General features: G+C 40.3%; 16 protein-coding genes across 21 annotated transcripts; 10 read left to right on the top strand and 6 right to left on the bottom strand.

The window, feature by feature from the left end:
* Positions 1-1,832: 1,832 nt before the first annotated feature.
* On the bottom strand, positions 1,833-3,321 carry LOC113561780. Its single transcript, XM_026968973.1, has 2 exons — positions 2,381-3,321; positions 1,833-1,929 (listed from the first exon to the last, which is right to left on the bottom strand). The coding sequence occupies exons 1-2, from the start codon at positions 3,319-3,321 to the stop codon at positions 1,833-1,835; spliced, it is 1,038 nt and encodes a 345-aa protein (XP_026824774.1).
* A 14,554-nt stretch (positions 3,322-17,875) lies between these two features.
* LOC113561781 lies at positions 17,876-20,170 on the top strand. Its single transcript, XM_026968974.1, has 2 exons — positions 17,876-19,313; positions 19,458-20,170. The coding sequence occupies exons 1-2, from the start codon at positions 17,876-17,878 to the stop codon at positions 20,168-20,170; spliced, it is 2,151 nt and encodes a 716-aa protein (XP_026824775.1).
* Positions 20,171-20,209: 39 nt separating this feature from the next.
* On the top strand, positions 20,210-21,514 carry LOC113561782. The gene has a single exon (XM_026968975.1). It carries the CDS (start codon positions 20,210-20,212, stop codon positions 21,512-21,514), a length of 1,305 nt encoding a protein of 434 aa, XP_026824776.1.
* Positions 21,515-22,015: 501 nt separating this feature from the next.
* Positions 22,016-23,008, top strand: LOC113561783. Its single transcript, XM_026968976.1, has one exon. The coding sequence runs from the start codon at positions 22,016-22,018 to the stop codon at positions 23,006-23,008; it is 993 nt and encodes a 330-aa protein (XP_026824777.1).
* Positions 23,009-37,553: 14,545 nt separating this feature from the next.
* On the top strand, positions 37,554-41,251 carry LOC113561784 (ATP-dependent DNA helicase pif1-like). Its single transcript, XM_026968978.1, has 3 exons — positions 37,554-37,827; positions 37,930-39,341; positions 41,168-41,251. The coding sequence occupies exons 1-3, from the start codon at positions 37,554-37,556 to the stop codon at positions 41,249-41,251; spliced, it is 1,770 nt and encodes a 589-aa protein (XP_026824779.1).
* Positions 41,252-41,587: 336 nt separating this feature from the next.
* On the bottom strand, positions 41,588-42,224 carry LOC113561863. The gene has a single exon (XM_026969338.1). It carries the CDS (start codon positions 42,072-42,074, stop codon positions 41,640-41,642), a length of 435 nt encoding a protein of 144 aa, XP_026825139.1. The 5' UTR covers positions 42,075-42,224; the 3' UTR covers positions 41,588-41,639.
* A 1,225-nt stretch (positions 42,225-43,449) lies between these two features.
* On the top strand, positions 43,450-44,202 carry LOC105281281 (putative nuclease HARBI1). The gene is made up of 2 exons (XM_011342366.2): positions 43,450-43,821; positions 43,891-44,202. The coding sequence occupies exons 1-2, from the start codon at positions 43,678-43,680 to the stop codon at positions 44,047-44,049; spliced, it is 303 nt and encodes a 100-aa protein (XP_011340668.1). The 5' UTR covers positions 43,450-43,677; the 3' UTR covers positions 44,050-44,202.
* On the top strand, positions 44,099-44,830 carry LOC113561785 (putative nuclease HARBI1; the record flags this gene model as incomplete). The annotated part of the gene is made up of 2 exons (XM_026968979.1): positions 44,099-44,459; positions 44,546-44,830. Coding segments are annotated over 2 exons (429 nt in total), but the record flags the coding sequence as incomplete, so codon positions are not given.
* On the bottom strand, positions 44,606-47,855 carry LOC105281282. Of its 2 annotated transcripts, none has more exons than XM_011342368.3 (8): positions 47,699-47,855; positions 47,020-47,077; positions 46,877-46,936; positions 46,724-46,783; positions 46,587-46,634; positions 46,074-46,477; positions 45,699-45,938; positions 44,606-45,620 (listed from the first exon to the last, which is right to left on the bottom strand). In XM_011342368.3, exons 1-6 carry the CDS (start codon positions 47,718-47,720, stop codon positions 46,180-46,182), a joined length of 546 nt encoding a protein of 181 aa, XP_011340670.1. In that variant the 5' UTR covers positions 47,721-47,855; the 3' UTR covers positions 44,606-45,620; positions 45,699-45,938; positions 46,074-46,179. The 2 variants fall into 2 exon arrangements, with proteins under 2 accessions (XP_011340670.1, XP_011340669.1); XM_011342367.3 differs by having other exon boundaries at positions 47,020-47,199; positions 47,699-47,841.
* A 3,188-nt stretch (positions 47,856-51,043) lies between these two features.
* On the top strand, positions 51,044-166,885 carry LOC105280645 (lanC-like protein 2). 5 transcript variants are annotated; one of them, XM_026969401.1, is made up of 9 exons: positions 51,044-51,678; positions 53,208-53,387; positions 53,483-53,634; positions 84,615-84,762; positions 91,908-92,048; positions 118,936-119,118; positions 119,200-119,346; positions 166,285-166,387; positions 166,458-166,885. In XM_026969401.1, exons 2-9 carry the CDS (start codon positions 53,256-53,258, stop codon positions 166,538-166,540), a joined length of 1,089 nt encoding a protein of 362 aa, XP_026825202.1. In that variant the 5' UTR covers positions 51,044-51,678; positions 53,208-53,255; the 3' UTR covers positions 166,541-166,885. The 5 variants fall into 5 exon arrangements, with proteins under 5 accessions (XP_026825202.1, XP_026825199.1, XP_026825200.1 ...); XM_026969398.1 differs by having other exon boundaries at positions 51,048-51,271; positions 166,458-166,707; XM_026969399.1 differs by lacking the exons at positions 166,285-166,387; positions 166,458-166,885 and adding exons at positions 120,093-120,177; positions 120,265-120,570 and having other exon boundaries at positions 51,048-51,271.
* Positions 166,886-166,992: 107 nt separating this feature from the next.
* Positions 166,993-170,256, bottom strand: LOC113561872. Its single transcript, XM_026969403.1, has 4 exons — positions 169,873-170,256; positions 169,374-169,515; positions 169,107-169,282; positions 166,993-169,010 (listed from the first exon to the last, which is right to left on the bottom strand). Exons 3-4 carry the CDS (start codon positions 169,277-169,279, stop codon positions 168,551-168,553), a joined length of 633 nt encoding a protein of 210 aa, XP_026825204.1. The 5' UTR covers positions 169,280-169,282; positions 169,374-169,515; positions 169,873-170,256; the 3' UTR covers positions 166,993-168,550.
* LOC113561873 lies at positions 168,953-171,184 on the bottom strand. The gene is made up of 2 exons (XM_026969404.1): positions 170,713-171,184; positions 168,953-170,628 (listed from the first exon to the last, which is right to left on the bottom strand). The coding sequence occupies exons 1-2, from the start codon at positions 170,838-170,840 to the stop codon at positions 170,418-170,420; spliced, it is 339 nt and encodes a 112-aa protein (XP_026825205.1). The 5' UTR covers positions 170,841-171,184; the 3' UTR covers positions 168,953-170,417.
* An 8,153-nt stretch (positions 171,185-179,337) lies between these two features.
* On the top strand, positions 179,338-179,852 carry LOC109611049. The gene is made up of 2 exons (XM_020032080.1): positions 179,338-179,549; positions 179,636-179,852. Exons 1-2 carry the CDS (start codon positions 179,338-179,340, stop codon positions 179,850-179,852), a joined length of 429 nt encoding a protein of 142 aa, XP_019887639.1.
* A 12,938-nt stretch (positions 179,853-192,790) lies between these two features.
* Positions 192,791-193,782, bottom strand: LOC105280648 (histone-lysine N-methyltransferase SETMAR). The gene is given in 1 exon segment (XM_011341319.3): positions 192,791-193,782. A coding segment is annotated over 1 exon segment (984 nt). The 5' UTR covers positions 193,775-193,782.
* Positions 193,783-275,819: 82,037 nt separating this feature from the next.
* LOC105281454 (collagen alpha-1(I) chain-like) lies at positions 275,820-276,620 on the top strand. The gene has a single exon (XM_011342702.1). It carries the CDS (start codon positions 275,820-275,822, stop codon positions 276,618-276,620), a length of 801 nt encoding a protein of 266 aa, XP_011341004.1.
* A 130-nt stretch (positions 276,621-276,750) lies between these two features.
* On the top strand, positions 276,751-277,416 carry LOC113561790. The gene has a single exon (XM_026968984.1). The coding sequence runs from the start codon at positions 276,751-276,753 to the stop codon at positions 277,414-277,416; it is 666 nt and encodes a 221-aa protein (XP_026824785.1).
* The last annotated feature ends 10,942 nt before the right edge of the window (positions 277,417-288,358 follow it).

Here is a 288,358-nt window from a genome sequence, read left to right on the forward strand (position 1 = left end):
AATAAGCGTATCCGCGCGGAGATGAAATCCGCGGAAACTGGGAAAACCGTTTCCTGCAACACGCTCCTTGTGATACACGATTCAGCGCATTATGCAGCAGTGTCGTTTTTCGTTCGCGACAAAGTGCGCAAACAATTAACAATGGAGAACATCGTGAACGCCGTTGGTGGAGTTCACGCCGCATCGATGATGTTCGCCGATACGGCTGAAACGTTGGCTAAGCGTTTCCACCAAATCGCGCGAAACATGGCCCGCATCCACGCCGAGTTCGACGCGCAAACCGTGACGTACCTATTGCAGGATATGTACGTACCAAACCAAACGACCGTTCTTCCAATCCTCGCGTATATTATTGTGTACGCGAATGTAATTGCGTGTGCGCTTGCTAGGGGAACAATACGTGACTATCTGCTGGGGATGGAGGAGGTGATGCGCAAGCAGATGCTGTTCCTCGTGGCAGTAGATCGGGACGTTAAGGAGATCATTGGGTCTGGGTACATCCGCGCCAATACGCCACCACTCGATGAGTAAGCGTAACCGTCCGCACTCGTCCAAAGATGCGCGCGCTTCGTTAGAATAACGCTCACTTGTCCGTACTATCATTTCAGGCAACCCTGAGCGAAATAAGAAGAGGACCACACGCTTGTTTATACATAATTTATTTTGTAACAATATGATATAATATGATAATAATATATGTATCGTGTATGAGTATAAGCCTAACATTACGCATCGCACGCGCGACGATCCGTCCGGCACCATCACGCGTGCAGCCTCAGCGCGTTCTCCAGCGCGCAGGTCCCGCTGTGCTCGCAGCAGCGATACGTTCCGGGATCGGAGCTCCCCAACTCGCTGAGACGCCCGACGTCCGCGTAGTCCTCGTCGATGGATCTGACGGTCGCGCGACGTTCGCCGACGGGATCGCCAAGGATACCCTGCAGCCACCGTTTCTTCTCCGCGCCCTTCACGTAGACGAGCGCGTCTCTCCCCGTGCCAAATACCGCTCTACGGATGAGAGCGATGGCGCGTCCGTAGCTAACGGTACCGTCTGCCCAGCGTAGCCCGTGGTGGTTCGTCGTGAGCCAGTGGGCCGGCGACCTCTCGTCCCTCGTCAGGCGCGTCCACGGCACCGGCGCGTGGAATACGTAATGTACCAGCGCCCATTCCGTCGTGCGCAGCACGGCCACTTCCTTCACCGCGAAGCCACCCTGGACTATGAAGCCCTGCAGGTCGCAGAATATCGGGTCGTTGCACATGGGTACAGCCAGCGTTTGCACGACGCGTCGTACCACGCTCGTCAGCGGGTTGTACTCGACTACGCGATCATGAAGTATGAGGCAGGAAGCTATGGTCTCGGGCGGGACGTTACGCCTACAGTCGAACTCTATGCGTACGTCAACGGTGGCGCTCTTCACCGACTCGTTCTGCCTCGAGCAGTCTATCACCACGAGCGGACTGCAGTGCAGGAACTTACTCATCGTCAGCATCGCACCGTCGTCGTCCCGATGGAGCGCGTAGTACGCTCTGCAGAATCTGGCGTACATGTCGTACAGCACCGCGTACCGATTTTTCGTAAAGTCCAGATGCATGTTGTGACGCAGCTATTGCTACGTCACGGCTGTCTCGCGCAACAGCTAGCGGCGCAACGCCTGCGGCCCCGCGGACCGCCATACGCCAGGCCCCACCAAGCGCCGCAGCCCCGCCAGGCACCGCGACCCCCGGACCACAGGTCCAGGAGTATATAAGCGCGAGCCGCAAGACCACCGGTACCATTCCCGGGCTAGAGCTCTCCCGCTCTAGCTATTCTAAGCCTGCGAGCCGAGCAGCAGTTCCTAAGCCTGCGTCTTGAGCAGCATCTCTGCCGAAGTCTGCGAGTTGAGCAGCACTCCGCCTAAGCCGGCGTACTGAGCCGCACCTCCACCGCTAAGTCTGCGTAATGAGCAGCACTCCGCCTAGGCCGGCGTACTGAGCAGCACTCCGCCTAAGCCTGCGTTCTGAGCAGCACTCCACCGCAGTCTGCGTATTGAGCAGCACTCCACCGAATCCCCGCCAAACCTCCGCGCATTCCGCGTCACCACGACTCTATCGCTTAGCAGTGAGATTCCGTCGCGTATTCCGAAGTCACCGCGACTCAACCGCGTATACCGAGTCACCGCGACTCCACCGCTTAGACGTAAGACTCGCCGCGTATTCCGAGTCACCGCGACTCCACCGCCTAGTGATAAGCCTCCGTGTACATGTTTATACACTGTGGCTAATTAATTATTTAATTAGCCACAGAATATATTGATTTCTTTTCCCTAAAAGGTCTATCGATTCACTACCTTCCCTGTCGCCACGGTTTCACCGACTCTGGGTAATTCGCGAGCTGTCCGCTCACTCGTAGCACGTTACAATGTCGTCGTAGGGATAGAACTCCGAATTGAGAAACAGCTTCACGTTGGAGAGGTCGCACTCGTCGAACAGAGAGGCGTCCTTCGTCGTGACGTTCCTTCGACCGGTCTGCAGCGCGAAGATGACGTAGCGCGGCTTTTCCAGCTGCGTAGCCGCTTTCACGGCCCAGGTGTGCGCGGTCGTGCTCTGCAGAAGGGGGAACTTGTACAGGTTCCACGAGTGAAACGCCATGCTGAGAAATTGCCCGCTTTCGAGGGTGCGCAGCAGCCGTAGTTTGTTGATCTCGTTCAGGTACACGTGCGGCATGCGCCACTGCACCTTGTGCAGGTCTATCTTCGGCTCGTGTCGGTCGCTCGACAGCACGACGCAGTTGTTGTCGTTGCGCGCGCGGATCAGAACGAGCTCGTGTCGCGCGTTGATCACCACGCATCTGTAGTCCTCGCAGAAGCCCAGCAGCGTCCCGAGAGGGACGCAGAGGTTGAAATTGCCCGGTCCCAACGTGTTGTTCGCCAAATTCCATCCCGCGTTCTGCAAGATGTTAGCGTGCGCGTGAGTCAGGGACGCGTAACTCTTGAGCGTGCTCGTCACGCCGACGTTTCGGCTCCTGTCTATCTCCACACCGTTGAGCTCGTAACGAATCTCATCGAACAGGAACGCCGCGCAGTTGTTCACCAGTCGCGCCTGGTCCGTGTGCGCTGCTCCGCCATCTCCCTCTCCAGCCGCCGTCCCGACGATCGAGAACGTACCCTCGATGTAAAGGTAGCTCTCGCATAGCAACGTGTACAGATCCTGCTGTTGTATGGGAATCCGTATCTCGTCGCTGTGTCCAAACGAGGTGTTAGCGTACGGGTTGTACGTGTGGGTCTCGAGGCCGACGATGCGCTCGTCGAAGACCGGTTCACCAGCGATGTCGAGCACGTCGGCCATCGTCGACGGCGTATCCCAACGAATGAAGGAAGGCCGCATTCCACGTGCTCAGCGCGCCGTTGCCGCTCGCGCGCGCGTCCCCCTCGGGACGGTCGCGCTTCCACGTGGTACCTCTTCCTCTCCCGTTTCCGCCACCACGCTGCAAAACGAGCATCCCACTCGGCTCTACGCAGCGCGCGAACGTCGCACGTGCAGACGCACCGTTATCTCCTCGCCGCAAAAGTCGAGCGGACGTCCGTTCTGATCCACAACGCGCACCGTGACGTCCGTGACGCTCCGCGCGACGACCGGGAGGTAAATGATCTGACCGGGTCTCTCCGACAGTTTATATCCCGGCGGCACGTTGGGAGAGAACTCGTGTATCGTGTGCGCCGGTCTGTCGTTAGTGTACGCTCCCGCAGTGACGTTGCACTCCACGCGAATGATGTTCACGCTCACGATGTTCACGGGTTCGTCGGAAGCGTACCACCTGTTGGGCCGAAAAACGCGGGACGAGAAACCCAACAGCGGGCCGATGGTATCGGGTCTCGCAAAGTTCGCCCTGTAGGCGCACTTTATCTCGCTTCGCATGGTGTTGTCGTTGGCGCGCAGAGCGAGCGCGCCCTCCCCCGCGCTCTCCTCGCCGTCCTCGTACATGTCGTACGCGCCGACGTCGTCGTCGCCGGTGCCGCGCGCCTCCGCCTTCACCCCCGCCGCTCCGCGTCGACGGAGCAGAGCGTTTCTCAGGAACCGGCTTATAGCGCTGAGCTCGTAGGATCCCTCGGGAATCGTTATCGAGGCGTCCTTCTCGCCGTAGTAGAATCTGTTGTTGGTCGCGTCGACGTTCGGTATCGAGTTGTAGGTCTCGAAGACCGCGAGACCGAGCTCGTAGCGGCCGTCGCTCAGATCGACGGGCGGGAAGTAGCTCACGGTGAGGACGCTGCTTCTGCTGGTCAGCGTGAGCGTCAGCGACATGACGAACCGCTACCACGCGACGTTCCGTAGAAAACGCAGGCACAACTGACCGCAGATCCGCTCGTCGTACGACTGATAGCGGTGACGATTGTACGCGATTGACGCGTCACCGCCCAAATAGCGCTCCAGCGCCCGCGGCGATCGCAGGTTGCCGAAACCGTCGAAGTAGACGACCCTGTCGCCCCTTTTGGCGTACGCCACCCAATGGGTCCCCGGACCAGCGGAGCCGTCGAGGTTCACTATGCCGCACTCGTTGCGACGCGCGCGCGCGGGTAACACGTCACGCACGACCACCCCTCTGAAGAACGACACGCGAAGGCGCACGGCCTCCGCCGCGAGCTGCGCGCCCGTCGTCGCGCCCGGTGGCAGTCCTAGCGCCGACGGCGACGTTTTTTTTTCCTAATGCGTCCGCCACTGCCGGACGCACCGCGCCCACGCGCGTACGGCGCGAGATACAGACCGCGTCCTTCCATCGCGCGATTGTGTCGCTGCAGTTCCTCCAGCTGACGGCGCCTGGCCTTGTTGTCGTTCACCGCCTTCGCGACGGTGGCCGCGCCGCCGATCAGCGACCCGAGCGCGCCCAGGACCGGCAGGAGCGGCAAGAAGCCGCCGCATTTCACTATCGGAAGCTTCCTCGCTGGTCTCTTTGTCGCGGTCGTCGTACCCCTCTTCCTCCTCGTCCTCTTTCCACCAACCGTTCGCCTCCCTTTCGCGCCCATTCCGAGTTTCGTCTTGGCCTTCATGGCGGCCCATACGGCCGCCGCGGTGGCTCTCTCGCCGAGGTTCGAGTCGCCCGCCCTGACGCGGTCGCGCGCTCTGTCCGCGAGCACCAGGTCGGCCGCGCGCCAATCCTCCATCCGCCGGCTGCGCGAGTAGGCGATGTCGTGCTCGCAGCAGGCAGCGTCCACCGGATTGACCTCTTGAGTCTCGTGCCGGGTCCGCAGAACTGGTAGCCGGGAATATGTAGCTCGATCGGCAGGGCGTCTATGGCGCGATTGAGCAGACCCGCGCCGCGAGCGGCTAGGCGCATTCGTCGCGCGCGGGAGCGGTCGTGAGCGCGCGGTGGCAGCCTCGCGCGAGCGATCCCGCGCGACATGCGCTACGTCAAGCAACTCGCGCGGATACGGGTGTCAAACCTGTGCGACAGGATCGGGGGCGGGGAGGGGAGAGTGAGCAGACACGGTTCCCTGCTACCGAATACCATACGCGCCCTGGTCTGCAGCCCGTCGGGATGTGGCAAGACGAACGTAGTGATCGGCCTGCTCGAGAGCCCGCACGGCGTGCGCTTCGAGAACGTGTACGTGTACTCGAAGTCGCTACGACAGCCAAAGTACCGCTATCTGGAGCGTCTACTGGGATCGATGGAGGAGATCGGGTACCGCGCGTTCCCCGACAGCGGCGACGTCGTGCCGCCGCACGAGGCCCCGCCGCACTCGATATTCGTGTTCGACGACGTCGCGTGCGACAGGCAGGACGCCATGAGGGAGCACTTCTCGATGGGTAGGCACTCGCTCGTCGACTGCTTCTACCTGTGTCAGACGTACGCTAGGATACCGAAACACCTGCTGCGCGACAACGTGAACCTGCTGATCCTCTTTCGACAGGACGGCACGAATCTGCGGCACGTGTACAACGATCACGTGAACACCGACATGGCCTTCGAGGAGTTCGTCGCGCTGTGCCGCGACTGTTGGCGTCGACGATACGGCTTTCTCGTGATAGACAAGGACAGCGCGCTTCACAACGATAGATACAGGCGTGGATTCAACGAGTACGCCATGCCGTAGACGGCCGTGAGCGGGGCGGGAGGGGGCAGTCGTCGCCGACATGCCGAACGGGGCGGCCGCGACCGCGCTGCAGGAGCGCGAGGCGATCGCCGAGGAGATCGCGCGCGCGCGCGACTCGATCCGCAGGAAGCACCGGAGTCTCAAAACCGGCAGAATGGAGGACGAGCGGGTTTTGGAGAGCCACTTCAAGCCGATCGTCGAGCCGTTGAAACGGTTGGTCGAGAGCGCCGTCGACGAACCCGACGTCGCGAACACGTCCCGCGCGAAGAGGAAGCTCAAGCTCGAGGACGCCGACACCTCGTCGTCCGCGATGGTTACGCCGCGGAAACTGAAGATAGGCCGGCACAGACTGATCGGTGCGTCATCGCCGCTGATAAGCTCGACGCCCGCGCACGACGCGGCGCCCGAGACGCCGGTGCCGATAAGCACGCTGGAGCGATCCGTCGCCGAGGTCATGCCAACGGACGCGAGCAGGGACACGCTGCTGGATACGCTGGGACCGCTGGGTCGGAGTTACGTGAGCGCGCTGTTCACGGACAGCGGCAGCGGCCCCGCCAGCAGGACGAGCGCGATCGACAACGTGTACGGGGTGTACATCGGGGAGACCGGCACGATGCTCGGCGACAAACGCTTCGACGTCGGCGCGAACGACTCCATATTCGTGGGTGGTACGCGATACGAGGGCACGTCCGGCCTGTACGAGCTGATCTTCATGCGAACCCCCGACGAGAGCATCTACAACGTGTATGACACTACGCTGTATCGCAAGATTCTGTTGGCTACGAACGCGCACAAGCAGCGGCATCAAGCGCACGGGCAGATCAAGGGTAACAAGGGTCACAAGTACAGGACGATCATCGCCCCGTTGATGGGCGTTCGCCCGACCGCGGGTCACGGCGGAGCCGGCATGGAACGGTCGCGGCCCCCGACCATGAGGGTGACCGACAACGCGATCGACTACGTGCACTGGAACGATCCTAACGAGCTGGTGGATCGCCTCAGGCTAATCGAGGCGTCGCGCGACGCGGGCAACGATTCGCACGACGCCGAGTTCCTGTCTATAATAGAGGAGCTCCGAGAGGCGGGCGTCATTGCGCCCTGACGCGCCGGCCGCGACGCGTCGATGTCCGTGAACAAGTTCAGCGCTACCCTCGCGCGGAGCGGTGACGACGCCGCGGGGTCTCGAGCCCGCGACGCTCGCGGTTACGTGCGCGGCAACGCCCTCTGCCTCGTTCCGGACGGCGACGAGTACGACGATAAGAGGCGGCGAATACTGAACGTGGCCGTGCCGCTGGCGGAGCACGACGCGGTGAACCGATACCACGTGGACCGGCGGTTGGACTCGTTGTCCGAGGCCTGGCGTAAGGACTACAGCGACCTCCGCGAGGCGGCCGACGCGCTACGAGCGGACGTCGAGGGCGCGTCCGCGTCGCTCGCGGCGAGGGTGGACGCGCTGGGGGATAGGATCGGGGCGTTGGAGACGCGCAGCGCCACGACGGACGCGCACCGAGGCGCGACGAACGGTCGTATCGCCGAGTTGCTCGGGGCCTTCGAGGAAACGAGGCAGCGGATCGTCGCCCAGGAGGAGAGATTCGCCGCGTCGTTGTCGCGGCTGGAGTCTGATACAACCTCCCTGAGGACGCGGTTGGAGTCGCACGACAATAGGCTGAAGTACCTCGCGGAAAACATATCGAAGGCGCGAACGGACGCTAGATCCAACGCGAGCCGATTGGACAAGGTTACGAGTACCGCGCGGTCGTGCGAGGAACGCGCCACCAATCTCGAGGCGACGGTGTCGAAGGTGAGGGACGAGCTGAGCGGACTCTCGAGCACTGTCGACTCCCTCGCGCGATCCGACGAGCCCGCGAAGGAGCCCGCGGGCAACCTGTACAATGTGCCCATATAATAGCCCCGACGCGGCCCGAACGGACCCTCGAACGTCGCGGAGGACCAAGTCGCGCGATCACGTCAGTTTGGAGAGGTTACAACTGACGTGCGAGTTACACGCGCCAGCGAGAAGGAACTTTCCTCGCCGTCGCGTTATCGTTCGCGGGTACGATGACCTGTGGCAGGCGGATGTGGTCGACGTGCAATCCTACGCGCGGCAAAATAGAGGCTATCGCTATATACTGACGATCATCGACGCGCTGAGCAAGTACACGTGGACGGTACCTCTCAAGCGCAAGTCCGGAAGCGAGGTGGCCGGGTCGTTCGCTAAGATATTTCGCGACGCCGGCAGGCGTCTGCGGAACCTGCACACCGACGAGGGCAAGGAGTTCTACAACTCGCACGTGCGAGAACTGACGCGTAAGCACGGTATAAATCACTATTCCACACACTCGGTAATGAAAGCCTCGATAGTGGAACGCTTCAATCGTACGCTGAAAAATTAAATGTGGAAAGTGTTTACGCTCAATGGATCGTACAAATGGGTAGACGCGCTATCGCGCCTCGTTAGCGAGTACAACTCGCGGCGTCACCGCGCTATCGCGATACGTCCGGTCGACGTCACGCCAGCCAAGGCTGCGCAGCTGCTGTTCACCGTTTACAAACGCGTGAAGATCGCCGCTCCGGCGAGATTTCGTGTGGGTGATAAGGTGCGCGTGGGCAAGTATAAGACAGTCTTCGCGAAGGGCTATACACCGAATTGGAGCACGGAGGTGTTCACGGTGGCGAAGGTGCAACGGACAAACTCCGTGACGTACCTGTTGCAAGACTATAGCGATAAACCGATATCCGGCGGATTCTACGAGCACGAGTTACTCAGAGCCCGTTATCCGGACGTCTACCTCGTGGAAAAGGTGCTGCGGCGGAGAGGAAACCAAGAGCACGTCAAGTGGCTCGGAATGGACGCGTCGCACAATTCTTGGATCAGTCGGGACAATGTGTTGTAACACAAAATATTTATCCTCAGTACAATAAAAGATTGCAATAATATAAACACACGCTGCGTCATTTCTCATTTCCTTATATAGAACAAAATTTTAACACACAATATATGAACGGGTAATACTATTTATTGAATCATAACATTAAAATAGTACAATATTACATATTCTATTATATAAAAACCTTAATTACATAACAATATTGCATACGGTACATGAAAAAATTTTATCGTATATACGAATGTGTATTACTATTTATTGGATTGTAACAATATGAGATTACAATATTACTTACGATGTAAAAACATTTTATTACGTAAATACAAACGATTATAACAATACAGGATTACAATAAAAGATACGATATAGTAAATAAAATATTTTTTATCACAGTAATACGAACGCGTATTACCGCGATATTATAAACGTGTACGGCGTTCCCTTCTCGCGTCACCGCGGAATACCGTAATGCCCCCACGGGAGGGTGCTGGCGGACCCGGGTACGACGTACCGTTTGTCGTCGTGCGGGCTGAGGGCGAGCTTCGTCTCTGATACGGTGTAGACGCGATGCAGCTTCGACTGTATCCGCGACTGTCGACAGGTCATTTCCACCGATTCCCTTAAACACCGCGCGTAGTCGTCGAACATTATCGTTCTGCTCACGACGCTCCTGCACACGCCCTTGATCCTCTTCGTGTCCCTCTTTCTGCGCACCCTCAGCGCGTACATCTTCGCCCTCAGCCCGATGAACTCGGTCATGACGGCGCCGTTGTTCTCGTCCTTCATGAGACCCGGCACCTTCTTGTTCCGCAGGGGCATACCGTACGCGTTGTCCGCGGGATAGTCGCTCGTGTCGAAGCGCGCGACGTCGCGCGCCATGTCCGCGTACGCGTCCTCGTACTCGATGCTGTATATCAGGCTGTCCGTGCCCGTGTACATGATCCGACACTTGTCGCCGTACAGCGGTGTTATGTACTCGTAGTGAAACTCGTACAGTCGCGTCTTCGAGATATTCAGTATGCACATGCCGACGTATATCGGCCGGTTGAACGTCGCCTTCAGTCTGCGCAGCTCCACGGCGAGGAGATTCTCCCCGAACACGGCCCTGCTGTGAAAGTTCGGTCGCGCGATAAGAGCCTCGGTGCCGTGTCTCCCGTCCCAGCGCGTCACGAGTTTAACGTCCACACGATTACGCACGTTCTCCATCGTCTTACCGAACACCGCGTTGTTCATTAGTTTATACAAATTTTTTTCGAAATCGTTTTTCGCGGCCGTTCTAAATCGCGTGTTCAACTCGATGTAATCGCGGAGCCACGGAGATTGCGCGAATTCTAAGACGCGCTATCTCCGATGAAGTTTTGTGACGCGAAGCCCGTGACGCGTGCATTGCTGCAACGTGCGGTAGTGTATCATGTATCGCTCCTTATCGCGCAGAGTCGCGAGGAGCTTTTCCTGCCGCTTATCGGGCGATGCCTCGCTCGTAGGGTAGAACGATAGGTCCGAGTGCGCGTCGTGAAGATGCCGCGGATACTCCAGGTCTCTCTCGAGGATGTACCCCGTGGGGGAGTCTGACGGGATCGCGCTCACGTCGAGCGTCGAGACGTCCTCGACCCAGCGAAAACCGGAGCTGGGTAGCGGCTGACACATGGCCCATCCGTAGAGGTTGTTTACGTCGTAGTACATGAGGTACGTCGACGGCTCGGACGGATCGTAGGACGGCGCGTGCCTGTTGTTGGCTCGCGCGTATCGGTGCGAGCATTGACTCAGACCGCCGCGCACGCCGCGTTCTACGAACAGCACCATATCCACGTGCGTTAGCAGCTCGAACTCGATGCCTGTGTGCAGCAGCATCGCGTCCCACGTGTAGCCCGGTAGTGTGTAGTAATGCGCCGGGTCCAGACCAGTAACTCCGTATACATGTTTCGCGGAAATTTTGGAACACATCCGCCAGGAGGAGAACGTCCGTCTTCAGGTACAGGTCACTGTACTGTCCGAGAGTCTCGATAGAAAACCTATTCCACACGGTTATCGCGTGCGCGTAATCGTCACTGGATACCGTATCACCGGTCAACGAGCTGTGGAACGACTCGCGCGGCGGTAAACGAGTCTCGAGCAGTTTATCGGCGCTATCGACGTACTCGTACGGAAATACGCCTTTCCGCGTGAGGAGCTCGAAATCCTCCTCGGAGAGATGCCGAAACTCCGACCGTAAGATTCTCATGTGGCTCCGGTCAAGATAGGACGCTAGTTTGTCGAGACTGGCGTCGAGAAACTTGTACGAGTCTATGAACCGCAGTTTCACGCACGTTCCGCACCCGTTCCCGTCCTCCGTGTTCGCGACGTTCTTCGTGAACGCGATGTACCGCTCCTTCGTCAGCGGCAGTAACTCCACGCTACCCTCGAAGGCGTTCGCCACGTCCTCGATGATGAAGTGCGCGTCGTACCCCGAGAGATTGTGAAATATCACCGGGATAACGTGCGAGTCCTTGTAGTTCAGATTGCACGTCGAGTGCGCTGGCCCTCTGTAGCGACCGGTAAGGTGACAGTGATCGCGCACTCGGATGTCGGCCGCTGCGAATGGCTTACCGCACACGTGGCACGGCGCGGTGGCGTCTCGCAGTTCTTCGCGCTGCTCCGGGGTGAGGTCCCTCATGGGTGCGTTGGACGCGAGGATAGCCTTGACGCGCCGCGCCAGTTCGCCGAGCTCGCCGACGAACCACGGCACGCAGTCCTCCCCGCGACGCGATCTGTACGCGGACAACGACTCGTCGTAGGCGCAACTGACGTAGTATCCCACGCTGAACGCCCTGTGCCATTGATACGCGCCGGTCTTCGCAGTACCCTCCTCATCCTCGTTCTTCTCCAGCGTACACTCGAGGTCGGCGTAGACGACGAACGGTGCGCGCTCCTCCCTCTTGAAGTTCCGGAAGGCCAGCAGCTTATCGTCCTCGCTGGGAAGAATTATCGCGCAGTCGTTGATACGCCCACAGTCGATGGCGTGAGCGGACAGTCTCTCAGCGGTTGGGAAGTAGTGTAGACACTTGCGTATTGTTATAAATACTTTTTGTGATATGGCATGCGAAAAACAGATAGGGATGGTGTTTCTACGAAAACTTACCGATCGCATATGTACTTCCGCTGATGTTTCTTGCTTAGTTGGGCGGTAACCAGGCGCGACAGGTTCCTGATCCACGCGAAGTGCCCTGGCTGTTCCGCGCGGTCGTCGGGCACGTACAGCAGGTTGACGCGTCTATCTCGCTCGTGATCGGTCAGCCGCAGCGGAACGATAGTCCTTCGCTTGTCATCGTCATCCTCGACGAAAACGTTTATCGATATCCCGTTCTTGCGCTCGAACTTGCCGATCTGGTTGAGCGTCATCGGAAAGTCTATACCCCTGACGTCTAACACGGTTCTGTAGTCGGAGTACTGCGTCACCCTATACGCGTGTTCAACGCTTGGATGTAGAGCGGCGACCACCGCCCACGCGAAGCACGCGTTGTCCTTCGCTCGCACGTTCACCACCGCGTGTTTCAACCGTATCGCGCGCGGTATATCGACGACGCACCCTGCGCGCATGGGGTTGTACTTGTTCACGTTCACTGTTAGGTTCAGTATTTTGGACAATGCCCACCCGCTGTCCCACTCTTGAAACTCGTCGAGCGCCGCCAGAGTGGCCTCCATCACGCGTTCGTCGTACCACTCGCGAAGGTCGGACGTGGGCAGTAGCCCGTGGTTCCTCGTGGCGATCGTCTTTACCGCCGTCTTCTCGCCCGCTACGAACTCCGCGTTGAACGCGGTGTTCACCGTGACACCGTTCAATGTAGCGAGGCTACCGCGCACGCGCTCGATCACCATGTCCCGGGCGTCCTCGAGGAATCGGCGCGGCTCGACGTGGTCGTCGTTGATCACCGCACCGGTGAGCACGCGACTCTTGAACGCCGTCTCCACCCCCGTCCAGGAGAGTCCGGTCTGCTCGCCGAGTCCCGCGCCCACGTACGAGAATCGTCGTCTCAGACGGTTCCTTACGCCCTCCAGTCTCGCGATCCTCGCGACCGCGGCGAGCCTCCGCCCGGTCACCGATCGTGAACTTCCTCCCCCGCGCGCGCACTCTTCCCGCGATCCTCGCAGGTACTCGTCGCACCTGAGTTCCCAGTCGAGGTACGCGCCAAGCGTCCCGACGCGCCCGGCGAGCTCGGTGAGCCCGCGCTCGTCCATCGTCCCCGCGTTCCTACGCCTCGGAGCACTTGCACGCACGTCGCTCGCACGTCGAGCAATGACGCTCTATGTCCTTAACGTCCTCGTTCATCGCCTTGAACCGCTCGACGTAGAACGGGACGCCCTCGTACTTCGACAGTTCATTTGTTAACTTTGCCCGTTCCTCCTCCCGCTTCGACCGTTCGTTATGATATTGTCTTTCATCTATCGACATTTCGTGATTCACTCCTATCTTTCGATTATGTAGGTATAGGTCGTTCGGTATGTACCGTCCATCACCGTCAGTCCGCACAACCGCCCGAGGCCGGCGGGAATCGTGACGCATAGCGCTACGTCCCTGTCCTCGACCTTATAGGCGATGTCCTCCGTGTAGTATCGCCAGTCCCACGATTCTCTTCGCGTCCCTGTTTCCACGTCCTTGCACTCTCTCAACATCCGCGTGTACAGTGCCCTTCGCGCGTGATACGGCCAGTCCACGACGCTCCTCTTTTGCATCGCGACTCCCTGCCTCGCGGAACGTTCGCTGGTTCGACCGATCTCGCGGTCGCGCAGAAAACGCGCTACCGGGACTCGTCGAACGCTCCCGGGCCCTGTCTCTTCCGGAGTATCGTCCCCGAGAACGTCGTGCACGTCCTCGAGAACCTCGGCGACGTCCTCGAGAGGGCTCATGCGTTCGTTGAAGACCCAATCCCGCATCCTCGCGCGCCTACGTCTGTGTGGCCTTGTCGCGCGACCCTCGCGCCTCGATCGCCCGACACACGGGACAGTCCCTGATCAGTGGCGCCGATCCGTCAATGTGCGTATCCTGCTGGGGCTGGTTGTAGTGCGCGACGCACCTGCGGTACCGTCGCATCTCGGGATCGCGCCTCAGGTGTTCCGGTAACCTTTCCCACAACCCTTCCACGTAGTCGCCGTATCGTTCCAGGAGAACGATCTTCGGAACGTACCGCAACTTCTCGCTCGTCAGACCGAGGATCCCTCTATCGTCCGGCAGCCACAGGAACATCGTCGCGATAACCTCGAAATTTTGAGAATAACCGTTGCACCGCGTCAGGTGAAAAGTTTAGGCGTGAACGCGTTCCCGCGAACGCGCGCCTACTGGATCGGTGCGACGCGAACGATCGTCGCCGATGCTCATTCGGATTTACGAACGGTCGTTGAAGCGCGCGCTTCGGACGATTTAAGCGCACCAAATGGCAAATCGTGCAGGTACTCGATGTAGTCGCGCACCCATTCCCGCATCGTTTCCTCGGTCATCAGACCTGTCCTGTACTGCGGTACAATCAATCCGGCAGGTGACTCAATATATAATTATGAAAGACTTCCGTTGAACAGGTTGGATTCATCGAACCTCGCTCCATCCACAGCGCGCACGTCTCCATCAACGTTACTTTCATGTGCCAACCCTCGCTCACGCGGCGCGCGGGCGCATCGTCGTCGCTCTTACGCCTATTCTGATTCCACAGATACTTCGACAGAAAGGCGATTATTCCTCGTAGAATTTGCACCACCGATCGTAACGGATTCCAGACCCGATACACAAAATCGAAGGTGTTATAGAGAATCGTATCGAACTCTCTAAAAACGATATCCAATTCCGCCTCATCCATGAACTGCTCTCCCAAGACCCTTCTTGCCTCCTCCAACTCGTTATCGGCGTTCGACGCGTCTCTCGATCCGGGCTTCTTCAAACCGGACTTTCCGGGCTCCATGCGACCAAAGGTTAATCGCAACGGGTCGTTCAAGGACCATCGACTCCGACGCGTTTGCTCGATCGGACGCGCTCCGCTCGTTATATACGCTTCATTTACGGAAAACCGTTATCAGCGGATGACCAAAAATAACGTCGTCGACCAGGACGCCGCCCGCTTCCGTTGATAAAAAATCGAACGGAAAATCCAGTGGAAGGGGAAAAACGTCGCCCGCTTCCGTTGATAAAAAATCTAACGGAAAATCCGGCGGAGTGGGTAAAATGCCAACCGCTTCCGGCGATAACGTGCCCTAACCGAAAATCACGTCCTGTGACCGAAATCATCGTCGCCCAGGACGATAACCGCTTCCGGTGATAACTGCTTCCGGCGATAACGGACCCTAACCGAAAATCACGTCCTGTGACCGAAATCATCGTCGCCCTGGACGATAACCGCTTTCGGCGATAACGGACCCTAACCGAAAATCACGTCCTGTGACCGAAATCATCGTCGTCCAAGACGACGCCCACTTCCGGCGATAACGGGCCCTAACCGAAAAAAAAACATCATCGTCCAAGACGACGCCCACTTCCGGCGATAACAAAAACCAATAGAAAATTAAATGGAGGGGGAAAAACCAATACAAAATCAAGGGGAGGGGAAAACCCCACCCACATTCCCCCTCCCCTCCCCCGGTCACGTGGTATTTCCACATGGCTGGAAAAGTGGCTCAGAACTCTCCTAGTATACCTACTAACTCTCTCTTCTATTACTTCCATCATCATCATCATCATCTTCTTGTCTGGCCCTCTTACCACTTTCCATCGAATATTCACACTTTGTCAATTTCCTCATTTGATAACGAAAACATCGTTTGGAAAGTTAACTTACGAATTTTCTGCTTTTTGCAGTGTGTGACATTATGCAACTAGAAACACACAATAAATAATAAAATTTTATTTATTTCTCCAATAAATTTCTTATGTAAACACTACAGTACTGCAAAATATTTTGATTACCACTGCTCGTGCAAACAAATATGAGTCATGACACTATCTTACATTTTCTGCCCTTTTTCTGATTAAACGTGCTTTGATCAATGTATATAACAATGTGTAATAACAACATTCTATATGGAACAGAATAAAAAAAACTCAACATTACGCAAATAATATTTAGAGTCGACTAGACTAGCAACTTTATTAAAAAGTAATACAGGTAGCACAAGAAAATAACATATGCTATCAAAGTAACATAAAAAACTACTTAGCCGTTAATAAACAACACATTAATTCAGAATGTCAAAGGTAAAATAAAATTTACATGTCAAACGGTAACTTAATATATGTATAACGTCAAATTCAGTAAAATAAAACTCTTATGTGACACGACTAACCTCAACACACGTATAAACAACTGATAACATTTATGTTCCGTTTGATCTTATAATAGGTATCTCAACATTAAGATCAAATTATTCCTTTTCATTATAAGAAAGTTTGTAAAATTAGGTTAGGTTATAAGTTTCATACGAAGAGGACATTTATTTAACGATTGAAAAGGAAGAATAAAAACAAGGAAAAAGAAAATAATGCGTGGAAAGTATACATAATAAAAACTGTAATTATAAAAGCGCAAAAAAACAGTTACTTGCATATTTGGTCTGTTTGCACACCGGCACACCGCCACACCGACTCACTGACACACCAACTCACCGAGCCTCACAATTCACACCTTCACTGATTGTGAGCCTCAGCCTTCATCACATTTATTAAATTAATTCTGCCAACTGTGTATAACATATCTGTAATTGGTATTGCCAACTATAATATATTATTCTACGCTACGTCTTTGTGATGTAACAATTACGTGTCAAATTTAATTTCATATTAAGAATAATATAAATTTATTTGCAATTTAGTTTTGAAGTATTAACTACAAAACCACAAAAAGTTTTCTGTCTGCCAACAGGCAGATAATTACATTATTTTGTACGTTACGTCGTATAGCAACGTGCAAAATACGTATCATATTTTTCTGTGACTTTGCGACAAAAATAGAACGTCCCTTGCACGTATAGTGCTGACAGGGTATATATAAACTAGAAACTGCGGTGTAGTATCAATTTATTTATACACAAAAGTATAATCTGTTTCTCGTTGCTTCCATATATATAAACTACAAACACCGGTGTAGTATCAATTTATTTATACACAAAAGTATAATCTATTTCTCGTTGCTTCCATATATATAAACTACAGTTGTAGTTATATGTATATACACTGCAGTGTAGTAACAATTTATGTATACGCAAAAGTATAATCTGTTTCTCGTTGCTTCCATATATATAAGCTACAAACACCGGTGTAGTATCAATTTATTTATACACAAAATTAAAATCTGTTTCTCGTTGCTTCCATATATATTGTTTAAGATTCATAAATGTATCAAATAAGCGAGAAATTATAATCGCGAGTCTTCAATGTATCTCAAGCGGGAAACTTTCGGATCGCTTCGGTGTTTATCAAAAGCCGCGCGGACAGAGGCAAGGCCAAACATTATCGTCGATTTGAGTATATAAATTTGAACGCTAGATCAGCTGAGAGAGTCGGTGTCCAGTCACCAATCGATCTGAACCGCTTACGAATTAACTGACAAAGCTATCAGCTATTCGAACGCAAGTTCACCGCGAATTACTCTGCTTCGCTTCTGGCCGACGCATTATCTGAGTGAAGGATCTCTCACCTTCCAAATACCGCCTTTTTGCTTATTATTTTTGTTTATCGTTGTTTTGTTAAACTGATTGAGTGTAAGAATAAATTGGAAAACCCAAAGGTGTGTTTCAACCTCCGCTCACCAGTGCCGCCTGCCTATCAGCCCGAAAAAGTTCGCGCTCGATCCGCTCAGTGGAAACTCTCGCGAACATTTATGGTCCTTCGAGCCGGATTCGCCAGTATCCGTTAAATCGCGAGTGATATCCCCGTTTCCGCGCAGTGATCCGACAGTCCGATCTTGGATCATGAGTCTCGACGCTGAAGGGTTGGTAAGCAGCCAGAATGAGATCCATCGGCGCATTTCTCGATCCATGGAAAACTTGAGGAAGATGGGCGTCGCGAATATCACCGCGAGCGCCATAGATGCCAAGGTCGCAATCCTCGACCAGCTCTGGGCGAAATTCGAGAATCAGCATGAGCGTATAAGAGCCGAGTTGAAATCAAACTTCGACAGGAGTGAGTACGTTCAATCTAATCTGCTCGAAATCGTCGAACTCGCCTACGTACAACAACGGAGCAAGCTGCTAGAGTACGCCAGACGATTTTGCGATGAGCCGCCGAAACTTGCTCAACCGAAAGAGCAAGGTGAAGAGCATGCCTCTAAAACCGCGCTTCCGCGTATAAAGCTTCCGCCGTTCTCCGGAAAATACAAGGACTGGCTATCGTTCCGCGATCTCTTTCAATCCGTAATCGGGAAAAACCCAGCGATCACCAACATCGAAAGATTTCATTACCTGAAGTCCTGTCTGCAAGGACCCGCGAAGAGACTGATTCGACCCTTGTCCGTGACCGGAGAGAACTATGACCGCGCGTGGGCTCTTCTAAGTGAGCACTTCGAGAATAAAAAGGAGCTTATTCGCGCCAATTTTTCCACCTCCGTAGCAAGGATGAAGAGCGAGTCCGCGGAAGAGCTGAGCCGAATCTATCACGCGGTGCTGGCAACGGTCAACGCGCAAGAGAGCATCGGACGTCCGATACGCTCTCACGGCATGGATCTCTTCAATCATCTCGTGGTGGAGCTTTTCGATTCTCGAACGCGCCTCGAATGGGAGTCCTCCATCTGCGATTCTGTTGAGCCGGCTAGATTCGACGCTCTAACTAGCTTCATTAACAAGCGCATTCTAACGTTGAACGCTGCGAAACCCAAAACAGGTAGCAAGGTTAATGTAGAGTCGTCCCGCTCCGCGAAAGCTCATTTTACGAAGCCCGGATTCGATGCGCAGTGTGCGCTCTGCAAAGGAAAGCACATGCTTATGACGTGCAGCGATTTCAAGGCGAAGACAGCTAACGACCGAATAGCCTTCGTGGAGGATCACCGACTGTGTCTGAACTGCCTGGGAAATCACGCCCTGGCTAAGTGTCAATCGAAGAAAACGTGCCTGTCGTGCAAGGCGAAACATCACACCCTGATTCATGACGCGTTCGTCTTAACCGCACCCGAGCCGGTGAGTGCACTATCGGCCATGCATCGCTACGATGACCGGAAAGCAATCCTGCTTGCAACCGCGCGAGTGGACGTCGCTGACCGCGACGGAAATCCGCATTTCGTTCGGGTCTTAATCGATCAAGGGTCCGAGGTTTCGATAGTGTCGGAATATCTAGTGCAACGACTGCACTTGCCGCGATCGCGCTCGGCCGTCTCCATATTTGGAATCGGCGGGTCACGCTTGGGTCAGACTCGAGGTAAGATGACAGCCGCATTAACATCCCGCGTAACCGGAGCCCAGTTAAAGATAGTCGCCTTCGTGCTCCCGCGTCTCTCGCTTTATCAAGGGTCGACCGCGAAAACCTACACGAGATAGACGCACATAAAGGAACTGCCATTAGCCGATCCCTTCTTCTCGAACAGCGATCTCATCGAACTGCTTCTGGGAACCGAGGTCTGCTCTGTCATATTGGAGGAAGGAATACGCAAGGGCGAACCTTCGGCGCCCATCGCTCAAAAAACCACTCTTGGATGGATTCTTTCGGGCGGATGCGACGCCGCCGCGAGCCACTGTAGCTACCGCTCTCTCCAATGCTCCGTGGATCACGAATTAAGCGAGCTGGTGCAACGATTCTGGAAACAGGAGGAGGAAGGCGCCGCCCCCGTCGCATTGACCCCGGATGAGGAAATGTGCGAGAACCTGTTCGTTAGTACTCATACGCGGACGGCCGACGGACGATTCGTGGTCAGACTGCCGTTCGCCCCTAGGCCAAAGTCCTTAGCGGAAACGCGGAAGCCTGCGGCCAGGCTGCTGAGCTCCATGGAACAAAAGTGTAGACAACACCCCGCGTTCGGAGATCTTTACCGATTCTTCATGAAGGAGTATGAGGACCTGAAACATATGGAGAAGGTCGAGCCGCAATCACGAAGCCAGGACAATCCCGAGACTTGCTACCTACCGCATCACGGAGTGATGAAAGAGTCGAGCTCCACAACCAAGCTGAGGGTCGTATTTAACGGATCACAGCGAACAGAATCAGGTGAGAGCTTAAACGATTTCTTACTCGTTGGCGCAAATCTCATACCCGCTCTGGCCGACGTTCTGTCGCGATGAAGATTGCACTGGTACGTTCTCGTGACAGACGTAGAGAAAATGTACAGACAGATCCTCGTGCACCAGGACGATCGCGATTATTTGAGAATCTTGTGGCGGTACGACTCGACCGGCGAGACCAACGAGTACCGACTTAAAACCTTGCCATATGGGCTCGTGTGCTCAGCCTTCGAGTCCAACCGCGCATTACATCAGCTGGCAGAGGATGAAGGAGCGCGCTACCCTCGCGGGGCGATTGTATTGACTCGAGATTGCTACGTGGATGATGTCGTAACGGGAGCCGACACACTGGACGACGCGATTACGATTCAGACGGAGCTTCGGAAACTGTGCATGGCGGGCGGATTCCTTTTGCGAAAGTGGGCCGCGAATCACGACGAAATCCTAAGCGGAGTTCCGCCAGAGCACCGGCTTTCCAAAACGTCACATTCATGGGAGGACGAGGCTCACTCCACCCTAGGTCTACGATGGCATCCGCGTGATGACGAGTTCTCGTTCTCGATTAAGCCAATGCCGCTCGCCGACTTCACCAAAAGACGCGTTCTTGCTGAAACCGCGCGATTGTTCGACCCACTTGGATGGATCGCCCCCGTCGTGGTTCGGGCCAAAATTCTGTTTCAATTCACTTGGCTGCGGCAACTCGAGTGGGATGATCCGCTCCCCGAGGCCGACTCCCGCTCGTGGAAGCTCTTACTAACGGATCTCCTGCTGCTCGAGGAGATTCGAGTGCGTCGCTGGATTGGATGCGGCCAATCGAATCAAAGTATCGAATTACACGGATTCGCCGATGCTTCCGAACGAGGATACGCTGCCGTGGTCTACCTCCGCGAGACACGGGGATCCAGCATCTCCGTACACCTTCTAACGGCCAAGAGCAAGGTTGCGCCGGTCAAACAGGTGTCCCTGCCACGGCTGGAGCTGTGCGCCGCCGCGTTGCTAACTCGCCTCGCCGCGCACCAACGTACTTTGCTCAGTCTGATTTCAGCTCCGATATATCTGTGGTCCGACTCCCGAGTTGTCCTCCACTGGATCCGGGGCCACACCTCCAGATGGAAGACATTCGTGGCTAATCGAGTCTCCGACATTCAGACCCGGCTCCCAGAGGCTCAGTGGAGACATGTCTCGGGCAAGGACAATCCAGCGGATTGCGCGTCGCGTGGAATAACTCCGGGAGAACTCGTCACCCACCCGCTGTGGTGGTCGGGTCCAGCCTGGCTCCAGCTGGATGAACCTCAGTGGCTGAGGGAAGGAAGCGAGATGTCGGAGCACGAGGTAACTGAAAGGAGAATGCGAGTCCATGCAGCCGCTACCGACGTGGTGGAGGAGCCCGAGGTCCTGCTGTGATTCTCCTCGCTACTCCGGCTGTTGAGGGTGACCTCTTGGTGCTTCCGCTGGCGAAACCCTGCCGCTCGCACCCGTGTTCAGTCTCTCCAAGCCGACGAACTCGACCGAGCCCTGCTTCACTGGCTCCGCATGGTGCAAAGCCTGCACTATCCCGCGGAGATCGCCGTGCTGACCGGAGGACGAGTGGTGGCGCTCAGGAGTTCGCTGGCCAAACTGAATCCATTCCTCGACGACCACGGCGTGTTGAGGGTAGGAGGCCGCCTCAAACATTTGGAGCTGCCGTTCGACGAAAAGCATCCGATGATCGTCGCGCCGAAATCCTGGCTTGCTCGCCTCCTGGTCGAAGCGTGTCATAGGCGCTCGCTGCACGGAGGGGTGCAGTTGACATTGAGCATCCTGCGGCTCCGGTTTTGAGTTTCACGCGCTCGATCGGTGGTGAAGCGGATCCTGCACCGGTGCGTAACATGCACCCGGTGGCGATCCGTCGTGCCGCAGCCGCCGATGGGAAACCTGCCACGCGGACGAGTCAACGCTGCGAGACCATTCTTGCGAACAGGCATCGACTACGCCGGGCCAATCTTTGTTCGCACTACAAAGGGTCGAGGACATCGGGCGCACAAGGCGTTCATTGCAGTTTTCGTTTGCTTGTGTACCAAGGCTGTCCACCTGGAAGTTGTGTCCGACTACTCGGCGGAGGCCTTTCTCGCGGCCCTCCGTCGTTTCGTTTCTCGTAGAGGCCTCTGCGAGGAAATTTATTCCGATTGCGGTACCAACTTTGTCGGCGCTGACCGAGAGCTGAAGGAGCTGTTACGAGTATCGACGGCGGGCGGGCGCGACGTCGCCGACGCAGTCGCTACGACGGGCATCAAGTGGCATTTTAACCCCTCTGCCGCGCCACATTTCGGAGGACTTTGGGAGGCGGCGGTAAAATCGACTAAACACCACTTACGGAGAGCGATCGGTGCATCCACGCTCACCTTCGAGGAGATGAGCACGTTTCTCGCTCAAGTGGAGGCGTGCTTAAACTTCCGACCACTGTGCGCGCTTTCGGACGATTCGGGCAACGTCTCCGCGCTCACTCCCGGGCATTTTCTAATCGGCACTCCGTTGCTGGCCGTGCCCGAGCCTTCTTTGTTGCAGGAAAGGAAAACCACGCTCTCCAGGTGGAAGCACATTCAGAAGATGCGAGATCACTTCTGGCAACGATGGTCTCGCGAGTACATACACGGACTAGCGTTCCGACCGAAGTGGCTGAGAGGAGAGGTGAGCCCAATCGTCGGGTCGTTGTGCCTAATCCGATCCGAAGCAACCCCCCCGAGCAAGTGGCCGCTCACCAGAATAGTCAAAATTCACCCGGGAGACGAAGGCATCGTCAGGGTGGTGACTGTGCGAACGGCTAATTCCGAGCTCGTGCGACCTACAGTAAAAATAGTATTGCTACCGATAGCCACGGACGCCCCGTTGCCTCCGGGAACGCAACCAAATAGATTATAATTCTGCGCGTTTCATTTGTTGTAGCGTCCGTCATTCATGGCGGGTATGAGCTTGCCACAGCAGCGCAAGCTAAAATTTCGGTGTCCGTGTAGTGCGACCAGCAGGCCCCCATATTATTCTGTTCGGCGCTGACCGAGAGACTAGTCGGTCATGTGTCCAATAAGGTCATAAGTCGCTCATACGGAGTCGTGGCAATCTTCGATTCCCCCTCGTCATACTCGCATTGGTCAAGCTGATTCGACTTGGATAAGCGTGTGGAAGCATCCTTCGTCATAGTATGACGAGGCGGGCGGGAATGTTTAAGATTCATAAACGTATCAAATAAGCGAGAAATTATAATCGCGAGTCTCCAATGTATCTCAAGCGAGAAACTTTCGGAGCGCTTCGGTGTTTATCAAAAGCCGCGCGGACAGAGGCAAGGCCAAACATTATCATCGATTTGAGTATATAAATTTGAACGCTAGATCAGCTGAGAGAGTCGGTGTCCAGTCACCAATCGATCTGAACCGCTTACGAATTAACTGACAAAGCTATCAGCTATTCGAACGCAAGTTCACCGCGAATTACTCTGCTTCGCTTCTGGCCGATGCATTATCTGAGTGAAGGATCGCTCACCTTCCAAATACCGCCTTTTTGCTTATTATTTTTGTTTATCGTTGTTTTGTTGAACTGATTGAGTGTAAGAATAAATTGGAAAACCCAAAGGTGTGTTTCAACCTCCGCTCACCAGTACCGCCTGCCTATCAGCCCGAAAAAGCTCGCGCTCGGTCCGCTCGGTGGAAACTCTCGCGAACATACATAAACTACAAACTGCGGTGTAGTATTAATTTATTTATACACAAAATTAAAATCTGTTTCTTATGTACGACGACGGCGACGACGGCGACGACGACGACGATGTTGCACCATGTCGACGACGACAACGACGACAACGTTGCACCACGTCTTACATATAATTAATTAATCTACTTACTGGGGAAAACCTTTGCCGGTGCCGCTGTCGCCGGGAGGGCCAGGGCCGGAGCCGCTGTCGCCGGTGCCACTGTCACAAAATACATATATATATATTGTGTGTGTGTGTGTGTGTGTGTGTGAATAAATTGTACAATAAATAAATATTTTATAAAATATAATGTATAAGATATCAACTCACGTTCTTCCTCCATGGCTCTCTTTTTCAATATGGTCGCTTCGTCTTTCTAGCTGTGGCGTTACCGCAACGAATCATAAGGCAATTGTTTCTTTGTGGTGAATTTTCATATATTGCATCCTAATGAACCAATAGCGCGCGAGCATGGCGGACGTGGGGGGCGCGACGGGCGCGTCGTTAATATTAAAATTACTATACTTTATATTAATTACTTTATTTTATAAATAAATGTAACCAAAAATAAAATAAATATTATATAATATATATTTTATCTATATTATATAATATATTTTTTATTAATATATTATAGTTTTTTATATTTATGTATTTTGCATGTAGTACTAAATGCGATTTACACCATATATTCTTACCTTCGATGTTATTTCAACGATAATCAGAATTGGGTATTATTACACATTGGGTACCATCACGAGAGAATTGACAGAAATTGGAGGAGTTGTGAAGAAGTGTGATACTTTTACGTGATGTTCATATGAATTACGTGATGTTCATGTGAATCTTTATGTAAATCCACAATTCTTTGTCTAGGCATATTCGATAAAACCATATACGTTTTATCTTCTGTATCTTTTTGTTATTACCAATTGTTACATTCTCAATGTTAGCAAAAACCAATTAACATAAATCAATAAATTAACAATTATAATAGTTGATATAATAAAACAACGTTTGCTCAAGAAATTCAAACTTTATTTTTATAGCCGTTTATCCTAATGTACAGAACGTTGATAAAAGTAACAATCTCACATCGGGGAAAATTCGTGCGGTATCGTCCATAGACCTATAGTATCTTCAAATGCTTTATAGCTATGAACAATTGTCACAGCCACAGGAGTCATCTTCCACAGACAATATATTTCTATAACTGTATAGCTACTATTATCAGGACACTATACATATGTACAAACGTCAATATCTGTATTATATCATCACATAATATAATTAAATTTTCTCTTTGTAGTCATCATTAACGGAAATCTCTAAGGATTACAGCGCACTGTACATGGAGTGATGTTATAAATATAATTATAATCTATAATTACGATATACAATTGTACTAAAGGTAAAGGTATTTCTCTTTCTACATCCAATACACACTTCAGGAAGTTATTTTTTAAACGATGTAATCGTAATTATGGCACAGTATATATTTCTGTAAGCTGTATGTAAAAATTATACATACGATTATCAGAATAGATATTTTAATAATAAATGTTATACTGATGTCACTTTAAGACGTATTGAAAAATTCTGGCACTATAAAAAGAAATCTCAAATTACTTTTTTGGATGTGTATGTAAAACTATTAAATGTACTAAAAATGTATAAACTAGACTGTGCACTGTCATCTCTTTGTTTCTCTTACTTTCCTTCTCTTCAATGTTTTATATTTAACTGAAAACTAAGATTTTTATTTGAATTTGTTACCTAAGGAGAATACTCGTGTTACGTCCCGACTGTCCGTGATTATAACTGCAGGTATGCTTAGATACGTGGATACTTCCCGAGGATCGCGAAGCTAATTGTTTTCGGAGGCGAGGGAAAGAAATCCCGTCGACTCTTCTCGTGATCGAATTACTGTCGGGTCTGAAAGCTCAAAAATATCCTCTCCGGTTGAGTTTAATTGATCGAGCAACTCTAAATATCCGTCGGAGCAGATTTCGCAATTGTAAAACGGCGCGTACCCAGCAAGGTCTCTATCGCAAATAACGCACGTAGGAACGTACCGTCTCAACCCCACTATTAAATCGTGTTTTAATAGCAAAATATAATTTTGTTTTTGTGAAGGAAAAATTCTATTAACGAAGCAAATGGTACAAAATAGAGAACCGTCTATAGGTCGGAGATACGCCGTATATCTCATGCACGCGACCATGCCGGATCGCCGTTGATACTCTAGTACTAAATCGGTACGCCGGGAAGGGTTCGATATTCCGCGACACATCACACGTTTGGTTTACGGTTTTATTCCGTTGTGATTAGAACTTGTTTGTACATATATTAAAACTCTTGGATGGGTAGTAACACTGGATACGAACTCGGAATCTCGATTTCTTTACGGTTCAACCCGAACAACTCTCGTAATTTATAAACAACTCGACGAGGATCACCCTTACGGATGTTGCGGTAATCAGGATAATTGTGGTTCAAAGTGAGTTCGCGGGTTACGTACGGAATTTGCTTTGATAATGCTCGGTCGGCTTCTAGATTCGTTAATTTTTGGATGAGAAGAAACGTGTCCTGATTATTTGAGTAAGCAAGTCGGAGATGATAACGGAGTTTCTTTTCTTGGAATCTGCGCCCCTTTTTAGTAGGCATGGAAATGAATTGAATTATATTTATCCGCGGATTCCTGTAGGATTATAGTCGCAAATTAGGGCCACACTCTTCGGCAGCGCCAGTTGCAAATCCTCCAGAAAATCAGAATGAACAATTTGAACGAAAACAAGAAATATAGAGAAGAAGCTTCATTAATTTTCCGTAACTGTTCCTTTAAAGTAAAGCTATTTATTGATACTATATGAGTGTGATGATCGGGTTCGGAAACGCAGTGTCGCAAATAAATCTACCTTGTCGTGGCTCTGGAGTGAGAGCAGTCGCCACAGTCTTGCTATCACTAGATGCTCGGAATTTATTCTTAAACGTAGAGATCGGACTCGACACCCAAGACTACGAAAACGCTTAACGAAAATGATTACTTATTGCTGCACTTATTACTGAATTCCCTGGCCTTCTGCAGGCCCTTTTATATTGTGGACGAAGAGGTGGGTGGTTGAAAATATCGATGGTGGGACTGATTTTCCACCAATAATGTTTAGGAAAATCGGGCCCGCGTCTTCGTCTCGACGGTTATCTCGGTTTTGTGGAGGGAGGCCCTTCGCGTAAACATCCCTGTACAGAACCTTAATACCTAAGTTGATTAATTACGTAGTTCGCCTTATGATTATAATATTTTCCTCTCGATATTAATTTCCTGATTGCAAAATGGATCTTCTGGGATTTTGAATGGTTGTATCTATTTTTAATCCAAAGATATGTGTATTAGAAGAAATAATGCTTATTTTGAAGACTGTAATCGTATTAAATTCCGTCTATATGATCATTTGCATTCAGGAAAATAATAATATAAAATTTCCTAAATTATAAAATCACTATATATATATAATATGATATTATATATATATTTTAAGGTTTTAGAACGTGCTAGAAGGTTCTAGAAAGATGCTGGTATGCGCGGATGTTTACACTATTTATTCCCGGGCTCGCGATAACGCTCGCTACGGCTAGCAGACTTACTTGCCGGAGCCTTCGAAGATCGTTCGAGAACCTTCCATCCGATAAAGGGTTACTGACGTAACACTCGTCTAATTATAAATTGTAATTATAAATATAAATTGTAAGATATCACAGTAAAAAGGAGAAAATTAAAAAATTATCAATTTTTTTATCGTTAAAATGTTTTAAAATTAAAGTTTATCTAAGATTTATATTTTTGGCTTCTATCGTTTGAGAATTATGCTTTCAGTCACTTTAAGCTGCGTTCCTAAAACAATAACATTAACAGCCACACTTTATCGATATTCGTTTATGCTATTATCATGATCTATGACTTATGTCAAAAGGTTTTGATAGCATCAAAACACGTATAGAGGTAGGTACGTATTTCATAGAAAATGCATATAAAGTATATATTTCTTGAAAATAATAGTGAAATAATGAAATGTTAAATACTAGGAAGAACAAGAAGAAGAAAAGTGAGTCCAGAAGAAGAAGAGGAGAAAGCAGAAAGAACCGAAGAAAGGTTATATTAGGTTATTTAGGTATGTTGAGAAGAGAAATTTTATTACTATTATTCCATACAGCACTAAAAGATTCCAGAAACATTGCATTACATTGACACATTGTAATATTGCATGATAGGAGCACGATAAGATCATGGATAAGAGATGAACATAACCAGTTTTGCTTTATACTAAACTGAATGTATTAATAACCAATATTGTGTGTCCCTCTTTTATCATCTTTTATCGTGAATTGTTATTTATAATATAGTTTTCCATGGATTACAGATCAGATGTGCTGACATAATTATTTAAGCTTCAATATTATTATATCTTTATGGTAGTAGAAAAATGTTTGCTTTTAGACTAACAATTTTATTATAAAATTATTTGTATCTATTAGAACGATATGAAGATGATGTCAGAAGTTAATAATTAAATTAATAATTAAAATAACAATTAAAAATTAAATATTTGTGTCAGCACAGCTGAGTGTAATCCATGCACAACAATATTATAATGAAATTAATATTATGAATAAATATTTATGATGAAAGTTTCTAGGGACACACAATTGATTAGTAATAATACAGTGAGTGTATTACAAAACAAAAAAAGTTATGTTCCTCTCTTATCAATATATCTGGAAGGTTGTGTGCTGTATGGGTATATATTTCTATATATGTGTACAGTATATTAAAAATCATAAAACTGTACATAAGTTTACTTCATACTCTTACTATATGATCAAATTTTGCTTTGCATCTTTGATAAAACTAGTATTAACCAGTTAATTCGGGTTTTCACGGATTTCGGGTTTTAATGGTAACATATATACTTTTCTTACGCATAGATTTACAGGAGCATGTCAACTTTGACATGAATTATATACAGTTTTATGAATTTGTAAAAGAGAAACTTGATTTATTAAAAAACAATATTAATTATTTACTATCTCTATATGCAAATCATGATAAGTTCTTACATTATTAGTTATATAGTTTAAATAATTTGTTTCAGATTGGTTGTCTTAAAGCAGTGCTCGGAATTAGTTGCACATTTCGGCCCGATTTCAGAGGCGACGCCTACTATCCTCTCCTGCCCCCTCGGGGCTGAGCGGCCGGGCTGCCGCGGCGAGCCGGCCGCGCGCTTAACGCTGTTTCTCAGGAGCGTCTCTATATAAAAAGTATGCTATGTCGTACCTTCCGTCAAATTGTCATTGAAATATAAATAATGTGTATTTTTATAAATAATTAAATGCTCAATTTTCTATCATTAATGTATTATTTTAATTACATATATATAATTATAAATATATATATTTATTATAATAATATATAATATACTTAATTTTGATATTTATTTTTTTATACTTAATATAATTAATTTTGATAATAGCTTTCCGCATCACCCGTGAGGTACTATTGTTGATGCGTTTTTTTAAAGTGGTTTCCCCAGTAGGCCTATTCCACTAAGAGATGAAAATGATAATATGTGGCTTGGCAGGAAAGCAAGATATAAAATCATATAAAGTTGAAAGATGAAGCGGAAAAAACAATTTAAAAATTTTAATTTGACCTTCTAGGTCGCTTACATGAAGCTACTAGGGAGGATACATCCACAGAGAGTTTAGAAGAATTAATTAGCATCAGCGAGGACAATGATGTATCGCTCAAGGAAGAACGCTTTTCCGTTTTTGTTAATTTCATTCTAGAAAAAGAGCATTCGCATAAATATGTGGATCCGAACATGGAGAAAATTCGAAGACCGAAATTTCGAAGACGTGGATAACGTGATACATCTAAAATTTTGAAAAATTCGACCCCATTTTCTGGACGTGCCTTTAAAAAAAGATCACTTTGCAAATCGCAAAGTTCTTCCTGAAAATCTAAGCTTTGCTCTTGAATTTGGACAATGCGTGGGTTCTCGAAAAGTATTAAATCTTTTCTTAGCGTTTCAAAATCACGGAAACGCGTATCAAATTGATTTATTAAAGAATCAATTATAGCGAAATGTTTTTCAAACTTACAATTTGATCCGTGTTCTTCAAAGAGAATCTGGCAAGAAGGAAAAAAATGAAAAATATTATTTTCTAATTGATTTTTAAATAATACTAACTTTTTGCGAAAAGAATTGACATGACAAACTAATTGCGAAATGATTTGATTGGTCTTTTGCAGCTTTAAATTTAAAATATTTAAATGATTTGTCATGTCAGTTATTAAAGCAAGCTCGCAAAGTGAGTCTACATCTGTGAAGAAAAATTTAAATTCCTCAAATTTTGCAGGTACTTCGTCTTGCAAGAAAAGGAAGATCTCTTTTCTTATTGCAAAGAACTTTTCTAAACACTTTCCTGCACTGAGCCACCGAACTTCACAATACAGAGGCACATCTGTGTAAATTGCGTTATGCTCCTCCAGAAAGAGTTGAAACTTTCGATGAGAAAGGAATTTTAGACCGCCTTTAATAGTATTAATAATTTTTGTGACAGTTTGCATAGAGGTACACAGTTTCGCAACTTTCCCACATAACGCTTCTTGATGAATAATACAATGAATGACTGGGAACTTTAAATCTCGCTGCTTAATTTGACCGAAGAACCCGTTTTTTGAACCTAATATTGCCTTTGCGCCATCAGTTACGATAGCGGAACATTTTAAAAAATCACTATCAAATTTTTGAAGTGTTTGGTTAACAGCTTCGAAGATATCAATACCTTTCGTTGTGCCATGTAGTGGGACAAAATCTAAAAGCTCCTCGACATATGAAAAATCGGTTTGCACGATTCGAGCAAAAATACTCAATTGACTCACATGCCGATTATCGGTGCTTTCATCAAGACATAATGAAAAAAAAGAACAAGATCCTAATAAAGATTTTAATTTGTTTTGTAGGGAAGAAGCAATATCATCTATTCGCGATTTAACAGTTTTATCACTTAATGGAATGCTAGCAGCTTCTTCAAGAGTCAAAGAATTTCCAAACGACTCCACTGCTGTGATGATGCATTCCTTTATAAATTTTCCATCGCAAAACGGCTTGGAATTTTTCGCGAGAAGATTTGAAATAGCGTACGATGCTGTAAGAGCTTTTACCGAAGGTGTAGCATTATCGATATGAGAATTCGAACTACAACATTCTTGATAAACTAATTTTAAACCTTCGATTAGATTAGATTTCTCCTGATCCACATATTTTGAGTACTCATTAAGATGTTTAATTTTAAAATATCTCTCAAGGACAAATTTTTTAACAATGGAGGGTTGATAACCACACAGAAGACAGGTGGTTTTATTATAAATAGATGCAAAAAAAATTTCTTCCCATACCTTATCAAAAGATTGCACGTATCTTCGCTCCATTTGGTCCATTGGTCGATTAATAAGCAATGTCACACTAGTGTATCTCTATCACTATCGCTCTTATGCAAATAGCACCTTTTTCCGTAACGTGGATCTTTAAAGCTCGAACGAGACTCTTACCATGCTCGTTTCGCTGGTGAGATACCGTTGAGAAACAACAGAAGCGATAAAACAATTGCATATCGCACTGTAGGAATACGTGCCTGAGGCGCGAAATTAAAAGACCCATATTACAAGACCGAAAATGTTACTTGATAATAGTGATAGTGCTACGTGTAATAGCATAAAGATACTACTGCTTATTATATTTCGTCATCATCTTCATTATCTTTTAGTAATTACATGGTACAACAACGGGTATTGATCTTCTTCGAAGCTGTTACTTAACTCTCCAAAAATTTGATACTGATTTTTCAAAATGTTCGACTATCGTAACTGATGGCGCAAACGCAATGCTAGGTTCAAAAAACGGATTTTTCGATCAAATAAACCAGCGTGATTTAAAGTTTCCTGTCATTCATTGCATTATTCATCAAGAAGCGTTATGTGAGAAAGTTATGAAACTATGCACCGCAATGCAAACGGTCACACAAAAATTATTAACATTATTAAATATTATTAATATTAATATAATATAATTATTAAAATTGCAAGATTCTCTTTGAAGAACACGGCACAAATTGTAATTTTGAAAAACATTTCGATATAATTGATTTTAATAAATCAATTTGATACGCGTTTCCGTGATTTTGAAACGCTAAGAAAAGATTCAATACTTTTTAAAACCTCACTTATTGTTCAAATTCAGGAGCAAAGCGTAGAATTTCAGAAAAAACTTTGCGATTTGCAAAGTGATCTTTTTGTAAAGGCACGTCTAGAAAAGGGAGTCCAATTTTTCACACTTTTAGATGAATCGTATTATCCATATCTTCTGATTTCTCTTTCGACTTTATATGATATCTTACGATTTTACTTTCCTGCCAAGACACATATTTATCATTTTCATCTCTTAGTGAAAGAGGCCTATTGGGAAACTTAAAAAATATGCATCACCAATACCTCACGGGTGATGTGGAAAGTTATTGTTAAAATCAATTATATTACATATTATATCAAAAATGTATATAATAATAAAACATATATATTTATAATAATATACATTATTATAATAATATATATTATTATAATATATTAATAATAGAAAATTGAGCGTTTAATTATTTATAAAAATACAAATTGTTTATATTTCAATGACAATTTGACGGAAGGTACGACATAGCATACTTTTTATATAAAGACGCTCCTGAGAAACATCGTCAGGCGCGCGATCGGCTCGCCGCGGCAGCCCGGCCGCTTAGCCCCGATGGGGCAGAAGGGGATAGTAGGCGTCGCCTCTGAAATCGGGCCGAAATGTGCAACTAATTCCGAGCACTGTCTTAAAGTAAGTCTTATCTCTCTCTCTCTCTTTCCCCCCTCTCCCTCTTCCTCTCCCTCTCTCTCTCTCTCTCTATTTCTTTCCATTTTCTTTTCTTTATTTATATTTAAATTAAGGCTACTTTGCGCCCATACAAGGTCGCTTTACGCCCGTATATATACAAGGATCGCTTTGCGCCCGTATCTATACAAGGATACAAGGTCGCTTTGCGCCCGTATATATATATATATATATATATATATATATATATATACATACATACAAGGATACAAGGTTGGTGAGAGTAAAAGAAATGTTGCATAGTTGCAAAACAATTTGTAAAGAAATTTAAAATGTCTCGAAAAGCAAGGGACGTTATTTTGATGCCTGCAGAAAAAGATATAATTACCAGAGGAGAATGGCTTAGTGATATACATATTAATAATTTCCAACGACGTTTACAAAGTTGTTCAGATTATAGACCTGTGGATACAGTGCTAATACAGTATCTTGATTCAATAGAACCCATACCGAGAAATAAAAAACATATCCAGATACTACATAATTCGTTGGGAGGAGGACATTGGGTATGTAGTTATTATGATACAAAACACATATGTATTTACGATTCTTTAAATAATAAAATGTTACATGAGCATCATAAACAATTCTTGGCGAAATTATTCCCAACACATGACTTTATCAAGTATCCTGTCAAAGTTCCTACTGTGCAAAGTCAACCCAACGGTAGTGATTGCGGTGTTTTCGCAATAGCTTTTGCAGTTTCATTGTTATTTAACATTAAACCAGAAGAAGTAAGGTATGATCACAGTTTAATGCGATTGCATTTAATAAAAATTTTTGAGACAAATATTATTGAGCATTTTCCTCAAGATTTAAACTATGGCGTTCCTCAGAAAGTGCTTCCATTAGCAGTGGTAAGAGCAAGAGAAGTTGAAGCGGCCCGTATACGTATAAAACATCAATATGAAAAGAAATATGACATATTGAATCAATTAAAAGAAAATAAAAATTCTCAGCAATGTATACATAATTTGGAAAAGAATCATGCTAAGAGGAAACAGCAGTATCTACAAAATATAGAATATAATCGTGCTTAAAAGCGGTGTCGATATCAACAGGATTTAGAGAATAATCGTGCTCAACAGCGGCGTCGATATAAGAAAAATTTAGTAAAAAAACGTGCGCAAAAACGAAAACGTTATTTCATGAATTCTGAGCGTGAACGAGAAAGACAAAAAGATTTATCTTCTGATCGTAAGTGGCTTTATAATAAGCGATATTATCAGAAAAGAAAGTCTAATTCGATACTTGAAAAAAAAATTATATTGCCGAAAATATTTGTAAAAAATATGTCAAGATTCGAGCGAGGAATTTTATAAAAATTCGCGATTCTCCGGAAGTATTCGTAAAAAATATTTTACACAAGCTCAATAGTACGGATTGCAGCAAAGGTTATATTGAAAAACGATTAGAAGTTGAAAAAGTCATACGCTGGTGTATGCATCTAAGAGACTGTTATATTCGTAATATACATAAAATGTTAACTCTGCTTAAAAACAAATCAGAAACATGTTTGACTCTTGTTGCAGAATGTTCTACAGTTGATGACAAATTACGTACACTATGTGGCATATCTAGACATACAGCTTCGTCTGAAAATTATTTTGTTGATTCAATTTATCACGATATAATTTCATTTGAAGTCAATATAAGGGAGCCTCTAATAATAAATATGAAAGGACAGACTGAAAATATATTACCCTTGATGGAGGGAAGAGCAAAAAAATCGTGGTTGTGCAATTCTTTACGTAAAATTAACGATCCGCTTCTAATTGATCGATATCAAAAATTTCTAGAAGCTATAAATATATGTACTTTGAAGAACGTATCAAAACTCATGCAAAATATTTATGAATGTACTGTGAAAACTTCAAATGATAAATTAGGCCATACGCATACTGGTATATTAATTTCAATCTTTGTAAAGCGATGTCAGTTCCAGTGCAGTTATTTATCGCCTCATTTCCCCAAAGTAAGAAATATTAAATGTTTTATATATCAACTTAAGAATTTTTATCAAAAATTGTTGCATTTGGACGAAGCATTATATTCTGCTGATTTGAATATATTAAATAAAATTGTAATTTCAGCACAAGAAAAAGCAGATATGTACAAGCATCAGCAAACTGAAATAATTTTGAGTGATGATGATATTATTTCTAAATATCATAATGCATTTACGGTTTTGAAAAAACGTTCACTGGACACACCGCGGTATATTTGTATATCGTGTCAGAGACTTTGTTATAAAAGAAGTGTTTCTAAACTTATTGAACTTAAAAAAGCACGTACTAATCCAATTTGGAAAGATTTGATGGCATATGTAGAGCAACAAAAAATCAATCCGCAATATATGTCATTATTGTAATCGGAAATTTCGTAGCGGTTTGATGCCTGCTTACTGCATTCTAAATAATCTCTTTGTAAATGATGTACCTGAGGTAATATCGTCTCTTAATGAATTTGAGAAATTGCTTTTACAAAGGGCTAAAGCTTTTCAAACTGTTGTTAAAATGGGAACAGTTGCTAAGAATAAGAAAATACCTGAAAGACATAAGATACAAAAAATTAAAGGTAGGACATTTCATTTACTACTTCCTTTACAACAGACTTTGAATAAATTATGTTCTAACACTGATCCAATAAACTTAAATCACGAAGTTATTTTACTTCGAAATGTTCCAACTAAATCAAAAAGTATCTCGGAAGATTTAGTGGATATTAAAAAAGTATTTGAAGCTCTAACATGGTTGAAAAATAATAATCCTTTATATTCTAAAATTGTATTGCCCGAAACCCACGATAAACTATTTTTGGGGAATTTGGATAATGTGGAATTTGAAATGCAACAAACAGAAAATGATGCAAGAGTTTTATTGAGGAACGAATGTGAATCGGTAAATAATTTAGAAGTACATATGGAAGAGATAAAAGATGATGTAGAAGTTACATTTGATGACCAACGCAAGGCAATGTTGACTCAAAAAGATAAAGATGATAGTTATGAGCAATATACTATAGTTCCTCTACATGAAAGGAAAGAAAATCAAACTGCGAGTGCCTTGTATCAAGTGTTACCAATTCAGGATTCACCCTTGGATAATCGGGAAAAAAATTTGGATTTGATGTGTTTTCCAGATTTATTCTCACTTGGTTGTAATGGCGAATGTGATGAAACTAGACCGGTGAAACTTCAGGAACATGAATATGTTAAATGTCGTTTTACGTCTAGGCATCCACAATTTAGAGTAAATCAACAATACTTGTTTTATGAGTTAAATAAGGCGATTATTCGTCAGTTACGTCGTGGAATTTACCATAAACTGAATATAACTAATCCACGGATTCGTTACACGGCCGTGGAGTATTTAGAGGCTATGTCGAAAGAAATTTTGGAATCCGACTTAAATACAATGTTTTCTTCACTTCGAAATACGGAACAATATTGGCGTAGACCGAGAAGTGATTTGTCTTGTATGGCACAACATTACGGACCTGCGACATGGTTTCTAACATTAAGTCCTAGTGAATGGCTATGGGACAATTTAGGTGAATATATTCGTGAAGTAAATGGATGGCAAAACTCTTCATTGAGTACCAGTGCACTTGTTGCTAAAGATCCTGTATCAACGTCGAGATTTCTTGATAATAAATTTTGGGCAATGCTTGATTTTATTTGTTCCAAAGATTGTCCGATCGGTGAAGTAACACACTATTTTTGGCGACGAGAATATCAAGGTAGAGGTATACAACATTTCCATTTACTAATTTGGATTAAAGATGCACCGATTTTCGGTGAATCTTCTATTCAAGAAGTGTCTGAATTTATTTCAAAATACATAAGCTGCAAACTGCCAGATAAAAATATTTCGCCATTATTGTACAGACATGTTGATACGCATCAACGACACAAACATAATAATTATTGTCTACGTTCTAAAAAAGTAGGACGTAAAGTTGTTCGTAGGTGTCGGTTTGGATTTCCTCGTCCCGTTACTGAAACAGTAAATATGAGAGATGTGCCAACTGCAATAGCAGGTAGAAAACAATTAAAACATAAAAGCAGATTGTACGATCTTCCTCGAACAAATAATGAAGTCGATATTAATGATTATAATCCCGTTATTCTTACTGCATGGTAAGAAAATATGGATATACAATTTATTCGTGAAAAATCGACATTGCTCACTTGGTACGTTACCAAATATTTGAATAAAGCAGCGAAAAGTGAGTTATCTGATTTTGATCTTGCCAATTGTAAGAATGATCAAAATAAATCATTGGCAAGTGTTCTTTGGAATTTTGGTTTACGATCCATAAGCAATAGAGAATGTGGAGCTCTTGAAGCTGCTGATACATTGCTAGGTATTCCTTTAATGGGACTGATCGAAATATGACGATTAAATGGTTAGATGTTAATGTAATACGGCAGAGGAAATTAAAAACTCGTAAAGAAATTGAAGCTCTTGATGGTGAATCTACAGATATATTTCATCCATCTTTAGTAGATAATTATTATCCGAATAGACCGGAAGAATTAGAATCTGTGTCTCTTTATGAATTCGCACAATGGTATGATATCACGACAATCGAACCGCGAAATAATATTATTGAATACTATAAAATAGATAATAGTCATTACCTTAAACGGCGTCAACGTGGATGTCTTATTAATCATTATAAACATAATGTTAATAATCGACCGGAAGAATATTTCTTTTCATTACTGCTTATGTTTAAACCATGGCGGAAATTAGAGGATCTTAGAGATAGTTGTGATACTTATGCGGAATCATTTCATAAAGTAAAACTGCATCTTACGGAGGCATTGCAATACCATGAAAAGCTAGAAGAATTAATAAAAGCATTTGAAACTGCGCAAGAGTTAGTTCGGCAATTACTAGATGAAGAATTACAAAAAAACGTGTCTCAGGATGACCCTGACAATCCGATAGGCGTTCAAAATATAGAAGCTGGTGAAGCAATGCAAGATTTTAGAGATCTTGGCAATAAAATAGATGAGACAATTAATGTGTCTCAAATGATAGCACAATAAAATACGGATCAAAAAAGAACATTCGATAGAGTCATTGATACTATAAGGTCAGATAATTCGATATCACGATTGTATGTTAGCGGAGAAGGTGGAACTGGAAAGAGTTTCTTAATTAAAACAATTAAGTGTTGGATAAAACAATATCTCAATAAAGATACCGCTATAGCGGCACCTACTGGCATAGCAGCGTTTAATGTAGACGGTTTGACAGTTCATAGATTGCTTCAATTACCTGTTGAACATGGTTTTACTCCAAACTATAAACAATTGTCTGATCATGTGTTAAAAGTTTTACGAGCAGATCTCAAGGATGTTGTTCTTTTTGTGATTGATGAAGTGTCAATGATATCTAATTTGACTTTAATGTATATACATCTTCGATTGTCTGAAATATTTAATACTAATGATTGTGAAGACGGTTGGTTCGGTCGAAAGCACATTCTTTTATTCGGCGATCTGCTTCAATTACCTCCTGTACGTGAAGATCCTATTTTTGTACGATTACCAAATGACAAAATTAATAAATGTGTGGGTTCTTTAACTGCTGTTAATTTATGGACTACATTATTTGATTATGATGAGTTGACGATCAATATGCGTCAGCAAGGGGATAATTCTTATCGACAGTTGTTGTCAAGAATTCGTATTGGTTTAGTGACAAAGTCTGATTGCGAGATTCTTGAAAATCGAAAAATATCGTTTAAAGGTGATTCTTTTGAATCTAGATTAAACGAATTATGTAATTTGATTAATGATTTTCCGTTGGACATTGTTTGTTTATTGCCTACTCGTCATACGTGTGATGTTCTTAATGCTGCAATGTTAAACCGCATTGCTTCGAAAGAGATATTATTAATTGCCCAAGACACGATTGACTGTATACCATATGTGAGAAAGAAAGTATCAAAAGTATTATCGAATAATGATGATGATAATTCTAAAACTGCTGGACTTTCAAAAGAAATTGTAATTAAGATTGGAGCAAAAGTTATGATAAGGCGTAATATTGATGCTACCTTAGGTCTTGTGAATGATACAATAGCTAAGGTAATTGCAGTTGTACAAAATACGTCTACCGATGATGTAGACAAAATAAAGCTTCTTTTACCATCAGGATTAGAATATTTAATTGAAAGAGTGAGCGTTAAATTTGAAGTGGTGGATAGAGCGTTTGTTACTAGAAAACAATTTCCATTGTGTCTGAGTTATGGAATTACCATTCATAAAAGTCAAGGATTGAGCTTACAAAGTGCTATCATGGACATAGGCAACTCTATATTTAATTGTGGTCAAGTTTATGTTGCATTATCACGAGTAACATCTGTAAAAGGGTTGCATTTAGTTAACTATGATCTTTCGTCAGTAACAGCTGATGAAAATGCTATTAGGGAATATAATCGACTAAGAAATAAGTACAAACCAGAAGCAGAAATAATTACTGTTGCACAAGAATGCTATCGCAAAGTGAAAGATGTTCAATGGGCATTGTCAAAAGTAATTGCTTCAATTCAAGAGAATTGTCAAAATCAAAAATTACGGCAAAATGTTGCTTGGGTTTTACATGGCTTACAAAATACAGACAATGTTTCGTGTTATGCAAATGCAGCATTACAATGTCTTATGCATTTAAGTCCTATTAGAAAACAATTGGTGAAGTGTAATAAATCAGATGTTTTAAGAATGTTGATGCATGATATGAAAATGGAATGTGCAATTTGAATACATATGCAGTACGGCAATATTTAGGAGAACCGTTTTCAATAACTGTAAAACGTGATGTGTTCGAGTTTCTTACAATCCTGTGCACTAAATATGATTGTATAAGACAACTGGTAGAGCATCAAGTAACTTCTACTAGTCGATGTAAATCTTGTGATTATACATAGGAAGTTACTTGTAACGATGTAGTTATTTCAATACCTATTAACAATTTGGGGAAAAAAGCTACACTCTTAATGATTTATTAAATGTTACATTTTCACATTGGTGTGAATCAGATGGGTCATGCGAACAGTGTACAGGAAATGATATTTTGTTTAAGAACGAATTAACAGTAACGAAAGATATAGTTATTATTCGTTTAGTATTATTTTCATCCCAAGATGATAAAATGGTGAAAGCAATACGTAAATTTAATATATGTACTATTCCTACAACTAAAGTTTTAATAGCTGGACAAACATATAAGCTTATGAATGCTATATTTCATAATGGTTTATGTATTGAGGATGGTCATTACACGAGTATATGTAGAGAAGGAATGTCTCATAATTGGACTGAAGCTGATGATGCACAAATTAAAAAAAGACAATGGCCTAAAGGTGCTAAAGATATTTATATATTATTCTTACAAAAACTTGATAATAAATAAAGTATATATCAGCGCTCGTATATATACAAGGATCGCTTTGCGCCCGTATATACAGGGTGTCTCGCGTAAGTTGTCCAATCGCTCAGCTGCAGGTAGATCTCGTTAAGTTGAACGAAAAAGTCTTATACCATTTTGCATTTTGCACGCAAAATTTTGAGATATTAATGAAAGAAGCTGAGCGAATCGTTACGTGCGATACGGCGCAAGGCGGGTAGGCGGGAATAGTAGGCTTGCCGCGCGCGCGACGCGATGGCTGCGAGTATCGGGTTACAGCGGCAGGCGGAACGACGCGTGGATAATGATTTCTCGGCGTCTCATTCACGCGCACGTGTTGACAGTCTCGTTCGCCAGCCGAGAATGTGTTGTCACACATTTCTTTTTTATACAGTTTTCAAGTTTTATTAATTTATTAATATTATTATTATTACTATTACTATTAATTATATTAATTTATTACTATTATTAATTAATATGGTTAATAATATTAATTGATATTATTACTCAGTATTTTCGTGCTATCTTTTCCACACCACCTGGCGGTAGATAGCATGGCGCGTTTTTTTTAAGTGGTTTCCTCAATAGGCCTAATCCACTCTAATTACTTAATGTAATAATTGTTCGAAGTGCCGTCCTCCCTCTTGTACACAGATTTCGGCTCTTCGACTAATATTGCGCGTCGCACGGTACGCCATGTCCGGCGTGATGGTATCGAAGGCCGCAACAATAGCTTCACGGACTTCTTGTTCTGCACCATCACGCCGGTGCTCTATCGCATTTTTAATATACCCCCGTACGAAATAAGCTAATACATTTAAATCAGGCGACCGTGCCGGCCAGATGATTGGGCCACCTCGACCCATCCACCTGTCCGGAAAACGCGCGTCTAAAATATCCCGCACTTGCCTGCTGTAATGTGCAGGAGCTCCATCGTGTTGATAAATCTACTTCTGCCGTATGTCGAGGGGAACATCTTCAAGGAGCAATGGAAGTTGATTCTGAATAAAAGCCGCGTACAGTGGTCCGTTTAGCCGCGGCGGAAGAAGATACGGACCGATCTGAAAATTATCATGAAACGTTAGCAGATAGGAGCGGAAGAAAAGTTGAAATAAAAGCTGAAATAAAAGATGTACTCACCACTCGATTTCCAATTACGCCAGCCCAAACATTTATGCTCCAACGATATTGGAATGTACCTTCTCGAACGGCGTGCGGATTTTCTTCTTGCCATTGCAAGAAGTTGCGTGAACTAAACACGCCGTTCGGTGTGAAGGTGGCCTCGTCCGTCCACAGGATGCAGTCGGGAAGGAAATATTCCGCCGACACTGCGCGAGGAACCCTATACGTATTTCACTGATAATTAAGACGAATAGGCGATAAATACACTGCAAATGTCAAATAAAGATAATAGAAATACCTTCACAAAAAAAGACGCGCGATTGTAAATCGCCGGGAAGAAGCTGCTGCACCCGTTGGTAATGATACGGATGCAGTCTGTTCCTCTGTAATGTGCGATGTATTACATCCTTGGATATGCCGAGTGTATTTGCTGCTCGACGCACACTGTATCCGGGATTTCTCTCAAATTCCCGTAGAATTCGTTCCTCGTCGCGGACGTGCAGATGCACTGCTCTTCCGGGTCGTACATTTGAAAGGAGAGACCCCGTTTCTCGCAATCTTTGGACGTTTCGTAAGATTGTCCTTCGCAACGGATGTTGACGTTCGGGGAATCTTTCCGCGTATAAGCGTTTCGCGGCCAATGCATTTTCGCCCGCCATTCCATACGTGATAATCATATCCGTATATTCACTTGCGGTAAATTGGGCCATAATGCAATAAAAGCTCGATTTGCCTCGTACGGAACCAAATCGTGCACTGCAGCGTAAGCGTCGAAGACGAGCATTTCGACAATAAACAATTGACGCTCGCAAACTGCCAGTGCCGGAAGAAAGACATTCTGTACCTTTGACTTAATTTTATAACTATAAAAAATTCTCTATAAAAACATCGAAAAATGTCCAAAGATTATGATGCGAAACAGGATCTGTCGATTCAAACCGCGTACGATCTAATGCAATAATGCGTCACCACGTTTCTAAAGATGTTTTTATAGAGAAATTTTTTAATGAGTAGCGAACTTGCAAGCTGCAGTGGCGCCGCACGCCGACCATGTTGCGCGTATTATCATTAGCGAATACGAATTCGCTGTGTGCATTAGTTGCGTGATGGTTAAGTTATTAAACGGTGGAATATTCGAAAAGGCGAAAAAAATTAAACCAAAATATAGAGTAATTGAAATTCAATACGCAATAACGTATTAAAAAAAAGAGTTTGCAAAGTTTACGGAGTTTTAAGTTTTTACGGACTAAACCAAAAACATATTAACAAGAAATCTTTTCTTCGCCAGGGAGTTCTAAATTTCAGATGCATATTTTAATCGCGACATTGGCAATATCTGATGGTCGGATATAAAAAAAATAAAAAAATATATATTCGACCATCAGATTATTGCCAGTGTCGCGATTAAAATATGCATCTAAAAAACATATTATTATGCCATAGTGAATTCCGCCGTGATGAATGTCTTTATTGGCCACCTATAGCTTTATTGCGTATTGAATTTCAATTACTCTATATCTTGGTTTAATTTTTTTCGCCTTTTCGAATATTCCACCGTTTAATAACTTGACCATCACGCAACTAATGCACACAGCGAATTCGTATTCGCTAATGATAATACGCGCAACATGGTCGGCGTGCGGCGCCACTGCAGCTTGCAAGTTCGCTACTCATGCATAGTTAAAATATATTTTCGATTTTTTCTAACATGTAGAAACAAAAATGCATTATTACACGTTTTCTTATAAATAAAACCTCTCCACTAGAAAAAATTTCATGTTTATTAGTGGAAAAATAAAAAAAGTTGAGTTCTAGAACTCGTATTTTTTATGCAAAAATTTTTTTATGCAAAAAAATTAAGTTTAATGTCGGTAGATAGCTTTTGAAATTCTGTACATCTTGTATATTTACAAAATTGCGCTATCATGCTTCGTTCAGAAGTTATAGCCGAAAAACGAAAATTTCATCGATTTTCGAGGGTTGATTTCACCCCTTAAACATGTTTCGTTGCCAATAAAAAAAACACGGATCGAATATTTTGACCCCCTCTACAAACCCACCAAGTTTCATTAAAATCGGAGAGGGACACCTGGGATACCTTCCTTGTAAGTCAAACTTCTGTGAGTCGAATTATACACGAAATATGCAGTTTAATTGCAACATATCTACTACCACAATATGTTAAATTTCCTTTAATTCGAGAAGAACAAAATGCAATTAAGCAAGGGTATGTATAATGATGATGTATACATAATACATTATTATCTTTTTATAAATATACAAGTATATGCATAAATCGATATTTTAGATTCTATGAAAAGTGGGGATGCCGTGGTGTTTTGGGTGCAATTGACGGAACACACGTTGAGATCCATATCTCCACCTGTTGCTGATGAAGATCATCCACCGTTTGTATATATTAACAGGAAAGGAAAACATTCTATAAATGTGATGCTGGTACTTATTTATTTACATTCTTTTCATGTGTGATTTTATTATACGTATAATAAAATATAAATTTTTCAGATTTGTGATTCAAATTGTGAAATTATCGGGTGTTCTGCACGGTTCCCTGGTTCGGTCCATGATGCTGCGATATGGCAAATGAGCAGCATTAGACGTTTTTTAAAACAAAATTATGAGGATGGAGATCAACAAACACATTTAATTGGAAAATTTATATAATATATAACGTTTTAGTTAAAATATTAGGTAAAATATAGTGTATAGTTAAAATATATGTATTAATATAAAACATGACACGTATTTCTTTTTTTCAGGAGACAGCGGTTACCCATTAGAACTATGGTTGTTTACTCCATTCGGGAATCCAAATGAAAATACTCCCGAAGCAAGATTCTACACGGAATTAACTTCTGTTCGAAACGTTATTGAAAGGATTAACGGCATTTTAAAAGGACGTTTTAGATGCCTTTCTAGACATAGAACATTGTTATATCATCCTACTCGAGCGACAAATATTATTTATACTGGTTGTGTGCTCCATAACATTGCATTAAATGCAGGATTAATATTACCTGAGGACGATATTGAGTACAGAGATCCTGTTAATTTGTTTGATAATAACGCTGGAGGTAAAAATGAAATAATAATGAAAATAACGTATTTTATATTTATATAGTACTAGAAACTTGTATTTTAAATAAATTTTTCGTTCTAGATGCAGGCAATGATGCATATAATTTAGGAAGAGTAGCTAGAATAGCGTACATACGAAATAATTTATAAGTAATATTTATTTTATCATTTGTGCTTACAATAAACATTGTACATGTATTGTATATACAAAAAATAAATAATGTCTGTCGTCATTTGTATTAACAAATAAACATTGTATATACAAAAAATAAATAATACTTTTATTGTAATGAACGTTAAGTTAAAACAATGTGATTGCACATCTGATATTACAGTCAAATGAAATAAAGTATACTTAAAAATCAAACAGTTTAGCTAATCTTTGAAAAAGAACAATAATGAAAAAAGGAATAATCTAACTCTAAGCGCTGTTAATGATTAATAAATTACATGTTTTTATCAATGGATTCAAATCCTGGATTAAGTAATTTAAATTTCGCAATTGTAAAATCTAATTTATTCTTCTTGTATTCCAAGTTCTTTTTTAAAATATTAATATAATTCTCCGTAAATTGTTTAAAAATATTATTAAATTCAGACATAGTTTTTGACGATTCAACATTACTCTCAAGCAATTTTTCTGTCAGTACCGATAATGGTTTTACTCTGGGAACTGAATACCTTTTTTTTGAAGTCATAGTGGTACCGCTCTTGGGAGTTTTTGTAGTTATTTCTTTCGAAACTGTTTCTATATTAATGGTAGGATTATTTTGGGAGACGCTTTCATTGAATAAATTTTCTGCATTCTCATCTGTGAGTATTATGCTATCTTTGACATTATATGTTAAGTTATCATCTTCTATATACTGTATATTTATATTCGCTGCAGTATTATCTGTGGTAATATTTTCTATATTATCACAAATAGTATTGTCCATATTAGTCCCATCAGTGTTAATATTCGATGTAACTTCCAATCCTTCATATTGCGTGACATCATTGTTACCAGTAACAACAATTTTACCCCACGCAGACAGCGCACGTTCTTCAAGTTCACTCAGAGTTATGTCTGATTGGGGACCAGAGCCTGTTTGAGATCTATGCTGACATTTCTTTCTATATTTTATACGGGTAGCATATTTCCAATCAGTAAATCTCTACAATATACAGGATATTATAAATTTAAGACAATTATTAAAATAGAATTATATGTACTATATATAAACATAACTTACTTTTTTCCATTCATCAGGAGTTAAGTTTGGACCATCACCTATTGCGTTTAATTTATTTGATAAATTAAACGCTCTTCCTATTTTTGAGGAATATAATTATCGCTCAAAGTGGGATTTATTGTTCCGCTTCTAAAGGCGTAATCGTTTTCCAAAAATGACAAATAGAGTTCGTATTGTTCTTTTGAGGTATTTTGTGTTCTCTTCCGTTTTTTTCCTTTTTTAAATTCCTTTTCGCAAGAACTGTAAAAAATCAGATTGGTATTTCATTCACAATTTTAGGTTAAGTTATGAATATTATGGATAATCTGTATATAAAAGTGATAACTATTGAGAAATATAAATAAAAAATTTAATTACACATAAATTGATACGTACCTCATGTTTAAAACATCAGAATATAACACTTCACGCAATGATATATATTTTATAAACTTTGTATGAATAATGCACATCTCTTAAATGACAGCTTTACAAGATCTGCTTATGTAGAAGTGCTTCGACTATGATTGGTCTCTTGTATTAAAAGCGTCCAATCATAGCGATTTGTTCCACAGGAACGCGTGGAACCGGAATATGCTGGAATATTCCGTATCGTACGTTTTTTCATTCGTCTATCTCTATGTAATACAGTATTTTTGTGCATTCTCGTACTTTGCACGAAGTATAAAAATTTCTCCCAACTTTTCTGCGATGTACAATCGTTCCTTGAAAGCCATTCTGATTGATTATTTATAGTGACTTTAAACCTTTTGCGTGACAGCAAAGATGTAGTCAGTTTCCTTGAATAAAATTATATAATAAGGTTTATAAAAAAAGCAATACAGAATAAAGTAAAAAAGTAATAAAAAGTAAAAAGAATAATAAAGAAAGAAAAAAATGTTATTTTACCTTTTCTTTGTTTTATTCATGTCATTTATATGATCTGACTGTGAATTCCTAAAGTAAAATAAAACAATTATGTGTACAATAGGGACAGAACCATATTATAGTCCAAATATTTAACGCGTTTTACTGAATGTACTCACTCGATAATTTCTGATGATTCCATACTCGTGTGCAAATTTGTTTGATCTGCTTGTGAATTCCTGAGGTAAAATAAAAAACAATTATATGTACAATAAGGACAGAACCATATATTGTAGTCATAATATTCAACACGTTTTACTGAGTGTACTCACTCGACAATTTTTGGTGATTCCATACTCGTGTGCAAATTTGTTTGATCTGTTTGTGAATTCCTGAAGTAAAATAAACAACAATTATATATAATCAGGACAGAATCATATCTAAGTTTTGTGATATTATCTTTTGCTGATCTTACATTTGCAAAATTGAAGGAACTGCGTCTCTTTTTAATCGCCTTCGTGACAATAAACATCCTGTTATAGAGATAAAGTCGCTCATTATAAAATGATCACTGCAAGCAACAGCATTTTTGTACATTACTTCTTTTCCAATAGCTAAAAATCATTTTGCTTTTTTAACTTCATTTTTGGGAAAACTGGAAAAATGTATTTATATCCAATTAGATTAGTTTGCATATTATTTTGATTATTAATTTCTTTTTGTTTAAATCCATAATATAATATTCAGTTTTTACAAAAGTTTATACAAATTTTATAGAAAAATTAAAGCTAAAGTTTATATATTTATTATAGATATTATAGATATTATAGATAGATGTTTTTATTCAGTAATATACATATTGGCGAATTTACACCGATTGTTTAATATACGTATCAAATAGTAAATAACTAGTAAATTCATATAGTCATTGCATGATCAGTTCAAATATGCTAAATGATATGCGATCGATATAAACTAAGCTATTATTTTCTTTAACATTCTGTAGCTCATTCTTTTGCACATTACTAAAGATATATTTGAATATGTAAATATTGCTGTCATATTTTCTACAAAATTATCACAGACATTATTTTCAAGCTAATTATATTGTATGAAACAATTATTACGTATCTCAAAATATTTCAATTACTTACGTATGAAACGATCGATATGCATTCATTTTATACTCTGCACCGCACACACAACAAGATAAAACCATGATGATTTATAAAATTATCTTGCTCTTTGCTCTTTTGAAACGCACGTGCACACATCGCACACTTCGCTAAGTTTTGAGGTTACTATACCGCGCATACTGGTGCGCAGACCATACCTACTAGAGAAAGACAGATAACCAAATAAATTCGTGCTATCCTTTTCTTTGTGGAGGACACCCCCCACTACCTCATAAGCAGTCTATCTTTATATATCTATGGTCCAGACTCCTACTTCTAGGGCCTCTCTCTGGTAAAACCACAGACTTCTATATATTACTAGACTGCTAACTCGATGACCCATATTCAGAACGCGCTTCTAAAAATATTAGCGCGCTTTTTGTCGTTCTATCCTTGTTTTATGCCTAATGAAGGATAAAGATATAACGACAAAAAAGCGCGCTAACATCTTTAGAAGCACGTTCTGAATATGGGCCCAAGGTCCGTAGATGAAGGGGAGATAGTATAGAGGTCTTCGCACTCACTTCATAACATTGGCCCCAATATGACGGCCACTATCGTACAGATATTGTTTGCATTAAATGTAGTGGTGCACTTAATCCTTAGCTGGCACTGTGGGGTATTAAACCAGCCTAGTTCAGCTTCAATTTAAGTCCCCCTATAGTACGAAAATGGTACTTGTGGTACCATCTCTTGTTAGGACGAAACGCTCTTCCTCCTGGAGTATAGAGCGTACTCCTAAAAGTGTTACTGTAGCTGTGACAGTCGAGTGAAACGGACCGGGGTCATCAGGGACCCCAGTGTGCCAGCTATAATTATTCGAAGATATTTTTTCTGAAGTTTTTCATTGGTTTTCGTCATTAGTGTGTAGAAAAAGGTAAGATCATCATGTTGTATGATGTTTAATTTTTTTTTCAAGAGCGTATAATATTATTTCGGTTTTATTAAATGGCGTATCAGTTACGGCCTCGACCCATACGCCAGCAGCTACTCGAGGAGGATCGTAAGAATAATTTGGACGAAAATCCCTCTGATGAAGATGCTAGAAATGATTCTGAACACTATGAAGAAGATTCTGATTATTATATATTATTATTATTTTTATATTTTTTACAATTATATCCTTTTATATATAGTCCTTTTTGATATTATTCATTCATTTTTCTACATTAATTGAGTACAATTTACTTATATCTAATAAATAAACAAGTATATTTTGAAAAAATAAGTAGTACTTTTTTGGCTGAAATTCGTCTCTTCAACTCTCCAAATAAATATCTTTTTTGAAACGACCACTATCAAATCATTTTTTTCCTTAAAGTGTTGTATCTTAAGAGTGTCAAGTTACATTTTTAGCTCTTAATATGCAAAAATGGAAGAGTTATGAAGTTTTGAGTGAAAATAGTCATTTTTTGGTTTTTTCTACGTTCTCCAATTTTTTCATACTCAATATTACATTTTATCAAAATAACCTATGGACATTTATTAAAACAACATTCGAAGACTATCTTAGAATTTTTTCAAGTGAAAAAAATCAATAGCTTCCTCGTAGCAAGCATTTTAGTGGTTGGGGTCTGAAACGGCCCAGTGTGCCAGCTATGTGATTCTGATGAAGTGTGCCAGCTAAGGGTTAAATGTATTGGTGCAGTAAGTTAGAGTGCCAAACATTAGAGTGAGACAAATAATATATATTTGTCTCACTTCGTGGATCCAAAATGGCGTCCATGCGAAGACCTTCTCTATTGTCTTCTGTTCATCTACGGACCTTGTATGGGCCAGTATGTACAAAGCAACTATATAAAGTAATCCATTCTGCGCATGCGCATAGCGATGTATGTTGTGAATACATAAAGATTATTCGATGAGGTTAAGTTTGATTAGATAAATTAATATATGTGAATATATTAATGTGAATATGTGAATATATATGTGAATATATATGTGATAATATATAATAATTAATAGTTTCTAAACAATATATAATGTACAAAACATGTGTGTCATAAGAAATAAGTGTAACTGATGAACAACGTGAAATAAATATATATTTTTTTATAAAGAAAAGACATAAACACAATTATTTTATGCTTACATATATATATTTTAGTATTTTACAGCGGTTTGTATAATAAAAGCAGCATACGCAGCATGTAGAGGGGATGGTCACGTGACGCGCTTGCGCACAATGGATTACTTTGTACATACTTTTCGAGGACATTTTACATAAGCGAAATGAGGGGAGTTAGTAGTTTAGTAATATATAGAAGTCTGTGGGTAAAACGGTATTAAGTAAAACGGCGGCGTGGCCGCTTTCAAGTTCCTCTCTGCTAGTAGAGTCTCTATCTATGAAGAGTATATAACCTTCCTTCAATATAATCTTATTAGTGTAAAAATATGCAAAATGGATGTTGCATACGAGGTTGTACAAACAAAGATAAAAAGGACTTTATATGGCAACTTTGCCAACAAATTCCGAAAAAGAGCATTATGGATATCAATACAACTATATTGTTTTCTTCAAAATATCAAAATTATGTTGTTTCTTTCAAATTTCCCTGATAGAAAACTTTCTCTGATTTTCTCAGGATTTCTCAAATTTTCTATAAGAATTGAAACGTTTCTCAGAATAACTCAAACAATCTAAGAAATTCTAAAAATTTATTAACATTTCTCATACATTTTCATACATAGATATAATAAAATATTCTGAAAATTCTCATCCAATTATTTCTAAAAAATTCTGAAAAATATTGTTGATTTCTCAGAATATTTCATAAATAAGTGGATGAGAATTTTCAAAATATTTCAGTATCTCTATGTATTAAAATTTCTAAAAAATAGTAATAATTTCTCAGATTTTCTGAGTTATTCTGAGAAACGTTCCAATTCTTATAGAAATCCTCCATTTCCCTCCCGGGTATGAAAATGGAAAATTCTGATTGATTTATTTCCTTATGCTTTATGCGTTATGCGTTATGCGTTATGCGTTATGCAAAAGTCTGTGCTCCCGCCTATACCGTGGTACCATGGTGAAAGAAAACAAGGTGTGCTCATACACATGTAATATCTTTCATCAATAGCCAATGAGAATTGATGCCAAATTCTGCCATCTTGCCACGACAATTTGAATTCGAAATTATATTATTGTTTTATTTACTTATTTTTGTGTTTTTACTTAATTATATGTACTTAGAATAACAAAACAAATTTAATTTTTATCTTGTACAATAATAAAAATTGATTTTTTTCATGTTTATACATTATAAAATGGCCGTATCTGGCATCTGCGCAGAACCGTACGAAATTCGTCTAGAGTATGAGCACACCTTGTTTTCTTCCACCATGCGTGATATCATCATCATTCTTACATCATCGATCACAGTAGTCCGCACTACTGATCTATCCGGTCTGTCTGAGTACTACGCGTTAAAATTATAAAATACGAAGTGCGAAAGTTGTATAATTATGGATACTAATCGGTATTATAAAAATCCATTTATGGATTATTCCAGTGTTACTGGTTATAATATAGTCGACATTGATAATAATACGGTATGACTTAACTTTTTATACGTGTCATTCAATAAGTGAAGAGATAAACTGAAGAGGAACTGTAGTGCAAAAAACTATCGTAATAACGAATACGAATTAAAAATTATAAGTTCTCACTTAAATAATGTAATCTACTTAGCGCTACGAATGCTTCAGAACTTTTCACCCTTTTTTCTGTCAAAAAGAAAGAAAGAGTTTTGAAGCACTTGGAATATTAACCTTTTAACTGGGGATTAACTCGTCATTGGAAAATGTATTTCCAGTGCGTATGACGAGTTAACTCGTCATAGAACTTTGAAGACGACGCATGTAAATTTAAACTCGATACATCATTCGATTTTTCTTGGTATCATACTGACACGATATCTTTCGATGTTTTTCTACTTTCATTTGTGAATGCACTTTTGGTAAGTTAGCTCCCCAGGTTAATTACCAAAAGCAGCTATTTGACCAATATCTCTGTTAACATAACCTCTATACACTACTGTCAAAAAGTTTAAGACCAAAAAAATTAATAGATTTAATAATATATAGTAAATAACGGCACCGAGCGTAGCTGGATGTAAATTGTTTATTTATTACTTTTCCAAAATATAATCAATATATCAGACGTTTCGGTCACAGCATTGGACCATCTCAATATGGTAAAAAAAATTTGTAATCCATAAATCCTGTTACAATAAAGACACAATATATAAATATCGCATTAAATAAATGATTAAACATCGATACATCACACAAAAAAACCAAAAAAGGCACACCACGGATTGTAAAATTCGCAAGATCTTGTAAAAATTTAGCGCATTCAAGAGAGTCACAAAACATTCTGAGAAAAACCAGCATGATCCTGTCACAGATTAGGAACATCGAATGCACACATAAATTATCTTAAAGAAATCAAAAAGTCAACAAGCAATAATACTAACATAACACAGTTTAGCCCATAATTATGTAAGTCAAAACCAAAGTCAAAAATAGTCCAGAAAGTAAAACAAGTAAAAAATCTTTGTCATGCTCTTCTGATGTTATAATCGTGACTGAGATCATCGGAACGGAGCTAAGGTCGATATCAAAAACAAGCAGAAAAATAGGCAATCAAGGTTACTGAGAAGGAAACAGGTTTAAAACAGGAAAATAAACCTCCGGTAAAGACAAGGTATCGCTTTGTAAGTTGAGTGGATTGGACTGTCTTTTAATATTAATCATCTCAGAGACCAGTCTTTATTGTAACAGGAGTTATGGATTAAAAATATTTTTACCACATTGAGAATGGTCCAATGCTGTGACCGAAACGTCTGATATATTGATTATATTTGGAAAAGTAATAAATAAGCAATTTACATCCAGCTACGCTCGGTGCCGTTATTTACTCTACAGAAATTGGCGAGCTCTTTATGACTTAATTTAATTATATACTTTCATCCCCAAAAGATAATGTTATCTCACTTACTTTTATAATATTACTAGCTTTAATGCCCGGCCTTGCCCGGTACAGTTTGCATTAAACAGTGTTTAATTACCTTGTAGAAGGTATAGATATATAATAGTATAGATAGATTATTTCCTCTAAAAAGAATTATTTAAAAAACTAAAGACGTTAAGACCTTCTACTTGTCAAGACGAACAAAGTGATATAACACACTTGTGGATGCAGTTCATGTTTATGGAGAAAACGCATTTCAAAATATGCACTTTCAAATTTATATAATAGTATATAGAGTATACAGAGTATAGATATAGATAATATGATCATATAGCTATTTATCAAAGAAGAAACAGTCAGAAGAAATGTTATGTCATTTCTATCTTAATCTCTATTTGTTACTTTAAATAATAATTTAAATAATTATATATATTATTATTATTATTAACATATACACACTTACACACATTACATATAACATTATAATTATTTACTAAGAAACTTATATTCCAGATTGATGATAATTTTAAATCGCTATTGACATCAAAAATCAATGAATTCATGAAAATATTAGAAAAAAATGATAAAATATGGTACAGTAACAATGACTATTCAACGTACACTGGATTAGCAGGAATTGCATATATATTTTACCATTATGGGAAATATTATAACAATTCTGCATATGTCACAGTATGTATAAGAATTTATATATTTATAGAACTTAATAATATATCTCCTTGCAATTTAAAATTATGTTTTACACTAATGTAACTCTCTTTTCATAGAAAGCAATGGAACTATTAGAAAAATGTATTGCAGAATTCAAAAGCAGACATGAAATAACATTTCTAACTGGAATTGTAGGTCCATTATCATTGACAGCAATAATGTTACATTCACAACAGAAAGAAGAGCAAGCGAACCAATTAATTCTTAGGTATACTTGAGTAGACTTTTAATATAGAAAATAATGGATTTTTATTTATTTAGCATGTTTATTATGGCAATTTTACAAGAATTTATTTTATTAAAATAAGTTGTGGGATTATAAAAAGATAAATTTTAACTATACATAATTTATGTTAAACTTGAAATCTATAACGATATTTGAATAAGAAAACTTAATCAAAAACTTAAAATTCTTTTAAGCTTAGGAATAAGGTGAGTATCTCTTGTGTATGTGTAAAATAAATGTATTATAACATTTTGAACATTTTACAATAATGAAAGTTAAAGTAACTTTAACTATTGTTAAAAGATTGCCAGTTAGTAATTTTCGAGATTACAGTTTTTTAAGGAAAGTAACACTTAAAAGATTTATGATAATTGGAAATTATAATTAGCTTTAGAAAGATATTGATTTATTAATATATTCGAAGAAATTAAATTGCAAACGGAGTAATGTCTTTGATCCTAATAAATAATGTTTATATATGTACACATATAGATTTTATTTCTTAATTATTAAATTTGTTTCATGACATCTCTTAAAGTTGTTCCATTTGGTGAAAAAAATTGCACATAAAGTGAGTGGTAATGGAAAGACTTGGCACATAACTTGAAGTTTTTAAGTTTTAATAATTCGATATTACATGTTAAAGTATGAAATTAAGCTCTAATTAAAACAAAAGATTTGCAAATTTTAAAAAATCTTTACAGATATTATAAACGTAATAAAAATATAAGCCGTATCATATTACACAATCACTTTGCAATCATTTGTGATATTTGGTACCAGAAACAGCAGTGCAGGGATTTTTTAATAAACATATTACAATTGAAACAAAGAAAGGAATAGTAGAGTCATTGAAATTCAATAATAATGGCATTTCGAATCAATAAAAAGAATAAATATAAAAAATGTACCGAGGAATGAGTATTTAATATCATAACAATTGAACAATTTTTAATACTGATGGACTTCATCAAGAAATATCCTACTATGTCGGCAAATGAAATAGTTTTAAAATCGGGATAGAAATTGTTCAAGTCGTAAATACAGCAGAATGAGGAGTTAAACTTATGCATAACTTTAATCAGGTTTTATCGAGAAATGAAGAGGAAAAAACAATTTATTCTTCAAATCGTGTCACATCATAAAGCTCAGTATCCAGAAATCTATCCTTACTAAAATTTGTAAGATTATGTTCACATAGTATTTTCATCTCTGTTATTTTCCTCATGTGCTTAGTAAATACAGTTAAATATCAATGTTTATAAATAAAAACATTTCATCTTCAAAATTTTTCTATCAGATTTTCTCACTTTTCCGGAAAAAAATTATGTATATTTTACCTTTACTAAAATTGTATCACGTTATCCGATTGAGCTTGACATTTTATAAATAAAACGCACGATTTTTTATTTCTCTGAAACGACTTTAAGAGGCGTTCAAAAAAACCTTAAAAAAGATTTTTCATCAAACATAGTTAAGATCCATCTTAACATACACACGCACACGCACACGCGTCCGCGGTGTACAAACGTGCGGTGTATGATATTTAGTTCTAGATAGTATTAGATAGTAGATAGAAGTTTCTTTAAGCAGTTCATCCAAATATGTATTTAAGAAAGTAACATGAAATGTTCCTGTTAATTTGTCTTGGAGAAAAACAGATCCAATTAAATTATCGCTTATTAGGTTATACATTAGAGCTATACACTTATGTTGCTGTTATTGATATTTTAATTGAAGAGCAGTATGTGGATTTTCAATCCAATGATAATTCTTTTGTAATCCAAGTAACAAAATGACGTCAGAAGACGATGTAATAACATTTATAGAGTAAAACTAGATTATGTCATTATGTCGTCTTCTGACATTACTCAGCTGTTTGGAAAGTTTATTATCTTATGAATAAAAAAAGTGTAAATCCAACTTCATCGATGAAGAATAAAAAGTTCTATATTTGGGTAAGCATCTGCTTAGAATCAAATATAAAAGATTATTTTGGATTGAAAACTTTAGAAAGTTCTTGTACTCGTTGAATATAATATAGAAACAATTACTGTTTTTGCAAAATTCTTTATTACCCAAAACATTCTAAATCGTCGTTATTCTCCAAGTGTAATCTTTGTTAAATATTAAAAGATTAAAATAACTTCCAATTATCACTTCAAACAATTACCAATTCGAAATATATTCCAATGATTTGATATTTAATAAATTTCTTATCGAAGCAATGAACTAAAATAACTTGTAGAAGTTGTAAGATAGCGTTGTGTATAAGATATTGAGCACTGTTTGTAAATAGTTAGTTAAAACTAAAGCCTGCGGCATACGATACGATTTTGTACTAGATCGCATGCGAGATATTTTGCTAGCAGTCATACTGGCATCGCAACTTGAAATATTGCGTACTGTGTGGTGCTAGTATGCTAGTTTTGCTACTAAATTCGGTGCTATTTCATACTTAGTGTTTTATTACTAGTTACAGACAATATTACGACAAAAATGCAATAAGATAAATACGAGGATAAATATAAAGACAAAAGTTATATATAAGTAACTAGCTGACGCTTGTTCCTCGCGCGCTCGGTATATTTGGAAAATATAAAGCATAAAGAACGTATTTTTTTATGACGCGCACATTTTTAGAAGTTGCAAGACGATTGCACATAGCCTATGTTACTCAGGAAGATCTAAGCTATCCACCAGTGAAAGATTTTTTCAAATCGGTTTAGTAATTTCTGAGATTACCCCGAACAATGGAATAAACAAACTTTACCTCTTTATTATATTAATATGATTATGTATTTTATTTATAATTATGATAATATTAATTGAATATGTATAATTAATTAAAAAGGATAGATTTTCTAATCATTATAAAACTTAACTTAAAAATGTTTATTAATTATTTCATAATAAATAAACAGTAATTTCAATTAAATTTTAAGTACAACTAAATGAATATGTATTGTTTTATTAAGCTTTAAAAACTTCGTGAAAGAATTAAATATATTTAATTGGTGAAAGATACACATACGTGTATGTATGTATGGATGTATTTTATGGATGTGTGTGCCTGTGCGTGTATGAAACTTATTTTCTTTGATTTGGATGCCATAATATTTGTAGGGAATATCTTCTTCACCTAGTGGAAGTTGCAAAAAGAAAATTAACAGTTACTATTCTTTTCATTGTAGAAAAAGAAAAAAGAAAGCAGCAAAATAAAAGAAAGATTTGGACCACATATTGGCTACAACGAAAAAACACAACTATTAGAACAAATTAGAAATGAAGCGACTAAACTGGCAAGAAAATTCTTTATTCACAAACGTTTCGACCATGCGGGTTGTGGTCCTTATCAAGTGACGATGTTACAAACTAAAAATAATAGTAGATGTTAAACAATACAAAACTTCACGCAAATTTACTCACAATAACATAAGAACTGGACTTTACAATATGAACATCCTAGGAGAGAGGACCAATTCTAGTTTCAAGCCGTCTTTTAGTTTGTCCTATATACATTGCGTTACGATCATTACAGTTAATACGATACACTAAGTTGGTCTGCTTGCTATGTTCCAGTCTATCTTTACCTTTGCGTATGAGACAGTCAAGTTTTTTCGGTATTGTATATAAAATCTCAAAATTATTCTCACGCATAATACGACAAATCTCGTCACTATAAGGCTTACAGTAAGGTATAGTGATGAATTGTTTTTTTATCTCTCTCACGGGAAGTCTCCACGTTGCCATTAATACGTGCATTAAGTACTTTAACATGCCTTCCAATTATTGTTTTAATTAGACTTAATGGGAAACAATTATTAAGCAATATATCTTCTACTATTTTAATATTTGCATTGTAGAAACACACGCTTGACAATAAAATAGCATGGTCAATTAAATTCACAATAGTGTTAATTTTATATTTGAGAGGGTGATTCGAGAAAAAATTATAACGACCGGAAAAAGTCGATTTCCGATACCAATTAGTTGAAAGTATCTTATTTTCTGTGTGTATTGTCGTACTTAAAAAATTTATTTAAAAAGTATTGTTTTTGGTGAGCATAGACGCAACATTAATAGAAGTTCGAATAACTATTCCGTAGTGACTGAACATCATCTTTCTGGCAATCATGATTTTGATTAGTCAAATCCGATCGTGTTGCACAAAGAAAAGCACTGACGTAAGAGATAAATTGCGGAAATGTTTTTTATAAAACTGTTTGACAACACAATTAATTTACAGAATGATACTAAAACTTTGAACTCCGTATATGACAGTCTTATCTGACATTGACAATGTTTTTCACCCTTGACTTGTATTTATTGATGTTTGCTTCGTGTTTGCGGACTTGCTAGTGTGACATTTTTGGTTGTTTGATCTAGACGTGCTTTGTAACACGTCCTCTCTCCTAGGATGTTCATATTGTAAAGTCCAGTTCTTATGTTATTGTGAGTAAATTTGCGTGAATTTTTGTATTGTTTAACATCTACTATTATTTTTAGTTTGTAACATCGTCACTTGATAAGAACCACAACCCGCATGGTCGAAACGTAGTTTGTGAATAAAGAAGTTTCTTGCCAGTTTGGTCGCTTCATTTCTAATTCGTTCTATTTATACATTGGCGCATAGAAGAGTTTTGGTTGGACACAAAATATTAATTCAACACATAAGATAATCTGCGCATGTGAAACCAAAACTATAGTAGCTTTTTAGTACTTTTATAATTGAAACACGCAGAGCACTTCGTTAAACAGTATGCAACGACTCAATTAACAAAACTAGTACAAAAAATCATAGCGTGTGCCGCAAGCTTAAATAAATTAATTCCGTCTGTTGACAGAATTATTATTATAGCAACACAATTGCTATAACTAGAGAATTATTGCAAAACAGTCGCTATAACTAGAGAACAAGGACAAATAATAAACCATATATTTACCTAAACTTTTATTATTATTATTTTTAAATGCTAAATTTAGTTTTTAAATAATTCTCTTATACGGGGTGTCCCATAACTCTTCATTAATATTTCAGAGGGTGAAAGGGGGTTGAATATTGAATAAAAAGTTCTTTTTCCGCTTTTGACTCAGACCATTATTTACCGAGTTATTAAGGGGAAGCTGGAGTCGTCTGTATTACCGATATTTTTTGTTTAAAGATACCTTTGAATTTGCTTTACAAATTTGCAAAAGTCTTTCACACGATTAAAGTACGCAGAAAAATGATGAGGGCGACAGTCAATAGGACAGTCTTTATAGGAAAAACAAAATAAAAGTAAAAATAGCACTTTGTCTTAACATGTAGTGCTGTCACCTGACAACAATATTGACTTAATACAAAAAATCTTATATATGCCAAATAAGATTGTCGCCCTCTAGGGACAACATTAAAGATTAATATTATGTAATTGGAACTAAGATTAAAAGCTTAGACAAAAAGATTGCATTAATGAAAATTTCATAAATGCAAATAGATGCAGATGATAAAAAAGAGCAGTAATTCGTGCAAAATTAGATGCCGGATCTTACAAGAGATGGAGCTATAATCAGTTTAGGCCGCCGGCAACATACAATACAAGCGAGCGAGCGTGTATGTACACACGGTTGCTTGCTTGTGTAGTATGTTGCCGCATGTGCCAGCAATTCTGTCGGTAATGTCAGTCACTATTTTTTTAGTTGCATCGAAATGGTGGCGCTATTGCAAAAAAGTTCACTAGCCACTCCAGCTTCCCCTTAACAGTTAAAGTTGTCTAATCAGACGGCGCACGGTCGGAGTACGCAGAGGCATAGCATGCTATGGGATCCCTCACGCTTACCGTATCTTTCCTTGGTTAAAATTCTATTTTAATTTTTCTTATTTTCTTATAACAAATAATCAATAAATCGATAGACAAATAAATGAATGAATAAATAAGAAATAAATAAAAATAAATACAGAAATGTACCCAATTTCTGATTGTTTTTTATTTCTTATTTATTCCATAGCATGCTACGTCTCTGCGTACTTCGACCGTGCGCCGTCTGATTAGACAACTTTAATTGTTAATAACTCGGTAAATAATGGTCTGACAAGGGGGAGGTCGCAGTTGACTCTTCACCGATTTTGATCTACTTTCACGTGGTGAATCTACATCGAAAATAATTAGTGTCGTGTCGAGAGGGCTCCGTTTGCCTACATTCCCAATTGCCTACAGCTTCGTTTGCCTACAACATTTTGCCGACAGCTCCGATTGCATACAGAGCGATTGCCTACAAGCGCTATTGCACACATGTAATAATTAAAAATACGAATGTACGTTTGCGCACATGACATTATTGCGCACATACATATTGCACACATGACTTTATTGTACACATACATATTGCACACATGACTTTATTGCACAGAAGAAATAAGAAAGTTGCATTATCATTTTGTACACATAACTTCATTGCACCCATGCATATTGCGCACATGGCATATTGCGCACATACACATTGCACACATGGCTTTATTGCGCACATACACATTGCACACATGACTTTATTGCATACATGAAATAAGGGATAATGTTCCGAAAACGACTTACCTCCGATTTCGATGAAACTTGGTACAAACCTTCCTTTTTGGTCAAAATGAAAGCCCTTAAAAGGATTTTGTGCGACTAATATGGAAAGATCACTTTTCACCATCAAATACCAGAAAAAGTATACGAGGCGCCTTAAACGAGGTATGACAGGTTTCTATAAAAAATTGAATACTTCTATGCAAAGTAGGATGCTTTTATTTAGATTATGAGAAGATTAAGTTAAAAATAACCTAACCCAACCCAACCCCGATTTTTTATTTAAGGTCGTCCTTCGTCTTGCAAAGTACAGGGTGGGGAAAAATTATTGGTCAAGCTTTCGCCAGTCGATTCTACTCGTCGAGATCGTCAACATTGCATCATAAACATGGTGCCGCAAAATTAACTTTCAAGGTCATTTTCAATGTCAAATTTTTTTATTAGCTTTTCATCAAGGGCGTTTTGCTATTAATGTGTGGGCAGGAATTGTCGGAAATAATTATGTCGGTCCGGTTTACTTGCCGAATCGGCTGAACAGCGCCCGGTATCTGGCATTCTTGCAACGTGATTTATTGCGTCGATTGCGGAGACTTATTCCTCGCCATCAATGCAATAACATTTATTTTATGCACGATGGTGCACCACCAAATTTTGATAGGGAAGTGCGAGCCTATCTTGACCGATTCTTTGGAACCCGGTGGATAGGACGCAGACCTGCACCACACTTGTGGCCACCACGCTCTCCCGACCTGAATCCTTTGGATTTCTTTTTTTGGGGAGCGCTTAAGGGCATCGTCTATAGGTCAGGTAGAGCGGTGAGGTCGGCGCGCAATTTGAGACAGCGAATTGATGAGGGGTTGGCCACATTGGCTCGAAAGGGAGATGTCTTAGCCAGGGTGAGGGAAAATCTGAAAGAGAGACTGCGAGCTTGCTTGCGAAATGGCGGTCACCACATAGAGGCTGGTGAGCAAGCACGAATGCTCAGAGCTATTGGAGCCAACGGATCAGTCCTCTATGTTCCTCGTTAGACACGCGCGAATAAAACATTTTTTCAGGTAGAAGGACTAACTTTTGACCCATCGTTCCTTTGAGAATTTTTTTCCTTTCTACGAGAAGAATTTTTTAAGATAATAAAAAAATTTGACCTTGATTTTGAAGGTCAAGGTCAATTTTGCGGGGCCATATATGGGGTGATCTTTGCCGAACGCGACCTGGAGAATCACTTGATGGAACTGCGACCAATAAATTTTTTCCACCCTATACATGCGTGGATACCGTGTGTTCCGCCCCCCCTAAGGGGGGGGCTCCACTACTGTTAACAATAACCTAACCCAACCCAACCCCGATTTTTTATTTAAGGTCATCCTTCATCTTGCAAAGTACATGCGTGGATACCGTGTGTTCCGCCCCCCCCTACGGGGGAGCTCCACTACTGTTAAAAATAACCTAACCCAACCCAACCCCGATTTTTTATTTAAAATCGTCCTTCGTCTTGTTCATCTTTTATTGTATCTACATAATAACCCTCCTTTCATATAATCTAACTCAATTCATAACTTCTTTCATATAACATAATAATAAGAGTATATAATAAGAGTATATAACAGTTAAATTCCAGTTTCTGGTATTTGATGGTGAAAAATGATCTTTCCATATTAGTCGGACAAAATCCTTTTAAGGGCTTTCATTTTGACCAAAATGGAAAGTTTGTACCAAGTTTCATCGAAATCTGAGGTAAGTCGTTTTCGGAACATTATCCCTTATTTCATGTATGCAATAAAGTCATGTGTGCAATGTGTATGTGCGCAATAAAGTTATGTGTACAATGTATATGTGCGCAATAAAGCCATGTGTGCAATGTGTATGTGCGCAATATGCCATGTGCGCAATATGCATGGGTGCAATGAAGTTATGTGTACAAAATGATAATGTAACTTTCTTATTTCTTCTGTGCAATAAAGTCATGTGTGCAATATGTATGTGTACAATAAAGTCATGTGTGCAATATGTATGTGCGCAATAATGTCATGTGCGCAAACGTACATTCGTATTTTTAATTATTACATGTGTGCAATAGCGCTTGTAGGCAATCACTCTGTAGGCAATTGGGAATGTCGGCAATCGGAGCTGTCGGCAAAATGTTGTAGGCAAACGAAGCTGTAGGCAATTGGGAATGTAGGCAAACGGGACCCCCCCGTCGTGTCCGAGCGTTTCATTGAATGCGCCTTATAAGTAGTATTTTTTTATACTTAAATTTCGAAGCAATTTGACGCTGTCGATACTATAGGTTATAAGACATAAAGAGAAAGGCAAATTCGATGAGTGTCGTATGGCACAGTCGGTAAGAGCAATGGTTCGTAATAGCAAATACGCAGGATCGAAACCCGTCGTGGTCACTTTTTTTTATTTTATATGTAATATGTATTATTTACTATGTAAAACTTTGATACATATATTTAGGTATACATATATATTTTTTATAATTTGCTGTGTGAACTGTGATCGTGGAATAAATGAAATATTTTTACGGAGAAGTAACTTTACTTTTATTTTTGAATTTTTGTCTTTACATATTGTCTGAAACTCTCTTATGTAAAACAAAATCTCATAATGGTAATATCCATGTAAAAATTTCATGAAGACTAGTAGTCTAACGCAGGTAGAAATTTTGAAAATGTATAAATGTCCCTTAAAAATAATAGTAACATCCACGTAAGCTTAGTTTATATATAAATACATTCCCATAACTTTTTGTTAATTCTTCGATAGTCTGGTAGTCGACAATTTGTGTAAAGATAGAAAAACAGAATGTACTGTCGACTACCAGCTCGAGTCTGTTTGACTTCTGTTCTGTTTTCTGCTATTCTGTCAAGGTGTTTTCGCCCTAATAATAAGAGCAATGGTTCGTAATAGCAAATGGTTGGAAAAGTAACGGCCATTTTTGTCCTACATGTGGTAGAAACCAGACGCAAGATTTACATAGTAAATAATACATATTACATATAAAATCGAAAAAAAGTGACCACGACGGGTTTCGATCCTGCATATTTGCTATTACGAACCATTACTCTTACCGACTGTGCCATATGGCACTCATCGAATTTGCCTTTCTCTTTATGTCTTATAACCTATAGTATCGACAGCGTCAAATTGCTCCGAAATTCAAGTATAAAAAAATACTACTTACAAGGCGCATTCAATGAAACGCTCGGACACAACACTAATTATTTTCGATGTAGATTCACCACGTGAAAGCAAATCAAAATCGGTGAAGAGTCAACTGCGACCTCCCCTTGTGAGCTAAAAGCGGAAAAGGAACTTTTTATTTAATATTCAACCCCCTTTCCTCTGAAATATAAATGAAGAGTTATGGGACACCCTGTATGCACATATACATATATACATACACTCTTATACATATTACAGGGCATTGTACAGTCGTGGACACTGAGGTTGTGACACCTTTTTTTTAATGAGTTTATAAACACGCAATCAAATTCAGGATGCGAATCATTCCCACACAGCACACTTTATTTGAGAGATATCCCATAGATATCATTTTGGGATATAGCAATAACCATACGATATCCCAAGATAATTTCAGTTATCCGTGGGATGTACAAAATATGCACAAGTGTCCGCCTAAAATCCGCCTAGGGGATATCCTACAAATATCGCAGACGACATCCAGAGGATGTCTGAGTGATGTTATGAGATATCCCATACAGTACAAAAGTCCGAGAGACATCGAAGGGATATCTAAAGGATATTTTATATCCTGTGGACATCCTTACGATGTCCTTCAGACTTTTGTGCGTGATGATATCCTGACATGCGGATGTCCTGCAGATATCCTGTCGATATCACGCGATACGAAGATTTCAGTAGGATATCGTAAGGATATCCTTTTGGGATATCCTAGATGCTACTTACTTGGATATCTCTGGAATTGATTAGTAAATCTGCGACAATTTGGGATATCCTCAGGATAAAGTGTGCTGTGTGGGTTGTAACGCGCGCATGCTCGATGAACGATCATGATGTTGTCAAATTTGCGTATATAGTAATATTGTAAAAATAAATAATAGCTACCGATCACATTTCATTTTTATTATAACAGTTTTATTATAGCTTGGGCTATAAAAGGCGTTTATTCTAACTTGAACATGTATAGAATATCTCTATGCGCGTTACAGTGATTCGCATCCTGAATTTGATTACGTGTTCATAAACTCATTAAAAAAAACTGTCACAACCTCAGTGTCCACGACTGTACACATATACATATACATATACATACCTGTATACATATTGCATTAAACAACTTCAAAGTATAAAATACTTATGTTTTTATAATTTTCATTATACATAAATTTATGTTATAAATCTTAAACACACACACACACACACACACACACACACAGAGGGTATCTCATTTTAATAGATCGCCCTCAAAACCTTTTTTATTTGTGATTCTAGAAAAAAATGCTTCAGACAAAGGTTATTTGGTTTGAAGGGGGGCATATGATTTCATGTATAGATAACATATTTTAATATAAAATTCGACGCACTTTCGATTTTCGTTATCAGACTTGGGTGTTTCCATCAAAATCAAGCTGATCTTGAAGAATGATCACCACTACGGATAGATCAAGATCACGTTAATAAAGCACGCTAAAGGGAACAGAAAGTTATTGTACGTCTATGCCATTGTTCCTGGCTAGCGCTAAAAGTAGAATTCGAATAAAAACTGTATTTAAAAAATTCAAGGTAACCTTAACCTTGAGAACAGCGTATCGAAGTCAACCATCATCCTCTTGTCTCAAATTTAATTGCTTTAAGATAGTTGACTTTACCTTCATCTAATAAGTTTCGAGCCTCCTAACTCGGAAAGTACTTAATTAAAAAATAATTTGTTATAGTGTTTCGAAAACGTCTCGACGAGATCTACAACTTTCGTCTCAAGGAAAAAATCAAGTTCCATTTAAGAAATTAGTCATCTTAACAATTTCTTAAAAATGGCGACATGTATGACACGAATCACAACGGGATCATATGTTCCCCTTCAAACTAAACAACTTTTATCTGAAGCATTTTTTTCTAGAATCACAAATGAAAACGTTTTTGAGGGTGATCTATTAAAATGGGACACTCTGTGTATAATATAATAACACTATAATACATATATATAATAAAATATATATAGGGTATCCCAGAGCAAGTGCGACAGCCGTTAATGAGAGATTCTTGAAAGTATTTGGAAACGAATTTCCTAATAAAACAAAATGTTGAGACTACAATAGTTTTTAAATGAGAAGCGTTTAAAGTTGACTAATTCAATCGTCTATAGTTCGCGCGCTCAGGCACGTACATTGCACAGTAGTGACAGGCTCTAACAAGTAAACCTACCCAAGTGGTACACTCCGATTTTTTTCAAATTTGGCAGAAATGTAGAACTTTGAAAAATATTTGACCCATATTTTTTCATTTGTGCTCTAAAGCGGTTTTAAGGGTAGTTATTACCCTTCCAATTTTCACCCTTCTATATCAATAAGTACAATAAAAATATATAAGAAACAAAATTTAATGCAAAATATATTTTTCTGGATCGCTAATTGTGAATGTGAAGTCGGATTTGCAAAATTATTTGTTTAAATAATAAATTGTTTCAACAAAATAGCAAAAAAGGTGAAAAAAATACAGTATAGTGATTTGACTTTGTTATAAGTATAGTGGGTGTTTTACAGTATAGTGATAGACGTTTGTTATAAGAGTTAATATATTATAAGAGTAAGTGATACTTAAATATGGCGTCAAATTTGTAAAATGCATTGCTTTAAATTATTCGAACAATAAACGGTTCAAACAAATCAGGAAGAAGATTGAAAAACATTGAAGTGTGTTGTAGCGGCTTAAATTATATAGATTTTGGAGTTGTTGATTACATATGTTGTTGACGTATAATATTTCTTGTATTGGGTTTTATATATGTTAGAGTGGTAAACTTAATTTAAATTGAGCGCCTCCGTTGTGTTTGTTGATTGGGCTGTGAGCCCGCCATCTTTTGTAACAATCCCGCTAAAAGTGTTCACAATAAAATTTACTTTCGTTCGTTCGCTACGTTAGCTTCGAGTGTTTGCATTATTAATCCTGCGCTAAAATCCTGCTATAACAGATTATGGGCCCAGGCAGCCCCAGTTAAAGTAGAATCGCGAGTGAATTATCTCCCGAAGGACTGTGGTGATATTCTCTCGCCTCTCGCGACAGTGTGTCTCTCCAACGAGATAACCTAGAAACATATCGCTGCGCGTGCCGGTACAAAGAGTCCACGAGACGTTTTTCATCATCCTTCTTCGAAGTGACTAAAGATTGATAATTGATTGTGTCGAAAGGCAACGTCGAAATGTCGTCGAACATTAGTCATGGTGTGCAGTTGGTAAAGAAGCTGAAAGGACGTGAAAACTATCCATCATGGAAGTTCGCCATGCAAGCCTGGTTGGAACACGACGATTTGTGGGAATGCGTGACCAGCCCGAATGAAAGCAACAGTGGTAAGGTAACGAAGGCGAAATCAAGGATCATTTTGTCAGTGGATCCGGTAAACTACGCATATATACAAGACTGCACAACCGCGAAGAAAGTGTGGGAAAGACTTCAGGTAACCTTTGAAGATTTTGGTTTAACGCGTAGAGTAGGCCTTTTGAGAACCTTAGTAACAACACAGTTGGAAAAGTGTAAGAATGTGGAAGAGTACGTCAATGTAATTATGACGACTGCGCATAAATTAGACGGTGTTGGTTTCAAGGTCCCAGACGTTTGGATAGGAACGTTGTTGCTCGCAGGTTTGCCTGATATGTATCGCCCGATGATAATGGGCTTGGAGAACTCGGGCATGGACATAACGGCTGACCTCGTTAAAACAAAGTTACTGCAAGAAGTGAAGAATTGCAAAGGTGCGAAGAATGGAAACAGTGACGCAGCGTTTTATTCGAAGAAAGAAAAAGGAAAAGCAAAAGCAAAGTCGAAGTCAACGGTGCTTTCGATGTGACGGTGTAGGACATTTCGCTAATCAATGTCAAGCAAAGTTGGTTAAAAACCAAGTGCAAAGGAGAGCGATGAAAAGAAACCCTCAACGAGCAAAGGTAATAAAGCGTTTTGGGCCTTTTTATCATCCCAGTGTATTACAAATGGCATCTGGTATGTCGACTCGTGCGCATCCTCTCACATCACTACGTAGGGTGCCGCGAAACGGAATTGTGAGCCTTGTTTGAGTAAAGAAATAACATTGGCTAACAATCAATGCATTCGAGCGAAGTCCATAGGCGATGTTAATCTAAAGATGCGAACCCATAGCGGAATACAGCAAATTACGGCACGTGAGACGCTCTACGTACCGGAGAGTTCAGTCAACTTATTGTCCGTCAGCAAAATGGTCGAGAAAGGTTTGTCAGTCCATTTTACACCAAAGGGTGGTGAGATTTGCGATGAAAATGGAGATAATATAGGAACCATGTCGCTGGAGGATGGAATTTATAAGTTAGACACTGTGCCGGAGAAAACCTTTTACTCAGCAAGCAAGTGCACAGCGGAGTTATGGCATCGAAGGTTAGGGCATCTAAATTATCGAAGTGTGATGTCCCTGTGCAAGGATCCAGATACGGGAATAAAATTAGATCCCAAGATAAATTTTAATGAGAGCCCCTGCATTCCATGCATTGAGGGAAAGATATCCAGAAGGCCTTTTTCAACGGATGGAAGACGTGCAAGTCAGTTACTGGAAATCATCCATTCAGATCTTTGCAGACGATGGAGACTACCTCGTTCAGAGGATCAAGGTATTTTATGACTCTAATAGACGATTATTCACGCAAAGTATTCATTTATTTTTTAGAAGAAAAGAGTCAAGCCAAAGATGTTTTCATGGAGTTCAAAAGTTTAGTGGAGAATCAGATCGGGAAGCGGATCAAATCATTCCGAACTGATAATGATCGAGAGTTCATGCACCGTGAGCTGAAGGATGTTCTACGGAGATCAGGAATTAGACATCAGTTAACCGTTCCCTACGCGCCAGAACAAAATGGCCTGGCGGAACGCATGAATCGCACCGTGGTCGAGAAAGCAAAGAGTATGCTTTTCGACGCAGGTCTACCAAAGGAATACTGGGCTGAGGTAGTAGCGACGGCAGTCTATTTAATTAACAGGTCTCCAGCTTCTGGTAATGGAAAAAAAATTCCTGAGGAGATATGGACCGGCAACAAAGCCAAGTTGCAACATCTAAGAGTGTTCGAATGTAAGGCGTTAGCCCATATACCAAAAGAGCGACGTCAAAAATGGGATACGAAAGCGCAAGAGTACATTTTCGTAGGCTACGACGACAACGTCAAAGGATATCGATTAATGGATCCCGAAACTCACGACGTAGTGAAGCGTAGAGACGTTGTTTTTTTTAGAAGAACAGCGATCGGAAAAGGAATTAAATGAACAGAGGCAAGGCGAAAGTCACGTAGGAGTGTTCTTAGACGATGAAGTCTACCACGCCGAAAATGGCGGTAGTGAAGATGAAGACGACGAAGGTTCCGAGACACGTGAAATTGTGGAAGTGTCCGATTCATCGACTCTGGTAGAGGACGGTTCAGACTCATAATATGAAACGAGTCTCAGCGGAACACCCAGTTCAGACGACGATGCACCAATGAACGTGGCAGATCCCTCAAATCAGGCAGCGCTGAGGAGAACGCAACGGAAGCCGAAACCGATCAACATGGAAGACTTCGTGACTTATCTTGCAGCCGAAGCGGATACCGAAGACCCGCAAACGGTCAAGGACGCCTTAAAAGGACCAGATCGTAAACGATGGAAGAAAGCCATGGAGCAGGAGTACAAGTCACTCATAAGAAACAAAACGTGGTCAGAAACAGAACTTCCACCAGGACGTAAACCCCTCGAGACTAAGTGGGTATTTCGAATCAAGCGGAATTCGACTGGTAAAATTGAAAAGTATAAGGCCCGCCTAGTGGTCAAAGGTTGCAGTCAGGCGGCTGGCATAGATTATCAGGAAACCTATGCACCCGTAATAAGGTATGCCTCAATTAGACTTTTGTGTGCCTTGGCCGCTAAATATAAGTTACAGATGGAGCAGATGGATGTAAATGCTGCTTATTTACACGGAAAGTTAGACGAGGAAATTTACGTCAGGCCACTGGAAGGAATAGTCAACCGAGATCAGACCAATAAGGTATGGCGCTTAAGAAAAGCCATGTACGGTCTTAAGCAGAGCGGTAGAGCATGGAATAAAACGCTCGACAAAGTACTTAAAGAAATGGGCTTAGTGCAATCGAAGGCAGACCCGTGCATTTATTACCGCAGATTCGGAGACACTATTTTAATTCTCGGAGTTTATGTGGACGATATCGTTATCCTTGCCAGCGATAGCGCCGTGATGAAGTGGACAAAGAATAAGTTGTCCAAGAATTTTGAGATTGCAGACCTTGGTAAAGTCAATCATTTACTGGGCGTGCGGATAACCAGGAACGATGACACTGGAGAAATTCACCTCGATCAGGAAGCATACATTCGCAGCATGTTGTCAAGATAAGATGCATAACTGCAAGCTAGTATCGACGCCTTATGATCCAGACCGGAAGCTCACCGAGGACGACCAGTCAGCGAATAAGGCAGAGATCGACGAGATGAAAAACGTTCCATACAAAGAGGCTGTTGGAAGCCTTTTATACGTAAGCCAATGGACGTGCCCGGATATTGCATATGCCGTCGGTTTAGTCGCCCGATTTAGTCAAAATCCAAGGAGGATTCACTGGACAGCAATAAAACGGATTTTCAGATATTTAAAGGGAACATTGTCCGTTAAGATGTCTTGCACTCAGCAAGGAAATCCAAAAATCCAAGGCTACGTTGATTCGGACTGGGTAAACGAGTTGAACGATAGACACTCGGTATCAGGAAGCTTTTTCAAGTTGCAAAACGGACCAATCTCTTGGCAAAGCAAGAAACAGCGTACCGTAGCTCTGTCAACGACAGAGGCCGAATACATGGCCTTATCCTCGACAGTTCAAGAGGCACTCTGGCTGCGAGAACTGGCCAAAAAACTGGATCCAGATGCGGTATCTACAGGGATAAAAATCTTTTGTGACAACAAAGGAGCCGTGGATCTTGCTAAAAACGCAGGATACCGACCCAGGACCAAACACATAGATGTCAGACATCACTTCATCAGGGAGCACATAGAAGCAAGCGTGATCAACGTAGAGTTCCTCCCGACTGAAGAGATGCTAGCCGACGCATTGACCAAAGGACTGCACGGACCTAAATTATTAGGTTTCAAAAAGCAAATGGGATTGAAAGATTAAGTTTTTTCATATGTGTTAAAAGCAATTTCATTTTTCGTTTATGAGGGGGTGTTAGAGTGGTAAACTTAATTTAAATTGAGCGCCTCCGTTGTGTTCGTTGATTGGGCCGTGAGCCCGCCATCTTTTGTAACAATCCCGCTAAAAGTGTTCACAATAAAATTTACTTTCGTTCGTTCGCTACGTTAGCTTCGAGTGTTCGCATTATTAATCCTGCGCTAAAATCTTGCTATAACAATATATATATAGAAGCAAAAGCTCATAACATTTAGAATATATTTACGTTAGAAAGAAACACTAAAAGAAAACCATAGCATAGGCACTCGCCACCTCATTCTTGATTATTTTCTGCTTCGGCAGGGAGCGAGTTTTTAATACCGAATGTGACAATTTTATTTGCAAATAAAATTATTAAAAATCTAGTAATACTGTACTTCACATTTTGTTTCCTTACTGTAATAAATAGGTTTTATATACAATATTAAAAGAGAATCTTTATGTCAACAGCACATGTAATGAACAACTTCAAAATTCTCTATAATTTAAACCGCTATAACACACTTGAATGAAAAAATATGGGTCAAATATTTTTCAAAGTTCTACATTTGTGCCAAATTTGAAAAAAATTGGAGTGTACCACTTGGGTAGGTTTACTTGTAAGTGCCCTGAGTCTGAATCATATGCGATATTACAGTATATATTTTTAATACTTCTTTTCATTTATACACCGATAATGAATGCGTTGAACATTCTATTCATTCGTGCTAACATTCAAACATTTTATAATGAGATCTTAAAATTTAATCTGTTATTAAGAAGCAACGTGCACCGAACTGGCAAAGCTATCACATGTCAGCCGAGTGACGTTGCTTATCCTCCTATTCTAAAAAAGGCGTGTTAACATCGTGAAGTTCTTTTTTGAGGCCTCTTTTCCGCGACGCTGATTGGTTCTCTCACTTGGCTCGAACTTCGTGTGACTTGAACTTCGTGTTGCAAATGTCAAAATGTCATAGTAGCTGTCAGTGCGGTTATATTGATAATTTTATTTATTATATTATTTTTATTTTTATTTTTTTTATTTTTTATTTTACTTATAGTGCGCGTAGCGCGCGCCTGTGTGCTAGTAGGATAAAAATATGCAAATCAATAACACAGTCGATAAATTACTGTTTGATGTTTATGATAAACTGAGAAAGATTGAATACATTGCTAAAGCAGAATTTCTCCGTGATAATTTATCGAAAAATCGACTTCAACAATTGTTATTATTAACGTATCTTTTTTAAGAAGCAAAATAACAATTTGTGTTTATAACAAGCTCTGTAATTAAAAGTTTTTATCGTTATGATATAGCGATAAAAATAGCATTTTAGAAACTTTAATATTGATTGATACGCTTTGCGCTATAGCTATGAAATTGACATTTATTGTAATAAATATATACATACAAATGCAACTCTTTATAACCCAGCAAATACAAAGTAACAGTAATATACATGTTAATTATAATTTCCCAATCATTAATATAAATACAACATAACATACGTGTTATGTAACAATTACATTGTTGAGTGGGAAAGTATAACTAACATGTATATTACTGTTACTTTGTGTTTGTTGGGTAAGACATAACAACCATGTATAAGATGTTATTTTTGCCTTTTTCTAAAATAAATAAGTTGATTTAATAATTGTACAACATCTAAAAACAGAACTTTTTATTATAGGAGATTTTACAAGAGAATTTACAATTCTACAAGAGAAGTTATAAAACCCATCATCCATTAGGAATAATTATGAATAATTAAAGATATTAATAATGAAATAATGGAATAATTGAAGATATTGATTGAAGATCTTAGAACTTAGAATATATACAGAGTGTCCCAGACCTATCGTATAAGCCGTGAATGATAGATTCCTGAGTTCATGTGGAGACGAAAATTCTAATGCCAAAATGTCGAGGGTGCTATAATTTTTAAACGGGAAAGGTTTAAGTTTACCAATAAACTTGTCAAAATTTCGCGCGCTCAGGGACATCACATATCAAAAGGGCCCTTCTACATCACTTCACTCAACTGGATAGAAACATGTTAATGTGTTCGAGTGTTAACTCGAAATTATTATTCACTTTATTTCTTTGTGCACTGTTCACAAGACCGACTATCAGGATGATAATAGTTTCTAAATTGTCATACGGAAACGCGATGCACGTCGAACTTTCAAAGCACTCGTGCGAAGCGTGTAACGAATAAATGACGTTTCTTCTGTGATGAGAGAAAATCTATACGATCGGTATGAAGTTTTCTGCATGATTTTCTGCATGAAATGTTGCTAAAGAAAAAATTTATAAGAAAAGAAAATATTAACATATAATATTTGGTAGTATTATTTATTAATTTATTAATTTATTTAAAGGAACAAGTATCATGCTGCGCTCGAGTACATCCAGAATCTAGAAAGATCAATTACAACGTGATTCTCATCACAGAAGAAACGTCATTTATTCGTTGCACGCTTCGCACGAATGCTTTGAAAGTTCGACGCGCATCGCGTTTCCGTATGACAATTTAGAAACTATTATCATCCTGATATTCGTCTTGTGAACAGTGTACAAAGAAATAAAGTGAATAATAATTTTGAGTTAACACTCAAACACATTAACATGTTTCTATCGAGTTGAGTGAAGTGATGTGGAAAGGCCCTTTTGATATGTGATGTCCCTGAGCACGCGAAAGTTTGACAAGCTTATTGGTAAACTTTAAACCTTTCCCGTTTAAAAACTATAGCACCCTCGACATTTTGGCATTAGAATTTTCGTCTCCAAATGAAATCTACCATTCACGGCTTATACGGTAGGTCTGGGACACCCTGTATACAGGGGGTTCCGTAAAGCTCAATCAACGCTTAAGGGTAGATACCTGAGGTGATTTTAAGACGAAAATTCTAATACTAAAATGTCGAGGCTACAATAGTTTTCAAATTATTAGCACTTATAGTTAGCGAATCAGACCGCCTAAAGTTGGCGCGCTCAGACGTGGCACAACGCACAGTGCTAAAGGCGAGAACTGACTGTCGCCCTTCTTGTTAATATCGATACAAAGATTACTTATTTGCAAAGATTATGATTGCTTTTATTAATAATTCTACAAACGCGCATTGTGCAGTGTAACATTTTCTTTTTCTTAATATTCAAAGTGAACATTTTTTATTTTTATTCATTTTTATACATAAAACGCAATACATTGTGATACATAAAACGCAAGCTGTCAGATGACATTTCTTTCAGAAATCTGTTCTCAATTTCATGTCCTACATACAAAATTATAGTTATCAAACAGTAGATATGTAGTTAGCAAATAATAAGTACTTATTTTACAATTATTTAACATAAGCAGCTACTATTGCTAATATCCAATACAACTCATTCAAATACACTTTAAACGTTTTATTAAAATAATTCGAAGGAGCAAGAAACAAATAATAAATAATTAATTGTACAATTAATTAACATGAACATTACAATAAGTGTTCAAATTGAGCACCATTCGCATCAATACAAATTCTTGCGCGTCGCAATAAACTTTGTTGCGCATTGCGTATCATGTCGGGAGATATGCTCGCAACTGCTTCGACAATGCGATGATGTAATTCCTCCCGATTGCACTGGCTCCCGATAAATAAAATTTTTTAAATGTCCCCAGAGGAAGAAATCGAGAGGAGTTAAATCGGGTGATCTCGCTGGCCAGTGTTGTGGTCCACCGCGTCCTATCCATTTGGATAAGTTGCATCCAGAAAACGCCGAATATTTCTGGAGGAATGCGTTGGTGCACCATCGTGTTGGTAAATCATGTTTCTTCTAATGTGCAATGGAACATTTTCTAATAAAATCGGTAAATTATGTTCTAAACAATCCCGATAAATTTCACCATTTACCCTAGGAGGTAGTTCAAATGGTCCAATCTGTAATAAAATAAAATTTTAAACTTATTATTCTAATAAATGTTCTAATATTATTCTAGTATTCTTTTAAGATAATGATTCAATATATTACAATTTTAATTTAATTACTATTACATCATATTAAACATGTTTTGAAATTGCCAATTATTAATTTTACGAAAATTTCTGTTAACTTTATGTGTGTTACATTTTCGTAAAATTAATAATTGGCAATTTCAAAACATGTTTAATATGATGTAATAGTAATTAAATTAAAATTGTAATATATTGAATCATTATCTTAAAAGAATACTAGAATAATATTAGAACATTTATTAGAATAATAAGTTTAAAATTTTATTTTATTACAGATTGGACCATTTGAACTACCTCCTAGGGTAAATGGTGAAATTTATCGGGATTGTTTAGAACATAATTTACCGATTTTATTAGAAAATGTTCCATTGCACATTAGAAGAAACATGATTTACCAACACGATGGTGCACCAACGCATTCCTCCAGAAATATTCGGCGTTTTCTGGATGCAACTTATCCAAATGGATAGGACGCGGTGGACCACAACACTGGCCAGCGAGATCACCCGATTTAACTCCTCTCGATTTCTTCCTCTGGGGACATTTAAAAAATTTTATTTATCGGGAGCCAGTGCAATCGGGAGGAATTACATCATCGCATTGTCGAAGCAGTTGCGAGCATATCTCCCGACATGATACGCAATGCGCAACAAAGTTTATTGCGACGCGCAAGAATTTGTATTGATGCGAATGGTGCTCAATTTGAACACTTATTGTAATGTTCATGTTAATTAATTGTACAATTAATTATTTATTATTTGTTTCTTGCTCCTTCGAATTATTTTAATAAAACGTTTAAAGTGTATTTGAATGAGTTGTATTGGATATTAGCAATAGTAGCTGCTTATGTTAAATAATTGTAAAATAAGTACTTATTATTTGCTAACTACATATCTACTGTTTGATAACTATAATTTTGTATGTAGGACATGAAATTGAGAACAGATTTCTGAAAGAAATGTCATCTGACAGCTTGCGTTTTATGTATCACAATGTATTGCGTTTTATGTATAAAAATGAATAAAAATAAAAAATGTTCACTTTGAATATTAAGAAAAAGAAAATGTTACACTGCACAATGCGCGTTTGTAGAATTATTAATAAAAGCAATCATAATCTTTGCAAGTAAGTAATCTTTGTATCGATATTAACAAGAAGGGCGACAGTCAGTTCTCGCCTTTAGCACTGTGCGTTGTGCCACGTCTGAGCGCGCCAACTTTAGGCGGTCTGATTCGCTAACTATAAGTGCTAATAATTTGAAAACTATTATAGCCTCGACATTTTAGTATTAGAATTTTCGTCTTAAAATCACCTCAGGTATCTACCCTTAAGCGTTGATCCGAGCTTTACGGAACACCCTGTATATGTTCTAAGGTGAAGATATTGATAAGGATGTGTCGGCTTTTCTCTGGTATATTGTTGAATAAATAAATAACAGGAACAGGGAGAAGAAACAGGAATTTAATCTTATAGGGAGTTTCATCCTTTATATATCTGATAAGTTCAGTTTGAACAGATTGATCTGAATCTGAATTATTGTTATCAATCTGAAAAGATCTGAAAAGATTGATAACAATAATTAACAGAATGAAATATTTTCTATAGAAATGTGTTTATATAGTACTTTTATTTAAATTTAATAATAATTGAAAGTATGATTGAAAATTAGATTTTAGTACCTATTCATAAAAGATGTTCAAAAGATGTCCACCATTACATTCTATACATAATTGCGCACGTCTTAACAAATTCCGACGCGCACTTCTGAGCATTTGCGGTGTAATAGTTGCAACTGCTTCAATTATTCTTTCTTCAAGTTCAGCGCGATCATTGATACGTTCTCGATAAATATACTGTTTTATGTGCCTCCAGAAGAAATAGTCTAAAGATGTTAAGTCCGGTCAGATCTTGCCGGCCAATTAATTGGACCTCCGCGTTCTATCTACCTTTCAGGAAAGTTAATATCTAATGTACGACGCACGTTCATGGAATTATGTGGTGAAGCTCGTTGTGTTGAAATATTATATTTTGCCGATGATACAAAGGTATATCTTCTATTAAATCGTCAAAATCATTTAACAAATTTGAGTAAATGTCTCCCGTTAGCCTCATAGGCAATTCAAAAGGACCAATCTAGAATTTAATATAAAAATCGTTACGTACTGGTGTAATTAAAATAGATTTGAGAATAATCTGAGAATAACTTTTAATAACTAAATAATTAAATTAAAAATTTAACTCATAAAGGGTTCTAATTATGTCATTATGACAACTAATACTATTAAGACATTCAGTATACTAGCCCATAAATTCCTGAAGTGATGTTGATAGCTTCTTACATGGAAGTGATTGGGATTTTCATTTCCCCAGAGATGATTATGGGTTAATTATCCTCGTATGGGTATTAATTCTCGTGTAAAACACGATTCGTCAGAAAATAAGATAAAAACCTGCCTAAAGCCAGGTTTTCTTTTTGCTCCAATAATCATGTACAAAATCTTACTCTATGTACATAATCTTGTGGCAATAAATTTTGTACTTTCGTAAAATGATACGCATGTAACTATTTTCTTTTAAAACACGCTGCACTGTATTTTTTGACATATCTAATTCGCGGCTTATTTCGCGTATACTCGTAGATGGTGTCTCTTCAATCACTTGTAGAATTGCTTCTTCATTTTAGATCGTATGAACAGGACGTTCAAAAGCCATGTTTCTTTTATCCGATATTACCGATCCCATTTCACGCACACTATTTAATAATCTTAAAATTGTGATCTTATGAATCGGTGTACGATTAGGATAACGTGCATTGTATTCCAACCAGTGGTGCCAGACTTGACGGGCAGTGGCGCCGAGCGACACACGTACACGGTTCTTCGTTATTTTGACATTCGCCGTACATATAAATTGGACAACTTTAAACGCTTCTCATGTAAAAACTATTGTAGTCTCAACATTTTGGTATTAGGAAATTCGTCTCCAAATATTTTCAAGAATCTCTCATTAACAGCTGTCGCACTTGCTCTGGGACACCCTGTATAATAAAAATATTATATATATATAATTAATATCCCTAAAAATCCTTTTTAAAAAAAGAAAAAATATACGCCAAGTACATAAAAACTCCCAACTTGTCAAAACTCAAAACTAAATATAAAATCAATAATTAACTAGCCAAGTATCTAGAAGCAGTTTGAGTATTTTACCCAAACGTTTTCCATGCATTCTCTCTTATCGCATGACGACATTGAAGTACTTGGCGTGCCCGGATCGCAGTGGTCATGTATTCTTGTAAATTTGTACAATATCTTGATTTGTATTGTATCTTGTATCTTCATGATTTTCAATAATGACTCGCAAATGATTTTGTGTCTCTTATAGGTAGGACAGGACGTTTTAATGTGATCCAGGTACGCCAAGTACTTCAATGTTGTCATGCGATAAGAGAGAATGCATGGAAAACGTTTGGGTAAAATACTCAAACTGCTTCTAGATACTTGGCTAGTTAATTATTGATTTCATATTTAGTTTTGAGTTTTGACAAGTTCGGAGTTTTTATGTACTTGGCCTATATATATTTTTTTTAAAAGGTTTTTTAGGGATCTCACTCTTTTTTGTAAATTTTAAAAATTTGACTATATTTTAGTTTTACATTCTTTTGAACATATAATTAGTATTACATAATTTCTTTTTATATATTTTATTATCGATTATTTTGCATGCTAACACGTACATCGTTCCAATGTAATTTGTAATAAGAATTGTATTAAGAATAATCTTTTGATTTTTATATAATGTAAATTATTTTTATATATTTTATACTTTTTTCTGTTTTGCTAACAAAATTTCTCTATGTGATTTACAATATTTTTTATTATAACTTTAACAATATAACTTTACTTTCACATAAATCATTTTTGCGAGTTTTATAATTTTAATCAATGAATGTGGTAGCGCTCGACATTATGCATGAAATTCGTGGTATTGGTGCAGTCAATCCCTTTCTCACTAACTAATATGACGTTGCACCACGTCGATGACGGCGACAACAACGACGACGACGTTGCACCACATCGACGACAACGACGACGATGACGTTGCACCACGTCGATGACGGCGACAACAACGACGACGACGTTGCACCACATCGACGACGACGACGATGACGTTGCACCACGTCGATGACGATGACGACAACGACGACGACGACGTTGCACCACGTCAGCGACGACGACGATGACGTTGCACCACGTCGATGACGGCAACAACAACGACGACGACGTTGCGCCACATCAACGTCATCGTCGTCGTCATCGACGTAGTGCAACGTCATCGTCATCGTTGTCGTCGTCGTCGATGTAGTGCAACGTCGTTGTCATTGTTGTCGTCGTCGTCGATGTAGTGCAACGTCGTTATCATTGTTGTCGTCGTCGTCGACGTGATGCAACGTCATCATCGTCGTTGTCGTCGTCGTCGATGTAGTGCAACGTCGTTGTCATTGTTGTCGTCGTCGTCGACGTGGTGCAACGTCATCATCGTCGTCGTCGTCGTCGACGTGGTGCAACGTCGTCGTCATCGACGTGGTGCAACGTCATCGTCGTCGTCGTCGATGATGTTGCTTGCAATTACTTGCAATTTATGTCTTTATCGTGAAATAAAACATTTCCTATGTATCACATTTTTTATAGTATTTGCGATTTATATCTTTATCGTAAAATAAAACATTTCCCATGTCTTATTAAAATCATTTTTAATTCATAATAAATTAAATCATGCATGTGTGAACAGCAGCTTGAGGGACAAAATCGCTTTGCATGTGTATGTGCGAACATACGTACGTGAGTCTGAACCAGAATACGGAAAACTGAACGTCACGATTCTAACGTACGATTATAATATCTCAGGATTGACTGCACCAATCTTATTCGAACTGATCACGATCGAAAGCTCGCATTCACATTTTATTATACAAGTGCCGTTAGATTTTTGATTACGACTTTAATTCCTGAGATATTTTAATCATAAGTTGATATGACCTGTCAAATGGCATGAATTCCAGATAAGCTACTTGGTAGCGCGCGACGTTTATGCAATGAAATTGGTAACACTCGATATTATACAGTGACTCTCATTGTTGGGAACCTTATTTTTAATTATGTACTTGGCGTCGCGACGCTACCGCGTCGCTTGATAATTAATATATTGTATATATAATATATATATAATCAAATATATATATTTTTACTATGTATATGTATATGTTAGGCTCAAAGACCGAACACGCTCGCTGAGCGAAAAAACCGACCATAACGCGTTCTCACTTCTCAGGTTCAACCACAACGCGAAATTCGTGTCGCGGCACTTTCAAAAACGCTCATAACACGTTGTGGCATATTCAAAAAGGCCACAAAGCGAAATTCGTGTTGAGTAGAAAGCCTCTAATCAGAGTGGCGACATAAGGTAACAGCTTTCTGGTTGGTCCGCCATGATTTTTCTTCAAACTAATTCCATTTCTTAATTAAACAGTGTAATATAAGATTAATTTATTTTATAAAACACGCATGACGTATCAAGGTTATAAGAATAATGTATAGCGCTACTACCATACTGCAGAGTGAGATAACATATCTCTCTCTCTCTCTCTCTCTCTCTCTCTCTCGTAGGAATTTGAAGAAAAATCATGATGGGCCTTATGTCACTACTCTTATTAGAGGCTCTCTAGTGTTGAGGTTCTTTTGATAATCGATCAAAACACGTTGTGGCAACGTGAAAATGCCACAACACGTTGTGGACGCTTTTAGATGCAGCTAAGATGCAAAGTGATAAAAATTATAAAGAAAATTAACAGTTAGCCTTATTAATCCTATGGCTCTTACAATAAAATTAATTAATTTCTGCAATAGGAACTTCCACTTATTATTTTTTTATTAATATTGGGTTGGCAAATAAGTTGGTTCGGTTTTTTAAGGTGGAATAAAATACAATTTTTTTGATACACGAAATAAATTTTAATCAATTATATATTGACCATTTTTATTGATGACTTCTTGCCATCTTTCCACCAACTTCATTATGCCGCGTTCGTAAAACATCTGAGGCTTATCGGCGAAAAACCAATCCAGGTGTCTTTTGACGTTCTCTTCATCCTTGAAGATTTTTCCGTTCAAAGAGTTCTGCAACGACCGGAATAAATGATAATCGGAAGGGGCCAGGTCCGGTGAATACGCAGGATGAGGCAAAACATCCCAGCCAAGACTGAGTAATTTGTTCCGAGTTGTCAATGATGTGTGAGGTCTGGCGTTATTGTGGTGGAAGACACCTTTTCGATTTATCAATTCTGGACGTTTTTTGCGGAGTGCTTGGTCCAATTTTGTTAACTGCGAGCAGTATATGGTTGAATCAATCGTTTTGCTTGACGGTAACAGCTCGTAGTAAATGACACCTTTGAAATCCCATCATACGGAGAGCATGATCTTCTTCGGATGCAATCCTGCCTTCGAGGTTGTTTGTGGTGGCTCGCTGCTGTGTCCCCATGATCTTTTCCGCGTTACATTCTCATAGACGACCCATTTTTCATCTCCTGTCACTAACCGCTTCAAAAATGGATCGTTTTCTTGACGTTTCCGCAGCAAATCGCAGATGGATATGCGAGTGGCCAAGTTGGCCTCGGTTAATTCATGCGGCACCCACACATTGAGCCGAGAAACGTATTCCAGTTGGCGCAAATTGTTTTCTACGCTTTATATGAGATATATTAAGTGCTGTAGCAATCTCTCGCACCGATTGGGATGGATTTTTATCGATGATAGCTTTGACATTACTTGAATCAATCTCGATCGGGCGACCGGAGCGAGGCGCATCATTGACGTCAAAATCTCCAGAACGGAATTTGGCGAACCACTTTTGACATACGCGTTCTGTTAAGGCATCATCTCCATAAACACGGCATATCTTTTTATGAGCCTTTGCAGCTCGTTTGCTCTTCTTGAAATAATAGAGCAAAATATGACGATAATGCACGTTATTTACTTCCATTTTTACAGCTACGCAGCACACACAATATTGATGTTAGTCAAACCAAAATTTACAGAAAGGTTATGTGAAACATGTACTTTTAAATGCACTCTGAAGTTGCGCGATAGTATCGAGAAAAACAAGAGTGAATTGGAAAGAAGTTGCACCGAAGCAAAAACCGAATGAACTTATTTGCCAACCTAATAGTAATATAAACTGTTGTTTCGAGTTGGTCTCTTTGTGAGAGTTGTTATGAAAAACAAATTTGCACTGAATTGACAAAATCATGAATAAATTTCTTTATTTGATTAAAATGTTTATGTGATTACAATACTTTTTTCATATATAGCTATTAAAGAATTCATAAAATAAAACAATTGACAACAAATTGTCTGTTAGACTGAAAATTATAAAAGAAAATAGTTACTTTTTAATACTATGGCTCTTTTTATTAAATAAAATTTTATGATAAGAACTTTCATTAATTAGTATTTTTCATTTAATAAACATTGTTCAGAATTAGTCTTTGTGGAATTATTAAAAAATTATTTATTTTTGCAAGAACTATTATTGTGACATTTGGAATTGCACTTTTTATTTTTAGAGAAACACTTGCATTTTTTGTCAATGCAGTATCTTTTACAATGGCAGCTTATAAATCCTTGCTTGCTTCCAGATGAAAACATAGAGGCCGAACGAAGAGTTAGTGAGGTCGAGGGTACATCTTGCAGTTCAATGAAATTGTTCTCAGCATCTATAAATTCATTGCGAGCATAAAGTCGCTCAAGGAGTCCTTCTTTGGTACCTAATTGATAAAGTCCTGATGACTTAATTCTGGCAACAACAGCTAAGACATTTCTGGGAGCTGTACGTCCTCTGTCAACGTCAGGCACTCTGACCGCAACATGAGGTCCAATAGCAACTTTAGGATATTTTGAATTAGAAAATGAAATCATTTTTGTGCTTGTTGTTCTTGACCAGCTTTAGCATATTCTCTCTCAACGCTGATACTGTTCTTACTTATACAGAGCTTGCAAGTAACGTTCTGTCCAAAGCCCTCATTAGTCTCATCACTTTGTCCACAAGTAACGTGAATATATTGATGACACCCTGAGCACTTGTGGGCTCCTGAAGTTTCGTTTTCACAAATTACACAATAAATTTTGTTACCTTTTTTTCTGATTCTTGTGTAACCTCATCAGTTTGAGGTCCATTTTTATCTTCATTAGATTGTTCGTTGACTCTTCCTTCATCATCAGTCTTATCTTGATCATTGTTCCTTACCAAAGAAAAAAGTTGTTCCAATTCTTCTTCAGTTTCCTATAGAAGAATACATGTCACTGGAAAGAGAGGAATTCGCAAGTCCGATCTTTTGCGCTGATCCAAACATAGCCTCATAAGGATTTGTCTTAATTACCGAATGAAGAGCGCGATTCTTCTTACTTTGAATAAATCGGAGTCCTTCAGACCATTTTTCCGTATTATTGTCAGCCATCCACGCTACTAGCATGTCACAAACATCTTGATTTGACCTTTCAACTGAACCCTGACTCTGAGAGTGTCGCGGTTTGCCATAAACAAGCTTCATTTCAGGCCACATATCGACCAAACTTTTAATCATTTTATTTTCGAATTCACGACCATTGTCGCTTTGAAGTATACATGGGGCACTGAATAAATAAAATATGTCCATGAGTTAGTAGGCCTCTTCCTCGGCAGTTTTCGTCTTAAGAGCACGAAGAATTGTGAATTTGGTTAAATGGTCTTGATAGTTCATAATGAATCAGTAATCTTTATCTGGCTCTGACTGCATGTCAATCAAGTCCACTTGACATCGAGAGTTTATGTAATCAGATAGAATAGGTTGTACAACTAATTCATGTTTCTGTATCTTTTTCTTCACTTGACACTGCTCACACAGAGACAAAAAAAGGTTTATCATTTGACGGGTAACATTACAATACTTATTTTTTAGTTCAGCTTCCATAACTGAAACATAAATAAGAATAATGTAGAAAAAGATTAGATAAATATGTACAATTAATTATTTATTGACTAGAGAATAAAAACTTTATAAACTACTATTATATCTAACATGTCTAAATATACTTCACAATATCAATATTGTGCCAAAAACATCTTGGAATTCGAAACGTAAGTTTGTATTAAAGCTATTCAAATTTCAAAAATATACCTACCTCTTGTTCTTTTATGCCCCACGTTGAGATATACTGCCTCCAATACATCAAATAGGTCATCCGCCTTACAGAAATAACGGAGTTTATAATCGTCCGTGCCATCAGAACTACTTTCAATCAATTTTTCAGTATCAGCAATTTTTAAGATGTCATATCGTTTTACACGACGATACTGCTTTGACGATAGTGGTTGCTTATTTTTTCGAAGTGATTGAGCTTCTTTTACTTCTTGAAGTAACATTTCGTACCGCTCATTGTCGATAAAAACACTTCGATCAGTGCTTGTCTTCTTCAACTCATTCAATTTATCATAAAAAATCTTTTTAGCAGACATGATTAACACATAAACTAACAATACGTCCACACTCTAATATCACAATACTCTAAATGAAGTGACGAACACGAATGAATCCGTTAGTTGTTCGAGCTTACATTTGTTTTATATCGTGTCATGGCTACGTCCAATAAGCGTCCACAACGCGTTGTGGATTTTCACGTTGCCACAACGCGTTTTGGTCGATTATCAAAAGAACCTCAACACGAATTTCGCTTTGTGGCCTTTTTGAATATGTCACAACGTTATGAGCGTTTTTGAAAGTGCCACGACACGAATTTCGCGTTGTGGTTGAACCTGAGAAGTGAGAACGCGTTGTGGTCGGTTTTTTCGCTCAGTGAGTTTGGTCTTTGAGCCTAACATATATAATAAAAATATAGAAAAAATAACACTAAGTTATAGATTTATTACGTCAAAAAAACTAATCTTAAAATATATTAAAGCTGATTCTGATTTTTAGGCTAAAATCCTTCTCTGTTTACATTTTGGATAAACATAATGATATCTCGAATGAATTATTATATGGAAGAACTGGATATCTAGCTGCTTTGCTTTATATAAATGAAAATATATCTCCACTTTGTATTGAAGCAGATCTTATAAGAAAGGTATATTATTCCTTACACGGAAATTCACGGAAGTATTCCTCTCCGATTTTGATGAGCTTGAGATATGTTGTAATGTACACAAAAATAGCAAACACTTCTTTTTTAGAGGTACTCATACACAGTTTTAAGACGCAAAACCCCTTTAAAGAAACTCCTTTAAAGAAATCGTTTTTTTTTTCTTTCAGAGTGTATAATGTTGAAATTATAAAAGATAGGAAAAATCTTTCCAATAAAGATTGAATGAAAATTCAAAAATACTTTACAATGCTAGATTCAGATTATTTAAAAATATTATAATTTTTAATGTACTCCTATTTACTGTAACTGTAACGCCTGTGAGTAACGTACTCACCATTTTTGTTTTAACGTAGCCAAAGAAGTTCCTTTAACGCTTCAGAAATTGACATATAAGTACTTTGTTTCTGATGATGAAAGAGCAGTGATTCGCTGCAGACTCGATGACCAAGCGATCAGTCCACCATGAAGTAAAAAAACATATCCTGACGTTGATCTTCTTTCCTTTAGTTCACCAGCGTAATCAGAGTCATAATATCCAACTAGTTCATCTGAAGACTTTTCATGAAAGGATAATGAAATATTAATGGTGCCTTTAATGCTTCATGACACGCTGCTGTCCAATGAAGTGTACGGAAAACTGGTGGGATGCTCAACAGACTCACTATATACTTGAAATATAACGCAATATATATTTTAATACGAATACAAAATCTTGCGACTCGCAACACGACGTGCTCGGTATCGTGGTCTCGCAGGATCTGATCTTTTTCGTCCTCGCGCTCCTTATAAATCCTCGGAAAACGTTTGCGTGAAACGCCGCATCTTTTGACCTCGAGCCGACATCATAACATGCCGAGCCGAATTGACAATAGTCGAGCCGATGTGATAACAATCCGAGTCGGTCGCTCGTAAATCTTACATCTATCAATCGCCGATTCTTTTAATGCGGCCGCTTCCAAACAAAATAAAATAATAAAACGTCGCTTATGTTCATACCGCAGCCCTACAGAAGTTCCTGCGAATTGTTTGAATACCTAGCAAGCTTGCTAACAGCGAATGCAATATCTGGTCTTGATATTGTAGCAATATAATTCAAACAGCCGATTGCTTCTCGATAAGGAAAACTTTTTCTCTTATTCTTCGTTTCATTGAGTTCACTGCCATCCAAATCAATAGAAGAATCCATTGGAGATCACAGGTTTACAATCTTCCATGCCAAAACGATGCAACATTCGAGTAATGTATCCTTGTTGATTAATATACAGTATCCCTAATTTCCAATTTCGAGTTATTTCCAAGCCAACGTAGCAAGATGGTTCATGACACGTAGCTTCGAACTCTGATTTTAAAGCAGATATGAAAATATCTAATATTTCTTCCGCTTGCATGTTATCAATCTGTCATCAACATATAACGACAAAATCATCCAATCATCTATATAATCATCTTTTACAAAAACACATTAATCTGATTCTGATTGTCTAAAACCATAAGAAGTGACAAATTTGCTAAACCTACCATTTCAATTCCTGGGTGCCTGTTTGAGCCCGTAGAGACCTCTTTTTAAAAGACAGACACGCTCTGATCCATCTTTATATCCCTCGGGTTGGTGCATATAGATCTCTTTTTCCAGGGAACTATTCAAAAAAGTTGTCTTGATATCAAATTGTGCCAGTTCCATATTGTCTTTAGCAGCTATAGCTAATACAGTTCTTACCGATTCATAACGTACTACAGGCGCAAAAGTCTCGAAATAGTCTATACCTTGAGTTTGACTAAAACCTTTTGCGACTAACCTCGCCTTATAACGTTTAATCGTACCATCTGGCTGCAGCTTTGTTTTGAAGACCCATCGACATGAGACTATAGGTTATCCATATGGTAATGTTTTAAGTTCCCATGTTTGATTTTTAAGCAGCGATGACATCTCATCATCCATTGCTTGTTTCCAGAGAACAGAATCTTCTCTTGAGATTGCATCCTGATATGAAACCGAATCCAACGACACTTTCATTGCGGCAATATGAGCTGACTTATTCCGTCCTATCCCCTAACACTCGATCTGAAGTAGAAACTGGTTTTTTATACGACTTGGATCCTAGCGGTCGTCCTTTTTTCTTGGGTAGATCAGGTGACGATAAAACTTCAATTACATCTTCTGTTGCATCTGCAAAATCATCATCTGAGTCTGCACTTGTTGTGTTATCCTCAACTTGCAACTCTTCAGTAGTCTGTTCTTCAAAATCCTTCTCTTGCTCTTCAAATGGCAAAGGAAAAAGAACTTGATCAACTGTATCCGTTACATCCTTGATCACAACATCTGCGACTCTTTCCACAATCTTCCTCTCAAGATCGAAGACTCGATATATCTTGTTAGTATAACGATCGTATCCAACACACATCATTATTTTCGCCTTAGGATCCATCTTGTGTCTCATTGTGTTCGGAACATGTACAAAAGTTTTCGCTCCAAAAACCCGCAAATGTGCAACATCTGGTTTCTTCCCGTACCATTGACTGTAAAGAATTGTATTTACATTTCCGCAATGTGGCATACGATTTCGAAGATATGCAGCTGTTCCGATAGATCTCTGTCCACAATAGATGACGATCTGATTTTGAGAGATCAGTATTAAACAGTAGTGATCGAGCAGTATCACACAAAGTGCGGTTTTCTCGTTCAGCCATACCGTTGCATTGTTTCACATTAGGCGGTGACAGCTCATGTGTAATGTTCATTTCCTTAAGAACTTCCTTCACCTTATCATTAATATATTCGGTATCATTATCAGTTCTTAATGAAATCGCTTGTCTTCCAGTTTCTTTCTCGGTTTCTAAGAAAACTCCTTTAAAATTATTGATACCTCTTCTTTCGACTTCATAAAGAAGACTCTACGATAACTAGAAACTTCATCTTTTATAGTTAGAAAATACTTACACTTATTCCAAGATACTACTCCAACATGGCAGACATCCGAATGAAAACGTTCACCAGGTAAACATTTACGTCTCTCTCGAATAGGATGAGAACTAATAGTCTGTTTTCTCAAATGACAATCATTTCTCTTTGTTAAAATTACATCGAGACCATCAACAAGATTATTTCTCACTATTGCTCGTATTACATTGTCATTGACATGACCAAGTCGCTGATGCCATAAATCAGTTGACTGAGCACTCTTTATAGAAACTGAAGGTGACACAACGCGAATGAAGGGAATGTACTGATTATCAACTCTTCTTCCACCAAGAATTGTCTTCCATCCATCCATTAATCGCATAATTCCATTACCATGATAAAAACCATAACCTTTCGTTTCCTCCATAAACGTCGTTGAAAAGAGTGATTCATTGCTCATATTCTCACACTAATATAGAGATTCCCATATTTGTTTTTTCCAGTCTCTTCCATTAATTGACTTCTCGATTTTAACATCACCAACATGAGTAGCTTTTAAAGTCTTACCATCAGCAATGTTTAATACAAGTAGCGGAACAACTTTCCGAAGTGATGAAAACCATTCTATTTCCAGTAAGATGAACACTCGCTCCAGAATCTGCGATGATTGTACATCTCTCATTACCCACTTTGAAAACAGATGATGCTGATAACCATTCTCGGTTTCTACATCCTTTGATTCTTTTGTCCCTTTCTGTGGTTTTTCCGATTTCTCTAACTTCGACCTACAGTCTCGTTTAAAATCTCCGATTTTACCATATTTATGACATTTACCTTTAAATTTCTTCTTTTCAATACCTTTCATTGTCTGATCATCCGTTGAACTTGAGTATGACTTAAAGGCTTCATCCACTGCATCTGATCGTCCTGTGATATTTCTTTCAGCATTAGCTAGTTTGATAATTCTTTATTTACGACCAAGAACTGATGAAACAAAATATTGGTAGCACTACGTTTTGACCTCAAATTAGGGTCCTTATCAAGTGCGAAATAGTCACTTTCTACAAAAAAAAAATATATAACACAAAACTATTAAAGACAAAATTATAAAAAATATAAAAATATATATAAAGAATTTCTGCGGGGTTCTGACAATAAAAAATATATAAAGGATTTCTGCGGTAATCAGACAATAAAAATTACAAAAATAACGTACTTCCAAAAAGCAACTATCAATTATTTCCAACGGGAGCAGCGACACAAACAAAAAGACACATTGCGAAGACACTGAAACAGCGTCTTGCTCAGTTCAACACCGAATGACGAATTCACGCGTTCCGAGATAGATGTGTTTTTCTCAAAATATTGTTGTATACAATCGGTAGGTTCTCCGTGTCCTTTTGTAAGTTCAAGGTATTATTATGCTGCTTTATGAAGACCATCTCAGCAATTTCTCATTTCTTGAGGTGGTCTTCACGATGCAAAATATGAACATTCGTCCAGTCAAATTCGTGGTCATCTTCAAGCCTATGTTTACTAACCACAGACATGTTTACCGACTGTTTCCTAATATCGGAAATATGCTCCTTAATCCGCGTCTCAAGATGTCGCTTTGTCTGGCCCACGTAACACACGTTGGAGATAATTGATGGTTGCTTTTTGGAAGTACATTATTTTTGTAATTTTTATTGTTTGATCGCCGCAGAAATCCTTTATATATTTTTTATTGTCAGAACCCCGCAGAAATTCTTCATATATATTTTTATATTTTTTATTTTTTATAATTTTGTCTTTGATAGTTTGTGTTATGTATTTTTTTTTGTAGAAAGTGACTATTTCGCACTTGATAAGGACCCTAATTTGAGGTCAAAACGTAGTGCTACTAATATTTTGTTTCATCAATTCTTGGTCGTAAATAAAGAATTATCATATTTCAAATCACTGGTGTCGAAGCTAATTTGGATCTATTAGCTAGTTTCTCCAAAAAGGCCTCCAAAGACATTTCTATCGATAAAAGTGACCAACTTATAACACAGTTGTCATAATCCTTTGGCAAACATCCTAAAATCTTCGCCATTAAAAGTTTTTCATTTAGCTTATTTCCAAAATCTACTGATTCTAAAGCTTCAATTTTACGTGCAATAACTTTCAATCCTGCCACAAACGTACCAACTGTATCATCTGATTTCCAGGAATAACTAAAAAACTCACGTAATAATTCTAATAAAACATTTAATGTTTTCGGCTCGTAAAAGGCTTTATCCTTTTCATGATATCTGCTGACGTCTCACAGTCACATACTTGATCAAACGTGTGTCGTCCAAAGTCGATCGAATAATAGACCGCGCCTTACTATCCTTTGCTTTCCAGTCATCAATTTCGCATTTGTAACAACGCCATCCTGAGCTTTTATCTCGATTGGCTTGATTGTACTTACAGCAGCGATATTCCAAATTCGATGACTGTCAAGGATATCACGCATTTCAATCTTCCAACGACCATATGTTATCTTCGTGAGCTTGGTTACTTGAATTTTTTTTAGTGATCCTTTATCGGCCATTTCGTTGTTTAAAGACACACAAAACGACACGTTGTTTAAAGACACCTCAACGAGAAAAAGATGCCACGTACTTCCAATTATCAATTCACAAGCGCGTAAGTCTTATAATCTATTAAAATAGCTTCGAATAATTGAAGAAGCACGTATTTCTTAACAAACTGAGGTTTTAATTAAACAATAATACAGTCAAAGCAGAAACATTGACATAACATGACATGGCTCGAGACAGGACCAAAGACAAAGCAAACCGTTACAAATAAACGATAAAAGATGAGCTCCATCGCAACGATTCACCTGGAATGTGCTTCAGGTTACTGTTGAAAATTATGACGGAATACATGAGTTTTCAACATAACCAAATAAATAAAAGGATATCTTATACCGAATCTAACCATGTATAACAATGCCATATCGCGAAAGATGGATTCGTCGAAAAATAAGTGGAAGCACCTTCACGCGCGTTATGCATAACTGCCCGCTCGATATCTCGCCACAACACATTGTCTTGAACTTTCTTATAATAAGAGATGATGATTAAATTAATAGATACGTTATAATATAACATTTCAATAGTAACAACTACAACATGATAATAATGAAACTAATTAATTATAGTAAACACAATAATGCTATCCCTCACTGAGGTATACTCTAGTCATTGAGCCAGTGAGAATGGAAGGAGATATAAAGGTAGAAATAAGAGAGTTGAGAATATAGATATTGTAACGTTACAAAGATAGCGATTTAAGTTACTTAATCAAATTATAATAAAAATATTTTATCTGTTTAATTCCTTATCCAGTCACAGCATTAATATATACACAACAATAATTATATGTATGTTTCGTAACTTTTTCGTTATTCTTATGAAAGAATATATATATTTGGTTCAGCTCAACCTGGGCTATATGCCATTAACGGATTGTACGGGGTCACTGAGACACCCTGTATATCAGCTCTCTGAAAGTAACATTTTATTTATAAGAAACATGTAGTCAAGAGATGCAGTGTCTGTTGCAAAAGCAACGGTTAAAGTATATGAGCGAAACTGCAAACATCGTATACATCAGTAGCTCTGCTATTGATTTCTAATTATTTAATACTTACATTATTAAAATACTTATACAGGGTGTTTCAGAATAGATAGACAAACTTTAACATTACAATCCGAGGGGTCACTATGAGAGGTCCTCTCCTTGTTAGTTGAAAAAAACTGATTTCTTTAAAGGGGTGTTTCACATCTTACAACTGTATATGGACGTCTAAAACATACATGTCTCCTATTTTTGTGTACATTACGTATCTCAAGTTCATCAAACTCGGAGGTGGGCACTTCCATGGGTTTCCTTGTTAAAAAAAATATTTTATTACCTGAATATTTTCTTATATTATCTTTCAATTCACAGAGTAGCCTACGTAAAGTGATAATCTAAAATCTCTAAAAATATTTGTCATATCAAGAAGTTGTTCATGAAAATATTTTATATATTCTTTTTGGGTCTTTTTGGTTACATAGAGGGGTCTTTTTGGTTACATAGTTACATAGTTAGAAAGACCCCTCGAATACGTGAATTTTCTCATGAACATCTTTTTGATACGAAAAAATTTTTAAAGTTTCTCGATTGTCACACTATTAAAGAGAAGTATTTTTATTAAATTTATTTGTAGGTTGGTTCTTGTATAATTAACTCTGGGATAACGTACGCCTCGTCAAATCATTCTCAATCACCTTTAATGTACTCTTGGCATGAAAAGGAATATGTTGGTGGCGCTCATGGACTATCTGGCATTTTATATTTGCTATTGCAGGTATCTTATATTCCAAAGTAATGGTTTTAAAAATCGATATTGTTCATTGTATGTTCATTGTACTGCATTATGCTGCTGTAACTATTGACTATCATTTTATGCTAATATTTTGAAATGTATAATTGTCATTATATATTAAGGGTCGTCTATCTCGGCTGTTTTTTCCGAGATGAACAAGACGTCCTGCGGTGTCGATAATATTTTCCATTACTTAAATTCGTCGGTAACAGTAAGAAATGCAACTGTTCATACGATAAATGAATCTGTAACCAATATCACTTCGCATGGCTCGATGCAACGTTGCCGATGCAAACGTTTGATAATCGGCGTTGCAAAATGTTAGATGCGATTCTCTTCCGAGCTTATTTCCGAATTTTCTTTGCTGACCACGTTTTGCGTGTCCACACACACATACATGTATCCGTACATACGGACATATGTACATATGTATATACGTATATACACTACTCAACAAAAAATAGGGAACACTTTCTAAACCCTAAAAATTAAGCTATTTTCAAACCACTGAAACTCGGCGAAAAATTATCGTAGGAAAAAAATTAAAAAAGCGTTTTAAAGTTTGAAGTTTCAACTTTAACGCGCTTTCGGTAGATTTTCAAAATTTATTTATCTTTCTTGGTCTATGCTTAAAAAAGGAACACATTGCTTTGTTCCTTAAAATTACGTATTTTTGACAACTTAAAACTTAATAAAATAAATTTCTTTTATTTATTTAAATTATTTATTTACTTTTTTAATTTATTTATTTTGTACAGTTGTACTATAATAGAACAGTGTGCAAGACAACGTGTGCAATCGTGCGGTGTGCAATCGTTCCGTGTGCAAACGGGATACGCCCGTTCTGATTTCTGATTTTCAATGTGTGGTCAATCGGGACCGTGGCCAATATCAACGTGGTCAATCGGGACCGTGGTCAGTCGGAACTGTGGTCAATCGCAACGTGGTCAATCGGAACGTGATCAATTTCAACGTGGTCAATCGGGACTGTGGTCAATATCAACGTGGCCAAACGGGACGCTCCCACCCACACATCCACACAGTTAGTTATTACAGTTAGTTAAATATGACTAATATTATGCACACATACACAAATATAAATATACACCCGTAAAAATGATATATCCGCGCACGCGTATGTATATACAGGGTGTATCGAAAGAATGGAAACCCCTAACTTTTACGAAAACTATGCATTTTAGAGAAAACTATTTCAGACAAAAGTTGTAGGATTTCAAATAACGCATTAAATAGCAATATCAGTATGACCTTGAAGTGTGTTGTCAAGCTCACATGAAGTCACCTTCAATTTCTTAAATGAAAACCCCCATTTTATGTTGCATATTTTTGTAGCTTATCTTAAGAGCTTATCTTTTTGAAACACTGTCATAAAGTATATTTTTATTAAATACTTTTCGAGTTATGGAGCTTAAAAGTTATGGTATCGCCGGCATTAGCATTATACAAGGTACACCGCATTAAGGGGATCCTGGAGTCGTCTGTTTTACCATGAACTTTCTTCCAATCAAATGTTTTTTTGGTTGCATAAAACAACAAATTCTTTTGCACAATTACAATACACATAAAAATGTTTGCCAATGACCCCTGGACTTAATGTTAAAAACGGAAAACATTTCGAAAATTACAGTTTTATTACCGACTTGTGGCTTACCCCGTATGATAATATGCTTATAATATATAAGTTTATACGTACAAAATGAGTAGCTATTGACAAAGTGACAGAAGGAAAGAATATAAGGAATCTTTTAAAAGAGACTTCAGAAGTCTAGCAAAACAGTTTGATTGGAATAAAAATTTTGAGCATATGTGCATCTCTAAAATCGTGAACAAGAGTAAAACAGCACAAAATTAGTTCCTTGATATCGTGCAAAAGGATTATTAATTCTGCGCAACCAATAAATAGATCTATTAAAAACACTCATTCATTCCGTCGGTAATAGAGACGACTCCAGGATCTCCTTAAGGTTGCACGGTCGATTCTCACTTCTGTGTGTGTGCGCGCGTGCGCGCATGTGTATAAAAGTATGGGTGGGGGTGTGGATATGTGGTGATTGATTGAGGAACAAATAAAGACTGAGGACGGTCACTCCTCTTTTTAATGACTAAAATCTTCTACTCCGCGAAGGTTTGAGCGTGAGTTTTAGAGTACATTCTGAAAGTAGCTTCTATTGACTTCCTGACAGTATGCTAATCTTTGATAGAACGCAGAAATAGCTCTACGATTAAATTTAGCAGATATTAAGGCTGCTTTATTCCTTATTCGCTGTCTCAATTCTTGGACCTTTTCAGGTTTTATTTCGTAAACCTTACTTTGCAGATAGCCCCAAAAGTAATAATGAAAAGGAGTTAGATCTGGTGACCGAGTCTGGTGGCCAATCTTCTCCCTCATTTCGGTTCCTTCTTCCTCCTTCATGGGAAAATCTCATTTAAAATTCGACGTGGTCCTGCATCAAAATGAAGAGCAGCTCATGCTGAAATCATATTTGCTCGAAGTTATTCCGAAAAATATTTTGTATGGTTGAAATTATTTGGTCTACAAGTTATTCTTTTCATCATCTAACTTGAAATTGTCCTACAGTGTCATTGATCGCGTTTACAGATATTGATCACGTTACTTAACAATTCACAAATTTGGACTTGGAAGTCTTTTGAATTTCGCCGCGATATGGAAGGAGGTCACAGGATTTGAGAGGAAGTTGCTGAGGATGGCCAAAAGGGTGGCCGAAACGTTCAATTAATTATATATTTTATTATATTACTTTAAGTCTTTGACTTTTCGCACCGCAATCTGCGCTCACTCTATTACCCAGTTTTCCTGAATATTGATATTAAGTCGAGAGTGTTTAATTAAGTTTTTAGTATTATTATTGTTGTCGCAATGTGACTCAATTTCGATCGGAAGCACGCATAATTTGACGAGGGATCGCTTATATTCGGAGTGGGCTGTGTGAACCGATACGACGCGCACGAGGCCATCAGACCCGGAGAAGACTTGAGTGATGCGTCCAAGTTCCCATTTACATGGGGGAAGGACTGGGTTTCTAATAAGCACCATCAGCATCGTTCCGATTTTGTTGGATAGTTGTATCTTCTGCCATTTCGTGCGGTGTTGCAACGTTGCGTTCACATAATCGGATTGCCAGATTTTCCAGAATCTCTCAGTTATTTGCCAAATTAGTTGCCATCGGGCCAAACGATTTTCCTTTACTGAAAGCACTGAAGGCTCAGGCGGCGTTGTAATAGCTGAACCAACAAGAAAGTGACCAGGAAGTAGCGGTACATAATCCTCGATAGTATCCGTTAAAGGACCGATCGGTCGTGAATTGAGGCACGCTTCGATGCGATATAATAGGGTACTGAATTCCTCGAATGTCAGAGTATGAGAGCCGAAAACACGGCTTAAATGATGCTTGATACTTTTGACTCCTGCTTCCCACAGTCCGCCAAAGTGCGGCGCATGAGGGAGAATAAACTGCCATGAGATATTGTCGGTAGCAATTGGGTTGAGAAAATCCGGGTTCTTTGATGCCTGTTGATAAGCGCAAGCTAACTCTTTATTGGCTCCTGCGAACGTTGTGCCGTTATCCGAATACATGTTAGTGGGCAACCCACGTCGCGAGCAAAATCTTGAGAAAGCGTCTAAAAATGTCGTAGACGAGTAATCGCTAACTAGTTCTAAATGGATGACTCGTGAAGCGAGACACACAAATATCACAATGTAACCTTTTCGCGAGGTGATCCCGCAGCCACAAGCGGTTCTAGTGAAGACAGAGCCGGCATAGTCGACGCCGCAATGCAAAAAGGGTTGATTAGGAGTCGAAATGCGAGCCGCAGATAACTGCCCTATGAGCTGGGAGGGAACGGCCACTCTTTCTCTTACACGTGAAATACATTGATGAATGATTTGTTTGACAATTGTGCGCGCCTTGATTATCCAATAATGCCGACGTAACGTAGATAAAGTAAGTTGCACACCAGAATACAACGTTTGCAAATGAATCTGCTTAATTATAAGTTTCACGAGAGGATGGGGTGATAATAGGATAGGATGCTTGTGGTTAAACGACAGTGGCGAATTTCCCAAACGCCCACTCGAATAAGATCGTCTGAGTCTAAAAAGGGCCGAAGTGAAGACAATGAATGAGTCGATGGCAGGGCTTGATCTTTGCGTAGAGCTTTTAAGTCATCGGACAGTGTCTCGGATTGGATGTGCCGGATCCAAAATTGGCGAGCCTGGTCGCAATGAACGGAGGATAGAGCTTTCTGTTGAGTATCCTTATTAAAGGAGTTGGTCACACCTTTACAATTGTCGATGAAGCGAAATAAATAGGCGATTACTCGCAATAACTTTGGCCATGATAAATACCGGGTTAGGAGATCCCATGCATTTAGATTCAATGTAAGATGGACGATAGGTTTTCGTTCTGCTTCGGGAATTGTGAGTGACGGAAGAGGGTTTTGATCGGGCCACTCCGCTGGTGATAACTTCAGCTAAGGAGACCCTTGCCACCACATCGATAACGAACCTAGTTAATTGTTGAGCAAACCGCGAGATGCGCAATCAGCAGGGTTCTCATATGTAGACACATGACCCCACTTAGCATGCGGTAGTCGGGTTTGAATGTCGGCCACTTGGTTTGCCACAAAGGGTTTCCATTTTGATGGATGTGATTGAACCCAGTGAAGAACCACGATGGAATCCATCCAGCAATAAAAGTCGCTATCACTCCAGTTTAAAACTGATCGCACAAATTCCATAAGTCTTACTAATGACAATACTGCTAATAACTCTAACTGTGAAATACTTAATGTTTTAAGAGGAGCTACCTTTGATTTGCTGGTAAAAGACTAATTGTCACCTCGCCGGAGACAGACTGTACGCACATATAAACCACGGCAGCGTATGCGGCTGAGAAGCGCCGGCGAAGCCGTGTACTTCGAGTTTATTAGTGTCGGCATCCCTGTGAGTCCAGCGAGGAATACGAATGTTCGTCAACATACCCAACATTTGAAAAATGATCTGCCACCGATTAATGATAGAAGTCGGAACGACGTTGTTCCACCCTAATTGCAAACGCCAAAGTTGTTGCATGAAAATTTTCGCACTTACGCTGACCGGAGTGATCCACTCTAAGGGGTCGAAAATTTTGACGATTATAGAAAGAATTTGCCGTTTAGTCCGAGGAAGCAATGGAGGAAGAGATATGTGAATTTGAAATGCGTCTGCACTTGGCATCCACGAAATGCCGAGTACGTGAACTGTATCGTCGTCTTGTAAGATCCGATTGATAGCGAGACTATGATCTTCGGAAGGAATATCCGATAGGAGAGCCGAATGATTACTGGCCCACTTTCTTAGCTGGAATTTTCTGCGAGAGAGAAGCGAGCAAATTTGGTCTCTCGTACGTTTAATCAATGGAGCGGAATGTCTTCCGCGCCGAATAAAACGTCGTCAACATAAATATTCTCTCGGAGAATTTGAGCTGCTAACGGAAACTGATCGTCCTCGTCTTGACTTAGTTACTTTAAAACTCGTAAGGCTAAATAGAGAGCGGAGCCAGTACTGGTAACAGTTCATAAGCGAAAATCTTGTATTGAAGTGAAATCCTTATTAAACCAAACGATGCGCTGATAATCTTGATCGCGGGGGTCTACTACTATTTGTCTGTACATTTTCGCGATATCTGCTATATAAACGTATTTGTGCTGATGCCAACTTAAAAGAACGGTGCTTAATTCGGTTTGTAATTTTTCGTCTGTTTCAAGATGAGAATTTAACGAAGTACCGTTGCTTGTTAAACTCGATGCAATAAAAACAACGCGTAATTTCATCGTTGAACTAGACTCGCGAATCACGGGATGATGCGGTATATAAACTACTTGAAAATTAGATGCTTCGGGCGGATCGATTCGGTCCATGTGATTTAACGTTTCGTATTCGGATAGAAATTCTGCATAACCGTCCTTTAGTTTCACGTTCGAGTCAAGACGGCGCTTTAGTGAATTTAACCGGTTTACGGCAATTGAGCGAGACTCTCCGATGTTCAAGGGAGGGTCTTATTTCAGTGGAAGACGCACGGATATATCTGCCGTCAGCTGATCGCGAGTGAGTTTAGTAAAATATCTTTCGTACTGAATTTCGTCAGGAGATGGAATATGCTGACGAGGAATCTCTTCGATCTCCCAAAATCGACGAATTTCTTGATCGAGTGAACAATGATAAATCTGAATCGAACGAGACTCGGAGCTACTTGGATGAACGGGCCCTGAAATGAGCCAGCCGAAATGTGAATTTTGCGCTATAGGTTGACCTGTATATCCTTTACGGATACCATCGAGAATGATTTGACTATATAATTCCGCACCGATAATATAATGGGATCAATAGGCGTTGAGCCAGTTGGATCGTCATCCGCTAAACTTAGAGAGCCTCTAGGAGAGAGAGGCGACACGAGGTCATGTGATCAGCTTCTTGCGATTGGCTGGCGGCAATATGGGCTAATTTGTTTATTGCGACGCCAATGCAGACCACATGTGACGTAGATTGCTGGCGTTTTTTAGACTGTGTGAAGGTGACTGTAAAATATGTGTAGTTAAATATATAAGGTAAATCTTACAAAGAACACAATAAATTACCTGACAAAGAAATCAGCGTCGCCAAATTAATAGATACTGTAATATTTATTATAGAAAACAAGAATAAACAATAAATATATTATTTCAATATAATTCCCAAATGCAACTGACATTTCTTACAATCACAGTTTATTTATAATTTCTAATAATAAAGATTTACCTCATATATGTAACCACACATATTTTATAGTCACCTTTACAGTCTGAAAAACGCCAGCAATCCGCGTCACATGTTGTCTGCAATGGCGTCGCAACGAACAAATTAGCCTATATTGCCGCCAGCCAATCGCGATGACGCTGGTCACATGACCTCGTGTCGCCTCTCTCCTAGAGGCTCTCTAGCTAAACTGATAACATAACTGGGATAAATGAGGCCATTCTGATAAATCTGTCGTAGTTCGAGGCACGTATTTTGTCAAGGATTTGAGAATAAAAGCGGTGGTGGAAAATCTGGATTCGGTTTTATCGCGTGGCAATAATGTGATTAAAGCGGCTTGCTTGCAAGTACCAATATTGGCACATCCTACGGCTGAAATCGTCGTAAAAGTGCGAGTGCGATTCAAGCGCAAAGATTGCGTGACGTTTTCACTAATAAATGTTACCTCTGAACCTTGATCGATTAACGCTCTAATGGCCAGTACGCGTTCCGTCGGAACGGTCACGGTGACTTTAGCCGTTGCGAATAATACGACAGTCGGATTCGCAGTCAACGAGACAGATGACATGGCTATTGCAGCTGCAGCTCTTGAGTTTCCTTTAGCGTCTCCTTTAGCGATGTTATTCGCGAGCGAATCTTTGCCGCGATGTAGTTTGTGCGACCGAATTTCTTAAAATTGTCCAGAGCTTTGGTGACTGAATGCAGTAATGCAGACTGCTTGGTCAGTAACTCGCTCATGGTTCTGATTCCTCCTTATAAACAAAGTCACAACTCAAGAGGTAAATAGCCACTCGCGACACGGTCGCAATTTAAGTAAATAGTCACTCGCGACACGTTCGCGATTCAAGAAGTAAATCAGTGACATTTTCATTGACCGTGCCAAAATCAACGCTCAGTGAATGTCCGGGCAAATGCATACAGGCCGTAACAGACCAGTTCCCGGGAACTACCTCCAAATAATTCAGAGTTCATCGGGACAGTTTCTGTGATCGAGCGTATCGTTCTAGTTGCCAGTGACTATAAATCCGCATTCCCGGCACGAGTTGTGACCTCTATATGACGTCTAAATGGTGACATTGTCGCAGGTGAATAGTCAAACTACAACTCTTTACACGGGTTGACGACTTTAGAGCTCTAGATATTACAAGAGTAGCGCAAGCCCCGCCATGTTGGACCTAACTGGGCTGCGTTTCGATTCGTCGCCAGGGTAGGTTACAAGTGACTCTGTCTTCTCATTGGACGCCAAGGTGATAGGTCCAACGTAGCGGCATCGCAAAGATCAAACGTTTGCGCTACTCTTGTAATATCTAGAGCTCTAGACGACTTGCGCTCAGGGCGTTACGTGGTCCGCCGTAAGAGAAAGTTGAGACCGAGGGGTAGACAAAAAAAAGAGCGACTACTGCTCCAATCCTTCACCCTCACACCGTTCACGTTAAAATCGGAGTCTCGCTTGTAAATCGAACTCGGAGTTTCCACTGCCTGGCGGATGGATAAGGTTGTCCCGGATCCGGCACTTCGCACGCGATAATCCGGTCATTAGTTGCTACTTAGCGAGACGATATCGTAACGAGCTCCGATTTGGACAACACTGAACAGGCTTCTGAGGGGACTGCGTCCCTTGGCCTTTTCTTTTCCGGTAGCGAGATATCGCGTGATTGATCAGACCAATCAATAAGCGCAACGCCTTATCGCGCGATTGTCACGTAGGTCGATCCTGCGCGCAGGATCTAGTGTAACATGTCGAGGGAAACTTGGTTCCAGTTACATAGTTTCGCGGGGTTGCTTCCGGATGGCGCCATCGATCCGTGATCGATCGATGAGTTATCCTGGGAGCACTCGATATCGTCGGATCCGCAACACATTTGTTAAGAACATTAATTTTATTGGAAAATAATTTTGCTAAATTTGCAAATTGTTTAGCTATAAGAATAAAATGATTTCTGTTCTATCAAATTCTGCTGTAATGTTGAATGTTAATAAGTTATAATAGAGAAATTTCACATGTACGTAGTCAAAGAAAATATCACATCACATATGCAGCAGTAACAGAAACAGTTTCGCTGCAACAGCAAAATTATGTTTTTTCGTGCAAAATTATTTTATTAATGAAACTATGAATTATTATTATTCTTATAGCTAAACAATGTTAATTTAGTAAACTTATTTTTCAATAAAATTAATGTTCTTAACAAATGGCATTGTCCATATAATAACCGACCATATAATAACTGAAAATGTACTTAAGACATAAGCATAAAATATACTGTGCGAATCTAAATTATTTTTCTCGGTGCAGATATCTGTAATTCGAACACATTTTTAACTTGTCTGTACATCACGTCGATCCAAGCAACTGCTATCTACGTGCCGGTCAGTTAACCAGAGTTGCAGTTGGTAATCTATATCTCATGATAAAAGGTAGGGACAGTCATTAAGATTCACCCTCTGTGTGTGTGTGTGTGTGTGTGTTTGTACAGGGTGAGCCATTTTAAACAGTCCAGTTGAATATGTCGAAAACCGAGTCCGATAGAACAAAATGTTTTAGATGAAAGGACCCCGCACAAATTATATGGAAAATGGATCCCAGTCGAATCGGCTGAAAATTTAATATAACGTAGTTCATGACGTCCTGATGAAAAGTGTCCATAGACACGAAGTCCAAAAATGGACAGTTTCTGAGTTATAGAGCGTCAAACAGCGGTAAAATAGGTTCATTGACTCATGACAGTCGTAACTGTAGACCGTATGTATGGTCATGATAATTTGTGCCTCTGTGTGTGTGTGTGTGTGTGTGTGCTCGCCGATTCTTGTGCTGATTCCTCATAATAAAACGTAAAGCACGTACCGTCGGCATCAGCGTTACCCGATGTGCACCACGAGGAGGTTGCGCGATCGGATTTTGCACATCATTTCATGGCCCTAAAAAGGGCCGATTGATTTGCATTTTTGACGTTTGTCTTTAGCAGGTGACCAATCCAGTCATAAAACATTCCCGTAACCGAAATGAGAAGTATCACTCAATATGCATCTAAACGTCAATTACTTCTGGTACAATATTCCGTTGTTGCTGTCTATTTGCTGCGTTATGTATGGATTCGATTAGTTTTATTGAAGGGTAACGAATGTTTGCTTGATGTCGTGCGTACCCCATAAACCATGACACTGGCAATGTATGCACAAGTACCGAGGGTTCGAGCGCCGGACTTACACGTGCAATAGTAACCTTGTATGGGAGTATGTTCGTCATTATCCATCCCATCGTCCACTTCATTATCATCAGTAGGTCGGTATGAAATCCATAGCTGATATTTTGTTGCGTTGCGAAATCGTGAAAAAATTCTAACTCTCATCAATCCTAGCTGTGGTAATCTGTTTACATCTCTTAACATTTCAAGTTGGAACTCTTCTTCCTCGTCTCTTTGTAACTTGTCTTTCACATAAGATGCTGCTAATTTAATTTGATATACACCAACTGTGAGATTTTTTAGAAAATCCAATGTCAAGACTGGGAAATCAAGCAATTGTTCAGCATCCAAACGTATCCACCTTTGAGCATTCTTGGTGTTGAGATTCTCAACTAGTGCTTGGATGACATTTGGTTCTCTCGCTTTCCCAAGTAATTGTTGGGCCATCTCAGCATTGACTCCTTCCATGAGAATGGGGGGATGGCACTTATTAATAATATCTCCAGCTATCCGGTAAAAATCTCTTAGATTTGGAAGATGCTGGATTTGTATCATTTCCCGAAGGAATTTGAAAATAGATTTAATGTGCCCGTTTCTAGCTTCTACTATCCACCTTGACTTTGTAACTAGACGCGAATCATTAGCATCTTCTGTGGATAGTTGACGTTCGTTTGCTTCAAGAAGCGCCGGCATTTTCCATACAATACCTAAGCGAGCCAGCAGCTCAATGGCATCCCGGTATCCCCTATCCACTATGACGATATCATTTTCCTGGAACCATCTTGTCATTCTCTCGGCATCTCTTACAAATTCATTTCGTAGAATAGCAGCGTCATTATTCCGACTATCAGAGAAGTACGGCCCTTGAATGTCGAGTATGTAACCATCAGGTGCAACTATCAGAACAGGTTTGATTGAGTGTCGCCCCTTGTGAACGCAGTATGACTGCCGGAGAGCTCGAAAATTACTACATTTTGGAATATAGCTGTAAGTACCGTCAATGCATACGATTACTCGGGCAATATGTGGCTCTGGATTATACAGTTCGTTGGCGAACTCCGTCACGTGTCTTTCGATATAATTTTCTCTTGTAATCGCGTCGAATCCAATATTGCTAGGAACAAAACGTTGCATTAAAGATTGTCTGACGGTAGCAATGGCCATACTTGTTGCTTGTCTATTTGGATATTGGAATATAACTTTGAGAAAATCATCAGAAAGTCCCTGACGCATTTTGCATAAAAACGTCAACAGGTCCTTTTTACTAACGTATCCGTAGCCTCCTTGACAAGGTACTCTATCACAATAAGCAAATAGTTCTCTAAACTGTACTTTCATCATAGGGCAAAAACATTCAAATTCATCATCATTCAAACTATTCTCATTGTCAATTCTCGTCAGATTTCTTGCTACATTACGAAGTCCTTGCAAGAATATTTGGAGTTGTGGTCCCCTAATTACGTATGGCCTGTTAACGAAACGCAAACCAAGTAACAAAGGTTGGAAAATAAAACCTCGATTATCTAAATGACGTCTACATGATTTAACGTTTTCGGGAATGTAAATATTTTGTACAATAAAAACGTTAGCTTTGCATTTGACTGAGATCCTGTGTATATCATTAGTGGCATTACAAATCAGACAAGTACTGTTTCTAGTTTGCATCAATACATTCAGTTGCAAGCAAGTAGGATCTTGTTCAATTGCAGCTATTTCGTTACGAATAGATTGATTACAGTTACTGCATATTCTCGTGAGATGTGTAACATCGAGGAGTGGTCTATGAAAACCGTCTCGTCTCCGAATAGCTATTTCACATTTGTCGGAATTCTCATCTCCATCTATTCGAGTCATTAGCCGAGGTGCAAATCTTTTATCACAAACGTAACAACGTAAGAGGTTTCTGAATGCCATATTATTTTAAACGATTTTAAGTCAGATTATTAATATCAACAACGTTATTATCAGAGTTCAGACTTCGATGCCGCTATCTTCACTCCAGCCGTCCAAGCGCCGCGAGAGGCAAGTGCCGACTATGCCGGTGGAACGGCCTATCGGCAGATGGGACACCGCCGCGTAGAGTAAATCAATTTTTATTTGTTACTAGCAACACAGGCGCGCACTATTTTTCAGTATTAATAATATTTTCGAATAATATAAACGTTATTTATTATATGCACAATTATCACACTCTACCAAATTGTTAACCTCCACGCGAAGACAGCCGCACGATGGTAATCTAAACTGAACATAACACACAACGCAAATCAAGATAACCAATCAGCGTCGCGGAAAAAAGGCCTCAACTATTCGATAAAAGAGAACTTCACGAAGTTAACACGCCTCTTTTAGAATAGGAACATTTGTAACAATGAGAAACAAAATACTGTCTGAAATTGTCGAACTTAAACTTTTGGCGTCTATCTGTCAAAATAGCTTTATACTGTGAAAAAGTGCATTCTACATTAGACGAGACAATCGAAATAATGACGCTGCTATTCTGCAAAATGAATTTATAAGAGTTGCTGAGAGAATAATAAGATGGTTCCAGGAAACGGATATCGTTATAGTGGATAAGGAATACCGGGATGTCACTGAGCTGCTAGCTCGCTTATGTTTTATGACTGGATTGGTCACCTGCTAAAGACAAACGTCAAAAATGCAAATCAATCGGTCCTTTTTAGAGCCAAGAAATGGTGTGCAAAATCCGATCGCGCAATCTCCTCGTAATGCACATCGAGTAACGCTGATGCCGACGGTTTTGTGCTTTACGTTTTATTATGAGGAATCAGCACAAGAATCGGCGAGCACACACACACACACACACACACACACACACACAGAGAGAGAGAGAGAGAGAGAGGCACACATTATCATGACCATACACACGGTCTACAGTTACGACTGTCATGAGTCAATGAACCTATTTTTCCGCTGTTTGACGCTCTATAACTCGAAAACTGTCCATTTTTGGACTTCGTGTCTATGGACACTTTTCATCAGGACGTCATGAACTACGTTATATTACATTTTCAGTCGATTCGACTGCTATCCATTTTTCATATAATTTGTGCGGGGTCCTTATAGAGTTCCAAGGGGGTCAAAAGGTGGTGATCTTGTGATTTTACCAAGGTCATTTTTCGAGTACATATGAAGATCAACTTTGGTTTTTTAAATGGAAACTAGTAGTTTTTATTGCATATTTGAAAAGATTATCGAATTTTGCATAACAAAAATATTTATGACTTGTGTGAGCTATGTCTAACAGTTTAGCAGTTATTAAGGCATGATGAATTTTTTTAATTTTGTTTTATTTAGTGACGAGGCTACTTTTCACAGTACAGGCCAATTAAATCGTCACAATTGTCATTATTGGTCGGTGGCAAATCCGCATTGGTATATACGGATAAATTTTCAACATCAGTGGCGCTTAAATGTTTGGTGCGGAATTGTGAATGGCTACCTTATAGGACCTTATTGTTTTGAAGGAACGTTAAATTCTGAGGTATATCTCCATTTTCTACGAAAAGAATTACCCATTTTATTGGAAAATGTTGATTTAGATACCAGATAACGACTCTGATATCAGCACGATGGCGCGCCACCACATTATGCACATCAAGTACGTGCATATTTAAATCATGCATTTTCCAATCGATGGATAGGTCGAAATGGACCGATATTATGGCCACCACGATCGCTAGATTTAACGTCTCCTGATTTTTTTTATGAAGCTTCATTAAAAATTGCCTCGTCACTAAATAAAACAAAATTAAAAAAATTCATCATGCCTGAATAACTGCTAAACTGTTAGACATAGCTCACACACGTCATAAATATTTTGAAATACAACGGTTCCAAGCGCAGTAAGGTATTGGTGCCAATCATTTGTTCTTCCAAGTATACAAGTATACAGACGTTTCGGTCCACGTTGGACCCTCTTCAGTGCTTTACATACAAAAACCTATAAAATACATAATGTAACGTAATCCAATTCGTATTGAAAAAGTATAAAAAAAACAATACAAAAATATATACAGGGTGTTTCCTCTAACTGTAGCACTCAGAATATCTCTGCTTCCTTTGATGATATGAAAAAAGTCAAAGGACGAAAATTGTTCGATTCAAAGAGACTAGTACTCTGGTAAGAAAATTATTTTTTTTAATGTGACCTTTCACAAGATATCAAGGTCATGAACATTTTTTTAAATGAGATGGTATATTTTCCTTAACGAAATGATGTAGCTTGTAAAAAAACAAATTCAACCATACAGAATATGTTGACCTTCAAATGACTTTGAACCACAAAAATCACGTTTAGGAAAAGAAACTCTATTTATTGTATGTATAACTACAAAGATATACCTTTTTTTACAGATGTTCGAAATGATCACCGTTTACTTCTATACACTTTCGAATTCGATGAATAAACGATTGTTTTACGTTTTTGAGAGATTCCGGAGTAATTGCGGTGCACGCACGCTGAATTCTTTCTCGCATATCTTCAGGTGTTGTCGGAATATCGCGATAAACTTCATTTGCACGGAACATACTCAACGAATCATTTTCTAATCGCTGGATTGGACGTGGTGGAAGAATTTCTTGGCCGGCTCGATCACCAGATCTTACGCCTCTTGACTTTTTTCTTTGGGGACACCTAAAAAATGAAGTTTATCGCAATATTCCGACAACACCTGAAGATATGCGAGAAAGAATTCAGCGTGCGTGCACCGCAATTACTCCGGAATCTCTCAAAAACGTAAAACAATCGTTTATTCATCGAATTCGAAAGTGTATAGAAGTAAACGGTGATCATTTCGAACATCTGTAAGAAAAGGTATATCTTTGTAGTTATACATACAATAAATAGAGTTTCTTTTCCTAAACGTGATTTTTGTGGTTCAAAGTCATTTGAAGGTCAACATATTCTGTATGGTTGAATTTGTTTTTTTACAAGCTACATCATTTCGTTAAGGAAAATATACCATCTCATTTAAAAAAATGTTCATGACCTTGATATCTTGTGAAAGGTCACATTAAAAAAAATAATTTTCTTACCAGAGTACTAGTCTCTTTGAATCGAACAATTTTCGTCCTTTGACTTTTTTCATATCATCAAAGGAAGCAGAGATATTCTGAGTGCTACAGTTAGAGGAAACACCCTGTGTATACAGGGTGTTTCTAAAAGGTCTGGTCAAACTTTAACCACAGATGCTACGTATCAAAACAAAGCAAAATGTCCATATAAATATGGGTTCGGAAATGCTCTCCTTCTGAGATAACACAAGATAAAGTCACTTCATAGGCTTCTTTGGCTCAATTACTGTAGTAATGTTTTTTTTGTTTCGTCGTGGAGAAAACCTGCGCCAGGTTTGATCCCGGCCTTGGAGGAGCGGGAGATATGGGGATTATTACCACTCTAAAAATCCCGTCGTCGCCTGCCTCGAGCGAGTGGCGGAGGGACACCGGAATCTCTCACGAAAACGCCGTGAAGTCCGTCCTCGCCTACGGGAAGTGACGCCCAGTTGCGCACAGAATAAATCGGACACAACAGGTTTAGTGAATCGGACACGGACCTAATCAGACACAATAAGAAACTGACACAGTGATAATCGTACACAACGCTAATCGGACACAGTGGCAATCGGACACAGTGGTTGCCAATTGCACACAGTAGGAAACGGACACAGTGGTTGCAATCGGACACAGTAGGAAATGGACACACGAGGGTTGCAATCGGACACAGTAGGAAACGGATACACGATGGCTGCAAACGGACACAGTAGGAAACGGACACATGTTCCGTGACAGTTTCATTCTAATAAGGAAGAGTCAAAATTAGATGTAGAGTAAACATTGCTTTGTCTTGCAAAGTACATGCGTGGATACAGTGTGGATACATTCCCAGTATAAACTTTCTTTAATATTATTAATTTTTTATACTAGGAAAGTATATGCTTGGGTGGAAGAGCACGAGGAGACGGGCTTTGCCCGTCACCTAGTACTCTTCCACATAAAAAAAAACTTTGGGGTGACCAAAAGTACTGCATGGAAGTTACAATGTAGAACTTTGCTTTGCGTGGAACCTCGCTTCATATACTCTCAGCATATGCTTTCTAAATTTATTAAATATCGCACGTATGCGCAAAGTAAGCATGGTAGCATCGCTACGCCATATAAAGAAATAGAAATAGAAAAGTCCTTACAAGTAACATTTCCAGGTTAGGAAAACTGTCACAGAACATGTGTCCGTTTCCTACTGTGTCTGTTTGCAACCACCGTGTGTCCATTTCCTATTGTGTCCGATTGCAACCACTGTGTGTCCGTTTCCTACTGTGCGCAATTGGCACTGTGTCCGATTGACAATGTGTCCGATTGCCACTGTGTCCGATTAGCGTTGTGTACGATTATCACTGTGTCCGTTTCTTATTGTGTCCGATTAGGTCCGTGTCCGATTCACTAAATCTGTTGTGTCCGATTTATTCTGTGCGCAACTGGGCGTCACTCCCCGATTCTTAGAGTGGTAAAAATCCTCATATCCCCTGCTCCCCCAAGGCCGGGATCGAACCTGGCGCAGGTTTTCTCCGCGACAAAACAAAAAAAAAACATTACTACAGTAATTGAGTCAAAGAAGCCTATGAAGTGACTTTATCTTGTGTTATCTCAGAAGGGGAGCATTTCCAGACCCATGTTTATATGGACATTTTGCTTTGTTTTGATAAGTAGCATCTGTGGTTAAAGTTTGACCAGACCTTTTAGAAACACCCTGTATAATAAAACGTAAAAATCATACCTAATACATCAGATTCGCAACTTCACACCAGTCATATAAACACATTCTTTTTTCTAGACGCATCTATCACAAATATTTCTTATGCAAAATTCGATAATCTTTTCAAATATGCAATAAAAAAATACTAGTTTCCATTTAAAAAACCAAAGTTGACCTTCACATGTCCTCGAAAAATGACCTTGGTAAAATTACAAGGTCACCACCTTTTGACCCCCTCGGAACCCTACAAATTTCATTGTATATATATATGTGTGTGTGTGTGTGTGTGTGTGTTTGCTTCGAAGTCTTCTAATGATTGCCAATAAGACTATAGCTGCCGAAGAGCGTGGCCCCAGTCTGCTAAGCTGTCGCTGCCGAAGAGTGTGGCCCCAGCTAACTTGATAGCATCCTTTTAAGACAAAACAGAATCTTTAAATGCCCACTAAAGGAGGGCGTAGAGTCAAGAAAAAGAGGCTTTGATACAATATCAGAGTTGCTTTGTTACCACCAAAATCCTTTTCTTTATATCCAACAGTTAGAAGCACTCGAAAAAAGGCCAACTCCCTCGACTTCACCTCCGACCTGTCCCTACCGGTTAATCAAACTAGAAATCGCGGATTCATATCTCGACTATCGTCAGATTAAGAAGGACGACCCGCGACGCGCAGCCTACAAAATACGTGAGGTTTTCGGTTTTGACGGGGATAAGCATTCCGAGATTGTAATTAATATTGTCGGTCGCGATACAACGGAGTAATTCGCAAGCCTTCCGCCTCCAACTGAACTGTTACTAATAATAGACTTTATAAAATTAACGATTTAAATTGTGTGTATCTAAATTGATGAAATGAAAAACTGTATGCAACTAAATGCTAATAATTCAGTTTTCAGTATCGTGTAAAATCATTTACACTTTAAGCTTTTAAAATATCACCATTGCGACAAGTTTTCCAGTTTTGCAAATCATTTTTAATGTGCTCACAAGGGATCATTTTCAGTATAACCCCGACTTGAAAAAAAAACCGCAAGATCAAATTTGAATTTTTTTATGGAAAGGACTTAAGGGGGGAGGGTCAAGTAAACGGTCATTCTTTTTCATTTTTTATTGCTTAGAAAATTCATGTAACATCTGGAGAATGTGTTCCCAAAGCCGCGAGTCGAAATTCGAAGTCTAAGTGTCCCTACGGAGTCATTAAAGTGACGTGCTCTGAACGACGCCGAGCGCAGGTATACGACCGCGCGCGTGAACGATTTACCTTTCGGTCCCTTGGCCAATTAGACTTGCTGTTTTTGCTATTTTGAAACTAAATGGCACTACTGACGAGGAAAAGCAATAATTTGTGCTCGTGCAACGGCTGTTTTCGAAAAATCTAAACTGCGGCTCGAAAATTATACAAATTGCTGCTTATTTGGCCGGAGGCATGTTCAACGATGGCTATACATTCACTTTAGAAGTTATGAATGATATGCAACTGCAAATCGGTCTGCATTGCAAACAATTCGCTGACGAGTACGACAAACACCGCGTGGACAGGCAGGACCGCCGCACCCAAAGCACATCAAAAGAGGCCAGAACAACTCGAAAAGAGGAACTAGCGGCTAAAATGGATGAGTTTGCAGAGGAGGAAGGCTTATTATACGGCCCTGGCATCGTAGACTAGGCTTACATTAGCCGTAAATCCCCTTAACACAACTTTTCTCTACCGAAAACTTTAAACGCGTTTTTCTCAAAACGTAAAATTTCGCGCGCCGTGCACTGTAGCACCTACAATTTTTAACCGACCGTAACGAGGTTTGGCACATATATTCTTTAACTTATTGGCCTTTGCATGAACCTAAAGGTTCATTAAAAAATTAATAATAAACATTGTTTTTTGCCATTTGTTTATAAAGAAAAAAGTACTTTTTTTCAAAATGGTCCTGAAGTTTTAATTTTCGATGTTTTTTGTTAGGTTTAGGTTCATGCAAAGCATATGAACGCATTTTAACAAAAAAACTTTAGTTTTTTACTTTTAGTTAATTAGAGCGACCTGAGCGTTGCATGGCGCAAATCCGAGGAGCCGACTTTAAGCAGCTGCTGCGCCGTCATTTTGAACTTTTTCGACATAAAAAATTTTATAATATACCTTAAATCATGAATATTATGATGTACTTTGTTCCGATTTAATAACTCTTTCCATCTGTTTAAAAAAAATTCGGGAAGAAACTGCCGTTTACTTGACCCTCCCCCCTTAAAAAAACGAAACCTTTCATATCTCGAATATTTTTTTAGGATTTTTCAAATATGAGTAACGATTTTTTGAAACTTGCTCTTTTTCGAAGTTTGACCTCAAATAACTTCCGAACGGATAAACATATCAACCTCTGCCTTGCGGCAAAAACTTTCTTTTTTTATGCCCTTTCAAACGATGTAATACTTTATGGGGAGTTCCATTTACAATTTTTAAGTTGGGGTGCCCCCGGGGCTCCCCTTGAGGGGGGCAACCGCCCCAACATTCTTAAAATAGTAGCCCCTCGAAACGATCGAACACATGGTTTACGATTTTTCGTAATTTTAAACCGTTTCCACAATATAAGGGATGGTAACTGACTTTATGGACACCCTGTATATATAGGGTCAGGGTTTCTTTTTGCAAGTAATTTTAATAATTAATCGGTCATGATTATTGTGAATAGTGCTGAAACAATAGATTCGTTCATAAATGCCTCGATAGTGATTACTGTGATTGTACGTAATGTGTTTTTTTCGTCGAGTAATTCTCAGTTGCCGAATAATTAATCAGTAGTGAATAATAAATCGATAGATTCGTTTGTAAATCAATCAAGTGTGTGAGTAAATACGTGATACAATGTATTAAAGAAAAAGACTTATGACTCATTACTCGATGTATCACATGTACACTTGTGATGTTATTGCTATCCACGATCGTGGAGCCATTTACTTATCTTTTCTTTGCCTTTTTCACGTTACTATTCTTTGCCTTTTTCAAGCTACAGTAGTATGAAGAAATCAAATATCTTATAAGGTACGAATGTGTGAGCGCGCGCGCATACCACTGCGTGTAACAGCTGATCGCGTGATCGTCCGTGTCGGACGGTGAATTGCGTCGCCCCTACTTACCTTTCGTACTCGCCCCGTAATTCGATAACTATTTTCGCTTATAATTTGAAAACTAAGCTTCGGACAAAATATTGGTAAAGGAAAAAACAAATTGTCTTAGAATTACATCAAGAATATGTCATTTTAAGGACTGACGTTTGTTCTGAATCACCCTGTATATATTATGGGTTTTTATATTTATATATATGACAAAAGATATTATTATAGACATTTTTTATAACTATTTATTAAAAAAATATGCATTCACTATTAATAAATTCGTAATTAAAGGTAAGTTTCCTTTTTTAAAAATAAGGAACTCTCTCCTATACAATTATTTTTTGCACATACTGTATGTATGAGACATGCAAAAAGCGATCAGCGAAAGAGATTTGGAAAGGATTTCAGGAGAGAATCGCATTTAACATTTTGCAACGCCAATTCTCAAACATTTGGCAGCGTTGCCCTTTGGGTACATGAAATGATATTGATTACAGATTCATTTATCATAAGAGTAGCCGTAATTTTTACTATATTATCGACAGGATAAAGCTATATCAAAAATTACCGACAATGATGGAATTCGAGTCTAACGCCACAGATGTGAAAAATCGGAAGTTTTAGGCATGAGTTTACGTCTCGAAAAATTTCTTGCGTCCTATTTTGTTAGTTCTGAATTTTCCAGTCGAAAATATAAATTTTTGTGATGTGGGGAAGTGCAAAATGTACTAGAAACCGTGATTTAGTGATGATATAGTATTAAAGGAGAACTATTAAATAGTATAGCTCCGCTGCCAGAACCGGTTTTGACAGTTAAAAAAATGTTCTTATTTTGGAAATTATTTTATGATTTTACAGCATGCATCGGATTGATATTAGAGTTTTTAATACATTTTACAGGTTTCAAGAATACAAAAATATTTTTTTGTGAAGAAAAAGTGAAAAATGAAAATATGGGACGCAAGAATCTTAGGCCGGTATTCATAGTCGGATCTTATATTTAAGACCATCTTAAGTTCACTGTAGATGTTGTATAGATCATTTTATTAGTTACGGAGTATCTGAAGATACACTTAAGACGGTCTTAAATATAAGATCCGACTATGAATACCGGCCTTAGACCGTGTCATTTCTCGCCTTTGACGTCATAAAATCAAGATCGGCAGATTGGAGAGAGCCGGCCCTTAAATAAAATTATATAGACAAATAGAACTTGTGATATACACAATTCTAAAAGCATAACATATGTTATAGAAGTCACCCTCCTGTGTGACCTTCAAGAGGTTTTAGCCGTCGCTCGTTGTTTGTTAAAAAGTTATTAACAAAAGAAGTTTAATGATTTTGCACGAATTTTCAGCTGTCTACGCGAACCAAGAACATAATATTGACATATATTACAAAGGTCACCTTCCTGAATAACCCGCACTAGGTTTTAGTCGTCGATCGTTGTTTATGAAAAAGTTATTAACAAACGAAATTTTGCAAATATAGTAGTTATTTTGAATATTGAAAGATATAAATGACGAATATGTATATGAACGAAGGAAGGAAAGTCATTTAAAGCAGTGAATCGTTAATATATAGAATAGTTTCTTTTAATATAAGTACAAAGTATTCTTCACTTTAACCAAAAGCATAAACAGTTAAATACAAAGTATTCTCTGCTTTAACCTAACCTAACCTGGTTAGGTTATATTTTCCGAAACTGGAGCCTCGGACACATACGCTCGTTTTCAGCCCGCTTCGCGGGAGGGCGGGGGGCAGGGGCTTCGCCACCCCCCCCCCCGCCGGGATCCGTGCCGTGTACCAGGTGATCAAAATCTGTACGGTAAAATCTGTTACACTGGTTCTACGTGGGGGGGGGGTGGCGAAGCCCCTGCCCCCCGCCCTCCCGCGAAGCGGGCTGAAACCGAGCGTATGTGTCCGGGGCTCCAGTTTCGGAAAATATAACCTTTTGCTTGTCGTGGACGGCTGAAAATTCGTGCAAAATCATTAAACTTCTTTTGTTAATAACTTTTTAGTAAACAACAAGCGACGGCTAAAACCTCTTGAAGGTCACCCAGGAGGGTGACCTCTATAACATATGTCAAGGTCAAGGTCATCGGGGCAGGCTCCCCTCATCGGAATATTGACCAAAAATAAAAGTATTCCTGTGCCATTTTGCGATTTTTGCAATAATAACCGAGTTATTAACGATTAAAGTAAACGAATGAGAGCGCGGCTTGTGCATGCAGCGAGGCCGTCGATAGGAGGGCGCAGTGAGGCACGATGTAGACAGTGATGCCAGAAAGCGTGCTTTGTAGCATGCAGGGATGTGGAGTGGGAATGGTCTCACCAATCTTCGCACGCTTTCTGGCATCACTGAATGGAGAGGATGTGACGCGCCTTAGTGATACCAGAAAGTGTACGACGATTCGCGAAACTTTTCTCACTCCATCCCCACCGCATGCTACAAAACATGCTTTCTGGCATCACTGTTTCCATCGTAGAGTACCCTAAAGTAAGAATCTGGACAGAGTTCTTATCCTTCTTATTGGTGTGGACACAATATGACGAAATCAATAAGATGTCTAGAATTTACTCTTTGCGCGTAGTAATATTCAATTGGAATAGTTATAGAGTAATATTTAACTGATATTCAAATGGAAGAAGAAAGAAACAAACTTGTTTTTAATAGTTGTATTTTTATAAAGACATAACTACAATGAAATTGAACAAGAAATAAACAATAAATAATATTAACAATAAATAATATTATTTAATATTGACACGCAGAGCCATAGTTTTGCTATTGAATTTTTTGTTTTGCAACGTCCTTTTTTTACAATCAATTTTTATACGCAACATAATGTAATATATAATGTTTTTCATTATTTTATGAAATAACTTGCAGCACGTTCCTAACGAATCATAACGAATGTGAGCCATTTTTCAGTTAAGAATTTTAGTAAATTACAATTTTTATTCTTAATATAAGATAGATATCTTCTTATAATGATTTCCATTTCATAAAAGTAATTGTAGATTGTCATGTTTACAAAAAAGAATGTTTGTGATCGGAAACATCTCAAACGTACTTATTTAGAATCTTTTATATTAGCATTATATGTTGTCGATCCAGCTAAATTGATGCAAGTTTGACAAACTGTAGGCAACTTAGAAAGTTTATAAATTATATATTCAGCAAGAGAATATAATATATTTAAATAAACATTGTCCATATAAATCTGCATTTTGTCAATGTCAGTAGTTTTTATTTTATATCTTGTATTGAGAGTTTGTGAGAGAGTTTTGGGAATAGTTATCTTAGTTAGAGTTATTCGGTATTATGGAGATGATTATTATAATTTATTTAATTTAAGTAAGTTTTAAATTATTAGGGGGGGGGGAATATTCATATTATGTTTTGTGAAAACAACCCAAGTGGTAATAGCTTTCATGTATCACTTGGATTTTAATTTTTTTGAATTCTAACAATGGAAGGAATAGAAAACGTAATAGAAAAGAATAAAAGAGGTTACAGTACAAAGTGTAAAAATGTTATTGAAATTAAATAATATTTAGTTAGTGCAAAATACTTGGCGCTGCTAGACCTCGTCCGCGTCTAGCACCTCGCCTCTGCTCCTTAATACACGCACACACACCTACTAAAGCTCAAACCGCTTGTTTACAGTATAAGTTGAAATTTTTTAAATTTCTCGCATACACACTTAATACTAAAGCTGAAACCACTCCGTTACTAATACTAAACGCTGAACTGCTTATTTATATAAACCTAAATTAAACGCACGCACACTTAACACTAAACAATGAAGAGAGGGAAAGAGATTTCTCATAATATTCGGTCTAGCAGCGCCAAGTATTTTGCACTAACTAAATATTATTTAATTTCAATAACATTTTTACATTTTGTACTGTAACCTGTTTTATTTTTTTCTATTACGTTTTCTATTCCTTCCATTGTTAGAATTCAAAAAAATTAAAATCCAAGTGATAAATGAAAGCTACTACCACTTGGGTTGGAAGAGGAAGATCCTCGAGTGACAATAAAAAGATATGTATCACTTAGTTTTTATTTTTTAAAAGTAATTGTATTACAATAATTGTTCAAGACAATATATACATATATTCTCTTTGTAATTGATAAGATACTACCACTTGGGTTTTTTTAAATAGTACAATAATTAATTTTTGAGATAATACATTCTCTCTGCACTTGGCGCAATTTGAAGATTTCATACATTTTTATGAAAAATACTATAATAATATTTAAAGAGAATTAAAACAACGCTTGGATTGGAATAGGATCCTTGTATGATATACTACCATTTGGGTTTTTTCAAGGCATGAACCACGCGTACGTATACTTAACGGTTTTTTTACCTTTTTTAAAAAGGTAATTTTGTACTGATATCATATATTTTGTAGTGTTAACTTATAATAATAAAATGGAAGCAAATTTCGTTTAGAGTATCAGTGCTAATCATAATTTAAAATTACGTCCTCCATTTTGATTCTGCCAGTTTGAATTTTGTGTTTTTGACTTCAAATTCGTAATCAGCGACCTCAAAAACTCCCGAGAAACAAGTTTCAAGCCAATCCGTTTAATTTTTAAAATTTCGTCCGCCGTATTGATTCCGCCATTTTGAATTTTGTATTTTTGACTTCAAATTCGTAATCAGCGACCTCAAAAACTCCCGAGTAACAAGTTTCAAGCCAATCGTTTGATTTTTTAAATTTCGTCCGCCGTATTGATTCCGCCATTTTGAATTTTGCATTTTTGACTTCGAATTCGTAATCAGCGACCTTAAAAACTTCCGAGTAACAAGTTTCAAGCCAATCCGTTTGATTTTTAAAACTTCGTCCACCGTATTGATTCCGCATTTTGACTAGACACTAGTTTTGACCACGCAGGCACGTCACTTATTTACTTACTCATTCAATCACTTGCTCGCTCACTCTTTCGCTGGCTCTTTCACTCTCTCGTTCGCTCACTTAATCTATAACCATAAACTACAAAGTATCTAGATATATCGCTAGCGCTCTCTCGCGGGGAAAAGTTCAACTGTACAAGACGATGACGACCATGACGTTTCTTAAATGTAAATTTTCCAAATCGGACTTTGCGTCGTAATATCTCCGCTCGTAGGGCACGTAGAGAAAAAATAAAAATACTTTTCTTATGCAAATCATACTCAAGCTATCGATTGAGCCTACTTAGAGCTCGATCAATTCAGCCGTTATTAACCAGTTCAGTGGTAATGACTCATATATGGACGAAAAAAAGAAGTGCCACGAGTGGTAATGACTCATATATGGGCACCTTGAATAACTCTGCCAATTTTGAACGGATTTGCATGAAACTTGCTATACTTAGGTTTTTTGGGTCGCTGAATATAAATCCGGAGTCAAAATTGAGAAATTCAAAATGGCGGACCCAATATGGCGGCTTCTAGTGACTAACGGTATTTCATTATAGATAATCTTATCTCCGTTATTAGCTGGTGAAATATTATCACGACCTCAGAGTGCGCCACAGGGAGGCTACGGTAGGATTTTACACTCCATGTTTTTTTTATATATTTTTTATTTTTGTTTTTTTTAAATTTTTTAAAAAACGTTTGAAATACAGTTTGAATGTCTTGAACCAATCCGTTATCTGCAACCAAAGGAGCATACCGAGTGATATATTTCCATTATGGAATTACAAAGTTAGCCACCTGAAGCCGCCATGTTGGATCCGCCATTTTGAATTTCTCAATTTTGACTCCGGATTCATATTCAGTGACCCAAAAACCCCTTATAGGTAAGCTTTCATGTAAAATATGTAATTATTCGCTCTTACCACTTTTGGCACAAAACGTTGACTTCGAGTCCACCACTGACCTGGTTAAGATCTGATAATCTCGGGTACTCGCAGCTCACCGACTCGCGTAAGATAGTCACGGTGCGGTCTCGCGCTGCGCGTATACTTGGCGCGAGACACTACCGTGTCTCTTGATATTATGTTATATTGTATCGTTTTGTTTTGTATTGTTCGGATCGGAGGTCCATCCGAAGCCGAAAGGCATAAGGAGTAAATAAATAATAATAATATTTACAATCAGACAATTCGTAAGCGTTATCAGAGTCTATTGTTTTTATTTTAAAGAAATTTAAAACTTCTATCGTTAGAGTGATATAAAACATACGATTATCTGAAATTATATTACATTTTAGAAAGAATTAACACGTATATACATAAAATTAATTTGTTATTTACCTATATGATCTAAGATTAACCAATCTCCTGCTTCATTTTGTAATACATTTTCATTTTCTTTAACAAGAATGTGACTATTTTTAATTAAAGTAAACTTTTCCATAATTAATTGTAATTATTAAAAATATAAACTCGTATATTCACAATCAGTCGATTCGTATGCAGCGAATTAAGGTTAATATGCTTTTTATGTCTATCTAGCTTATAGTACCCAATGCGCATGCGTACTGCGTCGAACGATTTTTAAGTCTAGGCTAGTGTGACTTGAACGACGCTCTACAGACACTCCAATTGGTTTTCGAATGGATCAACGAGTGGCGCTCTAGAGTTTTCGAACAGTGATTCGAGTGATAATCAAACTAGAGTGATGTTATCGAACGCAGCCCCGCAGTATCACACATCACACTAGAGTCTTTAGTCTTTTCTATATTTACGACGCCATGGTATGTCCAACTAACCAAGTCTGTCCAGACTCTTACTTTAGGGTCTCTACGTCCATCGCACCTCATTGCGCCCTCCTACTGATGCGATGGCCTCGCTATGAGCCGCGCTCTCATTCGTTTACTGTAATCATTAATAACTCGGTTATTATTGCGAAAATTGCAAAATGGCACAGGACTTTTTTATTTAGCCCAAACTAAGCCCAAACTATGCGTCATTAATCGGTTGCACGAGAATTATTGAACATTCTGTATATATGTATATATCTTTACGTAAATTCGTTTGTTCTTTTTAGGCGCGACACTATTTGACACAGGAACAAATTGATAAATATATAAAACCGTCCTTATACTATCTTCAAGGATTACAATTTTCTTCTGGGAATTTTCCTTCTTCGATAAGAAATCAGTCTGATAGATTAGTGCAATGGTGTCATGGAGCACCTGGAATGTCTGGATTGTTTTGTTTAGCTTATAAGGTTATATAAATTTCATATAGCACTTACTAAAAGTAATAAACTTATTCACGTAATCTGACATATTTTTATTATTATAATTAGGTATTTAGAGATGACGCATTTCTGAAAACTGCAATACAATGTGGAGAAGTAACATGGGAAAGAGGATTATTAAGAAAAGGATATAGTATTTGTCATGGTGTTGCTGGAAATGGTTACACTTTTATACGTTTATTTCAACAAACAAAGGTTTGACTAATTTCTTTAATTGATATTGATCCTTCCGACATATATTATCTCTCACTATATTAGATCATTAAGGGGTAACGCTACTCTAGCGCCCGGAAAAACAGCCTAATTTTTTATGGGAATATAATGAATGGAATACAAAATCCGTTTAAAGGCCTTTATTGTACATACTTTGAAGTGTATTTACAAATTTTTATTGAACAAAAAGTTTTTTTACCTAAAAATGAAACTTTTTGTTCGCTCTGACGCCGCCATTTTGTAAAAAAATTCAATAAAACTTTGTAAATACACTTCAAAGTATGTACAATAAAGGCCTTTAAGGGGACATATACATATCTCGGCCTCGAAAATGAGCATTCTTTGTGATTTTTCTCTACTAAAATAAGAAAGATAGGATGTTCGGTCTTTTTGGAGGTTAAAGTATGAACCTTTTACTATGTTAAAATATTTTTGTTTATTTATTGTTTACAGTATACAGCCGCGCCTGCGCAATCGCTATCATGATATTTGATTCGTATTCAGCGACCTAAAAACCCTTAAGGTTAAACAAATTGTCAATGACCTAAGTCACAAAAACTGTTACGTCGTAATAACGTGTTGAAAAATCCTCCTTTTCGGATCAATGCATTTAAGCAATTTACTCTGAGACGGAGAGCAGGTTGCAGCAAGATGTCCGTTAAATTATGAATTTTGAACGGGTGAAGAATAGGATACGAACTCGGAATCTTGATTTCTTTTCTGTCTAGACCGTGCAACTCCCGAAACCAGTAAACTACGCGTCGCGGATCACCTTTACGAATTGTATGGAAGTCAGGATATTTATTTTCACTGGTTAGTTCCCGGAGAATTTGTTTGTAATTTCGTTAACTTCGAATTGAGTGAAGAAATCAGATCCAATTATTCCATCTTGTGAAATAGGAAAATCATCTTCGACAATATGGAAATCGACTAGACGTCCTAAGATGTCTAGCCATGTGCCAGCCCTAAGGTGGTCACACGATGCGTTGTAATTCCGCTTACAAGGAGATGGCAAGAACTGCGGAATACAAAATGAAATGAGACATAGTTCATTAGAAAGAGGAGATTGGAGTACATTAACACTAGAACTACTGACGATTTACATGTACCTATTTCTATCGGAGAGGTCAAAATGACTTGGTCTTGAAAAGAACAACTTAGTTAAAAAAAGTGCATTTGTATATACTTTTTGTTGTACTTAACAAACATAAAAAATAAGATATAATAAAAATGACTAATCAGTATAACAAAATACCAGACAAGTCATTTTGACCCTCTTGGTAAATCTAGTGTTAAAAGTATAAAGCGGTTAGAGAAAATGGACCTTAGTTTACGAGAAATTTGCATTCAAAGTTTATAATTCGACTACCTATACTTTAAGTACTAAAGCTGTGAGTTCAAAAGCGTGAAGCGCCGTGGTTGAGAAGCCTGAGGCGCTAGCATACGCATTTTTGCGTCCGCGGTTCGAATCCCCGTGATGCTCAACTTTTTTTTCGTACTAAATTATATTTTATAATTTATTACGTCGTGTAATATGAAAAGTCGGATTTTTTATCAATCGCAAGTTGGTCACACTGAGAGTATCTATTAAGCAGGTGTGTACTCTTCCACTCTAACCTCACTTTTATATCTTTCTTGGTAATCTACCACTATTGTTTTCTAAATATTCGGATTACTGTAATTTCTACAGAAAAGTTTTGTCATGGTGCCCGTCGAGCAATTAAGAACAATTTTTTTGTACGAGTTTAAACTGGGCCACAGTGCGGTTGTTGCTGCTCGTAATATCAACTTTGCGTTCGGAGATAATACGGCCAATGAACGGACAATACAGAGATGATTCGAAAAATTTCGTTACGGAAAAATTAAATGAAAATTTAAAGAATCAGCCTCGCGGAAAACCACCAATCCTTGTGGATAATGACCGCCTTCGAACATTAGTAGAGGATGATCCCTCTAAAACTTTGTCGACCTTCACAGAAGAGCTTGTAGTATGTCCCAAAACCATCAGCAATCATTTCAAACAAATCGGTAAAGTCAAAAAACTCGATAAGTGGGTTCCTCATGAGTTGAACGGAGCACAGAAGCAGCACAGATTTGAAGTTGTCAGCTCTTTATCTTTAAGGAACATAAGAACACCATTTTTTAGGAGAATCGTAACCTGCGATGAAAAGTGGATTATGTACGACAATAGAAAGAGATCAGGGCAGTGGGTTGACCGCGATGAACATCCAAAACATAGACCAAAACCAGCATTGCATAGTCAAAAAGTTATGTTGACGGTGTGGTGGACAGCAAAAGGCGTCGTTCATTTTTCGTTTCTTAAACCTGGGCAGACAATTAATGCCAAGTCATATTGCCACGAAATTGAAGAAATGCACCGAAAACTCACCACCATGGATCTTACATTAATCAATAGACATGGACCGATCTTCCTACACGATAATGCAAGACCGCATATCGCTCAGGTGACCTTGCAGAAGTTGAATGATTTGGGATATGAAGTTTTGCCGCATCCTCCATATTCCCCAGATATTTCGCCAACAGATTACCACTTGTTTCGCAGTTTGGAGCATTATATACGAAATAAAACATTTCACAGTATAAATGAGATCGACAGGACCTTTACAAACTTTGTATCCTCCAAAGACCAAGCCTTCTTTGAGAAAGGTATTTTTTTATTAGAATCGCGTTGGCAAAAGGTCATTCAGTCAGCTGGTGCCTATTTTGATGAATAAAATATTTTTTCTGAATCCGTCACACGATTTTTATTTCTCCTTAAAAAATCCGACATTTCATATTACACGACCTAATAATTAATTTTTCTTAGTCTTTTAAACAAAAATATTATGCAATATTTAATATACCGTGCAGTATATAATAATATTATAAATAATAATAATAAGATTTTCAAATTCTTTCAATTGTTACGTCCAGAGCTCCGCGAGCCCGAAGGAAGGGCTCAACAGAACACCTCCTGAACTTTGTTGCACTTAGGCCCCAAAGCACGAGTCGACCTAACCAATGAAATTCGGCTGTAGGGTCAACGACCTGGGATCGATCTTACCCTTGGCTCGAAAAGTCTGCCCGATGATCCCTTTTTAGGTCAGGAAACTGAATCCCTTTTATGGGATAGGACCCATATGATCTGCTGTGGAAAGGAGGTGAATAGAAAGTTGTTGAATAAAAAAAGGTTTTGTTTTAAAAGAAATTTAATGCATTATATATCCTGGTAATAGTTGGTTACCATATATGATATAAACAATTTAATATCGAAAGGTGCATTACAAAAGCATTATTAAAACTGAATTACAACTATGTTAAATGATCTAAGATTTAAAGTACTTATTTTACAAATTGTTATAAAAACTGTATTACGAATCCTATTCTATTTTGTTGTCCGGGTCGCGGAAGAAACGCATTACAATTGAATTTAATTGCTTTGGATGGATTTTTTAAATTCTATTTCTATTCGTACTGGAGTAGAAATCGCCTAATGAAGGCGGCGGGGATTAGGACGGGATATTGTCCCGTTGGATGTTATTATGAGAACTACTGTGGTAGGACCTGCGAATCTGACGGCGGCCCTGAGTTGCGGGACGTCAATGAAATCAGTCCCAAGGAGGAGGGCGTAAGGGGGAAGGGGCGCGGTATATGTAGGGAACAGGGTTAGGAACGTTTCACCTACAAATTGGAAGGAATGACGGGAAAAATCTCTCAGATAGTCTTCAGAGGGAAAAGGTTCACCGAAACTCTCCGTGATTCCCTGTACTGGAGGTATCGGAGAAGGAATAGGGGTATCCGGATATTCTTCTGCATCCGCTGTATGAATTGGAGAATACCAGTGAAGAAGCCATGAGAGAGGAAGAGGGGGATAACCGAGGAGAAGTAGGTGGTGAAACACGGATGAAAGAAACGGAACAGGACGGAGACATAGAGCGGGACCTGGGAAGTATTGGAGAAGGGGAGTTAGTATAGGGGATGTAGCAAGACGACGAACAATTTTTGAACGGAGAAATGGGAGGAGAAGAAGACCTAGGAGATTGAAGAGAAGGCGAAGAAAGAGGAGATGAGGAAGAAAGAGACGAAGAGGATGAAGAGGATGAGGAAGAAGACGATGAGGAAGAAGAGCATGAAGAGGGACAGACCAAGGGTGATGAAGGCCGGGAAGGAGAGTCTATGATTAGGACAGAGGAAGCAGAAGATGACGACGATAAATTGATGGTCCGGATAGAAGATGGCGACGATGATACCCAAAGGGGGGACCGCGAGGTGACTTTGGCAGCGTTATTTCTTTTTCGGGGCGGTTCGTTCCTCGATCCTCGCTTAACTGTCGTACGATTGATTCCAACCGAATCAGGAGTGATACTGCGCGTTCTTTTGACGGATGCCACTTGAAAGGGACAAACCGAGTCAGTTGGAAGGAGTAACCGATGAATAAATATCCGGCGGTAGAGAGAAAAGGAAGAAGAGATAGAAAAAAAGTAAGAATGAGAGCGTTACGTCCAAGAGACTCCACGGTTCCTTGCTCTCAAAGGAAATAATACAATCTAGAGGAAAAAATTAATAGTTTAACGAACCACTTCCCACGCTGCGATAAGTTCGACCGCGCGGGTACAGGGGCTATATGGTCTCAGTAAAACATGTCTCAAAGTGATGGACAAAAACTCTTCCACAAAAAAATTAAGAGCCTTGGCGCCTGTGCCCAGCCGAAGCACTCAATAGACAAAATATATCTGGGGTATACAGATAAAATCAATTAACGGAGATCGCTCCAGATCTGGGAAAAGTTGGGGCGACACTTGAAAGGTATCACCCGTTGACAATAAAATAACTCACCGATCTCTAATACCAAGAATTCGGACACACATGGCCACCAGCGAACCAGATACTCAATATAAATAAATCCAGACTAACGAAACGAACGTCTGGATTGTTATATTTAGGGGTCAAAGGGTGGATCATCACAGGTACCGCACATCAATTCCCGAAAACGATTATCATAAAGCTATCCGCCAATACCGTGATAATTACTAAAGCGACAACGACGCTGATTCATGAAAAACAATTCCCAGAATTAGAATAACTCCTCCCTAAGCCCTTCCAGCACTATATAAAGAGAACGATCTGCCCAAAGGTGCCATTCATAATCCAGCATTCGGCATATCACGTACAAAAGTTTCGTTTCCATCCTCGGAACGCCGCGGTAGATTTTCTGAAGCAGTTGAAAGGTAGAATCAGTGCTAGACACTGCTCCGAAGAACCTCTGGACGGTTTGGTTCCCTGATCTGAGGCAAGGAATGTTGAATGTTAGTTGGCAACAACGATATTGTACGTTATATATTATGTTGGTAGAACGGCCGCGTGTATTTTTTGTTTTATAGCGCGATACTGTTGGCGACGAGGTTCGCGCCTTACCGTCTTATTGTAACGTGAGAGACAAAAGTTTTATAAGAACAAGTTTGTATTCAGTTAAGAAGTATAGTTTATTTTGTCAAATAAAGATTGCTATTGTTAAGCATATATAAAGAGTCTATTAGATCCGTTGCTGCATTGGGTAAAAACTATAACGTTGCCGAACCAAAAAAAATAACGAAAAGGTTAACAAGGAAACCAAGATCATCATCTGAAAATTGCTCAGCCTCGAAGAAAGTAAGCGAAACCTGCACTCTGATTTTACTTTCCTCCCCCCCCCTTTTTCGCACCTTCACCTACTCATACCTTCATTTTTATATTATCGTTGAACGAAGATTCTATTCCGTTTTCCCATTTTCAAGTGACTCATGTAAAACGCAGAAGCAGAAGCACGACTACCCCGCCAGAATCATTTTCAACTGACCAAAGGGCAGCCTCCCCTGAACCAGCACCGATTGAACGGCCGCGGAAACGCAACAACCGCGTTAAAACCCTACCGCGGTCCTCCTGTCGCGACTTCACTGAGCGCTCAACTCGCCTAACAATAGACACACCTTCTTGTCCTTCGTTTTCTTTCATTCCTCCATTTTCACCAATATCCCACGGATCCTCCATTTCACCTTCCTCTTCTATATACGCTGAACCACTTTCTTCTCCCAGGAACTCCCCTTTATCCCTCCGAGAACTATCCCCTCGCTGGTATTCACCCATCCCCTCCCCGGAGCTCGAACAGTATTTACTTCCATCGGATTTCAAGGATCGTCCGAACCCTCCCCCTGCATCACCAGTTCACTCACCCTCTAAGATCCATGATCAATCCTTTCCCTCCCTTGCTCAGATCAGAGAATTTTATGAGCGTGGTCTGGAGATCTTGAGGGAATATACCCTCGATTTCTTCCCCACATGCGCTTTACCCCTTCCACCCTCCACCTTCCTTATAGGATCTGATCCTGTCGACATTACCAGATTAAGGGAGGCATTGAGCACCGCAGTTCCTAACACCGTTGTTCCTCTTATAACCAGAAATAGACAACATCCTGTCCTGATCCCGGCCTCTTTTATCCAATCATTATTATTCACCACCATCCCCGCAACACACATAGTTTTATTTTAGTTTAATGATCTTGATTTTATTTTTAACAAGAGAAAAGCCTGTCTACGCCAGGTAGTCCCTGGACCGAAATTAAAGATTTCAAGAATTTTCTCATTACCTAGGGGTGAACCCCTATCACCATGCGAAATTTGGTGTTTCTAGCATGTCGGAAAGTACCCGATCAATTCAACGACAGACAGAATAGGGATTTTATATGTATAGATAGATTCCGAATTATTTAATTTGTATTTTATCCGTATTTTTGTGTATAGAAAAAATCAAACTTGTAATTTGTAATCTGAACTGACTTAAAAATGAAAATATAATGTGTTAATTCCTTTGAAAAAAGGGGAGTAATTTCATTAGAATTGACCTCAATTCACCTTTCCCTTTTCCAACGATTCGTACGGGTTCTATCCCTGTTAAAAGGGATTCAGTTCCCTTACCAAAAAGGGACCGACGAGCGGACTGTTTCGACTGTTCGGGTAAAATCGACCTTAGGCCGTTGACCCTAAAACATCGAAGCGTATCGGTCAGCTCGACTTGAGTTTCTGCGGCTGAGTGCTTCGAGAGCCGTCTGGTTGCGCCCTTCCTTCGAGCTCACAGAGCTCTGGATGTAACAAGAGTGAAAGTCGGTGAAGATGAAAAACAAGAGTGAGAAGGGAAGAAAAAAGAAGAGTTATCTGAAAGTGCGCTTACTTGTATTCGGCTCGGGATTTCCCCAAAACGATCGGTTAATAGATGATGTCCCGGAACAGGCCAAGGGCCCAGAGACTGTGCGAGGTGTTGTGCTGACAGAAATTTGACTCTTTGAACGGGACTGTCGCACTAGATGAATGATGTCTCCAGGGAGCTTGTCGTCTTTTTATATGAGAGGAATGGTGTAGGAGAAGGGTATTCCTTTTCCGGGAATTATTTTTCGGTAACAACTGGACATCCCTTATGGTAATTAAGCCGGTATCGACAGATGAGTCTATGAGGTGCTAATCCTTTGTTAGATCCATTGTTCCGACACTGAGGATACCGAGGCATCCATTTGCTTAAGCCGGATGTTCTTCTAGCCGAAAGCCTCGTGCCCGGCCGGACGCATGTACCAGAACTCGCGGCTCTTGTGAGAGTATTCGCCATAGGGATTAGCTATATCATTTTTTCTTCTAGGAAGAGGGATAATCTCACTGCGACCGCGAGACTTCTGGCCACACGCGGCCTAATTTATTTCAACGCGGGACTTTGTCCGTTAGATTATTTTAAAACACTCATTAATTCCTTTGGAAGCGAGGAACCGTGGAGTCTGCTGAACAAAACAATGCTTAATTATTTATTGTAAAATTCGGAGATTTCTGTACAATGTTGTGGATGAAAATCAATGTAGAAACATTTGAAACACAAACAGGCACAAGTAAAAGAGACCCTGCTTTTGTATCTTTTGTTCAAGAAATTCTAGAATGCGCATGCGGGTTAAACAGGTCACGAAAAAGCCATTACAATCTAGCCCCAACCGTTTTCTCATAGTTAGTTCTCTTACGAACATAGATCTGTAAATAAGTCTCTGTATATTCTGTGCGTGTCAGAAATTAGTTTTATACAAATGGAACAATCAAGTGTAATCCCATCATTAATGGAATATATCCAATCATTGGCAAAATATGATATATCAAAAGAAGATTTAACTGATAGTGTCGCATATTTTCGAGGTAAATATTTTGTTATTGTTACAAAGTAATGTATAATGTAGTAATGTTAAATCTTTTGTCCAGAAATATTATTACACAGTTTGACTTGATTTATGCTGATCCACCCAAAAAATTTACTACATTAGTAAAAGAAGTTGGTGGAAAATTATTGGAAAACTTTATTAAAATAATGGGAAATTAAATATTGCATAGTATTTTTGTTTAAAAGAATAAGAAAAATTAATTAAATTATAAAATATAATTTATTACGAAAAAAAAGTTGAGCAGCACGGGAATTCGAACCGCGGACGCAGAAATGTGTGCGCTAGTGCCTTAGGGCTTCTCAGCCACGACGCTTCACGCTTTTGAACTCACAGCTTTAGTACTTAAACTTAAAGTATAGGTAGTCGAATTACAAACTTTGAAAGCAACTTTCTCGTAAACTAAGGCCCATTCACTCTAACCGCTTTACACTTTTAATGTACTCAATCTCCTCTTTCTAATGAACTATGTCTCATTTCATTTTGCATTTCACAGTTCTTGCCATTTCCTTGATAGTTGTAAAATATCATTCCCGCTCACAAGGGTATTGGAATTTAAAGCGCTTCGTTTTATTATATTAGCGCCTGATCCACTGTCTACTGAAAATATCAATGAGGTAGTAAAATTATTACTGTCCAATTTGATAGCGGATACGTCTTCCGCTGTTACGTCCCGGCCGGTCGCGGCTGCAGACCCTGAAGCAATGCTCAGACGACTGGCACGGGGCTAGATCGCTGTTTCGGGTGATGCGAATCCGAGGATTCTCTCCGGGGATACTCGCGATCAGAATAATTTCGCTGGAAACGCAGAGTTAATTACTTAATTGTCATCGGAGGCGAGTGGGAGCGTTCTTATAGAGTCACTCCGTAAGTGAATCACGGTCGGATCTGAGAGATCAAGAATATCTTCGCCAGTTGATTCTAATAAATCGAGTAACTCTAAATACCCATCTGTGAAAGACTCACAGCTATAAAATGATGAATGTACGGTAAGGTTAATTCCGCAGCTTTGGTATGTGGGGATGTGCCGTCTAAATCCTACAATCAGATCGTGCTTCGATAGGTGTTCGTACGATTGTTTTTCCGAAGAAGGGACTGCGTTATTAAAACAATTCGTATAGAACAGGATACGACTTGCAGGCTGCAAATATGCTGTGTACTTCATGCATGTAACCGGGGTGGATCGCCGTTGATAGTCGAGTTTGAGGTTCGTGCAGCGAGAATGGTTGAACGTTCGTATTATTCCACGACAGATTACAAGATTTCTCCTGCAATGACTGTTTAATATACAAAGCGATTTCCACCCTGCTGGTTGGGATTCAAAGGGACTATCCGAACATGACTCGAAGAAGATATAATAATAATTTTCCACCAAGGTAGTTGTCGTGTATGTGGGTACACTTATAACTTCGTGGGTTCACTTTATACGAATATTTTATTACTTTATGAAATACGACAAAACGAGTATTTTACACCGTTGGTTAACAACAAATTTCTGAGAGCGAAGAACAATGTATTACTACGCGAATAGGTTTGCGCCTAGACGTGCGATACGAGCGCTCCTGCGATTAACTAATGAAGATGAATACATTAATCGATGTCGATAATGTAGATCACATATGTAACATTTCCTCCCCCACTACACTGATGTGTTACATTACAAGTCTTTGGGGTAGACGTCTGATTCGAGTTGACCTTCTCGGTACGAACGCTGGCGAAGGTGATTGAGATCGTGAAATCGGACTACCTAACGGCGATGATGATCCCGATGAGATCGTAACGAATGATTCATCGGAAGACGTATTGTCTTGAGTTTGTCTCTGTTTAAAAAAGCTATTTTTAGCGATATTTACGCGTCGTTGACAACCAGCGAACGGCGTCGACGTGGCTCTCAGATATATTAATTTATATCAATGGACAGAGAGGTGCATAGCAACTATGCACTCGTTGTTTCTGTTTACGTTGCTGTGTCTTCTTCTCACTCGAGTTTTACTACGATTGCAATCAACACGTACGACTTTCTGTGATCCGATCTCAAACCGTATTTTCTCATAACAAATCGCGAGTAACTCTCTCTGAGACCGGCTAAATAAAACGGAGTACTCTGGACTCTTCTGATAATTTGAGTATTCGCTCAAAAGAATTACCAAGGCTGCTGGAAAGAACGCTTTCGTCCTGGGATCTTCAGTTACTCTCGGTCTGCCAGGCTCTGGTGACAAATCTCGCCGGCAGATAGATCCCACGGACATTCCAGCAGCATTTCTCTATTATAAAAGTCGAATCAACGCTATTCAGGTCGGTAAAATCTCTTTTTCATTACTCTGCTAACCTTCAAGAAGAATTCACTCTCTATCTCGATAAATTTAATAGCTCGTATGTACCGTAATCGCTATTTTCATAAATTTTGCTCGCCGTTTACACTGATTACAATAACTGTCAATATTCAATGTGTTTTTTTCCAATCCATAATATTATGAGTTAATTAATCTATGATTTATTAAAACCTCGATATAAATCACCGTTTGTTAATACTCAACAGTAACTGTGTTGCCATCCTGTTTTTAATATTAACTGTGTTGCCATCCTGTTTTTAATATTAACTGTGTTGCCATCCTGTTTTTAATATTAACTGTGTTGCTACTTTTTTAAAATATTAATATTATTTGTTCTTTGTATTTTCCGCAAATCAATATATCTTTTAATTTAATATTGTAACTGAAACTAGCTAAGTCGTAATTCATCTATATTTAATTTACTGTTTTGTATTTAATGAATTATTTCACTGTATAATATTTATATGATTATGTCTATCAAATGTATTTTGCGTTAAAACCCTCAAGTTCGTAATTTGTATGTTCTGTTCTATATCTTACTGCGTTTTATCAAATGCGTTATACATTGTTCATATCCGAATTGATTTCTCTGTGCTAATTTTCGAACGTATTAAACAGTCTCGATGCAACTGAAGATGTATTATCATCGTAAAAGTGTATTCTGCGAGGATTATTATTCTTATTACGATCTGATACATGATTTCGCGATTGTTCGTTCTCACTAAGCCTTCTGATTCGCATTTGATCGACATGACGCTTAAAACGTTTTCCTCGATAATCGATTTCGTAATGTAAAGTACCTAATCGTGTAATGACTCTTCCTGGTAGCCATTTATCCGAACGAGGATTGCCTGACAAGAAATATACTAATTGCTTCGGCTGGAATTCACGAAATATAGCCTGTACTGGTACTTGCTGTTTTCGAGTAACCTTGGTACTGGTATCTTCGGGCTTTACGAGGTCTAATGTAGTACGTATTGCGCGTCCTAGAAATAATTGTGCTGGCGACTGTCCTGTTGTCGCATGAGGTGCTTTACGATACTGCCGTAAAAATTTTTGCAGATTGTGATGTAATGATCCTGGCGTAGTTGACATGCTTTTTAAAACATCTTTTACAGTTTGTACGTAACGCTCTGCTTGTCTATTGGTTGAGGGATGGTACGGTGCTATTCGCTTGTAATATTCGACACCATGTTCCTTGAGAAATTCTGCAAATTCCGATGATGTGAATTGTGTACCATTATCTGTAACGATAGTCACTGGAGTTCCATATGTTGCAAATAATTCATCGAGTAAAGCTATCGTTGCTTGTGCTGTTGTGGAACTTGTAACTTTCATCTCTACCCACTTGCTATAGGCGTCTACGATAATTAATAACATTTTCCAGCGATTGGTCCTGCATAATCAATGTGAATCCTTTCCCATGGACTCTTCGGGTATTCCCAGTGGTGATTACGTGCTTTCGAGGGTTCATGAGCGTATCTTGCACACTCTGTACACGTTTTAGCTACTTGCTCGATGTCTGCATCGATGCCTGGCCAATAAATGAAAGATCTTGCCATTCCTTTCATCTTGACAATATCCAAATGCGCGGTGTGTAATTCATCAAAATTGCTTTCCTGTAGACCGGTGGGATGACAACACGATGCTCAAATACTAGACAGCCACTTCCTATGCCATAGTTAGCTTCAGGCGCTTTATATCCAAGACGATGAAGATCGTGTCCTGTTTCAAGTTAATAGACAGGAATGTTGGGATTATATGTATGTTAATGATTGGTATATGTAATCGGAAATATTTATAATATTTTCAATATTCTTTGATGTATTACTAAACTTTTCAGCATAGTGCTACTTTCCGATTAGTCATAACCGGTCATAACATGTCATATAAAAAAAAACAAAGTATGAGTATGTTCTATATGTTCCATACTATAACGTAGATATGCCCACTTTTGCTCCTTTTTATATCCACTCAAGAAAATGCATATCGTGATAGTGCGCGCGCACATAAGTTTCTCCATGAGTTCTGTATTTCAGACACTAGACAGAGCGTGCATTCTCATGTTCACTGCTAGTATTGAAAATCTATAGTAGTAGTTTACATTATGTACATTATAGATTTTTAATACTGATAGTGAGAATATGGGAACGTAGTCAGAAAAGCCATATTAACTCTTCCTTGCCGAACCGATTTTCGGTTATTTTCCGTTCACGCCGCGTGGATCGTATATACGTCCCACGTTGTCGAGATTAATAAAAAGGAGTATCTCAAAATAAAGGATACTGTAATTTCCACGTGGTAGATCTTGGAAATTACAATTTTTATGCTAATTGCAGTCATTATAATCTAAAAATTAATAAATTCTTTTGTTACGTCCAGAGCTCCGTGAACTCGAGGAAGGGCGCAACCAGACGCCTCTTGAGGTTCTTTGGCACACAGCTGCAGAATCTCGGGTTCGAGCTGACCGATACGCTTCGATTTTTGGGTCAACGACCAAGGTCGCTCTACCCTAATAGTCGAAACAGTCAACTCGACGGTCCTTTTTAGGTAAGGGAAATGAATCCCTATTACCAAGGATAGGACCTGTACGAACTGTCGAGATAAAGAGTGAAGCGAGGGTAGTTAAATGAATATAATTTTGTTTTACCTTCTACCAATTAACATTTTTATATTTTGTCAGATAGTTACATTAATAATTCCTAACGATACAAATAACTATAATTTTGAATATTTTGAAGTTATCAAATACATATTATTAATCGGTATAAATTTTGATTAATTCTAAATGAAAACTAAAATTTTGGTAAATTTAAAATGGTATTGATGCATGTACAAAACGTTATAATTTTAAATTACATTATTATACCTAAATTTCGGAATTAAAATTATACAAAAATTCTCTAATGTAAGACGCGGGGATCAATATAGGATGAACGTGGTGGCGGGTTATGAAAGGTACAAATGTGTTGGGACCTGCGTCCCTGAGAGCAGGTATATTTATAGATCCTGGTCCGCAGGTTACAGTATTAGGTGGAAGTGGAAGAGAGTAAGTGGGGAAGAAATCCAGGAAGTACTCGAATAACAGGTGGAAAGCGCCCTGAGAGAATTCCCTTAATGCTGAAACGGTCGGGATGGGTAGCCCGGAAAACTCGGGGTTCTCAGGGACTGGAGGTGGTGGGGGAAAATATGATTCGGTACTCAGTTCGGGAATTGGGGAAGGGATAGCCGAGTTCAGGATCTGCTCCAGCTCTGGAGAGGGGATGGGTGAATACCACCGCGGCGACAATTCAGGGAGGGAAAGAGGGGAATAGCTGGGAGAAGAGGGTGGATTCGCGTTTGTTGAAGTAGGAGACGGAATATCTATTGAAAGGGGTGCTAGCCGCTTAGTTGTATCGCAAGGTTTTCCCAGTTCTTCGATTGTTGCCGGTTCGGGGAAGGGTGCCCCTTGGTCGAATGTCACTAATTCTGCCGGCGAGGAATTACTCAATTCTGCCGGGAAACTACTCCGTCCGCGATTAATATTGGCCATTTTCTTTCGTTCTGCTCTTCGGATGCAGTTGGTCTTCAATAGGTTAGATGAGGGAGCCAACCGGACCAGAGAGTCTTCGGGTGGAGTCTATCACTGACTCTATTTCTTTTACTCGACGTCCCGATCACGGGAGCGAAACAGTAACGTAATGCAGATTGCAGGCTGACCAAAGATTAAAAGAGGTTCTCTGACCAAATTGTTCCCTTTATATAGGGCTAAAAGAGTGTAGGTGGGGATTATTCTTTTCCCAGAAAAGAAAACAATAAAAAAAATTTGTTTCTAATGGAGCGTTTGTTGCTTCTGAATTGCAATGGTATCTGATGGATTTATGATTTTGTTCTCAAGAATTAAAGTGCGGCACTTGTGAAGACCCCTCCGTTAACCATACATAAGACAATCCACGTTTACGCTTCCCTTAGTTTAAATCTATTTATATCGCGTATCTGGTTCACAACTGCCCATGTATAGCAGAACTTCTCAGTATTTAAATTCGGTGGATTACTTTATTGCCGTCAGCGGGTCACGATTCCTAAGTGCCGCTCCGCTTTTCCAGATCTGGAGCGGTCTTCGCTAAGTAATTTTAACTATTAACTCCGGTTGTTTTTTGCCTATCGAATGTTTCGGACGAGCGCAGGCGGGGTTTGAAAAAATTGTGAGCCTTATGGTTCGCATATCGCTTCGTGACGCTTGTTAACAATAAGACCACTTGGCCCCTGCGTTCGTCCGGTCGTTCTTTCCGCTGGTGGGGATTAGTTCTTACTTGTTACTTTTCTCTATTTCTAAATTTAATATTTTCCCTATGGAAGCGAGGAACCGTGGAGTCTCCTGGACGTAACACTTTATTTCGTAACTAGCTGGCGCTTGTTCCTCGCGCGCTTTGCGCGCTCGGTATATTTGGAAAATATAAAGCATAAAGAACGTATTTTTTTGCGACGCGCACATTTTTAGAAGTTGCAAGACGATTGCACATAGTCTATGTTAATCAGGAAGATCTAAGCTATCCACCAGTGAAAGAATTTTTCAACTCGGTTTAGTAGTTTCTGAGATTACCCCGAACAATGGTACAAACTTTATCTCTTTATTATATTAGTATGATTATTATTTTGGATTTATTATTTTGAATTTTTAAATTCTGAATTTGAATTCTAATAATCCTGAAAACTTTCCAATTCCAAACTTTACCACTTTAATCAGTGAGCATTTTTTAGTAAGCATTTTTCGTCCGCCATTGTGAACCCGCTATTTTGAATTTCTAAATTCCAAGTTCATATTCGAAATCAGCAACCTCGAAAATTCTTCAACACCAAATTTTATTGCAATTGAAGCATTTTTAGTATTTTCGTCCAGCATTTTAAATTCGCCATTTTGAATTCCCAAATTCTAGATTCGGATTCGAAATCAGCAACCTCGAAAGCTCTTAAACATCAAATTTTATTACAATTGAAGCAGTTTTAGTATTTTGGCCACGTTTTTAGATCTACTGGCCCACGGTGAAACGGTGTGAAGCGCGGTGGCTGAGCAGCTAAGGCGCGCGCGTTACATTTTGTCATTTTTCCGAGGAGCGTTCGAGTCCTCGTAGTGTCAAGTTGTCTTTAATAGTTTTATAATTGTTTAGAGTGTTTTATAATTTTTGTATAATAGTAAACCATCATATTTTACAATTTCAATAATGTTTATTATTCTTTATATGAAAAGTCGAGCATACACATGAAATCATTTCTATATAATAAAAAATTACAAAAAGTTATGATTGTTTAATTATTATAAAAATCAGTCATTGCCGTACAATGCTGTGGATGAAAATTAGGATAAAAACATTTAAAACATAAGTAGGTCGCACACCACGAACATTTTATAAAAGAATAATTAACGGTACAAGAACATTTCATATTATGTATGTTTGGAGGGAAACATAACTGATTTACATTATGAAAAAGGTCGCGTTCACATAATGTCAACTTTGACGCATACCAAGCAAAGTGTATCATATTTTTAAACAGCGATGCAGATAATAAGTAATGCGTTAAAGATTGAATTCTTATAGCATCATATCGCGAATTCAATTCTGTCTTTTCTTCACCCATAAGGATATCTGGACAGTTTTGAATTCGTTTAATGATAATTTTCACCTGTCTGTAAAAATAGACATCACACGGTTGACAAATTGTAGTGCATTTTGGAAGTATAATTTGTAAATTAAATGTCGGCTTATTGTTCTCATCTAGAAAATGTTCATTATACATATGAATGTTGTTTTGACCTCCCCAAGAATCAACGATTATCAAAAATGGATTGTTGCCTACATACGGTTTTAATACTGTTTTCAAATATTGCTTATCTCACATTAGTATGAACAATTTTATTTTACTATGTATAATGGATTATTTAATTTCTTTTCTACAAGTTATATATACGTATAGTATATATTCTATTTAATTTGTTCTGTTTTATTCATTTCTTTTTATATTTCTTTATATTTTATTACTGTACTTTGTTTTACTAATAACGTTGTACTAATGTGTTAATATTTTTAAATTTTTATTTATGTAACGTTAAAACATATACAGAGTATTGTGGCGTTTTGTTACTGTATGATCAGTTGTTAAAAGATTGCAATATAATTTATTTTGATTTTCGGCATAACATACAGATATAGTTTCTTTATTTTTGAAATTAAAAGTATTGCACTCTATTAGCAATTCATTGACTGACTGATACGGGAGCGTCCCGTTTGGCCACGTTGATATTGACCACAGTCCCGATTGACCACGTTGATACCACGCCTTCGGCGAAGCACCTTCCGCCTGCGTTACCCGCCCCACGCAAACACTGTCAAGTCATCAGTACGATTCCACATAGGTTCAATGACATGAAGTCAAAAATAGACCTCTTTGAACATACGTGCGCTGGCTCTTATTGAATATCATCGGTTGTAAATTGGTGTTCAATCATGCAGTGTCTAATAGTGTGGTGTCCAATCGTGCAATGTGCGTGTGCAATCGTGCGGTGGTCCGATCGTGCGGTGTACAATCGTGCTGTGTGCAATAGAACAGTGTGCAATACAACGTGTAGAATATTATGTGCAATCGTGCGGTGTACAATCGTTCCGTGTGGAAATAGAGGCCACCCCATAAAACACATGCATGTTTCTGATTTCCAATATGTGGTCAATTGGGACCGTGACCAATATCAACGTGGTCAATCGGGACCGTGGCCATTATCAACTTGATCAATCGGGACCGTGGCCATTATCAACGTGGTCAATCGGGACCGTGGTCAATTGGGACCGTGGTCATTCGGGACTGTGGTCAATCGCAACGTGGTCAATCGGAACGTGGTCAATCGGGACCGTGGTCAATATCAACGTGGTCAAACGGATGCCACTCACTGATACATACCAAAGGTTTGTTTATGCGACTAACAACTGAGTGATACATACCAAACTTTTGTTTATGCGATTAATGATTGACTATATTAAAGTATTGTTTATGCAATTAGTGAGTATATTAATATACTAGGGAAATGCCTGTCTACGCCAGGCGTTATCATTGTTGAAATTAAAGATTTCAAGAATTTTCTCATTACCTGAGAGTGAACCCCTATCACCATGCGAAATTTGGTGTTTCTAGCATGTCGGGAAGTACCCGATCATTTCAACTACAGACAGAATAGGGATTTTATATTAGATTAGATTAAATACTTTATTAATCCCCTTGAGGTTATAAAGCGCTTTTAAGGGAGCAATCTACCCCTTTACATTCTTTTACAATTATTTCTTATCCTAACTATATTGCTGCCAGAGGAAACATGTTCCTGCCTCCATCTTTCGTTGTCGGCACATGTCTCCCCCATGCAACCCGCCTCCTAGCCGTACACACATATACACACCTTCGCCGGGACTTCCGTTTCCATTGCCTTTCATCATTTCTGAGCTATAACCTTTCCTTTTCTTCTCTTAACATCCTTACTTTGTTCAGTCTCATTCATTCATCTTTACCTCTCCATCCATCCCCCTCTCTCCTGTCCTCTCCAATCTCTACATTTCTCCCATACATGTTCCCATGTCTCCTCCTCTTTTCCACATATTCTGCATTTTCTTTCTTCCTCCTCTTTCCAATACTGTCCCGCTCTCATTTCATTTCCTAATCTAAACCTTGCCAGTCTCCTACACCTGCTCTCTCCCCATCCTTTCTTTAAATATTCCGGTATTCCATCTCCTTTTATCCATTTATACCATTTGTTATAATTTGATTCTCTTATTCTTTTCCATCTTTCTTCCTTTCTTATCTCCTTTCCCGCTTTTATCAGCTCCTCCACTAAAGTTTCCCCTTTCTCTCTCTTCTCTGTCACCTCTGACATACTCCATCCTCTCCTTTTAAAGAATTCTATTCTTCCCCTCTTCCACTCTGATAACTCTGTCCCCCTCTTTGCCCTTCTCCTTATCTCCACCAAACATTTCCTCTCCAGTTCGATTCCCTTCCTTTCCTCTAACCTCCTTTCCCAGCCCCATGCTCTTAGTTCTGCCCTTTCTCTTATTTTCTCCCTCTGCACTTCCTCTCTCACCATATACCCCGGCGTCTTTCCATCTACTCCTAACATCTACCTTATATATTTCTCCTGACTTCTTTCCATCGCTTCCCTCTCTTCCCATCCCCATACCTCCACCCCATATCCCATCACCGTCCATATTAAACTGTCAAACATCCACATTCTTCTCCCCCAGTTCTTTCCATATCTTGTTTTCCCTATGCTCCATACCTGTCCTATTACTGCCATACTCCTCTTCATTCTCTCTTTTACTTGTCCCTTCTGCTCTCCATTTCTCTTCATTACATATCCCAAATACTTATATTCCTTTACCTCTTCTATTACTTTACCCTTCCATCTCCAACTCACTTTCTTCTCCCTTCCTCCTCCTTTCCTAAACCTCAATATCTTTGTTTTCCCAGTATTTACTTCCATCCCTATCCTATCCATATAACCCTCCAGTCTCGCTATCATCGCCCTCATCTCATCCTCATCCTCTGCTATCACTACCTCATCATCCGCATATCCTAATGAGTACACCTTTTCCCCATCCAGTCTTACTCCTCCCCATCCTCCTCTCCTTAGCACCTCTTCCAAATCCGCCATCAATAGATTGAACATAATTGGGCTTAACGGACACCCCTGTCTTACCTCTCTTCCCGTCCAAAACCTTTCCCCTATCTCCTCCCCTATCTTTACTCTGCTCATTGTTTCCCTCAATACTATTTCACACTTACTCACCAACCCGTCTCTTATTCCTCTTTCCCTCATCACTCTCATCAGTATTCCTCTATTCACCGAATCAAATGCTGCTTTCAGGTCTATAAACAATGCTATTAATTTCCCTTTCTTCTTGCTCAACTGTCTGTTTATCAGATAATTCAGCACGTATATATTATCCATCGTGCCCATCCCTCTGCTAAACCCCGTTTGGTTTTGTGGTAGCACCATTTTCTCCTCCACCTCTATCCTAAGCCTCTCTGCTAACACCGCCGTATAAATTTTATACAATGTCGACATCAACGTAACCCCTCTATAATCTTTAACCATCCTTCCTTCTCCCTTCTTTATTATCGGCACCACTATCCCCTCACTCCATCCTCTTGGCCATTCTTCTCCTTTCCATATTCTGTTACATATTTCCCATACCCATTCCTCCAGCTCCTCTCCCCCATATTTCCATGCTTCATTCGGAATCTCATCCCTACCTGTCGCTTTATCATTCTTCATCATCTTGATCACTCTCTTTATTTCTTGTCTGCTAATCTCTGTCTCCTTATCTAACTCTTCCCTTACCTTTCTACCTGTAACTACTCTCCCTTCTATCCCCCCCAGTAAAGTCTTAAAATAATCATCCCATGTTTTCATCTCTATTTCCTTATTTATTCCCTTCTTCCTCTTCCTCTCCCTTCTCACCTTCTTTTTCTCCTCTATACATTCTTCATCCCACCATCCCCTCCTCTTTTCCTCCCCCTCCCCCCCCTCTCTCTAACCATTGCCTTTTTTATTCTCTCATTCATCTTTTCTATCTCCTCCTCCACTGTACCTTTCCCTGCCTTTATCTTCCCTAAATTTTCCTTATATTTACCCCTACTCTCATCTGTCCATATTCCTCTTTTCCCTTTTCTTCCCATCTCTTTCTTCCTTTTCACCCTTTTTCCATCTCCTTTCATCACTACTATTACCGGATGATGATCCGAATCTATCTTATCTCCCACTTCAAGTCTCTTAATTCTCTCCCATCCTTCTTCATTTACTATTACATAATCTATTACCGACTCTCCTCTCCCTCCTGTATATGTCCATTCTCTTCATCTCCTTCCATCCCTCCATTCACTATCATCCATCCCCTCTCTCCAATAACATCTACCAGTTCTCTCCCTTCCTTGTTTTCCTTCTCATCTCTTGATTTTCTTTCTTCCTCCTCTCCCTCTTCCTCCCTCCATTTCCTTCCACCCTTCTTTCCTGTTCTCGCATTAAAATCCCCTCCAATTATTGTTTTTCCTCCTCTATCCATCTTCCTAATCTATCCAATTTAGTTTCTAGATCCTCATTCACATACACCCCTATTATTTTCTACTGTTCTTTCCCTACCAATACCTTTCCCAACCATCAACTCTTCTATCTCCTCCGTTCCTTCACCTCCCTCCTCCCTCACATGTAACTCTTTCCTAACTCCAAGTATCATTCCTCCCTTCGCCTTCCCTTTTTTACTTATCCTCCTCGCTGCTTGTCTTCTCCAGATGTAATTCTTTGGTAACCTCATCTCTAACCAATTCCATACCCCTTCTTCTATCCTAGTCTCCATCAGTACTATCACATCCCATTCTTCCAAACCCTTCCAGAAATCTTTATCTTTGTTTTTCTTCATCCCCGCTACATTCCAAAATACCATTTTTATCTCCTCTCCCTCCTGCCTCTCCTCTCTCCTCTCTCTCCTGACCCCCTCTCTAGTTTTCCTCCATTTTATTATCCTCCCTTTCTTCCTCATTTTGATATTTTCCTTTCCCTTCCCCTATCTTCTTCTCTCCTTTATTATTTGTCAACCCTTCAACTCCTCATCCCACCACCACCACTCTTCATTTATTCTAATTTTTCTATTTCCCCTCCATACCCTATTTCCTTTTCTCTCCTCCTCCATTGCAATTTTCCTCATTACCCATCTCTCTCTTCTTTCCTCCCATGACAAATCTTCCTCTATCCATATATTGCTTCCTTTTAATTTCCTTTTCCCCTCCATGATTTTATTTCTCTCCTCTATACTACCTAATGTCACTAGTATCATATCCCCCCATTCCTCTCTTTCTGTTCTGATCCTTATTACCTTCTCAACCCCTCCTTGTAATGCTATGCCTTTAAGTAACTTCTCTGCTTCTTCCTTCTCTTCCCCCTTTTTATATTTGTACACCCTTTATTATTACATTTTTCCTTCTCCTCTCCCTCTCCTTCTCTCTTTCTTCTTTTTATCGCTTTAACCCTTTCCTCTATACTCTTTTTTTCTATCTCTTCCTTTCTCCATCCTCCCATCTTCTTTTCTTTCTCCTCCACCTTTTCTATCTCTTGTTTCCTCTCCCATTCTCTTATCTTTTCCTCCATTCTCTCTATCTTTCCCATCATCTCTCTTCTTTCTTCCTGCCATTTTTCCTCTCTATCCTTTAATTCCTTCCTCATCTCCTCTAAACTCTCTTTTATCCATCTCCCTTGACTCTTCATTCCTTCTCTAATTTCTACTAGTATCTTTTCAATCTCCATCCTCTCTCCCTCTCTTCCTTTTCCTGTAACTATTTCCTCTCTTTCCCTCCCTTTCCCCTCCTGCTCCGTCGGTGATCTCGGCGTCTTTTTACCTCTCTGAAAAGTAAGCTCTTTCTCTCCCTCCCGCCCTTCTCCTAGCCCGTCCCTTTTTCTTTTCAGAAATTCCGTTATATTTTCTGTACTTCCTCTTCTTACCTTTGGTTTCCTCTCTATCTTCTTTCCTACTCCCTGACTATTTATCTGCCCACCAGCTCCCTCTCTACTCTTTCTATACTCTATGCCTTAACTGTAAATAAACTAACGGTAAATAAATTACAATCAGTATAGGTTGGGTTAGGTTAGTTTAGGTTTATATACATAACAAATATATAATAAATTTTTTATGTATATAAACCTAAACTAACCTAACCCAACCTATACTGATTGTAATTTATTTAACTGTAAATAAACCAACGGTAAATAAATTACAATCAGTATAGGTTGGGTTAGGTTAGTGTTTTTGTGAACTAGTCGGAACCGCCCAGCGCTGGGCGCGACTGTGCGATCGAAACCCTCGTGATTCCGATCTCGCGGATGGAGAGGAAGTTGAAGGTGAAGTAACGTCTTCTGGGTTGACAAACTGAACGTTCATTTCGTTGCTGCCAATTCGGTTTACACAGATCTTGATGTGCGAGCCAGAGGCGCAGCTCGGAAGCCGTCCAGCGGCGCCTAGTCAGTATAGATGCGGACCCGCGCGTCTATGCAGCCTCAAACCGACACCCGAATTTAGCAGATCGTCCGAAAGAAAACGAAATGCTGATGTAGCGTCACTCGCTACCTTGATTTTGTACGTCTACAGAGGTGACTTCGCGCACTGGTCGATTTACAGCGATTTAGAATACCGCGTCGGAACTGAATGAGAGCGGCTCAACAGCGAGAGAGCGATGAGAGTTGGCCGGGACGTTCTTCGATTCACGACGCGATTTCTACAAACAATTATCTAAGCGCTGACTCACTTGCTTCTGGCTGCCCGAGATACCGATTCCCTTTTAAAACCTCGGTAATTCCGACAAATATTGTGACGAATACGTTCGAATCGGCCCGTTACCGGGCTATCGAGAACTGTACGTGATGAAAAACTTGTATCGATATTTCGGGCAGCCGGCGGATCTCGGCGAGATCCATTGTTCTGCGTTGAGCCTTGAGCGCGAAGATAATCTATTTGTCGCGCTTTGCACGAAAACAAATATGTGCTCGCGAGATATTAAGAGCTCTAATAAATGTGAAATATTTAATACGATTGAGTTAATTCAATTTTAAAGTTTACTTCCTGCACTCTGAACAGTTAGTTTAGGTTTATATAGATAAAAAATTTATTATATATTTGTTATGTATAGTCTCCTCCTCACATTTACTCTTTGTTTTATAAATAGATAAATTAGTAGATTTTGTAATTGGTTAAAAGAAATTTAATACATATATAAAATTTAATACAGATAAAATAATAAGAAAATAAGTTAATACATAGTGAAATACAATGTCCACAGTACAATAACGTATTAACAATTAATAGAAGCAATCTTTCATCTCACTGTCGAAAAGTATATCATGAGAAAAATTAAACATAAAAAGAATGTGAAGAAGCAATGCGCCTTTACAAGTGCAAAAGTGGATACGTTGTTCAGACACTCTAAATTAAATTTGGAAACAGTATGCCGACTAACTAAATTAATAAAAAATTTCTTAACTATCGTCCGAATCTTCTGTGTGGATCTTCGGTGGATACAGTTCCGCAATCGCTTTGAAGAAACAACTTATTCTCTCCTCATATTTGTGAACGCATTTGAAGAGAAATTCGGTTAAATATCCCGTTAGGTGCGTAGTTCGCGTCCCATACCGTGGAATATTAGCCCTTCTCTCCAAACGCGTTCAATATGTTGAATATGGGCTCCTGAATAAACAACACAAAAATAAGTAATAGTACAGGGTGGGGAAAAATTATTGGTCAAGCTTTCGCCTGTCGATTCTACTCGTCGAGATCGCCAACATTGCATCATAAACATGGTACCGCAAAATTAACTTTCAAGGTCATTTTCAATGTCAAATTGTTTTATTGGCTTAGTCGATTCTACTCGTCGAGCTGAACAAAAGTCTCAAAGGGACCATATGCCGGAAATCAATTCCATAGAGAAATCTTTATTTGAAGTTTTTAGAAGCCAAACAATTTCGTAAAATTAATTGTGATGAATGTAAAATCTGCTTAATCTACTCTTAACGCTACCCAGGAACAACGAAGTGGGCGTGGTAGATTTTTGTTCCCTTTGGGGTATCTTGGTACCCAGTAACATTTCAACGGCTGTTGGTTCCTTAAAGCAACGGTCATTTGCCTCGGAGAGGAATAATATATCGCTCCATAAGACATTCGTTACTTGTGCTTAAGAAGCTTTCCATCCATATCCAGACCTTTTTCGTGATTATTAGAAGACCGCCGCTGATCTTGAATCAATTTTCAGTGTAAAATTAAAAAACATTGTTTTAATTTTTTACCAAATTTTTTCTAAGAATAACGTTGCTGTAGCATGCCTCGACGTGGTGGCCGTGGTGGTCGTGATCGGGCGCTTCGGGATGGGCGTGACCAACGTCTAATGCTTCGAGCAATTGATCGTGCTCATGGTAATTACACACGAGCACGAGCTCTTTATGCTAGTTGGTTGCGACGTCAAGCTAATGGCAGACTATTACGTCCAGGGTCCGTGCCTGATCGTCGAGAATTTCAACGACTCGATGAATGATTACATGATCAGGAGCAAATGAATTTTGCAGGTGCTGGCCATCGTAGGGCAGGTCGTCCTCGTGTGTCTTGGAGAATTGAGGAACGTGTGATTGTTCTAGCTCGAACTTATCCTGTCATGGGATCACGACGCATAGGCGCGCGAGTAGGGGTTGATCATAAAATAGTCTTGCGCATTCTCCGTGAGGAAGGCCTACAACCCTACAAAGTGCAGGTAGTGCATGAGTTACGACCTGGTGATCGCACAGCTCGTCTTCGTTTTTGTCGGTGGATGCTTCGCAAGATCCGAAGATATCGGCACTTTCTGAAAAATATAGTGTTCACTGATGAATCCAGTTTTTCCAGCACTTCCATTTTGAACCGGCAAAATGTTCGCATCTGGCTCAGACGCAATCCACACGCAATGGTCCAAAGAGTTCAGCAGGGCCGTTTTTCAGTCAATGTTTGGGCACGGATACTCGGGAATGATTATATTGCTCCTGTGTTTCTCTCAAATCGATTGTCAAGAGTTGAGTATTTGCGGTTTCTACGTCATACTCTCCTGAATCGACTGCGACGTATGGTTCCGAGGAATGCCCGTAATCGAATTTTTTTATGCATGACGGTGCTCCACCGCATTTCGGCAGGCAAGTCCGCGCTTTTTTACAACGAGTTTTTGGAACTCGATGGACGGTCGTAATCCTGCGCCACACTTATGGCCCGCCCGTTCACTTGACCTGAACCCTTTGGACTTTTATTTCTGGGGAGCTCTGAAAGCCATTGTTTATGGGTCAAGCAGGGCTTTAAGGACAGCTCAGGATTTACGAGATCTCATTGAAGAGGCGGTTGTTACTTTAACACGAAATCGAGCTGTGCTCCGTAGAGTGCGAGATAATTTGGTGGAGAGACTCCAAGCTTGCATTGATAACGGTGGTGGTCACATTGAACCTGGCAGACAAGCACAACTGCTCAGAGCTATTGGGGTCGATGGGTCAGTTCTGTTTGTTCGTAGGTAGCGTCGACGACGATAAAGTGAGAAGCAAGGAGAACTCACTGTAATCAAGTCATCCCGAGGTGAGAGGCGAGGGGAACTCACTGTAATCAAGTCACCCCGAGGTGAGAGGCGAGAGGAACTTACTGTAATCAAGTCACCCCGAAGGGAACAGAAATCTACCACGTCCACGTCGTTGTTCCTGGGTAGCGCTAAGAGTAGATTAAGCAGATTTTTGACCTTGAAAACGAATTTTTCAGGGTCATTTTTGGGGAGTGATTTTCGCTAATCATGATCAGGATATTCAGAACATGATTTTAAGAACTCTATAAGCATCAGATTTATTTTCTGACTTCATAAAAATCGATTTTTTTGAAATTTCGGGCAAAAAAACTTCAAACGAAGATTTCTCTATGAAATATTGGTTTCCGGCATATGGTTCCTTTGAGACTTTTGTTCAGCTCGACGAGTAGAATCGACTAAGCCAATAAAAAATTTGACATTGAAAATGACCTTGAAAGTTAATTTTGCGGCACCATGCAATGTTGGCGATCTCGACGAGTAGAATCGACTGGCGAAAGCTTGACCAATAATTTTTCCCCACCCTGTACATATAGGCATAATATTACAAATTAGTATACTATATTTGAAATGTCTGTACTTACCACTATCTGGGTCGACAAAGTTCATGGAATGGTTTACTGTCAGATGTTGGAAGCCTTCACTGTTTAAGCAGTTGTACAATTTCCAACAATCTGACAATATTGTCATCCCAGGTAGGATCCACTGTTTAATTACTCTGAGAAGTGTTTCTTCTGTGCGATCCGGAACTGGCACAAGAAAGACTTTCCTTGTGTCTCGTTCATATCCACCGAAGATCCATTTGCCGTCAATTATCCGGCCTCGATTGTACTTCCTTTTGCCGATTTTAGCTTCGTCCACTTCGATGACTTTATTTGGTCCTCCAAGTATCGTCGAGTTTTTTTCGCACCAACGCACGCAACCTATATAATTTTTTAATTACAAATTTTATAATTATAAATATTTAACGTAATATACTCAATATATTAAATGTATTACATTATACTTACTTCTCGGCAAAAGGAAGACCAATCTACAATCGAATGCGCGGATAATTGTAGTTCCGTGCATAAGAAATTCTGTCGTGAAGGCCGCAACATGATGAAATACGCAGTTAGTCGGCATACTGTTTCCAAATTTAATTTGGATTGACTGAACTACGTATCCACTTTTGCACTTGTAAAAGCGCATTGCTTCTTCACATTCTTTTTATGTTTATTTTTCTCATGATATACTTTTCGACAGCGAAATGAAAGATTGCGTCTATTAAGTTTTAATTCGTTATTGCACTGTGGACATTGTATTGCACTATGTGTTAACTTATTTTCAATGAGAAAATCTATTAATTTATCGCGATTGTGCGTCACTGCTAAAAACTCGTGCAGCTGCATCGTGACAATGGAGGAAACAATATAGATTAACAAATGAAAATCAACATAACGGATTATTTGTAACTTACTAATCCAATAGCTGTTATCACGTGACATTTTTCTAATTTCGCGCACTTTCACGTCACTACGCATGCTCGGTCAGTGTGCGCTACGCCCGTAGACCGCCGGTATAACAGATTTCCTAACTCCGAAACTGTCATTTTTCAGTACGTCGTAACTTTTTTTCTAGTTGAGAGCGACGATTTTCCTTCTCGCAATCGCATTTTCTCATCAAAATATACATTTGTGCAAAGTTAGAAAGAAATCGGTGAGGAGGAGACTCTCCTTCATAATTACCGATTATTTTTGTATTACTACATATAAACAATTTCATTTTTCGTTATATAGGGTAAGAGAGATACAATCATTGACACGGATATAGTTATTGACACATTAATTTGTTTAATTGAAATTTCTCGACACATACATGGCTCTTGTGTGAAATGTTCATATGCTCGTACAAAGTACTCCTTCACCAATAAATTTACTGAGTTGTCTTAGATTTTTATCATTGCGTTTGGAAGCGGTAGCAAAAACAATCACTGACCCACTCTTGACGATGCTCCGAATAGATCAGTGCATGTTTTTGCTGCCCGCTTCGAAACGCAATGACAGAAATCTAAGATAACTCAGTAAATCTGTTGGCGAAAAGGTACTTTGTACGAGAATATAAACTTTGCGTACGAGCATCGTGCATATGACAAGAAATTTAAGTTAAAAGAGTTAATGTGTCAATAACTGTATCCCTATCAATAACTATACCTCTTACCCTACATCATTTAGTTTTCGATTCTGAAAACTATTATTTATTACAAATTTCCTTTGATAAAATAGAATTGCAATGTGTAGAAAATGTATGTAAAGGCAATGTTCTCAGACTGGGTAGTATATCACGTCACGTGATTAGGACTGTTAGACAAGAATAGCACGATCCCGACCTAACTATCTCACTCGCACATCTCCGCGCGAGAACAAAGCAGTGCGCGTTCCAGTATGGTTATATTTCAATGGTTGTTCGTTAAATTATTTTTATTTCTTGACTATTTATTACTTCCTTTGGAAGCGAGGAACCGTGGAGTCTGCTAGACGTAACAGAAGAGTATTCTTATATCGGATACATCTAAATATCCCTGCGCGTAATCGATCTTAGATGCTGTTTGTTCAAAGAAATCGTTTCCTAATATTCCAGCTTGAGATATTGGAAATCCGTCTGATACAATATGGAATATTACGGATCGATTGAATAGAAGTAGTGTAATTTCTCCAAGGGTATATATCGGATAGTTATTTTATGTCATTTAATTTTCAAATACTAGTGTAGTTAACAGTAATTTCGTTTGGAACAAAATTTTCTTTAATAACATTAGGACCCGATCCCGTGTCTAACATGAAAGTTATTTCCGTGAGAGTGTTATCGATATCAAGTCAAACGGTAGGTAAACGATTATACTTATCAAGATTTACAGTCACCGGTTGCGCTCATGTGTTTCTAATTGGACTGCTGGGATATCGACGAGTGTGAAGCTTGCTCGGTCCCCTGATGTACACCCGATTTCGAGGGACCGCTGTAGTTTCCCTGGGAATTACCGTTTCGTCTATAGTTGCTTGCGATGCGCAACTGGCAATTTTCAAGCAAGTGCCCTTGTGCTTTACAATACCGACAAAAAGGGCTATGCTTTTGAGATAACTTTTTACCGGCAACCCTTGGCGACATTACCATAATTACAAAGTTGACACGCGACCCTAGATTTGTCCGAATTTTGTTTTTTCCACCAATTATTAGCTGAGTGTCCAGGCTTTTCGTACCACTGACAGATTATGGCAGTTTTCTTATTGTTATCTTGATTTGATCCACACGTTTTAGCATTATGGCCAGGTTTAGAACATATTTGACAAACTACTGTGCTTCCCTTACATTACATTGCTCGCGATTGAGGATCGCGGAATCGACATTTCTTGGCGCTGTGCCCTCGTTTTTTTACAAATTTGATAAATTAAGATCTCGTTTCCCAAATCTGGTGTGACGCAGCCGCTTGCTACGTCACTAGCACCACGAGTTTTTGTGCGCTACTCCCCCCCCCCGTACCACAACTTCAGCGGTATACAAGCGCGGCCAGCGAGACCATCGATATCATTCTTCGGCCAGATCTCTTCGGCTCTGGTATCCTCCTAAGACTGCGAGCTGAGCAGCGAGTTCGCTATTCCGCCTAAGCCTGCGAATTGAGCAGCAACTTCCTGGTCAAGTCTGCGAGATGAGCAGCACCGTCCCGGTCCACCTGACTCCGCCTAATCGCGACTCCACTGCATAGACCGAGTCACCGATCCGAACCCGCCGCGCCGTAGATACTCCGCTGACCCAGACACCGCCGCGTACTCCGCTGCGTAGATATAAGACACCATGTAGATATAAGCCACCACATAGATATAAGACCGCTTACTTGTAGAAGAACAGACTAAATATACTGAGGTTTATTTGTCAAACCAGCCTATCAATTCGTTACCTCTCTGTCACCACTGGTAACTCGCGAGCTATCCGCTCACTCGTAACACGTTACACAATGGCGCCCGAACAGGGACGTCGGCGACAGGAGTAAGGGATTGATATGTCGAACTGACATACGGAGACCGGTTGGATTCACCGAAGGCCGAACTAGAGAGGCCCGCCACGGCCTACTGATCGAGGGAAGCAGAGATGAACTACGAGAACGTATTCTCGCGTTCTGGAGCGAGCACTGCACCGTGCGTCGCGACAACGCCAGGATGGCGGAGAGATCTGCCACGGAAGTCTTTGCCGAGACATCCACACTGCTGGACACCGTACAGAAGTGGGGCTGCCAGTTCGACGACCGGAATGGGGTGACATTCTTCGAGCGGCTGGAAGATTTGCGGACCGGATACGGCATAACGTGCCAACTGCTGACGTGCCTGCCACTGCTGTTCAAGGACCAGGCATTGCTCTGGTACCGCAACAACCAGGACGACTGGCGAAACTGGGAAGACTTCGAGACATGCTTCCGAGCATACTACGCTCGAGCGGCAACTCTCAAACTTGAGGAGGAGATTGCACGACGGAAGCAAGGAGCCGCCGAAACCGCCCGAAACTACGTGACGGCAATAAAGACCTTGATGCGCCGACACAAGGGCATGCCTGAGTCGACCCGCCTGGAGAGGATCTACCACAATCTCCGGCCCGAATATTGCTGTACGTCCGACGAACGAACTTCACTACGCTGCCGGAGCTACTAACCCGCACAGATGAGTACGAGCGGGTCCGGAAAGAAAAACGGGCCAGTGCAAGCAAACCGACCGCAGACAGCAGGATCTCTGACAGGCCTCTAGCCACAGTATCCGCCACTTACAATGCCAAGGAGCTGTTGGAACTGTGGCCAACGGGATCATACAAGACGATTTTGCAAACGGCCCGCAAAGAAATTTTGCTCTCAATGTAGAAAGCAGGACGTGCTCATCCGCGACTGCCATGGGACGGGAAACGCCACGCCGACTGAGGCGGGAGCGGCGCTCGGTCCGATAACACCAATTCCCCGCAGTGAGACCACCGCTACGACACTGATTGTGAGTCAAGACCGCATCTCCGAGTGCGACTAGCCGGGGAGTATCACCGAGCCCTGCTGGACACGGGGGCCATTCTTTCCTACATCTCGGAGGAGTTGGCGCCTCCGCCACCGCGGCCACGAGCGACTCATGAGCACCACTGTTAGATTAGCCGATGGACACACTCGGAGCATCCAGACGAAGCTCCGCATCCAGACCCAAGTCGGATTCTACTGAGAGGAACACGGCTTTCTGATGCTGCCCGGGCTACGACCACTGATTATCGTCGGGATGGATCTGCTAACGAAGGCAGAGTTCTCATGGGACTTCACCGACCCGGCTACTCCCGTTGAGACTATTGGAGACACCGCTGGTATCGCGACCTGCACCCCCGACCAGCAAAGACAGTTCGAGGCCCTTCTCCAAGAGTACTTGCCTCAGTTTGAGCAGATCGCCGGACCCACCGACCGCACCGAACACCATATACATCTGGAGGACGAGCAATCCCATCCGGCAGCGATACCGCACTTACAATTACGCCATGCAGAAAATAATTGACCGAGAGATCGACACGATACTAACCGAAGGCTGCATCGAGCGCGCCAGCAGCTCCTGGAACTTCGGCATAGTACTCGCAAGAAAGAAGGACGGACGTTATCGATTCTGTATCGACTTCCGCCGCTTGAACGCCGTGAGTAAGCGCGATGCCTACCCCTTTCCGCCGGTACAACATATCCCGAACAAACTCCGAGAGGCGCGGTATCTGTCCATCATCGACCTCCGCAACGGATATTGGCAGGTGCCTCTTCACCCGGCCAGCCAGTCGCTGACCGCCTTCGCTATACCTGAACGAGGGCAGTTCCAGTTTAAGGTAATGCCCTTCGGCCTACACTCCGCCCCGGCAACGTTCCAGCGCCTGCTAGACGAGATCATTGGACCAGACACGGAGCCCCGAGCTTTCGCCTATCTAGACAACATCGTGGTCCTCGGAAGGACGTTCGAAGAACACCTCGCGAATCTCCGCGAGGTGCCCCGCCGGCTGCTCGAAGCAAAATTCCGGATCAACGTGTAACGATGCAACTACATGCATCGTCTGTATGCCGCCCGCCCGACCATCGGCGGGCGAGGACAACGGGCCTCGAGCCCGAATAAACAGTCGAATCGCCGAACACGGGCGGAGAAAACCGAGCGAGGCCGTAGCGTCGCGTCCGCCGCTTTCCGTACCGGCCGTTCCGTGGACGCGGCGTTCGCGCGTTTCACAAACCCTCTCCGCCGACCCGAAACGCGCGACAAACAACGCGTATCTCGAATAAATAGCGGGCCGAGAGCGCTCAGGACCGAATCCTGTCTTGTCAACCGAACTGCTCGGATCGACGCTCCCGAGCCCTTACCCACTACGAGTCACGGACAAAACCGGGGGTCAGGAGTTCCTGGTCTCCGCCGAGTGCATCTCGGCACCGTCACTTTGAACGGATCCTTCCTCCCGTTCCCGTCTCCCCGGTGGTCACGGATACCAGGGGTGGAGAGTGCTCCGCCTCTGTCGAGTGCATCTCGACATCCGGACGTCCAGAGCGCCCCGGGCACCCGACTCCGCTTCCCGCACCAGGCCTACCGCGACCGCACCGATCACCGGGCCCCGCGGGAAGCCAGGCCTCCGGCCGCACGTCACCGCCCCGCGCGCCGCGTCGCGAACCGCCACGACACGCGGGCCTCGGGTCGACAAGCCCGCGCCTCGCGACTACTTGTAAATAGCCTGTACATAGACGCATTTGGTTATCCGATCTTGATAAATATAAGCTAGTTAGTAAAGGACGAACCAGCTCTCATTTCTCGCCCTGCACCTACCCCGGACCCTCCGTCACGAACCGCATCCGCAACGAGCTATACCGAGTGCCCCGCGTACGGGAGGTCGTTACAAACGTCGAGAAGTGTCACTTTGCCCGAGACAGCCTTTGATACCTCGGGCTTATCGTCGATCAAAACGGGCTAAGGACCGATCCGGAAAAAGTACGAGCCATCACCGAATTCCCCACCCCGAGCAACTTAAGGGAACTACGACATTTCCTTGGAGTCACCTCGTAGTACCGGCGATTTGTACCCAACATCACCACTGTGGCCGCACCGTTACACCAGCTGCTCCGTAGAAGACCCGTTGGACATGGGGAGGAACAGGATCGGGCGTTCCAGGCCATCAAGCACCAACTCGCCACCGCCCCCGTGCTCCGATGTCCTGACTTTTCCAGACCCTTCACTCTCCAGGTCGACGCCAGCGACACCGGGATCGGCGTCGTTCTGACCCAGGAAGTGGAGGGGCAGGAGAGGGTAGTGGCATATGCAAGCCGCACCCTACGGCCGGCCGAGAAACACTACTCGGCTACCGAAAAGGAGTGCCTGGCCGTTGTCTGGAGAATTGAGAAAATGCGGTCATATCTGGAGGAATACCGATTCAGAGTCCTCACCGACCACTTCTCGCTCCGCTGGCTCCGGACTCTGGAACACTCGACCGGACTACTGGCACGGTGGTCAGTCGCTCTTCAGCAGCACGACTTCAAAGTGCAGTACCGGAAGGGGGACCTGCAACACCGTGCCGGATGCACTCTCCCGACAACCGCTTGACGACGAGGAAGATCCCAACGACGATCTCGCCGCGCTAGTGCCCGAACAGCCCTGTCGGTGGTACCAGAGGATGATGGAGACAATGCAGACCGAGCTGGAGAAACGGCCGAATTACGCCATCCGCAACGAGAGACTATATCGGCACATCTACGAACGGCACTCTCTAGATGACGAGGAATCGGCCTGAAAGCTGTGCATTCCACAGCCGTTGCGACCACAGGTACTGAATGAGTGCCACGACGCCGCTACCGCCGGACACCTCGGCATCACGAAAACCATCGCACGATTGGCCCAAAGATATTATTGGCCAGGAATGCTCCGAGAAGCCGCCTGCTACGTCCGCAGATGCCAGAGCTATCAGGCGAACAAAGTTCCGCAATAAGCACCAGCCGGACTGATGCACCACCGCCCCACCACGGAGCCCGGCAATATCATCGCCACCGATCTAATTGGGCCCCTACCCCGATCCTCCAAGAGGTACGCATGGGCATCATGACACAGGACGTCTTCAGCAAATGGCTAGAGGTTAAGCCGCTCCGAAACGCCATCGCCACCGCCAGCGCCGCCCTCGAGGAGTAGGTATACCGACACGGGTGCCCTAAGACCGTAATCTCGGACAACGGGAGGCAGTTCGTGAGCTGGGAGTTCGAGGACGCTGTGAAACGCGTGGAGATCTGTCATCAACGTACCTTCCCGTACACCCCTCAATGGAATCCAGTCAAACGAGCCAATCGGACTCTCAAGACGATGATCGCGTAATTAGAGCAAACCACCGGGCATGAGACCACCGACTGCCCGAACTGGTGTTTGCGGTCAACACCTCCGTGTCCTACATCCTACACGAAGGTACAGGATACACCGTGGCTTTCCTTACCTAGGGACGAGAGCTACCGACTCCCGGAAACGTGCGGCTTGAACAGGAGGGCTACGACGAACCCGCCGACCCGACCCCCGACCGGCAGCCACGAATCAAGTGTCTCGAGCAAATGTGGGACGCATACCGCATGATCACGCTCCGACAAGAGGCCACCGAGCGACAGGGCTGATACTACAATCTGCGACGTCGGGATTGGCAATCAAGAGCCGGAGACACGGTCATGAAGCGCGAACACCTGCTATCCAACGCCGCAGAAAACTTCGCGGGTAAACTCGCGCTGAAATGCACCGGGCCCTCTATTGTGCGAAGAATCGTATCACCGGTGATAGTACAGCTCGAGGAAAACGGTCGGAATCTCGGGGATGTACACGTCAAGGACCTCAAGAAATACGACAGCGAGGAAACAAACCGCGACGTCGGAGCAGTAACAACCGTCCACGCGAGGTTTCATCTAGCAAAAGGGAGATGTGACGCAGCCGCTTGCTACGTCACTGGCATCACGAAACGCGCGCGAATTTTTGCGCGCTACTAAAGTCACTAGATATACAAAGTACTGCAATCATCCGCCATTTTGAGTCCAACACGCGGCTCACTCAAAGTATGTATGAATGTATTTTGCGAATTTTAATATAAATAAATGTATAATATAAATGTATAAATATATAAATAATATAAATGTATCTTGCAAATAAAAAGGAAAACTATAAAAATTATATAAATCAGTATTTTTATTTATTACGTTTCATATTGCTTATATACTTTCATAGCAAAACTTTTATTATTGCTAACATTTTTTATAACATTAGTTTTTCCAATTAATTTTAACCATTTTTCGCGGCTTTCTTTACTCTTGTCACCTGTTGGAATGCGTAATAAGCAAAAATCTTTCTCGCTGCGATTTTTACATCCTTCCACACAGCAACTTGGCATGTTCTTCGATATTTTACTTTCATCATACAAACACTTCTTAGATTTCATACATCTTAGGGCTCACAATCAGGTTAGAAAAGTGTACTTTATTGCACATATGTTACAAAAGTGTGCACTATGTACACTTTTGACACCATTTTGAATCCAAATCCCTTATACATTGAGTCTTATGGATTACGGTACTTTGTATATCTAGCGACTTAACGCGCCACCCCGCCAAGCGCCGCTATCCCCAGTACCACGACTCCAACGACCAGCGAGACCATCTACACAATTCCCTGGCCAGAGCTCTTCGGCTCTGGTATCCTCCTAAGCTGCGAGCTGAGCAGAGAGTCCGCTATTCCGCCTAAGTCTGCGAATTGAGCGGCACTCCGCCTAAGCCTACGAATTGAGCAGGAACTTCACAGACCAATCCTGCGAAATGAGCAGCACCGTCCCAGTCCACCTGACTCCGCCTAATCGCGACTCCATCACATAGCCCGAGTCACCGATTCGAACCCCGCAGCGCCGTAAATACTCCGCCGACCCGGACACCGCCGCGCAGTCCGCCGCATAGATCTCAGACACCGCGACACCGCGTAGATATAAGACCCCGCGTAGATAAAAGATGCCGCGTAGACTTAAGACACCGCATAGATATAAGACCGCTTACTTGTAGAAGAACAGACTAAATATACTGAGGTTTATTTGTCACACCGGCCTATCAATTCGTTACCTCCCTATCGCCACGGTTCCACTGACTCCTCGTAACTCGCGAGCTATCCGCTCACTCGTGACACGTTACACTAGTTTAGCAATTTTCCTGCAATTATTAGCTGCATGTTCCACTTTATAACATATCTGACAGGTTTGATTTACATTCTGTAAATTGTTTTTGTTTGAGTTATTGTCCGATCGCTGTCGTAAATCCGTCATTGCATACAATTCTCTCTCTATTCCTAAAGCATCTGCTATAGTTGCTTGAACATCTAAGCCCCTGACGATTTTTTGTTCTATTTCTGGTTTCAATCCTCTAATAAAGCATTTCGCCATATCCTTTTCTAATGAAACCTTAATGTTAGGATCTGATTGAAGGTTGCTAGAGCTGCAATATACCTCTAGTAGATACTATCTGTTTTACTGTTTTGTTTTAGGTTGCCAAAACCTTTACTCTGTTGGCATAGGTGACTACATCTTCCTCATTTTTCTGATATATATTTCCTAATTCTCCCTGTAACTGATAGGCATTTTTCGAGGAGCCGTAAATTTGTTTTAAATATTTTGTCAGTTAAGCTACAGTTTCAAAATCTTGACCCAGTATAGTTCTACGCGCCTTGCCTACTATGCGGGTTCTAATAATTTTTGTGAACTGTGATTCAGCTTCGCTAGGTAACATAAATTTAGCTTCTTCGCACCCTTCGACAAAGTAGCTTAAAGGAATGTTGCTGCCGTCGAAAAAGGGCACGGCCTCAATCGCCTATTTCAATGTGGCGAATGGGTTCTGTGCCATGGTTATTGGATTCTCAATCTCTTCGAGTGTAGGTTCAAGAGTTTTTTCAGTAAGATTAAAGGATGTTAAATATGGAAGATTCTTCACCGACTAAGGTTTGATCTGGAGAAACGTTTAGTGCTTTGCGGATACGGTCACGAAATTCAATAGGGGCGGAAGTATGAGGAGGTGCGGACGAAGGGGGAGGGGCAATTCTGCCCACTGCTATGTTATAGATTTCATCAAGCACCTGTTTATCGCTTCGAGACCTCGTATTCATTCCTCTCTCAACAGATCGTACTTATCATCCCGGACGAGCCCCCACTTTTACTCAGTGGGTCTGTTACGTCCAAAGTTCCGGAACAGGTGAGCTCGAGAGGAAGGGCGCAACAGAAGCCCTCTCGTGAATTTTTGCACTCAGGTCCCAAAACACGAGTCCAGCTGACCAATGTGCTCTGGCTTTAGGTCAACAACCTGGGGATCGATCTTACCCTAGGCTCGGATAGGTCTGCCCATTGGTCCCTTTTTTGGTCAGGGAACTGAATCCCTCTTACCAGGGATAGGACCCGTACGACTTGTTGTGAGAAGGGGGTGAATGGAGGGTAATCAAATAAATGAAATTTCCTTTTTTCTCAAAACTTTAATACATTATATTTGGGCTATTATAAATAGAATAACATCAAAAGGAATACATTAGCAGTCAAAATAAAAAATTGAAATTATTTACATTAGACAGATTGAAATAAAATTATAAGTTCTGTTGCTATCCGGGGTCGAGGAAGAAAATACATTACCAATCAAAATTAGAAATTGAAATTAATTACATTAGACGGATTGAAATAAAAGAGTATCACAGAAAGTGAAACGAAAGGATCGCTTACTTGATAGGTTCTGCTACGTACGTGCTTAGTTAAGTTTGTATTAGCGGCTGAGCTGCTATCCAGGACAGGGCCAGAGATACTGTGTGATGACTTGGCACTAGTTCACCCTTTTTTTCTTCTGTTTTAAAAGAAAAATTAACTGTCGCCTTCCATTAAGTAAGCGTAACTTCCGCACTTGATCGAGATTACTGGGTACTGTCACACTTTGAACTGTCGTCAAGTGAGCGAAACTTCCGCGTATGTATAAATTAGTACGCCCTAATACATAATGTATAAAATAGTACGCAATCATACATAAATCAATAAATAATCAGGATAAGCATGCATTATTAAATATAATTTCCCTTAGTTTTGAGCATAGTTTCGCGAATTCAGTACTTTTTCAAAGAATTTTCAATATCGGCAACTATTATGCGGGGCAAAAGTTCCGGAACGGTCAATTATCTTAGAAAATATTGATATATTGAAAAAATGTTTCAGACAAAAGTTGTTTGGTTTGAAGAGGGGAATAAGATAGTGCCATTGGTTTTACCTTGAGTGAACGTGTCAAGGACATGTGAAGGTTAACTTTGTTTTTTTAAATTGAAACCCCAACTTTTTATTGCAGATTCTGATTCTCCATCGAAAAGTAAAGTAAATATTCCGATGAGGGGAGCCTACCCCAATGACCTTGACCTTGACATACATTGTCAAGGTCGCCTTCCTGAGTGACCATCAAGAGGTTTTAGCCGTCGCTCGTTGTTTGTTAAAAAGTTATTAACAAAAGAAGTTTAATGATTTTGCACGAATTTTCAGCTGTCTACGCGAACCAAGAACATAATATTGACATATATTACAAAGGTCACCTTCCCGAATAACCCGTACTAGGTTTTAGTCGTCGATCGTTGTTTATAAATAAGTATTAACAAAAGAAATTTTGCAAATATAGTAGTTATTTTGAATATTGAAAGATATAAAAGACGAATATGTATATGAACGAAGGAAGGAAAGTCATTTAAAGCAGTGAATCGTTAATATATAGAATAGTTTCTTTTAATATAAGTACAAAGTATTCTTCACTTTAACCAAAAGCATAAACAGTTAAATACAAAGTATTCTCTGCTTTAACCTAACCTAACCTGGTTAGGTTATATTTTCCGAAACTGGAGCCTCGGACACATACGCTCGTTTTCAGCCCGCTTCGCGGGAGGGCGGGGGCAGGGGCTTCGCCACCCCCCCCCCCGCCGGGATCCGTGCCGTGTACCAGGTGATCAAAATTTGTACGGTAAAATCTGTTACACTGGTTCTACGGGGGGGGGGGTGGCGAAGCCCCTGCCCCCCGCCCTCCCGCGAAGCGGGCTGAAACCGAGTGCATGTGTCCGGGGCTCCAGTTTCGGAAAATATAACCTTTTGCTTGTCGTGGACGGCTGAAAATTCGTGCAAAATCATTAAACTTCTTTTAATAACTTTTTAGTAAACAACGAGCGACGGCTAAAACCTCTTGAAGGTCACTCAGGAGGGTGACCTCTATAATATATGTCAAGGTCAAGGTCATCGGGGCAGGCTCCCCTCATCGGAATATTTACCAACAGTAAGTCACTTTTGTTTGAAACATTTTTTTAAAACGCCCTTTTATCCCGAAAACTCAGGTTCAATTTGACGGGCCAATAATAATAACTCGCTTTTTATCAGACACTGAAGTTTTCTCTTTAGTATTTTAATGTTTACCGTCAGCATTAGCGTTGCCCATACAAACGTTGTAGGACTTAAAAAGATCTATTCACTAGTCTTATCAGTTTGATCATAGGTGGCGTTGCCAAGGTTACGTAAAGGTCGCCTTGAATTTTTTAAATGGAACCCTCCCTTTTTATTGCATATTTTTGTAGCTTATCTGGAGAGCTTTCCAAAACACTATAATAAAATATTTTCCATTAAATACTTTTGTAATTATGAGGGTTGAAAGTAACAGTACCGTCGGCATTAGCACTACCGGAGGTGTACCGCATGGAGGTTGCACGGTCGGATTTTCATCTCTTGTGTGTATGTGTGTGTGTGTGTGTGTTGTTTTCTGTCACGGCAGGGATGAGGACCCCGGAGCTCGTCACTTCCCCGGTATTTAGAGACTTCAAACCCTCCCTGTCGTGACAGATACAGACATAGACACAGACACTAGTGATGTCAGAAAGCGTGCGTGAATTAATACGAAATTTTGGGTTATCGGAAAATTCATGTGATTTTTTGGCAGGCTTTAGACATTTCATAGTATTAATTCTTAATGCAGAATTTTGCGTTTGAATTTTACTAAGGCAATCGGCATGGACTTTCGGCCAATACTTTAATCCTTTCTCTCCTAACGCCGGCTATATCCATGAAATGGTCTATAGAGTAAATGCAAATTTAAATAAATATTGCGTATGTGTAAATTCTATGTTGTTTTTAAGCTTGGAAAGTTATATGTTTAATATACTGAATTAAACTATGTAAGAAAGTGGAAAATATGATTCTCTTTCTCAGATGCGTAAACGCCAGCGGTTTACATGAATATACTTTATAATCGCTATACAGCCGACGTTACCATATTAAAAGGATTAAATGTGATAACCCATTGAAAATGTTTCACAAGGGAATCTTCGGAATTGTCTCTCACCGATTTTAATGGGCTTTGGATATGTTGTAGAACAGTGTTCGGAATTAGATGCACATTTCGGCCCGATTTCTGAGCCGACGCCTACTGTCCCCCCGCTGCCTCCCCGGGGCTAGACCACCGGGCTACCGATCACACATGTAACGCTGTTTCTCAGGAACGTCTCAAAAGAAATATGCCGGATTCGTACTTTCTGCCAAATTATCATTAAAATATTCCTTGTGTGTAAATAATTTTTATTTTTATAAATAATGAAACGCTTAATTTTCTATTATTAAAGTATTACTATAATAATAATAATAATATATTGATAATAATAATGTATAATATAATTATAATGTATCTATAATATAATTATAATTTTGACAATAGCTTTTCACATCAGCCGTGAGATACTGTTGATACGTTCTTTTTAAAGTGGTTTCCCCAGTAGGCCTATTCCACTAAAAGAAGATGAAGATAATGATGTAGCTTGACAGGAAAGCAAAATTTTACCTCGTAAGATATTATATAAAGAAAGAGAAATCAAAACAATCAATTAATTTAAAACTTTTAATTTGGCCTTCTAGATTGTTTACACGATTCTACTAGGATGATATATCCACAGAGAGTTTAGAAGAACTAGTTCATCAGTGAAGACAATGATGCATCGCTTAAACAAGAACGCTTTTCTGTTTTCGTAATTTCATTTTAGAAAAAAAAACATTCGCATAAATGTGTGAATCCGTGGAGAAAATATGAAGACCAAAATTTCGAAGATGTGGATAACACGATACATCTAAAAGTTTGAAGAATTCGACCTCTTTTCTAATCGTGTCTTCAGAAAAAGATCACTTTGCAAATCGCAAAGTTCTTCCTGAAATTCTAAGCTTTAGTTCTGAATATGCACAGTCAAAGGATTCTCAAAAAGTATTAAATCTTTTCTTAAAGCGTTTCTTAAAGCGTTTCTTAAAGCGTTTCAAAATCACTGAAACGTGTATCAAATTGATTTATCAAATTGATTACAGAATCAATTATATTAAAGTATTTTTTAAAATTACAATTTGTGTTGTGTTCTTCAATGAGAGTCTGGCAAGAAGGCAAAAAATTAAAAATATTATAATATTTTCTAAATGATTTTCAAATAGTAATAACTTTTTGAAAAGAATCGACATGACTAACTAATTGTGAAATGATTTGATTGATTTGCAGCTTTAAATTTAAATTGAAATATTATTTTTAATCGCCAGTTCAGTTTCATATATATTAGATACAATTTTTGTCGATCATACTGGCTAACGTGTACTCGATGGTCAGCACTAAATACGCGATAAACTGCACGCCGACGGGGTTTGTCAGTCATATACAGTAATAAATCATCAAATGAAGCTGGAAAGGAGCGTTTCGTCTTGAGATCGTCTGCAGACTCATCAGTAGGGCTGTGCAAACGATCCCTTGCCCTGGAAGCTGATAAACGAAGTTGTTAGAAATGTATATATATATTGCAACAGCGCCGTACAGAGTGCCTGCGAGAAACCCACAAGCGCGTCTCCACACGGCACATATTGCAAACCCTATAACTAGATCAAGGGTGGATTAAATTGAAATATTATTTTTATTTAGTGCTGACCATCGAGCACATGTTAGCCAGTATGATCGACGAAAATTGTATCTAATATATATGAAACTGAACTGGCAATTAAAAACAATATTTCAATTCAATTCACCCTTGATCTAGTTATAGGGTTTGCAATATGTGCCGTGTGGAGACGCGCTTGTGGGTTTCTCGCAGGCACTCTGTACGGCGCTGTTGCAATATATATATACATTTCTAACAACTTCGTTTATCAGCTTCCAGGGCAAGGGATCGTCTGCACAGCCCTACTGATGAGTCTGCAGACGATCTCAAGACAAAACACTCCTTTCCAGCTTCATTTGATGATTTATTACTGCATATGACTGACAAACCCCGTCGGCGTGCAGTTTATCGCGTATTTAGTGCTGACCATCGAGCACACGTTAGCCAGTATGATCGACAAAAATTGTATCTAATATATTTAAATTTAAAGTATTTAAATGATTTGTTATGTCAGTTAGTAGAGCAAACTCGTAAAGCGAGTCTAAATCTTCGAAAAAAATTTTAATTCGTCACATTTTACAGAAAATTTTTTTTGAAAAGAAAGATCTCTTTTCTTATTGCAAAGAACTTTTCTAAACATTTTCCTGCACTGAGCCACTGAATTTCACAATATAAAGGCACATCTGTGTAAATTGCGTTATGCTTCTCCAGAAAGTATTGAAACTTTCGATGAGAAAGGAATTTTTGACCGCTTTTAATAATATTAATAATTTTTGTGACGGTTTGCATTGCGGTGCATAGTTTCACAACTTCCTCGCATAACGCTTCTTGATGAATAATGCAATGAATGACAGGGAACTTTAAATCTTGCTGTTTTATTTGACCGAAGAATCCATTTTTCGAACCTAGCATTGCCTTTGTGCCATCAGTTATGATTGTCGAACATTTTCAAAACTCAATATCAAAGTTTTGGAGAGTTTGGTTAACAGCTTTGAAAATATCAATATACCGCTGTTGTAGTGGAACAAACTCTAAGAGCTCTTCGACATATGAAAAATTGTTTTGCACGATTTAAGCAAAAATACTCAATTGACTCACATGCCTATTATCGGTGCTCTCATCGAGACATAATGAAAAGAAAGAACAAGATTCCAATAAAGATTTTAATTGTTTCTAAGGAAGAACTAATACTATCATCTATTCGTAATTTTACAGTTTTATCATTTAAAGGAATGCTGGCAGCTTCTTCAAGAGTCAAAGAATTTCCAAACGACTCTACTACTGCGATGAGACATTTGTTTACAAATTTTCCTTCGCAAAACGGCTTGGAATTTTTCGCGATAAGATTTGAAATAGTATACCATGCTGTAAAAGCTTTTACTGAAGATGTAGCATTATTGATATGAGAATTCGAACTACAATTTTGATAAATTGCTTTTAAATCCTCGATTCAATTAGATTCCTCCTCGTCCACATATTTCGACTACTTACTTAAATGTTTATTTTTATAATGCCTATGAAGAAAAAAATTTTGTACAAGAGAAGATTGATAACCACACAGAAGATAGGTGATTTTATTGCAAATAGATGCGAAAGATTCCCATACCTTATCAAAAGATTGCACATATCTTTGCTCGCTATCCATTTTCTAAATAAAGCTAGTGATAATATGTCAAAACAAAGAAAAAATAATATTAATAAGTACACTATATTGCACTTTGGTCTATTAATAAGTACTAACGCAACAAAAAGTTTAAAATGCTATTTATAAAAATCAAAACTAAATATGAAATCAATAGTTAACTAGCCAAGTACCTCGAAGCAATTCAGTTTGAATATTTAATTCAAATGTTTTCCATGCATACTCTCTTATCACATGACGACATTGAAGTATTTGGCGTGCCCGTGTCGCAGTGATCATGTCTTCTTCTAAATATCTTTTAAAATTCTTATAAATTTGTACAGTATCTTGATTTGTACTGTATTTTGTATCTTGATTTTCAATAATGACACAAATTTTGTTAGAAATAAAATGAACACATTTACAGTTTTGCAGACTAAGAAAGTGATTATAAATATCTCTTTTAATTACTTAGTCGATACACATAATTTACATATAAAGTACAAATTATAGGTAGGACATGTTTTAATGCGACCCGGGCACTCCAAGTACTTCAATGTCGTCATGTGATAAGAGAGTATGCATGGAAAACATTTGGATAAAATACTCAAACTGAATTGCTTCGAGGTACTTGGCTAGTTAACTATTGATTTCATATTAGTTTTGATTTTTATAAATAGCATTTTAAACTTTTTGTTGCGTACAAGATGAGATTTTTTATGTACTTGGCGTACTTTTTTCACCTTTATAAGGTTTTTTAAATGATCTCATTGCTTTTTGTAAATTTAAAAAATTTTGAGATATCTCGAATTTGCTTGCGCAGTCTTCTTTAGAATCGTTTGCAGTTGTTTCGTTTCGTTTGTAGTTGAACCGAGATATCTAACAAATGGCAAAGTTAGCTATTTTTCATTTAAACAAATGTTAATTAATACCTTTTGAACAGGTCAACTACAAACAAAACGAAACTACAAACGATTGTCAAAAAGTCAGCGCAAGCAGATTCGTGATATCTCAATACTCAACGTATCAAACGCAGTGTGAATTCTCCATAACGCGCTTATGTGAACGCACCTTGACGGATGTAATGTATTACGATTTAGTCACACGTACTCGTGTTAGTGGATTCGAGGAAATTCCCCCAAATGTCGCGACACGTTGCGAGTCGAGAACGAGCAGTTCATAGTCAGTTGAGAGCCTACTCTCGTACACAACGGCACGTTTAGTGACGGCTCCGAAGTTTGGCAAATTAAGTTTCTTTCTTAAAATAATGTGCACTACATTATAGTTAATAAAAGACATGTCGGAATTAAACAGTTATTACTTAACCACCTCTTAATATATGACAACGGACAAACTCGCTTTGCTTGTGTGCATACGTACGTGAGTCTGAACCTGAATCTGAAAAACGGAACGTCACAAATCTAGAATACGATTACGATATCTCAGGATAGACTGCACCAATCACGTTCGGAGTGGTCGCGATCGAAAGCTTGCATCCAGATTATGTTATTAAAGTGCCGTTAGATTTTTACATAAGGCTTTAGTTTCTGAGATATTTTAATCGAAAGTTAGGGTGACGTGAAAGTATGGATAAGCTACTTGGTAGCGCGCGACGTCTATGCAGTGGCTCTCACCGCTCAGAACCTCGTTCTTTATGTACTTGGCGTCGCGACGCTACCGCGTCGCTTGATTACCTATCACATAGCACTATCACATGTGGTATCATAGTTATCATCATTATCACTATTACGCAAATAGCACTTTTTTATAATATGGATCTTTAACATTATCTCGCACAATACTTTTAACGATATTTCGCTTGTGAATGATGATAATGATAAGTGTAATAGTATAAATATACTAATACTTATTTTATTTTATCACTTTTTTCTTATTTTTTAATGAACAAGTCTAACAAGGAAACCTTTAAAAAAACGTATCAGCAATAGTATTTTACGAGTGATGTGGAAAACTACTGTCAAAATTCTAATTACGTATGTATCATATACATTATTAAATATATTATCATAATAATACATTAATGATAGAAAATTTAACATTTAATTATTTATAAAAATAAAAATTATTAACAAGGAATATATTTTAATGATTTGGCGGAAAGTACGATTCCGGCATATTTCTTATGTAAAGAAGCAGCATCACACGCGCGATTAACAGTCGAGTCGTTCGGGAGGGGGGGGGGGCAATGGGGAAACAGTAGGCGTCTCCTCAGAAATCGGGCCGAAATGTGCATTTATGTAATTCCGAGCATTGTGTAGAGCATCGAAAAATATTAGATCCATATTTTTTTAGCAGTGTATCTCAACGTTTAGAGATTGAAACAGGGTAAGACTTTAGTATACTACCTCCCTTCGATTTTGATGAAATTTTACAGGTACGTTGTGCTAACTAAATGACGAAAACCGGAGTGCGAAGTTGCGGAAATGTCTAGTTTTCGAGAAATTTAAATTTGAATTATTCGCCGTAATCAACATTTTTTAACAGTTTGATATAAAAAATAAGATAAATATTCGATCTCCGACTGACCTTGACATTGACCTTGGCCCCTAACAAGGTCAAGGGCATTGACCTTTCCCGTCGGTCATTGTTTGTTCACTTTCGATTAAAGTAGTTTCGAAAAAGTCTTTAATTTCGATTAAAGCAGAAAATAATTTGTATTTACCTGTTTTGTGCTTTTGGTTAAAATAAAGAATACTTTGTATTTATAAACAAACTATTCCATATATTAATGATTCACTGCTTTAAATAAAGTTTGTTCGTTCATATTCAAAATAACTACTATATTTTCGAAACTTATGTCTCCTTATGTGTATAATTACCGGTTATATTTTTTGAAATTGGAGCCCCGGACATATACGCTCGGTTTTCAGCCCGCTTCGCGGGAGGGCGGGGCTTCGCCCCTCCCCCCGCCGGGATCCGTGCCATGTACCAAGTGATCAAAATCTGTGTGAAATTTGTTACACTGGTTCTGGCGGGATAACTAAAAACCTCCATATCTCCTAAAATAAACCAGATAGCCACTTTCACTACTCCTCAAGTTTTGTTTATAATGACCTGTAAATGAAGAATCCACGGTCAAAACTTGGCGCTCCAGAAATCGTAGTCTTGCCCAAAGTCCATATCTTCCCGCCTTCCCTCCTCATGCTTACGGCCCCAAACGAGATTTGTATTTCTCTAGTCTGTCATGATATACAGTACGTGATTATTTAGGTTAAGAAACTTGAGTTTTTTAATTATGTTTTGTATCAAACTGTTAAAAAATGTTGATTAAGGCGAATAATTCAAATTTAAATTTCTCGGAAACTAGACATTTCCGCAACTTCGCACTCCAGTTTTTGACAACATTCAGTTAGCACAACATATCTGTAAAATTTCATCACAATCGAAAGGGGGTAGTATACTAAAGTTGAGCCTTGAAACAGCTCTAAATAATAGTATACGCTTTGCAAGTTTTGATGTCGTCATATCTCTCATCAATTTGACGATACTTTGACATCATTTTGATTGAGACGTTTTTACTGGGTAAACTAGTTCAATTAAAATTCTTTGGTTATTTATAATCTATGTTGTGAAAAATTGGAATATCTTATTAGTAGAATAATAAATATCTTGTTCTAGTAAAATAATTAATCATTATTTCTTATTTTTTGATAATTTAGGATATCAAATATTTATATCGAGCTTGTAAATTTGCTGAATGGTGTTTTCATTATGAAACACATCAAAACCGATCTCCTGATAGACTATTCTCGTTATTCGAAGGTAAGTTAATTTGATTAAGTTAATTTTAATTTTGAAATTAATTATTCATATTCATTGTTTGTGTTTTCAGGTCTCGCTGGTGTTATCTACTTTTTGTTAGATGTACAGCAGTCACATATAGCTAAATTTCCAACTTATGATATTAAGATTTAAGAAAGATTAAAATAACTTACCATATTAATCTAAGTTATAACAATTATATATAATTACTATATAAATAAAAATAACATTATTTACATCCATAATAAAAACAGATATGCAATTTCGCTTTAATTATATGTACGGTTTGTATCGAAATAATGTAAAATTGGAGATTTGCATTGTTGCTTTTATCTAGTACCTGATTCTTTGTTGCATATAATTGTGTAAAGTACGAGCGTGATCGTGAATGACTGTTTGACAGTTTGAAACTTTGTATATAGAATATCTTTCTAGAGTTAGATAAATCTCTTTTTAAGATTAAGCTATAAGGATTACGTTATATAAATAAATCAATATTTAAAAATAAGTAAATTATAAATATCTCACAAGTAAATAATAATAATAACTGTTACGTCCAGGAGACTCCACGGTTCCTTGCTCTCAAAGGAAATAATACATAGACCTAGATGGAAAAATTTATAATCTAACGAACCATTTCCCATGCTGCGACAAGTGCAATCACGCGGGTGCAGGGGCCATATTGTCTCAGCAAAAAATGTCTCAAAGTGATGAACGAAAACTCTTCCACAAAAAAATAAGAGACTTGGCGCCTGTGTCCAGCCGAAGCACTCAGTAGACAAAATATATATCTGGAGTACGCAGAGAAGAAAAAAAATATAAATAAATAACGGAGATCGCTCTAGATCTGGGAAAGTTGGGGCGGCACTTGAAAGGTGTCATCCGTTGACGGCAATAAAAGTCACTCACCGATCTTTAATACCAAGAATTCGGACACACATGGGGACCCGCGAACTAGAAACTCAATATAAAAAAATCAGAGTAACGAAACGGACGTTTGGATCGTCATATCTAAGGGTAGGGGGAGGGGGTCAAAAGGTGGATCATTACAAGTGCCGGACATCAACTCCCGAAAACAGTTACCATAAAGCTGTCTTCCGATACCGTGGTATTGTGGTAATTACTTAAACAACAACGACGCTGGTTCATGAAAAAACAATTCCCAGAATCAGAATAACCCCTTCCTAAGCCTTTCTAGCCCTATACAGGGTGTTCCAGAATTGATGCAAAAAAATTTAAGAGCATATTCTATAGGCCAAAATAAGAAACTTTTCTCATATCAACATGTGTGCGGAAATGCCCTCTTTTTGAGCTAGAGCTCCCCAAAGTTGCCGAAAAAAAGTTGAATTTTCTATCCACTGTCTAAACTTCAACGTACAATTCTACGAAACTTGATATATTTACGTATCAAAATCAGGGTTGGGAAAGTTACTTTATAAAAGTATCTAGTTACAGTTACAGTTTTTTCACTAAACATGTAACTAGTTACAGTTACAAGTTACCGATTCTGAAAAGTAACGCGTTACAGTTACAGTTATTCAAAAAGTAACGAGTCGTTACTTTGCAGTTACTTTCTTGCAATGAAAACAAATATCACATCTACACAGGGATAAAGATTCAATAACAATCTTGTAGAGGTATAAAAATTAAATCATATAAATATGCTTTCTAAATATATTGATTTATTATTTATATAATTACATTAATGTTACATTATAAGTACTAATAATGTTACACTATAAAGAAGGTTATTAGACGCAAATATCTCGAAGAGAATAGTAATAAAAGCGGTGTGTCGAGAATGATCGAGGTTGCATTAGTGATTAGTTTCATTTGCGATCGATCGAAACACTTGTTTAAGAAACACGAAACGCAATCTCGAGTCGAGTTGATTTCTTTAATCGAGACATCTCATTATATACATAAGAGTACTTACGCGCGCTAACAAAAATGGAAATTTCATTTATTTCTCGCCATTTTGCAAACTGACATACAACTCGAAGAAATAAAATATTTTTTGCTTCATACATAAAATTACTTTCAGAAAATAAAAGTACACGCAGGTGAAACTTATATCTAGCAAACTCACTTTATAAACGGTTGTTATATGTATTTATCGAACATCAAGATTAAAGTCGGTTAAACGATTTAATATCTAAAATGTTAATAAAAATTTTTATTAATTTTTAAAAGGATTTGATACTTGATTATGTCATCGTGAAGATGTCCTCTTTGTGGCGTTATTACAGAGCCACCGACGCTAAACATTCGTTCAACGAATGCACTACTCGGAAGTGCCGTATTGTATTTAATAAAATGTTTTTTAATTGTAGTATAATCATTTAACATACCAATATTGCAGTTACTCGATTTTAAGAATCGATACAATTCTTCTTGTGTAGACTCAATTTCTTTTGTTTGCTGATCAAAAGTAAAAAAGTCATCGCAGTTATCGAGTTTTTCATTAAGATTTGGGGAATTCTCAGCAGAACGGATTCCTAATAAGTCTTCCAAGTAATTTTTAGCGAGTTTCCTTTCTTCTCCATTTATCCAATTTAATTTAAATTTTGGATGCAAACAACTTGCAATAATAAGCTCTTTTTTCTCAAATAATGTGGAAAATCTAAGAGTATGTTCAGAATCCATGAATAAAGTTGTTCTTTATTTAAAAGCAAAATTAATAACCACATGTTAATTAAATTAACAAATTATCTATTACCTTTTATCTAAACCTTGTTGAACTGCTGCGATTAGTGATTGGCAATGCGTAAATCCACTTTTGTTCAGTGTTTCTAATTTTTCTTTTACAGTTTTCAAGACCGGTAATAAATATCCCATATACATTCCTGTCTCACCTTGCAATATATCTAAGGCTTGCGATACAGGTTTCATTACCTAAATCAAACAAAATAAGAAAGAGATATATTACTAAATATATATTATAATCTTTACAGATACATATTACAATCTATCTAAAGTGGTGTACCTGACAATATTCTTCTATGAATTTAATTTCATTTTCTGTCAGTCTTTGCAAATTACAGTAATCGAGACATTTGTTAATTATTTCGGGATCATTTTTCAAAAGTGTTATTATTTGCAGTATGGAATCAAAAGTGGAGTTCCATCTACAAAATAAAGATGAAGGTATATAAAATTATTATTCTAGAACAAACTTATATATATTTATATGCAGAATTGAATAAAAAAATGAGAAATAAAAATGAATATTTTATCATCATGATTAATATTGAAACATAGTAAATATGCAAATTATTTAGGATTGATGACAGTTGTAATATTTTTTACCATTGTGTCCAGAGAATAATATCTGTGATATTTATATATAAGCCATCAAATGACTCGTATATAAACACTGCGAATATTATCTTCTCAACATTGATAAAAATTGTTACGCGTGTCATCAAGTCTAAGATCGAATAAATCTCATATTGATTATTTAACGCAATAAGAAATCTTTTTACCTTGTAATAACAGGAGTTTTTAAGTAGACACTGCAAATTTCTTTTGTTTTATCAGCTACTTGTGTAGATTGATTCTGTTTATTCCATAATTTGGTTAATTTGGCAAATGTCAATCTGTATAGTTTCTTGTATAAAACATCATTATCTATAGCTTTCTCGGAATCTTTCACCGCGACAAGATTTAAAGTGTGACTGGCACATCTATGATGTGGCGGAAGAATAAGTAAATTTTCTGTATTCGTATCTTCTATATAGTCTGTAATTAAAATAGCACTTAAATCGTGAAATTCTACAGATGTCTCATCCTCGTCCTTTTCAAAACACCTAAAAAAATATTTAAAAATGTTATTTATGAAGTATATTAAAATATTTGATATGTTAATTATATTTTGTTAATTATATGTTTATTACTTTAATTTTAATCGTTTTAATTAATTATTTGTATTATATGTGATAAAAGAAATGCACGAATGAGGTAAAGAATGCCACATTTGTTTGCACATGTAAAAAATTTAAAAAGTATAAAAACTATATTTTTGAAGCTCTTACCGGAAAGCTTTAATAAAGTTGGATCCATTGTCGGTAGTTGTATAGCATACTTTATTTTGGATGTGATATTCGAGAAAGACTGACTTAATTTCTCGAGCTAAAACATCGTATGTATGTTTGCCTTTCATCCTACGGCAAGCCAATGCAGCCGACTCTCTCTCAAAAGTTACGGGATTCACCCAATGAATAGTTATTCCTAAATAACTCCTACAAATTCAGATTTTAATTTATGCATAAAAAATTACAATTCAAAGAAAAAATAAAACTATAAAGTCATCATAAATCACTAACCTTTTTGCTTTGCTCCATAGATCTGCTGTCGTCGCAACTAGTTCTACTTCAGTCAATTTGTTTTCAAGAGTAGCCTTCATTTTATGATAGATTTCACAAACGTTATTTCTTAATGTTTTTCTGCACATTATACGGATATGCGAAGGAAGTCCAATTCTAACCAAATTAATGAATGCTGGATTGTCTACAATGGCAAGAGGTTGAATATCTTCAATAATGAAGCGCAGTATCGCTTTATCTAATGCTTTTTGAGTAACTGCTAAGCTCCCAGAGCCCCATCTCTCCAATATTTGACATTTGTTTGGAACATTATTCAGAGAATCTTCACTTGGACGTTTATTTGATAACTTCAGTTTTGCCTCATCTATGTTTTTTAACAGGTGTGAGTGTTTTGCCTATTAATTTTGTTTTATCTATTAATTTTATACACACACACATACATACACATACAGAAAGAGAAAAAAAGAAAAAAGAGATAGAAACAACATATCAATATAATAGTTTCGATATTTTATATATATACATAAGTAATTTCATAATAAAGAAATAATAACATAGTAAAAATTTCTTTGAAAAGAAAAAGAATTTTTACGAAAAATCTTATAAGAAAATTTAAAATATATAAAGGTAGTATTATGTTATGTATTGTTTACATTTAAAAAAAGATCATTTTCACGCATGTTTTTCTCAATTTAGACAATTATAAATTAAAAAAATTTTTTAAATCCTAATTTTGATCGTAATTGCTAATGCTAAATTGAAAAAAACCATAATACATTCAAGTCATGTCATACTTTTGATACCTACTATTTTATATATATTCAATGTTGAATGTCTCGTAATTATGTTGTTTCTTAATATTATTATACGTTTCTGGTAAATCTAAAAGTTTAATTAAAGAAATTAAAAATATAGCTTCTTAATATTATTATTTAATTTTAATATTACTTAATTTATAATATTAGTTTTTAAGTTTTTGAAATAAGAAATTTATGGATTATTATATCCTTTACATTGTATATAATTTGTACAGATTCATTAATTTAAATAAGAGAAACATTTAAGCATACAAGGTCTTACGAAATCAACACTCCACACTAAACAGATTGTTATTTGCTTATTATTCATTATCACAATATTTAATTCATATTTATTTTTTTAAGACTAGAATAACAATTATATAAGAAACTGAACTTGATAGGAATACAACAATCCATAAGTATAGGGATATTAGGGATTAATATAATAACCAAAAGTAACCTTACATGCTAAAAATAATTCAAAATAACAATCATAACGCAGGACATTAGAGCTAATAACACTGTTGAATCGAAGCATTTACGTGATTGTGGTTATCGTTATTACATATGTTAATGTAACACACTGTCAATAGTGTTATTGGTCCTAACACCCTGTGTTCTGATTGTTATTTTGATTTGTTCTACATGAATCGTTAGACTGAATTATATTTTAACTAAATTTTTCAATAAAAAATGTATAAATATTGAATACACAAAACCTTACACTTAAATGTTTCCTTAAATTTGCAGTTGAAGTTCTGTTTGCATGAATAATTTTCCTGCCAACGCAAATTTTGCACAAAAATGCCCAGTTGTTTTCGTTTCCAAGTTGTTCCTGTAACTGAAATACTTCTGCATATGCTGGCCATGGCATTTTATGATCCTTCTCTGAAGATTGAGATGCCTCCATTGCTTGAACGTTTTTGAACTGTACACAAATATATACCAAAGTCATATTTATTGTGATACACATATCCAGAAAGCGTTACAAAATACGCACAATAAACACTACAGTAAACAAATAAAATTCTGAAAAACTAAATAAAATTCTGAAGAAGTAATATCCTAAAATCACAGAAATAATCGCGAAAAATCCGAAAGAAAAGGCGAAATACATTACTTACCTATCTTATTTATCTTATTCTCGTAGAACCAGACAGAGATGTTCCTATTACAGGAATATTCACTCACAATATTTAAAAAAAAGTGAAACGCGATACATTGACTCGTATTCGTATCCTCTTTACACGTCATAGCATGTGCAACGTTCCTAACACTGCTACCGCATGCTACTAAAGCCAAAGCGTCTGGCACCACTCGTCGCCGTAATGTAAGTGATATCAGAAAAGCAAGACGGTGATTGGCCACCGCGTTGCCGCGCTGCCGCGTCCTGTGGGCAGGATCCCTAAGTGCTCGAAAGTAACTATGAATGTAACTATAAAATTAGTTACTAGTTACTGAACATATGTAACTGAGTTAAGTTATAGTTACAGTGGAGAAAAAGGAACGAGAAGAAGTTAGAGTTACCGAAAAAAGTAACTGTAACTGTAACTTCGTTAGAAGTAACGAGTTACTTCCCAACCCTGATCAAAATATGCTCTTTTCATTTTTGGTGCCAAAACTTTTCTAAAAAATTTCTAAGGAGGGTTTATGAGGGGGGGGGGTTGTGAATTTACTTTTTTAAAGGTATTGTACCTTTTAAACGTATTATCACTTAAGGAAATCAAATTTCGGTGCTCTTTCCTCTTAAGTCTTGAGAACGATTAATTCCTCACGATCGGCAATAGATACGTCAAGCAGTAAACATATAGGATTATGGTTCGACAATACATGAAAACACATACATATGACGTGTTTATTGCCGCTCGTGAGGAATTAGTCGTTCTAAACCTTATTAGAAAAGAGAGCACCGAAAGATTGACTGCGAATCTCGTCGATGCGTGCATCGCAGCAAGAGGAGGGCATTTCGAGCACTTTTTATAAAAAAATAAAGCCAACAGAAACGAAAATTAAAAATGTTAATAAAAATATTACGTTTTCAAAATATTATTTTGGCGTATGTTTCAGGGAAGCGGCAAAATTGATTGCGATATTATTTGAAATTATCTTCGTTCACACTTCTAATTAATACATAAATAGTTCTAGTATCTACTAGTACCAGTGGAACGAACGAAAACCACTCTCTGCACGAATCAGTTTGCAGCTCGCCTAGAACCAGGTCTCTTCATTTATAGGTTCATTATCTTAAAAACGGTTCGTCGTACGAGAAAAAAGTAGTAGACAAAAAATGCTTATTTTTTAATTTTCTTTTGAGAAATGTTAACATATTTTACATTTTTTGCATTCACACATAAAGTTTGCACATGTAAATGCAACCCCCCCCTCATAAACCCTCCTTAGAAATTTTTTAGAAAAGTTTTGGCACCAAAAATGAAAAGAGCATATTTTGATACGTAAATATATCAAGTTTCGTAGAATTTTACGTTGAAGTTTAGACAGTGGATAGAAAATTCGACTTTTTTTCGGCAACTTTGGGGAGCTCTAGCTCAAAGAGGGGGCATTTCCGCACACATGTTGATATAAGAAAAGTTTCTTATTTTGGCCTATAGAATATGCTCTTAAATTTTTTGCATCAATTCTGGGACACCCTGTATAATGGGAACGATCCGCCTCGGAGCTCTCTTCTTTTTGATCCAGCATTCTTCAATCACGCACGAAGTTTTCGTTTCCGTCCACGGAACGCCGCAGTAGAATAAAACGTAGAGTCAGTACTAGACCGATCTGAAAAGACGCCGGACGGGTTGGCTCCCTGCACAGAGGCAACGACACCCAGATCAGCATCCGAAGATTGCTCAGCCAGGAAGATAGTAAGCGAAACTTACACTCTGCTATTACTTTTCTCCTCCTCCCCCCTTTTTTTGTACATCTTCACCAACTCAGACCTACAATACTATCGAACAAAGATTCTATTCCATTTTCCCCTATTTAAGTGGCTCATATAAAACGCCGAAGCGGAAGCACGACTCCCCCGCCGGAATCATTTTCGACCGACCAAAGAGCAGCCTCCCCTGAACCAGCAGCGTTTGAACGGCCGTGGAAACGCAACAATTCGGAGTCAACCTTAACGCAGTCCCCCCGTCGCGATTCTACCGAGCGTTCAACCATAGTCACCCCTTCCCCCACCTCTCCTGCATTTTCTCCATTTTCTCCAATATCCCTTGAATCCTCCATTACACCTTCCTCTTCCACAAACGTTGAACCACCTTCTTTTGCCAGAAACTCCCCTTTTTCCCTCCCAGAACTGTCCCCTCGATGGTTTTCGCCCATCCCCTCCCCGGAGCTCGATCAGTACTTGCTTCCTTCGGATTTCGAGGAGCATTCGAATCCTCCCCCTGTATCTCCCATCCAGGTACTCACAGAGATCCACAATTTATCCTTTCCCTCCTTTGGTGAACTAAGACAACTTTATGAGGCTGGCCTCGAAGTATTGCGTGAGCACATCCTCGATTGCTTCCCCACGTTCACCTTCTCCCTTCCTCCTTTCGCCTTCGTCCTCAAACCTGATCCCATAGACATAGGTACCTTGAGGGGTGCACTAAGAGACGTACCTTCTAATACTATAGTCCCTCTAATTACGCATAATCGACAATATCCTGTGCTGATCCCCGCCCATATGTCCAACCACTTTTAATCGACAATCCATCGCATATCCTCCACAGCATATAGAATCTTATCCATATTTTAAGTATATATACAGGGTGTTTCAATAGGAGGTAAATGATCTGTGCGGGTCTCTCCGACAATTTATATCCCGGCGGGACGTTGGGGGAGAACTCGTGTATCGTGTGCGCGGGTCTGTTGTTGCTGTACGCACCCGCCGTGACGCTGCACTCCACGCGAATGATGTTCACGCTCATGACGTTCACCAGTTCGTCGGATGCGTACGGTTGGGTCGAAGAATGCGAGACGAGAACCCCAACAGCGGGCCGATGGTGCCGGGCTTCGCAAAGTTCACACTATAGGCACACTTGATCTCGCTTCGCATGGTGTTGTCATTGGCGCGTAGGGCGAGCACGTTCTCCCCCGTGCGCTCCCCACCGTCGTACATGTCGTACGTTCCGACGTAGTCGTCGTCATCACGGTCCTCCCCCTCCACCACTTCGTGTTGACGGAGCACGGCGTTCCTCAGGAACCGGCTTATGGCACTGAGCTCGTAGGATCCCTCGGGAATCGTTATCAACACGTCCTTCTCGCCGAAGTAGAATCTGTTATTGGTCGCGTCGATGTTCGGTATCGAGTTGTAGGTCTCAAAGTCCGCGAGACCGAGCTCAAAGGGCTCGTCGCTCAGATCGATGGGTGGGAAGTAACTCGCCGTAAGAACGCTGCTTCTACCAGTCAGTGTAAGCGTCAGCGACATGGCGAACAGCTACTACCCTACTACCACTCGATGTCCCGGAGAAAACTCAGACACAACTGCCCGCAGATCTGCTTGTCGTAAGTCTGATATCGGTGCCGATTGTACGCGATCGACACGTCACCGCCCAGATAGCGCTCGAGTGCTCGCAGTGGCCACAGGTTGCCGAAACCGTCGAAGTAGACGGCCCTGTCACTCCTTTTGGCGTACGCGACCCAATGGGTCCCCGGACCCGCTGAGCCGTCGAGGTTCACGATGGCACACTCATTGCGACGCGCACGCGCGGGTAACGCGTCGCGCATGAACACCACTCTGAAGAACGGCACGCGAAGACGCGCGGCCTCCGCCGCGAGCTGTGCGCCCATCGTAGCACCGGGTGGCAGTCCTAGCGCCGGCGGGGACGTATTTTTTACTAATATGTCCACCGCAGCTGCAGGACATTCCGCTTCCACGCGCGTGCAGTGCTAGATAGAGACCGCGTCCTTCCATCGCGCGATTGTGACGCTGCAGTTCCTCCAACTGACGACGCTTGGCCTTGGGCTGTCGTTCACCGCCTTCGCGACGCCGGCTGCACCACCGATCAACGACCGCGCCCAGGACCGGCAGGAGCGGCAAGAGGCCCCCGCGTTGCACTATAGGAAGCGTCCTCGCTGATCGCTTGGTCGTAGTGGTCCCCCTCTTCCTCCTCGCTTTGCCAGCCGGTCGCTTCTTTTTCGCGCCCATTCCGAGTTTCGTCTTCGCCTTCATGGCCGCCCATACGGCCACCGCGGCGGCTCTCTCACCCAGACTCGAGTTCCTCGCCGAGATGCGCTCACGCGTCCTGTCCGCGAGTACCAGGTCGGCAGCGTGCCGATCGCTCAACTGACGGCTCCTCGAGTAGGCGATGTCGTGCTCGCGGCAGGCAGCGTCCAACGGGTTGATGCCGCGATCGCCTCGCGCGAGTCGCTTCGCGAGTCTAGTACCGGGCCCGCAGAACTAGTAGCCGGGAATGTGCAGCTCGAATGATAGCGCTTCTATGGCGCGATTGAGCAGACCCGCGTCGTGAGCGGCTAGACGCATTCGTGGGAGTAGCCGTTGGCGCACGGGCACCCAACAGCCTCTTGAGCGCGACTTGAACGAACGGATGGAGTCGTTCCGCGTATAAATAGCGGGGCGCCTCGGCGCACGAGCGAGTTCGCGCGACATGCGCTACGTCAGGCAGGTACAGACGTGGATTCAGCGAGTACGCCGTGCCGTAGATGATGTGGATGAGCGGGAATGGCGGGCAGTAGTCGCAGGCATGTCGAGCGGTGCAGCCGCGCCTACGTTGCAGGAGCGCGATGCGATCGCTGAGGAGATCACCCGCGCGCGCGAGTCCATTCGCAGGAAGTACCGGAGTCTGAGGACCGGCAGAATGGAGGATGAACGGGCTCTGGAGAGCCACTTCAAGCCGATCGTCGGACCGTTGAAACGGTTGGTCGAGCACACCGTCGACGACGAACCTGACGCCGTCGACGTGACTCGCGTGAAGAGGAAGTTCAAGGAGGCGGAGGAGGAGGACGCTGACGCCTCGGCGATAGTTACGCGGAAGCTAAAGCTAGTTACGCCGCAGAAGCTAAAGACAGGTCGGCAGAGACTGAGCGCCACGTCATCACCGTTGATAAGCGCGACGCTCGAGGCGGATGCACCGGCGCCGATGAGCCCGCTGGAGCGATCCGTCGCCGAGGTCATGCAAATGGACGAGTAGGGACGCGCTGCTCGCCACGCTGGAGCCGTTGGGTTGGAGATACGTCGGCGCTCTGTTCGCGGACAGCGGACGCCAGCAAGACGAGCGCCATCGACAACGTGTACGGGGTGTACATCGGCAAGACCGGCACGATGCTCGGCGACAAGCGATTCGACGTCGGCGCGGACGACTCCATATTCGTGGGCAGTACGCGGTACGAGGGTACGCCCGGAGCTGATCTTCATGCGAGCCCCCGACGAGAGCGCGTACACAGTGCAAGATACGATGATGTACCGCCGGATTCTGCTGGCGACGAACGCGCACAGGCAGCGGCATCAGACGATAAAGAGCAACAAGGGCTACAAGTACAGGAAAATAATCGCCCCGTTGATGGGCGTTCGCTCGGCCGCGAATCACAGCGGAGCCGGCGTGGAACCACCGCTACAGTCGCCACCACTGCCACCTCCATGAGGGTAACCGACAACGCGATCGACTACGTGCACTGGGACGATCCGAACGAGCTGGTGGATCGCCAGGCTGATCGTGGCGTCGCGCGGCGCGGGCAACGACTCGCACGACGCCGAGTTCCTGTCTATAATTGAGGAGCTCCGAGAGGCGGGCATCATTACGATCTGACGCGCCGCCCGCGATGCAACGATGCCCGTGAACAAGTTCGGCGCTACCCTCGCGCGGAGCGGTGTCAACGCGACGGGATTTCGGGCCTGCGACGTTCGCGGTTACGTGCGCGAAAACGCTCTCTGCCTGGTCCCTGACGGCAATGGGTACTACACTAAGAGGCGGAGAATACAGCGCGTGGCCGTGCCGCGGGAGGAGCACGACGCGGTAAACCGGTACCACTTGGACCAGCGGATCAACTCGTTATCCGAGGCCCAATGGAGGGACTACCGCGACCTTCGGGATACGGTTGGTGCGCTACGGGCGGACGTCGACGGCACGTCCGCGAGGACGGACGCGCTGGGGGACACGGTGGGAGCGTTGGAGACGCACCGAGACGAGATGAACGGTAGGGTGAGCGGGGTGACCGTTCAGGACACGGGGGCTGCGGATCAACGCTCAGGAGGAGCGCTTCACCGCGTCGTTGTCGCGGCTGCAGTCCGACACAATCTCCCTCACGACGCAGTTGCAGGCGCACGACGGAAGGATAAATTACCGCGAGAGTCCTTCAACAGGTACGTCACGGGATTGGTCTGTTGCACCTTCGCTGTCCTAAACACCTCCGTGGTCCAATTCGGCGTATAGCCCTTCGCGAAGACGGTTTTATACTTGCTCACGCACGGAAAACCTGGCGAAGGCGTGAACGGACGCTAGGTTCAACACGAACCGATTGGACAAGGTGGCGAGGACCGTGCGGTCGTGCGAGGAACGGACAACCAATCTCGAGGAAACGGTATCGAGGCTGAGAAACGATCTGACCGACCTCTCGAGCGCCGTGGGCTCTCTCCTGCAATCCGACGAGAAGCGACGGACCGACGTATCCGTGCTGACGTACGAGTCCATCGACGGACCGCCCGTAACGGGGGAGTGAATCGTACGCACGACGGACCGATCAACGTACGAATGACGGACGAACGGACCGATCGATCAACGGACCGATCGACGAACGAACGGACCGACCGACGGACGAACGTAACGGTAGATCGAATCCGTACCGAGGAGACAGGGCCGACCCACTGAATCGTGCCACGATGAGGGCCAAGGAGCGCGGCAACGTCAGTTCGGAGAGGTTGCAACTGGTGCGTGAATTACACGCGCCAGCGAGAAGAAACTTTCCTCGCCGTCGCATGATCGTGCGCAGATATGACGACCTGTGGCAGGCGGATCTGGTCGACGTGCAATCGCACGCGCGGCAGAACAAGGGCTACCGCTACATACTGACGATCATCGACGCGCTGAGCAAGTACGCGTGGGCGGTACCGCTTAAGCGTAAAAATCAGGCAGCGAGGTGGCCGAGGCGTTCACTAGGATATTCCGCGATGACGGCAGATGCCCGCGGAACCTGCAGACCGACGAGGGCAAGGAATTCTACAACACGCAAGTGCGAGAACTAGCGCGTAAGCGCAGTATAAATCACTATTCCACGCACTCGGTAATGAAAGCCTCGATAGTGGAACGCTTCAATCGTACGCTGAAGAATGAAATATGGAAAGCGTTTACACTCAATGGATCGTACAAATGGGTAGATTGCTATCGCGCCTCGTGAGAGAGTACAACGCTCGGCGGCACCGCACTATCGCGATGCGCTCGGTCGACGTCACGCCGGCCACATCTGCACGGCTGCTGTCCACTGTTTACAAGAGCGTGAAGATCGCCGCGCTAGCGCAATTCCGCGTGGAAGATACGGTGCGCGTGAGCAAATATAAAACCCTCTTCGCGAAGGGCTATACGCCGAATTGGACCACGGAGGTGTTTAGGATAGCGAAGGTGCAACGGACCAATCCCGTGACGTACCTGTTGGAGGACTCTCGCGGTAATCCGATCTCCGGCGGCTTCTACGAGCACGAGTTGCTCAGAGCCCGTAATCCGGACTTCTATCTTGTTACGTCCAGAAGACTCCACGGTTCCTCGCTTCCGCAGGAAAATATTAAAGTAAGAAATAGAGAAAAATAACTATTAAGAACCAATCCCCACCAACAAAAAGTACGACCGGATGAATGGAGGGGCCAAGTGGTCTTATTGTTAGCAAATGTCACGAAACGATATGCGAACCATATAGCTCACAATATTTTTTAATCCTCGCCTGCGCTCAGCCGAAGCACTCGATAGGGAAAAAGAAAAAAACATCCGGAGTTAATAGCTAAAATCACTTAGGGAAGACCGCTCCAGATCTGGAAAAGCGGAGCGGCACTTAGGAATCGTCCACCCGCTGACGGCAATAAAGTAATGCACCGAGTTTTAATACTGAAAAGTTAGTAGGTTAGGGGGGCTGACTCTAACCCAGGGATCTGACGGGGGGCTGAATCAGCGGGGGGAGGGGGGTTTGACGTCGCACGGCGAGGAGGTATGACGTCACGCGGGGGAGGGGGTAGGACCGTGACGGTATTTGCTGACCTAACCCACACGTGACAGTATTTGCAGGCCCAACCCGAGGGAGGGGAGAGAGGGACCGTGACAGCTTTTGCTCACCTAACTTAACTTAGGGGGTTTTCGCGTACCTAACCAGCAGGGATAGTGACAGTATTTTGCTGACCTAACCCGCGGGAGGGGTGAGGGGGAGGATGTACGTGCGCGACGTAACCGATACCCTCTTCGCTGTACACGTCGCGACGTGTTTCGCGGTGATAAAACACGAACACCGACGTTCGGCTGCTATGAAATCGGATGAGTGGATGTTAAAGTACATCGCGTCCACGTGCGTAATATAACCGATGCATCCTTCGATGACACGTTCGCAGTGAACGTGCGCGATACCCTCCTCATCGCGACGTGTCTCGCGGTGAAACAATTTGATAACTCGAGCGCCGACGTCCGGCTGCTTCGAAAAAATGCGCTGATTGCGCAATTCGACGTCTCAGATCCTATGGCTCCTCATTAAACAAGCGCCGTAAATGAAAAAATATCTTGGCCTCGCGATGTTACGTCCAGTAAACGTTATAAACTAAATTTAATGTAAAAAAACGTATTTAAACTCCATCGTAACAAGAATCTGTGTGGTTCAGGTGATTGAGCGTGTGGTCATATGGCAGGCCCGACCCAGGTTCGATCCAAGGCATAGGTAAATCATTTTATTATATTATATTGTATTACTATCATTCTCATATATCAATATCCGCAACGAAAACCGTGACGTGTGCGATGATGTCATGGAGAGTTCCGTAAGAAGGAGAGAATAGAATAGAATAAAAACGTAGACACAAGTTGTAATAATGAATGCAATTTATTTTAGGCGGTTCGACCACCAATTGTAGAGTTTGAATACATTATGTAAGGCGCAATGTTTCACACGGTATCCACATCGAAATATATTCACTATATTTAATTTATATAAAGGAGCGATATCTTCGTAGTCCACATCCAAAGTCTCGATGAATACGTCATCTCGCGCATCGTCTTGAAGCAAATCGTGCAGCCATTCGCGCTTCTCGTGTCCCTTGACGTACACGAGGGGTACTGTTTCATCATCATCCTCTTTGTCCGTCGTGCCCACCACCGCCTTCGTGATCAGGCGCCTAGCCCATCGATACGGAACCGTTCCAACGTCGCATGATAGTCCGTGATAATTCGCCGTTAACCAAGACGCTTGCGATCTCTCAGATTTTAAGAGATCGTACCACGATCCGTAGGGTTCAAAGATGTAGTGCGAGAGAACACATCCCTCGCTGAGAGCGGCAAATTCCTTCACGACGAAGTTTCTGCCGACGATGAAGCCTTGCAGGTCCACAAACGTCGGTACGGACATGACGAGTTTCCCTGGATTAATGGCCACACTCGCAACGGTCCGTAGTTATAAAGAGATATCTGCTGACGATGCAATTTTACACAATCTGCGCACAACGTTGGTCAATGGACTGTATTCAACCACGCGATCGTGCATTATGAGGCAGTAGGCAGTAGTATTCGCAGGTATATTCTCTTTGCAGTCAAACTCTAATCGTACATCTACGGTAGCACTCTTGATCGACTCGTTCAGTCGCGAACAATCGATAACCACGAAAGGACCGCGAAGAAGAAAGTTGGTAGTGGTCAAATATGCCTCGGCGCAGTCGCATCCATAATACGCCCTACGAAAACGTGAATACATGTCGTACAGGATGGCGTATTTGTTCCTCTCAAAATCCAAATTCAGGTCGTCGTATGGATAACATTCCGAGTTTAGATACAATTTCACGTTGGTTAATTTGCAGTCGTCGAATATAGTAACGTCCTGGGACATTACATTTTTACGCCCAGTCTGCAATGCAAAGATCACGTATCGCGGTTTCTCCAGCTGAGTCGCGGCCTTGACAGTCCACGAGTGCTTGGTGGTGCTCTGTAGTAGAGGAAACTCGTACAGATCCCACGATCGGAATGTCATGCTCAGATATCGTCCGCTCTCCAAGGCTCGTAGCATCGATAGCTTATTGACTGCATTCAGTAACACATGCGGCATTCGCCACTGTATCTTGAACAGCTCAATCTTTGGCTCCAGCGCGGGATCTCCCAGGAGACTATTGTTGTCGTTGCGCGATCGTATTAGAATCAGCTCATGACGAGCGTTGATCACCACGCGTTTGTAATCCTCGCAAAATCCCAGTAACATAGAGAGCGGTACGCAAAAATTAAAGTTTCCATCCACATTATCAATATATGTATCCCAACTGGCATTACCCAGGGTCACGCCTCTGTCGAGTGTTAACAATGTATAGTTTTTGAGTGTCGAAGTCATTCCAACATTTTGTTGCGATCAATTTCCACTCCGTCAAGTTCGTAGCGTATCTCATCGAACATGAACGCCACGCAATTATTTCCCAATACCACATTAGAGCCCTCAATGGCTCTGTTTGTTGTTAGTTTGTCTTCGACGTACAGAAAGCTCTGACACGGTAAGTGTTGCGGAATCGATCCGCGATCCGCGAGATGACGTCACCTATCGGGCGCGATCGCGGCGCGGCGTTTTACCGCGCCCCCGGTCGGGCTACTTGGTCTTCACGCGCGTCGTCTCACTCTATTCGTTACACCGGCCATGGGCTAACCACAGAAGTGCGCGCTCGACATTTAGGCTAGTTAAAGAATAGTTTTCTCATTGTGTACGGCTCTCAGTTGTGCTCAGTGTGATTATCGGACTTCTCTGACTTTTGTGACTACTCATTCGCGGTGCTTGACGTGGCAATAATCCCGGTAGAGCCCGTGTGCTTCTCAGGTGGCCACGTGCGGTGCACGTGAGCCGCGATCTCGGTGCTTCGCAACTTTCGAGAGCATTTACGACGCTCGAGAACAAAGCATTCTCATACGACGTGAGTGTCGCGTGAACCGCTTCGGCGATCCGTGTGTTTACCTCGCATCACTGTAAATATTGTACATTGTGGTTTTACATTAAAGACGAACTCATACAAAATTACACGCGCTGCGATTCATTTTCTTTGTGTGCCCGTTGTGACGTCCCACTCACCGCGAACCTACCAGCTAACTCGCGTGTTCTCAAACAGTAAGGTATACAAATCTTGCTGCTGTATGGGTATTCGTATCTCATCGCTGTGTCCTAACAGCGTGTTGGCGTACGGATTATACGTATGAGTCTCAATCTTGACGATGCGATCGTCAAAGACTGGTTCACTTCCGATATTCAAAATGTCAATCATTTTTCCCCCGCGATTAGGTATTTCGTACTCTGAAGCCCAAAGATTTCAAAAATTCAACGTTTGATGCACTGAGCTTCTTCGTATTAGATTTTAAAAAGTCAATTGAGCAAAAACATAGAAATTTAATTTTAAAGGCTATTCAACTAATGTTTTGAAATAATGCTCAACAATTTATTATTCGCAATTATTAGTTAAATTAATTTTCTATACTTAAAATTTTAAATTATTATTTAAATTCATTAGTCGAATACCAATATTTCTGTTTTTGCTCAATACACGTTAGTAAATATAAAATAATAACTTTATAAGATTATGTATTTATTTTGTACATCAATAACAATATCGAAGAAGAAAATTCATCTCTATAATAAACAATTTTATATATTTTACAATAAAACAATACAATACAACAGATTACAATATAATACAACATTTACAATATAATAAATAATAAAAGAAACTAACTAGCAATACATTCAATATTTTTACTTACGCTAATTACCCAAATGAACGAAACTGTTTTAATACAAAATATATTGTTACATCCAGAGCTCCGTGAGCTCGAGGAAGGACGCAACCAGACGCCTCTCGAGGTACGTAGGCACGGAACCGCAGTACCCCGCGTGTTCGAGTTGACCGATACGTTTCGATTTTCGGGTCAACGACCAAGTCGATTTTACTCTTTTAATTCGAAACGGTCCCTCGATTTTCGGGTCAACGACCGAAGTCGATTTTACCCTATTATTCGAGATGGTCAACTCGATGGTCTTTTTTTGGTAAGGGAAATGAATCCCTATTACACAAGGATAGGACCCGTACGATCTGTCAAGGACGAGGGTGAAACGAGGGTAATAAACTAGAATGAAATTTTGATAAACTAACAATAGTATATTCTGTCAATGGTCATTAAAAATACAAGTACAAATGGTTAGAATTTTGAAACTGGATTGCGAATTTGAACATGATTATAAAAACTATAATTCGATTAAAACGCCGCTACGGGAAACACAATATATATCAATACGCATTTTAACTAAAATATTTGTACAAGTTGAAAATTAAACTGTGTAATCCGATTCATTCGGAGGAACATCGGTACATATTTATAATTCTAAATTAATTCTAACTCAAACGTATAATAGTTAATCCAAAAAACGTTAATACAAATTACTATCATTACATTATTTACGCCTACATTTCAAAATTAAAATTATATAAAAATTCACTAATGTAAGACGCGGGGATCAGGACAGGGTGGACGCGGTTGTGGGTGATTAAGGGGATAAAGGTATCAGGGCCAGCGTAAACGAGCGCTTCCCTGAGAGCCGGTATGTCGATTAAGCCAGGGCCGCAAATAACGGTGTGTGGAGGAAGGGGATGAGTGAAGGTGGGGAAAAAATCCAGGAAATAATCAATAACCAAGTTGAGGGCTATCTGGGAAAATTCTTGGAGTGCTGAAATTGAGGGTATTGATATCCCTCCAATCTCAGGGTTTTCATGAACGGGGTCAAGGAATGTTCCTTGGTTGATTTTGGGAGCGGGGGTAGGGAGGACCGAATTCAGGAATTGCCCAAGCTGTTCAGAAGGGATGGGTGAGTACCACCGCGGGGATAACTCAGGTAGGGAAAAAGGGGAAACACTAGGGGAGGAAGGTGGATTAACAGTCGTTAAGGTAGGAGATGGTATGCTAATTGTAAGTGGTGATAATCGCTGCTCGGTTCTATCGCTAAATGTATCAAGTTGCTCGGTTGTTTTCGGCGCGGGGAGGGGTGCAGTTTGGTCGCACGATAGCAAATCTGCCGATGAGGAATAACCCGAATCTGCTGAGGAATCAGTTGGTCCGCGAATATTATCGGCCACTTAAATGGAAATAAATCGGAATAGACAATTGCTCTACTGGAATCGCAAAACGATTAGAGGGTAATTAAATTAAATAATTAAAAAGGCTTACTTTTCTTGTATCGGTTCTTGGATGGAGTTGATCGTCAATGAGTCAGGCGATGGAGCCAACCAGATCAGAATCGCTCGGGTGGGGTCCAACACTGACTCTAATATTTAAGCCCGATGTCCCGATCACGGGAACGTAACAGTAACGATGTGAATTGCAGGCTGGCCAAGATAGAAGAAGCTCTCTGGCCAAATGTTTCCCTTTATATAGGGCTAAAGAGTGTAGGCGGGGGTCACTCTTTTCCCAGAAAAGAGGAACAACGGAAAAAGGCAATAAAATTGTTTCTAATGAAGCGTCCATTGCTTCTATATTACTATGATATCTGATGGATTTACGTTATCGTTTCCAAGGATTAGAGTCCAGCGCTTGACTTGTGAAGACCCTTCACTTGACCATCCATATACAATCCATGTTTACATTTCCTTAATCTATTTTACAGCTGCCCCTGTATGGCAGGGTTCCTTAACGGTGGATTACTTTTATTGCCGTCAGCGAGTAACAATTCCCAAGTCCCGCTCCGTCTTTCCGAATCAGAAGCGGTCTTTGTTTAGTGATTAACTATTGATTCGGGGTGATTTTTCCCTCTTTTTCTCTTATCGAACGTTTCAGCCGAGCGCAGGTGGGGGTGTGTGAAATAATTTTGTGAACCTTATGGTTTATGTATCGTTTCATGATATCTATTACAATAAGACCACCTGTTCCCCCCTACGCTCGTCCGGTCGTTTTCCCGCTAATGGGGATTAATTCTTATCTGTTTCTTCCCTTTATTTTATGTTTTCCCTATGGAAGCGAGGAACCGTGGAGTCTCCTGGACGTAACAATATAATAGATGATAAAATACTTACTTTGAGGTCTTCCAACTGACAACTATATAAGATTATATTTTTTAAATAACACACATATATTGTACATTAAATGGTGTCAAGCCGCCGTTGCGTAGGTCTTGAATAACGAATAAACAAATAATCGATTAACAAATGTAGGGAATAATAGAATAATACTTCATTCGAATAGTATGGAGAACTATATATTCGGATGACGAATAAGGAAAATCGACGAATATCACGAATAACGAATAAACAAATGCGAGTAAAATTTTATTTTAAAGGCTATTCGAATAATGTTTTATTCGAATAAAGCTCAACTCTAATGGTGACTAACCACTTTATGGTATCGCAAACTCATTAAATCCATTTCTATACCGCCCATTAGTGATCGCGCTGTCCTTATCTATCACTACGAAACCGTATTTGCGTTGCCAACAACTGCGACACAATGCGCAAAAATCATCGTACGACATGTCGGTATTCACGTGATCGTTGTACCGTGTTTCAAGGTGGTACCATCCTGTTTAAACAAGATCAGCAGGTTCACGTTGTCGCGTATAAGATGCTTGGGTATCTTTGCAGAGATAGAAACAGTCGACGTTCGAGTGTCGCCCCATCTCAAAGTATTCTCTCACCGTATCCTGTTTATCGCACGCCACGTCATCAAAGACGAAGATTGAGTTTGGACGCGCCTCGCTCGGTGGAATGACGTCACTGTTATTAGAGAACGTGAAATAGCCAATTTCTTCAATTGGTGACAATACATTTTCCAAGTACCGATATTTGGGCTGTTGCAACGATTTCGAGTACACGTACACGTTCTCGAAACGTACACCGTGCGGACTTTCCAACAGACTTATCAGCACGTTGGTCTTGCCGCAATTCGAGGGCCCACAAACAATCGCGCGTATCGTGTGTGACAACAGTTTTCCATGTCTGCGTACTTCCTTCTCCGATAGTACCCGCGTTCTATCGTCCAAATTTGTAACGCGTATCGTCAACGGTTGTCGCACGAATCTCATATTTGCACTTGCTAGGAGGAGGGGAGTCGAACGACTATTTATAGATTGGCGGAATCGCGAAAGCCATCAGTACCACAATGTGTTTCACACTGTCATGTCCTTCCGATATTCGCGACTTAACCGCTGAACAGTTACAATTTGTGCCGAAGATCGTTCTGTTGCGAGTGTGTGGGAACTATATCGACTACGTGTGGAACAAGCTTCCGGACCATATAAAGACGGATTCGGAGGTGCAGACTTATCGCCGCTGTTACGAACATTACAATCAACTGTGGCAGCAAACGTACATCGACGGTCCGGCACCGTTGATCAGGGATTGTTACGCATGCCAAAACCGGTAGTGAGAGGTGGAGGTTTGCTGAATCGTGCGATAAACGCGCTTCCCTTCGAACTGCACATTCCGGGCTATCAGTTTTGTGGTCCTGGAACTCGTGTGGAAGAACGTCTAGCTAGAGGTGATCGAGGTATCAATCCCTTGGACGCGGCGTGTCGCGAACACGATATAGCGTACCTACGTAGCAACGATCTTGACAACAGACACGCGGCGAATAAGATACTCGAAATCTGTATATTATAATTATTCAATATTTCTACAATTTCAAACGGTCCAGTATATTCGTCATCAAATTTATGTTTTTTCTTTGCCTTCAATAAATAAAAATAATCACCTATCTTATATTCTTGTGTCTTAATTTTTTTATCATAATAATACTTATATCGACTTTTCGCTATTCCTAAATTCGCTACAGCTAATTTTCGTAACTCTGTTAATTTTCTAATTAATTCACCAACATAATCGTCATAAGTATTGACTGTAAAATCATTTGTTTCTATTTCTGACGGTAATCGTGCAATTTTACCAAATACTCGCTGAAAGGGCGCGAGAACGCATTTTCGCGAGGGATTCGATTCTGAAAGAGAGAGCTGCCGCTACAACAGTTTGGGCAGCTATGAAAGCCAAGACCAAATTGGGCATGATATGAAGACGAAGAAAAAGATGATTATCAGAAGAGTACCGAAGAAATGAATGCTTCCGATAGCGAGACGCGGCGGTGTCCTGCCACTGCTGCCGTTGCTGGGAGTAATCGGATCGTTGGCTGCGGGAGCAGCGGGAGTCGCGAAAGCGGTGAATGACAACAAGGCCGCGCAACGTCAGCTGGATGAAATGCGCTGTCACAATCGCGCTATGGAAGGTCAGGGACTTTATCTCGCTCCGTACAAGCGTGGAAAGGGTATCTCGAAGAAGAAGAATAGTGGAAAAATAACGTCAAAAAGACGATAAGAATGCCTACGGGTATAACCACCAATATACAATTGGAACACTTGGCTAATCGTATGCGCATACCGTTCTTCAGAGGTGTATTTATGCGTAATGCCCTACCGATGGACGGAGTTGGTCGAAACGAGAGCGGTATTGTGAATTTGGATGACGCGGAAGGCCCAGGAGGCACACATTGGGTAGCGTATGCGAAGCGAGGAGATCGCGTTATATATTTTGACAGTTTTGGGAATCTTCGACCACCGAGGGACTTGGTGCGCTATCTCGGACATAACGCGGTGAAAATTGAGTACAATCGTACCGCGTATCAAACGTACGATCAAATCATTTGCTGACAATTGTGCCTGAAATTTCTCCAGACGGTTGGCAAAACATTTAAACCATAACATTCCGCGATCGGCGCTTAGTATTCCCTCGAACATGTCGCTGACGCTTACGCTAACCGGGAAGAGTAGCACCCTCGCGGTAAACTACTTTCCCGCGATTAATTTGAGCGATGATGGGTACGAGCTCGGACTTATGGATTTTGAAACGTATTACACGATACCGAACGTGAATTCCTCGAATAATAAATTTTACTTTGGTAAAGACGACAAGGAAATTACTATACCCGAGGGATCGTACGAACTACACACCATAGATGAGTATCTGAAGCGTGCGATTGAACGACACGTAGCTGGTTCCAGCGATAATGCCAAAAACGTCGATGATGAGGAGTATCCGATAGTGCTTCGTGCTAATCACAATACGATGCGGAGCGAAATCAAGTGTGCCTATCGAATAAACTTTAAGAAACCGAACAACATTGGATCGCTGCTGGGATTTTCGTCGAATTGAATATTGCAACCGCGAAAATGGCACGAATCGGACGTACCAGTCAATATCATGAACGTGAACATTATTCGCATAGAGTGTAACGTGACCGCCGGTGCGTACAGCAACGGTACGCGTGTGCACACGATACACGAATTTTCGCCGCGCGTGCCACCGGGATATAAGATATCGGAAACACCTACGCAGATCATTTACCTGCCGATCATCGCACGGTGCATTACGGATCTGACGTTACGTGTTGTGGATCAAGACGGGCGATTACTTGATTTTCGCGGTAAGGAGATTACCGTCAGTTTACACGTACGACGACGACAACGATAGTGTGTGTAGTGTAAGATAAGATGCTCGTTCTGAACGAAACGGAGCACGTGCGTGATACTTTTGTAAGAACTGCGGTGACATTCGATAAACAAAAGCTGCCGAACATTGACTTTTTAAAATCTAATACGAAGAAGCTCAGTGCATCAAACGTTGAATTTTTGAAATCTTTGGGCTTCAGAGTACGAAATACCTAATCGCGGGGGAAAAATGATTGACATTTTGAATATCGGAAGTGAACCAGTCTTTGACGATCGCATCGTCAAGATTGAGACTCATACGTATAATCCGTACGCCAACACGCTGTTAGGACACAGCGATGAGATACGAATACCCATACAGCAGCAAGATTTGTATACCTTACTGTTTGAGAACACGCGAGTTAGCTGGTAGGTTCGCGGTGAGTGGGACGTCACAACGGGCACACAAAGAAAATGAATCGCAGCGCGTGTAATTTTGTATGAGTTCGTCTTTAATGTAAAACCACAATGTACAATATTTACAGTGATGCGAGGTAAACACACGGATCGCCGAAGCGGTTCACGCGACACTCACGTCGTATGAGAATGCTTTGTTCTCGAGCGTCGTAAATGCTCTCGAAAGTTGCGAAGCACCGAGATCGCGGCTCACGTGCACCGCACGTGGCCACCTGAGAAGCACACGGGCTCTACCGGGATTATTGCCACGTCAAGCACCGCGAATGAGTAGTCACAAAAGTCAGAGAAGTCCGATAATCACACTGAGCACAACTGAGAGCCGTACACAATGAGAAAACTATTCTTTAACTAGCCTAAATGTCGAGCGCGCACTTCTGTGGTTAGCCCATGGCCGGTGTAACGAATAGAGTGAGACGACGCGCGTGAAGACCAAGTAGCCCGACCGGGGGCGCGGTAAAACGCCGCGCCGCGATCGCGCCCGATAGGTGACGTCATCTCGCGGATCGCGGATCGATTCCGCAACACTTACCGTGTCAGAGCTTTCTGTACGTCGAAGACAAACTAACAACAAACAGAGCCATTGAGGGCTCTAATGTGGTATTGGGAAATAATTGCGTGGCGTTCATGTTCGATGAGATACGCTACGAACTTGACGGAGTGGAAATTGATCGCAACAAAATGTTGGAATGACTTCGACACTCAAAAACTATACATTGTTAACACTCGACAGAGGCGTGACCCTGGGTAATGCCAGTTGGGATACATATATTGATAATGTGGATGGAAACTTTAATTTTTGCGTACCGCTCTCTATGTTACTGGGATTTTGCGAGGATTACAAACGCGTGGTGATCAACGCTCGTCATGAGCTGATTCTAATACGATCGCGCAACGACAACAATAGTCTCCTGGGAGATCCCGCGCTGGAGCCAAAGATTGAGCTGTTCAAGATACAGTGGCGAATGCCGCATGTGTTACTGAATGCAGTCAATAAGCTATCGATGCTACGAGCCTTGGAGAGCGGACGATATCTGAGCATGACATTCCGATCGTGGGATCTGTACGAGTTTCCTCTACTACAGAGCACCACCAAGCACTCGTGGACTGTCAAGGCCGCGACTCAGCTGGAGAAACCGCGATACGTGATCTTTGCATTGCAGACTGGGCGTAAAAATGTAATGTCCCAGGACGTTACTATATTCGACGACTGCAAATTAACCAACGTGAAATTGTATCTAAACTCGGAATGTTATCCATACGACGACCTGAATTTGGATTTTGAGAGGAACAAATACGCCATCCTGTACGACATGTATTCACGTTTTCGTAGGGCGTATTATGGATGCGACTGCGCCGAGGCATATTTGACCACTACCAACTTTCTTCTTCGCGGTCCTTTCGTGGTTATCGATTGTTCGCGACTGAACGAGTCGATCAAGAGTGCTACCGTAGATGTACGATTAGAGTTTGACTGCAAAGAGAATATACCTGCGAATACTACCGCCTACTGCCTCATAATGCACGATCGCGTGGTTGAATACAGTCCATTGACCAACGTTGTGCGCAGAATTGTGTAAAATTGCATCGTCAGCAGATATCTCTTTATAACTACGGACCGTTGCGAGTGTGGCCATTAATCCAGGGAAACTCGTCATGTCCGTACCGACGTTTGTGGACCTGCAAGGCTTCATCGTCGGCAGAAACTTCGTCGTGAAGGAATTTGCCGCTCTCAGCGAGGGATGTGTTCTCTCGCACTACATCTTTGAACCCTACGGATCGTGGTACGATCTCTTAAAATCTGAGAGATCGCAAGCGTCTTGGTTAACGGCGAATTATCACGGACTATCATGCGACGTTGGAACGGTTCCGTATCGATGGGCTAGGCGCCTGATCACGAAGGCGGTGGTGGGCACGACGGACAAAGAGGATGATGATGAAACAGTACCCCTCGTGTACGTCAAGGGACACGAGAAGCGCGAATGGCTGCACGATTTGCTTCAAGACGATGCGCGAGATGACGTATTCATCGAGACTTTGGATGTGGACTACGAAGATATCGCTCCTTTATATAAATTAGATAGTATTAGGTTGGTAAGAAAATAATGTCGGTTTTTAACTTGTAGCTTTAACGCATATATCTCAGCTCAGAGTAAAGTGTATTAATCGAAATAAGAACCATTACAATCAACACATTGTTTCTAACGAGAAATAAGTTTATTTATTTCGGTAACGTAGAATTCCAACGTCTTGGAATCGATGAACTCTCGGAAGGCACTTTCAACAGCACCGTGGTTGTTGAAGACTTCCTCTTGCAGGAAGTGGTCGAGGTGTTTAAAAAAGTGGTAGTCTGTTAGCGAGAGGTCTGGCGAGTATGGCGGGTGAGTCAGAGTTTCGTAGCCTAATTTATTCAGTTTCTGCAGCGTCGTTTGTGCGACGTGTGGCCGGGCATTATCGTGAAGAAGAATAGGACCTTTTCTATTAACCAATGCCGGGCGCAGTCGTTGCAGTTTGCGGTGCATTTCGTCGATTTCTTGACAATACTTCTCTGCCGTGATGGTTTCGCCTGGATTCAGGAAGTTGTAGTGTATCAGACCGGCTGATGACCACCAAACCGTCACCATGATCTTCCTTTGGTGCAGCTTCGGTTTTGGGAAATGTTGTGGAGCTTCGCCATGGTTCAACCACTGTGCTGAGCGCCGCCGGTTGTTGTATAGAATCCATTTTTCATCGCATGTCACAATGCGATCGAGGAATGAATCGTTGTTGTTGCGTAAAAGAAGCGCAGAGCACACTTCATAACGACGATTTTTTTAATTTTCATTCAATTCATGCGGCACCCATTTGTCGAGCTTTTTTGATTTTCCAAGTTGTCTGAGGTGATCCAGAACTGTTGGATGACTTACGTCTAACTTTACAGCAAGCTCTCGAATCGTTATGCGCGGATCTGCCTCGACCAACACCTTTAATTCGTCGTTGTCAACTATCGATGGACGTCCACGACCTTCTTCATCTTCAAGGCTCTCATCTCCATTCTGAAATTTTTGAAACCAACGTTGCATCGTACGTTCGTTTGCGGTTCCCTGGCCGAATGCGCTGTTGATGTTACGAGTAGCCTCTGCTGCTTTATGGCCTAGTTTGAACTCGTACAAGAATATCGCTCGCAATTGTTTCTTTTCCATCATAAATTCTATAAATAATAAGGGACACAAAATAATAGTAAAAATAAAACCAATAGCAGAGTAATATAGAGCGAAATCTGCGCTGTAAAATGGTACATGAAATGAATATATTAAAAGAAATATTTATTTCAAAAACAAGTAGCAAAGTCAAATAATATATAAAACCGACATTATTTTCCTAGCAACCTAATAAATACATTTCGATGTGGATACCAAGTGAAACATTGCGCCTTACAAAATGTATTCAAATTCTACAATTGGTGGTCGAACCGCCTGAAATAAACTGCATTCCTTATTACAACTTGCGTCTGCGTTTTTTATTCTATTTTATTCTCCCCCTCCCCCTCCCCTATTACGGCGGACTCTCCATGACATCACACACGTCGCGGTTTTCTCATAGTATCAATATGCGGACACAGGTATATGTGGATATTGATATATATGCGGCTATCGAATAATCGCGGGGAACGTGCTTTATCTTTGCTGACTGTTGTTTTCATCTGATCACCCTACCCTATGAGCATGAGCTTCCATCGTCACGCGTCCGCTTATTGTTAGTCTCATTCAGTACAGTTCTTGCAGTCGTTGAAATAAAATCATGTGGAAGCAGTTTGCTGACAAAATGCGTGGGGAGGAGGAACAGTTTAACGTTGCGGATGAGTTACAAGTGACATTTCCGCAAACAGCGGTAAATACCTTATTAATTGCATTGAATGAGGGTGACAGTCGTTGCGAGTGTCACTTATACTGCTAATAAAATCGATGATAACAAAACTTTTTGTTTTTTAAATTTTGTACTATCACTTTTGTTTTAGATTCTCCTAGTGGATGCCACCCCCGTTGTAGAGGTTCCTCTACATCGAGAAGTGCACATTGCGTTTCCACCACTTACGGTAGGTATATCTATTCATTGTCATATACTATTAACAGCATTTTTCTGATAGATATATTTATTTTTTCAGCGGGTGCCTCGGTGGATGATCCGCATACAGAAGTTCATTAATGTGGACCACATTAAATGGGTGCGGCATGAACGCCGCAAACACAGGGATGAACAACACAGCTGGGAAGACCGATGGACAAACCCGTGGGAGGAGGAAGATATTTTTAGTTTAAGAATTTTATTTGGAATAGATCCTCCTTACAAAGCAGAAACTTGGGAATAATTCGGTTTTTTGTATTTTTCTTTTATTGTTTCTTATACTGTTACATATTTTATATATTCTATTCTAATTTTATTATATCTTAGATATTACTTCATATACTTATTATTTCATTACTTATATATATTTTTATTATTGTATTACTTTTATGCATTCTATTTCATTACATTAATTATATATATTTTTATTATTTTATTACAATTTTCTTTTTATGCATTCTCCTCTTCCTCTTCCTCTTCCTCTTCCTCTTCCTCACAATATACATACTAATTATACATACTTATATTATTTCATATCTTAAAATATAAAAAAATATGTTCTCTTTAACATTATATTTCAACTGTCATATTTCAATTTCCATGTTTCTACACACACACAACTTTGTCTCTCTCACTAAGTAGTATTATTTCATTGTTCCTCATCTACAAATACAATATGTTCATTAGTTAGGCACGTACATATTTTACACATGACACTCTTTAAGTGTTTCCTCACCTGAAGAGATGGCGATAAGTGGCATGTTGTGCGCGTTCTGATTGGATTATTCCTCGGAGTAATAATTGTTATTTACTATTACCTCTTTCTCGCACATTTTCATTTCGTCGCAGAAACTCGCCGATGTGATCCCCCACGTCTTCCTCTTCATGGTCGAAGCATACTCGCGTTTCCATAATGTCATTGATGATTGCTATCAATCGTCTATCATTGGCACAATGTCCGAGCAGCACCATTACATTCAACATTGTGTTCGTGCACAGTCCCGCGAAACATCGAAATACATAATAATTATCCTCATCATTGTCCGATAATTTACACAAATACTCGGATGCCTGTATTCAACCATTTAAGTTGCCACCCACGATAAAAAATTTTCGTAACGTTTCGCGAAGCACCATGTCACTGCGGCAACTATTAACAATTAACGAAGGTCTGAACAGTGGAGAGATCGGAGCAAAAATACCTTTCGGAAAGAGTACACGACATCTTCGAGGACCACGCGATGAGATTATCATGGTACACGTGCCACTTTCGGAAGGGGTACGTGATATCTTCGCGGACCGCGCAATGAGGAGATTACCATGGTACACGTACATTATGCACGTGCATACTTACTCCTCTTATTGTTACTTACGTCTAAAGAGTAGAGAGATTACGTTCCTCTTATTGTTACTTCGCTTACGTCTACAGAGTATAGAGAGAATAAACTAAACCCACACATAGCAGCCGGACATCGGCGCTCGAGTTGTGAAATGTTCTCTGCATGCAGTTTTTTCACCGCGAACGTGTCATCTTTAATCATACTTTAACATCCACTCATCCGATTTCATAGCAGCCGGACGTCGGCGCTCGCGTCTTATCACCGCGAAACACGTCGCGACGTGTACAGCGAAGAGGGTATCGGTTACGTCGCGCACGTGGATGCCTCGCGAACCGCGACATCGGTTCGTTGACAAAATGCTATCTGTTACATCGCATGTTGTGCTCAATCAATGGGGGTTTCTCTTACATCGCGCACGTGCCGTGCATCCTCCCCCTCATCCCTCCCGCGGGTTAGATCAGCAAAAAAACTGTCACGATCCCTGCGGATTGGGTCCGCGAAAACCCCCTTGGTTAGGTTAGATGGTCACGGTCCCCCTCCCCCTCCTGCGGGTTAGGTCCACGAAAACCCCCTCCCGCGGGTTGGGCCAGCAAATACTGTCGCGTGTGGGTTAGGTCAGCAGTCCTTCCCCCCTCCCCGCGACCCCCTTGCCGTGTAACGTCGTACCCCCCTCCCCCCGCTGACTCAGCCCCCCCTCAGATCTCTGGGTTAGAATCAGCCCCCCTAACCTACTCATACTCGCCACCAATATTAATAAAGCGTCTTTCTAATCGCTTCTTCAGTCCCTCGAGCCGGGCGATTCGAGCTACTAAGGACTGTTTGTTTCCGATAGAGAGTCGCGGCTACGTTCTTCCAATTGTTCGATAAGGTCATCGCACTGTTGTGTCCATGCGAAATATTCACCCAACTTTGATACACGCGATGATTGTGCCACAATGTTCTGTTCTAGTTGAGTGAGGTTCTCCATTTTTCGCCTTTCCACTCCTTCAACGTGACCGATGTAACATGCGTCACTTCTGACACGTATATTGCTATGTGTTGCATATCGTTCCTTATTATATGATTTACCACCCTATATCTTTGTCTCATTCTAATTCACACGTGTTGGAAAATTTGCCTTGCCGCATCTAAAATATCTTGTGAGGCTGTATAGAATGTGCTCGCATATTTTGCAGTTTAAGTTGCACGTGTCTCAATGTGATGATGTACTATTTTCGTGAAGCTACACAAAATGTGATTGCGTCATTTGATACCTTCTATGATACTTATCTAACCTATGCGAATAACTGAGGACTGTAGAAAAGTGCACTACAACGTTTAGGAGTAAATGTATTTTATTGCATATATTTGTTACATATTAACAACGTATTTCAAAAGGCTAATGCCAATAACTCACGACATACACCGACCTCGCGATCGCGCAGAAAACGTACTATCGAGATGCTGAACGCTCCTGGGCCCTGTTTCTTCCGGAGTGTCATCCCCGAGAACGTTGACGACATCCTCTTCAAAAGGGCTCATACGGCCGTGAAAACCCCGTTCTTCCATTTTCATGCGTCGGAACAGCGGGGTCAACGGTCACGTGCCTACTTCTGCGTGCCCTTGTCACATACCGCTTCGCGCGACCTTCACTCCTCGATAGCTCGACACTGGGAACAGTCCATGATCAGCGGCGCCTGTCCATCTATGTGCATACGCTGCCCGGACTGGTGTAGTGCGCGAGGCACCTGCGGTACCGCCGCATCTCGGGATCAAGTCTCAGGTGTTCCAGTAACCTGTCCCACAACCCTTCCACGTAGTCGCTGTATCGTTGCAGGAGAACGATCTTCGGAACGTACTGCAACTGCTCGCTCGTCAGACCGAGAATCGCTCTATCGTCTGGCAGCACATCGCAGGAACATCGTCGAGTTTGCCCGATCGGTCGCGCTCCCCATCTTATACATGCATCACTCGCTACGTCGTGATAACCTCGCGGGAATTTTAAAACGTGCGTTCTCGTTCGTTCCACATTCGTTCCACGTTCAAATACGTTCGATAGACGTTCGATACACGTTCAAACACGTTCTTGACTCGTTCGTTCCACGTTCGATACACGTTCGATAGCTGTTCGGTATCTGTTCGGTACCTGTTCGATAACTGTTCAGTACCTGTTGTTGAGCTGTTCGGTACCTGTTTGATAGCTGTTCGGTATCTGTTGTTGAGCTGTTCGGTAGCTGTTCGATACCCGTTCGTATCTGTTCAATAGCTGTTCGGTATCAATGCACACGTGTTGGAAAATTTGCCTTACCGCATCTAAACACGATGCAATGTTTCGTGAGGCTACACGGAACGTGCTCGCGCCATTTGATACCTTCTATAATACTTATCTAACCTATGCGAATAAACTGGGAGTGCACTACAACGATTAGAAGTAAATATTATTTTATTTCATACTTTATTCCATAATATTATGTTTTACATTACACAATAATGTTCTTTTTTCAGAACGCTAATGCCAATAACTCACAATCGATAAGTTCCTTGTCATCGAAATATTCGCTGTTTTGTATGGCAACGGTTATGTCGTTAGGATTATCAATGCTACGTGCGATCTTACAGAACTGTTCGTACTTGTAATCTACATGGTCGATGCAGCTTACTAACCAATTGTACATGTAATCGATACATTTATCGAGATTAAACATAGTTGTTAGTGTAGCTTCCATCATTAGTGATCGCACATTTGTTACTTCGAACCGAACACACTTCGTATCGTTATACTTAATAAAGTCTACAGTTAACGGCCCGATATACATGGAATCTACTGGTCGTTTATCAGTTTTGGAAAAATACTCCTGGATTAAAGGTTAATGTTCCATGAGGCCTTTCCAGGTTTCCATTTCGAGGATCAATTCATTCCCTCGTTTGTCTCCCACAGCAATCTCCATGTAACTCGGACTATGTCCCACGTTTATGCCAATTTCCAAATACTTGTGTTCCGTCGTTGTCAACGCGTATCTTCTTCCTAGGATACGAACGCATCGTCGTCGGCGTTGTGGTTGCGATGCTGCAGTATCACGCGCTTCGGAAGTGACGCCCGTTGTGGAATTAGCACTGCGGAGAAATAATGTAGAACTATTAGAAATCCATGCATATATCACACACCATGCTTAAGGCGGTATTATCGTCTAGAAATTTGAAAAAATCGCTTTTGAGTTTTTGGATTTTATTATATTACAGACCTTCAGAAATACGCCTGTTAAAACCGTATAGTGAAATTCGTAAAATTGGCTGAATTATAGCAATTCTAAGAAGTACGGTTGCGCGCGCGGGAAGCGTAACCGAGACGCAGCTGCGCCGTTCTACTGTTCCCTTTGTTGTTTGGTTTTGACCTGCTTGGGATACCTTAGAGGAAGGAGCCATTTATGGACTCGGATTGGCTAATTAACCAGTAAGTATCAATACTTTGATTTAATCTCATCAAACGGTAGGAAAACTTTAAACGCGTTTTTCTCAAAACTATGTTTTTCAAATCAGCAACCATGATATCTCGATAACCAATTGGCCGATTGCGCTCTACTTTAATATTTACCTTCAGTAGACTATTTTTGAACGTTGGTAGAAGAATTGAATCGAAATAATTTTTTTGTTTGTTTATAACTCGTTGAAGGGAAAGAAAACGTTGGAAAAATGGACAATCAACGTTTAGCATGCCGCCATTTTGTGAAACAATTTTTTTTCTGACCAAATCTGCTACTAACCCTAACAACACTCATATAGATTAAGAATATGTTTGGTTTTTTTCAGATACATACAACGTCCGCAACACTGGTTGCCAATCACAGCTTTTTTCCGTGCACCATTGTGTCCGAGCGTACAAAACTACATGTAAAAAAGTTTTTTTCTATATGCTTTCTACATATTGTTAAAAGAACAATAAATATGTATACAACATTTGAAAAAGAAAACGCGAACAGTTTTAAATTTATTCTATCCTGAAAATCACCTGCAAAACAGTACTCTAGACGATAATACTGCCTTAATATATCAATTGCTAAATATACTTACTAGCTTCGCTTCCACGCTGCTGTATCACGATTCTACTCCATGTGTCTCTTGCTCCACATTGTTCCTTCTAGCTTCTTCTCTTCAGATCTAATCGTGCTCGTTCCACTGAATAACTAATGTTTGTAACATTCGCTCTTCTCTTTAAATATACATTTTGTTTAATCCCCACCCCTCTCTTTCCCCTCTTCGCGCACACTTACGAGCCTAACCCATAGCAATCCATTTGGACCTGAGATGTCGAATTGCGCAATCAGCGCATTTTTTCGTAGCAGCCGGACGTCGGCGCTCGAGTTATCAAATTTTTTCACCGCGAGACACGTCGCGACGAGGAGGGTATCGCGCACGTTCACCGCGAACGTGTCATCGAAGAGTGCATCGGTTACATCACGCACGTGGACGCGATGTACTTTAACATCCACTCATCCGATTTCATAGCAGCCGGACGTCGGCGCTCACGTTTTACCACCACGAAACACGTCGCGACTTGTACAGCGAAGAGGGTATCGGTTACGTCGCGCACATGGATGTCCCGCGAACCGCGACATCAGTTCGTTGACGAATGCTATCTGTTACATCGCATGTTGTGCACAATGAGGGTTTCTAATACATCGCGCACGTGCATCCTCCCCCTCATCCCTTCCGCGGGTTAGGTCAGCAAAATACTGTCACGATCCCTGCGGGTTAGGTACGCGAAAACCCCCTTGGTTAGGTTAGGTGAGCAAAAACTGTCACGGTCCCCCTCCTCCCTCTCGCGGGTTAGGTCCGCGAAAACCCCCTCCCGCGGGTTGGGCTAGCAAATACTGTCATGTGTGTGTTAGGTCAGCAAATACCGTCACGGTCTTCCCCCCCTCCCCCGTGTGTTGTCAAACCCCCCTCCCCCCGCTGACTTAGCCCCCCTCAGATCCCTGGGTTAGAGTCAGCCCCCCTAACCTACTGAATTTCTGCCATACATGGGCAGTTGTGAACCTGATACGCGATATAAATAGATTTAGACTAAAGGAAATGCAAACGTGGATTGTAATATGAAGGGTCGAAGGAGGGGTCTTCACAAGTGCCGCACTTTGACTCTTGAGAACAAAATCATAAATCCATCAGATACCACAGTAATATCTGGAGCAACAAACGCTGCTTCATTAGAAACAAATTTTTTCTTATTTCCTTCATTTCTGGGAACAGAATAACCCCCACTTAAACTCTTCTAGCCCTATATAAAGGAAACAATTTGGCCAGAGCGTCCTCTTTTTGGGTCTTCGATCAACCTGCAATCTGCATTACGTTATTGTTTCGTTCCCGTGATCGGGACGTCGAGCTAACAGATAGAGTCAGTGATACTCTTTGATCATTCAGCAACTCAGCATTATGTTATTCGTTCCCGTGATCGGGACGTCGAGCTAAAGGATAGAGTCAGTGAATCTCACCATCTCAAGACTCTGGTCCGGTTGGCCCCTTCATCGCACAAACACCGAAGCCCTCCACCCGAAGAACAGCACGGAAGAAAGTAAGCTAAATTCGCATATCATTTTCATTTTTCACCCCTTTCAACCGTTTCGTGGCTTCTTTCATACTAGCGAACAAAGTTCATTCCGTTTTTCCCGTTTAAGTGGCCTATTCTAATCACGGACGGAGTTATTCCCCACCGGCAGAATTGAGTAGTTCCCGCCGGCAGAATTAGTGACGTTCGAGCAAGGGGCACCCTTCCCCAAACCGGCAACAACCGAAGACCCGGGAAAACCTTCCGATACAACTGAGCGGCTATCACCCCTTTCAATTGACATTCCATCTCCTACTTCAACAAATGCGAATCCACCCCCTTCTCCTAGCTTCTTCCCTCTTTCCCTTCCAGAACTGTCTCCACAGTGGTACTCACCCATCCCCACTCCTGACTTCGACCAGATTCTAAACTTGGCCATCCCTTCCCCAATTCCAGAAGTGAGTCCGGAACATCTCCTTCCCCCTCCACCTTCAGTGAAAACACTGACAAGGGGAGGTCAGACCACCGGATCATCGATTTTGCCCAGCTTTTACAGGTATGTTGTATTCATATAGAAGTAACATATACTATCCGGAGACGATGATTCGTATACACTTGACCGGAATTGAACGTAATTTTAAGGAACTGCTATATGCAATCGTTTGTATTTCGTTTGAAGAGTAATGAAGTGTGAATAAAAAGGTTTGTGAGTCCCTCAGTTAATTGTAATTAAATGTTTATTACTCGGTAGTTAGCCAGAATATAGATTTTAGTTCCTCATTTTAAAAGAAGAAGGCGCCACTGCTCCCTGAAATTCTATTGACAGTTTCCCTTCTATGGTATTGAGAGTTTGGTTACAGATAATGATGCAACAGTCGAACAGTTTTACAGTTCACTGTTTTACTGTTCACTATCCTCGTGCCTCGTGGATGTGGTCGCCGTTGGCCGTATTCTCTGGAAGAAAAATGCCCCAGGGGCTTTGATCGGGTCGTGTGATCACCTAAAGTACGGGCATAATGCATCCGAAGTTCCCGACTCATTGACGAGGTAAGCATGTGTGGAAAAAGCGATATTATAAGTATTTTGCACATTTATCTAGTGTAGTACCAAACATATCTCATTCTCAAATTAACGTATAGGCCTTGTTCTTTCCTTTCTTTCCCAGTCCAACGGATCACAAATTGGCAACCTGCAGCGATGACGGAACTGTTAGAATTTGGGATTTCCTTTGCTGTCAGGAACAACGAATTCTGAAGGATATATAAGTAATAATCAACACCGATCAACACCGGTGAATCCGAAGACAAGAGCAACTATAAAAAGGAAGCGTCCAGCGTTGCGTGGCATCCAAGTCAAGACGGTCTGTCTTGTAGCGGTAGAGACGATGGTGCTATACTCTTCTGGCATGTGAGTTATCATTTTTATTGTTGATTTCTTTTTACCTCATGCTATACGTCGATGAGAGCAACAGTCGCGGCGATGACGATATGAGGTTCAGTATATCTGGTTCTGGTAGGCCAAGTTCGCACAGTTAGTACGATCTACGCAGCAACAATTTCACTGATAAAGATTTTCTTGATAAAACTTACGTATATGTTATTTTATGTTGTACATAAATATAGATGACACCAGACGATATAGAGGGATACATAGAATATCTGATATCGATTGAAAGACTTGACGAGGCTGCTATGAAACTTACACAAATTGTCACTCAAGATGATTTCGTTTGAAAACACGCGAAGTCTAATCATCAGTTGTGGAATGAATTGGTTTGATATCAAAATATGCTCCCAAAATAAAATCTTTGAACGTGCCATTATTCGGGATGATTGAAGACATATGGATCAATTGAGAATTCACTAGCAGATTACTATATCCAAAGTGATCTTTTTTAAATGGTATTACACTGATTTCATATTTATTCATGTTTATTCTATATTTTGTTCTACATATTGCCATCTTTATCAAAATATGTACATTTATTTTAGGCAAGAGAGATTGATGAAGCTATACAGACTGTTACTGTTAGAGGTTTGAGTCAAGTTTTCGATGCATATGCATAATTTGAAAAAGTTAGTCTGAAAAACAGTAACGGACAAATTTCCTACGAAATATATAATTTTATTCTACGTTATACATAATAAAAATGCCAAAGAAATATGTTAATACTTGATGATGCAGTGGCTATTCTCGGATCATTTTTTCAAGCAGCCACCACATTGACAGTGTTTATTGTAGATAACGTCATGAAAGTTCAATGCCTTCTGCAGAGCGCGAAAGCCTTTCTGTAGAATAATATTATGGTTAGCCATTAACGTTGTCTGCACTGTTTCGTGATCGCCACACTTATTGCACTTCTCCATTTGACGAGAACTTGGCATTGATTCTATCAGTTTCATCCATGCTTCAGCTGGACTATCTGCTGCATCATAAGATAATATAATCTCCTGATGCTCAGTTTTTGTAATACTTTTTGTATGTTCATACATGGGTTTTAATAATCTAAATCTCTCCTTATACAGTTCACGACTTGGGCCATTATTCATAAATTTGGTGATAAATTTGAAGAATAAATTATCCGAACTTTCGACAATTGAACAATACTCAGGATCATCCAGGATACTAGTGAAAATAATTTGTGTAATCGAATCGAAGGGACAACTGTTTCTCAAGTAATATATTGTACCATCAATTTTATAGGTACCACAATACGAAGCATTTTGTAATAAATACCGTTTTATATTCTTGGTCATTAACTGATTATTCAATTTTACTTCCGGATAGGCACGAAAGAATTTTGATTGAGACGATTTGTGTTCAAAATACTTGTTTGTTTCGACTTGAGTAGCTGTCTGTTGTTCAACGGTCAATTTATTTTCCTTTTTGCTGTGGGCGAGTTGCGATGCTTCATGAATAAAACTCTGCGACTTACTTTCTTCACATTCAATAATTTCTGTATAAGAAATCTGGTTCTCAAACCTGTCTGAATGTACTAATTCTGAAAGTGATCAGTCATCTGTATCGCAACTCATAATAGTAGGAATGTCGACTAAATTTTCTATTTGGTTAGCGATTTGGCCAAAGTTTTCATCATTCAATTCTGTAACATTATTCGAATTATTCTCCATTCTTTCTTGCTTTTCAGTGGGAAAAAAAGGTTTTGCTTTTCCACGCCAGTTTTCCATAGATAATAAATCTAAATCTTCAGCTGATTTAGAACAATCATGTTCTTTTTCTAAAATTTGCATATTTACATGATCATAAATTTCATTTAATCTTATTTCAGGTGTTGAGTAACCCGCAGCAACTTGTCGAATGTCTTTGGGCTTCCAAGTAGGCACTGTCTTTTCATTAACAATGAAATTTTGCATTTTGGCTGAGAAACTTCGTGTACCTCCTATTAAATCACGAAGATGCATTTTTATGAAATTGTCAGCTCTCTGAGGAAGTGAATAGTTCCTGAATACCTCTGTTTTAATGTCTCCGAAGATTCTTTCACAATAGCTCGTCGTTGGATGACTTGAGTAATGAGGAATACATACTCCTGTCCAGAGTGGAAATTCTTTTCCGATTTTTAACAAATGATTGATCAATTTAGGTAAGTGAAAAAAATTGACATTTGTGCCCTCCTGAATTGTAGATTCCGCCGCAAATTTTATATTTTCAAAAAACGCATTGATTTCAATATTGCTATCGTCTGTTTCGTCAATGCCATCATTCAATTCATCACTGTTAGCATTAATTTCCAAATAATTGTCTACATTAGTAGGACGTTCTTTTATTAAAGATTCCAATTTTTCCCTTGATTGTTGTGCTGTTTGTTGATCTATCAATTTCATATTTACAGTTGAATCCTGATAATATTGAAGGGCAACAATACACGTAAGGGAAAATATTTCAACAAAATCTTGGAAACTTTGGCAGTCTATTATCAATGCGATGCACCGAATGTAAAAGTCACGTATAGGGCGCAAAGGATGACTTTTTAAAACAGGCCATCGACAAACCATATGGATTACGTGTGCAACATCAACTCTTACGTATGTTGATATCCACTTTCGTGAAATATATTTTCCTGCCGAGACAGCATTGAAACAAATTTCAATATACTTCTTGATCGTAATATCATTAAAAGCTTTTGAACAAGCCAATAACATTGCTCTGGAATAATCAACAACCACTTGCATTGGTTTACGAAATTTGACCATACGTAGCCATACTTTCAACCAGTGTTTAATTGTTTCAGTTTCTTGTGATTCTGTTAGTAACTGATATATAGATAAAGACGTATTGTCAAAATGTATGGCAATCACATATAAGAAAATGTGCGCAGACGTTATATCGAATGATCTTTTTATTTTTCTAACAATACTGCCAGTTGCATCTATGCTGATAGATGAAGCATTTTTCTGGCTACTGTGGTACTGTTCATAAACGCTTATTTGTTCAGCAGTGCCATAACAGACTTTGAACGGCAAATAACATATCAGAGCAATAGAACCTTTATATGGATTTTCAAAATTTAAGTAATAAATTGCTTGTATCACGTCTGCACCCTTTATTTTTTTGGAACCTAATTCGTCCTCAATTTCTTCTTTCGTAGCATGTCGGAGTACATTCAGTGAAGGTATTATTGGTGCATCAACATCTCCAAGACGCAAATTTTCTCTCACTATTCGTTTTCGAAGATTTGAACAGCCTTCTGTGATTGCTGCCTTGCCAACCTGTTTTCGCTTTTCTCCATTTAAAGGACGCTGCAGAATTTCATGGATTTGACCTCTAGTATCCCGAGTTTTGACGCATATATGCAGTTCTTCAGTGCTGGTTGATGGTTCTTTATAAACAAGGCCTTTAAAAATGTTGTCACATGTTTTACTCTTGCAGCTGCCGATGATCTTGATGTAATATTTCCTTTGAGAGGATGTTTGTACATCGCTTCTAATAAAAGTATATGCGCAGGGTAGACGATGTTGTCGATAAAATGCATCCGTTACGATGTTGGTCCATACCCATGGTTTTAATGTGTACTTGCATTTCTTCTTGCCTGATTCAACTGGTTTAATTCGCTCCCATTCAGTCGCAGTTAATATTAAATCAAACAATGTGTCATTGTCTTGACAAGTAGAATCAAATGAGGAATTATTACAATAAATTACTTCATTGTTATCACTCTCAGAAGATATTGTAACATTCAGTGAAGGATCTAGCATGTCAAGACCGAGTTTCTGTCTTGCTAAAGATAATATTTCTCGTCTATTGTATTTTACATTAACCCACCAGTTGTGAGCACTCCATGCCTTTTTACATCGCTGACTCATTTGCTTCCAAACTACGTCCGAGTAGTTAGGTAATGTATCTTTGAACAAATGATCCGAGAATAGCCACTGCATCATCAAGTATTAACATATTTCTTTGGCATTTTTATTATGTATAACGTAGAATAAAATTATATATTTCGTAGGAAATTTGTCCGTTACTGTTTTTCAGACTAACTTTTTCAAATTATGCATATGCATCGAAAACTTGACTCAAACCTCTAACAGTAACAGTCTGTATAGCTTCATCAATCTCTCTTGCCTAAAATAAATGTACATATTTTGATAAAGATGGCAATATGTAGAACAAAATATAGAATAAACATGAATAAATATGAAATCAGTGTAATACCATTTAAAAAAGATCACTTTGGATATAGTAATCTGCTAGTGAATTCTCAATTGATCCATATGTCTTCAATCATCCCGAATAATGGCACGTTCAAAGATTTTATTTTGGGAGCATATTTTGATATCAAACCAATTCATTCCACAACTGATGATTAGACTTCGCGTGTTTTCAAACGAAATCATCTTGAGTGACAATTTGTGTAAGTTTCATAGCAGCCTCGTCAAGTCTTTCAATCGATATCAGATATTCTATGTATCCCTCTATATCGTCTGGTGTCATCTATATTTATGTACAACATAAAATAACATATACGTAAGTTTTATCAAGAAAATCTTTATCAGTGAAATTGTTGCTGCGTAGATCGTACTAACTGTGCGAACTTGGCCTACCAGAACCAGATATACTGAACCTCATATCGTCATCGCCGCGACTGTTGCTCTCATCGACGTATAGCATGAGGTAAAAAGAAATCAACAATAAAAATGATAACTCACATGCCAGAAGAGTATAGCACCATCGTCTCTACCGCTACAAGACAGACCGTCTTGACTTGGATGCCACGCAACGCTGGACGCTTCCTTTTTATAGTTGCTCTTGTCTTCGGATTCACCGGTGTTGATCGGTGTTGATTATTACTTATATATCCTTCAGAATTCGTTGTTCCTGACAGCAAAGGAAATCCCAAATTCTAACAGTTCCGTCATCGCTGCAGGTTGCCAATTTGTGATCCGTTGGACTGGGAAAGAAAGGAAAGAACAAGGCCTATACGTTAATTTGAGAATGAGATATGTTTGGTACTACACTAGATAAATGTGCAAAATACTTATAATATCGCTTTTTCCACACATGCTTACCTCGTCAATGAGTCGGGAACTTCGGATGCATTATGCCCGTACTTTAGGTGATCACACGACCCGATCAAAGCCCCTGGGGCATTTTTCTTCCAGAGAATACGGCCAACGGCGACCACATCCACGAGGCACGAGGATAGTGAACAGTAAAACAGTGAACTGTAAAACTGTTCGACTGTTGCATCATTATCTGTAACCAAACTCTCAATACCATAGAAGGGAAACTGTCAATAGAATTTCAGGGAGCAGTGGCGCCTTCTTCTTTTAAAATGAGGAACTAAAATCTATATTCTGGCTAACTACCGAGTAATAAACATTTAATTACAATTAACTGAGGGACTCACAAACCTTTTTATTCACACTTCATTACTCTTCAAACGAAATACAAACGATTGCATATAGCAGTTCCTTAAAATTACGTTCAATTCCGGTCAAGTGTATACGAATGAGACGATGCGCCTCTCAAGCGTTTACGAGAACTCGCGGAGTAAATTTCAGCATGTTCCTTTAGTATCCTTGCTTTTAATCACATTGTCGAGCTACAGCGTAGCGCAGCAAGTTAGGCGTCGGACTGGAAGTCTGATGGTTGCTGGTTCGCGTCCCGTCCTGTTTTTTTTTCTCTATATTGTCATATATTATATAGTAATTAATATTATTAATAAATATTATTTTTCTACAATGAAATCATACTTGTTATTACAATTTCAATTTGTGATATTCTGCATGGAATATTTTTTAATAACACACGATTTTGAACAGTTAAAAGCGTTTCTCACGAAAAACAATTAATATATTCGATATACATGTAGTTATAATATCAAGAAATGTAGGGATTCTATTGATATGGACTTATAAAGACAAGAATTTATTCTCGTAGAGATACAACGTCTGTACGATACTCTCGTCGTCGCTCGAATCTCCTATCTGCTGCGTCGTTTCACCGCGCGCTCTTCTTCTCTCTCCGCGTATTCCTCTGCGCTTCGCTGCACGCTATTGGAGATCGCAGCACGCTCTTAACTCTCTCTCTCTCTCTCTCTCTTCCGTATGGAGGAAATAGAGATACGGATAATGGACACAGGGCAACTGACACATCGGCATGCCCCATTCTACGTCATAAAATACAAGGTCAAATCGCTAATATAAACTATGGATAACGCCGGTGTTACATTAGAAAACTTGCGTATTTGCCATGTTAACTGCCAGTCTCTTCTCGCTCATTGGGACGAATTCTCAATGTTCTTTCTGGATAGGGATTATCACGTTATTTGCTTGTCAGAAACATGGCTTCGGCCAGCAATCCTTGATTCAATGGTGCAGATGGATGGTTATTCTCTCTTCAGGAATGATAGGTGTGGTAGAAATGGAAGAGGGGTAGCTTATTACTTACATAATTCCCTAAAATCCAATGTATTAACGTGCTCTAATCATGCACAGCATCGGAAACCTGAGTATATAATAGGAGAGTTAATTTTTCTTAATTTGTCAAAATTGCTTCTCGCTGTTGTGTATAGACCACCTAATTTTAATTTTCTCACAGAATTTTTTGAAGTATTTCAAGACCTGCAGATTAATTTATAGACACGCAGTAATCTTTGGCGACTTCAACACCAACATGTTATTAGACTCTTACGACTCGAGGCTAATCAACACTTTTTTACGCTCCTCTAGTCTTTACTTGGTTCCTCATGATCCGACACACCATCTTAAGAACTCCACCACTTGGATCGATCTTTGCATTGTGGATGACCCTGACAAATTGATTGGCTTCGAGCAACAAGATGTTAATTTTTTATCTGCTCATGACCTCATTAGTGTGACGTATAAACTTAAGGTGGAACATTGTAACTCAAGAGCACGTCTCTGTAGGGATCTCAGGAATCTCGATCCGGGAAGGATTCAGGAGGACTTGAATGGCACAGATTGGAGTTCCTTATTCGCTGCCCCATCAATAGACGAAAAGGTTGAAATCTTCAATCGGGTGGTTCTGGGCTGCCTTGATAAATATACACCACTATGTTGGAGAAATTTTAAACGTCTTCCAGCCCCCTGGATCACGTCGGACATCAAAGAGGCAATTAAGAAGAGAAATAAGGCGAGAAGAGTATGGCGTAGGAGAAGAGATGAAGATAGTCACATGCACTTTAGACAACTAAGGAATTCAACACAAAATTTAATTAGATCTACGAAGCAAAAATTTTATTCAGATATCTTTAAATCATCGAACGACACTGGCACTACTTGGAATAATCTACGTAAGCTTGGACTCATTAAATCAAAAGATACAAACAGTAAACTTATGTTCTCGGTCAGCGAATTGAATGATTACTTCTCAAGTATTACTGGATCACTCTCTGTCGGAAACAATCCTAATGGTTATCATGAGGATCAATTATATTTAAACTAAGTAAGTTATGATGAGAGTAAATTTTACTGGCTATATATTACACCTGAGATGATACATCGAGCTTGTGCTATGAGCAAATCGAATGCCACTGGAGTTGACGGTATCTCTTTAAAAATTATTAAAATAATGCTTCCATCAACAATAAACATTATAGAGCACATAATGAACTTTTCACTAAATCATGGAGTTTTTCCACAATTGTGGAAAACGGCTCTAATCACTCCTATACCTAAAATAAAGTGTCCGGCTAGTGTACAAGATTATAGACCGATCTCCATTCTTTCGGCCATGTCTAAGATTCTGGAGAAAATAGTAAGCGAGCAAATACAGGACTACATAGAGCGAGATAATCTGCATGATCCGGTACAGTTCGCATACAGGAGAGGACACTCAACACAAACGTGTATCATCCGTTTCATCGATGATGTAAGGCAAGCTATTGATAAGAGACAAGTGACTATTTCGGTATTTTTAGACCTTTCTAAAGCATTCGACAGGGTGCGACTGGACATTTTAATAGATAAGTTAAGGTCGTTAAATTTTTCCTGTTCTGCTCTTCGCTGGATATGCTCATATCTTTCTTACCGGGATCAAATTGTACGTGACACTAGTACTGATGAACTTTCATCTACTAGCATCTTGAATATGGGGGTTCCGCAGGGATCGGTACTCGGCCCTCTATTGTTTATTGCATATATTTCAGATTTTAGGAATACTCTTAGATATTGCAAATATGGTTTTTACGCAGACGACCTCAAGATATATTATCATAGTCGACCCGACAATCTGGTACAGGATATAGCCAGAGTTAACACTGATATTGAAAGAATATATGATTGGGCTACACGTAATAAGATTATTATAAATTCCGGGAAAACTCAAGCAATTATAATAGGAAGTGCTAGATACCTTAATACGATCAATTTAAACAGTCTACCAAAAATAATTGCGGACGGCACTGGGATTGAATACTCAACTCAGGTCAAATACCTTGGTGTCACGATCTCAAGTAATCTATCATGGAACTTACACACCATCAACACATCGAGTAAAATTCATTCCACGCTGTATCGATTGAAATTATGTAGAGATCTTTTACCAACGGATTTGAGAAGGAGTCTTATTACTACTCTTATATTCCCATATGTTGACTATTGCTGTGCTGCATTAACGGATATTACAAGTGAAAATAGCCATAGGCTACAAAGAGCGTTAAACTCTTGTATAAGATTTATTTATGACATCAGGATAGATTAACATATTACACCGTTTTATGCTAGGCTAGGCTGGCTTGATATTAACCAAAGAAGGAAGTACTTTGTAATTTGTCAGCTATTTAGGATTATTAAAACCAAGCGACCTCTCTCTCTATACGATAGACTTGTCTTCAGAGCAGATATCGTCCTTAGGGATACTAGAGCTTCGGCGGACCTCTTGCAGGTTCCACAGTGTAGAACTGAGATTTTCAGGCGGTCATTTATTTGTGTTGCATCCAGTATTTGGAACAAACTGCCCTTCGCAATGCGTAAAGTCGATAAAGGCACAAATTTTAAACGGTGTATGTATGAAATTCTTAGTGGGAAGAATGTTTCTGTGGCGGCTCTCTAGGTATGCTAGGTATATGCTGTGTTTGCGTTTTATTCTTTTTCTGTAATTCTAATACTGCAGGTATATTAGTATATTATGTTTTTAAATACTGCAGGTATACTATTATATTATGTTTTAAATGATTTATGTAACTTATATATTATGATTTCATGATTTATGATTTATGTAACTTATATATTATGTTTTAATTGATTGTATGTAACTTATGATGTAATAGTCAAACTTGTACATGCATTTTGGTTGCGCTTTAGGGGACGTGTCCCAGAGCGCCAATAAACAACGCTTTCTCTCTCTCTCTCTCTCTCTCTCTCTATATATATATATATATATATATATCGCAACTACTTTTTCCTACAGGTTTCGGCCATTCTGACTCGTAGGCCGCCCTCGGCCGTACTGGAGTTGGTTACTCGCACCCATTTCACACTCTTCTACCTCATTACAATTAGTTTCACCTTGCAACTATGAGCGCATGTTAGCTGGCTCCCATACTCCTCGATACGGTTTTTGAGACATTTGAAACCCGTCCACGTCTGCTACAACGTAACGATTATGACGCAGTTCTTTTATGATTTTATAAGGCCCTCGAAACTTTGGGACCAATTTGTGCGAGACCCCTGGCGTGCTTAGAAAATTTCGCACCATTACATAATCACCCTCTGAATATTTATACGGTTCTGTACGCTTTCGGTTAACATAACTTCTATTACTCTCTTGTGCCGCCAACATTTTATCCTTCGCTTTATTCCTGATAACGCTTAAATCTCGTACCTCAATCTCTGCTTGACTTTCGAGATATTCCCGTATTTTATCCACCGACTTAGGACGCTGATCTACTCCAAACAACACACGGCTAGGCGTATCTCCAATGGATTTTTGAACTACATTATTCAACGCGTACTCAACCAATGGCAACGCCTTATACCAAAATTTACGATTATCAACCAACTTAGCAACATCGGCTTCATTACTTTATTAACGCGTTCCGCTTGGCCATTTGCTTGAGGAGAACCAGTCGCCACTTTTACATGTTTAATCTCATATTCTCGTACGAATTTTTCAAATTCCGCCGAACAAAAACAACTACCTCGATCTGATATAAGCACTTTCGGAGCACTATAATTACAAAAATACTGTTCCAAACATTGTATTGCCTCTTTGGACGCAGTTGTCTTTACAGCATACAATTTAACAAATTTTGTAAAAGAATCTACGACTAGGACATGTTTCTTTACCGAATCCTTTTCCACTGGGCCGAAATGATCGATGTGGAGCACTTCAAAAGGACGGCACTTTCTAAGTACCCCTTGCAACAATCCCTCTCTTTTTCCTGTCTTGGGAAAAACGTTATGCATTTCAGGCAATTTGAAACGTGCGTCTCGACTTTATTCTTCAGTTTTGGGAACCAATAATTCTTGGAAATTATCTCACACACTTTATCCACTCCGACATGTCCCAACTCGTCGTGATACTTATACAAAATATTATTTTCCATAGCACTAGGCACCACAAATAATAATCTTCCGTCTTTCTTTCTATATACTATACCATTACGCATTTCATACCACTTATCTTCAACCTTTTCCAATCTAGATTGCAACTCTTTGATGCTAACGTCTTGGCTTTGACTCAGGGCTAAATTAAATTCAAAAATATTGTCTTCCACCACATATGTGAAATAACACCTACTTAAACAGTCTATATGACTCATTTTACTACCACTACGATGTTCCACTACGTAATCAAAACTTTGTAATTCCAAAGCCCATCTCGAAATTCGTGGATTTATATCCTTTTTGTCCAAAGTCAGCTTCAAAGATTGACAATCCGTAACAATCTTAAACTTTATTCCGTGCAAATACACTCGAAATCGTCGCAAAGCGTATATTATTGCCAACGTTTCCATCTCAAAACTGTGGTATCTACTTTCGGTTTCGGTTGATCTTTTCGAATAATAAAATATCGGATGTAACTTCAAATCTTGTTTTCTCTGAAACAAAATTGCGCCAAAACCATGCGAACTAGCATCGCAATGTAATTCTGTATCGTCACGCGGATTATAAATACTTAAAATTGGAGCGGAGACTAATTTAGCCTTCAATTCTTCAAACGCCCGCAATTCTTTTTCTTTAAACTCAAAAGTAACATTCTTCCGCAACAAATCATAAAGCGGCTTAGCAATTAACGAAAACTTTTCAATAAACTTACGAAAATAAGAGCACAGCCCTACGAATCCGCGTACTTCTCTAATATTTCTTGATACTGGAAAATTATGTACAGCTTCGACTCCTTCTTTAGTGGGGCTTATGCCATCTTCGGACACCACGTAACCTAAATATTCTATTTTCGTGTATAAAAACTTACATTTATCCAACCGCAAATCTAATAAATTATTAACTAACGCTCGAAACACTTTGGTCAACACTCGCAAGTGATGTTCGATAGTAGCTGTCGCAACCATAAAATCATCCATATATGCGACCATATCGCCAGAATCTATAAATTCACGCAACACTTCGTTTACAAATTTCTGAAATCTCCTAGGCGCTACTTTTAATCCAGAGGGCATTTTTAAACACTCAAACTGCCCTAAAGGTGTCACAAAAGCAGTGTATTTAATCGAATCTTTTGCTACCTTCACATGGTGAAAACCATTTTTCAAGTCTAATAAAGTAAAATACTTCTTCCCGGACAAAACATTGAGTTGATCCTCGATCAAAGGCAATAGATAATGGTTACCAACCAAATATGTATTTAATAAACGATAATCAACGCACATGCGATATTCTCCGTTTTTCGTTTTGACTAAAACTATAGGTGACGAATATTCGGACTCACTAACTCGTATTATTCCTTGCTCCTGCAAATCGCACAATAATTTCCGCAATACCTCTTTCTCTACAAACGTCTTGGTGCCACTGAAAAAGGTTGATGCTCCTTTAAAACTAAATTCAGTTCGGCATCCACCACAGACATTTCAGGACGCACTGGCCCGACATATTCCTTCTCAAACATTTCGTGCACCTCCATCTGTACGCAATTCGATACTTCAGTGTTGATATCCATTGCATTTGACCGTAGACCCTTCTCGTCAGTCACGTCTATGTTTAAAATTTGCTCTACGCCTGTCTTCCACTGATCAACGTTTAATTGTAAAGTGTAACCCACTTCTTGTAGGACATCTCGTCCAATTATCACCGACGGTTTCATTGTGTCGTTGGGAACTACAAATAAAATAATATTATTTCTGACAACACCATCAAAAAATATTCTCGCCGTAACAGAACCTAAAATTCTTAATTGCGAATTATTAATCCTGCAAAACTGATTATTTATCTGACTCTTTACACTCTATCATAACATGCTGAGGTACAAATTTTACCTTTATAAAACTTACAGCACTTCCTGTATCGAACAATGTGTCTAACTTTAAACTTACGTAATCCGACGCATTTACCAGTTCAATATCAATCCCTACAAAATCTTTTTTTAAAAAAGAAAAAATATATACGCTAAGTACATAAAACGTGTCGGACTTTGTAAAAACAGTGTAATTAACAAAATCTTTCTAAAAAAGCGTATTATGAAAATTTATTATTCATTCAAAAATATATATGAAATCAATGCAAGTAGCCAAGTTATCGTTGTTATTATTCGAAAGTGCACTGTTCACAAATGGATATGAAATCAATGCACTTTATCTAGTATTTCTATAAAAATGGATTTTGTCAATGCAATATCCAATAATTACATACAACACCAAATTTATGCAAAATTAATCCAACAATTATATGAAACAAAAGTTTTATATCATAGTGAAGCAAAAAACTTGGCGTGCCCGCATAATAATTTCTATATTATAAAACATTGGTGGGCTATTCCATCTTAACCCGGGCAGGTTTATGTTATATTAAATCGATTCTGAAAAAGTCAGCGGAAGCGGATTCGCAATATCTCCAGAAATGACAAAGTTAGCTTTTTGCAATTTGTTTAATTGTTTATAACTTTCGAACTGTTAAACTACAAACGAAAAGCACGGTAATCTACCGATTAGCGAACCCACCTCCTATCACCTTGTCCTTGACATATATTATAGAGGTCACCCTCCTGAGTAACATTATGCAAGTTTTAACCGTCGGTCGTTGTTTACTAAAAAGTTATTAACAAAAGAAGTTTAATGATTTTGCACGAATTTTCAGCTGTCTACGCGAACCAAGAACATAATATTGACATATATTATAAAGGTCACCTTCCCGAATAACCCGCACTAGGTTTTAGTCGTCGATCGTTGTTTATGAATAAGTTATTAACAAAAGAAATTTTGCAACTATAGTAGTTATTTTGAATATTGAAAGATATAAAAGACGAATATGTATATGAACGAAGGAAGGAAAGTCATTTAAAGCAGTGAATCGTTAATATATAGAATAGTTTCTTTTAATATAAGTACAAAGTATTCTTCACTTTAACCAAAAGCATAAACAGTTAAATACAAAGCATTCTCTGCTTTAACCTAACCTAACCTAACCTGGTTAGGTTATATTTTCCGAAACTGGAGCCTTGGACAGCTCGTTTTCAGCCCGCTTCGCGGGAGGGCGGGGGGCAGGGGCTTCGCCCCCGCCTCCCGCCAGAATCCGTGCCGTGTACTAGGTGATCAAAATCTGTACGGTAAAATCTGTTACACTGATTCTGGCGAGGGGCGGGAGGCGAAGCCCCTGCCCCCCGCCCTCCCGCGAAGCGGGCTGAAACCGAGCATATGTGTCCGGGGCTCCCGTTTTGGAAAATATAACCTTTTGCTTGTTGTGGACGGCTGAAAATTCGTGCAAAATCATTAAACTTCTTTTGTTAATAACTTTTTAGTAAACAACGACGGACGGCTAAAACCTTTTGAAGGTCACTCAGGAGGGTGACCTCTATAATATATGTCAAGGACAAGGTGATAGGAGGTGGGTTCGCTAATCGGTAGATTTACCAAAAGCACTACAAACAACTACAAACGATTCTGAAAAAGACAGCGCAAGCAGATTCGCGATATCTGAATAAATGGCAAAGTTAGCTATTTCTTATTTAAACAAATGTTAATAAGTTTTGAACAAAATCGTTCGCTTCAGACTGCGCTACTGCCACATTTGATATCTGCTCCTCGGAGTTCTCCTGGGTTGAGGCTGCTTTGCAATTCTTCGCCAAATGACCCAGGGTGCCGCACTTGTAACAGGTGAACGACTCCCCCTTTGACCGTTCTTTCCTTGGCTGTTTACAATTTTTTGCCAAATGGCCCTGGTCATTGCAGTTGTAGCACCTGGATGTTCCTCTCGCAGATTTGCTGTCCTCGACGCCATCCGCCTTATCGTCCTTGGCAGCCAGATTGCCACTCCTTTTGTTAAGTCCCGTGTTTTGCCAATGTTTCTGCCGCAACGAGACCTTCTTAAACGCTTCTAACAAACTCGCCGTCGAATTGAGTTTCTGAATGCGAGCCTGATCTCTCAAGGCTGGATCTAGGATTCCTTCCACGATATAATCGAGCAGCTCTCTTTCATCCACAGGAACTTGGTTCGCCAAAATAACCTTATCATGTAGATACTCGCTGAATGCTTCTCCTCGCTTCCACACGCGACTCTCAAACTCCTTCCTAAGGACCAGCTTGCTAACTCGATAACGGAACATGTTTTTCATTTCCATCAGGAACTGTTCCACGGGTAACTCTAAAAATTCCACCTTAGAGTACAGCCAATCGAGAGCTTTACCTTTGAGTCTCGATCCGATCAACACCCTCGTGTGTTTATCGTCCAACTCGTACGTCGACTTGAGCAACTTCAATTGTCTCTCCCATCTATCGTAATCTTCTTTTCCGTTAAATGGAGGTAACAACTCAGCAATCGCATTAATGTTTACCTTGGGTCGAAGGTCAGATTCAGTAACCCTCGCGGCAGGACGCATCACCGGCATGGACGTCTCTTGTCTGCCCATTCCGCGCAACATTTCCAACTTGCGCCGTGTGATTTCCAGCTCTTTCTCCATTAATCTTTTCTCTCTCTCGCGCATCTCTAATTCACGCAGCAAATCAACATGGCTGCTCGCGAGATTCGTTCGTGTCATCTCTTCCTCGACTGCTTCTGCCTCTTCTTCATCTGCACTCGACGGATCTTGCTGCCTCGCCTGGCTACTCGCAATCTTTTCTTTCCACAACTCTGTTGGATCGGCTGTCTGTAGTCTCAAAAAGAGCTTATTCTTCAGCCCCTTCATCGAACAGTTCAACTCACGTAGCGCTTCCTTCAACTCGAGCACCGTGAACTCTTTCAGGTCCGACATGATGACTCTTCTTCTACCGATCACTCGTCAACTGTTAACGCGCTATTCTTTCTAACCTCGCTACGTACTCCGTTCTCGCACCACCTCGCGACTGTCCAGCGCACACACAATGTATTCGATCGCGTATCCGATCAAGTTTTCCGCGATGCACACAGCCCTCGCGCACTTCAATGTCCTTTCGGGCATTCGCGACGCACACAGCCGACACGCAACGCTACCGATATCCACTCGAGCTTTTCTTCTTTCGTTCGTCCGCGAATCTGCCGGCACCCAACACACCGACTCACTGACTTTGCGAACTCGAACACGTGTTTTGACTTGATCTGACTGATCTGATCCCACTTCTGAGACTGTAGGGATTCTATTGATATGGACTTATAAAGACAGGAATTTATTCTCGTAGAGATACAACGTCTGTACGATACTCTCGTCGTCGCTCGAATCTCCTATCTGCTGCGTCGTCTCACCGCGCGCTCTTCTTCTCTCTCCGCGTATTCCTCCGCGCTTCGCTGCACGCTATTGGAGACCGTAGCACGCTCTTAACTCTATATATATATATATATAATGTATCGCAACTACTTTTTCCTACAGAAAATAATTTACACACACACACACACACATATATATATATATATATTTAATGGTGCATTTATTAGTTTATAAGTGTAAAAAAAGGTAATTAGAAGAAGTGTACAAAAATATAAGTATAATGAAATGACTGCGGTCATTCCTGCTCTTGCTCTGTAAATTTACAAACTTTAGAATGATTACAATCGTAAAAACAAGTGAAACATAAGACTGTCTTGCACCAAGAACACTGTATAAAACCAACTTTTGCGCAGGCACATTTTTGTTTTAATAATGAGACAGGAAAACACACATCATTTACATTCAAAAAGATCGTTCGATCGCTCGTCAATTTCGATGCAAACCATGCGTATTGAATCATAGATAAGAATACTGGAGCATTTAACTGATGCAAAATCAAAGAATGAATTTTTATGTCTTCACAAGATGATATTTTCATTTGCTCTTGCAGCAATGTGGGAGCGTTATAATCGCATACATGAATTGTTTTTCGTGAGAAACGCTTTCAACTGTTCAAAATCGTGTGTATTAGAAAAATATTCCATGCAGAATGTCACAAATTGAAATTGTAATAACAAGTATGATATCATCGTAGAAAAATAATATTTATTAATAATAGTAATTACTATATAATATATGACAATATAGAGAAAAAAACAGGACGGGACGCGAACCAGCAACCATCAGACTTCCAGTCCGACGCCTAACGTGCTGCGCTACGCTGTAGCTCGACAATGTGATTAAAAGCAAGGATACTAAAGGAACATGCTGAAATTTACTCCGCGAGTTCTCGTAAACGCTTGAGAGGCGCATCGTCTCCGGATAGTATATGTTACTTCTATATATAAATACAACATGCCTGTAAAAGCTGAGCAAAATCGGTGACCCTATGGGTCCGACCTCCCCTTGTGAGTTTTCCGGGCTCCCTATTCCAACAATTTCAGCGCTAAGGGAATTTTCCCAGAGGGCTTTCCAGCTGTTACTTGAACATTTCCTAGATCTTTTCCTTACCTACTCTTATCCCCTTCCGCCTTACACCGTCACCTGTGGTCCCGGATCCATAAATGTACCTGCCCTCAGGGACGCGGTCAGCCACGCTGGTCCCAACACATACGTACCCTTTATCACTCACAACCGCATCCATCCTGTACTCATTCCCGCGTCTTACATTAGAGAATTTTTAATTAAGGTAAATATTTACCTTTACACAGCCCGCACCAAATGACCTCCGATTGACCTTGATATTGACCTTGACCCCTAACAAGGTCAAGGTCATTGACCTTTTCCAATGCTCATTGTTCATTAAACAGTTATTAACAAAAGCAGTAAGAGAATGAAACATAAGAATTTGTAAATTAGTAACAAAACAAGTTGGAATAATTATGCACATAAGGAAACATAAGTTTCGAAAATATAGTAGTTATTTTGAATATGAACGAACAACATTTATTTAAAGCAGTGAATCATTAGTATATAGAATAGTTTGTTTATAAATATAAAGTATTCTTTATTTTAACCAAAAGCACAAAACAGGTAAATACAAATAATTTTCTGCTTTAGTCGAAATTAAAGACTTATTAAGGATTATTATTTATTTGTTCAACTGAATATACCATTATTTATATAATTAATGGAAAATTAATTGAACACTTAACGCACTGACTATACGACACACTGGTTACGTTTGATTTCTGACAATATAAGAATATGACTGAAAATTTGTATATAAACATAGCCATAAATACAGGCGAAGCCCGTCCTTCAAATCTATCTCAAAGATACAAGTCTAATCCAACCCGTGTCCAAGAAGTAATAGAATCTATTAAATTAATTTAAACAACGATTCACTGCTTTAAAAACGATTTTCTTCATCTTACCTACAATTATAATAATCTTATTGATTATTTGTGTAGTATGGAAGTATTATATGTCCAAGAAATAATAGAATCAGTATTAAATTTATATTGTTAATAACTTTTTAATGAACAATGAGCATTGGAAAAGGTTAATAACCTTGACCTTCTTAGGGGTCAAGGTCAATCGGAGGTCATTTGGTGCGGGCTGTGTAAAGGTAAATATTTACCCTACCTTTTCGTATTAACCAAAATTATAGTTTTAATTTAGAATTAATTAAATTTTATACCGATTTATAATATGTATTTGATAACTTCAAATTAATCAAAATTATAGGTTCTTTTTATTTAATTTAATGTTTGCGTTAATCGTAAGAATTGTAATCATATTTAAATTTGTAATCCAGTTTCAAAATTATAGTTATTTGTATCTTTAGGAATTATTTATTTCTGATTAATGTAACTATTTGTCAAAATATATCAATGTTAATTTGTAAAAGCTAAAACAAAATTACATTTATTTAACTACCCTCGCTTCATACTCAATCCTCGACAGATCGTTCAGGTCCTATCCTTGGTAATAGGGATTCATTTCCCTTATCTAAAAAGGATCTACGAGTTGACCGTTTGGACTATTAGGGTAGATCGACCTTGGTCGTTGACCCGAAGCGTATCGGTCAGCTCGAACTCGAGATTCTGCGGTTATCTGCCAACGAACCTCGAGAGGCGTCTGGTTGCGCCCTTCCTCGAGCTCACGGAGCTCTGGACGTAACAATCTTGTGAAAAAGGTGCTGCGGCGGAAGGGAAACGTGGTGTACGTCAAGTGGCTTGGAATGGACACGTCGCACAATTCTTGAATCAGTAGGGACAATGTGTTGTGATTGTACGCGTATATACCTCCATGTGCTTATGTACAGGGTGTCTGACATGAGGCGGGGACAGTAGGCGTACCGTCGAGACGTCGAGATATGTTCGCGCCTACCGCTGTAATCAGAAACTAGCCGCTATCGCGTCGCGCGAGCGGCTAACCGTTTGTTACGCCTACTGTCCCCGCCTCATGTCAGACACTCTATACATTATATATACCTTATATATACAGGGTGTATCTTAAAACGCTCCCACTAAGTACATAGTGTTATTCCTGAGGTGATTTTAAGACGAAAATCCTAATAGCAAAATGTCGAGGCTATAATAGTTTTTAAATTGTAAGCATCTGTAGTTAGCGAATTAGACTGCCTAAAGTTGGCGCGCTCAGGCGCGGTACAACGCAAAATGCTAAAGGCGAGAACTGACTGTCGCCCCTCTTGTGAAATATTGATATGCGAAGATAAGATTGCTTTTGCTAATTTTTTCATGCACTAATGTTAATAATAGAGAAATATTTCTTTCCTTATAAAAAAGATTTATCTCTTTTTCATAATATTGAACAGAATTTTATGATAAATTGTTAATTCTTAATTAATTTTTCATGGCATAAAAGATACTTTTTCTAATGTCAAACTCTTATAACATGGTTTTCTAAAAGGAATTAGTTCTTATAAATGAATTAAAATTATGTCGGGACATAATAGAAATTCGGAATTATTATTGTGTCGACATAATTTTAATTCATTAATAAAAATAATAATTTGTTTTAGACAATTATTTTTTATGAGTTTTAGAGAAAGTATCTTTTATATTAAAAAATAAAACAGCTTACCATGAAATTTTCTTCAATACTATGAATAAAAGATAATTGTTTTTATAAAGAAAGGAATCTTTTCTATTTTTTAATATTTTACATATTTACAGGGGGAATACAATTTTTAGTGCATGAAACAATTAGCAAAAACAATCTTATCTTCGCATATCGATATTTCACAAGAGGGGCGACAGTCAGTTCTCGCCTTTAGCATTTTGCGTTGTACCGTGCCTGAGAGCACCAACTTTAGGCAGTCTAATTCGCTAACTATAGATGCTTACAATTTAAAAACTATTACAGCCTCGACATTTCGGTATTAGGATTTTCGTCTTAAAATCACCTCAGGAATAACACTATGTACTTAGTGAGCGCGTTTTAAGATACACCCTGTATATTTATATACTTATATACTTTTTACTCAAAGATATATAAACGTGTATTACTATGTATCGTGTTTATTACAATAAAAGATTATATTTTTATATCTACACGCTTCGTTCCTTCTCGTTTCCTTCGTGTATGTCAGCGTGGGATACTGTAGTGCCCCCACGGAAGGGTGCTCGTGGTGCCGGGTACGACGTACCGTTTGTCGTTGTACCGGCTGAGAGCGAGCTTCATCTCCGATACGGTGTAGACCCGGCGACGTACCGTTTGTCGTCATACGGGCTGAGAGCGAGCTTCGTCTCCGATACGGTGTAGACCCGGTGCAGCTTCGACTGTATCCTCATGGGGGTGAAACTGAGATATGAAAGGTGGAAACAAATATGGCCGATATGAGCAAGCGAAAACGGGGATAAACATATGCGTGCGCACGTCACGAGGTTAACGAGAAGTGCCGATTAGTACCGAAGGTGAACGAACTGATTTCGTGTATTTGTGATGTTTGCATTAATGTGTTTCTTCTCGAGTCCACTGATATCCGGCAATTGTGATGATCTGGATTCTACCACAAGTTTTGAGATATATACATTTGCAGGTATGTATTTGTGAAGTTCTAAATAAAGTTCGTGTATATATGTATATTATTTAGCCATCTTTTGAGATTAGGGTCGATTGATTTATAAATGTAGTTATTTATAACGCTATATTCCTTACTTTCATTTATACTTATTAATAATTTAAATATAATAAACATAATTCTATTCAAGTGTACTATGCATTGACCAGTACCAATAATATGATTGCTTTTAACTAATTCTCTAATTTTATTTACTTTCTATCCCTATTTTATCGTAATAATTGTTATCTTTATGATAATAATAGCAGGAAGAAGAACACAGGCATTGAAAGAAGTAGAGAAAGGCAACAGTCACAAACGTTTCTGTCGTGTGAATAATTGTGCACAACATGTATATGACACGATTGTCTAACCGAGGCACATACACATCGTACATCCCACAATGAACGGTAATTATATAAATTGTATAAATAGTGTTACGTCCGGGCTGGCCACCCGGTGTAATACGAGTCGGTCAGCTGCCACTCAGCTGAGCGTCGATAGATCGGTGTCGTGAGCAGAAGACGCGGGTATCCACGCGACGCGGTCGCTAGGAAGAATAATAAACAGGGAGGAATGGAGAGTTGAAGCTCAGCTGCAATCCCAGCTGGACGTACCGCGAGCCGAATACAATTATCATTACGAATTCTCTGTCTAAACACTAATAGAATAAAGCTACTTGTCTTTTTATAACGCGAGTGTCATTCTGCCGTGCGTGCGCGTAAGAGTGCGAGTGTGTGTGTCGAGCGGAATACATCGCCCGGACGCAACATTTTGGGGGCTCGTCCGAGATAGCCAGGACAAGAATCCCGATGTTTCTGCGCTCAATGTCCACCCCGAGGTCGCCGCGAGAGCAGACACCGCCGCCGACGGGAGCAACCGCAGGGACAGACGCCCTCGCGACCATTTTGGCGGAGCTGCAGCAACAACGCACTGATTTTGAGGGTCGGCTGGAAAGAATGGAGCGGCGTCTGGAGCAACGCATAACAGAGCTAAGTGCCACTGATAATACTGCTTCTCGCGAAAGGGTGCTAACGGGCGCCACCGGTGATGCGGAATCGGGCGTGATCGCGCGCAAGGGTGAAGACGCGAGTGTACGGGTACGTTCAAGTTTAAAACCGATACGTACGATGGATCGGTTCCTCCGAAAGAGTTTCTCGTACAGTTTGCGGTAATTGCGCGTGCGAATGCCTGGGATGACGCGGCGAAAGCGGTCGCGTTGGCGTCGTGCCTTCGCGGTAAAGCACGATCAGTTCTAGATTCGTTAGAAGACGCAGAGACGTTTAGTTATACCAAATTAAAGGTGAAATTAGAGTTGCGTTTTGGCGAGGGGGTATCCGCACAAAATTATTACCTCCAATTTACGAACTGTCATCAGAAAGTTGGGGAAGAGTTCGCCACGCTAGGTACGGATCTAGAACGCCTCTCGCGTCTTGCATATCCCAAATGTTCGGCGGAAGTTCGGGATAAAATAGCGTGTTCGCAATTCGTGGCCGCACTAACGGATGGATATGTGAAACGAACCTCCAGCTGGAGGGGATTGTCACGTTGGCCGTAGCCATCGAGCGCGCGAAAGCGATCAAAATTATTAATGAGAATAGTTTTTCGGGGAAGCGCAATGGTAATTCGAGTGCGGAAGATAAAGGTGTGAGAAAGGAGGGAGAGAAAACGGAAGGGAAAAAGTTTAAGAGGAATGGAAATAATCAGAAAGATAATACGGCGTATATAAAGGAAAAGGAATGCTGGCAGTGCGGGGCAAAGGGGCACTTCTGTGCAGAGTGTCCAGCGGCTAAGGGGGGAAACTGAGTTTTGCCGAGCTTCGCGGGGCCGGTTCGGCGCAGTGATGTCAGGCCGTGGGATTTTTCCCGTCGCGGGAGCGTTCGCGCGCATGCGTCACAGCTGCTTCCACGGACATACCGCGAACACGAAGTGGTCCCGTGCCCCGTCCCTTATACTATTCCCGCGCTTTCTGCAATAGTTTGGTTATGTAGTCAGCTACGCGGAAGTAAAGTGATAGTGAAGTCTGTGATATATGTAATAGTGTTAGTGAAGTGCTCAGAGAGTCTGGAAGAAATGAATTTGCAACCGTCGATATCAACTGGCGTGGAGGAAAAGAAGAAAACATCCCAAATGAAAGTATTCCAGTACTCTTGGTTAAGTATGGATATATTTAAAAATTGGTTAACACCACACGAAGACAATAATAAAGCTCTCTGCTCGGCTTGCAATAAAGTTCTTTCATGCGGTAAATTAGATTTGATAAAGCATGCAAAAACCAAATATCATTTAACAAATTTTAATAATAGAAGTAATGGTCCATCTGCTTCATTACCAGAGCTCAAATCTAATATTAATTATGAGGACCATGTTAAAAAAGTTAAAACAGCCGAGATAAAAATAGCAGCTTTTTACGCGGAACATAATGTAGCATTTCAAACAGTAAATCACATGATCCCTTTATTGAAAGATATTTGTTCTGATCCACAGGTAGTTCACGATCTAAAGCTATCTAGACAGAAATGTGCACAAATAGTTAAAAATATTTTAGGAAAACGCGAAAGTGAAAAAAGCATTGCACATTTAAAAACTTAGAAATTTTCCATTTTATTAGACGAAAGCACAACTATCGCAAACGATAAGTTGCTTTGTATTTTAGTAAAATATGTATTACTCGAAAATAAAAAATGTCTCACTCAATTGTTGGAGTTAATATCATTAGATGCAACTGATTGTTCCGCGGATAAAATATATTCGATGTTTGAAAAATGTTTTAAAAACAAAGGAATTCCCTTATCAAATATTGTAGGAATGGCTTGTGATAACGCTTCTGTAATGATAGGAGTTCGAGATTCTTTTGTAAAGTAGATTAAAAAAAGAGGTACCGGCCCTTGTATTAAAATGTATATGCCATTCCTCCGTTCTTATAGCGAGTAAATCTTGTTCAAAATTGCCGGATTCTTGCGAATTTATTTTACATACAGTTGCAACATATTTTTCACAGAGTGCAAAAAGATCAGCTATCCTGTGTGATTTTCAAAATTTTTATGGAGTAGAATCACGCAAAATCTTAAAATTATCAGGTACAAGATGGCTCGTCTTACAGAAGTGTGTTGTCAGACTTCTCGATAACTGGGAAGTCTTGAAACATTACTTCCACCTGGAAATTATTGAAAATGAAAAGAACTCGGCAATGTCAATTTTTAACATTTTAAACGATAATAAAATTAAAGCTTATATGTTTTTTTTTAAATATTCATTACATTTCTTTAATGAATTTAATGCACTTTTCCAAGGTAGAAAAATTTTAATTCACAAATTAGCTGAAGCCAGTGAGCAATTAATAAAGCAGATTGGATCTAATTTTTTGTTACCTACTGTCCTAACAAATATTTCATTAAAAATTAAAGAGTCACAAAATTTTTTACCTTTACATTCAATATATGTTGGTCCCGAATGCGAATCGCTTTTACAATTAGAATCTTCGGAATTTGTTTCAGAAATAAAATCAACATGTTTATCTTTTTATACAACCGCGTTACAAGAAATGATACAGCGATTGCCTTTTGAAGATAAAATTTTTCGAAATTTAAAATTTTTAGATCCAAATATAGCATTGCGCGAGGAAAGCCGACTTACTTTTTCGGATTTAAGGGACATAGCACAACATTTTATTATATCTGATATTACCGCCTTAGTTCATGAATGGCGAATGTTACCAATTGTATTTGATGACGCGGAGAAAAACAATTTGGCTAAATTAGAAATTGATGATATGTGGAAGACTATTTTTCAAAAACAGAATTTTAACGATGAACCGTCTTTTCCAAATTTAGAAACTTTAGTAAATGTAATGTCACTTCCACATTCTAACGCCGATGCAGAGAGAATTTTTTCTATTGTTACAGATGTTAAAAATAAAAAGAGGAATCGGCTTGACGTCGCCTGTCTAGACGCAATATGTAAAGTACGTTCGAGTTTTCAAGCCAATAATATTGATTGTTACACTTTCCAAGTAGATTCCAAACATTTGGAATTACATAATTCTAAGAATTTATTTTCCCCTAATGTTTCAGATAAAGATAATTAGAAAATGTTGGCTTTCATTACCTTTCGCTTATTTTTACTTATACTCTTCATTAACATTTTTTCTTTCAGTATTAATATAACTTAACTTTTCATAATTCAATTTTAGAATAATTTTTTCCTATGTCCAAATAACTTTTTCAAAATTTTTTCCTCGCATGTCGCATGTTTTGCCACTGCTTTTTATATTTTTGAGCATGGGCACTTCCTCTTCTTATTGGGTGTTAATTAATGTAATTTAATTAGCTATCACATAAAATTGTTATTACTTTTTACTTATATTCTATATATTGCATATATATTGGGTCATTAAGTATGAAACTTTACAAATAGAACATAAACTTTTGCATTTTTTGGCACATGGACATGATTTATTTTCAATCGAAGTATGCGCCCATGTTATCTACACACTTCTGCCATTTTAGTGGTAGTTGGTCTATGCCTCTACTATAGAAGCCAGGAGTACGGGAATCGATTAAGTCGCGGAAGGCTGTTTCGACTGCCTATTGAGAATTGAAGAATTGTCCCACAAAGAAGTTGTCCAAATTCCGGAAGAAGTGATAGTCGGTAGGTGATAGATCTGGTGAATATGGTGGATGACGGAGAGTTTCCAATTCCAACTCCTGTAGCTTTGCCACGGTCAGTCGTGCAGTGTGCGGTCGAGCATTATCATGCAACAGGATTGGCATTGACCGATTGACCAATTTCGGTTGTTTAATAGCAAGTTGTTGCATCATTTCGTCCAGTTGCTTGCGATATACTTCAGCCGTTATCGATGTACCAGGTTTCATAAAGTTGTAGTAGATAACACCTGACCAGGACCACCAAACAGTCACCATAAGCTTCTTCTGTGTAATGTTGGGTTTCGCGTGATGTCTCGGTGGTTCATCAGCGTTCAACCACTGATGTGAGCGTTTACGATTGTCGTAGAGTATCCACTTTTCATCGCAGGTCACAATTCAATTCAAAAAAGATTCATTTTTGTGACGGGAAAGCAAAGAAAGGGAAGCCTCTAGACGTTGCGCCTGCTGCGCATCGGTCGATTCGTGCGGGACCCATTTGTCCAACTTCTTTATCTTACCAATTGCAGCTAAATGAACAATATGGTGGGTATAGAAACATTGAATATCGATGCCAATTCACGTGTACTTTGAGGTGGATCGGACTCTACTACGGCTCTCGAGTGATTATTATTCACCTTCGTCTTTGGTCTTCCACGTGGCTCATTAGCGAGGCTGAAATCTCCATCTCTGAAGTTTTTGAACCAATTGCCCACCGTTGCTTTAGTAGTTGAACCTTCACCAAATACAGCGTTGATATTACGAGCTGTCTCCGACACTGTGGTTCCACGGCGGAACTCATATTCATAAATCACACGAATTTTGGACTTTTCCATGGTTCTATAAAAAAGAATCCACCAATAAAACTAATGAAGATATTTGAACAAACAAATATGACATTTGAAGAGCGAACATTCATCTATCACACTAACCTAATCTGATACTGACGTCTGGCGCCAAATTTGAGGTAACAAATGTTAAAGATGGCGCTTTTACATTTGTAAAGTTCATACTTAATGACCCAATAATTATTTAGTTTCATTTATGTGACAGCAATAATGGAATACAATATTTTTTTTATTTTTTGTTTATATTTTCTTTAATTTAAATATCTTATTTATTTATTAAATTTTATTTCTATTATATTTTCTTAATTTTTTTCCTTTTCTGATGTAGTCTGTAAATACGAGTGCAATTTCTGTTAAATATTTATTTTTTAATTTTTTTGTTTAACTTATTTTTGTTTTCTTTTTAAATTTTATTTCTGTTTTCATTATATTATATTTCTTTTATATATGTTTATAATAAAATAGTAATTTATTTTGTTCTAGTAACCAGATTGAAACGCCATCTGCTCCTGCCGAATATTTGTATGTGTTAATATTAATATTAAATATGTTATAATGTATAAGTATTCTTGTATTATATATAAGTATGCATTATATATAAGTATTTTATTTAAGTATTATATTATATTAAGTAGTATTACGTATTATTAAGTATTATATTACATTAAGTATTGCATTTAAGTATTATATTATTATATTATTAAAGTAATGTAATGTAAATATAATGTAAAATAATATAAAATTATTAAGTATTATATTAATATTTAAGTCTATTACATTATTACATGTATTTATTTATATGTATTATATTTCTTATGTACTTGTGTTTTGAATACTGGTAAGGTTTTCTGCAGTTTCCCATATCCTTGCAACAAATGTTGGTATTCGTATGATAAATCGGCTGCAGACGTAAATAATAAATTAATTAACGTGCAATAATAAATAAAGGCCATAGCCAGATAAGCATACTAAAAGTGCCCCCGGCGAGTTTTGGAACGACACTTGGACTGTTATTTTGTCATTATAACAAAAACATTTTCTCAAAATTTCAGTCCTTTAATTGTATTATTTCTCGAGTTATTGAAAAAAATGTGATTTTCAGTTTTTATTTTTTTCTTCCATAGATATTATAGATGGACTTCTGATTTTGATTTTTTTAAAAGACTTATTAATATAAGACATAAAAAAAACTTTTTTTCATAGTTCCCGATTTAAAACTCCATTTACAAAAAAAATAATAAAATTAAAAGTAACTTTTCCGAAATGTTCTCTTCGAGGTACAAACACTAAACTTTCACAGAAAACTCTTCTCTTTTATGAAATTGTTTTCAAATTTTTTCAATTTTTTCAAGTTGGTGCAACATCATGAAACAAAATAAAAATCAATTTTTTCCTTTTATTTTTGCAGTAAAATAGAAAATTATTTATTTCTCTCAATACAAATATAGTTATAATTATACAAACAAGATTCTAGAAAGAATTTTTATACAAAAATCATAATTTTTATCGAATGTGATCAACAAATTAATTTTTTATCAGTCTTCATCACTATCTTAAGTAATTACTACGGTGCTACCCTGTATCGTAAACAGATGGCTCAAAATTTCAGCTAGTCTTATTATTTTTGCTAAATATCTCGCATAAGATAAGTAATATACAGCTAGGGTGTATTACTAAAGGTGTTACAAGCTTATATTTTTAAAACTAGATGAAGTATGAAATTTTTGTTTTCCAGCAAATATTTAGTATCGAAAATAACATCATATGATGAAGTTAGTTTTTTCCTAGACGGAGTAGGTAAAGTCACATCAAGGACATTTTGATTTTATAACTGTCGACATATATTTTTTATTGCGTACGATTGTAGCCCGTCTCCTGACGAGTAGATTGACCACAAATAGTCATAATAACAAAACAAATAGAAATAACAAAACAAAGTAATAAATCCTTAGCAAATGTTCGAAATTAGCGCCATTCAAAAACTATATGTCGACAGTTATAAAATCAAAATGTCCTTGATGTAACTTTACCCACTCCACCTAGGAAAAAACTAACTTCATCATATGATGTTATTTTCGATACCAAATATTTGCTGGAAAACAAAAATTTCATACTTCATCTAGTTTTAAAAATATAAGCTTGTAACACCTTTAGTAATACACCCTAGCTGTATATTACTTATCTTATGCGAGATATTTAGCAAAAATAATAAGACTAGCTGAAATTTTGAGCCATCTGTTTACGATACAGGGTAGCACCGTAGTAATTACTTAAGATAGTGATGAAGACTGATAAAAAATTAATTTGTTGATCACATTCGATAAAAATTATGATTTTTGTATAAAAATTCTTTCTAGAATCTTGTTTGTATAATTATAACTATATTTGTATTGAGAGAAATAAATAATTTTCTATTTTACTGCAAAAATAAAAGGAAAAAATTGATTTTTATTTTGTTTCATGATGTTGCACCAACATGAAAAAATTGAAAAAATTTGAAAACAATTTCATAAAAGAGAAGAGTTTTCTGTGAAAGTTTAGTGTTTGTACCTCGAAGAGAACATTTCGGAAAAGTTACTTTTAATTTTTATTTTTTTTATGTTTTAAATCGGGAACTATGAAAAAAAGTTTTTTTTATGTCTTATATTAATAAGTCTTTTAAAAAAATCAAAATCAGAAGTCCATCTATAATATTTATGGAAGAAAAAAATAAAAACTGAAAATCACATTTTTTTCAATAACTCGAGAAATAATACAATTAAAGGACTGAAATTTTGAGAAAATGTTTTTGTTATAATGACAAAATAACAGTCCAAGTGTCGTTCCAACTCGCCGGGGACACTTTTTGTATGCTTATCCGGCTATGGCCTTTATTTCATTATTCCCCACTCATATATTTATATATTTGTTTAATATAAACTTTTTTTTATATAAATTATTCCCACTCCTATTAATTACATATATTTTATTATTATTAATTATTAATATTAGTTTTATTAATATTAGTTTTATTAATATTAATCATATTAAATATATAAATTTCTTTAATATATCATACTTATATGTAATACTTTAATATACAGGGTGTCCCGGGTTTTAACCGACAAACTGCGGGAGCATATTCTACTAGTGGAAATAAGAAAAAATTCTTATATCGAGTTTGCTTAGAAATACTTTATTACAAAGTTATAAACCAATATTGAAAAGAAATATGAGATAAGTAACAACGGAACATAGTGTAGAATTTGGAAGGTCTAAGATGTTTATGTTATGTGTATTCACATGTATTCATGTTCACTATGTTGAAACGATTCAGTATGATTGTTACTTTCACAACAGTAGCTGTTAGATTTCAATCGTCGTGTGAACTAGCAATTACTATCAGAATGCTAAAAGTGTTTTCAAATGAGGAATACACTGATATTCATTTCGTGTACGGATTCTGTGACGGAAATGCACGAGCTGCCGTACGAGAGTATCAACGTAGATTTCCTAACAGGAGAGTATCAGATAGATTTAAAGCAACGAATTACTAATTCAGTTACTGAGATGCAACAAAATTTTCAGGAATGTCGTACTGTAACAAATTCTGTACTACGTCGATGTCTAGCTTGTATCGATGTGCAAGGACAACATTTTGAAATGCGTCACTAAATCATTGCGTACATAATTTTTATTTTTGTGAAAACATCCGTTGTTACTTATCTCATATTTCTTTTCAATATTGGTTTATAACTTTGTAATAAAGCATTTCTAAGCAAACTCGATATAAGAATTTTTTCTTATTTCCACTAGTAGAATATGCTCCCGCAGTTTGTCGGTTAAAACCCGGGACACCCTGTATAATATAAAATTTCTCTTATCCTGCAATTTCCTTCATATTTCCTTTTTCGTTGGGGCTAACCATACCTCGTATTCGACCGAAGCAGATACATGACTGCATGTGACGCATGCGCGCGAACGCTCCCGCGACGGGAAAAATCCCACGGCCTGACATCACTGTTGCTAACCACCTAGCACACGTTTAGCCAGGAAGATCGATAGAAAAACTAATATTCAATATGAAATTAACTGGCGAAGTAATAATATTTCAATAAATAAATAAAATAAAATATAAACGAAAGAAGTGTTATGACGATAGCATGCAAACAGTTAAACAATGTATCTCTAATACGTTACTCACCCCGGTATCGAATCTTCACCAGATACGCAGTGTCGCCAAAGATCTGCTGTTGCTCCATTCTTTGGCGGTATGTGGCCCACATGTTTTATATTAACTTAATGTACTCTTATATACCACACTTATATGTCGCTATGTCGCATCCGAGATGAGAATGACAGTGCTGCATGTGTCCCATCGTATTTACAGGGTGCGATGCTGCAAAACCCTCGGTATAATCTTCTCACGCAGCGTCAGCTTGATGTGAAATGCATAGTCTCAATCGCGCTATGGAAGGTCAGGAACTTTATCTCGCTCCGTACAAGCGTGGATAGGGTATCCCGGAGATGAAGGATGGTTGCAGATAACATGTCATAAGACGGGCAGAGTATTGCGTTCGAGAGGGACACACAAGTTGCGGCCTGTAGGAGTAAGTGGTACTATTCCGACTTCGTTATTACAAATATATTTTAATACAGAATACAATTCTCTTTATTCTATGCAGTATTCCTTTCATACAAAATATCCTTACGATGTAAAGGCTAAAGCTAGCAGCTCGCAGTCGATTATATCACATTCGCTGAAGTAATAGCTATTGCGGATAGTATCCGCTACTTCGCTCGAATCGTACTCTTTGGCCACAATATCCGAATATTGTATGAATTGTGAGCTGACCTTATCCACATGAGTATTTAGCTTCTTATACATTATCTCTACACAATTATCCAGCCTATACATGTTATATAGTGTTGATTTCGTCATTGCCAAACATGCGTCGGCGGACACAAGCTTTATGAGTTTGATGTCATCCATTTTTTCGAACTGCACTGTTAGCGGTCCAACGGATATGGCATGTGGAGCATCTTCGTCACACTTTCGAAGACGTCGTTGTATCTTCTGCTGTACCTCGAGCAATTCCTTCCATGTTACGAGAGACAGAATCACTTCGTGGCCGTACTGATTTCCTACGGCAATCTCCACATAGCTCACTACTCCGGCGTTGATGCCGAGTTCCAGGTACTTAGACCCGCTGCGTGTTAGTGCATATCTTCTTGCTAGGATTCGTACCGGTCGTTGCTTCGCACTCTCAGCGCCTGAGTTATCCCTATATGTAGAACATACCATGCATAAGAAATGTATACATTTTCAATCGATAGAATGTACAAGAGTTTATACACTTACTCGCATTGCTTCCGCTTCTTCGAGGTACCTTTGTTGCCTCCCGGTTTCATACCGTTATTCTCCGTGTTGGTATTCACCATGCTGGTATTCGTTGTTTTGAACATATTTCCCCGACGTGGCACTTTACGGTAGCTTGTAGGTAAGATGTGAGAGCTCTTCTCTGTTTTTCACATAATACTATACCCGATGGCAATTCCGCGCTTACATAAATACTTATGTTCGATATCCCTTCCCTTTTTTTTCAAGCGACCAACCAATTTTCATCGTGACCCCCACTCATGAATAATGTCGTGAAACCTGTATGAAACGTGTACGAATTTGCGCGAACCGTCCTATCCGCGTCTTTAGTGCATGCATATAGAGCGGTGACCACCGCCCACGCGAAGCACGCGTTGTCCTTTGCTCGCACGTTCACCACCGCTCGTTTCACCTGTATCGCGCGCGGTATATCGATGACACACCCCGCGCGATGGAGAACGTGCTGAAGCTGCACGCGTGGTGGATGGGTGGACCGTCGCGCGCAGGATTTGGAATAAAGAAGTAATGGTTTTTTTTTATAAACACTATATGTTATTATATACTAATGATGTACAATAATAAAATATATATATTTAATAGAATATAAAACAATACTATATAATTATACCCTATACAATTATAGAGGTATATATATATTTGTACCGTGTGTGTGTGTACTGGCGCGCACGATGCTCCTCTCCCCATTCGTCCATCCACTACTCTGCGGGGGTATGCTACAAAAGAGAGTACACATATTATACCATTGGTATAGGTGTGGCATGTGTAGACGCCGAAGAAATGTATGAGGTAGCATTACTTACTCGGGTGGCGGTGTGTTGGCGCTCGCGTACTGCCATCCAACACCTCTGCTGATGATCGGCTGGATCGCATCAAAGAACTGGAGCCTGTGCTGCAGCACCTCGTCTATCCCCTGTAGACAGGTTCTCAAGTCGCGCCTGGAAGATCATGTACACTTCGTTACACCGTTCGCAGTATAGGTCAGGTCATTAGTTTTATGTATGTTTGTGTGTACTTACATGACCTGCTCCATTTCTGCACGATGGGCCGCGTCCACCTCTGCGCCGAGACGGTTGAGGCCCGCTTCTGTCTCGCGCGTTTTCGCGGCCAGTGCAGCGGCGGTGTGCGCCGCCATCGCTGCCGCCGCGTGGACACCATCGGTGGCGTCAACCAAATTCTCCATATTATCGAGGAACAGATTTAGAGTTGCCAGTTACAATAGGAATGACAGTGTCGCATGATGCGTTGTCTTTATAGAGCGCATGATATGAAGGGTTTGATCTTTTCGCGCGGTGTCAGCGAGATGAAGCGCGTCTTCACAATCGCGCTATGGATGGCCGAGTCACTTTATATCGCTCCGTATATGCGAAAAAGGGAATTAAATCCCGAAGAAGGATTGTGGGAAACTCCCCGTACGATAGACGGGCTGCGAGACGCGTGCCATAGTCAGTAGGTACACTGGCCTGTGGCGCGCTAACGCAGCGAAGATGCGACCGTACTCGCGTTACACTATATGCTGCAATTACATACTCGCCCCTTATCGGTCCGCTGGACACGTATGCATGGGCCATGCCGCTCAGGGGAAGCAGGACAGCTGACTCGTGTACAGAGAAATTTCGAACGATTGGAAGATGTCCGAACATTTGAGGAACCGCGTTCGAATAGTCGACCCCCTATACGTAACGTGCTTATACACGGGAGCAGACGGGTATATAAACTGCGTCCGCTGAGGATACGTCAGTCAGGCGTTCATATTCTGGGTGTAGAGGACCTACCCACTGCGCAATGTACCACGTCACGTTACCTCTCGACCAGATGGGGACCGCAACTCCGCGGCCTGTGGAGGACGGGGGTGTGCTGAAGAAGCGACGTCGCGAGTAAGTTACGCGCGCGCTAGTCGCTGGGTCACGATTTGTCATCATCATCGTTTTCTCGACTCACAGGTGGAGAGACGTCGCCGCGACGCCCAACGTAGACGTGCGACGCATGCGGATACTAAGCCGCAGATACAACTTGACCAGGACCAGCTACAAGTTTCTGGAGATTGGAATAGGCATCCCTCCGGCCGCGAATGCGGTGGCCGTGCACAACGTGCTGGGGGACACTACCGGCAAGGAGATACTGCTGACTCCCGAAATGTGGAACGGACTGGTGGACAGTAGAGCCATAATCTGCGACAACCTCGCGCGGGCTAACGGCGAGCACGGTCCGCCTCCGTCCATGCAGCTGGGTGACCTGACGGTGCGCTTCGCTACCATCAACAGCCAGCCAACGATACGTCTGGACACTCCATCCGGACGATTGACCCTGTCCGCATCGACCTGTGCGCTTCCTATACGGATTGCTGCGGCACTGCGTCCAGCGCGTGATCGCCACGATGACCGGCGTCGTCGGACGCGCCGAGGCTAAACTTCGCGCCTTCAAGCACATCACTGCGGGTGTGGAGGATCCTTCCGGCGCTCTCAGGGCCATAAGCGGCAGAGCGGACTTCGACCGAAACGATCTGCTCGATTGCGAACTGCTGATTATGGTTTTTGGTGGTTTTTAGGTTACACGCCGCATACCAGCAGTTTCCATGTGCACGCGCACATTATCTATTGTATTATATTATGTTATACATTTTATATATATATATATATATATATATGTTCTGTATGTAAACACATTAATCACGTTAATTAAAGTATTTTTTCCGATCAAATTGCGTCTTTTTATCGCGTTGAACTTCCTCACCTCCCCTACCTGCACCTATCTGTATAACATCTATGTAGTATTAGTGGCTAGCATTATAGAGAGTAATACGTCAGACGTCGCGTCCATACGACATTGCACAGGACAGTGTCACGTCCGGGGAGGTGAGAACGTTGCTAACCTGGTTTCTGTGCTAACCTAGCCCTCGGTAATTAACATCAGATACTCTCTTTTAATTTAGGGTCAATCTGCATACACCGACTTTACCCGGGAATGGAGAGTTTGGATCAACTTACAATGATGACGAGGTTATCTTTCAGAATCGAACTATGAATGTATAATTGTTGATTAATAAAATATAGTTTATGACTCTATGATGCTAGTATTATTTATTACTATGTATTAAATCTAGATAATAACGACAAAGGAAAATAATAAACATAACTGGTATTAGGAGTGTGATTTAGTTTTGAGGGTTTTGCAACAGATGGCTGTAGTGTCAGTTTGTTCCAGTAGCTGTTTCCGATAACTGTTGTTTCTTACAGTGTTGACATTATACATGACATTTAGTAGCATTATGGCAATAGATGCAATAACAGTCGTGTTTATATCATCGTAAAAATGGAACTTCCGAAAGAGCATTTTCTACATGCGTTGCTTTTGGTTTTTAATCAAAAGAAAACTGCGGCTGACGGTTATAGAATTCTTGCGAAAACTTATGGTGATTCTGCCCCATCAATTAAGACGTGTGAATACTGGGTTTAGACGCTTTAAAAGTGGTGATACTGATGTGAAGGACAAAGAACGCTCGGGACAACCAAGAAAGCTTGAAAATGCAGATTTGCAAGCATTATTGCACGAAAATCCAACACAATCCACTTCAGAACTTGCCAGAGCATTAAATGTTGATCGTACAACAGTTACCAAACATTTACATGAAATGGGAAAACTTCAGAAAGAAGGGAAATGGTTCGACATCAATTATCGGAAAGTGCCATTGCGAACCGGTTGAACATTTGCATTTCGTTGATCACCAGGCAAAAAAAGAAGAGTCTTTTGTCTCGGATTGTTACTGGGGATGAAAAGTGGATCTATTTTGATAATCCGAAACGCAGAAAATCATGGGTGGATCCAGGCGAACCATCAACATCCACTCTGAGACGCAATATTCAAGGTTCAAAAGTAATGCTCTGTATTTGGTGGGATAGTGTACTATGAGCTGTTAAATCCGCACGAGACTGTCACGGCTGATCGTTATCGACACCAATTGTACAAGTTGAAGCAAGCATTGGACGAAAAACGACCACCAATTGCGAGTAAACGACGGAAAGTGATTCTTCTTCATGACAACGCTCGACCTCACGTTGCGTTATCAGTGAAACAAACACTATTAGAGCTTGAATGGGAAGTCTTACCGCACCCCGCGTATTCTCCGAACATTGCTCCATGCGATTATTATTTGTTCCGGTCGATGCAACACGCTTTAGAGGATACACACTTTCATAATTTCGAAGAAGTGCGAAAATTCGTCGACGAATGGATCAACTCAAAAGAAGAGTCATTTTATCGTGGTGGAATCCATCTCTTGCCAGAAAGATGGGAAAAAGTTATAGAAAACGAAGGAAAATATTTTGATTAAGGTATTCATTCATTATCATATTTAAATACATGCGTTTTTGAGCAAAAAAAACCCTCAAAACTAAATCACACCCCTAATACTAACCAAATAATTAAATAGTATAACTCAAGTAGAATGACTCAAGTAGTATGAATTAAATTAAAGTCATGCTACAAGCGAATTAACCGCTTGATATAATAACTTATAAGTAAAATAATAGTGATATGAGTCAATGACAAAGGTATATCGCAGGCGGATAAACGCCGATTGATATAGGTAGAAAAAAAATGAATAAGTAGTACAACTCAATGAAAGATTTATATCATAAGCGAGGTAAACGCTTAGTAGTATAATTATAGGTAATACTAATATTCTAAGGATAATTAAAAATTGTATCAAAAGCGGAATGGACGCTTAATAATATAACTAAAGGTGTATAGCCAATCGTATAGCTATAAGTAGTATAAGTATTAAAGGATTGTATCATAAGCGAATTGGACGCTTAATAATATAACTAAAGGTGTATAGCCAATCCTATAGTTATAAGTAGTATAAGTATTAAAGGGTTGTATCATAAGCGAAATAGACGCTTAATAATATAACTAAAGGTGTATAGCCAATTGTATAGCTATAAGTAGTATAAATATTAAAGGGTTGTATCAAAAGCGGAATGGACGCTTAATAATATAACTGTAAGTAGTAATGGATCAACAAATAAAATAATAAGGAGTGAAATAATAAGGAATTATGCTGATAATACGAGCAAATTGATGCTAGTAGTATAGTCATAAATGGTATCGCCTAGTAGTAATATAGCTGAAAATAGTATAAATAAAATGAAACTAAAAGAAGTCGGACTATCAGCGGATAAACGCCAAGTAAAATAAGGAAAGGTAGTATAAATCTTTTAAAGAATATTTTAAGGATCATATAAATGAATAATTAATTAAGGTAAAGAGGGTACAAAAGTTACAAAATAAATGATGAATTAATAAGTAAACTGTCACTGAATGTAGATATAATATAATTGTGTTACAGAGAGATTGAATACAAATGTCGTATGAATATGAAATAAAGTCGTATGAGTTGGCAAACAACAATTAAGAATAGTGGGTATACAATAAGAATTCAAACTTGGTACAAATCTACTCACAAGTGTTCGCAGGAATCTGGACCCTCAGGCCAGGAAGCACTTAACAAGCAGCAGCGAGAAATAATTGTTAAACAAACTCCACTGATTCTAAATTAGGTTGATGCCTTAGTAGCGACTCAACACTATAATGCAAATCAAGTAATAGCAAATTATAAATGACTGACAAGTAACTGAGTTAGGTTGACGCTTTATATGCGACGTAACGCTATAAAGCGAAGTGACTTCAAGAAGCAAATAATAAGTGACTGACAAGTACTGAGTTAGGTAGACGCTTTATTAGCGACGTATTGCTATAAAGCGAAGTGACGAAAGTAATGATCAAATAATAAGTGACCCTCTCTTGCTGCTGCACCAAGTCTTATACTAAAATTTTAGGGCTGAGTCCCTGTCGCTCGAGAAGGGGTTACAAAAAGTGGGGACCTTATAATTAAATGCAAAGTTACAATAGTAGGGAGGCTACGCCTTGATCGCTGATTGGTTCCCCGCTCTTAAAATTATTAATGGTGGGATCGAGACCTTGAAAAGTCTGGTGGGGACGATGAGCTCAGTGCTTTGGTTAGATAAAATTATTTTTCTCCCAATGTTCAACATAAAATTCTCAGTACGAATTTATCGCATGAGCTGTTGGGACTTATGGTCAACAGAAATTTCTCCGTATTAAATAATCGGAACATCCGGTATGACTTTCAGGCAACTAACATTTAATGATTAAATTTATCGAAGAGACTGTTATGTCTTTTGATTAAGACAGTGGACACCGATTATTACTTTAATCTGGCGTCAGTAAATCGCCGCCTTAAGAATTAATATTTCATGGTTCGCGCCCCGTTAATTAAATTTTTTTTTATTTTATTTTAATATTAAAAATCTTTAATAAACCTATAAAGATAATAATATTTAATTTTAAATGCGAATATTGCATGATTATTATTAAGATATGAAAAGCTATAAAGGTAACCTTACATGGTAGTAGTATGAATCAACCAATAATGGTACTAAATTATAAGTGATTATTTTCTGTTAATGAAATAATCTTCAATTAACACCTTGTCCACTGTTTTACTCAATCCCAACAAATGAAATATTAAAATTATTAATTTAACCTAAATTTCTACAACCTTATGCATTAATTATTTATAAGGTCCCTTGTACCTCTGGATAATAATTTAATGCATTCAGTTAATTAATATTAGAGTAACCTTGTGTATTATACTTTAACGCACTACTGTAACGTTTCTTATTAATAATAATTATTCATATACCTTAACCTATTGATTAGTTTTTATATTAATGCTAGTCATTATAATATCTTCCATTAAATAAAATAAGGAATTAATAATTCAATACAAGTAATATTAAAATAATTAATAGCATTGCAATTTAATGTATTATAATTGTTTCTTACTTCACAAATTAGCAACTTAATGTTACAAAGCGTATGAAGTCCCTTAACCGCTTTATAAAGTGTTTGAAACATTACAAAGCGTACGAAATGTTGTAAACGCTATGTGGTCCATATAAAATAACTAAATGCCTAAGTTTACAATTTAACGCATTATTATAATGTTCTTTATTCTACGATTAATAATCATTCATATATTTTAACTGATTAACTAAATGTTATATGAATATTAATATGGTATATTTAAATAATTACTCCTATTAAATGAATAATGAACCATAATGCCACAGCGAGCTAATAACTAATAATGTAATAATCAAATGCTTATATTAAATGATCTATATGTTTTTTTCGCAATTGGTTTTTCGTTATTCATAGTTAATTATTAATTAATTAATTGATTTTAACTTAATTTGTTTAAATCCATATAACTTTAAACTACTGATAATTTATTAAAATCTTCTACACCAAACGTATTAAAAAATAATGTATATTTGTTTAACGAATAGTGACTTTTCAATTTTTGCAATATCTCGTGAAGTAATAATGTTGAAACGAAAGTGTTTCCACAGGTACCATCAGACTGGCGAAAAATGGTGCTCAACGAGAGTTGTTGGTCATTTCTAAATTAATGAGTTTTTCATAAATTTGATGGTACCGTTGAGTTCCTCTTATTACCCACAATAACGCTATATAATTATAAAAAATTATTTCCCAACGGATAAGATTTTCATTGCTTAGTTAACAAATAAAAATTTCTACAATTTTAAAATTCCAAATTCCTACGGTCCTTCGATATGGTCCATGGACCATTATTATATACTTTTTATTCATCTAACCTTATTCCTTCAATTATTATAAACAATAACCTATGGTTTTTTTCATAACAAATGCACTCAAATGTTCTATGCGTTTTTGTTATACTCGCAGATGACTATATAATCGTATAATTAAATATATCATGAATGTGATTGTTATTATAAAATTTGTTTGTTTATAACAAAATTTTATTATATTCAAAAAATTTAATTTGCTCCTATATTTAATTGATCTCCTTAATGTAACAGTGTACATAAAATATATTGTTATAAGGACGCTCTAAATTATGTATATGTATATAGTATGTCTAATAGCTAACGTTATGAAATATCCAAAAATTACTACAATTACAGTATTAAAACGTATTATAATGGCTTTTTAGTGGATTTTCATTTTTATGCATGTTTTTATGGTTTTTTCATTCTTTTATATATAAGTATCTATTCCCGTTCATAAAAGGCTACTACGTAACTTAGGTAATAACTATGATTCTAAATGTTAGTATATTGTATTGGGTTTACTCGTTTATGTGTTTTTTGAATTTTGCCTTTTTCCTTCTTAACTATTGATTAGCAACATTAATAATGATTAATAAAATAAAATAGTAATATGTTCGATATAATAGTTGGTACCTATCGAAGGTCGGTAATTGGTTAAGTATGCATATGCGTTTGCCGGTAACCTGTCTTATATGGTTATACATTGTCGGTAACAACTTATGATGTACTTTGGTTGACGATAAATGTCAATGGTAAGTTATAATATTAACAATATGTTGGTAGTTTATACCGTAATTCTAGCGATTAATTCATAAATGCGTTGAATAAGCAAAAATAAAATTTTTAATGTTATTGGACATCGCAGGATGTCAGACCCAACAGGTAAATCATGTCGATACGTCAGGGCTGGTGCTATTACCAAGAGAATTTTGTATTACCACATTGTGCTCTGTAGGAAAAAAACATGTGCAACTAAAAGAACAAGCAGGCGCTTGCTGCATTTGCTTCAAAAATAGTTCAAATGGTTCATATCATCAATAATATCAATATAATATAGTCAATTGTGTGCGAAATAAGTAAAATGTATATATAACTTTAATTATAATCTTTTCTTAATGTAAAACATAATAAATTAATTTTTTTAATTTTTCGCGTAATTGCCGGATGATATTCGGTTATCCGGTTATCCGGTATCCGGTTATCCGGCGAATTCACTATCTGGCACATCCCTAGTAAATATGGTCAAAAAAGATCCTTTTATATCATCTTCCAAGATCAAACAGGATCTAAACTTGAATATTGATGCTTCAAATGTTCGAAGGCGATTACTGAAAACAAATCTACCTGCCCGCACTCCAAGAAAAGTTCCTTTACTAACAAAAAAGAATGTGCAAAAAAGATTAAAATTTGCCCGGGATCATGTTGAATGGCCAGTAGAAAAATGGCGTAACATACTATGAAGTGATGAGAGTAAAGTGGTTATTAAAGGATTTCCTGGTATCCGTCAGTTCGTTCGAAGACCACAAAAGTCAGAATTTAATCCTGGATATACAACTAAGACGGTTAAGCATGGTGGAGGAAACATAAAAATTTGAGGTTCCTTTTCGTACTATGGAACAGGTCCAATTTATCGCATTGAAGGGACATTGAATGCTGATTTGTATGTTCATATATTGAACACGACCATGTTACCTTACGCAAAATCAGAGATGCCACTGAAATGGGTATTTCAACAAGATAATGACCCGAAGCACACCTCGCGCAAAGCAAAATAATGGTTTCAGGACAAAGAAATTGATGTCTTGGAGTGGCCAGCACAATCCCCCGATCTCAACCCCATCGAAAACTTATGGACTGATGTTAAGAAAGCAGTTTTTGATGCGAAACCAACAAATGTCGATCAAATGTGGGATGTAATCCAAAGATGTTGGACTTCCATTCCTGTTGAACGGTGTCAAAAGTTAGTGGACTCCATGCCAAGAAGGTGTCGTGCTGTTATTGAAAATCACGGCAGTAACACAAGATACTAATATTTTAAGCGTTTCGAAGTCATTAACATAAATACTGTTCTTTATTTATATTTTTTACGTAAAAGTGCTATTATTTTGCACATCAAATAAATAAAAAATTTTATTTTCTCATAGTTATCTTTCTAATAAATAATGAAATGTTATGTTTTATGTTTCTGTTAATTAATATATATTTAATAAATAAAATAAGGTAACTTTCAGTTGATTCATTTTGTTAAAATTTAGAAATTTCTTAATTTGTTTAGCTGGTGCTATTATTTTGCACATAACTGTATATGTGCAAACGATAGTTTCTTACCGCAGTATACGATACAAATAATAAGAAACTTATATATAAATATTTTCTTTCCTTTTGTTATTTTATTCCAATGTTTAGACACTAAGGCCAAGTTCCACAAACATCTGTAACCAGAGATTAATCGATTACCTATCTTTTTCTACATTATTATCTAAGAAGAGACAGAGAATCTATTAATCTCTGGTTAGCAGTTTGTGGAACTAGTCCTGATGATTTATCGTTTCCTTTTTCTTTTTGCATTTTATTTTTTTATATGTAATGCAATATGTAATGCAAGTATGTAATTACATAATTTTGGTGAATGCAAGTACGATAAATAAAAGTATTCCTTCTTTACAATTTCTCTTCCGTTTCCATTATTTTGATTATTCTCATATGCAAAAGATATCACGGAGAAGGAATTATAAAAAAGGAGCATCTTTCATTAATTGTACTTGTTTCTTTCAATAATTATGTAATAACATTATTGCATTATACATATAACAAATTAAATGCAATAACAAAAGGAAAACAATACATCTTTACGTATTAGTGTTAAAAATTTGCAGTAAAAGAAGAGAAGTAAGAAAATTTTATTTAAAAATTTATTTATATTATAAAACATTTATTAATATTTATGTAGTAGTTTCTTATTACTTGCGTTGTACTGAAATATTATATTATGTTTGCAAAAATATATTACATCTTTATATTGAAGAAGAAATGTGGTTTGACATTATTACGCGTTTTTATATTCATGCGGAATCAGGTGTTCCGCGAAGCAAGTTGATCCACGTACCATACACATACGTGCTGATGCTCACACATACATATGGTCGCGTGGGAGATACGTGCGGTCGCGAAACAAAACAGCGCGATAGAACGTGAGCGTTCTGTATATAACTGTGTAACGTGTTAGACGCAGAATAAAACGTCTCTTTCGCTAGTTCTGTATTCGTAAAATACAGTATACTGTTATAGTATAAGTTGTACAAGTGTTAGTGTTTGTGCACATAATGGGGCGAAAAGGTCACAAGCCCATCAGTGTCTATAGACTTTCCCGCAAGAAAGGATACAGGATGAGGTTAGTAATAATATTATTTACACATAATAGAAAATTGAATGCAATAACTTCGCCAGTACTTCCACGTAGTAATAACTCTAATTTATTGATTGACCAAACTGGTAATACAATTACATGTCATATCAACATTTCCATGTGTTACAATTGGAAGGGAGAACATAAAAAAACTTATGTTTTTAATATTTTTTACACTATACTCAAAAACCTAGATAGAATTATACAGAGGAAAGGATAAGCTAACGAACGAGCAAAGAACAGGAGTGGTTTACAAAATCCCAAGGCAGCAAGGTGACGTCAAATGACATTATTAAACGTCATTAAGACGTCACCTTGTTACCTGGGATGTAATTTATACGTTTCGACCATTTCTTTTCGGTTCTTTTTCCGTTATTTCTCTCTTCTCTATATGCTTTTTACGATGAATAACTTTCACATAACATCAGTAAAAATCATGATTGTTGCACAATATGTGCTTGCAACTGAGTGACACTGTACAGGGTGTTAACGCAACCTACACGTCAGTAAATCGGGTTGCCTATCGACTTACCGACAGGGGCTACCTATCAACTTACCGACATGTTTTCCTAGACACGCAGCAAAAGGTCAGAATGCTGGTCCGGCGGGAAGTGAGGAAAGGGAGATTGGGCTATTGGCCACTCTAGTATAATGTACAGATAAAAATTTATATATATATAAATAACATAATATGGATAAAATATTGTATTAAATAATATAGATAAAATATATATTTAAAAATATAGATAAAATGACGTAAATATCAAATTGAATAAAACAATTACAAATTTGGAAAAATAACATATATTTTTGATCTTATGCTTATAATAAGTGTTCGATGTAACCACCATTTTCCTCCAAGCATAGAGCAATTCTACGCATAACATTTTCTCTCACTCGTTTCAGCATGAGAGGAGTGATCTCGGTACACGCGTTACGAATTCTATTTTTAAGAACTTCTGCATTTTCCGGTAGAGTTTCATAAACTTTATTTTTTAAGAAACCCCACGCGAAAAAATCTAGTGGCGTCAAATCCGGAGAGCGTGGTGGCCACTCACGAGGACCATGAAGTCCAATCCATTTCTCGGGAAATTTTTGATTTAAAATATTTCTCGCCAAACGTGAAGAGTGAGCGGGATGTCCATCTTGTTGAAACATCATTCCTATTCTATGTGCCAGTGGCACATCCTCCAGGAGTTCATTGAGCCGATGGAGAAGAAAATCTGTATAATATTGTGGATTAACATAGCCCTGAATAAATTCGGGACCGATGACGTGATCCCCTATTATTCCGAGCCACACATTCACAGTCCATCTGCCTTGAATCTTTGTTTGTTTTCTGCAATGTGGATTGCGCTCTGCATAGTGATGCTCATTATGCCGATTTATGCAGCCATCACTTCCAAAAATGGCTTCATCAGACCACAGAATATTTTTAAAAAATACATCATTTCCGGCATCATTGAAATTCACCTGCCAATCGTAAATTGAGCAAGTTAGTAGTATGATTAGTATGAAGCTGATGGTACCTACAAAACACAAACGTCTAAAAGACGTCTTAAAAACGTCTTTTAGACGTTTAATGTTCTATGGGTAGTAAACAACAATAACATCTAGTATATTGCAACAAAAGAACAGAAAATAATTTTTTAAATAAACTTACATGTTCAATAATCCATTCACAAAAATTTAACCTTCGTGGCATATCACCAGGTTTGAGTTTTTGTGTTGTATGCCGTTTAAATGGATGCCAACCCAAAGACATTTTAATGGTCTTATGAACGGCAACATGAGACATATTCAAATTTGCGGCAATTGCTCTTGTGCTCGTATGGGGATTTGCCATAAGAGCCTGTTGAACAGCATCAATTACCTCCTGTCTTCTTTGCGGAACATGAATGGGCCTGCTGGTTTTATAAAATTGTCCATTTCTTTTTAATCTTTCGCAGAGGAGGTAAAAAAATCCATGGTCCACACGTCGTCTGTCCGGAAATCTCTGGGTGTAAAGTGCAGCCGCTTGCCTTTGACTTTGTCGACACGCCATAAAATTGAGTATCTAGAAGTATCTCTCGCTTTTTTTTCCTTCCGCTTGTCTTTTGTTTAAAAGAAGTTAATGGCGTCAAAGTCATACGTCGCGTAAAGATACATGATCGGTCTCTGTGTCTCTTGACTTGAGAGATTACAATGGAACCTGTAGGAAACCATTACTCGTACGAAGAATTGACGGATATGATCCTTATTTATGGCGAGTGTCAACAAAGTCAAAGGCAAGCGGCTGCACTTTACACCCAGAGATTTCCGGACAGACGACGTGTGGACCATGGATTTTTTTACCTCCTCTGCGAAAGATTAAAAAGAAATGGACAATTTTATAAAACCAGCAGGCCCATTCATGTTCCGCAAAGAAGACAGGAGGTAATTGATGCTGTTCAACAGGCTCTTATGGCAAATCCCCATACGAGCACAAGAGCAATTGCCGCAAATTTGAATATGTCTCATGTTGCCGTTCATAAGACCATTAAAATGTCTTTGGGTTGGCATCCATTTAAACGGCATACAACACAAAAACTCAAACCTGGTGATATGCCACGAAGGTTAAATTTTTGTGAATGGATTATTGAACATGTAAGTTTATTTAAAAAATTATTTTCTGTTCTTTTGTTGCAATATACTAGATGTTATTGTTGTTTACTACCCATAGAACATTAAACGTCTAAAAGACGTTTTTAAGACGTCTTTTAGACGTTTGTGTTTTGTAGGTACCATCAGCTTCATACTAATCATACTACTAACTTGCTCAATTTACGATTGGCAGGTGAATTTCAATGATGCCGGAAATGATGTATTTTTTAAAAATATTCTGTGGTCTGATGAAGCCATTTTTGGAAGTGATGGCTGCATAAATCGGCATAATGAGCATCACTATGCAGAGCGCAATCCACATTGCAGAAAACAAACAAAGATTCAAGGCAGATGGACTGTGAATGTGTGGCTCGGAATAATAGGGGATCACGTCATCGGTCCCGAATTTATTCAGGGCTATGTTAATCCACAATATTATACAGATTTTCTTCTCCATCGGCTCAATGAACTCCTGGAGGATGTGCCACTGGCACATAGAATAGGAATGATGTTTCAACAAGATGGACATCCCGCTCACTCTTCACGTTTGGCGAGAAATATTTTAAATCAAAAATTTCCCGAGAAATGGATTGGACTTCATGGTCCTCGTGAGTGGCCACCACGCTCTCCGGATTTGACGCCACTAGATTTTTTCGCGTGGGGTTTCTTAAAAAATAAAGTTTATGAAACTCTACCGGAAAATGCAGAAGTTCTTAAAAATAGAATTCGTAACGCGTGTACCGAGATCACTCCTCTCATGCTGAAACGAGTGAGAGAAAATGTTATGCGTAGAATTGCTCTATGCTTGGAGGAAAATGGTGGTTACATCGAACACTTATTATAAGCATAAGATCAAAAATATATGTTATTTTTCCAAATTTGTAATTGTTTTATTCAATTTGATATTTACGTCATTTTATCTATATTTTTAAATATATATTTTATCTATATTATTTAATACAATATTTTATCCATATTATGTTATTTATATATATATAAATTTTTATCTGTACATTATACTAGAGTGGCCAATAGCCCAATCTCCCTTTCCTCACTTCCCGCCGGATCAGCATTCTGACCTTTTGCTGCGTGTCTAGGAAAACATGTCGGTAAGTCGATAGGCAGCCCCTGTTGGTAAGTCGATAGGCAACCCGATTTACTGACGTGTAGGTTGCGTTAACACCCTGTATGTCGTTCACCATGATTGTATGCGCGTTCCATAACTCGTCGAGCAGCAGAAACACTCCATATGTATGCATTATGCCGTGCTTCAGGATATCTTGCATTAAAATTTAATATTCTTAAATTCGGGTCACAAATCTAAAGGATCCATAATTGTGTGAATATAATTACTTATTAATACATAAAACACGTTATACGAATCAATGATTTATATATAAATTATTTATATTTACCATTTGTACATTCAGTGAATGATATCCGTGGTGATTAATATAAGCTTCCTCATGTTCTTTAGGCGCAAGAATCGCTATGTGAGTGCAGTCTATTGCCCCAATAGCTACTTTAAATGGTTGATGTGCATTTTGAAATTTCAATCTTGCTAATTGCCTGGCTTGTAAAGTAGTTGGGAATTGTACCCATCGTCTAAATATTACATCATTGATTGCATCTGTTACTGTATGTATACATCTGCTGATCGATGTCTGGCTCATAGAAATGCCCCAATGTTCACCAATTGGGCGTTGAAAGCAGCCAGTTGCATAAAATCTTACTGCCGCCAATATCTATGACATTATACTTATGAAATAACAATAACATTGGACAAAGACATATAATCAGTAAACAAATTGATCGCAGAATGCACACAGATTGGTAGCAGAAACGCTAATCAGATAAATATATTAAAAAACCAAAACAAATAGAAAACAAAAATATATAATTACAATAATTCATATTACTTGTTTTTCTACAAATAATCCAGTCATCCTTGTCCGCTGCATTTGAGGTTCTAAAGCATCGACAAGATAGAACATTAAATCTGGTGTTAGACGGTACAGCTCTTTAAATTCGATATCTGTCAACTCAAATGGATCTTCAACCGTACGTAGAAATTGCCGTTCTGCTCTTCGTTCAAATCGTTGAAGGCGATATTCATTCATCATTATATCAGCAGCAAGATAATGAAAAGCCATCCTAAAACAAAAAGTTAAGATATTATATTTTATCACGAAAAGTAAAACAGTTTAAATCAATTATGACAAATTTTTATTTTGTATTGCTTATCTAAAATTGAGATTTTTGCCCTATAGTTCATGTTATGTATACTATAGATAATGCGCGCATTATGCGTAAAACGGAAAGTATCCAATATATATACAGTGACTGGCAAAAAAAAAGACCACTTTAATATTATAAGTTCTTACATCAAAAAGTTATGGAAAAAATGAAAAAAACTTTGAATATTTCTGCTGAGATGATTCTTTATTAACATTAATTGTAATGTTCAAAACAGATTGTTCTTTATTTTATTTAAATTTAGTTTCAAACTACTTTTTCAGAAATATTTTACTTAAGACTAGGACAAAAAAAGTGACCACCATTCAAATTATAAATATTATTTGATAATAGGACCACCTTACTACTTCAGTGGACCAAGGTTATACTGTGTTTTGTTTTGTTTGATGTTTGAGGTTATATACATTTGTTTCATTCGTTTGTTGTTTTTCGAGCGAGAAAGTTCAGTTGTGAAGATGGCTCGAAAGCAAACTTGTACACAAGTCCGAAAATTAATTCTGAAAAACATCCAGGAGGGTATTTCGCAAAGAAAAGTAGCAGCAACGTTTAATGTAAGCAAGGCACAAGTGTAAAAGTTGTGCAGAAAGTTTCGGGAGACAGGTTCAATTGCGAACAGACCAGGAAGAGGAAGAAATCGAGCGACAACGGATCGGGATGACCATCGTATTGTACGAGAAATTAAAAAGAATCCATATTCAACGGTGCGAGCTATTCAAGAGAACCTTCAATTAGATGTATCACATAAAACAATTCGGCGGAGGCTTCGGGAAGCAGACTTGCACAGCCGATTTGCAAGAAAACGGCCTGTTATCAGCAAACGAAATAAAATAAAGCGCTTGAAGTTTGCGAAAAAGTATACAGAAATGCCAACAAACTTTTGGAAAACAATTCTATGGTCCGATGAAAGTAAATTTGAATTATTCAATCGGAAAACAAGACTCAGAGTATGGAGAAAAACCGGAGAGGAACATGAAGAGCGTCATTTGCAGCAAACTGTGAAGCACGGAGGAGGCAGTATTATGGTCTGGGGTTGTTTTAGTTGGTCAGGAACGGGAAATTTAGTCCAAATCAATGGTACTATGACTGCAGATACCTATATCGATATTTTTTTCGAAAATCTGGAGATATCATTGCTTAAACTCAGGCTGGAAGACAACTTCATCTTCCAGCAGGACAATGACCCAAAACATACGGCAAGAAAAAGTCAGGCATTCTTTAAATCCAACAAAATCAAACTTCTTGATTGGCCTCCACAATCACCCGACCTCAATCCCATAGAAAATCTATGGTCAATTTTGGATAAGAAGATTGATAAAACTGGAGTGACGAACAAGAAAAATTATTTTGTGGCACTTCAAAAGACTTGGGAGGAGATAGACGAAAAATATCTTGAAAATCTCGTGAATAGTATGCCAAGACGACTTCAGGCAGTAATCAAGGCAAAAGGAAATCATACTAAATATTAAATTATGTGTTCTTGTTTCTTCTCATTTTCTTTAAGTTTTGTTATTAAAAAGTAATTACGGTCTCTTTTTTTGTCCTAGTCATAAGTAAAATATTTCTGAAAAAGTAGTTTGAAACTAAATTTAAATAAAATAAAGAACAATCTGTTTTGAACATGATAATTAATGTTAATAAAGAGTCATCTCAGCAGAAATATTCAAAATTTTTTTCATTTTTTCCATAACTTTTTGATGTAAGAACTTATAATATTAAAGTGGTCTCTTTTTTTGTCAGTCACTGTATATGTATATATATATTGTTACGTCCGGGCTGGCCACCCGGTGTAACGGAGTCGATCGCCTCAGCTGACAGTCAGCTGCATGAGAAGACGCCGATCTCCGAGCGACGAGGTCTCCGAGCGACGGATAATAAACAAGAGAGAAGATCGAGTTGAAGCTCAGCTGTGATCTCAGCTGGACGTGTCGTGAGCTGCTCTGATTGCTTTATAAATACATCGCCTATCCGTAGAATAAAGTCCTGTTCTTTTCTAATAACGCGAGTGTTATTTCCGCGAGCGCGCGAGTGAAAGAGAGTGAGTGGTGAAGCGTGTGTGGAGCCGAGGCTGACCGGACACGTAACAATATGTATAGTAATGTTCAAACATATAGTTAAACTCACATAAATAATAAAGGTGCAAAGAATGGAAGGTACTTGTACTTACTTTCAATCCGTACTTTCAATCCGTATTATCCTATCTCTTTATCTAGCAATTTGTAGGTGAAAACTTTTTATTTTCTGCTGCTTATCTAAAATTGAGGTTCTATACATTATTTTTATTATATTTATTTATTTTACAATGTAAGTGACTATTAAGTATAAATTACTCAAGTATTAATTATTATATAAAAATATGTGATATGCAGGGTGAGCCATTTTAAGTAACGCATTGATTTTTCTCGAAAACCAAATCTTATATCGAAAAATGTTTCAAACAAAAGTCGTTTGGTTCAAAGGGGGCAAGATGATAGCATAATCAATTTAATTGTAGATGGCGCCACTTTAGAGATTTCATCTTGGCGGCCATTTTTTTAAATGGAAGTTGATTTGTCTCTCTAACAAGGGAACCTCGTGAACTCGAAAATTCTGATTTTGATGAAACTTTATGCACATGTAGGGGGGGGGGGGGTTAATAGATGAATTTAGAAATTTTCCGTTGCGGCCCAAAAACGGTTTTAAGGGGTGAAACCACCCTTCATATGTAAGACGGCCTTTTGCTTTTCTCGATATATCTCGAAAAAAATTCGACATATCGAAAAATAGTTTATACAAAACTTTCATAGTACAAACGCCTCTATGTAACCACATTACTAACATTTTTTAAAAATAATTTTTGAAAACACTTTTTTCAAAAATGTTTGAAAAAAATTATTTTTAAAACTGTTAGTAATGTGGTTACATAGAGGCGTTTGTACTATGAAAGTTTTGTATAAACTATTTTTCGATATGTCGAATTTTTTCGAGATATATCGAGAAAAGCAAAAGGCCGCCTTACATATGAAGGGTGGTTTCACCCCTTAAAATCGTTTTTGGGCCGCAACGGAAAATTTCTAAATTCATCTATTAACCCCCCCTACATGTACATAAAGTTTCATCAAAATCAGAATTTTCGAGTTCGCGAGGTTCTCTTGTAAATAAAAGTTGTAGCTGATAATGAGACGAATACAACGGTTTTTTGTTTTTTGCAATTGGACCATTTTTCAGTGTTACAGCGTTTCAAAGTATACTGTTTTATAATTTAAGTATACACAAACCAAATCTTGTATCGAAAAATGTTTCTTACAAAAGTTTTATGACTTCAAGGGGGACATAAAATGCTGCCACTGATTTGACCTTGGGTGCACCTGTCAAGGTTATGTGAAGGTTAACTTTTTTTTAATGGATCTCTTTATTTCTCATTATACAGTCTTGTAGCTTACCTCGAGAGCTTTTCAAAATGCTATAATAAAGTATTTTGTCGTTAAATATTATTCGAGTTATGAGAACTAAAAGCGTTTCTCGAAAGTAAAATTCCACAAAGATTGTATATAAGTCGCTAAGCCAAACCGCGAATTAATTCTGTCGTATTGCGGCATACTGAGAGGAAGCTCTGCTACTCTATGGCGTGATAAGTTAGATATACGTTAAAGTTTCTTCTCTGTTCATATTTTCATTTCTTAACTATAATATTATCAGTAACATATTTTTTACGATAGTAGACATGGGTGATTATACTCCTAAAGAAATCGTCGATATATTAGTAGTTTTAGGAGAATGTTTTGGCAATTACCGTGAAGCTGCGAGACTTTACCGAAGTCGGTATCCAAACAGACGATATCCAAATAATACCGTCATTCGGAGGCTTAAGATAAGAGCCGAACAGTGTCAGTTGACTCGTCGTCACGCTAAACGTGATTATGATGTTGATGATGTACGTGTTCTGGCTGTCTTAGCGGCTGTTCACATTGACCCTCATATTAGTACGCGCCAAATAGCTAGACAAACAAGTATACCTCAGAGAACGATTGTGAGAATTTTGAGGAAAAAGAAGCATCATCCATACCATATCACATTAACGCAGGCTCTAACTCCAAATGACATGCGACAACGTGTACTGTTTTGTCAATGGGCTAGACAGATGATTGCGCATGATGCAGATTTCTTTAAATACGTTCTGTTCTCTGATGAATCGACATTTAAAAATACCGGAGAATTAAATACACATAATTGTCATTACTGGTCGGATGTCAATCCTTATTGGCATAGGCAAGTTAATAATCAACATCGTTGGAGTGTAGTAGTGTAGTGTGGAATTGTTAACGGTTATCTAATTGGTCCTTATTTTTTTCATCAGAATGTGACCGGACATAGCTTTCTAGAGTTATTAAGAGACCACTTAGCCACTTTACTTGAAGAAGTCGATTTGGAGACAAGGCGAAGAATGTGGATTCAGATGGATGGTGCGCCACTACATTTCGCACGAAACATTTTAAGACATTTTCTGGATCAAAACTTCAACAGTAGGTGGATCGGACGGGGTGGTCCAATTGCATGGCCTCCTCGGTCACCAGATTTGACTTCACCTAATTTTTACTTGTGGGGGTACGTGAAAAATTTGGTGTTCAAACGGGAACCGACGACAAGGGAAGACATGATCGAACGAATTCGAATGGCTTGTAGAGCAATACCAAGGGCTGTATTACTTCGAACGGTCGAACACTTCGCAAAGAGAATCAGGCTATGCATTCGAGCCAACGGGGATAACTTTGAACAGCTTTTCCGATAGATGCTGAGAAACAGTTAATCAAGCACCCAGAATTGCGAGCGGCTATGGGACTCGCGTAACTTAAGCATCCCGAATCACGAGAGGCTAGGGGACTCGCGTTAATCAAGCACCCCGAATCGCGAGAGGCTAGGGGACTCGCGTTAATCAAGCACCCCGAAGGAAACAGAAACCTACTACATCCACGCCGTTGTTCCTGGGTAGCGCTAAAAGTAGGATAGTTGATAGAACGGTACACTTTGGGTAATGCAAACGCCGGCAGTACTGTAACTTGTAGTTCGCATAACTCGAATAATATTTAACGACAAAATACTTTATTATAGCGTTTTGAAAAGCTCTCGAGGTAAGCTGCAAGACTGTATCATGAGAAATAGAGATCCATTAAAAAAAAAGTTAACCTTCACATAACTTTGACAGGTGGACCCAAGGTCAAATCAGTAGCAGCATCTTATGTCCCCCTTGAAGTCATAAAACTTTTGTAAGTGTTCGGAGAAATATTAGGTGTATCATTCTCGTACGCTTACGGCATTCCCGCACGCTTCGCTCTTCTCCTCGCTTGTATCGACGCATGTTTTTCAAGTTTCTATCGAGTCGATTTCGACTACCATACCGAGTCAGGATCGGTCGCTAACACGCGATCGAGTTCAGTAGTTCGACAGTCCCCTCACGAATAGGGTCGCGCATTATTGTATTACGCTCCAACAATAAAGTCAAGTTCAATTAGTTTGCAACTGTTTAGTTACCTAATTTTAACCCGCCAGTCCACCTAACTAACAAGAACATTTTTGTGAGAACAGTAAGAAACATTTTTCGATACAAGATTTGGTTTATGTGTATACTTAAATTATAAAACAGTATACTTTGGAACGCTGTAACTCACTGAAAAATGGTTCAATTGCAAAAAACAAAAAACCGTTGTATTCGTCTCATTATTAGCTACAACTTTCACTTAGAGAGAAAAATCAATTTGAAACGACCTGTCCGTCGGGCTGAGTATTTTGCGCGGTTTAGCTCGTCGGATGTAGATTCGAAAGAGACAGGTTAAGTAGAATGATCAAGCCAGCCTGTGTAGTAACGATAACAATAACTAGTCGTTTATTATAGGTCTACATACGTATATGTACAATGTGGTTTCCGGGGAGGTGTCTCCCCGTTAGACGCGGGCTTTCCCGGAATGGCGGGTTACCGGGCGATGAACGCCCTGCGGAGGCGCAACGTCTGTTCGTGACCGCGTGCCCCGCGGGGTCGGTGACGTATCGGAGCGTTAACGCGTCGCGGTGATACGCAAGAAGGTAGGAAACTGCGCTTGCATGCACCGGTGTCGAGATCACTGCTGGCCGGCGCCTCGATCGGCTAGCGTAGCCAAGAACGCTTGGCGGAGGCAAAGAACACTTTACCCCGTTATACGCAGGCGATGCGAGACGATGGTAGCTCGTGTTCGTTTGACGTGGTGCGATGACGCGCAGACTAGACGGATGTTCGGTCGTACTGGCTGAGAACGCTCAGCGGAGGCCAAGAACACTTGACCCCGGTCGGACGTGCACTCAGGTAATCAGAATGAGTTAGCTCAGTTTAGCCAAGAACGCTCGGTGGAGACAGAGAACACTCTACCCCGGTGATCGCTGTTGCTATCTCGGTAATTCGGAAGATTCGGTATCGGATTAGGATTCGGAAAGCTCGAGAGCAGTCGGAAAAGTGACCCTGGTTCCTGGATCGCAGCCCTTATATACTTGCGCACGTGGGGATCCGGGGGTAGCGGCGTCCGGGCGGCGCACAGGGGGCCAGGGAACCTGATTCCATGGCCAAAAGTCAAATTTTTTAATTTTCAAATTTGTACTCAAGTATTAGGCCATTGTAATCTGTAATAGTTAAAGTATTTATATCATAAGTTATTTGCTACTTAATGAAATCCCACTCTATTGACAGTTACGCAAAGTATAAAAATGCATTTTAAGTTCTCACGTACTTTTCCTTCAAATATTTCATATATTTATAAATCTGTCATTAATTTCAAAATGTTTGCTTTTTCTCGTTCATCCTTAGACATACACAAGTACAAAAAATAATAATTGTATTTAACAAAGTACTTTTTAGTTAAGTTCAGTAGTATTGATGTTTACAAGTAATTAGTACTTTAGTAAAGTATCTACTGCGATTTGATCATTCTCCGGCGTTCCTCTAGTTCCCGAAAAATTACACATATCAGTGTGTTCCTTATAATGTGTACTTCAAGGTAGAGGTGCCCATTTTTGCCCATTTTCATAAATTACGCTAAAAATCGCAAATAACGAAGCCAGCATCCGAGCGGCAAATATCAGTTCTGATCGTAGACATATATGAATAGACGGAGCATGCAGCTAAAAACATGTGTCTGGATGAGTAATATGACTGCGATAGAAACAGAGATTGTATGCATTCTCTCTCTCTCTCTCTCTCTCTCTCTTTCTCTTTTCGCGCATGCGTACATTGTTAGTTGCTATGTACAAATATAGCAATTTATTTATGTATCATTTGTTTATCACGCGCGAAGAGAGAGAGTGCGTACAATCTCTGTTTTTATTGCAGTCATTATTCATTTATCGAGAGATACGCCGTAGGAGGGCGTAGGCAATGCTACGTCTATGTATGTACATGTCTATGGTCCTGACCGTACCGGTACCGCTCCGCGCTCTAGAGAACAATTGCGGCCGCGCCTCGTCGTGTATCGTTCTGCTTTTAACTTGCTTTCCAGCTTGCGTTTACTTCGCTTTTTATCATAACTTGAAAACTATCAATTTTCCTTTCCTTTTACTCTTTTTTCTTGTAGCCCTAATTATATTGTGCATATAATGGCGAAGTTTACTAAAAGAGAAATTCTTGAGTTTCTAATGACAAATGATCTAGATTCAACTATTATTTACATTGTGTCGAAACTGAATTTAAATATTGAAAACATCCCGAGATCAGAATTAGAATCTTTAAAAGTCGCTATACGGACCCTCAAATCTAAACGCAATGCGAAATTTCAAGCCGCGAAAAGAATGTCAGAAAGATTTGAATCTACCAACGCTGTCTGGCTGAATTCTGATTTTTCTATTCCTCTTTCCATGGCACAACATTCTGCTTCATCTTCCCATTTTGGTCGCCCAGTACTTGAGTTTGTTAAAAAATCTGATCGTTCAAAACGTCGCGAAGTTGCCAAAATTAGTACTGAGCTAAAACATGATCCCGTAAGAATGATAATGGCTTGTCGTTACGCAGCGAAACAATCTTCAAATACAGACTTGTATACCGTTCTCGATAAAATTTTGGAAAGTTCAGAAATACCATAAACAATAAGGAAATTATTGAATGAACCAACTATTTCATTAAGGAAGAAAACTGCGCAAGAAGCTTTAGCGTTCTTATTTGATAACTCGCTTTCTAAGGAAGATATCAAAATATGCGTTTGGAAACAAAATCATGCGGAGCAAATATTTGGCCACCGTATAACGATGTTAGAAATGCTAAAGCAGAATGCAGGCCACCAAAAGAAACAGTTTCTATTTCAGAAAAAAAGCAGAGACCACTGTTCAATCGCTGCTTAAACACACTACAGAAAGAATTATAAAGTTACAAGCAGAAGTGATTGTTCAACATATGCAAAACGAAGGGGTTATGAAAATAGAAGCAATAATGATATGTTCTTGGGGATTTGATGGAAGCTCCAATTTTTCATGTTTTAAGCAAAACTACAAATTGGCAGAGGAAAATATACCGCAGAGTGATCAAAATTTATTTATTACCACAATTATTCCATTACGATTATCAACAGCAAACAATGTTATATTATGGAATAATAAAGCATCTCAATCTCCAAGATCTTGTCATCCTCTTACAATAGAATATACAACAGAATCAAAAGATGTTGTTTTGAAACAAAAACAAAATGTGGAGGGTCAAATAGACAGATTAGAAGTTCTCGAAGTTCAATTGGATGAAGATCATTGTATTCGTATCCATTTTTCTTTATTTCTTGCACTAATAGATGGCAAAATATTGAATATTATTACAAATACTAAGTCGATGCAATCTTGTCCAATGTGTCATGCAACTCCTAAAATGTTTAATACACTCACAAGGGAACCTCGTGAAATCGAAAATTCTGATTTTGATGAAACTTTATGTACATGTAGGGGGGGTTAATAGATGAATTTAGAAATTTTCCGTTGCGGCCCAAAAACGGTTTTAAGGGGTGAAACCACCTTTCATATGTAAGGCGGCTTTTTGCTTTTCTCGATATATCTCGAAAAAAATTCGACATATCGAAAAATGATTTATACAAAACTTTCATAGTACAAACGCCTCTATTTAACCACATTACTAAAATTTTTTTAAAATAATAATTTTAAAAAGTTTTGAAAAAAAGTAATTTAAAAAAATTTTAGTAGTGTGATTAAATAGAGGCGTTTGTACTATGAAAGTTTGTATACATCATTTTTCGATATGTCGAATATTTTTCGAGATATATCGAGAAAAGCAAAAAGCCGCCTTACATATGAAGAGTGGTTTCACCCTTTAAAACCGTTTTTGGGCCGCAACGGAAAATTTCTAAATTCATCTATTAACCCCCCCTACATGTACATAAAGTTTCATCAAAATCAGAATTTTCGAGTTCGCGAGGTTCCCTTGTCAGTAACAAAGATAAGGGCATCTTTTTACCAGATCCGAAATCTCTTCATTACGGGCTCTCTCCACTTCATGCCTGGATAAGAATCTTCGAAACATGTTTGCGCATTTCTTACAGGATTAATATTAAAGTGTGGCAAATTAAAAGTTCTAAAAATAAAGAAGAATTTGCACAAAGAAAAAAGCAAGTACCAAGTCTTCTTTGGGAAAAGTTGGCACTAATAGTGGACAAGCCAAACCCGGAGGCTTTGGTAATACTAATGATGGCAATACAGCACGCAAGGCTTTCGAGAAACCAGAACTCCTTGCGGAATATCTTGATCTCAATCCTAAGTTACTCTGTAATTTCAAAACTATTTTAGTCGCCCTCTCTTGCCATCTTCCAATTGACCCACAAAAATTTCAAACATTTTGCGATACGACTGCCGAACTCTACGTTATGAACTACAATTGGTTTCCTATGCTTTCGACATTATATAAACTTCTTATGCATGGTGCTGATGTTATTAGAACAAGTCTTCTGCCAATAGGTATGCTTGCCGAGGAAGCTTCCGAATCTCGGAATAAAGATTATAAAAATTACAGGTTATCTCACTGCAGAACTTTTTAGTCGCAAAGCGAACATAGAAGACATGTTTTACAGAGCTATGGATAGCACGGATCCAATTATTTGTTCTATAAGCCTTGTCGGAGATGTCGGGATTCAAGAATCCCGACATAAAAAGATAAAAGTATTAAAACTTAGTCAGGAAGTGAGAAATTTACTTGCAATTCCTCAAGAAAATGAAGAGTATAACCCTAACATAGAAAGCGATAACGAAACAATTGAGTTGCCAGGTATCTCTCAAACATTTGAGATTTTAAACTATATTGAATTATCAGATGATGATGAAGAGATTCATTTAACGTGAGAGGCGAGGGGAACTCACTCAGAAAGCACCCCGAGACGTGAGAGGCGAGGGGAACTCACTCAGAAAGCACCCCGAGACGTGAGAGGCGAGGGGAACTCACTCAGAAAGCACCTCGAGACGTGAGAGGCGAGGGGAACTCACTCAGAAAGCACCCCGAGACGTGAGTGGCGAGGGGAACTCATTTAAAAATACCGAAAATTTAATTGTGGTCTATAATCGTAGTGTAATCTCATTATGACAAGCTCTGGTATAGGTCAAATACAGGTATAACAATTGTTTTTACATACAGAATTCCGTTTTTAAATATTTTTAAATCATTTTGGTCATCATATTGCATCCGCTATTTTGAATTTTAGGATTTTTACTTCATAATTCTAATCAGCGACTCATAACACTCCTTCCCAAAAAAGCAGCAATAAATCCGATGTTTTTTAATATTGTAGTCGCCATATTGAATTTTAAAATTTAAATAATATATTTGAAATCAGTAACTCAAAACACCTTTATAAAACGAGTGTTACGCAAATCCTATCAATTTTAGACTTTTGCCTACCGAACCATGGTTCCTGGCTCACTGTGCGGAGGTCGGAAAAATAGCAGAGAAAAATACCCCCGACGCTACGCCACCTTCCGAGTCTTATCACGGCGGTTACGCTTATCGGGCCGCTTGTTTACGCAGGTTCATATGGCGCGCAGCGTCTGGTCTTCGCCCGCCTGATGTTCGGGCGGGCGGCATCGGCGGGTATTCGGCCGGACTAGACAATGCAGGGGGGTGTATCGTTACAAACTTCCATTAAAAAAATGGCCGCCATGATGAAATCTCTAAAGTGGCGCTATCTACAATTAAATTGATAATGCTATCATCTTGCCCCCTTCGAACCAAACGACTTTTGTCTGAAACATTTTTCGATACAAGATTTGGTTTTCGAGAAAAATCAATGCGTTACTTAAAATGGCTCACTCTGTATACACGTATTATAAAAATATAGAATCACAAAACATTTTGTTCAAAATAATAACAATGACGTCAAATAACATAACACATGATCATTATGTCAAATTAAAATATAAAATGGTAAATGAGTCGAAACCATAGTCATTACATCGATTAAAAATAAATCTAAATATAAAAATACGTCGATTAAAAATAAATATAAACAAAAACAATATAATAATAAATAGCTAAATAAAGTCAATACAATGCTATAAAAATCAAGAATAAACAAATAAATAACATGAAATATATATATATATATATAACAAAGCGACATACCGCAATAACAAACTGATCACATAAAATTATTAGCGATAGGACATTACCCTTCGCATGTTATAAAGAGACTGAGAACGGCGAGATACAGTGAAGAGAGTAGTCGCACATACAAACAGATCCATTGGTAGGTAAACAAGGTTAAGAGGAAGAAAACAAAGGACCCCGCCCCAAACCCCGTGAAATTGGACCTCGGTGAAAATGGCTGAATTTGAAATATGTTGTACCTTTTGGGTCACTGAACAAATGTTTCCTCAAGCAAAATGTAAAAAAATGGTCAGTTTCGTCGTTTCAACCCTTCAAAGCCTGAGGTCAGACCAGCAAAGATATCACTTTCGGATCAATGCGGTTACCATTATAAGGGAACAATATGAAGTTTTAGCGAACAAAATAGTTAAAGAATAATTTGTTTATGTGACAGTATTGTTTAAACAATTTTAAAATGTCATTGTTTACAAAAACTGATTGCTGATGTAAATTCTATGGGAAAAATCAGCGTTTTCCTATCTAACGCATTATGTGTTTTAAAATAAGCAATAAACAAATGGCTGATAGTGAAACCTATTCCAGTAGCCTGATCCTTAGTTATGAAACAAGTACTGTTAAACAGAAACAATGATATTGAGTGTTTTTATTACACCTGCGATTAGCCTATATTATAGTTACCGGAGTCTACCACGTTGGAGGTTGCAGTGCGATTTTAGACTCCTTTGGGGTGCTTTGGGGTACAATATATAAAGGTCTCGTAAATATACCGATGAAACTTTGCGCTCTCATACGAAAACGGGGAATTATTATACAGCCACGTGTGCGTGCGTGCATACGTGCGTGCGTGCGTGTGTGGGTGTGTGTGTGTCTGGGACTCCCCCAGGAACCTCGAATCGTGATAGGCAAGGGGACTCACATACAAAAAGCATCCCAAAGCAGTCTAAAATCGCACTGCAACTTCCACGTGGTAGACTCCGGTAACTATAATATAGGCTAATCGCAGGTGTAATAAAAACACTCAATATCATTGTTTCTGTTTAACAGTACTTGTTGTTTCATAACTAAGGATCAGGCTACTGGAATAGGTTTCACTATCAGCCATTTGTTTATTGCTTATTTTAAAACACATAATGCGTTAGATAGGAAAACGCTGATTTTTCCCATAGAATTTACATCAGCAATCAGTTTTTGTAAACAATGACATTTTAAAATTGTTTAAACAATACTGTCACATAAACAAATTATTCTTTAACTATTTTGTTCGCTAAAACTTCATATTGTTCCCTTATAATGGTAACCGCATTGATCCGAAAGTGATATCTTTGCTGGTCTGACCTCAGGCTTTGAAGGGTTGAAACGACGAAACTGTCCATTTTTTTTACATTTTGCTTGAGGAAACATTTGTTCAGTGACCCAAAAGGTACAACATATTTCAAATTCAGCCATTTTCACCGGGGCCCAATTTCACGGGGTTTGGTGCGAGGTCCTTTTCTTTAACACTGTTTTTACATTATCTGCTCCATTTCTGCCACCAATACGTTTGATATACATCATCTGAAAAGATTATTCATAGAATTTTTTAGCAATAAAATATTAACAGTTGCAGCATACATTATCTGAAGAACTTACAAATGCTTCTTTAATGTTTTTGTCCTTCAGACTCTGATCAAAATGAGTCAATTGTTCAATTGTCTCTAAAAGCAACTGAGCTAATAATGTTTGCGCTTCTTGGTTGAAATCATTTTCTACTTTTCTACTCTCTATTCGTTTTAGCCGAGTATCAATACTTTTCAGATACATTTTTATGAATGTATATTCTTGTAGAATTCGCTGTTGCATTTTGTCTAAAAACAGGAAGTATATAAATATGTAATAACAAGGAATAAAAACAACAGTAAAATATTAGTGGACATAAATATGTAGAATTGTCTTCTTACTAGAAGAGTCTACAACGGTATCTGCAACTGATTCATGAGTTATAGATGTAATGTCTCCATGATGAAGTAATTCTAAATCTGAACGGAACATGTATAATATATATAGACGTACACACATATATAATATAAAACATCCATGTAGACGTGCGTAAAAAAGAATACCACTACCATTATTTTCAAACACTGATTGTGGGTGTGACACATCAGATGATATTACAACTGGAATTTCTTCCATTGTTGTAACGTTACAATTATTCTGATTGTTTTCATTTCCTTGTACATATGAAGGTGCTTCGTTTAAAGTATTCGTTGATGGAAAAGAAGAAAGAGCACAGTCCGATGATTCGTTATGCGACATAGCAATTGCTGAAACGTTTTGACGCTTTGTAATAGAATTCTTCTCCTTTAATACTAATCGAGGAGGAGGCGTATGACCTGTAACAGAATATTAATATTTTAAGTACAATGAGAATGCTTATTTATAATTAAAATTAAGTAATTATTTATAATTACAATTAACTTTTATGTTTAATTATAGTATAATTATATGCACATTATTTGTAAAAAATTTCTTGGAGCACTGCTCTCTCTCTCTCTCTCTCTCGTTCTCTCTACAAAAAGAAATTTATAAATAAAACTAACATGTTGCCTGTTCATCTTCAGAAGTGGTTTCGTTGTCGCTAGTAACAACCTTCTTTTTCTTCTTTCGTTGACCTTTTCTGCGAAGAGCACTCTCGTCGGCAGAAGTGCAGTTGATATCCTCTGCCTTCTTTCTTACTAATTGCTGAGTTGCTATTGAACATTATTCAATAATTCATTATTTAATTAATTTTAAAAAACTTTACTTTTACAATTTCTCTAGTAGCAAATTTAGTAGCACATCGAAAATGACTAATATAAAACTGAATTGAGATAATTTAGAGAATTTATGATAATTCATACCATAAAATCCTTCTAACTCTACATTATAAAGTTTCCATGTAGTCGGATCAGGTGCTATACAACGATTAATATATTGTGATACATTTTTAGCTTTGGGCCACCAACATAGATTTTTCTTTGCCATAGCATCTCTGAGCTATGATGATGGTATTTCGGAATAATCATCATCCTTTATGAAGTGCACTATAGCGTAAGAAGCCATTGGTTCACGTATTTGTTGTGACATACTGCAAAAATCACTTAACTTTATATCAAATGAGCATTAATTGTAACTGTTCTATTTTTACGGCAGAGGCAATAGCTGTAGAACAGGCAATAGGTTTAATATCACAAAATGATTGGAATAAGGATGTATTAATTTTGACAGATTCTAAAAGCGTATGTGAGGAGTTGAGGAAAAATAAGATAAATGTTTATGAGAACATATTTGTTATTAGGATTCGACACAGAATTTATGATCTTTATAAATTACGAGAACGAAAAGGGAAAGAGAGTTATAAGGTGGTTATAGGATGGATACCCGGCCATAAGGGAATGCAAGGAAATGAAATGGCAGATAGATTAGCTAAGTCGGCGACTGAGGAAGACCTGGATAACAGAATAAAGGTGCCATATTATGATTGGATAGCTTTGTATAAGGAGGAGGTGTACAAAAAGTCAGTTGAAAAATTTGAAATGGAAGGAAGATATAAAGGAAGAATGGTTTTTACACAATATTATACAAAAGAAAAGAAAAAACCGTGATTCCATGGTCTACATTGTCCACGACTTGTAACGCTAGTTAATAGATTACGAGCGGGACATTATAATTTAAATGAATCACTGGCACGAAAAGGTATTATTGATAATCCGAGATGTGATTGCGGAGCAGAAGAACAAACAATTGAACATATAGCTTTTAGATGCAGTTAAAACGATAGTTCACGAGCGATGTTTTTACAGATTATTGGAAACAGCAAATACTCAATATCCATATGACATAGGGAGATAGCTAAAAGATATAGATATAGTACCATTGACGGTGTTATAGTCCTTTCTGAAAGATATAAGTAAGATTGCATGATGACAACGATTGCACCATGATTTATTATTATTTTAGACGGGAGTTTGATATACGGATAATAGTACAGAGTGTCACAAAAGCCGGAACACATAGTGGCTGTTGGCACATTAAATATACCATAAAGAAAAAAAAAACTTAACTTTATACTTATACTTATTTATACTTTACTTTCACTTTACTTTATACTTTATGTGTATTACTTCTTCTTTATTACTTTTCTTCTTATAAATATATCTAGCTAACAGGTATGTATAATAGGTAAGAGTATTAAATCTCCACATTTGGATTCAATAACAAGATGCTTCTCACAAATTTGATTTATATTAACTGAAGAGATATGACGTATATCAGTTTTAGATACTAATATAATGGATAAATCGGTTGAAATACAAGGCGTAGTAAAAAGGGTTTCTTTTTCGTAACTGATTTGCCAGAGAAAGAAATGTGATTTTTATATGAGATTTCTTCCACAAACATTATTGACCCATCAGATAAAATACAACAGTTGTCAAATTCTTTGCAAGATAAGCTAAATCCTGGAAATTCTACTTTCTCGATTATGTCATTTTTTGTACCATTGAAAGTAATAATAGGATACATTTTTAATTCATTTTTCTTCACATTATGCGCTGCTTCACGCAATCTATTGGTTACTTGTTCCAAATAGTTTCTTCCTGTATGTACTTTCTTCTTTAACTTATATAAAAAATTTTCAAATTTAAATGCACTGAACGAATCCAATGGACCAAGCAAAGCCACATCGTTTGGAAGATGTATAAGTTTATGTACGTTGTATGCAATATGTTGTGAACCATATAATTCAGCAAAGTGTTTTATAAAATAAGTTAATAATTCCTGTGCATATTGTCGCATAATACGTGTGTGACAAAGTATTTTTATGGAAATGCTTAAGCACAGAAAATACTCATACATACGTTTCGATAAAACATCTTTCAATAACACTGGTCCAGTATAAAGTAAAAACAAACGGAACTCGGTAGCTTTCCATCTGTCGACTTCGAATAAGCTTCGAGAATATATCTTGCAAATTCTTTAGTTATAAATTTTCTCATATTTATGTATGCATCTGACACACTTGGCAGTAAATGTGACTTTATTCGAATATTTATTTTATCTCGCACCCAGAACTGCAATAATCTTTTCATAACTCCTAGGCATACTAAATGCATGTAATCTAAAGGCAATTGCGATACCATTCCAATGTTTGCATTTTCAAGTATAGTTGTTATACGATGATGTTCAGGTTGCGTTTTGTTTTCGAATGAAACGTCTGTTCGAAGAAGACATTTTAAGTCTGGGAAAGTCATCCTATTTTCAACGAAGTCACCTTCGCATGTACATTTTGCACATCCAAAGTATCCTGCGTGATTTTTTATGCCAGCGATAAAAGCCTTTGCTGGTGCATCACACACGAAGGCATTTACTTTTACAAAAATTAGTTTACCATTTATATATATTCCATTATTGTCTTGTATACGTAATATATCCGAAATCAATGGTTGTAAGAAAATATTAACATTTCTGGTTTTGTTTTACCACAGTAAATTCCAACTGGAAATGGTTCTGTATATGAAGTATTGTTTACTAAAGCAGCTAATATAGGCCAAAATTGTTCTGAAGAACTTTTGGATATGGGCAATCCATCTATATTAAAATTCAAACGTACTTCCTGAGGAAAAGAAACATAATGTTTGTATATAGAAACTTTGATGCCTTCTTCTAAATCAAAATGTATATATTTCTGCTGCTGAGAGAAATATTCGATTTCCGATTGTACACATCGTGAAGTTCTCATTAAGAATCTGACATTTTTCGGTAACAGTTCGTGACATTTATGTTTTCTTAATATTTCGAGAAGATCATTGACGGCTGTATGAGTAATATTATGCTTTAAAACCCAAGAACGTATATCATGTCTCATATTATATATCGTAGACTCTTCCATTCCTATGGCTGAATTTTCAGTCCTTTCGATGTGCATTTGACTGTCATTTATATTTTCCAAAACATAATTATCTTTGTATGCCATATTATTATCATTTGCCGATTTATGTTCAATATCATTATTATCTAATATAATTTCAGGATTCAATACAACCCCGGTACTAATACCGCTATTATAGTTTGATGAACCTAGATTTTCTTTGCTTAATGAAGCCTTATTTGTGAGGTTAACAACGAGTCTACGTTGTTGCCGCGCAGATAAATCACAAAACTCTTTCCTCGACATTTTTACTTATCTACAGAATAAGTATTAGCAACAATATATTAAACAATAAGTTGATTTGTATTTTACCTTTTATTTTCTTCTGTTAAACTTGTTTCCAACAGTCTCAAGAGATTGGATAGGTTACATTTCTTCTGACAGATTTTCGTGCGCATATGTTTTTATATGTAGCAGCATATATATATTACGTACTGTCACTGGCTGAGTCTGATGGTCGGACCGAAAATCTTTGTAACTGTACGTCAACCAATCGTTGGACATACTGCAGTTGACTTCTATCCTTTTTCCCCCTCCCCACCGAAAAAGGATAGAAGTCAACTGCAGTATGTCCAACGATTGGTTGGCGTGCAGTTACAAAGATTTTCGGTCCGACCATCAGACTCAGCCAGTGACAGTACTGAACATTACTTCGAATTTCGATTTACCTGGCATTTAATCTCTTGTTATATATATATTAATTATGTATATATGTTACATTTCCGATACATTTCAGTTATGTAACAGGATGTATCAGATACATAAATGTTTACTGGGATCTGAGATGTATGAAACAAAAACGTATTTACTTATCGTATATATAATTAAATTACTTAACAATGATACTTTCCTGATACACCCTAGTTATGTAACAGATTGTATCAGTTACATGTGCGTTTGCTGGGCAGGAGCTGACGGAGCTGAGGGAAGAGCGGCAACGAGAGCGCGTGGAGCAGTAGGCGGAGCTACGACAGCGGAGCGAGGAGCTTCGACGACTGGAGCGGCAGATTGAACAGCTAAGTCGCTCCCATAATGATTTCGCTTCTGCGGGGGACGGTCCGAGTACGGGCGGTACGAATAACACGAATTACGGTAATAACGGCAAATTTGGAACAAAATTGAAGCCGGACGTTTTCGATGGGGCGGGATCCCTCCGTGAATTTCTCGCGCAATTCAATTTAATTGCTCGCGCTAACAACTGGAGCGACGCGGAGAAGGCAATAGTATTAGCAGCGAATTTAAGGGGGAAAGCACGCGCAGTGTTAGATCGTGTGAGAGTCTTGAGTCCACAGATGTCTATATTAAACTAGATTGCTAATTCAGGCTTCGGACTTGCGTCGCATGAGGTTTCCGGTTGTATGAGAAAATGGCGGCGGTCATGTGTGTGTGAAGCGTATCAGTGGTGTGTGAGTCTTACAGCACGGTGTGTAAGTCAGCGCGGTGTGTATCGATGCGACGATAAAATTGTATTTAAAGTGTAAAATAAAAAATGCCAGCATCTTGTTGCATCAAACAGTGTCGCAACAAAAAAAAGATGGTGTTAGTCTATTTAGGTAAGTTTCATATTTATAATAAATATATAAATATGTCATGAAAAATAAATAATAATAATATTTATAACATCAACTTTTCCTAGCTTAAAATTTGGGTCTCTAATGTTTTGAAGCCATTTCTTCAAATGGTCTTCTCTGTTGAGTGGAAATCTGAAAAATTAAAAATCTCATTTTTATCATAACCTATAAAATTGCATTAATTGCTATTTATTTTTCATGACATATTTATATATTTATTATAAATATGACACTTATCTAAATAAACTAACACCATCTTTTTTTGTTGCGACAAACATTATTTTCGTAATTTACGCAATTTGTTACATTGAAACACAATAATTACTACAAAACTTTGTTGAATATCGCAGTAACAATTGTAAATATGGTGGCGGCAGCGGCCATTATCTTTCATACACCGGAAACTATCTGACGCAAGATATCCTTTCCAATATTGGCATGTTAGCAATCTAGTTTAGTATAGACATCTGTACTTGAGCCTCTTTCCTTTGAATAGTTACAGGCGAAATTGCAGCTTCGGTTCGGGGAAAATTCGGACACGCAATCGTTCTACTCGCAGTTTACGAGCCGCAGGCAGAAGTTCGGGGAGGAACTGTCGGCCTTCGGGGCAGAGCTGGAGCGCTTGGCTAGATTCGCCTATCCGGAGTACTCGTATGAGATTCGCGACAAGATCGCGTGCGCGCAATTTATAAACAGAATTTCGGGCGGGATGGTTAAGCGAACCCTGCAGATTGAGGGCCAAACGTCCTTGAAGAAGGCGATTGAGAGGGCTCGTACGCTCGAACAGATTCATAGGGAAAGTGTCAATGGAGGGGAGAGTGGGGAACAGAAATGGGCTTCTGACGCTAGTGAGGAAAGCGGGAAAGAGCTCTCCGGGAAAGAAAGGGATACGAGCACGAAAGAGGAAAATTTAAAAGGCGCCGGTGAAGGGAGGAGGGAAGGAAATTTTTGAGGAAACAGGAATGGTGGGGAATGTTGTGCGGGTTCGTCGGACACTTCCGTGCAGAATGTCCCGCACGCTCGAAGGAGGAAAATTAGGAAGATACTGCGTTCTGTTATTTTTGTTTTGGTTATAGCCGTCTGGATCGGAGCCTGAAGAATGAACGAAAGGAGAACCGCTCTACCCATGGTTTTTGACCGTGGTTTTTCCATGGGTCGTAGGGCGAATGCCAGGGCGGGGGCTTGAGGTGCCCTTGTGGGTATTGGGTCCACGGGAGTCACCCCCCCCCCTCTTGCCCGAAGATGACCCGGACAGGCAGAGAACGGATCAATGTGGCCGAGGTATCCGAGGCGAAGCCGAGGAGAGGGCAGGGAAATCGTTGGACATCCGTCCTGTGGAGGTCCGAAGGCGTGAGGGTGTATCCCCTCGGATTGTCGGGACGACAATCTTTGAAGCGGGGGGAAGTGTTGCGCCTGTGGCAAGTGCGACACGCGTCGGGATCGAGGATCGTCGCCGCTCAGCTGATGTTTGTCAGCTGTTGCGGTTTCCAGGCGATTAATAAAAAACAATAGGAGAAAATTGAGTCGAGGAACGGCTGTCAAGCAAGCTGGACGTGCGCGGGCTTGTGAATGATTATCGGCTCTTTGTATCATTGTATCATAAATAGGGTTGCAATAAATAAGTGTTATGTTTAATTAATAAGTGTACGGAGTGTGTCTTTCGGAAAGCGCAGCGCTCGATCGCAGAGCGCGACGTTTCATGGCGCACGACCGCGGAGCGTAACAATATTATAGTCAAAAGTCGACAACCTTATAATATAACACCCTATATAGTATAATCAAAAGTCGACACCCTGTATAATATAACACAACAAAATTACCTTTTTAAAAAAAGGTACAAAAAAGCGCCAAGTATACGCGCCTGAAGTTCTTTCAAAAAAGGACTCTATAAACCTAATGATATCTTTTAAACCCCAAGTTCTTTCAAAAAAGAACTCTACAAAACTAATGATATTAATAAATTGCGCCAACTACAATGGGTATTTATGCAAACCAGAAAATCTGTTACTTTAGTTGGGTATTTATGCAAACCAGAAAATCTATTACTGTTTATTATTACTCTTTGGCCGATTCCAGACGATCTGAAGTAATAACACTACCGTGGCTCTTGATGTCTTAAGATGCTAATGCGGCTGTGTGATTGGTTTCAAACATCTTATGATTGTACTTAAGACGGCCTTAAAGATTTAATTTGAAAAATAAAGTAATAATAATAAGCAGATATTTTTATACGATATATTTAATACATATAAATATTTCAATACAAATAAGTGTTTTTTTTAAATACTTGGCGCTGCTAAACCGAATCCAGACGATCCGAGGTAATTGCCTTATTCTGTTTCTTTCTCTCTTGTGAATGCGTGCGTCGAAACCGAATCAATAACTATCTTGCTATTAAAATAATATAAAGGTTACAATAATTACTATTTATATAATGTAAAGGTTACAATAATTTTCTTACACTCTAAATTACACAACTCGCCGAAATACATAAAATATATGTACAAATGTAAACTAAAACTTAAATGTAAACTTAAACTTAAACTTACTCTATACTTAATTGTAATGTCACGCGCGCGCGAGAGAGAGAGACCCACACATACATACGCATACGCACGCACGCATGCAGGCGCGTAGAGTTCTTTTTTGAAAGAACTTTGGGCGTGTAGAGTTCTTTTTTGAAAGACCTTCGGGCGCGTAGAGTTCTTTTTTGAAAGACCTTCGGGCGCGTAGAGTTCTTTTTTGAAAGAACTTCGGGCGTGTGGAGTTCTTTTTTGAAAGACCTTCGGGCGCGTAGAGTTCTTTTTTCAAAGAACTTCGGGCGTGTAAAATTCTTTTTTGAAAAAACTTCGGGCGCGTATACTTGGGGCTTTTTTTGTACTTTTTTTAAAAAGGTAATTTTCTTGTGATTTCACACATTTTGTAGTGTGAAGTATCATTCTTTTTTATAATATATGAGGAGATGAATGCCATAAACAGATGTATATAAAAATGGTGAAAGTATTTATATCATCATGAAGAACGGAGATATAACATTATTGACAGCTAATCAACATAACCAAAAAGTATTAAAATTTATAAAATTAATCATCGATAAAAGAACAGAAATGCAATAAACTGTTAGGAGATTGCGAACAGTTACCATGAAGAACGTAGATATAAAATTTATAAAATTAATCATCGATAAAAGAACAATGATGAACGTGCTGAACGTCAGCACCATTAAAACTCTGTATCCACAGATTCTGATTACTCAAGCGACTCATGCGTGTCTTCTTATCTTTACATTTCTCTCTGCATCCATCCAACTTCCACATCAATCTGCCGCCATCATCCTCACCATCAATTACTCTCTGTATCCATCCAACTATCACATCAATCTTTCGCCACCATCCTCACCATCGATTACTCTCTGCATCCATCCAACTTTCACATCACTCTTTCGCCATCATCCTCACCATCGATAAAAGAACAGAAATGCAATAAATTATTAGCAGGTTGCGTAATGTTACCATAAAGAACGTAGATATAAAACGTATAAAATTAATCATCGATAATGAATTTAGGATTACGACGGTTTCGAGAGACCCCTCGATTATCAGATCTGAATAACGGCGGATCCAAACTTCTAAGTAGGCTCAATGGATAGCTTGGATTCGATTTGTATAAGAAAAGTGTTTTCATTTTTCTTCTACGTGTCCTACGAGCGGAGATATTGTGATGCAAAGTTCGAAATGTAATGATAATGAATTTTGATCGATAAAATGAAGTTTGATCGATAATGAAGTTAACATTATCGACTCTACACTTACGAGTCATCTCGAGCCATCTAGCGTCGAAACTACCGAACTGTACATTTTTCCTCACCTTTCCGCGAGCCCCTCTTGCCCTTACTTTACGCAGGAGGAGAAAACGGAGTATCTTAATCGTGAAATCATCATATTCGACTTTTGCATCGCAATATCTCCGCTCGTAGGACACGTAGAAGAAAAATGAAAACACTTTTCTTATACAAATCAGACTATCCATTGAGTCTACTCTGAACTTGATCCGTTCAGTGGTTTTGATTGAGATCTGATAATCTGAGTGTCTGCGAAAGCGTCGCTTCGCGTAAAAGTGTCACGGTGCGGTCTCGCTGCGCGTATACTTGGCGCGAGACACTACCGTATCTCTTGATTAGATACTGTGAGATACCCTATATTTTAAAAGGAGACTGCATGTTATAATATAATTGAGTGATAAGGAAGGTAAAAGAGGAAAGCGCATTAATATAGCTTACCAGATGTTATTTTCACATTTTAATCATCGTAATAAATAACGTTTACTTTATTGTGTTTACTTTATCGTGTTAAATTTTTCTCGAAACAGATACAAGTGTTTCGGGTTAATCAATTAAAATCGGACACCCTATATATTATAGTCAAAAGTCGACACCCTGTATAATATAATAAGATAGTGTGAGATACCCTATATTTAAAAATTAAGATCTATATATTATAATATAATTGAGTGATAAGGAAGGTAAAAGGAGAAAGCGAATTAATATAGCTTCGGTAGATTTTATTTTCACATTTTAATCATCAGAATAAATAACGGCTCAACTTCCGAATAGCCCGCCCCCCCCCCGATTTTCATGAAATTTTTAGGATATGTAGAGGTAGAGATGAGGAAGGTGTGGATGGAAGGATTTTTTGCGGAAACGCCTCCTAGCGAAGAAATTAACAAAAAAAGGTTTAATAATTTTGCACAAATTTTCAACTGCCTACGCGAATCAAGAACTTGACTTTGATATATATTATAGAGGTCACCTCCCTTAGTCACCTGTAGAAGGTTTAGTTCTCCTTCGTTATTAATTAAAAAGTTATTAACAAAAGAAGTTTAAGGATTTTGCACGCATATGTAATCTTAACGGACCTTAGTATGTTATCTCTGCTCGCGTTTGTGTTAACAAATATTGGTAATACTGTCGTTTAGGGGACCCACCTCCGATGACTTTGACCTTTACATATGTTATCAAGGTCAACCTCCTGAGTGACCTTCAGACGGTTTTAGCCGTCACTCGTTGTTTGTTAAAAAGTTATTAACAAAAGAAGTTTGAAAACTATACTACTTAAAATTAGTGGTCAAAACATAATATACTGATGTGTGTAGAGACTAACCAGGTTAGTCCGCGGACCAGGTCGGCCCGCTGTGGATATTCCCCGCAGACTAGCCAAGGGGGAAGTAGTAAACCCTCCGACCGTGCCGCTCGTTGCTGGCCTGGAACCAGGCCTCTTTTCCCCGGTGGGGGGGGGGCGGGCAGTGCGCTTGGCGTCTCGGGGCGAATGCGGAACGTGGGAGCTCAATGGTTGGACCACTGGGGGCCTGCCCCTGGCGATCGGGCCAGCGGAGGCGACCTGTGGTGGGTCGCCGTCAGCGGCGGGCGGAGGTTCGGAGCCAATGCGGGGGTTGAAGCGTCGGTGCCGGTCGGGGAAGCGGGGGAGCGCTTGGCCAGTGGCTGCCAGGCGGTGGTAAGTGCACTGGAGCCGTCCGGGTCGGGGCTGCGTAGGACGCTATTCGGATCGGGACCTGCGCAGCGTCGCTGGACGTTAAGCCCCAAAATTTTGCATTGGGGGCCGGCTTCACCGGTAACCCCACTCTTTCGGCTCTTGGTGGGACTAGGTTTGGCCGCCCGAAAACCGCTTCTCGGCTGTCCCACCCTTTACTAGGGTTAAATTTACCGGGGGAAGGTTCCCCACTGCGGTGGGGACGCCATGATGGCCGAACCCGAAGAATTAAACTATGCGATATGGATTCAGCTAATTTTTCTCTGGGGGAACGGGGGGGCAGACGGGCACGAAGACGCCGTCGAGAGAGGAGGAGGCGAGAGAGGCGCCTCGAGAGTCGGGGGTGATGTCGGATGTGGAGGAGGGGATCTCGCTGAGGTCCATTTTGGACCCGGCGGGGGCCACCTCCTCCGCGGCCGACGGTAAAGGTGGGGAGTCGCGACGGTCACGGACCCGCCAAAAAACGAGGAGAGGGGGCCGAGTGGGCGGTCGGGCAGTCGGACCAGCCGGGGTAGTTCCCGGGATTCGACGTGCTCGATGACGTGCGACGTGGCGTCCCTGCCGAGGGACGTCGACACAGACGCGTCGGTGGTGAGCGAGTCCAGAAGGAAACGCAAGCGCGGGAGGCCCCCGACTACCGGGGAATACGTGGGGTTGGCGGAAGCCAAGCGCCTCGCTAGAGAGGAGGACCGGCTGTCGAGGGAATGGGAGCAAGAGAAGGAAGTTCTCGCCTCCATTCCGTCGCCGGTCGTTAAAAGGGAGCGGGATTCCTGGGAAACATAGGTGGAACGGTTTCGGGAGTGTCCGTCGCCCGACATTTCGGCTCGGGTGATGGACCATCTCGAGACCGTGGGCAAGGTGACCAAGAAGTCGGGCCACCTCCAGGGCCCTTACGTTAAGGCCCTGAGGGAGGCCGCGGCGGACGTCAGGGCGGCGTTCACCGTGATCGCTGAGAGGAGGGGCGTGGGAGCCCCTCCGATCGGCGAGGAGAACGCCGCCCTTAAAAGGGAGGTGGAGTCCCTCAGGTCGCAGATAAGCATGCTGAGGGAGACCATCTCCCTCATGGGCCGGGCGAAAGCGGCAACGTCGTCGAGGGGTGGAGACGCCTGCGACGGGGGGGAGAGTCAGTGGGTGGCTCCCACCCCGTCCTGGGGGACAAGGGACAGGGGCCAAAGACTCCGCCTCGGAGCCCCGGGGCCTCGGAGGTCGGACTCCGTGCTGAGGCCACCCCGCGGAAGAGGGAAGGCCCTCCAGCCGATAGGGAGGACCCCCTGGCCGCCATGGAGGCTAAAATTATGGCCTCCATGGGGGCCATGGTCTCGCGGAGGCGGTGGCACCCTTGGCGAGGCGCGTCAGGGGAGACGAGCCGAGACCATCACCGCAAGCCGGTCAGGAGGAGTCCGGCGACACGGAGAAGAAGAGGAGGAAGAGAAAGACGGGCAAGAAGGAGGGCGGTGGGGCGAGCGGGGCCCCGCCCGCCCTCAGCCCCCCTCCGGCGTAACAGCGGCCCAGTCGAGCGGTGGCCAGCCCGGTCAGCCAGGCTCTGGTCATCGGCGAGAAGGAGCAGCCGTGGTCGAAGGTGGTAGGCAGGAAGGCAAGGTCAACCACCCAGCCACCGGCCTCTGCGGGTAAGGGCAAACCCGCGACGGGCAAACCCTCCCCGCCCGGCGGTCGACCCGGCGCGAGGCAGCCAAAACCTCCTAAGTCGCCCAAGACAGCGGCCATAGTGATTACGGCCGCTGACGGCGACTACAAGGGGACCATGGAGAGGGCGCAGAAGGGCGTGGATATCGACGCCCTAGGGATCGCCGTGCCACGGGTAAGGAGGGCCCTAACGGGGGCCCTCATTGCTGAGATCCCAGGGCCGGAGTCCGTCACCAAGGCGGACGAACTGGCCTCCCGATTGGAGAAGGTGTTTGCGGGGTCGGGTGTAAGGGTCACCCGGCCCCTCAAGAAGGCGGAGCTGCGCATCCGGCGGCTGGACGACGCTGCCACGGAGGAATCGGTGTCGCGGGCGGTCGCAGCCGCAAGAGGCTGCGACCCCTGCGACGTCGAGGTAGAACCGATCCAGAGGTCCCCAGATGGCCTGGGGACCTCGTGGATCAGGCTTCCTGCGCAGGCCGGCGGAAAGGTCGCCGACCTGGGCAGGATTAGGGTAGGCTGGGCCTGGGCACCAGTAAGTGTGCTGGAGCCCAGGCCACTTATGTGTTTCAAGTGTTTGGCGAGGGGGCACGTGCAAGCGACGTGCCCCAGTAGAGAAGACCGCCGAAACCTGTGCTACAGGTGTGGCGCGGCGGGTCACCGAGCGCGGGGATGCGCCGCTGACCCGGAGGGCCCCCTGTGCACGGGCCTCGGCAGGAGGGTGGACCACAGGCTGGGCAGCGCGGCCTGTGCTCCGCTCTCCAAGGGAGGGAAAAGCGGGGTGTAGAGCGATACGGAAACGGGGGCCCGGGGAGGAGGGCGGCCAACGGAGGCCGCCTCCCGCCCGCAAAGGATCCCCTCCCCGACTCCCAGCCAGTTGGCCCCGTCGGCGGGCGCGGCGCAGAAGCCGCCGCCAGCCGATGGGACAAAGGGGGGGCCGGCTCCTCCGCGGGAGGAAGAGCCGAAGCCCCAGAGGGTGACCCGAGCAAAGGGCAGCAGGAAGGCGACGGACAAGGGTGAAAAGGGCCTGGAACAGCCCGCCATGGACATGGTGTAATGGCGGGCCTGGTCCTTCAGGCCAACCTTAACCGCACCCGCCGGGCTCAGGATCTTTTCTCCAGAGCCTGGCGGAGCGCGGTTACGCGTTGGGGATCGCGGCAGAGCTATACAGGCCCCCTGCGGACAGCCCCAATTGGGCTGTCGGCGGGGGGGACTCGTCGCAATTGTTCGCGGCGACGCCGCGGGTTACTCTCCCCTCCGAGTGTTGGAGGCAGGGGGGAGTTCGTGGCGGTGCTGTGGGGCGGGATCATCGTGGTCGGGGTCTACGTGTCCCCGAGCCTGGGTCTCGGCCAGTACGAAGGGTTTTTGGATAGGCTGGGGGGTGCATAGTTCGGCACCCCCGCGGCCTGGTGCTGGTCGCCGGGGACTTCAATGCGAAGTCCGCGCTCTGGGGTTCCCGGCGGCCGGATGTGAAGGGCGGGGCGCTGGCGGACTGGGCAGCGGGTCTGGGCCTTCAACTTATTAACGAAGGCTCGGACAGCACCTGCGTGCGGTGGGCGGGGAAGTCCGTGGTCGACCTGACCTGGGCATCTCCGGCCCTCGCGCGTCGGGTGTCGAGGTGGAGGGTGTTGTCGGGGGTGGAGACGCTGTCAGACCATAGATATATATCTATGGTGGTGTCTCCGCCCCCCGCCGCCGGGGGACGGGTGGATCCCGACCGCGGAGATGGGCGCTCAAGGGGCTATCTGGCGACAGACTGGTCGCTGCCCTGCTCGCGTCCACTTGGCCGGAAAGGCCAGAGGGCACAATAGAGGAGGAAGCCGACTAGCTTGGGGACATCGTGACGCAGGCGTGCGACTTCGCGATGCTCCGAGCTAGCCGGCCTCAGCGAGGGCCCACCTATTGGTGGAGCACGGAGTTGGCGGAGCTGCGGCGCGCATCGGGGCGCGCCTGGCGCCGCTTCTCCCGCGCCCGTCGCAGGGGGACAGCGGCTGAGGTGGACCCGCGCTACAGGGAGCTCCAGGAGAGACGGAGATCCCTGGGGGCGGCGATCAGGGACGCTAAGGCAAGGGCCTGGGAGGAACTCCTCCGGTCTGTGGAGGGCGATCCCTGGGGGCGTCCGTACCGGCTCGTAATGGGCAAGTTGCGGCAGTGGACGCCCCCGGAGATGGAAGAGATGGATCCTTTGGAGCTGCGTGGAGTCCTGGACACTCTCTTCCCTGCGGGAGGGGAGTGTCCGGGACCTCCGGAGTGGATGACCTCCGAGCGGCCTCAGGGGATACCGGAGATCGGTTTGGAGGAGTGGGTGGGGAGCCTGCGCCGGTTTCGGGGCAAAAGGGCCCCGGGGCCGGACGGAATTCCCAGCAAGGCCTGGGCCCTCGCAATGGAGGTCCTGGCCCCGAGGGTGAAGACGCTGTTCGAGCTTTGCCTGAGGGAGGGACGCTTCCCCACGGCTTGGAAGAGGGCCAAATTGGTCCTCATCCCGAAGGGCGGGGGGATGCGGCGGCGGTGCGTAAGTTCCGGCCGATATGTTTGCTGGACGAGATCGGCAAGCTGTTCGAACGGGTGATAGCGGGCCGTCTCGTCCGGCACCTCCCTGGAGGTGCTCCGAGTGAGGAGGAGAGACAGTTCGGCTTCCGGGAGCGCCGCTCCACGGTGGACGCCGTGTTGAGTGTTAGGGCCCTCACGGAGGCCGCTGTCTCGAGTGGGGGAGTTGTGGTGGCGGTGTGGCTGGACATAGTGAACGCCTTCAACTATCTCCCATGGGGAGTGATAGTGGAGAAGATGCGTACGCAGCTCCTCCCTCCCTACCTCGCGAGGGTGATCCTGGAGTACTTCCGGGGTAGGTCGCTGGAGTGGGTCGACCGGGACGGGCGCACCATGGCCCGCGAGATGGAGCGCGAGGTCCCGCAGGGGTCGGTCCTGCGACCGTACCTGTGGAGGCTCGTGTACAAGCGGGTCACGCGCGTCCTTCTCCCGCTCGGCTGTCAGGTGAGGTGTTATGCCGACGACACCTGCGTGATGGCCGAGGGTCAAAGCTGGGGGGAGGCGTCAGGGTTGGCGGAGCTGGAGGTGGCGCCGCAGAAGACCCAGGCGATGTTCTTTTTCGACCATCGCCGGGGTCTGCCGCCTCCGGCCGAGATCAGAGTCGGTGAAGTCAGCGTCCCGGTGGGGACCAAGATGAAATATCTTGGCCTCACCCTGGATGGCACCTGGTCCTTCGGGAACACTTCGGGGGACTGGCTCGGAGGCTGGAGGGGGCGACCAACGCGCTGGGTCGCCTCCTCCCGAACCTCGGGAGCCCGGAGACGCGGGTGCGCTGCTTGTTGGTGGGAGCGGTGCGATCGATCGCCCTATATGGGGTACCAGTCTGGGAGAGGGACCTCGCGGCCTCTCGACGGGCACTCCATGTTCGTGAGGGCCGCCGAGAGGCGGCTGGCGGGAAGGGTCGTGAGGGCGTATCGCACCGTCTCTCACAGAGCGGCGCTGGCCTTGGCGGGCCCCCCCCCCCCCCCGTGGAGCTGCTGGCGGAAGGGCACGCTAACGCGTACCTCTGCCGGCGGGACCTGCGGGAAAGGGGTGTCGTACTGACGGCCCGGGCAAAGGGGGCCCTAAGGGACCAGGGAGAAGGGCGGTGCTTCTGAAGTGGCAGCAGCGACTCTCTGACCCGGGAGGATCGGGTCGGAGGGTGGCCGGGGCCGTCCAGCCCATCCTCTGCGAATGGGTGGACAGGGGATGGGGGACGCTGACGTATGGGACGACACAGGTTCTCTCCGGACACGGGTGTTTCGGGGAGTTCCTGTGTCGTATCGGGAAGGAGCGCGGACCGCACTGCTACCACTGTGAGGCGGAAAGGGACACAGCGGACCACACTCTTGCTGAATGTCCAGCATGGGGGGTGGAACGCCGTGTCCTTACGGATATAATTGGGGAGGATCTTTCGCTCCCGACCATCATGGGAAAGATGGTCGGGAGCGAGAGAAACTGGCGGGCGGTCTCCTCCTTCTGCGAGCAGGTGATGCTCCGGAAGGAGGGGGCTGAGCATGTGCGCCGACCAGGGGTCGGGCGGAGGGGTCCCGGCCACGGATGACGGCGGGGGGCCGCGGGGTGTTGTAACGGCACAGGCGGCCCCCTTGTCACATTCGGAACGGGAGAGCGAGAAGTTCGGGGTGGAAACTCGGGAGGGAGGTCGGGGAGACCTCCCTCCGGAGTCGTAGGGGATGGGTCCCAACTCAGGGAGTTGGGGCGGAAGGCGCGACGACCCCTGTTGGGGGCAGTGTCGGCGGGGCATTTGTCCGGGCACTCGGGTGATAGGTCGTCGGAGCGTTTGTCCGGGCCATCGTCGTCGTGGGGTCGCAGGACACCATAACCTCCAACAGGGAGTTTTAGGGATGGACGGGCGAGGAATGACCTGGGAGTGTCAGCTCTCGCCTTAAAACCTCCTTTCAAACATAGAGGGGAGGTCCGCGCGGAGTGGTGGTGTGCCACACTCCGTGGGTGTGGTTAGGGCCAGCAAGGGCAGCGCACCGGCGCAAGGGACAGTACATCGGACAAAGTGGGGCGCGGATGAAGTGTCGTTTGACCGATCCTGCGCCTCGCACAGTCAGGGCTGACAAATGGAGGTAGGTTTAGTGAGTAAGAGTCTCACACTCCCCCCGCGTTCCGCCCTAAGAGCGTGGGGGGGCCCATGACGGGTTCCTCCTCCTAAAAAAAGGTCTTAACCTTTATTAAAAAGTTATTAACCAACGAAGTATCACACTCGGTTTTCAGCCCGCTTCGCGTAGGGGGGGAGGGACTTCGCCGGAGCCGATGTAACAGATTTCACCGTACAGATTGTGATCACCTGGTACACGGCAGGTATCCCGGCGGGGGGGAGGAGCTTTGCCCCTCCCCCCGACCTTCCGCGAAGCGGGTTGAAAACCGAGCGTGTTCATTCGGGGCTCCAGTTTCGGAAAATTCGTGCGAAATCATCAACTTCTTTTGTTATTAAGTTTTTAATAAACAACGAGCGACGTCTAATACCTTCTGAAGGTCACTCAGGACATTGACTTTGATAACATATATCAGGGTCAAGATCTTGATTTGCGTAGACAGCTGGAACGTGCAAAATCATTAAACCTTTTTTTATTAATTTCTTCGCTAGGAGGCGTTTCCGCACAAAATCCTTCCACCCACACCTTCCTCACCTCTACCTCTATATATCCTAAAACTTTCATGAAAATCGGAGGGGGGGGCTATTCGGAAGTCTTACCTAAATAACGTTTAATTTATCGTGTCAAATTTTTCTCGAAACAGAGATACAAGTTTTTCGGTTTGGTCAAGTAAAATCGAACACCCTATATAGTATAATCAAAAGTCGACACCCTGTATAATATAATAAGATAGTGTGACCTACCCCATATTTTAAAATGAGACCTGTATGTTATAATATAATTGAGTGATAAGAAGGAATATGAAACTCGTAAAATAAAACTTCTTTTCAAACAATTCACAAATGTGTTAAATTAATAAAAAACTGAGCGACTTATAAAAATCAATAAATGTAATTTCATTGAATGATGTGAAGCTTCGTTGTTTGAAGTTGGCGCGAGTGCGTACGAGGCGCGTGCACATGACGTCACGAGACGCCACACTAGATTAGAGTGGGTAAAAGGAGATTATCACCAATTAACCGGAAGTCGCCATTGTCAAACTTTGTAACTAAAGGGCGGTACTTTTGATTCGTAAAATATAGTAACAATGTGATAATAAACTAATAAAATAGTACTTATACAGAAATGTTACGTGTCCGGGCGGACTTCGCTCGTCTCTCGCTCGCGCCACACTCTCACAATCACTCGCGCGCTTGCGGAAATAACTCTCGCGAATTATAGCGAAAAAGAAACTTTATTGTAACTATGTCGGTTGTACAATTCGCGTAATTCAGAGCGGCCCGCGACACGTCCAGCTGGGATCGCAGCTGAGCTTCAACTCGTTGTTCCCGTCTTGTTTATCCGTTGCCCGGAGACCTCGTCGCTCGGAGATTCGCGTCTTGTCTTGCAGCCGATTCTCAGCTGAGACGACTGGCGGTATTGCACCGGGTGGCCAACTCGGTCACAACACTATATTTTTATAGTATATATTTATGCAGTGTATAATAATAAAGAGATATAATTGCAAAATAAACAATCGCTCCAACCGCCAGGTAAATTCAATGAAAGTAAATAAACAATGTATCTCGACCAATACTGGCACAAAAAATATATTTAAAGCACAACGTTTCGGCTTTGCATCAAGCCCTCTTCAAGTGCATATGTACATAAATCATTTTCTGTAATCGGAAAACAAAATATAAATACAAAAATACAAAGAAATCACCCATACTAATTAATTCCACAAACCGTACTGCCTGAAAATGATCCAATAAACGCGAACAAAGGTAGCGGGATAACAATACATCCGTACCGAACGATATAATTGCATTTCTTTATTTTTGTTTATATAAAATATAACATTATTTAATATTCGAAAATTACACATTACAATACACACACACACACACACACACACACACACACACACACACACACACGCACGCACGCACGCACGCACGCACGCACACACACTACAATTACAATTATATACACTGAAAACAATTACATATCTACAATTTACATTTACATATCTTATATCATATACTTGCTATTATTGAGGCTGCGTTCCGATATTAAAACGTCACTACTACTTAAATGTACATCTTTCACATCTACGTTCCCCTAACCACTATTGACGGCTAACCGGAAATTGTCTGTAAATGGCGGAGCCAATCAACATTAGGCATGTATATTGGCGACACTCTCCTTTTACCCACTCTACACTAGATTCCGCTAGCGCTCTCTCGCGGCAGAAGTATCAACTGTACAAGATTTTCGTGGTCAACTATGACGACAACGTTTCTTACATGTAAATTTCGGGATTTGGACTTTGGGTCGTAATATCTCCGCTCCTAGGGCACGTAGAAAGAAAATAAAAGCATTTTTATTATGCAAATCGCACCCAAGCTATCGAATGAGCCTACTCAGAACTTGATCAATTCGGCCCTTATTGAGATCTGATAATCTCGGGTATACTCGCAGCTCGCGTACTCGCGTAAAAGAGTCACGGTACGGTCTCGCGCTGCGCGTATACTTGGCGCAAGACACTACCGTGTCTCTTGATATGTATCCCAACTGGCATTACCAAGGGTCACGCTTCTGTTGAGTGTTAACAATGTATAGTTTTTGAGTGTCGAAGTCATTCCAACATTTTTGTTGCGATCAATTTCCACTCTGTCAAGTTCGTAGCGTATCTCATCGAACATGAACGCCACGCAATTATTCCCCAATACCACATTAGAGCCCTCAATGGCTCTGTTTGTTGTTAGTTTGCCCTCGACGTACAGAAAGCTCTGACACGGTAAGGTATACAAATCTTGATGCTGTATGGGTATTCGTATCTCATTGCTGTGTCCCAACAGCGTGTTGGCGTACGGATAATACGTATGAGTCTCAATCTTGACGATGCGATCGTCAAAGACTGGTTCACTTCCGATATCCAAAATGTCAATTATTTTTTCCCCGCGATTAAGTATTTCGTACTCTGAAGCCCAAAGATTTCAAAAATTCAACGTTTGATGCACTGAGCTTCTTCGTATTAGATTTTAAAAAGTCAATGTTCGGCAGCTTTTGTTTATCAAATATCACCGCAGTTCTTACAAAAGTATCACGCACGTGCTCCGTTTCGTTCAGAACGAGCATCTCATCTTACACTACACACACTATCGTTGTCATCGTCGTACGTGTAATCTGACGGTAATCTCCTCACCGCGAAAATCAAGTAATCGCCCGTCTTGATCCACAACACGTAACGTCAGATCCGTAATGCACCGTGCGATGATCGGCAGGTAAATGATCTGCGCAGGTGTTTCCGATATCTTATATCCTGGTGGCATGCGCGGCGAAAATTCGTGTATCGTGTGCACACGCGTACCGTTGCTGTACGCACCGGCGGTTACGTTACACTCTATGCGAATAATGTTCACGTTCATGATATTGACTGGTACGTCCGATTCGTGCCATTTTCGCGGTTGCAATATCCGATTTGACGAGAATCCCAGCAGCGATCCAATGTTGTTCGGTTTCTTAAAGTTTATTCGATAGGCACACTTGATTTCGCTCCGCATCGTATTGTGATTAGCACGAAGCACTATCGGATACTCCTCATCATCGACGTTTTTGGCATTATCGCTGGAACCAGCTACGTGTCGTTCAATTGCACGCTTTAGATACTCATCTATGGCGTGTAGTTCGTACGATCCCTCGGGTATAGTAATTTCCTTGTCGTCTTTACCAAAGTAAAATTTATTATTCAAAGAATTCACGTTCGGTATCGTGTAATACGTTTTAAAATCCATAAGTCCGAGCTCGTACCCATCATCGCTCAAATCGCGGGAAAGTAGTTTACCGCGAGGGTGCTACTCTTCCCGGTTAGCGTAAGCGTCATGTTTGAGCGAATACTGAGCGCCGATTGCGGAATGTTATGGTTTAAATGGTTTGTCAACCGTCTGGAGAAATTTCAGGCACAATTGTCCGCAAATGCTCTGATCGTACGTTTGATACGCGGTACGATTGTACTCAATTTTCACCGCGTTATGTCCGAGATAGCGCACCAAGTCCCTCGGTGGTCGAAGATTCCCAAAACTGTCAAAATATATAACGCGATCTCGCTTCGCATACGCTACCCAATGCGTGCCTGGGCCTTCCGCGTCATCCAAATTCACAATACCGCTCTCGTTTCGACCAACTCCGTTCATCGGTAGGGCATTACGCATAAATACACCTCTGAAGAACGGTATGCGCATACGATTAGCCAAGTGTTCCAATTGTATATTGGTGGTTATACCCGTAGGCATTCTTATCATCTTTTTGACGGTTTTTTTCCACCATTCTTCTTCTTCGAGATACCCTTTCTACGCTTGTACGGAGCGAGATAAAGTCCCTGACCTTCCATAGCGCGATTGTGACGGCGCATTTCATCCAGCTGACGCTGCGCGGCCTTGTTGTCATTCACCGCTTTCGCGACTCCCGCTGCCCCCACAGCCAACGATCCGATTACTCCCAGCAACGGCAGCAGTGGCAGGACACCGCCGCGTCTCGCTATCGGAATTCGAGAACGTGTACGTGTACTCGAAATTGTTGCAACAGCCCAAATATCGCTACTTGGAAAATGTATTATCACCGATTGAAGAAATTGGCTATTTCACGTTCTCTAATAACAGTGACGTCATTCCACCGAGCGAGGCGCGTCCAAACTCGATCTTCGTCTTTGATGACGTGGCGTGCGATAAGCAGGATACGATGAGAGAATACTTTGCGATGGGGCAACACTCGAACGTCGACTGTTTCTATCTCTGTCAGACGTATGCAAAGATACCCAAGCATCTTATATGCGACAACGCGAACCTGCTGATCTTGTTTAAACAGGATGGTACCAACTTGAAACTCGTATACAACGATCACGTGAATACCGACATGTCGTACGATGATTTTTGCGCATTATGTCGCAGTTGTTGACAACGCAAATACGGTTTCGTAGTGATAGACAAGGACAGCGCGATCACTAATGGGCGGTATAGAAATGGATTTAATGAGTTTGCGATACCATAAAGTGGTTAGTCATCATTAATACGTGTTCAGTGAACCATCCGTACCCCGTTACGACATGGCGACGTTCACTGGCGATACAGATATTCAAGCGCGCGAGAGGATGGTGAAGGCAATTGCGAAAACCAGTGATTCGATCCGCAAGAAACATCGCGCTCTAAAGACTGGCAAGATGGTGGAAGATGCAGCGTTGGAGAGACACTTTAGACCGATCATCGAGCCTCTGCAGAAGCTTGTCGATAATACCACGGACGATACATCCAGCCCGCTCATACAGACAGACGAGCCGATGAGCAATGCCGATGACACAGAGAGTGAAACACTATCCCCGCAGAGAGAGGTGAATGTGAGAGAAGATAAGAAGAGGAAACTCTCGTTGAGCGCATCGCCGAGAACGTCAACGCCCAAGCGAAAACGAGTTACATTCAACGTAAAAACCTCTACCCCGATTGAAGTAGCGCCGCAAACGTTTGAACGGTCAACGATCGAACTCTCTTCCGATGAAGATTTCGAAACAACTGTTACGTCCCGGCTAATCGCGGCTGCAAATTTTGAAATGCAGAACTCGGACGTGTAGCACGGGACTAGATCACTGTTTCGGGTTACCGAATCCGAGGATTCTACCCGGGGATACTCGTGATCAGAGTGATTTCGCCAGGAGAGCAGTTCCCGCGGAAGGGTGGCAGGGTCGCTCTTTGTGAAAAGTTTCGGTTCAATAAAAGGGGTGGCCGATGGCGAATTTATTTGAATTTACTTCCCCCTAATTAAACCGATGATTTCGTTATAACAACGCGTGCATCTATGGGCCGGTTGGTAGGTCGTTAATGATGCGGAACAATAGATACAGATTACATCAATCACACGGGGCCCGATGTTCAATTTATGAGTCTCCGTTTTCGCGTACGCGTTATGATAGATGGGTCCGATTCGTGAGGATTTGCATTGTTCGCATAACGCGGCTTGTGTTTCGACGTCTTTGTATCCGCGCGTGATCACGCAAAGTGCCATCGGGTTGTATGAAAATGAATCAACCTCATTAGCTCATTAATGGACGACTGCAATACTGTTCTGACCTTTACTTTGAATGAGTTAATCACTTTCATTAACTTATCATTAGAAAGCTGTAGTAATATTCTGAATTTTAATTTGACTGAGTCGATAACTTCATTAATTTATCATTAGAAAGCTGTAGTAATATTCTGAATTTTAATTTGACTGAGTCAATAACTTCATTAATTTATCATTAGGCCGATGTAAGTTGAGAGGTAATAGTATGATAATTTCACTTACCGAGGGGTTCTTGGTTACTCTCGATCCAGCGCTGTACCTTGATCTCTTGTGCCAGCCTATCGTAATGAGTTCGGCGAGGGTCCCCCTCGGGAATATCCTGGCACAGAGGGTACCGCAGGTTGCATGAAATGGGGACCAGTCTCGTTGCCCACGTGGCTTCGTTGCTTCCGTTCGTGATTAGAATCACTCGGTGTGATACGACAGAGTTGCTGGTCACTCTCGGTTTCGTGAGTCGCGTTATGATCGAATTATTGATATTACTGTTAGTGTCACGGTCGCGTGGTCGGAAAAGTGCCTCGTATTCTGGATCAATGTAGTGAGGCTCGATGCCGTAATACTGCGAGACGACGGTGTTCACTGATTCTAAGGTAGAAAATATACGAGCTAAACGTCTTGCACGGTGTTTCTTTCCTCCTCGTCTCGTTTTCGGCATTAGAACTTCGTCATTTATGCAAAAGTTACTGTTAAACGTGCGCGCCTCAGTTAGAGTGTACCTTGTGTTGAGAGTGGTGCGGAAAGGGGTGCGTTACCGAGTGACCGCCCCGTGCGTTGTCCGCACTGTAAGACTGTCAGCTCAGCGGAATGGAGACCAACGTGCGTTGTCCGCACTGTAGGCTCGTTAATTGGTTGCACACACACACACACACAATGACCGAAAGTGAGGTAAGTCTGCGTAAAATTTATGGTCGCTGAATTATGATCAAATCGGCTTGGTGGTCAGAAAAAAAAATAAAAATAAAACATAAATTCAAGCACACA

The sequence above is a fragment of the Ooceraea biroi genome, chromosome 4, assembly GCF_003672135.1.
Source record: "Ooceraea biroi isolate clonal line C1 chromosome 4, Obir_v5.4, whole genome shotgun sequence".
Classification (NCBI taxonomy): domain Eukaryota; kingdom Metazoa; phylum Arthropoda; class Insecta; order Hymenoptera; family Formicidae; genus Ooceraea; species Ooceraea biroi.

Excerpts from the sequence above, each read along its gene's own strand:
- LOC113561780 (XM_026968973.1), bottom strand. The coding sequence starts at position 3,321 with ATGGCCGACGTGCTCGACATCGCTGGTGAACCGGTCTTCGACGAGCGC. Across the intron at positions 1,930-2,380 it reads GACATTGTAACGTGCTACGA|ACTTAGCGGTGGAGGTGCGG; the intron begins GTGAGCGGACAG and ends CTCATTACGCAG.
- LOC113561781 (XM_026968974.1), top strand. The coding sequence starts at position 17,876 with ATGAGTCTCGACGCTGAAGGGTTGGTAAGCAGCCAGAATGAGATCCAT. Across the intron at positions 19,314-19,457 it reads ACGCTTGGGTCAGACTCGAG|CCGATCCCTTCTTCTCGAAC; the intron begins GTAAGATGACAG and ends AACTGCCATTAG.
- LOC113561782 (XM_026968975.1), top strand. The coding sequence starts at position 20,210 with ATGTACAGACAGATCCTCGTGCACCAGGACGATCGCGATTATTTGAGA.
- LOC113561783 (XM_026968976.1), top strand. The coding sequence starts at position 22,016 with ATGGGAAACCTGCCACGCGGACGAGTCAACGCTGCGAGACCATTCTTG.
- LOC113561784 (XM_026968978.1), top strand. The coding sequence starts at position 37,554 with ATGTTTAAACCATGGCGGAAATTAGAGGATCTTAGAGATAGTTGTGAT. Across the intron at positions 37,828-37,929 it reads GCAAGATTTTAGAGATCTTG|ATAATTCGATATCACGATTG; the intron begins GCAATAAAATAG and ends CTATAAGGTCAG. Across the intron at positions 39,342-41,167 it reads CACAAGAATGCTATCGCAAA|GAGCTCCATCGTGTTGATAA; the intron begins GTGAAAGATGTT and ends TGTAATGTGCAG.
- LOC113561863 (XM_026969338.1), bottom strand. The coding sequence starts at position 42,074 with ATGGCCCAATTTACCGCAAGTGAATATACGGATATGATTATCACGTAT.
- LOC105281281 (XM_011342366.2), top strand. The coding sequence starts at position 43,678 with ATGAAAAGTGGGGATGCCGTGGTGTTTTGGGTGCAATTGACGGAACAC. Across the intron at positions 43,822-43,890 it reads ATTCTATAAATGTGATGCTG|ATTTGTGATTCAAATTGTGA; the intron begins GTACTTATTTAT and ends TAAATTTTTCAG.
- LOC105281282 (XM_011342367.3), bottom strand. The coding sequence starts at position 47,141 with ATGTACAAAAATGCTGTTGCTTGCAGTGATCATTTTATAATGAGCGAC. Across the intron at positions 46,937-47,019 it reads GTTCCTTCAATTTTGCAAAT|GAATTCACAAACAGATCAAA; the intron begins GTAAGATCAGCA and ends ATTTTACTTCAG. Across the intron at positions 46,635-46,723 it reads GAATCATCAGAAATTATCGA|GAATTCACAGTCAGATCATA; the intron begins GTGAGTACATTC and ends ATTTTACTTTAG.
- LOC105280645 (XM_026969398.1), top strand. The coding sequence starts at position 51,185 with ATGGATACTAATCGGTATTATAAAAATCCATTTATGGATTATTCCAGT. Across the intron at positions 92,049-118,935 it reads TTTTATATTTGCTATTGCAG|GCGCGACACTATTTGACACA; the intron begins GTATCTTATATT and ends TGTTCTTTTTAG. Across the intron at positions 119,347-166,284 it reads GTTTATTTCAACAAACAAAG|GATATCAAATATTTATATCG; the intron begins GTTTGACTAATT and ends TTGATAATTTAG.
- LOC113561872 (XM_026969403.1), bottom strand. The coding sequence starts at position 169,279 with ATGAAACCTGTATCGCAAGCCTTAGATATATTGCAAGGTGAGACAGGA. Across the intron at positions 169,011-169,106 it reads CAACAAGGTTTAGATAAAAG|ATTTTCCACATTATTTGAGA; the intron begins GTAATAGATAAT and ends ACATACTCTTAG.
- LOC113561873 (XM_026969404.1), bottom strand. The coding sequence starts at position 170,840 with ATGTGCAGAAAAACATTAAGAAATAACGTTTGTGAAATCTATCATAAA. Across the intron at positions 170,629-170,712 it reads CTATGGAGCAAAGCAAAAAG|GAGTTATTTAGGAATAACTA; the intron begins GTTAGTGATTTA and ends CTGAATTTGTAG.
- LOC109611049 (XM_020032080.1), top strand. The coding sequence starts at position 179,338 with ATGAGGGCCAAGGAGCGCGGCAACGTCAGTTCGGAGAGGTTGCAACTG. Across the intron at positions 179,550-179,635 it reads ATCATCGACGCGCTGAGCAA|ATGCCCGCGGAACCTGCAGA; the intron begins GTACGCGTGGGC and ends CGATGACGGCAG.
- LOC105281454 (XM_011342702.1), top strand. The coding sequence starts at position 275,820 with ATGGACCATCTCGAGACCGTGGGCAAGGTGACCAAGAAGTCGGGCCAC.
- LOC113561790 (XM_026968984.1), top strand. The coding sequence starts at position 276,751 with ATGGAGAGGGCGCAGAAGGGCGTGGATATCGACGCCCTAGGGATCGCC.